General features: G+C 42.3%; 8 protein-coding genes, 1 long non-coding RNA gene and 10 other non-coding genes across 20 annotated transcripts; 14 read left to right on the top strand and 5 right to left on the bottom strand.

Moving 5' to 3' along the window:
- Window positions 1–24068: 24068 nt before the first annotated feature.
- Window positions 24069–35559, top strand: LOC141981527 (transmembrane 4 L6 family member 1-like). Its single transcript, XM_074943183.1, has 5 exons — window positions 24069–24239; window positions 28136–28201; window positions 33509–33654; window positions 34505–34691; window positions 35387–35559. The coding sequence occupies exons 1-5, from the start codon at window positions 24069–24071 to the stop codon at window positions 35405–35407; spliced, it is 591 nt and encodes a 196-aa protein (XP_074799284.1). The 3' UTR covers window positions 35408–35559.
- Window positions 35560–47979: 12420 nt separating this feature from the next.
- On the top strand, window positions 47980–62500 carry LOC141981516 (high-affinity choline transporter 1-like). Its single transcript, XM_074943176.1, has 8 exons — window positions 47980–48157; window positions 49450–49563; window positions 54476–54631; window positions 55121–55269; window positions 57246–57389; window positions 58785–58938; window positions 60038–60255; window positions 62024–62500. Exons 1-8 carry the CDS (start codon window positions 47980–47982, stop codon window positions 62498–62500), a joined length of 1590 nt encoding a protein of 529 aa, XP_074799277.1.
- Window positions 62501–76840: 14340 nt separating this feature from the next.
- LOC141989768 (high-affinity choline transporter 1-like) lies at window positions 76841–104961 on the top strand. Its single transcript, XM_074956690.1, has 8 exons — window positions 76841–77100; window positions 83532–83645; window positions 90221–90376; window positions 93117–93265; window positions 98133–98276; window positions 100410–100563; window positions 101534–101751; window positions 104349–104961. Exons 1-8 carry the CDS (start codon window positions 76923–76925, stop codon window positions 104880–104882), a joined length of 1647 nt encoding a protein of 548 aa, XP_074812791.1. The 5' UTR covers window positions 76841–76922; the 3' UTR covers window positions 104883–104961.
- On the bottom strand, window positions 98000–104053 carry LOC141989779 (uncharacterized). The gene is made up of 3 exons (XR_012640026.1): window positions 103857–104053; window positions 100399–100557; window positions 98000–98318 (listed from the first exon to the last, which is right to left on the bottom strand). It is a non-coding gene; the product is annotated as an uncharacterized LOC141989779 (long non-coding RNA).
- A 5379-nt stretch (window positions 104962–110340) lies between the features above and the next one.
- VSTM5 (V-set and transmembrane domain containing 5) lies at window positions 110341–129038 on the top strand. The gene is given in 4 exon segments (XM_074956684.1): window positions 110341–110665; window positions 126915–127244; window positions 127336–127473; window positions 128931–129038. Coding segments are annotated over 4 exon segments (837 nt in total). The 3' UTR covers window positions 128975–129038.
- An 8628-nt stretch (window positions 129039–137666) lies between these two features.
- MED17 (mediator complex subunit 17) lies at window positions 137667–154796 on the bottom strand. Its single transcript, XM_074956668.1, has 12 exons — window positions 154462–154796; window positions 153319–153485; window positions 152134–152353; window positions 150732–150868; window positions 150549–150633; window positions 147744–147896; window positions 146634–146764; window positions 143920–144104; window positions 143005–143142; window positions 140975–141092; window positions 139152–139311; window positions 137667–138186 (listed from the first exon to the last, which is right to left on the bottom strand). The coding sequence occupies exons 1-12, from the start codon at window positions 154703–154705 to the stop codon at window positions 137981–137983; spliced, it is 1944 nt and encodes a 647-aa protein (XP_074812769.1). The 5' UTR covers window positions 154706–154796; the 3' UTR covers window positions 137667–137980.
- A 5143-nt stretch (window positions 154797–159939) lies between these two features.
- C1H11orf54 (chromosome 1 C11orf54 homolog) lies at window positions 159940–173374 on the bottom strand. Its single transcript, XM_074956674.1, has 8 exons — window positions 173222–173374; window positions 170148–170246; window positions 168787–168860; window positions 167861–167962; window positions 166361–166537; window positions 165482–165631; window positions 162911–163027; window positions 159940–160635 (listed from the first exon to the last, which is right to left on the bottom strand). The coding sequence occupies exons 1-8, from the start codon at window positions 173277–173279 to the stop codon at window positions 160462–160464; spliced, it is 951 nt and encodes a 316-aa protein (XP_074812775.1). The 5' UTR covers window positions 173280–173374; the 3' UTR covers window positions 159940–160461.
- Window positions 173375–180676: 7302 nt separating this feature from the next.
- On the top strand, window positions 180677–208097 carry TAF1D (TATA-box binding protein associated factor, RNA polymerase I subunit D). Its single transcript, XM_074956657.1, has 16 exons — window positions 180677–180805; window positions 183150–183431; window positions 186938–187382; window positions 187766–187941; window positions 189827–189881; window positions 190259–190622; window positions 191749–191824; window positions 192069–192129; window positions 196974–197035; window positions 197454–197540; window positions 199780–199837; window positions 200670–200756; window positions 201936–202004; window positions 203508–203596; window positions 204720–204812; window positions 207113–208097. Exons 2-6 carry the CDS (start codon window positions 183169–183171, stop codon window positions 190421–190423), a joined length of 1104 nt encoding a protein of 367 aa, XP_074812758.1. The 5' UTR covers window positions 180677–180805; window positions 183150–183168; the 3' UTR covers window positions 190424–190622; window positions 191749–191824; window positions 192069–192129; window positions 196974–197035; window positions 197454–197540; window positions 199780–199837; window positions 200670–200756; window positions 201936–202004; window positions 203508–203596; window positions 204720–204812; window positions 207113–208097.
- Window positions 191880–191952, top strand: LOC141981107 (small nucleolar RNA SNORD5). The gene has a single exon (XR_012637662.1). It is a non-coding gene; the product is annotated as a small nucleolar RNA SNORD5 (small nucleolar RNA).
- Window positions 196231–196356, top strand: LOC141981097 (small nucleolar RNA SNORA40). Its single transcript, XR_012637654.1, has one exon. It is a non-coding gene; the product is annotated as a small nucleolar RNA SNORA40 (small nucleolar RNA).
- Window positions 197152–197294, top strand: LOC141981087 (small nucleolar RNA SNORA8). Its single transcript, XR_012637645.1, has one exon. It is a non-coding gene; the product is annotated as a small nucleolar RNA SNORA8 (small nucleolar RNA).
- LOC141981091 (small nucleolar RNA SNORA1) lies at window positions 198411–198546 on the top strand. The gene has a single exon (XR_012637648.1). It is a non-coding gene; the product is annotated as a small nucleolar RNA SNORA1 (small nucleolar RNA).
- Window positions 200242–200314, top strand: LOC141981085 (small nucleolar RNA Z40). The gene has a single exon (XR_012637643.1). It is a non-coding gene; the product is annotated as a small nucleolar RNA Z40 (small nucleolar RNA).
- LOC141981094 (small nucleolar RNA SNORA18) lies at window positions 201729–201859 on the top strand. The gene has a single exon (XR_012637651.1). It is a non-coding gene; the product is annotated as a small nucleolar RNA SNORA18 (small nucleolar RNA).
- On the top strand, window positions 203251–203391 carry LOC141981086 (small nucleolar RNA SNORA8). Its single transcript, XR_012637644.1, has one exon. It is a non-coding gene; the product is annotated as a small nucleolar RNA SNORA8 (small nucleolar RNA).
- On the top strand, window positions 204152–204272 carry LOC141981092 (small nucleolar RNA SNORA32). Its single transcript, XR_012637649.1, has one exon. It is a non-coding gene; the product is annotated as a small nucleolar RNA SNORA32 (small nucleolar RNA).
- On the top strand, window positions 204864–204996 carry LOC141981090 (small nucleolar RNA SNORA25). The gene has a single exon (XR_012637647.1). It is a non-coding gene; the product is annotated as a small nucleolar RNA SNORA25 (small nucleolar RNA).
- Window positions 208098–210437: 2340 nt separating the features above from the next.
- Window positions 210438–265997, bottom strand: CEP295 (centrosomal protein 295). Of its 2 annotated transcripts, none has more exons than XM_074956647.1 (29): window positions 265793–265997; window positions 263702–263835; window positions 262132–262332; window positions 260060–260184; window positions 259136–259229; window positions 255244–255357; window positions 254145–254285; window positions 245791–245974; window positions 245358–245531; window positions 244358–244582; window positions 242673–242779; window positions 238263–238472; window positions 237335–237432; window positions 236072–237206; window positions 234086–234266; window positions 233786–233938; window positions 228453–228671; window positions 226776–226885; window positions 225597–225741; window positions 222902–223144; window positions 221716–221870; window positions 221253–221418; window positions 218811–219481; window positions 218016–218189; window positions 216163–216280; window positions 215123–215326; window positions 214214–214313; window positions 211870–211969; window positions 210438–210836 (listed from the first exon to the last, which is right to left on the bottom strand). In XM_074956647.1, the coding sequence occupies exons 2-29, from the start codon at window positions 263819–263821 to the stop codon at window positions 210798–210800; spliced, it is 5706 nt and encodes a 1901-aa protein (XP_074812748.1). In that variant the 5' UTR covers window positions 263822–263835; window positions 265793–265997; the 3' UTR covers window positions 210438–210797. The 2 variants fall into 2 exon arrangements, with proteins under 2 accessions (XP_074812748.1, XP_074812741.1); XM_074956640.1 differs by lacking the exon at window positions 265793–265997 and adding an exon at window positions 265431–265576 and having other exon boundaries at window positions 218811–219484.
- On the bottom strand, window positions 225993–226075 carry LOC141981096 (small nucleolar RNA U2-19). Its single transcript, XR_012637653.1, has one exon. It is a non-coding gene; the product is annotated as a small nucleolar RNA U2-19 (small nucleolar RNA).
- Window positions 265998–288358: the final 22361 nt, after the last annotated feature.

Below are 288358 nucleotides of genomic sequence, written 5' to 3'. Positions count from 1 at the left end.
GGCCCCATCAGGCACTGAGAGCTCGGCCCAGAATTCCAATGGGCAGCGGGGACTGCGGGAACTGTGGGATAGCTACCCACAGTGCACCGCTCAGAATGCCTACGCTTGCCATGGTACTGTGGATGCACTCCGCTGAATTAATGTGCTTAGTGTGGACGCATGCACTCAACTTTATACACTCTGTTCCCAAAAATTGACTTCTGTAAAATCGGAGTACTTTCGTAGTGTAGACATGGCCTTAGGTCTTCTCTTCACTACAGTGAAGTCGAATTATACCTCAAGTGCTGTCCCTAACTCAAGTCCTGTGCACATACAAAACTCCTTAACTCGAGTATGATTATGCTTTTAACTGAAGTTGGCTGGCCCATCAAGGGGTATAGGTTAAACCCGGAGACAGCACAATGCACCAGCTGCTAACAGGACTACTCTGTGCAGCTCATGTTTTATTTTTCAATGTGATGACTCATGCCTGAGGTAAGCTAACTCAAGGGGAGTTAACTCAAGTGTAGATAACTTGAGTACGATTTAGTTTAGTTCATAACTCATTATACTTCATGGGCCAGATCCTCAGCTAAGGTAAATCGAAGTCAATAGAGTTATGTTGATTTATACCAGCTAGGGTGATCACCTGTCACTAATTGGGCAGGACAGTCCTGAAATGTACATTTCAAGTCCCAGTCCCAGGCTGAATGACAATTTGTCCCGAATTCCCGGCAGCACCATTCCGCGCCTGCCTGAGGCTCAGTGGTGGTGCCAGCCTCTTCCCAGTGGGGGGTGGGGCTGAGGAGGGCCTTAGCCCCTCCCATGCCATGAGGCCCCTCCCTCTGCTTCTCCTCTTTCCCTGAGGCCCCACCCCTAGCCAGGCCAGAAACTGTAGCCGGGCAGAAGTTAGAGCCACCCAGGGATCCTAGGCTGCGGTGGAAAGCCCCAGACCCTCCACCTGCCCTGGGTGGCAAACCCCAGGGGGCAGAGACACGGGCCAGGGGCTGCTCTTGGGCAGGTGGAGGGTCTGGGGCTCCCCACAGCAGCCCAGGCTCCATGGGTGGCTCTTACCACTGCCTGGCTTCAGCTTCTGGCCTGGCCAGGGGGCAGGGCCTCAGGGGGAAGAGGAGAAGCAAGGGGAAGGGCCATTGAGGGGGCGGGGCTCCTGCATGTGTCCCATTTTTGCATTTTGAAAAGGTGGTCAACCTAATATTACCAGTTGAGGTCTGTCTCTGTTATCTCTGTGGGTCTGGCCTCAGATATAAGTTCTGTTCATATTCTCCTGGACACCAAACAGACTATGGCCTACTTTTTTGAAAGTGGCCTCTGATTTTGGGAGATTCAATTCAATTTTCAGGACCCCAACCTAAGCCATTTTCCAAAATCAGCAGCCACTTTTGAAAATGTAGGGTTATCACTAAAAATTTAAACAACAAGGAGTCCTTGTGGCACCTTAGAGACTAACAAATTTATGTGGGCATAAGCTTTCATGGGCTAAAACCCACTTCATCAGATGCAGGGAGTGAGAAATACAGTAGGCAGGTATAAATATTACAGCACATGAAGAGATGGGAGTTGCCTTACCCAGTGGGGGGGGGGGTCAGTGCTAACAAGGCCAATTCAAACAGGGTGGATGTAGCCTATTATTTAATTTATTTTATGATTTATTTATTATTTTATTATATTTATTAAGTGTCCTCGTTAGCACTGCTCCCCCCCTTGGTAAGGTAACTCCCATCTTTTCATGTGCTGTAATATATATACCTGCCTATGATATTTTCCACTCCATGCATCTGATGAAGTGGGTTTTAGACTATGAAAGCTTATGCACAAATAAATTTGTTAGTCTCTAAGGTGCCATGAGGACGCCTCGTTGTTTTTGCTGATACAGACTAACATGGCTACCCCTCTGAAACCTGTCACTAAAAACTTAATGACTTAATGAAAAGACAGCATTGCCCAGTGAACTCCAGATCACCAACATCATTTATGATCACATCTTTATGGAACTTTAAACTGCTATATCATTTTAAAAATTATTAAAACTTTGCATGAACCTATAATTTAAAGATTGCAATGTACTTTACACATTAATTAAACCTTAGTCATAACACCCTTGAGAGGTAGGCAAGTGCTGTATTATTATCCCCATTTTACATGTTGGTAAAGATGTTATACCAATAAAATAAAAACCAGCAGGATCTTATTAAAGGGGAAAAGGCAAAATGCCACATTTATTGTGAATACAGAAAGAATCATAGTAAGCAGTTATAGCTATAACATTCCATTCAATTTCGTATTTATTCACACATTCATTCATACACACACACACACACACACACAGAGGTTCTGCAAGGTTGTTATCATAGTTACTAGCCTTAGAGTTGCTCATGCCAAGCCACTGGCCAGGTGGCCTGGACATGAGGAGGGAGCAGGGCCTTGTCAGATGATCATCTGATGCTCCTGGAAGTTGGTTTGCAGAATCAGACCCCAAAGTTCTCACTTTCTAGTGTCCATTTTTATAGGAATTTCTTCCTATGCCAGTCTCTGGGAATTGCTTCATCATGCTGTTGCTGAATCAATCAGAAGATGGCACATTCCTGACGGCTCCATGCTGCCAGATGTTATCTTGTTCTTTGGTTCTCCCATTCTTGAGGCTGTTGGGTGGATTCCAGTCTGCCCTCCGGGGCTCCTCTGGTTATTTCCATTGACGCCTTCTTCAGCCAATGGACACTGGATTCTTAGGCTGGCACCTCCCTGATCATTCAGTTATTATCCACACCAAGCATCCATCCACATACATCCTCTATCTCTATTTTAATCACAATTGTTAACAAAGCGAGATGAATACAACAAAAGGGCGGGGAGTCTCTGGGTGCTGTTTCTGTTGTTACAGCGTATTGCTTTGAGTCTCTCTCTATGTGAGTAGTTGTTACAAAGAATTGTTTTGAGAACAGACTCTGTTTTAGAATGTACTAACACAATTAGCAGCTTGCAAGTTTCACACATAGAGAGAGAGAAACAGTACCAAAAACCAAGAGACCTCTTAATTAGTAATATCCTGGAATTTAAACTCTGGGGAATCGAACTCATTTGTGATTTTAATACAGAACTTCTTTAATATGATCCAACAAAGAGAGGCAGAGGGGTTAGACACAAATTTTCAAATGCGGCCTCTAAATATGGGTGCCTCAATTTTCAGGTGCCCAGATTTAGACAATAAAAGTACAATATAATCCAATGTCTGGAAGTAGAAGCTAGACAAATTCAGACTGGAAATAAGGTATACATTAAAATTTTAACAGAGAATAATTAACCACTGGAATAATTTACTAAGGGTCATGGTGGATTCTCCATTACTGGCAACTTTAAAATCAAGACTGGATGTTTTTCTAAATGCTAAACTCTAGGAATTATTTTTGAGGCGTTCTGTGGCCTGTGTTATACAGGAGATCAAATTAGATGATCACAGTGGTCTCTTCTGGCCTTGGAATCTACGAATCTACCTTAAATGTCTAGATTTGGGAGCCTGAAAATTGAGTCACCTGAATTAAAAAGCCACTTTTGGAAATCTGGCCCTAGGTGCCTTGTCCAAGATAACCCATAGTATAGTCAGCATAGTAGCATAGTCAGAAATAGATCCCAGTTCCCCGCTTTATTCACTAGATGCCACTCCTCTGTGTTTTCCACTGAATGCATCCGATGAAGTGAGCTGTAGCTGTAGTTCATGAAAGCTTATGCTCAAATAAATTGGTTAGTCTCTAAGGTGCCGCAAGTACTCCTTTTCTTTTTGCGAATACAGACTAACACAGCTGCTACTCTGAGTCCTCTGTTGTTGCTGTTTTTTAAATTAAGTGTCTGATCCAATTTCTACTGAAGTGAATGGAAAGACTTCCAGAAGTCTTGGATCAAGTTCACAGAGCCAAATTCTGTCCTGTTTTACACACTGATTTCCATGGGATTATCTGGGGTGTTAGCCAAGACAGAATATGGACTATACGGTAGCCATTGAGTACAGTGGTTAGCTACGTACGCTCAAACTTGTAGGGATATCTAGGAGAGGTCATTATTGAAGGCTTCACGGGAGAAGTAGTGCATTATAAGGATGAATTTGAAGAAAGAGAGGGGATTTGGAACTCAGGAAGAGGAATGCATGTTTTCCCCCTGAAACCAGGCAAAACTGGGTATTTCTTCTGTGTATTGCTTTTAGTTCTTCAGTTCATCCTCAGTTCAGTGCACCCAAGTGAACCCCAAATTCAAAGTGAAACTCAGAGGGGTAAACACATATGAAACAAAGCCAGAAAAAAAGTGTTGCATTGAAATCCTGCAAATTGAAAGCTTAAAGCTTTGCATAACTCTAATTATTAGAGGAAACCACTTGTCAGACAATTTTGCATAAGCAAGGTGTACAAGCAACCCTTGGCCATAGGTCAGAGCTCACCAGATAGTACCATCTCCAAAATATTTTCAAGCTTGCACAATGTTGTCTCAGCAACACTTCTGTGTAATTAAGTAAAATGAATTTTGAGACAAAGCAAGTGGACACATAGATAACAGATCTTTGGATAAACATCTGGCTGTTTTGAGTCCAGATCATAGAAAGCCATCTCAACCCTTCCCCCACTCCCTCCCTTTTCCTCTAACTACTCACACTGGCTTTTGCAAACAACTCTTGGCTGTGCAAACAACTGAAGGTTTCAGTGAGATCACACAGCAGGCAACATACTGTCAATGGATAAATATGTGGCTTGTTTCCCAAGGTCTGTCTCCTCGTTGTATCATTGCTGATGTTGAGCCATTGCTGTAAGAGTAGATTGGGCTAGCTATTTCTCACCATAAACCAGGCTTTGTACATTGTCTGAGTGGAGAAGAGAATGGAGATAGGTGCATAAGGGTACAGGAAGGGATACAAAAAGAAAGAGTATGCGGAAGGGAGGGAAAAAAGGAGAGCAGATTGAAAGAATATAATGTAGACAGGTAAATTAAAGGAGAAAGAAGGACCAATTATTTCAAAAGTTATGACGTTGTTACAAGCACATGTACATTCAGAGAACTCTATATAAGTTTAACAATAACAATATTAATGAAAGCCAAGACATCTTTATAAGAAAGAGATTGTAGCACACACACTTATAAAGACGGTAGAGTGCATGTTTAAAACCTAGTCTGAAAGGATTCATGTTCATTCTTGATTTAAACAAAGTAGTTTGCTGTGTTCTATTGTTTTATTGCATTTTATTACCATTTCTGGTAGCACCTACACACTTTCCAAACAGAGAAGACATGATCCATTTTGTGAAGAACTCACAATCATTTCGCTATATGTTATAACATGAAGTGTGTTTGTCCCCCAGATCTGGGGGAAGGCAATGGCAGACCCTTCCCCAGGAAAAACAGCCCTTCACTTTCCCAGAGTTGAAGAAATACCTGAACAATAGAAGATCATCATAAGATTGGAAAAAACAAAATGTTCGTGATAATGCCAACACTAGAACAAAATCTCCTTTCAGTAATACTAGTGTCAACCTGGAGTAATGCTTCTGACTTCACTCCAGATTTATACCAGTATAAATGACAGCAGAATTTGGTTGTTTACATATAATGTAAACAACTAAGAGGACCTGTTGTAGTTAGTACACCATCTCTACATTAATAACAGAACAGAGCTATTAAAGGAGTAAGTGGGCAATCAAATATGCCCTGCAAGACAGAATGATGGCATAATTAGATTCCAAATCACACATTATACTATACAAGGTAATATTACAGCTGGTATTCTGATTATTAATATGGTGTAGATATATATATGTTTACATTTCCTTTCTCACAATCATAGAATATCAGGGTTAGAAGGAATCTCAGGAGGTCATCTAGTCCAACCCCCTGCTCAAAGCAGGACCAATCCCCAATTTTTGCCCCAGATCCCTAAATGGACCCCTCAAGGATTGAACTCACAATCCTGAGTTTAACAGGCCAATGCTCAAACCACTGAGCTATCCCCCAAGTTACTTGTGCCACTGAGCTTAACTGGAACATTAATAAAGAGTTTATGGCAAAAAAAAAAATACAGCACTGATGTACAGCTGATCAATATAAGCAGGGGACTTTGATCAGTGGAACAGAGCAATGCTTTCATTGCCTTAAAAATCAATACTGGAGGGTGACAGACACACACACATATATATATACGCAGCTTGGTTACCAGCCACTCCACAGACAAAGTTCACGGTTTTTCTAATAAAGCAAATTTTTGGTTTGTTTAGGGCAAATTAATCTCTCCTGAAAGTTTGAAGAAAGTCAGCCAAAGACTAACAGACAGACAGACTTTTGGTTTGGCGATTTGAAGCATAGACAGCCATCCCGCTGTCTTTGAACCATCCTATGCTACGTTTTTGTTTTGACCTGCACAGGAAGGTAAGTTGATCTATCTCAGTTTAATGGGGCAGATCCTCAGTTGATGTAATTAGAGTTCTGGAGCTAGTTTTCTAGGAGTTGTGACAATTTACACCAGTGGAGGATCTGCCCCCATGTATTTAACAGCCTTTTCCTTTGAGCACAAAGGGTATGGAAGAGGAACAACAATAAAACAGGGGTCCTGTATTCAAACTGAACCTTTTATTTGCTTTTAAGAAGCCTGAAAAGGAATACGTTGCTTATTGCCCTTCACTGGTAGCGAAGAAAAGAGGAAAATCAGTATTTATAGAACTGTTTGGGGTTTTTTTGGAACGTCGCCATTTTAATTCTGTATTATGTCCAAACTAATTGGCAAAGTAACCATTTCTTAAGGTAAATGTTAAAAAGGCAATTTCATGTGTCACAAGCTACCTTTGGCATTTTTACAATGCTGTTTTTCTTTGGTGTTTCTACTGAATACTCTACATATTATTAACTAACCTTCTGAAAAGATAAAGATCACTACTTTCAGACCCAAATGGTGAGCTGGATTCACTCACCCCTACTCATGCAGAGCAATGCTTTCTGTAGTACCATCAGTGGGATTACAGACCCAAAGAGATCCATTTTAGAAATGAGAAATGCACTCCTATTGGCTCCTCATTTGACATTACAATAAAACCTCACTAATTCTCAGTTCACTAATCCTCAGAACCTCATCGTCTTCACAAAAGAACTAGCCTTCTCTACTGTCTTCTCAGCAAAGATCAATAGTAGGTGCTATAATAGTCTCATATGCCTAAGATTTCATTACTTACACAATGCACTCCTACGTATTTCCTATTATAGTATGCTACTTATCAGACATAAATAAATCTAAAGAACAAAGACATTTTTGATGCCAGACTTTTATTTGGTTGCTTCTTGCTTTCACAATGGATCTCCCGGTTACTAGTGAAAATGAGTGAGATGCTATTGTTTACTTTATCACTGGAAAATGTGCATTGCATTGCATTAGCACACGTATGTTTGCCCTCTGATAAAGGGCACACTTGCAGGCTTTTTATGACATAAGTTCTTTCTTTCTTCCCTTTCTTTGATCTTTGAGCACTTCTGCTCCAGACATCCAAGGTGAAATTCTGGCCTTACTGACATCAATGAGAGTTTTACCATTGATTTAAGTGGGGTAATGATTTCACACACACCCCATTTTTGGAGCCAGTTTTGTCACTTGCAGACCACATGCAACAGCACATTATTTCTGTTATCTCAGGTAAAAAGTTTCTTGCACATTGAACACCAGATCCTCAGCTGGCTGTAAATTGGAATGGCTTCATTAAAATCAATGATAAGTACTGTAGATATAAGCAGCATTTTAGCAGTGTAGTGGGAAGGTAGGTACAGGCAGTCAGGATTGTAGGAGGCTAATCCTGTGCTGGACAGGAGGGCTGCTGATGGGTCTAGCTAACTCATGACATCACTACCCTATATTAGACCAGGGATAGCTAGAATTAAGAAACTGAGGTTACTGTGCAAGAGAGAGAAAGAAGAGACTTAAAGATAAAGAAAGGGTAGGGAATGGCAACTGATTGATATGCCTATCTAGAAAACAATCTGTACTGGTCTGAACACAAGATCCTCTTTAGGAAGCTTACACCTGGAGTGAGTTAGCCATGAACCTGGTTGCTGTTTCGACTCTTTATGCAACAAGCACAGGTGAGGTGGGCCATATAAATGCATGGATGGATGGATACCATAGAATTGTAGGACTGGAAGGGACCTCGAGAGGCATTTAGTCCAGTCCCCTGCACTCATAGCAGGACTAAGTATCATCTAGACCATTCCCAACAGGTGCTTGTTTAACCTGCTCTTTAAAATCTCCAGTGATGGAGTTTCCACAGCCTCCCTAGGCAATTTATTTCAGAGCTTAAGCACCCTGACAGGAAGTTTTTTCTAATGTCCAACCTAAACCACCCTTGCTGAAATTTAAGCCCATTGCTTCTTGGCCTAGCTTCAGAGGTTAAGGAGAATAATTTTTCTCCCTCCTTCTTGTAACAACCTTTTAGGTACTTGAAAATTGTTATCATGTCCCTTCTCAGTCTTCTCTTCTCCAGACTAAACAAATCCAATTTTTCAATCTTCCCTCGTAGGTCATGTTTTCTAGATGCTTAATCATTTTTGTTGCTCTTCTCTGGACTTTCTCCAATTTTTCCACATCTTTCCTGAAATGTGGCACCCAGAAGTGAACACAATACTCCAGTTGAGGCCTAATCAGTGAAAAGTAGAGTGGAAGAATTACTTCTTGTGTTTTGCTTACAACACTCCTGCTAATACGTCCCAAAATGATGTTTGCTTATTTTGCAACAGTGTCACATTGTTGACTCATATTTAGTTTGTGATCCACTAGGACCCCAGATCCCTTTCTGCAGTACTTCTTCCTAGGCAGTCATTTCCCATTTTGTATGTGTGCAGCTGATTGTTCCTTCCTAAGTGGAGTACTTTGAATTTGTTATTATTGAATTTGATCCTATTTACTTTAGGCCATTTCTCCAGTTTGTCCAGATCATTTTGAATTTTATCCTCCAAAGCACTTGCAACCCCTCCCAGCTTGGTATTGTCTGCAAACTTTATAAGTGTACTCTCAATACCATTGTCTAAATTATTGATGAAGATATTGAGCAGAACTGGACCCAGAATTGATCCCTGTGGGACCCCGCTTGATATGCCCTTCCAGCTTGACTGTGAACCACTGATAACTATTCTCTGGCAATGGTTTTCCACTTTATAGTTACTCCAGCTGGGTTGCATTTCCTTAGTTTGTTTATGAGAAGGTCATGCAACATGGTATCAAAATCCTTGCTAAAGTCAAGATATACCACATCTACCACTTTCCCCCTCTCCCTTGTTACCCTCTTTTCTGTGTTAAACACTTTTAACATGACATTGAAAAGGACACAACTGCCTTTTGTAAGGACAAATCCTGGCCCTGGGTGTGCTTCACTAAAGGAAGCAGTAGCTCCTGACCTTCCTGTCTTGGATGCACACTGACCTGACCGATCCTGAGTATGAGACCCAACACACCGTAGGGCACTCCCTCCAATACTGGTAAACTGTCACTGTTCAGAGGGGCCAGGAACCCCCCTAACAGTCCTTTGTGGATCCTGACCTGCTCTTCTACCCCATCCTCACTAAGACCACATAGGTTATTAAAGCTGTAGGATGCCGTCACCTTGTACAGCTCTTGCCTAACACTTACTGTGTTATGTGGGATTATGCGGGAAGGCTCAGTCCCACTCCTTTCATGGCTGGGTTTGGAGGAGTAGTTTTACCACAGTGGAGCCCATCCTCTCCCTGAGTGAGATCATTTTATGGGCCATGCAGTCTGTTCAGTTCTCCCTGGCTGTCAGCCATAGGGAAGACTGCCCTTCCCCTACCCCAAGTCATGGATATTGGGGAGCTCATATATGGCAGTTTAAGGCCAGAGTCACAGACTCTGCCTGTGTGGAGTGAGGGGGTTTTGCACTCAAGGGGGGCTCCTAAACCCTTAGGAGCCACAGATGTGACTGTGAAGCAGGCCTAGGCAGCTAGTGAAAATATTGCTTGATCGGGGGATGGGCTGCAGAACACTGAAAGCCACTGGAGCACAGACTGGAAAGGTTTCATATCGCTGGCATCTCCCATTACAATACTCCAGTTAAACATAACCTAGCTCTTGTATAGATCTCAAAGCACTTCACACAGGAGGCGAGTATCATTATCCCCATTTTACAGATGGGGAAACTCAGGCAAACGGAGGTAAAATGGCTTGCCCAAGACCACCCTGCTGTCCAGTGGCAGAGCTAAGAATAGAAGCCAGGTCTCTTGAGTCCTTGGTGGTGCGCTATATATTAGGCCACGGTGCCTCCCACTATGTATACCTATTTTATTATTTCAATTATTTGTGCTGCATGACAAATCACAAATCAAACACACTTGCTAATGCAAGTGTGTAGCAGGAGCAGCAGCAGCACCACTACCTCAACGTTGTCAGAGTGCTATCGCCCAGGCAGAAGGAAGCAGAAGATATAAGCTGGCCAGGCAAGTGGCACCTCTCAGCACTACAGTTGCTCGAGAGGCAGAGACTATCAGAGAGCAGGGAGCTCTCAGATATTTGGTGGTTGTTAATGGGCTGGGCTGGTTCACGTGCAGCCATAGCCTGTTACTTACAGTGCTTTATGTGTATATTTTACCAGTAATTTGCGATTACATTTTCTATCAAATCAAGTACCTGGCCATGCTCAGTATGTCTCTTCCCTCAGTCTAATTTGTCTGTGTTTAATATTTCTTTTAAAATTTCATGGTATTATTTTTCGCTGAGCCCATCTCTTGTGTTCCTTCAAGGCCTTTCTTTGCCCTCTGCGCCTCCACTTTCTCCTGCCCATCCCTGTGTATAATTTCCCTTCAATATTCTCACTCTCTCCTACTTGGCACTGTGCTCTTGCTTCCCTCCCGCGCCCGGCACACACACACACACTTAATCAGACCTCAACCTCTTTCATATCCCTCCACTCATCTTTCTTTCCCTGTCTTCGCTCACACTTTTCCCCTCTTCTCCTCCATGGCTCACCTTGTCCAGCCCCACAGAACTGCACACCTTCACCATGCACCTGCCTACAGCATGACAGCCCCACCCTGGCTTTCACCAGCTGTGGTTACTACCTGCAGGGTGACCCCAACACACACCCTGTCCTGAATTTTCCCCAAACCGTCTGCCCTGATGTGTCCAGCCCTCTCCTGGGCCATGCAGAGAATTAATACATCTTGTTTGCTCCTTTAAAGAGACAAAAGCATATCACTGTTTATTAACTTACCTGAGGTAAATCCACCCTTCCCTGCAAACACAGCACTGAGTTGGTTTATAGTAAAAATAAAACCATTTTATTAGCAATAGTACATAGGTTAAGTGATGCCAAGTAAAAGAAATAAAAGTAAAAATGAAACACACTTTCTAGTGACTAAAACTGAACCTAGCAAGGTACAGGCTTTGTTGAAGATGTTTTTTCTCACCAATCTTCCTTTGTCCCAGTCATGGCTGAATTTCTCACAGTCAGGACCTTCCACAGAAGTACAAGGTGCTGGCTTCCCATGGCTTCCTAAGTAAAAGATCTTTGCTTAAGCAGGTTTCTCATCTATATTCAGTTCCCAGAGACTTCACCCCTCCTTGGTTGAAGGACCCATCTTTCTCAGCTTCCAAGAGCACTGTTCCCTTGTGTCTGTCTTGTGATAGATGCCAAAGATAGCTTCTGTCCTTGCTTATATCTTCCAAAGTTCAATTATCTTGCTTCAGGAGGGAGGATGACCTCATGCTGTTCTTCCCTTCCTGTGGACTTTCCATCCCCCTGCTGATTTCTATATAAATGGGGCTTCTGTTGGTTTTGGTCACACCTTGCTTAATTTCACTGGAGACAGGTAGATAGCTGCCTTCCCTCCTCTCTGGGTAAAACCTGTTTCTCCCTTTGTTTGGTCACAGACTCTAAAGCATAATATCAATGAGTATCCACAATTCCTTAGGTAGTGTTAATACATACAATTCACAATTATATTAATCACCTGTGAGTCATAGGCTTTCATAAAACACCTCACTAGTTATACTTTTCTAATACAGTAATATTTACACAAGCCGTTGATTCAGTTGCTTACCACTTGAGGTTCAGACCCCCTGTCTTTATAGACCAGATAAAGTTTCTCTTCCTCCCCCGCTTGTTAGGATTGTTTACCTAGTATATAAATGGACCTTCATTGACTCTGTTGAATCATATTAAAGAAGTTCTGTATTAAAAATCACAAATGAGTTTGATTCCCCAGAGTTTAAATTCCAGGGTATTACTAATTAAGAGGTCTCTTGGTTTTTGGTACTGTTTCTCTCCCTCTATGTGTGAAACTTGCAAGCTGCTAATTGTGTTAGTACATTCTAAGACAGAGTCTGTTCTCAAAGCAATTCTTTGTAACAACAACTACTCACACACAGAGAGACTCAAAGCAATACTCTGTAACAACAGAAACAGCACCCAGAGACTCCCCACCCTTTTGTTGTATTCATCTCGCTTTGTTAACAATTGTGATTAAAATAGAGATAGAGGATGTATGTGGATGGATGCTTGGTGTGGATAATAACTGAACGATCAGGGAGATACCAGCCTAAGAATCCAATGTCCATTGGTTGAAGAAGGCGTCAAGTGGAAATAACCAGAGGACCCCCGGAGGGCAGACTGGAATCCACCCAACAGCCTCAAGAATGGGAGAACCAAAGAACAAGATAACATCTGGCAGCATGGAGCCGTCAGGAATGTGCCATCTGCTGATTGATTCAGCAACAGCATGATGAAGCAATTCCCAGAGACTGGCACAGGAAGAAATTCCTATAAAAATGGACACTAGAAAGTGAGAACGTTGGGGTCTGATTCTGCAAACCAACTTCCAGGAGCATCAGACAAGGCCCTGCTCCCTCCTCATGTCCAGGCCACCTGGCCAGTGGCTTGGCATGAGCAACTCTAAGGCTGGTAACTATGATAACAACCTTGCAGAACCTGTGTGTGTGTGTATGAATGAATGTGTGAATAAATATGAAATTGAATGGAATGTTATAGCTATAACTAACTGCTTACTATGATTCTTTCTGTATTCACAATAAATGTGGCATTTTGCCTTTTCCCCTTTAATAAGATCCTGCTGGGTTTTATTTTATTGGTATAACATTTTGGTGGAGAATTGCAAAGGGGGAATACTGGTAAAAAACCTCAGTTATTGTAAATATTGGTGTGCACACCACCAGCTCTATTGAGCTAGGCATTTCTATTAGGTTAACCAGACCTGCTGGCCTCCGGGAAGGTAGCAGGGGGAAAGTGTATAGATTAAGCTACGATTACTAAACCTAAGTCCTATTGTTCACTGAGGTATCAGGGGCAGCAAGAAGGCCTAAGGGCCAGGCTAAGCTACTCGCTGGAATAAGGAGTAGCAAGTTCAGAGAATCTAGGCTGTGTCACTCACTGACCTGTGCCAGGTGTGACGAGGAAATTTGATAAGCTATGATTTCAGAATCTAGGCTGTTTCACTTGCTAAGCTATACCAGGAGTGACAAAGAGATTGAAATATCCATGTTAAGATGTTTAAAAGAAAACAGGGTAAGCCAGTACCAGAGGGAGGAATGGAGTCAGAAGGAACTCCAACCTCACCTTTTGTTAAAAAAAAATTACACCTTTTAAACAAATCCTTCAAAAATTTGGGCACAGTCCTTGGACAAAACAAGCCCTAGCTGATGTCTGCACTATTTCGGACCTAGAGGATAGACTGGCTCAGTATATCCTCATATACAAAACTTCTAGTGCTGCCAAAAGAGATGCAGCAGCAATTTGGTTGTTGTGGGAGGCATGTAAGGATTCTTCCCTCTGCTTGTCTTCATGTAAAGAGGAAAAGGCACAAACGGAAAAGGGAGCAGACAATTGGAAGGTGCTGGCTACAAATAACCAAATTCAGCTGAAAACAGTGAAAGAGGCACTCCAGGAATGCAAAAAGAGAGAAAGATTCCTGCCAGACCAAGCTAAAGCCTCTGAGAAAATTGAAAGAGAGAATCATGTGCTCCAAGGTATGGTAAAGAAATTAACCTTGAAGCAGGGCAGAGCACCTGCAAATCATAGTCATTGTGAATCACTAATTAAGAGTCTGAGACAAAAATTTGCCTCTAAACAGGTAGCAGCCATTACAGCAGGTGAAGGGGGAGAAGGTCCTATGTATGGCACCCCCAAGCATAATTACAAAAAGAAAAGAGAGTGAAAAAGTTAACTCTGCAGAGGCTGGAGGAAATTAAGCAGCTAAACTTTGTGAAAATGTTAAAAAGGAAAAGTGTTAGAGAAAGAGCATTCTTGGTTTCTTTGCAGCCATTCTGAAGGGAAAATGGGCCCCTTTCCAAAGGAATGTCTGTAAATTAGCCAGGCAAAAATAAACTATCTGATTAAAATCATTTGGCTGAACAATTTAGTCAAATTTGCTAAAAGAACAGAAGGGGGTTCTATTGGACCTTAACTGCCTCAAATGTATAAAGGGAACGTAAGATGTAAAAAACAGAGCAGTGTGGAAGGGATGTTAAGGAAAAGAAAATGTGTATGTATCTATCTGTGTGTGTGTAAATATGTAAAGTTCTAAGGACCAATTGGTTTTGTTTTTGTTTTAAATAATGCCACTAGAAATCCATTTGACTCTTTAATTCAAAGTTGCAAAACTGACAGACCTTTTTGCTAGACCAGGTAATTAGTGTTGTTTGGCTTTGGGATTTGGCATTTAACCCTTAAAAGGTAACTCAATTCTTTACAGAATTTAAAATGTTTTTAAGTTGTGGCTGCAGCAGGGCAGTCAAAATCAGGAGAATAGGAAAAAAAAAATTCTGGATTCTTTTTGTTTGTTTTTGTAACAAAATAGCAGATGAGAGCTGTAGTAAATAAATAAAAAGAAATTTAAAAAGACAGTGCCCCTCTGAAGCAACAGCAGGGGTGAGGTGCACAAAACAAAAAGAAGCAATGTTAGAAACACTGAGTCTTAAAATGGCTCTGAGTAATCAGACTGTCACTTTGATAAAGGTACATGAAAACTCTGTAAGCAAAAAAAGAAATAGTTACACCTTATGTAAAAATGGATCTGGATAATGTTATAGAAGTAGAACTATGGAAGGAATGTGCATTTGCCCCAGAACATGTGCAGGGTATATTGCAGAAGGGGCAAAAGAAATGCAAACATACCATGCTACTTAATTAAAATGCTATTCGGGCTCCAAAGGGAGCCACAATAGGTTGGGTTTTCTTTTTCAGATTGTTGTGTGTTTTGGAAGCAGAAGTTAAAACAGTGATCAAAACTCTGGTGAAAGTTGATTGTGTCCCTTTTAAGATAGAGTCTCTGAGCTGCTGATGGCTTTAAATCCAAAAGCAGGAACCATCTCTGAAAATGCAAATTACCTAAATGATAAAGGAAGGAAAGAACTAGCAGCACAAAGGAGCTGCAGATAAAGGACACACCTGGTCAGCAAACAAATTGGCTAAATAAAAGGCATGGGATAACAAGATAATTTTAATAAATTTAGTGATAATAAGTATCCCTGTAACAACGTATAGTGTGTATGATTTTTGGAAAAATCCTTTAAGGTCATATGGTAATGATGCTTCTCAGCTATTACCTGTAAATAAACTTAAAGCTTAACACAGCAGGAAAAACATTATAAATTTGGTCTGCTGTATAAGAAGGAAAACTAAGGTACCCCACCTCAGGGATTTAATGATATTGTAAGGAGAGTGATCACTTTAGATAAGCTATTACCAGCAGGAGAGTGGGGTGGGGGGAGAGAAAACCTTTTGAAGTGATAAACACCCATTTTTTCATGATCTGTGTGTATAAAAACATCCTCACTGCATTTACCACTTTTATGCATCCGATGAAGTGAGCTGTAGCTCACGAAAGCTTATGCTCAAATAAATTGGTTAGTCTCTAAGGTGCCACAAGTACTCCTTTTCTTTTTGTGAATACAGACTAACACGGCTGCTACTCTGAAACCTGAAAAATGACTAAATAGTGGGATAATTTCCCCATAACCCTTAAAAGATAAAAACCATTGAAACCTGGCCTGCCTATAGAACAAAAAGAGGAAAATATGGGGGTAATTCCTCTGTTTTGCCTGCAATCAGCAAGGGTATTTGTAAAAGAAATATTTTAAGCAATAATCTGCCACCACAAAAAGGGGTAGAAACATGTTCTTTTGTCTTTCAGAAAATCAGGAAAAGCTGATGCCAGCTGAAGAGCAACCCAATACCATGAATCTACTGTCACAATAGAAATTGTGTTTTGTGTTCTATGTTTTGTCTTGTCTTGTTGCTAACACTGTTGTGTGTTTAAAAAAAAAAATACTGCAGACCTGCAGGTACTTAAAAATAAATTAAGCTCTCTGTCCCAGCTACAGGACAGCCTGATACAAAAACAAGTACATGCCAATGTAGACTTGGTCCAAATTGGTCTGGGTAACCTAAAAGCCCGATGGAATCTTTGGCAATGGCTTAATACTACCACATGGCTTATGCATAAGAAAAAAATTAGAAATAGGAAACTACACAGCCATAGCTATGGGATGCACTGAAATGCAGATACTTGCCCTAGCTACTTTGGAACACGAAATGTTCTGGGTCATATTGGGAAATATTAAGGGTTTGATGCATTTGTTAAAACAAAGAAAGAGATCATTGTTTGACACTTATCAATATGAATGGATGCAATACGTTTCCAGTATTGTAAAACCAGACTTGTTAATGGGAGAAATTGTTGTCAAAATTGCACACCAACAGTCCCTGGAGGCAAAGGTATTGAAGGTTAGCCCACTCCCCATATTACACATGGGATCTTTCTGGCTACTCTGGACCTCGAGCCAGTGGGCTGGGGAGGGAGGGAAGCTATTGGACACTAGAGGTTGTACCGAATGGACTTCTCAAAAGTGGGTGTGCCTCACCTTGCCTGTTGCCCCAGAACCTTGTAGTAAAGATACATCACTAGGATCATGTATGTGGGATGAATTGGAATCACAAACTCAAATTGCCTCACAGTACCTTCTCTTGAATAGGCTACATAGAAAGTGACACTGACGATTATAAATCTTAGTGTCAAAAGGGGGATTATATTGGATCATATTAAAGAAGTTCTGTATTAAAATCACAAATGAGTTTGATTCCCCAGAGTTTAAATTCCCGGGTATTACTAATTAAGAGGTCCCTTGGTTTTTGGTACTGTTTCTCTCCCTCTATGTGTGAAACTTGCAAGCTGCTAATTGTGTTAGTACATTCTAAGACAGAGTCTGTTCTCAAAGCAATTCTTTGTAACAACAACTACTCACACACAGAGAGACTCAAAGCAATACGCTGTAACAACAGAAACAGCACCCAGAGACTCCCCGCCCTTTTGTTGTATTCATCTCGCTTTGTTAACAATTGTGATTAAAATAGAGATAGAGGATGTATGTGGACGGATGCTTGGTGTGGATAATAACTGAATGATCAGGGAGGTGCCAGCCTAAGAATCTAGTGTCCATCGGCTGAAGAAGGCGTCAAGTAGAAATAACCAGAGGAGCCCCGGAGGGCAGACTGGAATCCACCCAACAGCCTCAAGAATGGGAGAACCAAAGAACAAGATAACATCTGGCAGCATGGAGCCGTGAGGAATGTGCCATCTGCTGATTGATTCAGCAACAGCATGATGAAGCAATTCCCAGAGACTGGCACAGGAAGAAATTCCTATAAAAATGGACTCTAGAAAGTGAGAACGTTGGGGTCTGATTCTGCAAACCAACTTCCAGGAGCATCAGATGAGCATCTGACAAGGCCCTGCTCCCTCCTCATGTCCAGGCCACCTGGCCAGTGGCTTGGCATGAGCAACTCTAAGGCTGGTAACTATGATAACAACCTTGCAGAACCTGTGTGTGTGTGTATGAATGAATGTGTGAATAAATATGAAATTGAATGTTATAGCTATAACTAACTGCTTACTATGATTCTTTCTGTATTCACAATAAATGTGGCATTTTGCCTTTTCCCCTTTAATAAGATCCTGCTGGTTTTTATTTTATTGGTATAACAACTCTGCCTAATGACTGGGCTGGTCAAAGGAGCACACACATTCCTTTGTCTAGGGCAAACTATTTACAAACTCCCCCTCTCATGCCAGATTTAAGCACACATTAGTGATGATCCCAGCATATATCCGTAACTCTTAATACCCACCAACTACATACAACATGCAAGAATATTAATGATCTATTAGTTTTCCAATGACACATTACATGATACCTTTCAGATACAGATTGTAATCATAGTGAGTTGGGGTACACTGAATTGGTCAGGCCATCTGAAACTCATTACCTGATAGCAGCGAGCCCCTGGCTCTCTGGCCCTGGGATGCTCTTAGGGTCATACCCTCCCATCACACACATGAACCACCCCATGCTCATCTTATACACTGCCACCATATGCACGCAACCCAACTATCAACCCTCTGCAGTGCCTGCCTGCTTTCCCCAAGCCGCAGTTCCCCACCTCTGCCATCCTACAAACTCTTATTCTCTCACCTGGCCCAGTACTCCAACCCCCTCACCCACGTCTGAGGTCCTATCTGCTGTGTCTCCTCCTTCTCTTCCCCCCTTGTTGGCTGGTCTTTGACCAATTGGAAGAGTCACAGTTCTGGGGACAGGCTGGGAGCCAATGGTACTCCTGACTACTTTACAGCGAGAAGCAGAATTCCTTCCAGTCCCTGCTCAGCAATGGGCCTTGCAGAAGAAGTGGAGGAAGAAGCTGCTGCCTCTTGTGTTTTGCTTCCTAATGGCTATAGAAAGTGTTGCAGGGAGCAATAGCAGTTTATTGGACCCAGAGGTGATCAAACCTCTTGAGGCCTAAGCCAAACCCCATGTATCAGCTGACTATGGAACCAGCTCTACACTATGGGCAAAGACTGGGCCAGACTTCGACGTATAGCAAAACTGCTCTGTGAAAAACAAAAAGACTTTTCTTTAAGAGCGTCCCACTGTATTTCGCCATCATCTTGTACATTCTCTTGGCTTACTACATTCATATTTATTTTTTGCATTACATTTGTTTCTTTTCTTGGCCTTCCTAATTTGTGACATCGTGCACAACTTAGGTTGTGGCAGGAAAAAGGACTGCACCGACCTACAGCAAATCAATGTGACCTGGGGGGGGGCATTGACCAGTGGAACAGTGCCTTAAAAAAATCAATACTGCAGGGTGACATGCAGCCTGTGCGCTGGCCAACCAGGGATAGTTTTGGATATTTCCTCATTCTTTGGGGAGAAACTCCTGTTTGTTTAATGGAATCTATCACTCAAGAACATTTCTGTACCTCTCTGAGGCTGGTACAGGGAGAGGGGAAATATAAAACTTGAAGCCAGTTGAAAAATCACTTTGCTGTTTAGCGAGCTGAAGCATTGGTAGCTATTTTAATCCTGTATAGCCAGGTAAGCAGAGATATTTTCTTACTTTCTTCAGCAATACATAGGTTAATGTATTGAGAGCTCTAATTAAAAAGCAGAAGGCTACTGCAGACACAGTCTTGTTCACTGAAGTTGAAGGGAGTGGGTTTGGTTCTTCTCTGTAAGATTGGCAAGATGTTCAAGTCTCTCTGGTATGTCTTCTCTTCTGTAACTTGATCAGATTCAGCTCTGATGTGGGCAGGTGCAAGCTGCAATGACTTCAGTGGGAGAAGCCCTCGCTGAACTTGGCTGTCGAGGACAGTGGGGTGGGAGGAAGTTTTGTTTCATGGTCTCTGTGTGTATATAATGTCTTCTGCAGTTTCCACAATATGCTATGCATCCGATGAAGTGAGCTGTAGCTCACGAAAGCTCATGCTCAAATAAACTGGTTAGTCTCTAAGGTGCCACAAGTACTCCTTTTCTTTTTTCTTTTTACGAATACAGACTAACACGGCTGTTACTCTGAAACCTGATGCTTAGGTTGATTCTCCTTGCAGTCTGAAGCGATAGTCAGACATTTCAAAGATAGTGTACCAGATCCTCATCTGGTGTAAGTCATTTTAGCTCTGCTGAAGTTGTTTGAGCTATGTTGATTTACATCAGCCAATGATCTGGCCCTATGGGTATATCCGAAAGCTGCACAAGGGGAATATGAAACTTCCCTACATGATTTGACTTTTACAGAAATGTGGTTAAGCTGTATGTGCTTATTTTGAGAAAATGGTAGTGCAAACAGACAAGGGTTGGCATGCACAGGAAGAGAGCAAGGGTTAAAATGCAAAGTTAAGTGTAGATGGGCAAAAGTAAATTTTTTTAAGAAAAGGCAAATACACAAGGCTGACAAAGAAAAAATGACAAAGGAAAAATACCTGCATCCATTTCCCCTCCCTCTTTGTCCTTCCTTTGTAAGTTGCCTATCTATTCAGATTTTTTTTCTCTCTTTGAGCCAGGAGCTGTCTTCGTAAATGATTGTAAAATGTTCTGCCCAATTTTGGGCACTGTCTGAATAGTAAGTAATGATAGCAAGAGGCAAGAATTACCTTTCTTAAACATATCACTCTAAAATAATTTAATTACAGGTAACTTGTTTAAAAGATGAATTACTGTATGTAATGCTTGTAAAATGCTCAGAAGGCGTGGTATGTAAATGCTAAGTTTTGTTGTTAAATTTGTAGCAGTGGAGAACAATGCAAATTACACTCTTTAGAAATGCAGACTGACAAAAAGATTGGCAATCTCTACTATGTGACAGTAATATCCTGCATTTCTTGGAATCCCTTCACTGTAGCCCTCAGTTCCACTGTACCAAGTTCAAACTTCATGTCATACACAACTCACTGGTCCTTTCTTCTCTCTTAACTCATTGCCGTGACGTCCCTTCTCTGCCAGTAATGCCAGCTTCAACCATCAGCTCGTCTGCTTTTCCCTCAAATATTTTTCTGCTTTCTTCCACACTGCCCCTTATGCATGGGACACCCTCCATGAACTGCTCTCTAAAGCTACTACCCATTCCTCCTTCACATCCCTTCTCAAGACCCACTTCTGCCACAATACCAATGAAAAATCAGCCAATGTAAAATGGCTAAACTGAGGAGCATTCCAGGCACTGGAAGTCTGATATTGACTTTTTTGTTATTCCAAAAATATTTGCACAGTATATATAAAAATGTATGTCTGTGTATAAAAATTGAATATAGTTTGATCATTTTCTCCTTCCCCTACGCTTTATAAATCGCTCCTCTTTTTAGATGATAAACTTCTTGAAGGCAGAGATCTATCTGCCTGTATCTACCTCTATTTTATACAGTGTTTAGCACAATGGGTCCTTGATCCTTTTAGTCACGATGCCAATATGAATATTTATTAATAATAGCAGTTGTAATAATAATTGTGGGTTTCTACTAGATGTTAATAGCACAGCGCAAAAAATAATAATAAAAAAAACCCAATCCCAGTAATCTCAAACTTCAAAGCTCTCATGGAGAACTATTTGTGGATCAGGTTCCAATATCAATCAGACCTCCCTCCTTTGGGGGTTGGTGATATCTGTGAGTTTAGTATTAAACCTCTAATCTGTTTCTGTTCTTTATGTAATATTTTAGCAGTAGCCTCTGAAAACTGTGGATTGTGTATATAGTGCACTAACCCTGATAGGGACATGTTATCTAAAGATTTCATTCTGATTGAACCAGCTGATGAAGAAGCACACTACACTGAAATGCAATCAATCTATCGTCTGTACAGTACTAAAGTGGGTCATATAGAAGCCCTCTCACATCAGAGGGGATAGTATAAAGAAATTTCTTTGGTGGGAACATCATGGAGTTTCCCTTTCCCTTTGTCCCTTTCCATGGGTTTCAACTTGAGAGGATGCTGTCCGGCCTGGGATATGGAGCCTTTCTTTTCTAGATCAATGGTGTGAATCCAACCCAAATCCACAGTGACTGAAAGTTACCTTTCAGTATCCTATGTGAGAAGGACTGGAAATATGAGTTCACTTCTTAGTGGATAGATTTCCATGCCGTAAACCACTCAATCACCATTGGTATTATCTTGTAGTGTTGTTATAGCTGTGTTGTTCCCAGGATATTAGAGAGACAAGTCAGGTTAATATTTAAAAATAAAAAAAAATCAAATGAAGATTTGTTGTATTACTAAGACAAGGTGAGTGAGGTAATATCACTCCACACCACACCATTGATCTAACTTCTGATGGAGAAAGAGACATGCTTTTGAGTTTACTCAGAGCTCTTCTTCAGGTATGGGAAAGGTACTCAGGTAAATACAAGCTGGAACAGATTGTTTGGCAAAAGTAGTTAACACATATTCTAAGAGACCATTCAAGGTGAAGTGGCTTGTTAACACCTGACCATGTCTCATCTTTTGAAGGTGTTGTGCGGGATTCCTTTAGAGGCCTGAGAGGTCAGATATGGAGTGATCATTTTGTGAAACGTGTTCACCCATGGGTGATATGGGCTTTTTGTCTTTTATCATTGTTCGTTTGAGAGCATAGTGATCTGGTTTCATCCATATAGTTGTTATTGGGGCATTTAGTGCATTGGATAAGGTATGCCACATGTTGTGATAGGCATGCATAGGACCCATGGATCTTGAAAGGTGTGTTGTGGGGGATGTTGATCACCATAGCAGTAGAAATGTGTCTGCAGGTTTTGCATCTGGCAAGATCTGGTGCTGCTTTGAATTGGTGGGTTTGATCTGTGGGGAGCTTGCTTCTGATGATCAGCTCGGCAAGGTTGCAGGATGGTGACCTGAAGACGAGTTCCATGTAAGCTCAAAAGCTCATCTCTTGGACCAACAGAAGTTGGTCCAGAAAAAGTTATTACCTCACCCATCTTGTCTCTGTCTTTTTTTCTTTTTTCTTTTTTGTAGACTGAGTAGAGAAGCAAAGAAATGAATGGGCATGAAGTCTAAATCATGCTCTCCCTCTGAGGTCTTGTCTTCCTCGGAAATTTTCCCCAATTCCAGTAGTTAATAGCCATCTGCCAAGGTAGCTGCATTGGTGCAATGCTCAAAGGTAGACAAGGAAAACAGTGATTTGCACGGTGGACTTACCCAAGTTTCAAGCAAGTATAAGTGGTGCTGGTGCAAACTGAGGGTTTCTTTGTCTGTACTTTGGGATTAGACCACTGCAATTACATCAGTGGCTGTCCCTTGTTTGCTGGCATTTGGGGAAATTCTCAATGTAAACAAGGCCTTAGAAGGAATCCTTCCAGGATTAGCAGTGTGGGGAAGCTTTACTGTTGTTGATGATGCCAAATATGTGCTGTGGAAAAATAGTGGCCCCCAATAGCTTAATTATGGAGTAAAGATTCACTGTTGGGTATGAGACACCAGGCATGTTTTTAGTATAGAACGGGACATATTAGCAGAAAAACCTGAAAGCTAGAAAATATAGGGCCGCTGCTTTTCACAATACAACTGTCTTCGCATTTTTCTGAAAATGAGATGACCTGGCACTATTAGCTAATGAGTGTCTCAGGCAAATATCTGCTTTCCACAAATACCCACAGAACTAAATGTACCTCTGCACTGGTTTTCTTTTAAATAAGTTTAGCGCTCATATAGGGACCAATAGACAGTCCTGAAACTGAAGCCCTCTGCTCGAACAAGCACACCACACAGGTAACTGCAATGTAACCTGCTCCAAACCATGCTATCTATGCACCTCATGCTGAGCCTGAAGATCTAACCAATTGAAAGAGGATGCCTCAGTCTCCATGCCTATTCAGTCCTTGACCCCACTCCTTACGCTGTTAGGAAGGGCACTAGTTAGTGCCAGCCACAGTGGTGATCTTAATGATGTGAACAGCTGTTCTGTAGAAACTAGAATGAAACCATCAATTCATTTCACATAGGACACAGCCATTTCACACAGGACACTGAGCAACCAATATTTGTTTACTACTAACCAGGGCCAGTTTTGAACTGGAGGCGAACAACTCTATATAGTAGAGCCTTTCTTAAATAAATGGTTAATTGAAAATATCTTGCTTCATAACAAGTGTCACATACTTTACAGTTCTCTCCAACAAAGAAAGAAAACGATTGCCTTGTCAAGTCTCACTGTTTTTTAAACTGTGCCACGACCCATACTTTCCTCTCTCATTTCTTTCCACAGGGGTGAGCTACAATGTGCACTGGAAAGTGTTCAAAGTGCATTGGGGTCGTGTTATTCCCATTAGCTGTATGTGCCATAATCTCCAATCTTCTCCTGTACTTCCCCAATGGAAATGTTATAGAGCCTGACAAGATAACTGATTTGGTCTGGTTTTTCCATGGCATTCTTGGAGCTGGGATACTGGTAAGAGAGAAGTTTTGTCGTTGTTGTTGTTTTAATTATTTCTACTTTTTAAAGCTTATCAATGCTTCTGTCAATTCCAAATAACAATCCATGGGGGCTGCCTTTACATTTGTAGATGACACAACTTATCTGTGGGAAAAAGTTTAAAACTATCTGGGGTCTAAAACTGAGAAGGCATCTTTCCAGAGGGCTAAGGGGAAATCACCTATATAAAGAAATATAACTTCTTTATGAAAATCCTGGTGTCCAAAGAAATTCCAAATTACAAATATTAGAGGAAACAAAAATGTTGGCTTTTCATTATTTATGTAGTAAACACACACACAAGTTTCTTTCAGGCTCAATGTGTAAATTCAGCTTTAGGTTGTAAGTTCTCACATTTATTGAGTTGTGTTGCCTTGTTGCTTCTTTCATTGATTTTATTCTCACCTTTCATGAGGCACTGAAGCTTGTTTGGGCTTGCCCTTATTGGAGCTGTTGTCAAAATCAAGTAGTGCTGAACTGCTCCTCTATTTTGTGAGCACTGTTTGAATTCCAAATAGCTGTTATGAAAATGGTTGAAATTTTTTTACTTTTGGTCATTTTTCTGTGAACATGTGTGTGACCAGCTATTTGTCCACATGCATGTTTGGGGAATGCCTGTTCTTTGTGTGAATTCCCACAGTTGTATATGCATTGTGTTTGAATAGATTGTATGAAGTGCTTGTCCTTGTCTATACATATTCAGTCATGCAATCAAGGAGCAGGAAAAAAAGCCATGCAACTCAGGTGACGAATCATATACCACAAATAATGAACAGTAAAGAGTCTAAGTGAATAGACCATACACACTAAATAGGCTGTCATCTCCTCACATAAAGGAGGAGATGAAATGTACTCCTCACTGAATATTTATGAACAACAAATCTATAAAAATCAAAGTTTGTTCTCGGTAAGGCCCTGATCCAAAACCCACTGAACTTAATGGAAAAACTCCTATTAAGTATAATAGGCTTGGATCAGGCCCATATCTCACAAACAGAAAAATGAGTAAATTGTCTGCTATGAATAGCTTGCCTGGCTCTTCTTGTGTACCGTCCACCTACTCCATAGGCCTATCCCTCATGCTGAGTTCTGGATGTATGAACAGGGAGTCTGAACAAAGATTAAAACTGTACCACAGGTACTTGTGAAAAATTCATACCATTCCAAGCCCAGGGGCCACTGGCTTTCAATGAAAGGAAAGACTAATGTTCAGCATGAGAGCCCTGTGTCACATTCAGAACATGACTTCTCTTGAGGGCTCTAATAAGGCTAGGCTGTGGCCAGGATGGCGCGCATCAAAAGTGGACACAGAGAGGGGAAGAGGCGTTTGCATTGATCTCCAAAACGCTGACAACCGCACTACGAGTAGTTACTGATCAGCAAAACAGTGCTGTTAAGTGTATATGTTTTCCATGAAACTATGTGATAGACTGAGAAAGAGGTGTGAATAGACAAAGTGTGGGAGAAGGGGAGTATTATCCCCAGGTGACAGCAAGGGAACTGAAACATGAAGAAATTAAACAACTTGTTCAAGGTCGCGTGGAAAGTCAGTCTCACACTGGGACCTGAAGCCAGGCTCCTGCGTACCACGCCAGTGCCGGAACTACAAGGACACCCTTCCATTTAGTGGCCAGCTTTGGCTCATTTCAGCCTTGCTCTCTCCTTGTCTTCCACGGCTGCTTTTTAAAAGACATGCCCTTATAAAAACAGAACACAGACCTTTATTTTGCTTAAAACCCCTCAATTTCCTTATTTTGCAAATTCAGACATTTAAGGAAAGGAAGAATGACTCGTTTGTTACGAGTACTCGATGCTGCAAACGTAGAATGGCACCACTGGGAAGTGACTGAGACCCCGCAAGACATAGACCCCCACCTCACTGATGCCAGCGTACTGGCAAATTTTCATTCTAACCTCAAAAGGCAGGAAGATACAGATGCTGAGAAAAGCGAGACGCAACAAACAAGCCCTGCACTCCAAACAAATGAACTTGCTCCAAGCCGAGACAAAATAGCCCACTCACAGACTGGGCAGGAGGCCTTCAAGGAAAAGGAGGGTAGTGAGGGAAGCAGGGCTGCTGATTCAGTAGATGGCACTCTTGCCTCTCAGTCAATACTCTAAAATGCCTGAGGAGGGTACTAGAGGACACTGTGTTGCTGGGGTTGCACTGTTGACTACCTCATTGCACTTCTCGCAACAGGAGGATTTTTTAAATCCCAATGTCCTAGCCAAATTCCAACAGAAGTATTTTCATTCTGCTCACATAAATTCCCCACTGAGGTTCAGTTACAACGGACGTTATATTCTTCGCTTTCTGCCCATAGCACTTGTGGAAGTGTTGTGATGAGCTGTTAAAGGGATACTGTCAGGTTGAAATCTAGTCAGTTTAAAAAAAAAGAGAGTTAATAGTAGTTTCAAGTACTCCACCTGCCCCCGAGTCCATCCTGCCTTCCATTCCCTTGCTAGACAGCCACAGTGAAATGCTTTTCTCTCCCATGTTGCTGCATGAAAGAGCTACACAAACGACAGTGGACTCAGCTATTTTATGAACATAAAGGGGGATTCTTTATTCTGGTTACTGGACACAGACAGACCATGTAGTTCTCCAACCAGTGTTGTCTAGGGCAGCGTTTCTCAAACTGGGGGTCCACGAGGGTACTCCAGGGGGTCTATGGGCCCCGCTGATCAACTCCTCCCTCAACTCTTCCCCCTCCCTCCCAGCACCTCCTGCACACCGGGGAACAGCTGTTCCCCCCCGGCGTGCAGGAGGCGCTAGGAGGGAGGGGAAGGAGGGGGAAGGGGAGCGCTTGGGGGAGGGGATGGAAAGAGGCAGGAAAGAGGAGGGGCATGGGTGGAGCAGGGGCAGGAAGAGGTGGGGAGGGGGAGGGCCTTGGGGGAAGCTGTGGACTGGGGGCAGTGCTTGGGGCTGAGCGGGGGACTTGGGGGTCCCCAGCAAAATTTTAAATCAAAATGAGGATCCTCGGATTACTAAAGTTTGAGAACCGCTGGTCTAGGGAGACCCTATGTGGCGTGATAGGACATCCTGCCATGGCACAGTCATGGACGGGACTGCTGGCTACACCTTATCAACTTGACTCCAGCTAATAATTACCATGGATCAAACTGAGCTGAGCTCAGAGACTGTTGACTGAATTGTGTTGTTTGCACCTTCCTGTGGTCTAACACAAAAGGTCAAATTCAGGGATGATGAGTAAAATGGTGCAATTTAAATCCCCGCTCTCTATTTTAGGACCAGATTCTCAACTGGTGTAAACTGGTGTAGCTCCACTGAAGTCAATGGAGCTACATTGGATTACACTAGCTGCAAATCTGCCCTTCAGTCCCCTTAATATTGCATTGAACTTCCTTAGGCCTGGTCTACACTGGGGGCGGGGGATCGATGTAAGTTACGCAACTTCAGCTACGTGAATAACGTAACTGAAGTCAACATACTTAGATCTACTCACCGCAGTGTCTTCACTGCGGTGAGTCAACTGCTGATGCTCCCCCGTCGACTCCACCTGCGCCTCTCGCTCCAGTGGAGTACCAGAGTCGACAGGAGAGCGCTTGGTGGTCGATTTACTGCTTCTAGACTAGACGCGATAAATCGACCCCCGCTGGATCGATCGCTGCCCACCGATCCAGCGGGTAGTGTAGACAAGCCCTTAGAGTCAGTTGGAATACCATAGAGCTACCTAAACTCACTCTGCCAATGCGCAAGAGAGTCCCCATTGGTGTACCACACAGTGAAGAGCCAGAAGAAGCTAAAGTAGCTTCATCCTATGACCCCACTTAATTCACACATTGTTGTCCAACTAATGCTGAGTGTATGGAGACCTCGCGCATTAATTCAATATGTGCTTAACTTACAGGTTATTTTGCCAGCATTTATGATGCTGGGTGCAGGTGGAGCTGGATGTTGTGCTAACAGATGTGGGGTAAGCAACAATTTACGTGCTGAAAAGGGCAATCACTATGATCCGTGAATAACAGCCCTTAAGTGGAAGCTGAGCAGATGGAAAGGCACAAAGCACACAACCACTGACAGTCCAATCCTCCCAATACAGAAATAGGGCTTGACCTGCAGAATCCCTGTGCTTAGCGTATGATTGATTGACCCCATCACAGGAGCAGCCTCATCTAGCAAGAATGTTAATATATTGGAGTGTTTATATAAACTAGTATCTATCCCAAGGCCAGATTTGGAACATTTAGCCACAATAATAAGTATAGAGTGGAGTGGGACAAAGTAGCACTAGCCCACTCCAGCTAGAGCAAATCACTGCTCCAGTTTCCTGGTGCACAGGGGGAGTTGGCAAACTATACCATCCTCTAGGGTGGCACAGCCTAGCCCCTTTCCTGTGGCTGTTCATGGGAGGACAGTGCCAGGATCCTGCCTCTCCTTCCTCCCTCTGGTGATGGGCTTTTCCATGGGTGCCTTCCATGGGTCCCTTCCATGGGAGGGAGAAATCTCTGTGCTCCCCTAAATGCAGGGACTGGGGCTGTCCCTGACCCTTGTACAGAGCTGATGTGACAGCTGCCATCTTGTCCAACATACCAGGGAGTGAACAGGATACCTACATCTAGAAGTGAAACCTGTTACAGGTTGAGCTAAAGCCAAGTCTCTCTAGCTGGGGCTGTAACAGACTCACATCTTCTGCAGGGCATCACTGAGGGGGACCTATAACCCACATCCTCTAGTGGGTTACACACCAGAGATGGAAAGGCTCTCTGTGCTCTTTCCACCCACCCACAGGCCAGGGAGAATTTGTCCCTCAAAAATTACAAACATGACAGAGCAAACAAACTGTGAGGGTATCTCAGTTAATCTCCATGCCTTGTACATTAATTGTTATTTCTGATGTACTGCGGTTTTCGTTAGCCAGGATAAACTGATTTAGAAATGTTTTTCTAGTCCAGTTCCTTGCTAGCAGTAGCCTGTAACTAGAACTGAGCAATAAAGTATTTTCATCAATACCTTTCAGTTTACATTTAGTAAGACTCATAATGAGATCATTCTACATTGTTAAGGTGCTTTACTAAATTTAAGGAATTTAATCTGATTTTAAGTAATTGCCTTTGATCTGACAAAGCATTGGATGGACATGGCAACAAGTCACAACCCGAGACATGGCCAGGTGTTCAGTTGCTCTGCAGTACGTGCTAAATCACAACAGGTGAAATAAACTAAATGGGGCTCAGGTCCACCAGAATTACTGGTGCACCCCAGACACAGCTGTTCCTCCAGTCTAGTCCCCCCCCAGCCCCCCGGTAGAATTTCAGACTGTTCCTCCCAGCACAACACTCAGCCTAGACAGACACTCCCTTCTAGCCCCATAGGATGTATTCTGGCTTTGTTCTCACTCCTGAGTCCTTGATCCCTCGGCCAGCTACGACAATAAGAGGCATCTGATTGGCACCACTCAGCTCCACTATCCTTCCACTTGCTACTCTGCCGCTGACTCACTACTGCATCCCTGACTGTGAGCTGAGATCCCAAGAGTCTGGCCTTAGCCTTCCCTGCTCTGACAGCTGGTGCATACACACTTCAGCTTTACTGTTGTTATTATTTGTATTGCAGTAGTGCCCAAAGGCCCCAATGTGGAATCAGACTCCATTGTGCTAAGCACTGTAAATGTATCTAGAATGAAAAGACAGTCCCTATCTCAAAGCGCTTACAAGCTAAATATAAGACAAGAGCCACCGATGACTATAACAAACAGTGGAAAAGGTGACAATCAGACTCTACAAGTAACTACATGGAGAACAGATGGCTGATAGCAAACAGTTCTTTAATCTAGCAGGAAAAGGCATAACAAGAACCAGCGGCTGGATGCTGAAGCTACACAAATTCAGACTAGAAATAAGGTACAAATTTATGAGGAAGGGTAACTAACACTTGGAACAGCTCACCTCGCCACGTGGTAGATTCTCCATCACTCGCAGTCTGAGTCAAGACTGGATATATTTTTACAAGCTATTTTACAGCTTAAGCAGAAGTTATGGCTTGATGCAGAAATTAGATGGGGAGAAGCCCATGGTAACAGAGGGATGCTCTGACTAGTGTAATAAGCAACAGTCTCAGTACACCAACAGCTCAGCCACTGTTGAGTGATTTATAAGCACCGCAGCAGAGATGAGTTTTAAGGAGAGATTTGAAGGATGATATAAGGAAATGGCTCTGCAGATTTTTTACAGGGAGCTGGAATATTCAAAATTGGTTTGCCAGTGATTCCCAAACAACGACAAGGGGCTTCAGCAATGAGGGGGAAAGGGTTAATGTGTTTGTACAGTGGTTCGCATAATGGGGCCCTGATCCTCACTGGGGCCTTTGGGTGCTCCTGCAATACAAACGGTAAATAAGTATAAATCTATCTATCTATCTATCATCCTTTTATTTGTCTTATTAAGTTCTCCATTTCAATCTGCAGTGATTTCTGCAGACTAATTATATGTTATGGAATGGATATTTCTGTTAATACATTTTAAATGATTGCCTTTTAACTTCATTAAATGCCCTTTTGTTCTTTCATTATGGGAATGGGTATAATAATTTTTGGAAAGTAACAACCTAGGTGAGCTTCTGTGTCCTGCAGGAGGGGGTGTACTCCTCCAAAAACATCCTCACCACTATGGTATAATGAGAGGAAATCCCTCAAATATTTCCTGTAACAACAGGAGCATCATTATCTAGTAGTCCCTTAACCTGAGCCATTTATAAGAGGTATCAGTGCAGGGCTAGCCTGTACCCACTTCTCGCAGGGAAAGGGAGGGCTTAAGGGATCAGGCAAAAATCACAGTCTTTTGGCTTTTAGTGTGTAAGAACCAGGGGAGTCGGGTGTGAGCTGCAGCACTAGATCCTTCAACAAATCCCCCTACTGCTCACTAGCAAAGGTGGGTGGGTATAATGGGGAACTCAGCTTGGGGCCTGTAAAAGGGAATAGCAGACATACTCAGGCCTGAGCTGCCCAACCATTCCTGGAGACACTGTGCCTAAAACAGGAGCACAATCACCCCAGGAGCAGCCTCCAATGTCCTGCCCTTCCACTCCGCCCAATTAAGGGCAACAGCTTAAAGCCCACAATCTTGTCCATAATTTGGGTCTGCTGCCTCATGATGCAGGAGTAACATACCATAAAACGTCTCTGCTATATATCATAATGCACAAGGGGGCCTAATTAAGATTTGCAACCTCAATTCTGGCTTTTCCTAATTTCTGAAAAAAGAAAGGGAGTACTTGTGGCACCTTAGAGACTAACCAATTTATTTGAGCATAAGCTTTTGTGAGCTACAGCTCACTTCATCGGATGCATACAGTGTAACTAAGTTTTAGAGCAGAGGTGGGGAACCTTTTTTCTATCAGGGGCCTTTGACCCACAGAAAAAGTCAGTTACAGTCCTGCGGGGGGGTGCAGAGGCTCGGGGCTTCCCCTAGGCTCTGGGGTGGGACCAGAAATGAGGGGTTCAGGGTGGAGGAGGGGGCTCTGGGCTGGGGTGGGGGGTTGGGGTGAGGGCTCTGGCTGGGGGTGCGGGCTCTGGGGTGGGGCTGGGGATGAGGGGTATGGGGTGCAGGAGGGGGCTCTGGGCTGGGTCCAAGGGGTTTGGAGTGCAAGAGCGGGCTCAGGGCTGGGGCAGGGAGTTGGGGTGCAGGAGGAAGTTCGGGGTGCAGGCTCCAGGAGGGAGTTTGGATGGGGGGTTCCAACCTGGGACAGGGGGGTTGGGGTGCAGGTGGGAATGGGGGGTCTGGGAGGGAGTTTGGGTGCAGGAGGGGGAGACTTGCAGCAGGCCAGATGAAATGAAGCAGTAGGCCAGATCCAGCCCGCATGTCATAGGTTCCCTCTCCCTGCTTTAGAGGTCCCAGGTTGATCCCACCTGCCAATGACCAGGGTCTATCAGGGGTACATTGACACAAGAACAAATGGATATAAACTGGCCATCAACAAGTTTAGGCTTGAAATTAGACGAAGATTTCTAACTATCAGAGGAGTGAAGTTTGCCAGCAGCTGGGAATGGGTGATAGGAGATGGATCACTTGATGATTACCTGTTCTGTTCATTCCCTCTGGAGCACCTGGCATTGGCCACTGTCGAAAGACAGGGTACTGGGCTAGATGGACCTTTGGTCTGACCCACTGTGGCCGTTCTTAGGTTCTTATGTTCTGAAATAGCCTTCCAACGGGAGCAGTGGGGGGCAAAAAAACTAACTGGCTTCAAAACTGAGCTTCATACATTTATGGAGGGGATGGTATGATTGCCTGCAATGGCATGTAGCCAATCTGCAACTGCTAGCAGCAAATATCTCCAATGGCCGATGATGGGACACTCGATGGGGAGTCTCTGAGTTACTACAGAGAATTATTTCCCAGGTGTCTGGCGGAGGGAGGAGGGAGGGTCTTGCCGACATGCTCAGGATCTAACTGATCACTGTATCTGGGGTGAGGATGGACTTTTCCCTCAGGTCAGATTAGGAGAGACCCGAGGGAGGTTTCGCCTTCCTCTGCAGCCAGGGGGATGGGTCACTTGATGGTTTAAACTTGTGTAAATGGGGGGTTCTCTGTAACTTGAAGTCTTTAAATCATGATTCGAGGACTTCAGTAACTCAGCCAGAGGTTCTGGGTCTATTACAGGAGGGGCTGGGTGAGGCTCTGTGGCCTGTGATGTGCAGGAGGTCAGCCTAGATGATCACGATGGACTCTTCTCGCTTTACAGTCAGGGGAGCGAGCCTCCCAGTCCAGGTAGACAGACGTGCACTAGCTCTGCTCGAGCTAGTATGCTGGAAATAGTAGCACGGGTGGCAGCTCAGGCCAGGCACCCGAGTCCAAGCCCGCCTGGCCCCTTGATCTGGGCGTTGGTGCTAGCCTGAGCCATTGCCCATGCCGCAACAGCCACACTGCTATTCGAGCTCGTGCAAGTCTATCTACTTGGGCTGGAAGCACACTCCCAGCTGCAGTGTAGACATACCCATCCAGTCCTATGTTCCTAAAGGTCTGGGCTTCACCCACCTCTGCAGGCAGGTGGGATGCAATTTGCACCTTTCTTCAGCCCAGGGGGTAGCTGCACCAGAGTTGGAAAGATTCAACAACTTCAAATTCCTGCAGCAGTGAAGCAGGCCCCAAATTACGGTTGTTATTATTTATTGCCCAAAGTGAAAAACAGCTAAAGAGGGATTCCCTTTCCATTCACAGTCTGAGGTGTCCATAATACTCTGTGTCCATACAGACGATGTTCAGGACCTTCTCCCTTTCAGATGCTGCTCTCTGTGCTGCTGGCTGTGCTGGGAGCTGCAGGAGGGGTATACTGTATGGTCATCTCATCCTTGGGACTGATTAGTGGGCCTCTTTGTGACACCGGTGATGGAGAATATATCTACCCTTTCCGGAATGACACACTGACGTAAGTATGACATACTGACTCTTCCAAACTGCAAGGGCCAATTTTTGCACCCTTTGAACAGCAGATCTAGGTTTTTCTGAACTGAATTGATGTTCTGCGCTATCAGATCCTGAATCTGTATTATTTTGAGTGAGCAGTCCCCAGCCATCCTTCACTTGGTCCAACTTCTCTGGCCCATTCTCTGGAAAGCTGCCTGCTTTTGTTTTGGAGGACACAGGTACTTTGTTTCCATTGAGCTATTGACCAGACTTGTGTGATGGCTGTGCGATACTTTCATGGGACTGTATGAGATTTGAGCCTTGACTCCTATTAAAGTCAAAGGGAGTCACATGGCTAAAACATCACACAGTTGGATGGAAATCTACCAAATTGAGCCCTCTCCCACATCCCTCTGAAAAGCAAAGCAAAAATCTCTTCATTGGCTTTTTGCAAGTGAACCCTGACAACATCTTGCAAAGTGGACTGGAGAATGCTGATCAGATATTGCAACTGGGTCAGATATTGCAACAGATTATGGGCACATTTTTGATATTCTGTGGACTTTTGTATTTTGCCATTAAAATTGTCCTGAAACAAAACACAGGATCTTATGCAGGCAGCCATGTAATGCAAGCCTAATTCTCCATGGCCCTGCACCTTATGTTGTCATTTACACTTTTGCGAAGTGGGTATAAAATGCTACCAGACCACTGTGTTAGAGTTTTACATTCACTTTACGCTTTGCAAATGACTTCTAAAGATAGCAAGAAGGAGAGAATCAGGCCCAATCTTTGAGGTACAACTCTTAACAGATGAAGTCTTTTTGAATCACTCTTCATAATAAGTTGTCAATTATTTTTTCTACTTACAGAGACAATTATTTGTTTAATCAGACAACATGGAGCATTTGCAAAGAACCTGAAAACATTATTATGTGGAATATTGTCTTGTTTTCTCTTCTCTTGGGGATTGGTACAATTGAAGCTGTTCTTTGCTTTATTCAAGTCATCAATGGACTTATTGGATTCATATGTGGCACATGTATGAGGAAAAGAAAGGTGAGTATCTGATGTAAGATATCACAAAGTAAATATTATTTTTACTAGTTTTTATCAGACTTTATGATAATTTTAGCCCCACTTTTGGCAGAACCACAGTAAATTGTCCTGATAGTGTATAATATCAGATATGTAAACAAACGATGCAAATCTCAAGGACTTTTTAAATAGTTGGACAAATAATAAAAAGTAACGCCCCATTTAAAAAACATAACACTAGTTATTCCCACATGGAGAGGGGACAAAGGGTCTGATGCTGTGGTTATTTAGGACTACCTTTTCAAAAGCAACTAGTGATTTGGGGAATCTCAATTTGCAGGTACTGAATTTGAGCTACATAAAAAGATCTGATTTTTAGACAATACTTAGCACCCACCCTCTGAAAAGCAAGTGTCTCGGGCTGGGCACTCAATAACTGAGGCACGCAAAGCCACTAGTCACTTTTCAAAATGCAGGGATTGAAGCCCATCTATGGACATACAGGTTTCAGGATTATGTTATCTGTGGGTTGTAATGAGGCAGAAATCTTTTCTTGGCTTGCAAGTCTCTTCTTTTGCAAGAAAAACACCTTTACATTTTATTTCTCTCCACAAGGAGGTTGCCATTTATTTTAACTTAATAAGATTCCTGTAGCAAGCCTGATATCCATCTGGAACTTTAATTAACTTGACATTCTTTCCTTCCTTGTCTTTCAGACACATATTGCTGGAATGTAAATCACCTACAAAGAATGCTAGTGACAAGCATAGACCTGCGGGGATTCATGTATAATCATAATGTGTTGTGCTGTATTTGTGGGGACAGAGGGACCCCAAGATGTTCAGGAGTTTCAGAACAACTCCAGAACATTTTATAAAGATATCTGGATGGGAGTGGGTGGATTATCTAGAACTTTTGACGTCACAGATTCTTTTTTGTCTCCTCTAAGAACCCAGGCTAAGTCTCTGGTACTGGCAACATGATGCTGTCTTTTCAAGAGTGCCTGGCATATATAAACATTCAATCACAAACATTCTCCAATTAAAATTAACTGCTTACCCCACAAGTGCTGCCCTGTGTAGCAAGCATGTCACTTTGAAGTGCTGATTGTTGTGTATGGAAACCTGGTCTGAATGTAATCATTGCTAATATAAAGATTTATCAGCTTTACTGAACTCATCCATGCTGGTTGGATGTCTAAAGATGCTCATTAATGCTCCCCAAACCCTGTCCTGGCCCTGTGTAAAACTGGGATGGATTCTCTGGCAGTGCTCTATCTATGTTTGCAGTGTTGTTGTAATCGTGTTGGTCCCAGTATATTAGAGAGACAAGGTGGGTGAGGTAATATCTTTTATTGGACCAACTTCAGTTGGTGAGGGACACAAGCTTTCGAGCTTACACAGAGCTCATCTTCAGGTCATGCTCTGTCTATTTCTATCCCTTTGGTACGTAAGCACTGGTCTTCAGTCGATACCGGGCTCAGAAAGGGTATTTTCAGGACCTAGCAGTAGCGATGTTGCTTAAATAGGGCCAATATTTGTAGCACTGTGGAGGCCCTGTGTAGTAGGCAGCTGGCCAGTTTCTAACCTGCTTTACCCTCTGTGGAGCCAGCCTCCACTCACACTTCTGTGAGTGCTGTAGGAGGCTGTGGTGGTCAGTAAAGTGCCAATGCTGCACTGAAAATCAGCACTTCAAAGGTAATAATGTTGCACATTGGTAACCCTGGAGATGCATTTGCCCCAACATGCAAGGCATGTTATGTAGCAACCAACTAGCCAATAACTAGCCTTATTGAACTATAAGGAGGAAAAAAAATTCAGACTCATTTCCAGGGGAGTCTGATATGCACATCCTAGTGTAGAACATATTCATTTTCAGTATTTAATTTTTTTAAATTGCACTTCTGATCATTCTTGTGCACGCTTTTCTGAGAAACTGAAGCTAGCCCTAAGAGGCACCAAATGGCATCATTCTCAGTGCTACAGCAAGCAATGATCCCACAAAGTGCTGAGTGTGAGATCAAGCCCTAAATGCTAAATCCATGTGATTGGTAAATTCCAGAAAGTCTGTGCATTCTTTGTCATTTTATTGGCCACTTCAAAGGCTAATTCCTACAATTGTCACTGATTCTTCTGCTTAAGACAAAAAGTAGTAAGATATTTTACATATATATCAGAAGCTCTTCAAAACTGCCTAACTGTAAAGTTAGGTTACTTTGGATCTGTTTTGCAAAAGGAGAAACCTTTGTTTCCTCTTTCAAAAATGTTTTTTGACTACTGCATTTGATCACACAAATGGACATTTTTCCCTGTCCCCTTGGGAATTTTCACACAGAAGTATCCGGTCACTCATGCTGTCACCTGATATATGCATGCAGATCCCTCATTCGAACAAATAAATGCCAGTTATGTTCAGGCAACAGGTGTATTTTAGGGGGTGCAGCTTAAGCACCAATATTTAAATTTTTGCCCATCATGTTTTAAAGCATATTCTCTTTAATAAAAGCAAGAGAGAAATACACAGGTTGGCCAAGGTTTTCAAATACTAATAAAGGATGTGGATGCATCCAAATCCCGTAAGTGGCTCCAAAAGTTCCAGCTGTTCTATACAGTGAAGTATGCAAGGGGCTATGATCAGAGGAGGTTCACAGTACTACTGTCCCTTTTACTGCAGCAATCTTTTTATTTTAAAACTGATGAAAAATGAAATAAAATGCGGCGTTGTCTTTGGCTAAATTGTGTAAATTTTGTCCTTTCACTGCATGAAAACGCACTGCAGATTATCCCACGTTTAACAATTTAAATGGGTTGCTTATTGTCATGTCCTGAGAAACGTGCAGCTGCTGTAGAGTGACCTGTATGAACGTGCTTCTAGTGTATTAAACCCTTAGAGCCTGATTCTCAGTTACACTAAGGGGCCATAATGTCCCTGAGAATTCAGGCCTTTGTTCCTAGCAGTGCTTCACAGACAGTATGTGATCAAACGGTTCACAGCCACTGTGCTGCAGCCATTAGTTTACACAGACAGAACCTGCTAGCAACCAGCTCCTTTCACCCACCTCTCCTCTTCATGCAGGTCCATGTGTCTGCCCCACCCTACACAAGCTGTCATGAAGGTCTTCTCCTCGGCCAGCTGGCCTGACTCCCTTGCACCACTCAACTCTCCAGACGCGCCCTTAGTGCTGCTTGCTTCACTACTGCCTGCCTACTTCTCTGGCTCCTGCAGTAGCAGCATCTACTGTCTGCCACTACCTCTCTGCTCTGGCTTCTGTCTGCTCCTGCTCCTGCTCCTAGACTCACCCTCCTCCATCACGCCAGCTCTGACACAGCCAATCATTACCCACCTGACCACCCCGCACCCACTCTACCCCAACTAGCCTCCCACCTACTGCTGTTTCCTCCCCACCTCCCAAGGAAACCAGAAGTTAACTGGCTGGAACAGGTTACTCTCTATTATGAAGAGCTGCCTCGTTAGATGTTCGCAAAAAGAAAAGGAGGACTTGTGGCTACAGCTCACTTCATCGGATGCTCATGCTCAAATAAATTGGTTCGTCTCTAAGGTGCCACAAGTCCTCCTTTTCTTTTTGCGAATACAGACTAACACGGCTGTTACTCTGAAACCTGTCGTTAGATGTTGTTTCTTCAAATGGGTTTCTGCAGTGGAAGCAAAGTAAGTGGACAGGCGGCTTGCTGCTGAGCGTTCGGTTGCAAAGAGGGGAGATGTTAGGGGAAAGCCTGTCTTGAATATGGGTCAGGCAGGAGCTTTGGCACAGAGGAACTGCTTTGTATGTGTAGCTCTGACAGTGAAACTTGGGAGAACTTACTGGAGCAGCGTTTTCAAGGAAAAGCTGCTTTGAAACTCATGTAAAGAAACAATAACTAATTAGACAACTCTTTATAAAACCCTATAATCTCTTACACTGCATCACAGCAAGCAGGAAGGAATAAAACAATCACTAACAAACTCTACTGAGCCTGTAGGAAAAACGTTAACTCTGTTAACAAGAGAACCCAGACTCTTGTCAGCTAGAACTGGGCAAATTGTTCATTGTGAATACAATTTCTTTGCAAATTTATCATTTTCTTCAGTTTGCAAATTATTCCTGTGCTGACCCTGATTTCTATCGCTTTATTCATTATTCATATGTATTTCTCAAGTAGTTTAGGCAAACCAATTTCAGCCTATCACATATTCATGAGCAGTCTGCTAGGACTGGTCACTTAAGTCACATGGTATCATTTCTGCTCCCTGATTGGATGACTGAAACTTTTTAAACAGGAGAATCGATGATGAAAAAACACGCTTCTAATGTTCTGATAAATATACAGACACTGTGGTCACTAGTTGGGAGTAGGGTTGCCAACCATCCCAGTCTCGCCGTGAATCTCCCAGAATCAGGCTCTATCTCCTGGAAGCTACTGAAGCCAAACCAGCAGATTTTAGGTGCTAAATGTCCGGCGGCACAGCGGGGCTAGGGCCGGCTCCCTGCCTCCCTTGACCCTGCACCGCTCCTGGAAGCGGCCGGCACGTTCCTGCAGGCCCCGGTGGGGGGCGGGGGGGTCTCGGGATGCTGCCCCCACCCCGAGCGCCTACTTTGCAGTTCCCATTGGCCAGGAACTGCAGCCAATGGGAGCTGCGGGGCCGGCGCCTGCGGGTGGGGCAGTGTATGGAGCCTCCCTGACCCCCACCCCTGCCTAGAAGCTGCTGCCAGAGGGATTTGCTGGTCACTTTTAGGAGCTGCCCGAGGTAAGTTCTGCCTAGCCGGAGCCCACACCCCTCACCTCCTCCCACACCCCAACCCTCTGCCCCAGCCCAGAGCCTGCACCCTGCACCCAAACTCCCTCCCACACCTCCTCCACATGCCAACCCTCTGCCCCAGCCTGGTGAAAGTGAGTGAGGGTGGGGGAGAGTGAGCAACAGAGGGAGGGGGGATGGAGGAAGTGGGGGCGGGGCCTCAGGGAAGGGGCGGGACAGGGGGCAGGGCAAGGGTGTTTGGGTTTGTGCAATTAGACAGTTGGCAACCCTAGTGGGGATGAAACTTAGGTCTTTTAGCACTAAACCCACAGGCTCTACCATTTTACCTGAAGGAGTAACTCCTTTAGCTGTGAGTATGCAGCAGGCTGTTATAATTGCTGGGGCCAGCTATTAGACACACACACACACCACAGCCAGTGCATTACACTCATATTTCTTAAACCTCCAGCAATCATGAATTTTAAATGAATTCCCAGTAGCCACTCAAATACGTGAGAATGATTAATATTAGGGCCCTGTACATGACAGTGAACCAAACCCAACACTTTTATTCACAAATATATATGCCAAGTACTTTGTGGCTTATTTGACCAGCTCTTCTCCCAGCCCAGGAATAGTCTGTTAGAGCCAGACAACCAGATATCAAAAGGAAGATGGCAGCCCTTTGGTTCAGATAGTCAGAATCCACATGGCTGTTGAAGACAGTTTCTATGCCTCGGACAACTCCGAGTGCGATGTCATTATTAAGAACTGGTGTAGCCAGGAGATCAACCAAAACCCAAGCAATTCCCTCAGGTAGAGGGGTTAGGGAGGCAGATAAGTGATTACACAAGCATATATTTTGAGTGTGTGAGAGAGAGAATCCAGCAGACGTGCCAGCTCCAGGGGTCCTGCTAACCTTAACAAGCCTAAAACATCCATCCTGATCAGCTCACATAAACAGTCACTGAAGGTTTTGCTGCCTGGTGACCATCTCTATACTCAGGTCAGCCCAGCTTGTGCCAGCTCTCAGGGAAAGAAACTGACATGTCTGGTCTCTAGAATAAGTAAGAAAAGCTAAGTGTATTTCTGTAATCTCTTTGTTACAAGTTCTCCTGCATTAGAGGTGTTTAATGTAACCTGTATGTTCTCATGTAGATCACTATTTGTTTGTCTTATCCACCATGGGATCATCTGTTTTACGAATATCTGTAAATATTAAATATTATTCTAAAGGTGTTTTCTAGTTTGATTTGTGCTAGGGTGACCAGATGTCCTGATTTTAAAGGGACAGTCACAATATTCAGGGCTTTTTCTTATGTAGGCATCTATTCTCCTCCATCACACTTACTATCTGGTCGCCCTAGATATTGATGGGAAACTTGGCTGTGATCATCTCCAAAGGGAGCTAGGGGACTGAGTAAGAACACAGTCCCCTGGGGTTTGCGTGTATCTAGAGCTCAAGCCTGTAACTGAGGCCTGGTCTACACTGGGTGGGGGCAGGGGGAATTGATCTAAGTTACGCAACTTCAGCTACGTAACTAACGTAGCTGAAGTTGACGTACTTAGAGCTACTTACCGCAGTGTCTTCACTGCAGTAGGTCAACTGCTGATGCTCCCCCATTGACTCCGCCTACGCTTCTCGCTCCGGTGGAGTACCAGGGTCGACGGGAGAGCGCTCAGCGGTCGATTTATCACGTCTTCACTAGACGCGATAAATCATCCCCTGCTGGATCAGTCGTACCATCCCCTCCATAAACTTATCAAGCTCAGTGTTGAAGCCAGTTAGGTTTTTTTCCCCCACTGATCCCCTTGGAAGGCTGTTCCAGAACTTCACTCCTCTGATGGTTAGAAACCTTCACCTAATATCAAGCCTAAACTTGTTGATGTCCGGTTTATATCCATTTGTTCTTGTGTCCACATTGGCACTTAACTTAAATAACCCCTCTCCCTCCCTGGTATTTATCCTTCTGGTGTATATATCCAGTACTATGTTTTGTTAATAAACTATGTTGATGGAGTAGAGGTCATGCTTGCATGGAATTACTGGGGACCCAAGAGGGAAACTGAGGCAATGAGCCACCTACTGGCCTGCCCCAGGCCACACATGTACAATACAGACCAAAGTGGGGGCGTGTAATCTAGAATTTATGGGGCAAGTGCTCAAGAAGATAACCAGATGCTTTGCATTGAGCATATCTTCACATTAGAATGGAGGATAGGTGCCTCAGGTCAAATGGTAAGGATATATCTGTCTACATTAGGCATTTATTATTCACTTCTCAGTGTCGTATCTCAGCACTATATATAAAAGACTGAATAAAAGCATGTTCCATTCTGAATGGACTATACTTTTCTTGCTAGGCTGAAGCTCACCCACAGCTACATTCAGACTCGGAAATGCACTTGGAGAAAATAAAAGTTCCTAGAAGTGATTTGAGTCTTATTATTATTTATTAGTGATTTGGGCCTTATTCAATTCTATGGTCTGCACTGTACAGGAGATCAAACTAGATGATCACAATGATCCCTTGTGGCCTTAGACTCTATGATGTCCTTCTATTAACGGAACGTCAACCAGGAAGACTAATGCAGTCTCTATGCCATACTCAAGCCTCAAACTATACTGAAAGGGGCCAAGAACACCAGATATTACCCAAGCTGCAAGTTTCAGCGCTGTAACGTGCCAGTATAGACAGTGCACCAGCGCTGGGAGCTACACCCCTCCTGGAGGTGGGTTTTTTAGAGTGCGTTTTAACGTTGCCAGTGAAGACGTGCCCTTAGTCAAGAATTCTTGATTTAAGACCCAAATGCTTTCTTCTTTTCTGTTTAACTCTGAATATAGGCGACTCCTCTGTAGAAAGACTAAACCTCCTCTGTCCTTCAGAAGAACAGTGTGTATCTCTTCTTGAGTCTTTAATTTCTCCAATTTAGAAAACTTACTGTTTTATCATTTCTGTCCCTAGAACTTTCTTCTTCTCTCTCTTTGTGTCTTTGAGTGATATAAAGTTCCAAAATGTGTAGCCAATTCTGGTTAATCATCGTGCTTTACATATTTCTACAAAAAAAATGTGTTCTTATCATAGTCAGTCACTGCTGTCTTGGAGGCAAAATCTGCATCTTCCTCCTCTGTTTTTAGAGGGGCCCTTCCTTGTCTACTTTCTGTTTGGACCTCAGATACATACCAACATGGTTTTCAAAGGACTAGACAGTTGCATGATGGTGTGTACAGCATCTGTAGCTATATAAGCCAGGCTACAGTTACAACAGCAATCATTCCTAATGTTTCAAGGCATAAACTGATCACTTACTTCCATTTAGGATCTCAAAGAACTTTATGAACATCAATGAATTAAGCCTCATGTGAAGAGGGGAATAAACTTAATTCTCAATTTTATAGCTGGGAAAACTTGAGGCACACAGAACTGAAGTCACTTATCAAAGGGCACACAGGAAATCAGTGGCAAAGCAGGGAACAGAAAGACTATCTTTTTCCTTTCAAATAGCGATGTAATATTACACAATTAAGTACATTATGGGAAGGTTATGTCTTCCTCTGAAGCAATTAATCTTGGTCACTGTTGGAAGCAGGATGTTGCTGGAATACATGAACATTGGTCTGTTCCAGTATTGCAAATCCTATGTTCCTACAATGTTTATTACTGACAATAAAACGTGTGGGGGTGCAAAGCCATCACTTGTGTGACAGCAATGAGGATGTTGTTACTGACTTTTAAACAAGTAAGGTTTGTGTGGTGAGAAGCTCAACATATATCTCTGCTCCTCTGTGAGAAAAACATGACTCTGAAGCACTGACTTGTAGTTTATAATACAGTTGAACTTAAACAAGGTTTGGAGGCCAAATGTGGGTGGCCCAGACTGGTAATGGATATGGAAATGTCACCTGTAGGTCGCTGTGTCAAATTCAGTCTAGCTCAGAGCTGACAGAATGTTCCTGCCATCCAATAGTTGCCTTGTGAAATGAATGTGAGGTCTCAGTCCGGGGGTTCTTAGTAGTGGATAGGTGTCCAGATCTTAAAAATCATTATGACAATTAATGCTAATTGCCTAAGGTAACGACTTTACTTAGGGCTAAATTATGCCCTCCAAGGCACACACGCACAACTGCCATTGACTTCAAAAGATTAAAATCTGGCCTTTAATTTGACAAATTAGTTCACATTTCTATTGCTCTTTGAAAATGTAAATTGCTGTACAAATGCTAAGTATTCTTATGCAATAGAACCCTCAGCAAGCAAATCACCTGTGACTTACTTTTTCTCCTTGAGAGGCAATTTCATCCCAGCACAATGTGTTTCTCAGTTACATTTTTTTTTTAAACCTCACCTCCAATAACTACATTTTTTTCAGTTGTGTGTATGTACCAAACCCCACTGTGTGGCCAGATCCTTTAAATAAAATCTGCCTAGAGACAGTAAAAGTAGTAACCTTAGGTCCTTAGCCCTCTCACTAAAAGTAGATCTTTGAGAGTTGTGTGAGTATATATGACATGTGAACCAAATCTAAACAGTTACCATGCATGAGCACAGTAGTCACTTTTCCCACAAAGAAGTACTCATGTGCCTTTTTTTAACAAGGGTTAAAAGGTCACCTCTGATTAAATAGAAAGGGAGGACGATACAGTACTTTAAATATTTTTTATTTGTTTTAAACATTAGCCACATTATTTATAGTCAGAAACCGCTCAGTTTAAGTTGTTTGAGGGCATGGAAAGGAAAGAAAGTGTTTGGAGACCCCTCGGTTTTAATCTGTCCAGATGTGATAAAAACAGTCACTCTTGTTTGGAAAGCTGGTACAGCTCCAAGATAGAATGAATATTTACAGCTGTTTTATTAACCCCTAAGGCTCCATATCCTGCAATTGCCTCTGCTCACGGTCAGAGGCAGGGCCATCCCTAGCCATTTTGGTGCCCCAGGCCTCTGCAGGGGGGACGGGGACGGATTGGCCCCAGGCCTCTGCGGGGGGTGGGGGCGGGCGAGCTGGCCCCAGGCCTCTGCGGGGGTGGGCAGGAGCAGGCTTGGGGACAGGGGGGAAACCGCCCCCAGCCTGAGCTGGCGGAGCGGGCTGGAGCCAGGTCTCTCCTCTTCCCGAAGCCCGTTGAGAGCAGGGTACGCCCAACCCCGCACTCACGGGGTGGCGGGAAGTGGAGTGACCCGGCCCTAGCCTGCTCCGCTCTGCTCCCCTGGCTCCCAGGCTTGGGCAGAGCAGCGGTGGGAAGACGTGGGGCTGGGGCAGAGCAGGGGCAGGGGCCATGAGGAAGAGGCAGAGCAGGGCCTGGAGCAGTATGCAGCTGCCTAGGGCACCAGGAAATTTGGTGCCCCACACTTCCTGGTGCCCTACACAGCTGCGTACTTTGCATATGGGTACGGACAGCCCTGGTCAGAGGAGTCAAAGGCAACTGAGAGATCTAAGAGAATCAGCCTGAACATTTGATCGTCCACCATGACCAGGAGGACATCATTACCCAGCATCACCCAGCTTATGCAGGGGCAGCTGGCCCACTGCCCTTGTGAAGCAAATCACTGAAAATTAGAGTTGGCAAAAAAATTTCCATCAAAACTGTTTTTCAACAGAAAAATGGGGGTTTGATAAAAATTTTCTACTAAAAGTGGCTGCTTTCTGTCGAAAATTTAGATTTTTTTGTTGAAAAACTGAGCACCTAAAAACCAAAAAATTTCATCCAAACACAGAAATATTTTGATTTGCAAATGCTGCCGTGTAGTTCAATTGCCTCATATTCCAATTCTCTTCTAGGGGCTGGGCTCCCTGTCCAGACTACATCTCCCATGATGCACCATGGTCAGTACTCCAATGATGCACTGCCTCCACTCTCCAAAAAGGGGATCATGATGAACAGCTCATAGAGAACAGGAGCTTGAGGCGCACAGACTACAGCTCCCACAAAGTCTGTGACAGCATTTCTAAATTAAAATATTTCAGTTTTGGCCAAAGTTTTCAAGTATTAAAATTGGCACCAAAACTAATTTCCATGGAAAATTTAGACTTTTTTTTTCATTTTCATTTTTCAATGTTTTCCAGGGTTGAGGAGACATTTTTAAATCAGCTCCAACAAAAATCTTCTCCAGCAGCAAGTCTAGTGTTTTCTTGTTGGCTTTTATCATATAGGAAGGATATGAATTCAGCTCCCAGCTTATTTTATCTCTGTATTTGGCAATAGTGCAATTGCTACGACAAATTGGAAAGGGTTCAGAGAAGAGCCAGGATAATGAACAAAGAATTAGAAAACACACTTTATAGTGATAGACTAAAGGAACTCAATCTATTTAGCTTAACAAAGAGAAGATTAAGGGGTCACTTGATTACAGTCTATAACTAACTCCCTGGGGAACAAATATTTAATAATGGGCTCTTCAATCTAATAGAAAAAGGTATCACATCATCCAATGGCTAGAAGTTGAAGCTAGACAAATTTGGACTGGAAATAAGGTATACATTTTAAAAAGTGAGAGTAATTAACCATTGGAACAACTTACCAACGGTCCTGGTGGATTCTCCATCACCGACAATTTTTAAATCATGATTGGATGTTTTTCTAAAAGATATGCTCTAGGTCAGGAATTATTTTGGGGAAGTTCTATGGCCTGTATTATGCAGCAGGTCAGACTAGATGATCACAATGGTCCCTTCTGGCCTTGGAATCTATGAATCTAGAAGTTATGTTTAAATACAGCAAATACAACTTCTTGACACAGAATTTAGATTTAATGCCCACACAGGCTGGATCTTGGTGACTTATCCAAAAAGTAACATGAAAATTCTTCACAGCAAGAAAAACTCGACTTAGTAAACAAGAGAAGACAGCCCACATTCACCAGGCTATTCATGACCTGGAACAGTTTCACTTTCTAGGACTTTGCAGATGCTATGGTGAATGTGAAAGTTAGTGCCTCTTAGTAACATACAACACTGAAAATGTATATTTAAAATGTACAGTATTTCTCACCTAGCTTTTTATATCTATACATTTAGGGCCAAATTCTGATACTCTTATTCAGGCTGAATAGTACCTGATTTTAATAAGATCACTAAAAGACTACAGTACTATTCGGTATCAGAATTTGGCCTTTAAGCTTTTTCTTTTTTAAATGAAAACAACCACACTATTTCTATTTGTACAAATCCCCCTGTCAGATTGAAGCAAAGTTTACACAAATCTTGCTTCCTCTGCTATTTCTAATGAATTTTTCATATTACAGTTTGATGTCAGATTCATCTGTTTTGTCAAAAATTTAGTTAAAAACCTCTCATATAATTGCACTTTGAACGCGTCTCTCGCTCAAACAAAATGTTTGCTGTTAGATTAGAATTTTTGGGCCACAAACCCAGCAGCATGAAGGACCTTGAACTGGCCTTCATTCTGCAATCAGGACAGCTTCATACTGCTTCCAGAATGTTTTGAGAACACTGTACACAGAGGGATTGCTGATGGACTGTTTACAGAATGCTATAATAAAAAATAAAAAAAAAAAACCAAGGTTCTCCTCAGGTCTTTCTCTTCAAGACTCTCCACAGCCGCAATCAATGTACGTTAGTTCTTAGTGTGTATTGTTAAACTAAAGGTCATCTTTGAGCTGTGCCATGTGAGTTTCACAAAATTGCTGCCCCTTGATCTCTGCATGAGGTGATGTGTTTGGAAGAAACTGTTAAGATGTTTTGGACTTATAAATTCCAGCTAAGAATGCAAATGAAGGACTGTTCAAGAAACAATCTTTGATATGATCCTGGCATCAAGGATCATATCTTAGTGGACAGAAGGAGAAAGACTGAAAGTCTACTGCCCAGAGCAGGATTTCAGCCACAGATCAACCAAAACGCTGACATCTAAACTATATAAATTACTCACATCCTACTGTGTAAGGGGTTCCTATTGGAGGTTCATTATCTGTTTGAAGGACAGTTTCTTAAATTTATCAAAGAAAGATTTCTCTTTCTAATTACCTGAGAAACATTCTAATAGGAGTTAGTTAAATACAGCCTCCAGAGAAACAGCTGTGTTACCTGTTATTTTATGGTACGGTGCAACACTGTCTGCACCCCTGCCTGCCTTTATCAATGGAACTGATGTGAGCTTGATTTGAATAAGGCATTGCTACTCATTCAGTTGATCATTGATTTTTTTCTTTCCTGAATTTCTTTTTATTATAATGATTTTTTTTAATTTCAGTCAACTTTGTTCAGACAAGATTCTCATCCACATATGTTCTGACCTCATAACGAGAACCAAGCAAAATGGATACTGATTATTCACATGCCAATGCATATCATACAAAATATTACATTTCCCCTCATTGATATCAGACTGACATTATACAACACATAAATGCTTATTTGCCTTAGTCCCAGTCCCTTATCTACCCCACCCTACTTCCACCCAGAAGGCAGGATTGGATATTTCCTCAAGAAGGGTGGAGACTGAAAGACGGAGACATAGCATCCAGTACCTTGACCAAAATTTTGGCTCATAATTCTTTGGTACTGTGTGAGCACTACTGAATCCATATTCATCTCTGTGGTCCAGAATAAACTGCAGAAAATGGCTCTGAATATACCTGGCTTGGTAGCGTTAATTGTGTTTTATGCAATAACTTTAGCCATTGGAATTTGGGCTTCTTGGAAAAGCAAAAAGGACCAGAAGAAAGGGAAACCAATTGAGATGATCATAGTGGGGAGCAGGAACATGAATTTTTTCATTGGATTATTCACTGCAACTGGTAAGTGTTCTGAAAGGAAATCTGTTTATCTTATTAAAACATTCAGGTTGAGCTTTTCTCATTCACAACATAAATTTGCTCTTCTAAGTCTGGGATATGGAAGTTTTATTAGCATTGTGGGCCAGATTGTGCCAGCCCTACTCACACTGAGCAGTCCCTAATGTCTGGAGTAGTCCCACTTAAATTAGTGGGACTCCCTAAGGAATATGATACTACTCAAGAGGATAGAATGTGGTGCTAATTTAGGGCAAGATTCTGCTACCTTCACTCGTGTTGAATACCTTACTTGTTATGTGGGATATGGTGCTGCTCGTCATGAGTAAGGCTATCAGAATCTGCCTATAAAGAAGGATGTATATATAGTTCTTTAAAGCATTTACACACTATGCTTCTGACACCTCTTCTATTTCTTCTGTGTTTTCCCATCATCAGAGATTTTTCCCTCTTACCTGTCAATAGGGGAATGCTGTCCCAAGTGACATTTGTCTGGCCAGCAGATTTGCTTGGTTTTAGTCTAAGCTGAAGACTCACTTTTTTGAATGCAGTATGTGCTTGACTGTTGTTTTAAGGGATTTATTTTCTTAAGCACACATTTGCTATTGTAAAGGACCATGATACATGGGAATTATGTTCTATAAATTATTAAGGAACAATAAATGTAACGCTATTTGCTCTTGCTATCTGCTCCAGCCAGTGTTTACCATTAACAAAAATAGAAATAAAAATAAACCTATTCTGAACATTAATGAGTTTTCCATGCAAATGTAGCTATTCACTTTGAGTATCACCTCTCCAGAATTTTACCCAGGCCAGGTCTACACTGCAATGTTTTGTCAGCATAGCTATGTCGGACAGGGGTGTGAAAAAGCCTCATCCCCCAGCCAACACAGCTATGCTGGCAAAACCCCCGGAATAGATTCAGCTATGCTGACACAAGAGTGCTTCTGTTGCCATAGCTAATGTCATCCAGGAAGGTGATGTTGCTATCCTGGCAGAAAAACTCCTGTCAGTCTACGCTGCACCCCCTGTAGGGGCTTTTGCCAGTATAACTGTATCCACAGAACCTGTGTAGTGTAAACTAGCCTTTAGGGTCAGATTCTGATAAATGTGATAGTAAATGTGATAAATGTGAAGTAAAAAAAATCTGGAGTAAATGTGAGTGTGAGTAAACACTCACCAGTGTGAATAGAGGTTCACAGTCTGGCTCTGTACTTTTCAATATGTTTTATGAGAGTAGTAAGGCAATATATGTCTCATCACTATTTCTCCTGCCCCCCCCCTTTTTTTTTCAGCAACCTGGGTCGGAGGAGCATATATCAATGGTACAGCTGAAACTGTCTATCTTCCCACAAGAGGACTAGTGTGGGTCCAGGCGCCAATAGGATTTGCTTTGTCCCTTGTTATTGGTAAAAAAAAAAACAAAAAAACCCCCAAAACATGTTATAAATCTTTTTTTTTTAATCCAATGTTATGGATCTAAAAAATGCAGCCTCTCCCAGTGTTGACCGGGTCTTTTCCCTGCTACCCAGAACACACAGGTTCACAGACAGACTCTTGAGCTGAAGAAGTATGTCTTTTATTTGCTGATTCAATGAGAGATCAGTCCACTGAAACATGCCACAGCATAGGGTTAAATGCTAGCGCATACCCACATTCAGGTGCTCACCTTAAATATATTGTTACAAAATTAGTCATTATAGATATAAACACTTTTCTGCCTAACACTAAGATTAGTTTGCTAACTCAGTTGTTTACCTGATCAGGTTGTTGACCAAGCTGTTCCCCTGATTGAACCGCTGACCAGTTGTTCATCCGATTGAAGTGCTGGCTCAGCTTTTCACTTGGCTGTTCTCCCTCCCTGCCAGACAAGCAGGCATCTTTTCATATGTCCCAACATCTACAATATGCATTCTACATATTATGTATTCTACACTCAGATAACTGTCAAATACTCAGGCTGTTTAAATGATTCTGAATGAAGTGTCAGATAGTGGACATCCCAAAAGTGATATAATTGGCCTTTATCGGACTATGTTCTGCATACATACAATAGATTCAGGATGAGAATTCAAGGGATTAATAATTGGAGGATTAGGGCCTAAAATGCAGAACTCAATGGGGCTCTGTGCAGGTGCAGAGATTCACCTGCATGAGACAATCTACAGCAAGAGAATCTTATTTGTGTGTTTTGCTTGCATGTGATATTCTGTGAATTCTGTTTTTCTCCAATATCCTTTTGGCAGTAGGAACATCATGCCCTCAACAAAATGTAATTCTTTCTTTGAAATGTTTGTGGAGCTAAAAAGTATCACCATGATTTCCCCACCAAAATACATTCTCCTAACACCCTAAATCTCAATGCATGTTTGCTACAGAAGACCTAGCCAAGTCCCTTAGTGGACAGTCACCAGTCAGCTGTAATTGTACCAGCTTTGGAGCCCATGTGCTTCCAAGCCAGCTGGATCTGGTCAGCATCCAGTCATTGCTTCTAATTCTGGGCCTCTCAGAGTATGTCTACACAGCAATGTAAGCCTAAGATTAGTGGGACTCAAGTTGACCTGACTCAACCTTGGGCTTGAGCATTTACATTGCATTTTAACTCGAGGTTAAGGATTTTCTGACCCCTGGTGCGCTCACTTGTAACACTGATAGACCCCGGTCATCGGGATTGAACCTGGGATCTTTGAGCTAAATACATGAGCCTCTACTGCATGAGTTAAATGCCATATGGCCCTTAACTAAGGCTGTAGAGCAGACTCATTAATCTCTCTCTAAGTGGTCTCGGTCCCAATACATACGGGGTTCTCAAACTTTTGTACTGGTGATCCTTTTTATATAGCAAGCCTCTGAGTGCGACCCCCTCCCTTATAAATTAAAAACACTTTTTAATATATGTAACACCATTATAAATGCTGGAGGCAAAGCGGGGTTTGGGGTGGAGGCTGACAGCTCGCGACCCCCCATGTAATAACCTCGTGACCCCCTGAGGGGTCCCAACCCCCAGTTTGAGAACCCCTGCCCTAGATGGGACAGAACATCACACCCAGGAGGTGTGTGAGTTACACACACGCGCGCGCACGCACACACCTGCTGTTGACTAATGCTGGCTATTGGTGGGACTCAGGTTCCCATAAGGATCACATGAGTACATAAGCTGCATAATTAGCTTATTTGGTGGCTGTCTCAGTAGAATGACTGGGGTTTGAGAAGGCTTTGTACTGAACTACCATCTAACCAGACAACTAGGCTCTTCACCAGTTTAGGCTGAGTCAGGAAAAGGCCCATGTGCAGCTGTTCTGAGGAGAATTCGCACATCAGGCTCCCGGGCTGTCAGACTATGAAAGTGAAACTTCGCAATTCTTAATTTCTGAAATGGGATGTTCAGTGAAGGTGTTTTTGTTTGGCTGGTTTTTTATTTACTTTTGTCTGTTTCGAAGTTTGGCATAAAAGGCAGGTTTCAGAGGAAAAACACTCCAGCCCGGCTGGCAGCAGAGCAGTGAAGTGCATCCCCGTGTGCTCCAGCACCTTCCAGGATCCCTTATCCCTGCCCCAACGCGCCCTGGGAGGCAGGGATAAGAGATCTCTGGGAGGCTGTGGGGAAGTTTGGGGGCTGGCTCCCACTCTCTGCCCTGACAGCACACACTGCCTGGGCACTCTGGACATGCAGCCCCCGGGGGGGCCGGAGAGCAGAGTGGAGACCAAGCAGCAGCCCTGCAGGGAGGGGGAGCGGTCAGGGTGTTGAGGGTCATCCTTCCCCGGCCATGCTGAGCTGCGAGTTGTGCTCTCCCCCCTCTCTGCAGGGCAGTCGCTTGATCCCGGCTCTTCTCTCTAGGGCCCCACCTTCCCTAGGGTTGCATGTCCAGTAAACAAGGGGTTAACCTGCTGATTCGACCTGCTGCCATTTGCGAAGGGAGGTGCAGCTTCCATTTGCAATAGAGTGCAACAGATGGCATCACAGATCGTCAGCATAGAGAAGACTAAGGAAGTTGCCCGAAGGAACTCTGGGATACATTCGGAGACTGCCGGGACCCGAGTCAAGCTGGGACCCCGTGCACAAAGAAAAGCAATAGGGCTCGAACGCCAGGTCCCAGTGCCAGCTTAATGTTTGCCTGGACCCTCCAGCCCTGCAGGGTCCTGGGAACCTAGGTCCGAGCCCTTGGTTAGCACAATTGGTATGTGGATGCAAGGGAGTTAGATTTGAGCCCAGGCTTAAGCCTAAGCTTACACTGCTGGGTAGACATACCCTAAGGCCCACTACTGGGTACAGACCTCTTGTCTGGCCCCCTCTGTGGGTGCTCTGGATTGTAATTTAACTCTTTAGGGACACATGGCAAGTAAAGTAAGGAACACAGGCTTTGCTCTGGAGTTTTTAAAATCACAGTAAGCTTTGCTGTCAAAGCATACAAGAGTTACAGATCTCTAGGAAAACAACAGGAGCCTGAATGCTCTTTTCCCTGTGTCTATGCTCATCCCTTCTTGTGAGTCCTTAGGCCTAGTCCATGTGTCAAGCAGGTAGGCCCCGTGGGCCCTTTACCTTCTGCAGTCTCTGTTTTTCAGCAAGAGAGTGAGAACCAAGAGCAGATCTTGCATTTAAATAAGGTTTCAGTCCCCTTTGTCACGTTATCTACTGACCAGCTTCATGATCTCAGTCAGGTGGTTGAAGTCCTACTCCCCTGGGAGACAAACTGGGAGAACCAGTTTCCTTTAACCTGGCCACTGGTTTCAGCAAATCCAGTGTTCTGACAAGCACCACTGATGACTCTTGTGTTAGTTGCTTCAGGGAGGCGCCCTGCATTACAATAAGCTGCCTTGGTCTGTCCTTGGCATCTCTAGGCAGGCACAACTACACACTCCAAATGCAAGTCACATTCTTCAAAAGGCAGTTACAATGTCAAGGGCAGGTCACAATTAGACACAGCCATACACCAGCCCATCACATAAAGCTGGAGTACTGGGTGTGCAACAGTGCCATTTGCGGGCAGCTTCCCCCGGAAGCGTGTAGTAGCAATTTAGCAGAATCCTACAAGTAGAGACAAGGAAGAGCTGCTCTTACACTGGGAAATATCTGCCCTGTGAAGAGCACTATGACTTTGATCCAAAGCCCACTGAAATCAATGGAAAGATGCCTATTGACTTCCATTTCAATCAGGCCTTAAAGTAGTAGCCTATGGGCACGGCAACCCTTTCTCACATGAGTAATCCTTACCAACACAAGAACCCCCATTCAGAGACTGCAGGTCCAGTCCCCAGCACCCATTCCTCATGTCAGTAATCCCCAGACAAGCAGTCCTGTAGGCATCAGGATTTGGCACTACATACATTCATCAATTTTAATGGAACTACTTGTTTGAGTGAGGATTGCTGATATGAGGAAGGAGTGTAGGACTGGGCTCAGTTCATGAGGTGCTGACATTAAAAACAAGATAATTTAATTTTGGAGGAGGCATAGGGGAGCTGCAGGTTTCATTGTATGTAACTGAGGGCAGCATTTATCTCAGTATGTTGAATGGCATCTAGCATTCACAAAATCAAGGACAAACCTATTGCCTTATATTGACCAAAGCACATGGGCGGTGGGTAGCATAGGCAGGGGAAGGCTGTGCCTCCCCAAAGAGCCTGGTGTGGCCTCACCCACACTCTGCCCAGAAAGCCCCCTCTTGCTTGCTCTTGTCCTTCTCCCTTGGCGCCAGCCCAGCTGGTCACTTGTCTTCAGGGAAGCAGGCTGGGGCTGGGGCTGGGGCTGGAGCTAGGGTTAGGGTGGCCGTGGCCTGCCTGCGGCCGGGACTTGGGGTGGCTGGGGCTGCCCAGCACTGAGGGGCCCTCGGGCACTGGGGCCGCACTGCCCAGTGCTGAGGGGGGAGGATGCCAGAGCTGGGACTGTCCACCCTGTGCTTGGGGGCGCTCGGGGGTTAGGGCTGGCAGACATGTGGAGGGTGGGGCTCTGGGATCCAGCGGGGCCTCAGGCAGGCACTAGCCTCCCTGAGCCAGCGGGTCACCCACTGCCCATGCCAAAGTGCACTTTTTTCAGATGATGTAAGACCCTTTACAGTGAAAACTCCGTAGGGCCTTGCATTGCCTGAATAAGATGGTTACTGATGAGAAGTGCACTTTAAAAAGCTTGGTAAATGTGGATATTTAATGAGGTGATCAGCTGATGGACATTTTAACGGGGAACATTAGCAAATTATTGCAGTGTGACCAGTGAACATTGACTAATGCTGGCTTTAATACAGATATCATTTAGAACAAGAGGACAGTTCTGACAATTTCTTAGGAGATGTGTATAAAATTCAATGACAATATTATCATTTCTGATAGGTGGCCTCTTCTTTGTAAATCCAATGAGATCCAAAAATTATGTGACAATGATGGATCCTCTCCAAGAAACATACGGGAACATGATTGGAAGCCTTCTCTTTATTCCACCTTTAATAGGAGATATATTCTGGTTTGCAGCTATTCTTGCTTCATTAGGTAAATATATTTGCTGAGCAGTTGTATTTGATAGAAAGATGATGTAGCAAAACACAGAGGACAAGGGAAAGACAGCCATGGATAGCTCTGCTTTACACCACCTTTTGCGGATTATGTGTTCATCGCTAATTCATGAAAATATATTATTTATTCCCTTTCCTAATGTTTCTTGTGCATGTTTAAAGTAAAACTGATAGAAATATAAAATTCACATTTCCATAGTACTAGGTAATGATGTGTATTTATTTACTGTCATCCTGATATTATAAATGAGGAAACTGAAGTGCAGAGAGCTGAAGTGACTTGGCCAAGGTCACAAAGTAAGTTGGTGACAGCACAAGAAATAAAACTGCGGAATCCTTGGCTTCTAGACAGGTGCACTAACCTAGACTGCATTGCCATTGGTATCATTTAACAACTTATTTGTATAATAAGAAACTTGCATATATAAGACCTGTTATGATTGTTCAAAACTGTCTTTGTCTGCAGGGGCAACAATGAGAGTCATTTTGGATATTGGAGGCTATTTGGCCATAATCATATCGGCATGCACTGTTATACTCTACACTTTACTGGGAGGGCTGTACTCAGTTGCATACACAGATGTGATACAGCTGATTTTTATTGTGCTCAGCCTGGTAAGTTCAATGCATTTCTGTGTTATCTGTTTTCTCAATATTTCATAATCAAAGATGAGAGACAAAATTCCTCTCGCATTTTCACCAGTCTCAGTCCAAAGTAGGTCCATTGACATTGGTCTCAGACCCCAAAGCTCTACTTTAGGTGTAAAAACAAAAAGGACCCAGGACTACATAAAGCCAGTTTTTCAACTCTTACTTGGGTTGAGTAGCACTTACTCATGGGTGTAGTCTACTGTCTATTCACATGAGTAAAGATAGCAGAATCTAGCCCATAATTTTCTTGGCTGGAAATAAACAAAACCCAAAAAGACGGTTATCCAAAAACACCAATTAATTTCAATAAAGCAACCATGCTCTTAACTACACAATGCAAGACACAAGGCATAATTCTTCCAGTCTACTCTGCACTGATTAGGCCTCACTGGAGTATTGGGTCCAGTTCTTGGAGCCACATTTCAGGACAGCTGTGGACAAATTGGAGAAAATCCAGAAAAGAACAACAAAAATGATTAAAGGTTCTGAAAACATGACCTATAGGGGAAGATTGAAAAAGTTGGGTTTGTTTAGTCTGGAGACGAGAAGACTAAGATGGGACATGGTAACAGGTTTTCAAGTACATAAAAGGTTGTTACAAGGAAGAGGAAGAAATGTATTCTTGTTAATTTCTGAGGATAGGACTAGAAGCAATGGGCTTAGATTGCATCAAGAGAGGTTTAAGGTTGGACATTAGGAAAAGCTTCCTAACTGTCAGGGTAATTAAGCACTGGAATAAATTGCCCAGGGAGGTTGTGGAATCTCCGTCATTGGAAGTTTTAAAGAGTAGGTTGGACAAACACCTGTCAGGGGTGGTCTAGATCAGTGGTTCCCAAACTTGTTCTGCCGCTTGTGCAGGGAAAGCCCCTGGAGAGCCGGGCTGGTTTGTTTACCTGCCGCGTCCGCAGGTTCGGCCGATCGCGGCTCCCAGTGGCCGCAGTTCGCTGCTCCAGGCCAATGGGAGCTGCTGGAAGCAGCGGCCAGTACGTCCCTCAGCCCACGCTGCTTCCAGCAGCTCCCATTGGCCTGGAGCAGCGAACCACAGCCACTGGGAGCTGTGATCAGCCGAACCTGCAGACGCGGCAGGTAAATAAACCGGCCCGGCCTGCCGGGGGCTTTCCCCGCACAAGTGGCGGAACAAGTTTGGGACCCACTGCTCTAGATAATACTTACTCCTGCCTTGAGTGCAGGGGACTGGACTGGAAGACTCTTGAGGTCCCTTCCAGTCCTATATTTCTATGATGACCATGCAGATGCAGGACAGGGCCCAAGAATGGGGGAAAACAAATTACTCTTTGCACCTCCTTTGTGCCTGGTGCACAGCTGAGAACGTGCTCAATCTTTCTGTGTCTGAGTTTATCCAACATTACAACGGTGACAATAATTCATATATGGTGGCCCTTTCTGATGGACTCTCCTTTTCCTGTTGATAACAGAACATTGACATACCAAATTCTTGGCATAGAGGATATGATACATGGAGTGAAGATTTTAACCTTAATGCATTAGTGAATTACAGTGGGCTGGCACTAGGATGACCAGATATCAAGTGTGAAAATCAGGACAGATGGTGGGGGATCATAGGCACTTATATAAGACAAAGCCCCAAATATTGGGACTGTCCCTATAAAATAGACATCAGTCTAGCTGGCACTGAAAGGCCTTGTAGAACAAGAAGGAATTTGAATGAGCTTGAGGGAAATGCTTAGGGAAAAGGAGGGGGAATGAGATACAGGAACAGGAATAAAGGGTGGAATGAAATGAAGATGAGCAGGAGGAGGAGACAAAAGGGACAATTAAGCAGAAGGCTTGGGATGGCTGTAGGATGCAGGAGTGGGAGAGGAGGAAATTAGAGCAAAGGCAAGGCCAAGGAGCTTGAATAGGCTATAGAAGTGAGAGGAAGCTAGTGAAGAGATTCAGTGTTTCCATTTTAATCCCAGTGGATCTGTGTCCCATTTGCCCTGCTCAACTCTGCAACAGAAAATATTTATTACACTGCTGCTCAGGAATCCTACCAAGCCCCTTGGATTGGGCAAGTACAAACAGAATATCTTGGAAGGTGGCTGGATGACTTCTTATATCTGGTAAGAAATCTTTCTTGGATTGGCTGGTGGGGTGGGAGATTGGACTGGTTGAATGGTTTCATCATCCATTCCAAAGCCAGTCCACAGAGTTGGCAAAAGACTCATCCCTGAAACAAAGGCCACCGCCCACCAAACTTCAACTCTCTGCTCCCAAGCATCCAGGCGCTAAGAAAGAATCACAAAAAAGGCATTTTTCAGAGGCCACATTCTCAGGAAACAGCTGCACCATTCTGGCTGAACTTTTAAAACAGTTAAAGTTTGTTAAATGTATAAGCAACTGAAACTAAGCTCTTATAATGGTAAGTGTCAGGTAACCTTGATAACAGAATTCAGAGTAACAGCCGTGTTAGTCTGTATTCGCAAAAAGAAAAGGAGTACTTGTGGCACCTTAGAGACTAACCAATTTATTTGAGCATAAGCTTTTGTGAGCTACAGCTCGCTTCATCGGATGCATATTGTCAAGGGACACCATCACAGGGCCTAATAACATCAGCCACACTATCAAAGGCTCGTTCACCTGCACATCCACCAATGTGATTTATGCCATCATGTGCCAGCAATGCCCCTCTGCCATGTACATTGGGCAAACTGGACAGTCTCTATGTAAAAGAATAAATGGACACAAATCAGATGTCAAGAATTATAACATTCAAAAACCAGTCGGAGAACACTTCAATCTCTCTGGTCACTCGATTTCTGATCTCAAAGTGACTATCCTTCAACAAAAAAACTTCGAAAACAGACTCCAACGAGAGACTGCTGAATTGGAATTAATTTGCAAATTGGATACAATTAACTTAGGCTTGAATAGAGACTGGGAATGGTTGAGTCATTATAAAAAGTAACCTATTTCCCCTTGTTTATTCCTTTGCCCACCCTCACTGTTCCTCAGACGTTCTTGTTAAACCCTGGATTTGTGCTGGAAATGGCTCACCTTGATTATCATACACATTGTAAGGAGAGTGATCACTTTAGAAGCTATTACCAACAGGAGAGTGGGTTTATTGTGGGGGGTGGGGAGAAAACCTGGATTTGTGCTGGAAATGGCCCACCTTGATTATCATACACATTGTAAGGAGAGTGATCACTTTAGATAAGCTATTACCAGCAGGAGAGTAGGGTGGGGGGAGAGAAAACCTTTTGTAGTGATAAACACCCATTTTTTCATGGTTTGTGTATATAAAAACATCTTCTGTATTTTCCACGGTATGCATCCGATGAAGTGAGCTGTAGCTCACGAAAGCTTATGCTCAAATAAATTGGTTAGTCTCTAAGGTGCCACAAGTCCTCCTTTTCTTTTTGATAACAGAAGGTGCTACTAGCCCTACCAATAAATAAAATAATACTACCAAGCATGGAATGTTGTCTCACTGCATTAACATTTGAACGTTTCAGGTTCTTGGAAGTATCCCATGGCAAACTTATTTCCAACGAGTTCTCTCAGCCTCCTCACCAAGACAAGCAAGGCTCATTTCCTATCTCTCTGGATTGGGGAGCTTTTTAATGGCCATCCCCTCTGTGCTCATAGGGGCCATAGCAGCATCCACAGGTAAAACTAAATCATGTGGCTTTAAGAAATGTACTTTTTTGCTCAAGGTTTAAAATCAGTGGCCAAGATTATTAAAATGGGGCCTAAAGATAGGACTACGTTGTCCTGATTTAGGCACCTAAGAAAGCAGCTGGTTTCAGTGCTGAGCATCGAGTAGCTTTTACTGACATCAGTGGGAGTTGCTGGACGTTTAGCATTTTTGATACTCAGACCACTTATTTAGGGGCCGGAATCAGAATGCTGGAGCCTTCCAGCTTCTGATTCAGGTATTCAAATACCTAATATATATTTTAAATGTTTTATGTTGGGTAAAGAAAGGGGCTGCCACAGTTCTATTCTGTGCACAGTACAATACATACTCTTGAGTGCAAAAAGGGGAAAAAAAGACCAATAAAACTTATTTTCCCTCACTGCTTTATACTCACGATCTTTACTGCGTTGTGTCGGTATCATTGATCATGTTCAGGGGAGAAAACGCTCAAAGGAATTTAAAGATTCACTGGTAAAACAAAAACAAACTCCTCCCTCCTCCTTCCCCTCCAAAAAAAATCTCAACCCTAGTTGGAGCAGGATCAAGCTCTTGTGGAAGTAAATAGCTTAAGAGTCAGAAAAGAATTTGATACTTATGGGCTAAAGCTGTCAGAGAAATCAGTGCAAAGACCCCATCTCTGAGCAATCAATGTCTGGAGGGCGGACAGACCTCTCAGTGCCCTGTTCCCAGAAGCAGCAGAGGGGACACTCTTGCAGGCACGTTGTGCCCTGGACCAACCATCCCTCCAAGTGGTTGACTCAGTTCACTGCCAGTTTACCCAGCAGTATTGGACCATTGTGCCCCTTACTTGATGCACAAACCAGTGTTAGGATTTGGCATTAACAACATATACATGCTTTCTAGCTAGGTTTGCAAGGACTTTCAGTTCTCATGCTTCAGGACATACACTGATCACCAACTGGAGTCAGGAAACAACGTAATCTAAGTTCTAGAACACAGTTTTTAACTGCGGAAAGATGGCTCTTTGTAGAAATACAGCTCTGAAGGCAACAAAAGCATGAATTAAATATTTAATTCTTCGCCTCCTTTTTTTGTTCTGTGTTCAAGACTGGAACCAGACGAGCTATGGTCTCCCAACACCAGTGGAGAGAGGAGAGTCAGCCATGATACTGCCATTGGTGCTGCATTATCTCTGCCCGACCTACATTTCCATTGGCGGCTTGGGAGCGATCGCTGCTGCCGTCATGTCTTCTGCAGATTCAGCCCTTCTCTCTGCCAGCTCTATGTTTGCACACAACATCTACAGAAAAATTCTTAGGAAACAGGTGACAGATTCACCACTAGTATTTACAGCGGGGAGAAACTACTAAAAATCTGTGCAAAATTTTTGCCACCATTTCAGGTGTCTGATTTCAGATTCCCAAAATTTCAACTGTTTGTCAAATTTAGGGAAACTTGAATTTTCACATGACATTTGATCTCCCCAGTACAGCACTGCTGTCTGCTGGAAGCCCGGAGATCCCAGACTTGAACACTTGTCTGTCATGACTGGGATATGTGACCTTGTCCAAGTCATTTAGGCCCAGATTCTTAAAGGTATTTAGTAAATTGCTGTACTCAGCATTGCAAGGCCCAACTGATTTAGGAGCCTAATCTACTTTTCAAAAGCGATTTAGGCCCTTAAGAGTCTAAATCCCATCGGCTGTCAATGGTATTTTGGCTCCTAATTGCTGAAATCCTTTTGGAAAATGAGATTTGGTTAGGTGCTGCAACACTGAGCACAGCAATGCCCAGTGCTTAATTTGTAAAGAAAGAGGTGCTCGGCTTCAAGCAATTAGGTGACGTGTCTCAAGCAATTATTTTACATTCTTAATTGATGCAGCAAGCCCAGAGGTGCTGGGGCTATGAACGGCCAAGCCTAGAGATGTCAGGGCTCAGCCCTGGCACAAATTAAGTACTGGCAATGCCTAAAAACCATTACAAATCTGTGCCTTGCCCTCTGGGAGCCTTGTTCTCCCATCTTTTAAAATGAGGGTAAGAACATTTAAGTAGAAGTGTTGTGAAACATAAATGTAACTGTGGTTAAAGGTCACAAATTGTGTTTTAACAAAGGTGAAATTCATAGATCACACCTCCATATCTCACAACAACAGGGACTGATTCATGCTTTAGCAGACTGTATGTTATTGATACAACACAGAGAGACTGATCCCGCTCCCATTGCGGCAAATGGGAGTTTTACAATAGACTTCAATGGGGATAGCTTCAAGTCCGTAAAGGTATACAAGTCAGAAGTGGTAACAGAATGCAAGAGCTACTGATTCCCATTCCTCTGGTCAACAGGCTAGCCCATGCTGCCAAAGTCAAATTGGGTTTTGCAAAAACACCAGAAGCTTGCAGAAGTTCTCTAAACTCAAAATGGCAAAATAAATTATTATGGGTATGGCAACTTTGGCTTGCAGGGCACGGGCTGCTGGGCTGTTTATTGCTGTGTAGACTTTCAGGTTCAGGTTGCAGCATGGGTTCTAGGACCCTGCGGGGTAGGAGGATCCTAGACCTCAGGCCCCAGCCCGAGCCTGGAAGTCTACACATCAATGAAACAACCCCACAGCCTGAGCTCCACGAGCTTGAGTCAGTGGGCATGGGCCAGCCACAGGGTTTTCTTTGCTGTGTAGACATACTCTATGTTGCTCAGCTCCCGTATTTGATAGTAAGTTCTTACTATATATTTTATTATGTACTTTTTTATTATTATTAGCTTCTCTAATTCCAAAGATGTCTTTCAAAATGAACATGGCCCAGAGATTTGAATGTAGAGTTTTTCTAAGTCAAGACTAATTCAAATCCAGCCCAGGTTGGTAATGCTTACAGATAGCTTCTGATGGGCCAAACCAAAATTCTAGATCCAAATACCTCTGAATGTAGGTGTATTCAAAATCTGGATCCAGAACTAAATTCTTCAGCTGAAATCTATTTGTAAAATTTGCATCTGGATATTATTTATCTGATCATTGTAAACTTGAGATTGGATTCAGGATCAGATTAAAAATGAGCCAGTGATGATTTCTACAACAATACTCTCTTATTTTACAGGCTACGGAGAAAGAAGTTGTCTCTATAATGAGGGTCTCCATGGTGGTTTTTGGGGCAGCAGCTGCAGGCCTGGCTTTTTACTTCCATTCTATTTATGATCTGTGGTTCCTGAGTGGTGAGCTGGTGTACGCCCTTCTCTTTCCCCAGCTCTGCTGCGTCCTCTTCATTCCCAACACCAACACATATGGCTCAGCTGCTGGATTCTTCTTCGGGTTCCTGTTAAGGCTGCTGGCAGGGGAGCCTTCCCTGAAAATCCCCCCTATAATCCACTACCCAGGCTGCTCCCTTGTGGACGGCATCTACGTTCAGCTGTTTCCTTTTAAAACCTTCACCATGCTTCTCACTTTGGGGACTATTGTCGCTGTTTCATACCTGGTGGCGTTTTTGTTTAAGAGAAACATCCTCCCTCGCAGGTGGGACGTTTGCAGTGTAATAAAAGAAAATGGTGCATTCACCCACCCGCCCTGCGCCAGATAGAAGAACAGGTGAATTTACAAGCACCTATGCTACTAGAGAATCATGATTAAATGCAGGGCATCACTGAGCATTCTGCAGTTAAGTTAGCAGGTTAATGACATTTCTTTTCCAGTCTTCTCTTGCCAGTCATGAATTATTTGGTAGATTCACAAAGAAAACAATAATTCCATTTGCACTATAAAAAGGAATGAAGTCAGAATATGCAACAATTTAAGGGCATCTGGTGAAGGAACTTGATCTTGCAGTGGTTAGAATTGTTAATATAATGAAATAATGCAATGCTTCTGCGTGTTCTTGGTACTAGGAGCTTGAAAAATGCAGTAGGGATGAGAGGTTACAAAGTGAGTTGCCACAGATGTGAACTTCGTACGTGACACCTCCACATCACACAACAAAGGGGACTGATTGATCCTTTAACAAATTGTATTTTATTCATAAGACACACACAGGCTGATCCTGCTCCCATTGCAGCAAATGGGAATTTTACTACAGACTTCAATGGGGATAGCATCAGGTCTATGAAAGAATATAGACAAGTATGCTACCTTTTGAATTTGATATAGTCCCCAGTGAAATGGCAAAGCCATCTGTTGGGGGAGAGATCAGATGCAGAAAAAAATAAGTCACCCACTACTTTTACAATGCATAAATTATATATTGGACCAACCAGGCTGTTGAAATCAATACTTTACATTAGCTAGACTGAATTTTACAGAGGTATGGTCTAATCACAGTTTAAACAGAAGTCTGGAAGCCGGAAATTCCTGAGTTCTATATAAGCCTTTGCCAATGACTCCCTCTTGTGGTCTTGGTGAAGTCATTTAAACTATGGTCCCCAGTTTTATTATCTGCAAAATGGGGATAATGGCCCCAATTCAGAATCTCACTTAATCACATGCTTACCTGTAAGCAACTGAGCAATCTTATCTCTGTTTAACAAAGGACTTCAGCACATGCTTAACTTTAAGCAGGTGAGCAGTCCCTTTGACTTCATGCTGAAGTGCTTTGCTGAACCAGGAATGACAATACTTATCTACATCACATGAGGCGATGATGATTAATTAGCTAAGGTTTGTAAAGAGGTTTGAAGATGAAAAGTTTTAAATAAGGATCCACCCGCTCCAGCTTTCACTGAAGTCATTCAAAACTGCCAGTGATTTGAGTGGGAGCAAGATCGTGTTTGTACACTGATTTGAACATAGAAGGCACTATACGTGGATACTTACCATTAAATCTCGGTTACCATATAAAGATACAAACATATTACCCAAAAAGAAGGTAATGTAATTGACACAAACAATCTCAATCCTTAGCCTTACCACTGAGCCTGCTAACCATCCTGGTGGCTAACATGGACAGTTGACGCATGTCAACTAGGATCTTTATTTAGACCAACTCTTTGTGTATAGGTTCTCTGAACATCAGTCACATAAGGATTCTTCATCATTACTAGGGCCCTACCAAACTCACGGTCCATTTTGGTCAATTTCACAGTCATAGGATTTTTAAAATTGTAAATTTCATTATTTTGGCTATTTAACTCTGAGATGTCATGGTGTTGAAATTGTAGGGGTCCTGATCTAAAAAGGCATTGTTATTGTAGGGGGGGTTGTGGTACTGTTACTTCTTACTTCTTCTTACTCCTTACTTCTGCACTGCTGCTGCTGGTGGCGGCTGCCTTCCGTGCTGGGCAGCTGGAGAGCGGCGGCTGCTGGCTGGGAGCCCAGATCTGAAGGCAAAGCCACGGCCAGCAGCAGCGCAGAAGTAAGGGTGGCATGGTATGGTATTGCCAACCTTACTTCTGCAATGCTGCTGGTGGGATGCTGCCTTCAGAGCTGGGCATCTGGCCAACAGCCACTGCTCTCTGGACACCCAGCTCTGAAGGCAGCATAGAAGTAAGGGTGGTAATACTGCAACCCGCCCTAAAATAACCTTGTGACCCCCCTGCAACTCCCTTTTGGGTCAAGACCACCAATTTGAGAAACGCTGGTCTCCCTTGTGAAATCTGTAAAAGGGTAAAAATACACAAAAGGCCATATTTCATGGGGGGGAGACCAGATTTCATGGTCCGTGGTGCGTTTTTCACGGCTATGAATTTGGTAGGGCCCTACTCATTCCTGATCTGACTGGATTGGAAAGACAGCCGTAGAGGTAAAAATCTATTACCAACTTGCTGCACCATCTACTTCCCACTTCTGTGATCCCAGCCATGATAAAGTTATGCTACACAGAGGAAAAGTTTCTTGGGAACAGACCTCTTCCTTAGTTGTTATTAATATACAGTCTTAAAATGCAAATAACATTTATGTGACTGAGTGCTATTGATTATCATCTTAGTTTACTCAGACAAAGTCTGCAATGTCATGGCTTAATCTGCATAAACAATTGGACCTCTCTGAACCTAACTCAAACCTTCACAGACCTGGCCTCCAACCTGATCATGTCTTTCCATATTCTCTTTCTAATTTGCTGTTGATAAAGAAACAAGGCTTGTGGCCTAGAAACTTTACAACTTTCTCTTCTAGTAGGGAACTTGAAAAAGCTAGCCAGGTAATATTACTATTTACAGGGTAGCTCCTTAGAACCCTCATTGTGCTAGGGACTGTAAAGACATAACTAAGAGGTGGCTCCTGCCCTCAAGAGCTTACAGTGTAAGCAAGGTGTCTTACTGCAAATGAAGACTTAAGCAAATATTCCTGGTGCTTTTGTGAACTAAGGGACTTTACATCCACTTATAGCCTGCAATTGCTATTGAAGAATGTCAATCAGTGGACACAAAGAGCTAATTAGACTTGCCAGTCTTGTCACAATCTGCCTAGATGGATGAGCAAGAGGCGGAGAAGCAGGACAGAAGGGGAAGTAGACTGAAAGACTACCAGATGAACCTTATCTGATGGGAGTTTTTTATGCTCTCTCTTGGCTTGTCTGTTTTTCTTCAACCCAAAATGAATCATCCTAACTGTGGAAAATGCTTTGAATGCAGGAGGTTTGCTCTAATTAAGATAACAAACTGCATGGATGTTTGTAGTTTCCTTTAGAAAGCAAAAGAATCCAGGCTTTAAGATCCACATAAGTTGAGGTTAGCATCAATATAAAGCTACACTGGGAGCCAGTTAGGCTGCGTGTTAACTAAAAACCAATATTCATGCGAGAACCCGTCATTCTGATTGCAAGATGAACTCTCTCACCCAATTCTAATGATCAGGTTTGCAGTATTGCCAACCCCAAATCATGACTGGCTTAAAAATCATCAGAGTTAAAACAAAAGCTTTTCACTGCAACCACGAAGACTAGAAATTTACTTTTTAAACAAAATTCAAGTTGGGGGTGTCTCGTAGTCACATGACTCCAGTAGCTGGGGTTTTAGGAAAAAACACCAAATATTGTGAGACTTGCAATAAAATGGTGCATCTTGGTAACACCACACTTGGGGAGAGATCCTGGCATGTTATGTCCTTTCTAGACTCCATGGTTGCCTGTCCCTCGTATGGAAGTTGGATCAGGTCCCTATATGGAGGATAGTTCCCACTAGCAACATTTGCTGCTTCTGCAATCACATGGAACTACCAGCAGAAGGGCATCTGCTTCGAGCACCAATCCTTTCTGCTCTTTTCCTATTGCACAAGACTTACCACCAGCATCCTGGCCTTCTCCATCCTCCCACAATAAGGGGAGAGTACCTTTCGGCCCTAGTAGCCCACAAACTAAAGAAAAAAATGTAAACACTTAAAAACTTTTCCCACACCAGGTATCAAAGCTGACCAGCTAAAACCACATCTAATGCCCTTCTGCCCAGCCCCCAGCTCTGCCTTGCTTTGCCCTATGGGGTACCCCTCCCCACAAACACTAATATGTTTAATGCTTTTATCCCAGTACCACATCAGGGTATGTTGTTGTGCACAGGCCTGTACTCTAAGTTGTCCAAGGTAACAAAAGTCCAACTCAGCCTCTTACATACAATTGTTTATAAAAGTCAGCCACAGTTAAAGACAGCCAGCCTGAATTAGCCCAAACAGAAAGGTCTGCAGATACCACCCAAGGACTGTGATGAGATTATCTGTGGCAAACAAAAGGAGGGTGGAATTGGAAATGGGCCAAAATTGGTGTGTTGGAAATGAGGCCTAACGGTGGATGAAATAATGAGGGGATACGCCATTCTACCCACCACCCCCTTTTAAGGGCTTTACAAAAAAGAGACTTTGGAGAGAATTGTGATGCCAGGAGCAGGATGGTTGGACTGGAAGGAATGAGTTTTACCACCATGGCAGTCACCATCTCCTGGGACCCTGGGCAGAGGTGTCATTTCAGATAAATCTGGGGGTTGGGGCGAAGCTGCATCAGCATAAAACATTTTATGTGAATAAATTGTATCCTGCAGAGTCTCCTCCACCCACCCACCCCAACCTCCCCCACAAAAGTGGAAGATATAATGGAGCACACAGACTTATGAACAGTCTGGGAGGAGACAACTGCCCCCCCTTGCTTCATAGCAAATGACGCCCCAACCCCAGAATCCGTTGTAACACCATTGGGCCTTTATCGTCCTGATCTGAAAAGGCGTTCTGGTTACACTGGGCCAGAGAGTGAGACCCAGATGACACAGTCACCTCCACCAGTTTTGGCTAAGTCCTGAACAACACCTGGAATGTGAGACTTGGGTTCCTGCCAGCCCCCCTCCCTCATGTGTCCTTTTCCTTCCCCACCTTATTCCTTCTATCATAGAATCATAGAATATCAGGGTTGGAAGGGACCTCAGAGGGTCATCTAGTCCAACCCCCTGCTCAAAGCAGGACACTGTTTATGAGGAGTCTGGCTTAGCCAGCCAAGAAAACTGCATCTTTTGCAACACTCCTGTGAGCCCATGACCAGAGAGGCAGCTAAAAGCACCACATTTGACAGCCTGATGCAAGTTTGCCAGATCTTGGGGTGTCTGAAAAGACCATACGCTGTACCCAGGCTTCTCCACCCTGAGGTTACAATTTAGAACTACAAGTCAGCTCCAAAGGTGGAAGCTGCATTTTCTATCTTTAGTGTTCTTTTCTCTCCCCTGCACAGGCGCTGGCTTCCTCCTTTCCCCGGGGGTGCTGAACCCCCGCTCAGCCCCAGGCCCCACCCCCACTCCACCCCTTCCCCCAAGTTCAAGCTCCCACCCTGCCTCTTCCCACCCCCGCTCCGCCCCCACCCCTTCCCACTCAGTTCTGTCCCCTCCACCAAGCGTGCCCCGTCCTGGCTCCTCCCTCTCCCCCCAGGGCCTCCTGCACGCTGCTGAACAGCTGATCGCGGAGGGCAGAAGGCCCTGGGAGGGAGCAGGAGGAGTTGATTGGTGGGGCCGCCAACAGGCGGGAGGCCCTTGGGGGAGGGGGAGGAGGAGGGGGAGGAGCTGGCTGCCGGTGAGTGCTGAGCACCCACGGAGTTGGCGTCTATACTCCCCGGCCTTTTGTGTGCGTTTGTCTTCAAGGAAGCAGGATCAGACTTAACAACAGCTCCAGCCTATCGCAATTAATTTTTTCTCTTTTCCTTCTAGAAAGGATCATTATTACCATCTTTAGCACCCTTGAACATACTGTCAAATGGCGGTTTCCTTATATACAGTGGCTACAACTACAGGGAAAGCCAATAAAGGATGCTGTTAAAATGAAAGCCTGACTTAATATTTTACATTTAAAATGCTTTTGCTGTTTTTCCCTCTTATTCTGTATATGTAATGAGGTAATAAAGATTTTAATGAAGTATTCACCATGGAACTAACAGGCCAAGATTGCTGTACTCAAAACCCCGAACCTTGTTTAACTGTTTAGTGCTGTACAGTGACAGGGTCATGTTAACACCTTTGACTCTCTGAGCCCATTTGCTTCACCAAAATTAACTCAACAGTGGCAACTGAGCTTTGTCTCTGTATGTGTTGCTAACAATAACCCCAGTGCCCCTATGAAATTGGGATATCCGCTCCTTTACCCTGGCCCAGGCTAGGCTCCATCACAAATTCTTCCATCAACTCTTGTCTTAACTTCCTCGGCAAACGTACACACCACTTCTGGAGACATTGACTATTCCCCCAATCAGTATAAAAGGTGTTGGGGCAAGTTGTGAGGAATAAGACTCTACACCAACTCTTGGGCTGTGCATCCAGCAGTGGGCTACAAAGGGCTACATTTGCTTGGAATAAGCACTCATCTCTTTGGGGAAGGGGCTAGGTAGAAAGAACCATTAGCATGCTAGCACTGTGGTTTGGAGGTAAAACAGGGGCTGGCCTTGTAGTAGAAATCTGCTTGTTCTCACTGCAGTTCCATAATAGTTGCAGGGAGAACTGCAAACATGGAATTACCATGTCAGATTACAGCTATATTCAGAACACACACAGAACTTCAAATTCATTAATTTTACAATGTTGGGTAAAAGCATCGTTACCCCTGTTTTACAGATAGGGAACCCAGGGCAAAGTGAGATTAAGTGGCGTGGTGGTCACAGAACTAAGTGATGACACAAGCAGGACTAGAATTCAGCTCCCCGGCCAGTATCCATTTCACTGGACCACTCTGTGGCACATTTAGCTGGAAGGCAAGAAGAATGGCAGCCGGTATCAAGTGGAGTGCCCCAAGCGTCGGTCCTCAGGCCGGTTTTGTTCAATATCTTCATTAATGATCTGGAGGATGGTGTGGATTGCACCCTCAGCAAGTTTGCAGATGACACTTGTTAGGGGACCCAGAAGGATGGGGGGTGGCTGAGGAGCCCACCCTCCTTGGTATATGGGTAGTGGAAGAAGGTCCCTGCCCATGGGGACTGAATGCCTTCCAGGGAAAGGAGGCACTTCAGTCCGCTTGTGAGAGGTTTGAAGTAAGGGCAGCATTATGGGAAGCTGCCAGGAATCTTTCAAGTTTGGTGCTGCTTCAGCAAGGGCTGCTGAAGGGTTGTAAATTAGTTAGGGGTAGTGAAAGATGATTTGGCACAAAAGGGTTTATAGTCAAAAGCAGAGTTAACAGACCACCTTTAGAGACTGGATCTGGGACTTGGTCCTGGGGGAGTGGGAAAAAAAAAAAGTTTCAAAGTGCAACCTGCCTTTCCACACTCTTTTGTTTTTCTGAAGTTTTAATGGAGGGTACTTTGGATACTTATGTGAGATGTCAAGAAGGAAGTTTTTGTTTAATGATAAAACCCAGTTCTATAAATGTAACTGTATGTGCAACTCTGTGCAGTCACATTGGATGGAAGCTTGGTAATTTAAATTATCCAAGGGGGTCAGGTCAAGTGGCTACTCCCACCACTGTGCTTCTGGCCCCAGAAGCCTTTACAGCTATTCTGAGGGAAAATGGGCCCTTTTCCCACAGAAATGGTCTATAGGGGACTGCTGCAGGCAGCAGGTGGAGAGAGAATCTGATTCAAATGATTTGACTTTGGGGTAATGTAATCAAAATCACTAAAGGATGGAAGGGGTTTCTATTGGAACTTAACTTGGCTGCCCCTGGTTGTGTCTAGTTGTACAAGATGGAAATGTAATCAGGGTACAGTTGTGTAAAAGAGTAATCACAGTGCAAAGGATGTTAGGCAAAAGAGAATTTTGTGTGTGTGCATGGGAAAAAGAAAAGGAAAAGGGGAGGGATGATGGGAACACTGAGCCTTGGGGTGTCTCTGGGGGATCAGATTGTTGCTTTGGTGGGGGTGCATGAAAACTCTATGGGCATAGGGGAGGCAGTTACACCTTGTGTAAAATTAATTTGGCTAATATGATGTTATGGAGGTTAAACTATATGGAAGGAATGTGCATATTCCCAGGACGTGTGCAGTGTATAATGGAGAAGGGGTAAAAGAAATGCAAATAAAACATGGTACTTAATTAAAATCCTATTAGGGCTCCAAAAGGGGCCACAATAGGTTGTGCTTTCTTTTTCAGATCTGTGTGTGTTTTGGAGCAGGAGATGAAAGTGGAAAGTAATCAGAACTCTGGTGGAAGTAAAATGTTTCCCTTTTAAGACAGTGTCTGAGCTGCTAACAGCTTTGGATCCAGAAGCAAGCTAGTAAGCCTCTGTGTAAATGCAAATTACCTAGCTGATGGGCACAAAGGAGCTGCAAATAATCAATACATCTGATCAGCAAACAGGCTACTAGAAGACTTAGATTATGGCCCTCCAAAGAAAGGGAGGTGAAAAAACAAGTCAAGCCTGAAAATAAGGGGGACAGGTTAACCTTAAGGGGTGTGTGTGTGTGTGTGTACAGTGCTAAAATCTGAAGCTGTGTCTCAGCTATTACCTGAGAATAAACTTAAAGCTTGGTACAGCAGAGAAACTATTGCAAACTTGGTCTGTTGTACAAGAGAGGAAACTGAGGTACACCATCTCATGAATTTCATAAATGACCAGTGAGTGAGGTAATTCACTAGCCTAACTATAGAACAAAATAAGGACAGCCTGGAGGTAATTCTTCTGTTTATCCTGCAATTAGCAAGGAAATTTGTAAAAGAAAGTGGTATTATTATTAAGCAATAGTCTGTCCCCACCATGGGGACAGAAATTGTTTCTTTTGTTTTTCAGACACTCTACAAGCAAGCTGGCGCCAGCGGGGAAAAATAACCCAGAATACCATGGATCTGTGTTTTGTGTTTGTCTGTGGTGTTTGTCTTGTTGCTAGCATTGCTGTGTTTGAATGAACAGAAAATCTCATGACATGGGTGGGGGATGGCTTCAAAAGGCTGACCCTGGTGGGAAGATGTGTATGGGAATGCAAAATGCTCAACTAGGAGGCCAGCATCTGTGTAAGAGCTACCATGGTACCTGGAAATGGAATGGCAACTAAGGTGGCCCCCACAAGCCATATGGAACTAATGAGAAGGGGAGGAGCTCACTGGGAATCAATGGAGGGGTGTGTAAAATAGTGTAAATCAACAGAAGATGTTTGGATGTGCCCCTCTCCTGTGACTATAGAGGAGCCTATGCAAGGGGTGGACAATTGGGTGTACTGTGTATAAGGTGTTTTGCTGAGAATGTACATATTACTGGGGGCACAATTACACCAGCCCATAACCAAACTACACACATCTACATGCTGCTATATGGACTTTGGTGCACAAATGGATCTGTGAATCTTATTGCTGTGAATAAGCCAGGGCTTACTGCCTGATTCCACACCAAGTGGTCAAGCTGGTTTGGACAATATCCCATTTCTCTGTGAACATTCAATGGACTTATGATATGGACAAAAGCAAGCAAAACCTCCAGGGGCAGCTTGTTGCAACTGCCAGCAACTGGACACATCAGATCGTGACCCTGTCGAAGGGGAAGAGGCAGTGTTTTGGGGGTGTCTCGAATGTTGGACCATACTGCAGTGGTCAGGACTCAGTGCTGCTGTGGATTTTGTATTGTTAACTGTACTTGTGTTACGTTGCATAGGGAGATAACCTATAAGGAATGTAATAAGCCCTCCAAACCCTACAGTGTACTAGACAACCTGGACTCAGCCTTCTCGGGCCCACTATAATGGGAAGTCTGGAACACTAATTGGAATAGGTGTGGTATGCCCGTACGAGAGAAGGTGCAGGGCACTATACTACACAAGGGGCAGTGGGACAAATGGAATATCGACACCTTCCACCTTGATGCCTGGGCCCTATCAGGAAATGTGTCGCCATATGTCCTATGCTTTTCCAGGGATACCTGGGCAGGAGGATCCCAAAAGAAAAAGAAGAAAAAAAAAAAAAGGGGGGGGGGTGGAGTGTTAGGATATAGATATTCAGGCCTGTCTGTAAAGGCCTATACTCTAAGAATTTAGGTGTATTCTTATCACTTGGCTAGTTATAGAGGTACAAAAGAGAATCAAAATCACTGTCTGCCGGTGTAAGGGCCTTTTCTTACTGTGACAGTCTGAGGCCCTGTGCTTAGGCTAAGGCCTTTGGCTAAGCAGCAGAGGCAGCCATAAGCTAGGAAGCGACAGGTCACATCCTCACATTCCAAACTAGTCACATTGAAAGAAGGTGCTATTGGGCTGTTAGGAATACAATCCTGTCCTGATAATGCCTATCACCTCCAGAGAAAGGGAAGTGCCTAGAAAATGTAAAAGGAAACAGCATCCTTTCTGGCACGAACTCACTTATCAATACTGGGATGTGAAATCCTCACTTCTGTATTGTTTTGTCATTATAGTTCCCACTTTGTTATTGTTTGTCTGTATAATCTCTGTCTGGTTCTGTGATTGTTCCTGTCTGCTGTATAATTAATTTTGCTGGGTGTAAACTAATTAAGGTGGTGGGATATAATTGGTTACATAATCATGTTACAATATGTTAGGATTGGTTAGTTAAATTTCAGGAAAATGATTGGTTAAGGTATAGCTAAGCCGAACTCAAGTTTTACTATATAATCTGTAGTCAATGACGAAGTGAGTGGGTGTGTGTGGGAGAGATGGGAACAGGGAATGGGGGTGGAGAAATTGGAATCATGTTTTGCTAAAGACGGGAGATGGGAACAGGGAATAGGGGTAAGGAAATTGCAATCACGTTTTGCTAAGGGCAGGAATGGGAACAGGGACACAGGTATAAGGCTCTGTGGTGTCAGAGCTGGGAAGGAGGACACTAAGGAAGGAAACTGGAATCATGCTTGCTGGAAGTTCACCCCAATAAACATCGAATTGTTTGCACCTTTGGACTTCGGGTATTGTTGCTCTCTGTTCATGCGAGAAGGACCAGGGAAGTAAGTGGGTGAAGGAATAAGCCCCCTAACAACACTAAACTTGGAGGAGAGGTAGATATGCTGGAGGGTAGGGATAGGATACAGAGGGACCAAGACAAATTAGAATATTGGGCCAAAAGAAATCTGATGAGGTTCAACAAGGACAAGTGCAGAGTCCTGCACTTAGGACAGAAGAATCCCATGCACTGCTACAGACGAGGGACCGAATGGCTAGACAGCAGTTCTGCAGAAAAGGACCTAGGGGTTACAGTGGACGAGAAGCTGGATATGAGTCAACAGTGTGCCCTTGTTGCCAAGAAGGCCAATGGCATTTTGGGATGTATAAGTAGGGGCATTGCCAGCAGATCGAGGGACGTGATCATTCCCCTCTATTTGACATTGGTGAGGCCTCATCTGGAGTACTGTGTCCAGTTTTGGGCCCCACACTACAAGAAGGATGTGGAAAAATTGGAAACAGCGGAGGGCAACAAAAATCATTAGGGGACTGGAACACATGAGTTATGAGGAGAGGCTGACGGAACTGGGATTGCTTAGTCTGCAGAAGAGAAGAATGAGGGGGGATTTGATAGCTGCTATCAACTACCTGAAAGGGGGTTCCAAAGAGGATGGATCCAAAGAGGATGTTCTCAGTGGTAGCAGATGACAGAACGAGCAGCAATGGTCTCAAGTTGCAGTGGAGGAGGTTTAGGTTGGATATTAGGAAAAACTTTTTCACTAGGAGGGTGGTGAAACACTGGAATGCGTTACCTAGGGAGGTGGTGGAATCTCCTTCCTTATAAGTTTTTAAGGTCAGGCTTGACAAAGCCCTGGCTTGGATGATTCAGTTGGGGATTGGTCCTGCTTTGAGCAGGGAGTTGGACTAGATGAGCTCCTGAGGTCCCTTCCAACCCTGATATTCTATGATTCTATGAATGCCTTTTAATAAAATATGATTATGTCTATTGCTGGCTACCAAGTTGTTCTCCTTTTGCTGTTGTTCCACTTCCATATCCTATTTGAAAGAAGAAAAAAAAAGGACATCCAGGACTTTAAACATTTAACCTACTGATGACATCATACTGGGATAGTCATAACTTCCCAAGGACAGAATTGAAATTTCAGCTCAGCATACTTTTACACAGAACACTACTGAAGGTTTTCGGGAGCCACAATCTCCACTAAGTTAACACAACCTTAAAACCTAAACCTCTTAAGCAATGTAAAGATCTGAATTCACTTGACACACCTGGCATATTTCAGGCCTACAAACTTGCTATACATTTTATGCTGCTGGTATAAGCAGAGGGAAGTGGGGGTTTTCCACTTATGAAGACCCAACTGTAAATTGGGTCTGTAAATTACAAAGATACAATCACTTGCAACACTCTTTAATGCTTATATCACACTTCCCATTTTCAAAGCATTGTACAGATATTAATCAGTCCCCAGAACACCCCCTGAGGAAGGTGGTGAGTGTTGTTATTCCCATTTACAGATGGGGAAACTGAGGTGCAGAATGATTTAGGGACTCACTCTGGACTTCATATTAAGCCAGAAAAAGTGAACTCTTAAGGTGCTCAGGTACCATGCTGATGCACCTGGTCTAAAAATTTAGAGATGAAAGATACTCGCTGGAATCACAGGTTCAAATCACACTATGATCAATTTGGTCTCTCACTTTTCTGCGGTATCATGGGTATAGGTCCAATCTTAAAAGCCTTTATTGTTTAGCCCAGACTTGAAGAAGAGCTCTGTGGAACTTGAAAGCTTGTCTCTTTCACCAATAGAAGTTGGTCCAATAAAAGTTATTTACCTGACTCACCTTGTCTCCCCCATTTATTCAGGTGAGCAGTCCCTTTGAAATCAATTGGAGTAGTCACATGGGTGAGAGTATGCCGGATCAGGCCCAAACAGAGAACCTGGCAGCTTTACTGGGTGTGATGTTTTCTTGGGAAACTTTGAAAACTGAGAACCTATCAGCTTTGCACAAACAGTAAAGATCTTGTATCTCACCTTCCAAGAATGGGTGGGGTGGGATCTACTGCCCTTAGCCAAATTCAATCTCTCTCCCTCTACAAGCCAGTTGCTTTATTGCATTTCAATGGTGATTGATTATAGAGATTAGATAAATAGTAAAGCTCTTGGGGATAAATGGTGCTCTATAAATGTAAAACATAATTAAGAAAGTAAGGCCATTGTTTTCTGATTTGAATTTTAAAACACACTAATTTATTTATAGCTGGTTTTAATTAAAGTGAATTTAAATCTTCATATCTTCAGCTGTTAATTAAAACCCTGACTCAGAGATTTTGGAGGAGGCAGGGATTTCGCAGATTATGGTTTGAACAGTATAAAATACCAAGACTCCTAGCTCTCTTTTGTAATATCTATTTTTCCATTGCTATGACAGCACAGTTCTTGAAATACTATTTAATATTTTGGGATATCAAGGTTTTTAACTATTGTAGAGCAGAGACATGGTGATCATTAAATTGAAATTGAATATTCAGGCTGATCTGAAAGTAAACATCAGTTCAACTGCAATTAGGAGCCTAAGTGACCTAGGAGCACAAGTCCTATTGAAAGTCAGTAGGACTTATACATCTAAGTGATTTAGGTGCTTTTGAAAAATCTCACCCCATACTGACTAGGACACTCACTTGTGCCAGCCAAGTCTTCTGTTCTATACCTCAGGACACAAGCTTATCTTTAGCTTTAAACCATCTATCATCTATTATTTTATATTACATGCACTAGCCCTTGAAAGCAATATGATGTTTAATTACATGTGGGGAAAACTGGCTCACAAACTTGAACTAGTTTTCTGAATGCAGTATTACTTTAAGCTTTTTTTTTTTTTTTTTTCAGATTATTCACAAATAGAGATGGAAATAGGGTGGGGAAATTGTCAGAGAATATTCGTTCAGGTTTCAAAGTGAATTTAAACTGACTTTTTCCCTTCCACAAACATTTCATCCCGTGACAATTAAAAAGACAGACGTTGGAAGGACAGTCTGATCCCTTCTGCTCAGGACAAGCACATTAGCAGTGCAGGCTGGGGAAACCTTGTCTTGCTATATCTCTTCTGGGGACAGAGGACTGGAGTCTCTGAAGACTTGATGCAAAGCCCATTGAGATCATTGCAAAGACTCCCATTGATGTCTATGTGCCTTGGATCAGGCCCTCAGTCTGGTACTTTATTCAAGTACCACATTCAAGATAATCATTTGTAAATTCTTTGATGTCTTATTTTGAATTCATTTTGTGCATATTTCATAGTCTGTGTCATTTCCCAGCTGATGGGGGGCTGGATTCTGCTGTCATTTAAGTCATTAGCAAAGCTCCCACTGACTTTAATAACAGCAGGATTTAGGCCTTAGCCAAGAAATGTCTCTTCTCCTTGTCCTATCTACTGATGCAGGACTGGCTATTTTTTCACTGAGGGCGGAGTCTGAAAAGAGGGTGAGAGTTTGAAGGGAAAGAGCATATTTCTCTTGGTGCCAGTCTGGGGCATGCTGAGTGCACGTCAGCTTTTGGATCATGTAATCATTCCTATCACTTTGGGAGACCACTGTTATTTCTTCCTTTGGGTTCTTACAACTCAGCAGGAATTCAAAGTGAGCTAATTCACCACAATAGGGCATTTGTATATAAAAAACAAAACAAAACCCCTGAATGCTTTTCCAATCATAAGACTTTTAATCTTCTATGAGGTGCTTTGCGTTAGTCCTGGTGATCAGAATTATTTTATAATACAGCTGCAGAAAATGGCTCTAAACATCCCCGGTCTGGTAGCCACAATTGTGTTCTATGTGATAATGTTGGCAACTGGGATTTGGGCTGCTTGGAAAACCAAAAAGGAGGAGAAGAATGCAAACCGAAGTGAGGTTGCCATGGTGGGAGGCAGAAATATGAACATTTTTGTAGGATTATTCACCACAACTGGTGAGTTTGTTTCTTAATATTAATTTCTGTTCTAGGTTTTAATCTATATTTTAGACCAGTAAGAGTTTCTTAAATTCTGTTGTGTATTCTCCTTATATAATTAACCTAAGGAGCGGTCCTCTACATGTATTTGGTTTCAGTTTTTTGGCTACAGGAATTGTTCTTCTATGCACCTACTTTAATTTTATTGGCGCTCTTGGTTTGCTCTTTCTTCCAGTAGCACAGGATACTGTGTCAGAAATCCTCCCCCTTCTCTCTCTTATACCCTGGAGGCATTGTCGTCTAGGGGCTAGGGTCACGAGACTAAGTATCATGGTTTCTGTTCTCGACTCCATAACAGACAGTATTTTAGCTACCTCTGTGAAGTGTTTTGAGATCTTCAGAAGAAAGCTGCTGTGTAAATGAGGAGCATTATTATACAAAATACAAGTGTCTGTCTGCCACTGAAACACATACAGGCTTCACCATCCCAACCTGTTGAAAATTCTACTCAGTTCTTACACATATGTGTAATAAAATAAGTTGGGCCCTCTATTCACTAGGAGAAATGACAAATAAGATTGAATATCAGGCAGAATGTCTTCCCACTGAGACTGTGGAACAGCCTCCCAAGTAGAGTGGACCGGATCCCATTGGCGAATACAGATGTTCAAAACTGGACAAAGCCTTAGAAAATAAACTGAAGGGAATATTGCATAGCAGGAACATTGACTATGGCCTGATTCTGCAAGACACTGAGGGGGAGATTTCCAAAGGCACAAAGGGGAGTTAGGCGCCTAACAGTGAACGCCTTGGAAATCTCCCCCAAGCACCTCCTGCAAAGTGTCAAGCATCCTCAGTGCCCATTGCAGTTAATGAAAGGCATCAGTCATTCATACATTTGAGCCTTAAATGACTTAACAGGGTCTTTTCCACCTCTCTGATTGGTTAATAGAACTTCAACAAATTGATCCAACCCTACCTGGAGCAAGTAAACAGAAGGTTCAATAGAACCACCCAGAGGCAGATTTAAAAAAGAGTTACCTGAACTAGGGATAGGAAGGAACCAATTAAAATTTTACTCCCTTGTTTGCCTACCAAGTAGGATGAAAGGAAATGGGAATCCGTCTTGCGGGTAGCATTTAAACCTGATTCAAAGTACTGCTTCACTGGATAGCACTTCTATAGGCCATTGAAATATTTTGAAGAACTGAAACTGGAAGTTCAGAAATTCAGTGGTCAGGATGTTCTATTCCATTATTTTCACATTTCTTTACCCTGTCTATTACTACTACCAGACTACCTCATCCCTGTTCAGATATAGGGTTTCCTAAAATGAGATTTGGCCTCATAACCACGTCAGAGACATGAGTGTATAAATGTGTGTATGGTAGCTGTGAGGTTTGTGCCAGTGAGTAGGTACTGTTAGGGTACTTAAATTTTCATATCCTTGCTTCTGTGGGTTGTGAGAGTTATGTTGCTGTGTAGAAACCTTACCTGTTTCATCACAAAGTTTTTTGTGTATAATGTTTAAGCATCTGATGTTGTGCCTACATTCAGATTATTTGGTGTCTCCTCCTGGGAGAATGTGGGGAGGTGGAGCTGCGTCTGTAGCTGCCAAGACAGGTAAGGCAAGGATCTGTGCCGGGGGACTGGGATCCCTCACAGCTGTGTGAGTGGTCTGACAGCAGAATTTAGACAACCTTCTATGATGGCCATTGCTGATGATTTCAGATATTTAATAAATGATCGGCACTCTCATAGCTGCTTTGTTTCTCAACAAAAGCCTTTATTTTTCAGTCATTTTTTTGCTCTTATTCATTAAAGAAATGGTTGGACAATATGCCAAAGTTCTGAGACATGGGTTCCTCAAGGCAGGCACTTAAATTCATATTTAGATACCTAAATAGAAGTGGCCTGATTTTCAGAGGTGCTGAGTGTCATGGTTACTGAACTAAGTGCATGTGATACACCTTCTGGTCTCTCCAAGCACACCTTCTAGGTCTGAGAAAGAAGTAATGGCCGTAGTGTGGAAACATGGGTTTCTCCCACTCTCAGACCAGGTGCTGGGCTGCAGTTCCTGGTGTGTCAGCCACAATCACCATAGCAGGTCTGACGGCTCAGACTCTGCAGTTCTATTCCTTCTGGGACGAATTAAGGTTGCCAACATTGTATTTCAAAAATAAGGGACTGTTTTCTTAGCACCCATGCCCCACCCTCCTCCCGTTATTATCATCATTATTATCTTCATGGTTATTAATAATAATGTTAATAATAAGCAGTACTCACCTACATTCACCAGGGGTATTTTTTGCTGCTCTTTGTAGCACTGAGCAGCTCCCGATCTTGTTGTGCAGAGATGAAGAAATAAGAGACGTCCCTTCTAATAAGGGACTGTTGGCAACCCTATGAGGCAATGACAGTGGTAATGAGAGACCAAGCAGCTTCCTCAAAGCAAAGTATTATTTAATTAGAACAGTGGTTCTCAGTCAGGGGTATGTGTACCCCTGGGGTATGCAGAGGTCTTCCAGGGGTACATCAACTCATCTAGAGAAATGTTTCTCAACCTGGGAGTTGCAAACCCTAGGGGGGCGGGTGTCACAGGATAGCTTTAAGGGGGTTGCAAGTGCAGGGCTGACATTAGGGGGGCAAGCAGGGCAATTGCCTGGGGCCCCAAGCCACAGGGGGCCCGGCGAAGCTAAGTTACATGCTTCAGCCCCGGCTGGCGGGGCTCGGGCTTCAGACTCCTGAAAGGGGTACACTAATCTGGAAAGACTGAGAAGCACTGATTTAGAACAAAAGTCCTTCAGAGAAAACATCTCTTAAAATACAACAGAGCGTACTGCAAGTTCTAGTTCTTCCCTAAGGCTGACGATTCCCTGGAGATGTGAGGCCCAATTCCTTCAGTCTCCTCCAAAGGGCCTGTCTGGCCTGTCTGCCTACATGGCTGCTGACAAGTGAACCCTCTGCCCATCGCCAGCGCTTTTGATCGCTAGTTCCCAGCCTGGCAAAACAAGGTTTACAGTGGTTTGGGATCACAACAGTGGTGAATTTTCAGCAAGTGCGAACAGCAGGGTTTAGAAGAGCGAACTCACCACTAGAGTGCCCCCTCGTGGCTGGACGTAGCAGCTCTCTTCTTATCTAATGCTCCCCACCAACACTCGCTCTGGTCCTACAGCGGTCTGCCTCTTCTCACAACTCAGCCCTTATGCCAGTCCCACCCCTTCCAGAGTAATAAAGTCCAATAAACAATTGTCCAATGTCCTTACAAAAGGTCTTCAGCCCTGACTCTGGACCCCATGGCCCACACACCCTTCTCTCAGAGCTCTTAGTCATCCGTATCCCTTTCTCAGGGGCTTCACACCACCTTATCAGGGGCTGATAGGGGAACCCAGGCCCACCCTCTACACTGGTCTCCAGTCCAGGGACCCTAGGACAGGCAGTCAAGGTTCATTCTGCCAGACTTCTTGCTGCTGCTGACTCTTTGGACTTCAAGAAGGCTTGCCTGTCAGCAGGCCTCTCCCACAGCCTCTCTAAGTTCACCCTTCTCTCAGGCCTCCCCTTGGAATCCCACAACAAAATCCATAACTAAATGTAAATCCACTTCTGCCCTCCGCAGGCTTCATGTTTATCATGTCCTCTTTGCTCATCAGATGAACATGTCTCAGGGCTCTCTCCCTGGAAGTCCAGATCCTGCCCTATTATCAGGGCTCCTCACCAGAACTTGCTTCACCCCAGTAGCTGCTCTGTGTCTATCCTAGCCTCCCACAAGACTTCTCAGGAGATGATCTCAGGACCCAGCTTTCCCCCTGGGCTTTCTCATCACAACCTCTCTAGTCCCAGAGAGTGACTACAAAGTTCTCCCTGCATCTAGGGTTGCTAACAGTCCCTCATTTCTTCATCTCTCTGCAACAAGATCAGGAACTGATGAGTGCTGCAAAAAAGCAGCAAGAAATAACCCCTGACAAATGTAGGTGAGTACTGCTTATTGTCAATAATAATATCAGGAGGAGAGGGTAGGGCAGGGGTACTAAGAAAACAGTCCCTTATTTTTGAAACACAATGTTGACAACCAGACCTGCAGCCCCCTCCACTCGGTAGTTCCGTTTTTTATAGCCACTGCTCAGCTCCTTCCCCAGCTGGGCTTCATCATTAATTAAACCTGGCCCACCCTTCAGGTGCAGCCCGCGAGCATAATTGGCCTCTTAGGCGCACATTAACCCTTTCATTGCCAGTGTGGGGTACATAATCACATCACACAGGAAAAGCAAGTATTGTAGTAGAAAAAAAGCCAACAGAAAAAAATATCTTGTCGTCTTTTCAGGAAAGAATAGGAAAAAACAGGGAAGATTGAGTTCTGAGCAGCTCAGGAAAAGTCAGCTGGTGCAGTAATGCAGGGAGCAGCAGATAATCTCTCAAGAGCAGACAAAGACCAGCTGGTTCGCCTACTGTACTCCGAGGACCAGAGAAAGACTGATATCCCACGACTGGGAGGGGACTCAAGAGGTGCACCCAGATTGCTGGAGGCTGAGGGAGAAGGAGACCAGAACAGCCCCACAGGACTGGAAGATCTTGGAAACAACCTCCTAGAGGATGGGCAGAAGCAGCAAGTTAGCACCATCTAGGCCAAGCTCTCCTCTTCGTCAGCAGCTGGCATTGAAAAGGCTGCAGGTTGAGGAGTTAAAGCTGCAGCTTCAAAGAGACAAGTTGCACTTTGAGGCCAAGCAACTTGCAAACTGGGAGCAGCAATGGCAACATGAACAAGAAGAGAAAGTACAGACTGAAAAGGAGCATCAGCATGAACTTGAAATGGAGAAAATGCTCCAGTTGCACTCGGATACTGGAGGTGGGGGCAGACCTCAGATACCAGGGTTCTCAGACTGCATCCTTTCTAAACTGCTGCCTAGCCTCACGATAGGAGGGGGCTGACATGGATGTGTTATTAAATGCTTTTGAGATGAATTGTGAGTTACAACAGATAGCCACCTCACCAGCACAAACTTTCCAAAGTGCCGGGGGGTGCTTGACCCCCCTGCTCTGCCCTTTCCCCCAAGGCCCCACCTCCACCCCGCCTCTTCTTGCACCCACCCCACCTCTTCCCAACCAGTTCCACCCCCTCCCCCGAGCACGCTGCGTCCTCGCTCCTCCCCCATCCTCCCCAGAGCCTCCTGAACACTGTAAAACAGCTGATCACGGTGGGCGGGAGGTGCAGGAAGGGAGGGGGAGGCACTGATCTGCCGGGCCTGCTGGTGGGCAGGAGGCACTGGAGGGTGGAGTGGAGCTGATGGGGGGCTACCGGTGGGTGCTCACCACCCACCATTTTTCCCCATGGGTGCTCCAGTCCCGGAACACCCACGGAGTCAGTGCCTATGGTCACCCATACTTATGGGGAAAGCCCTGTAACCTCTTCTGCAAAAGTTAAACTAACACCCAAATCACTGTAAAAGCTTGAGAAGGTTCAGGGAACCTGACAGTGGTTATACTGCAGGATATGCCTTTTGATCTATTGCTGGGAAATGATGTAACTGGTTTGAACCCAGAAGGCTCAGATGCAAACCCCAATACTGGTAGGGATACTGAGGCATGGCTGAAAGGTGCTGTGAAGACAAACTCAGGTGAGAGAAGGGAAACCAAGGCAGCTAAGGATCATTATCAAAGCTATGGCACCCATCAGAAAGAGGGAAAAGCAGAAAGATAAGTGTAAAATCATTGCTTGGGAGAATGCAGAGGCTGCAACAGCTAAGAAATAGCCTGATTTTCAGAGGCACTGAGCTCCCACAGTTCCTACTGAAGCCAACCAGGCACCAGAAAAGCCATTTGCCTGCACCACCAGAGTTGGACGGGATGGAAAAATACTGCTTACTGTCATTTACATGCTGAAAGCACCTCAATCCTTTCCTCCTCGCTAATCCTCCTAATGGTCCCATACAGGTTAAATAAGAGCAGCAACTGCAGAACCATGCATCACATCAGTGGCCAGCATGAATTACTTATCAAAGAACGGTTTCAGAGTAGCAGCCGTTTTAGTCTGTATCCGCAAAAAGAACAGGAGTACTTGTGGCACCTTAGAGACTAACAAATTTATTTGAGCATAAGCTTTCGTGAGCTACAGCTCACTTCATCGGATGCATTCAGTGTAACCTTTCTAGTAGCTAAGTAGTTCCTAAGTGTCTTGCTGAACAGGGATAGACTTAAGTACTTGTGTTTAAGTGCTGAACTGAGTGATAGGCACTCAGCATCTCTGAAAACCAACCAACTTATTTAGGTACCTAGCTTTAGTGGCCCACACTTTGAAAATTCACTCTGTAACATTATATTCTTGAAGTTCTATCTTTGCTTCTGCTTCATATGTCTTATCTTCTAGCACACAATATGATGGTGGCTCTGAAGTAAAGGAAAACCAGATGATTTCTTCTTTTTCTCAATTTTCTCCTGCTTTTCTTTTTTTCCAGCAACTTGGGTTGGAGGTGGCTACATCAATGGGATGTCTGAGATCGTGTACCTCCCTACACGAGGGCTGGCCTGGGTCCTGGCTCCAGTAGGATATGTTCTAGCTTTTATCATTGGTAAAAACAACAATTCGATTCTTAGATGTTTTCATTGCAAAGCAGTTTTAGCAACATGAAAATTTAGCCTTCTTGTTGTTCAGATGCCTGTATTCTGAGTTGTCCAACTCAACTGGGTTGCATAAAAGTGGTTATGAAAGTCAGCAAATGTTGGAGACAGACAGGCACAAACTGGATTGTTCACATTAAAATAACTCTGTTTAGGGGTCTTCAAGGATCCTGTTAAACTCCTGGTTTGGCTTAACAACAAACTGAAAGATTCTAGAAATGGGAGAAAATTATTATCATTTAAATCACCAAAATGCATTTTGATTGGTTAATTTTAATGCAATGAGGTTGCTCCCCCTTCTTGGACACTGCTTATTTTGGGGATTGGTAGGGGTGAACTGTACCATCGTGGCTGCCTCTCCCATCGTTTCCTGGGGTTACTCGCACACTGTAGGAACACCCACCTTTACCCTGTTCCTAGGGCTCAAGGTGTAACCCCACAATCTAGGGCACCCACCCTTACCCTTCCGTGAGCTCAAGGTGTAAACCTTACACTGCGTGGGTTTTCAGGGTGTTTTACCAGTGAAAGAGCCTCAGACAGTAATATCCTTAACCTCTATTTATTAACAATCATCAAAACAAAATGCACATGCCAAGCATACAACACTCACCACTCCCAATAATGCAGATGAGCTTTTTCTGCTGGCCAGTCAAGATCAGGTCATCCGGGGACTCCAGGTTCTGCACGATATGGTTGCCAGATGAGGTCTGGCAGCTCTGATCTTGGGCTGTGTCCTGGAGTTGGTTCCCAAGAGTTTCCTTTTGGACCCCAGTTTATATAGTGAATGAAACTTGAGTTCTGCTTAGCTATACCTTAACCAATCATTTTACTGAAGTATTACAAAATAATTCTTTGACCAATCCTAATACATTGTGAAACAATTCTTCACCCAGTCATGCCCCACCACTTTAGTTGATTTACACCTTGCAAAATTAGTTACGTAACAGACAGAAACAATCAAAGAACCAGACAGAGACCATGCAGATAAACAACAGAGAAGTAGGGACTATCAAGGCAAAACAATAAAGTAGAGATTTCACAACCACAACTGTTGACACAGGATTCCTTGCCAGACAGAATGCTATTAAACAAAGTTTTCTTTAAACATCTTAAGATCTGTTTTTTTATCTGGTGATGGTGGCTACTATTAGGACAGGATATCATCCGTAACAGCCCAATATTATATTATTTTAATGTAATTTAGACAGAATGTGAGGATGTGACGTTCTGCTTCTTGGCTCATGGCTGCTGCTCTCCTATTGTGGCTGCAGAAAAAGGCCTCAGACCTTTCACCGGGGCCTCAGGATCTACCTTGATACTATTGGGCTGTCATCATCCTGATCCTGAAAGGCTACGAGAGCAGACTTGGCCACAGAGAGAACCAGATGAAATTACCACCTCCACCAGTTTAGTCTAAATCCTGACCACCACCTGGGTTTTGAGATTTGGGTTCCTGCCATCATCCACCTCCCTCATATGTTATTTTCCCTCTCTATCTTGTTTCTTCTCTGGACTATCTTTCTCATTCTACCTTCTGTCTAATAAGAGTCTGGCATAGCCAGCCAAAACAACTCTACCTTTTGAAACTGCTGTGAGCCTGTGACCAGAGGCAGCTAAACGCAACGGTTTTAGACAGCCTGACAGAGGCACAAGTTTGCCAGGTCTGAGTGACTGATAAGACCATGTGCTGGACCTGTGTTAGTCTACAAGGGAAGCTACATGTGAAAGTCAGCATCAGAGACAGAAGCTGCATTTTTTCTCTTTGCTATTCTTGTCTCTCCCCTTTTGTGTGTTTGTCTTGTACTTGGTTTCAGTGTTGTAACTGCTTTTCCTTCTTTTTCTATGTTTTTAATAAAAGATTTAAAAATGGTTAATGGTGCTTGTTATAGTGGAAACAAGCCAGCTAAACCTGAATATCTGAACTGCACATAACTATTTAATGTTGTAACACTGAACAAAGGTTTTATTAATATTTTATCCCTTATTGGGCCCCGACACTATCCTATCAACACACCAGATACCAGAGTCCAAATCAGAATGTGAAGGTTCTACTCATTTGTGCCTGATCCCATTGAAGCCAATGGAAAGACTCTCATTGACTTCAATGAGTGTTGGATTAGACCCCAGCAACCTATTACTTATGAAGCCCTAGCCTTGTTCCCCTCAACTCAGTGACAAAACTCCCATTGACTTCCAAGATGCAAGACCATCATCTTAAATGATTATTATTGTTATTATTGGGCCAAAACTTGAGGTCTTTGCTCAGTATGTACTCAGACACAGTCCTATTGAAGTCAATGGAAGCTTTCTGCAGGAAGGAATTCAAGACTTTGTCCATTATCTGTTAGCATTTATATAGCACCAACAGCATGCTTGGCACTTCAGACAGAAGATAGGCCCCTTGCTCTGGGGAGCTTACACTGTAAATAGACGGCCATAATAGATGAAGGAAATGACAAAAGAGGGTGGAACAGCAAAGAGGATAGGCATTCATCTTTGTGATTCCAAGATTGTCTTTGTTGTCCTCTAATAAGAGAAAGATTAGGGCCTGGTCCACACTACACAGTTAGGTCGATATAGCTATGGAAGTATCTTCACTTAAATTTGACTCAGAGGGAAGAGTGCCACCTACTGCATTTGGTATGAACAGTTTCTTCTACTATATTGCACTCTTCTGATGCAAAATTAACTCGGCCAGACAAAGATGGGTTTATACATGCTTGAGGGAGCTGAGCTAAGAAATGTGCCTCCCTGTGGTAGGTGGGAGACTCTTGAGACTATGGTTTGGGTTGCTTGCGTTTCTGGAACTGACAGATTCCTTCCGCTGCTTGGGGTATACAAGATTTTGTCCAAAAAAAGAGTTCCTTTCCCCCTCTCTGAGGGCAGGGAGGAACAAAGTAAAGACAGGAAAAAGAAAAAATAGATGCTCAGTCTCTTGGGCAGTCTCTCTGCCACCCCTCTGGGTCCCAGGTTGTCTATAGGCTTTTAATCATCCTGATCAGAGTTAGAATCCTTCCTTAGATGCTCCGCCCCCTTTTGGTGACACCTGATCTGTACCTAGTCCAGGCAGTCTCAGGGCTGTCTGAGTCAGTGACTGTCTCCCTCTTCGCGGATCTATCACTGCAGCTTCCCCAGTTAACTGCCTCTTCCTGTGGCAGGCTTCCCCTTTCCCTCCCCCACCCTGCACAGGAAGCCTTGGAGGTGTATCTAGATAGTGCTGGCCAGGCCCAGTGGAGCTTGTTAGCTTCCTCCTTGATAGGGAAAGGGTGTGCCCCTTCACATAGCCCACCACTCAAGTTGGGAGGGTGGTCTTGGGGAGGGCTGCCTCCATCTCCGACTTCCCGTGGGAAAAAAAAACAGCGTTAGCATGGGCCTTTCCCACCTGGTGTTGCTCCCTGAAGCTATAGTGCTGTAGGACGAGGTACCATCACATCATACGCCGTTCAAGTCTTTCATGCTATGGAACCAGCATAGAGGAGCGTGATTCATGATCAAGGAGAAGGGGCTATCCAGCTGGTAATACCTCAGAGAATCCATGGCCTGCTTAATTGGTAGCACCTCTTTTTCAATAATCGAGTAGCCTTTTCTCTATGGAATAGCTTCAGTGCATCAGCTGGGAGATGTAGTTAGTCCCTTGAGCTGAGCTGATTTCCCTAGGGAAATCCCATGCATCAGTAGAGGTTCAGGAGCTCTAGGTCTATCACTGTAGCTTTCACCGAGTGAAGGGGAACAGCCTCTGGGGAGCTGGTCACATAGTCGACAATTACTAATATGTACTGGTGCCCCGGTGTGGTCCTTTCCGGGGCCCAACTATGTCCATTCCAATTCTTTCAAAGAGTGTCTCAATCAAGGGCAAAGGGACCACAGGGAGTCCCCTTGCTGCTGGACAGCTGGCATTCAGGGCAGGAGGAACAGTATTCTCTCACCTCCTGACGCACGCCCAACCAGTAGAATCGAGCTAGTACTCATGATAGTGTTTTCTGTCTTCCCAGGTGTCCAGCACATGGGAGGTTGTGCTCAGATCCATTTGTGGATCTCTTTCAACTCAGTAGAGGTGCTCTTTCTCATGGATACTGCTTGACCCTCTGATGCGCCATTACTTCCCCATTTATAAATGCCAATTGGTCATAAACCCGGACAATTGGCTATGTGTGTACGATTGTTTTTTTGTTTCTGAACAAAATTCCTGCCTTGTAGGAGCACTTCCTTTTCCAGGCTGATAACCTCTTCCTTCTCTGCAGAGATTGACAAGCATGTTGCTTGTGATGTTCCTTCTTCGGGGGTCTTCCAATTCCCCAAGGTTTACCAGCCTTGAGAGTCACTCTGCAACAACTGAGCAGGAACCCCATTCACTGGGCAGACCCGTACAGTAACAACTTGCCAAAAAATGGCCACTCCTGGCCTTTGATTACAAAGTAGGCCAATTTCTGGGCCAGGACTACACTTATCACCTTAGAATATGTCCACAGGGTCAGCTGTAAATGTTGGCTGGGGTATGTTTTCACATTGCCATGTATACACTGTGAGTGAATTGACTTTCTGGGGGATGTCGTCGCCTACAGCGAGTCTTGGAACTCTTTTCCCTTGGATCATCACCAGCACTGTCAACTTGAGGGGTACCATTTTCTGTGCACTGGTTTCTGCAGTCCAGAACCCTGGTCATACTCACATTCATTAAGAGAGAATCCTTTCTTTATGTGTCCTGTCTGTCCAGAAGAGTAGCAAGTTACTCAGGGGCACTGACAGTATCTGTTCTAGCTGGAGGAGAACTTGGCCATGGAGTAGTGGCCAGCCTCTGTTCTGCAGGTCCTGCTTCAGCTGCTTGAGATGACTGATGGTGCCACTGGCAGTGTCATGTCCGAGCTAGACTCCCTTGTTCCTCATGGTCTTCCCATGGTCTAATGGCTGGTCTGATCATCCTGGAGGACATCCCCAAAGGTGGACCCCCCTCAGAGTGGGTGTTACCACTTTGAGGTTGCCTTCACAGGTTTCTCTCAAACCTATCCTGTGTGGCATCAAGGTCTTGATGAATTCTGTCTCTAACAGCCCTTTTGGCCTCTAGAAAACTCTCCATTAACCATACCATATCTAACAAAGTCCCAGGTCATGGTATAGTACCCACTCTCTGCCTTTTGCTGCAATAGCCTTACAAATTATTTGATCACAATTCACTTAGCAACCTGAGCCCCAGACCTTTCTTCTGGGTGGAGCCGCTTCCAACAGTATTCCTTCAAACACTGAGCTACTACCCAGGGTCTAGCCCCCTTGGGAGGGGTTTCAGACCTAAAAGATAAACAGTGAGTTTCCCTGGAAATGTCCAAAAGGCCAGATTTTACCTGTTTATAGTCCTAGTCTGCTCCAAGTCCAAGTTATGGTAGGCTGCCTGTGCTGGACTTGTCAAGTATAGAGCCAAAAATCAAAGGCCACTGCTCAGGGGGCCACCAGGAAGCTGTGCTACTTTCTCAAAGTTAATTTAAAAGGCCCCAGCGTCATTGTCTGGCCCCATCTTGTTTAGCTTCATGGTTATTGGTGAGGGTACCCACTATGGCAGCACTGTGCCCTGCAGGGACTCCTGAGGAGTGCAGTGTTGGCACAATACATTGTGTCATCTTCTTGTGGAACTCCTGCTGCTGGGTCATCAACTCCCTCAGCAGCAGTTGCCGTTGTGTTGTGTGAATTTGCTCATGGGTGGTCCGTTGCTGCTGAGTTGCTTGCTGCTGCTGCATCTCCGCTAGCCACTTACACCACTGTTCAGGTTCCATCTTGTTCAGAGCTACTGAGCTCTGTCTCCCTCCTTGGGCTTTTTCTCCCCTTGTATCAGGCATAAGCTGCCCGCATTCTCCACCACTTGTGGTGGGTGGAGGCACCTTGAGTCCCCATGGTTGGGGTTGCTTCCATGTCTAACACTCACATATGCCCTCTCAGTACCATTATGGAAAATCTGAAAAAATTCTGGCTTGGACCCAACTTTAACCTCTTGCCATGTTTGGTTTCTACACACACACAAAACAATGGTTTTCTGTGCTTCTGAACTGGTCTTTCATCTCTTTTCTGAAATAAAGTCAATGTAATGATGGGCTTAATGTAAAAAAAACAACAACTTGGTAATAGTGACCCATGAATGTTTTGGGGAGGAGAGAGGAAACCATCCAATTTCTATTAGGAAGATATTAGTGAAAGGATATGATATAATGTATATCTCTAAGTTTTAATGCTGACGTCCTCTAGAAAGACAAGATACTTCTGATCAGGAGATATTCTATGCATAATTAAATGCATAATTTAAATGTATTAAAAATCATAGAACTAACATGAAGTTTGCAGTCACCATATTGTTCACTCTGCCTGTTATATCTCTTTTCCTACCCTGTGTCTGTCTTGTCTATTTAGATTATAAGCTCTTTGGGGCTGAGACTGTCTATTACTCTGTGTCTGTACAGCTCCTAGCACAATGGGGCCCCATTCTTGTTTGGTTAGTAGGCAATAATTAAAATAATAATTTACCTTGTCATTTGATTTTTGCTAGGGGGCCTCTTCTTTGTAAAGCCAATGCGATCCAAAAGCTATGTGACAATGATGGATCCCCTCCAAGAAACCTATGGGAACACTATGGGAACCCTTCTCTTTCTTCCAACATTGATAGGAGATGTATTTTGGTTTGCAGCTATTCTTTCTGCTTTAGGTAAGTATATATCCTATACATATATTCATTCAGAATAGATTTCTTTTTCCCCCTGCATCATGTAGCTTTTTTTAAAGAGTCAGTAGTTTCTGGATCCTTTTAGTATTTGTACAGATACACAGAAATTTGAACAGAACGCAACTGTTAAACCATAATAGGGAAATAAGCAATAAAAATCTGCACAAAAGACCCATAGAAGTATTATTATGCAACTGTAAGCTGTAGTATCTGAACTACTGCTGTAGAGTGTTTGGACTATTACTGTAGAGAGAACACTGTAGTGTTTTATTTTATATAAGGGTGGCGTTAGTTTTGTTTTAGTACTGGGCAGCGGTTCCCCGAGGGCAAGGGTGACAAACACCTAGATTTGTAGCCCTCATGTTTGCAAAGGAAACTTCCACCGTGACCTAGGAAAGGGCAAATTTTTCCCATCAGAACAGTTTTTTGTCCAATGGAAAATTCGGTCTTCGACTAAAGAAAAATGATCATGTAGAGTGAGAGGAAGAGAGGCGGGGGAAAGGAGGACTGAGAAGGAAGAGTGACAAAGGGTAGAAATAGCAGCGATGTTAAAGGTAGAATATTCTCCCCCTCGGTGATGCTGAACGTGACGAAAAGGTACTGAACAAATTATGATAAAAACTAAACATTTAGCTACTACATACTTCCACCCTGTGCAAATCTGCCATTGACATCAGTGGGAAATCCATTTGTGCTAAATTTATACCCCCGCCACAGAGCATGATAATAAAGGGAAACTTGCTTTCTCCTCAAAGGGATAGCTAGCACACAACAGGAAGTCTATTACATGCAGCTGAACTCTTGACTGGTACAGCATGGGTGTGGCCTAAATGGCCTAAATCTGTCCATAGATCCACTGGTGAAGAAGCCCCCTGAGGAAGAGAGAAGCAGAGACAAAATGACACAGAGAAGCAGAGAGGGAAAAGCAGAGAAACAGCCTTGCTCTTAACACACTGGCCATTGGGAAAGAAAGGGGAAGCTGTGGCAGCAGTCTTAATAAGGAAGAGCAAATGAGGTAGGACAAAAGAGGGAAGAGAAGGATTGAAGGTGTGTGAAGGGAATAGAAAAGGAGAGTGACTGAGAGGGATATAAAGTGAAGAGCTAAAGAAATGAGCAGGGGATCTTGAGGAGGAAATAGGAGAGACAGAGAAAGAGTGAAAGAGGTGGGCACAGGTACAGAAAGATGGGGAAGAGGAGAGACAGAAGATGAGAGAGACGGGGGAAGTGTCATAGAAGGAAATAGAAAAATTGAGATGTAGAAAAGAATGAAATTGGGAGATAGAAAAATGGGAATGGTTTGTTGGGGTGTTTTTTCTGAGAAGACTTTTAAAGAGAGTTTTCAGAGACAGGCAATGAGAATGATTAAAGGCCAGGCAAAACTTCCATGTGAAGAGAGAATGAAAAAATTGTTTACTCTAAATTGGAAGGGAATAAAATGGGACATGATAAAAGCAAACAAAATAATGAGTGGCCCAAAGAAGGTAGTTTAACAACTTCTATTTACTCTCTCCATAATACAAGAGGAATGGGACGTTCAATGAAATTGCAAGACAGCAAATGTAATACTGATAATAGGACATACTTTTACACATGCACATTTAAGCTGTGGTACTCATTGTCATAAGGTATCACTGAGGCCCAGAGTTTATCAGGATTCAGAAAACGATTAGATATTTATATGGATAACAAATATATCCAGAGTTATGCTAGTAAAGAGGTTTTTTTTCAAAAAGAACAAAAGTTTGAATAGGATAAGCCTTCATACTGCAAAACATAAGCCAACCTCTAACTGGCAGTGTTAAGGAGCTTTCTGTATGAATAAGATATTCCACAATTTCAAGTTTTCTTCCTCCTTCCTCTGAAGCATCTGGTACTAGCCACTGTCAGAGGCAGAATACTGGGTAGGATGGAGCACTGTTCTGACGTAGTTCGGCAATTCTTATGTTCCTAGGAAACACAGACAGAATGACCAGATTTAGAGTCTGGAGATTTAGATGGGGGAGGAGAAAGTATGTGGATGTTGTATGGTTGGGAAGTGTGGAATACTGAGGATATATTTTACCAAAGATTTTTTTTCTGGGTTAAAGCCACTTTACACATCACCTCTGACTGTTACACATTGGTAAGTGGGAGTAAGTGAGTTTGAAGGAGCCTAGAGAAGTTTAAGCTGGTGTAATTTACACACTGACAGAGCTGGAAGATAGGACTGTAGCAAGAAAACCAACTCACAGGAGGATGTAACTTAAGTATGCCTCTTCTTACTTTAACTCACACTTTTCCAGCCTCTGGGTGAATAAATGACACCAATTTAGACCTCCTTAAACTCCTTTACACCATCTCAAGTATCATTTCTGAAACTAGTCCTTGGTGTTTCCACTCACAGAGGAATCGAAAGGGAAACTGAACATTGAGACTGGGGAAGATTAGTTGCGCTGCTTGAGGCTAGCCAAACTTTAGTACTGACTGAACTGTAAAAGTGGAATGTTCACAAAAACCATTTAAAATAAAGGCATTTAAAATAAATTTTTTAAAATTGTATAATAATTTCTGCCGATTAGACGCATGAAGACTCCTTGCATCAAGTTTTGGTTTATAACAGGAATATTGATTGCAGTTCTGTGACCGGTATGGTGCCAACAGTGTAATTATAGTGTGTGTATGTATGTATATATGTTTGTGTGTGTGTGTGAGTAGATATATATAAAGCTGTTTTTCTTTACAGGGGCTACAATGAGTGTGATCTTGGATATCAGAGGATATTTAGCTATCATCATTTCAGCATGTACTGTTACACTCTACACTTTACTGGGAGGACTATACTCAGTTGCGTACACTGATGTGATACAGCTGGTTTTTATGATGGTCAGCCTGGTAAGGCCTATACACTTCTGTGATTTTAGATTGAAGTGTAGAAGAGGTAAAGCACAAGAAACCTGTTTAAGTAGAGAAGGGGCTTCTTTATTATTTCCTGATCTCATTATTGCATGGTTAATAACAATCTAAGGAAAACCATTAAAAAGCAACCTTTGCTCTAAAGGCAATTATATACAGGATATGAAACAGGGCAGTTCTGTAGTCATAAAACCAATGTCATTTTACTGACCATTTAAATGCAGCCACTTCTGGGGTGGATGGTAGTAACTGTTTAACAGCACATACGCACACTACACAACAGTTTAGGAGAAGAAGAGAAAATACCAGGTATAACTGAAACTACAGAGCATTTAGTTTGATTGTACTAATTGCCCCACTTGGAATCGACCCAGTCACTGGAGCTAACACTGCTACTATTGTGAAATTGCCATAAAATCCTTAATGACCATGGAGTATGGTGACAACCTTAGTTTTATATCTCATCTGAAAAATGACGCCCTGCAGCAGCACAGAAACCTTGGAAGGCCATACTGCAGCTATCAATTGACGGGGGGGTGGGGGGGGTCGGAGAGCCACCTATTGAATTCCCAGAAACAGCTGGAGATTGAATCCAAACAGAGGGAAATAGTTCAAGCAAGTTCATGCTCCTTTGGGAAAAAACAGCTGACTCACGTACAGTCCATGAAAGATTCTCTGATTTACACAGTATAAATCTGGAGTAATCCCACTGAAAATACTCTGGATTTACACCTACAAAATCCAGAGCAGAATTTGGCCTCATAGATTTATGAGTGTAACTAAGATCAGAATCTAACCCACAGTCTCAGCCCCAAGGATCTTTCAGTATGTCTAATTAAGACAAACACTTCATTGGCTTACAAGAGGAATTACAAAGCAGCATAAATGATATGTAAAACCCTTCATGAGTCTTGGAGCAAGCACAGGGTGAACAATAATTCTTTTATGAGGCTGTAGTGTTGTAGTTTCTAGGTCAATTCATCAAAAGACCAAATTTCCCAAGTCCTTCCAAGTGCCTTCCCCAGTAGCTTATTTTAAATCCAGAATGTGCAAGAGTGCCAGAAACCACCTCAAAGTCAGAACTTATTAGAAAACAATTCTTTCCGCAAAGCTGGAACATGCCATTTTCTCAATGTCTGCGTTAAAACAGCAACAGGTTTCTCAAGCAATACACTATTCAGACTCACAAAAACCTCAATTCCACCTTCTCTCCAAATCACTGTTAAACTGAGGTACAGTTTTAAAAATATAAATATATTTAATAACTTAAGGGGGAAATATCTTCAGAGAATATTTTAGGTATTTTTTTTAAAGATTCAAAGTTCAGATTAAGGTTACACTTGTGGGAAGAACCATGCACGTGTTGGAAAATTTGGAAATGCTCATTTCAGGTACCAAAAGTTAGGTGAAAGTTTAAAGAAAACAGTCCTTGCCCAATAGTGCTTAAAAACAACTCAATTCCATGAGCACATGTCTAATTTTACTCGCGTGAGTGACACCATTAATTTCAATTAGAGTTATGCACATGCTTAAGTGTTTGTAGGACCGGTACCTAACTTCCCAGTCCTACACTGAGTTCTATGTGGGAGGATCCCTCCATCCACATAGAGCTCCAGTGAAATCCATGGATCTGTAGGAAGGCACGGGGGTCTGCGTAGGATGTGGGTTTCAGAGCACAGTCCTACAAACACTTATATGAAGTACTCAGGCAAGCAATCCAATGGGGCTAATTCACACACATAAGTATTTGTAGGATGGAGCCTTCAGTGGACATCCAAAACAATCCCAACAGAATGAGCAGTGGGAGATGACTGTCAGAGTGTTGCACTTTAATTTGCAATAAACGGGTCTATAACAGCACTTCTAAATTAGATGGGCTGAAATTAAAACTATTTAAATCAAAAACAGTGTTTAGTCTTAGCATATTAGAAAAAGATCATGATGATTATGACTGTGTATCCACTCTGGATCCAACACCACCGATCACTGGAACTCTGTCTTTGAAGGGTCAGATTACTGCACAAATTTCTTAAAACAGTTCCCCCCTCCCCCCATATTCTAGAGAGACAGGGAGTGTCTACACAAGCTCTTCTTATGCCAGGATTATTATGAGTATTCTGAGTGGAAGAGAATGCATTCCATAAGTAGTAAATAAGACACTAAAACTCACACAACCTACAGTTCCCAACCCCAAATCCCTTCCACAGAATGCTCCTCCAAGGCTCAACCTGGGAGCGACTCACCAAGCTCTAGAGAATATTAACTCCTGCAGCCTGAGTCTCCTCTCTCTGACACCAGCTGTATGCCAATGTAACTCCATGGAGCTCATCCTGATTTACAGGGATGTGAGATGAGCGTCAGTTTGCATGGGTTTTGGAGGAGCTAGGTTTAGGACACAGCAGCTGCATCCCTTCTCCTGGCTGTAGTTTTTCAGGTGCAGAGATAGCATAAGCCAGGGTCTGGCATCTGTGTTTTTGTTCAGACTGTTTTATTCTAATATCACAAACAAAATAGTCACTAGGGAATTCAGGCAGGGAGATCCGCACAGGCCAAAGTGGGGAAACTTTAGTCTTCAGTTTGTCTTTCCTTAAATGTTGCAATCCTGATATGACCCAAGGGAGGGACTTTATTTGAACTCCACAAGGCTTCATTACTGCAGTTCTCCAACTGCTTTTATGGAACAGCATGGGCCCCCTCTGGTGGCTAGGTTAACACTAGTCACTTAACCGGCAGCTGAGTCTAATGTCATCCAGAACATGGCTATAAACAAAACAGCTGTCTTCAAAATAGGGTGACCAGATGTCCCGATTTTATAGGGACAGTCCTGATATTCGGGGCTTTTTCTTATATAGGTGCCTATTAACCCCCATCCCAATTTTTCACACTTGCTATCTGGTCACCCTACTTCAAAAGGTGTTAGCCATTTAGGCATGATTGATTTTTTCATCCAGAATGGGTGCTCAAGGTGGGGTGAGAAAAGCAGGAGGCACTAGGAACCATTGGGTGCCAGAAGCACACTCACACATGGCTAGAAATAACTGCTGCACTTGTGTCCAGAGAGCTCAAGGAGAGTGCAGGCTACCACCCACATCAGCACCAGCCTCTCCCAAAGGGGCAGGACAGACAATGTCCTCACCCTATCTATGCCAGCCAGCAGAGACGCTCCCCACCGTGGGGAGTGTGGTATTCTTCTTGAGGCCCAGAGAGCTTTATATTTAACATGACATTATTACTTAAACACTTAAAACACAGCAACAAGATCCTGCTATAAGTGACAGCCAGCCACAGCTTGCTCTGGCCCAGCAGTCTGGAATCCTGCTTTCCAAAATGGAGGATGACCTTTGGTCTCTGCTGCCACACCCCACATCCTTACAGCACAATCACAGCTGTTTCCCCACTGGGAGGACACTATGTACCAGGGGTGTAGCCACAAGTGGGCCTGGGTGGGCCACGGCCATCCAGGCCCACCCCCTCCAGCCTGGCTCTGCTCCAGCCCCAGCGCTTGCCCCATTCCCCCCACCCGCTGGCACTCCAGCTGGGGGGTGGGGTCCGGGTGCAGGGGCTTGTCCCGCTCTGCCTTTCCAGCGCTCCAGCCGGGGAATGAGGTTGGGGGCTTGCCCTGCTCCACCCTACTGCCTGGCACTCCAGTCGGGGAATGGGGTCAGGCACTTGCCCCTCTCTGCCGGCCTGGTGCTCCAGCCGGAGAGCGGGGTTGAGGTGCAAGGGGCTTGCCCATCCACCCAAAGTCGGGGCCCACCCAAGAGTCCCTTCCTGGCTACGCCTCTGCTATATACAGTAGTACAACATAAAGGGGAGTGTACCAGTGACACTGCTCTTAGTCTTTTATTCCACAGGGTTTGTGTCTTCACATCGCCACTCCATGGGCCTTATAGCCAAAGCTGAGCTCTTAAAGATTTAGGGCAGAAGTAAACCTTCAGTTTTTAGGTATGTTCAGGACAGCAGCCTCATGTGCAAATCTGTGAAGAGGATCAGGGCACTGCTCTCTAATTGAATGAGTCACATCCAGGATTCTCAGGGGGGAAAGTGCTTGCTGTACCTTTAGAAGGCTCTCTGAGTTATAACAGTGTCGAGTTACCAGTATCTATTTCAGTGGGGAAAACAGGCAATTGCATCATCACTGCTTAATCACCATCATTATTCAAGAGGCTGCATGATTAATATTTCAGCCGCTGTTTTGTTAGAGCCAAATGGGATTGATTCCATTTGATTTGCCACTGGCTGTTCCCAGCCCCATAGCAGTGTATTCCATCAAGAAGCTGAGATAAACTGCACTGGATATGACTGCATGGGGTCAGGACTAGGCGAGGCTATGCCTTAGAACACAGCACGACACTCACAGGACCTGTGCAGCAGCCTTTCTGCAGATCTATAGAAAAGCTCAGGTACAGGGAAGAGTCCTCTGACATGCTTCCCCACTTCAACCAGCTTTAGGGCTGGTTTGTAGCACCACAGCAATGCAAAGCAACTTCTCTATACAAAACCAGCCACTTTATAAAATGACAAGGACAGAGTACCCATGTGAGCTATATAAAAAAGCTATCGAAAACAAGACAGAAATTTAAATGGAAAGGTTAAACAGGACTAGTTTATTTTCCCCTTCTCAGCCTCAGTCTACTCACAACCATCACCCTTAACATTAGAAAAATCCCATATGAGAGCTTAAAGGTGGGAGGCAATTTCAGATTTCTGTGGAATGCCAAGATTTGGTGGTGGTATGATCTGGGGAGGGGGAATTTCAGGTTTATAGGGAAAACAGAGGAGTTACAAATGTTGTCTGGTGTACATTATCCTTTTGTACTGATAATTGTTTTCATGCTAAACACAGTGGACTTGTCTGCCATTTGCACTGCTGAACTCTGCAACTGAAAGCATTTTTTACACTGCTGTTAATGAATTCTATCAAGTACCATGGATTGGCAAACTAGAAACAGAGTATCTTGGAAGATGGCTAGATGAACTTCTGTATGTGGTAAGAGCTTCTTTTTTCCATCCTTTCCTTCTAATAGTTCACCTGGAGTGACAGTAAAAGCAAAGCACCATTTTATAAACCCACTAGTACAGACTGAGTTTCACACGATAGAATAGAGGGAGAAAGACACTTCAGAATTTCAGATATTTTTATGAATGCATCTTTATTATGGTTAAGGCTAAGATTTTGTCCCGGATATTTTCAGTAAAAGTTACGGACAGGTCATGGGCAAAAAAGAAAAATTCACAGAAGATGTGACCTGTTGCCGTGACCTATTCGTGACTTTTACTAAAAATATCCAGGACAAAATGGGGACCTGCAGGTCCCCACACCGCCTGAAGCGGGGCAGCTGCTTGGGGCTAGGAGCTACCTGCAGCAGCTGGGGGCTGCGGGGTACCCCTGCCACGTGCAGCTCCAGGGGTCCCGCACTGCCTGTGGCAGCTGGGAGATGCCCAGGCCTCCATGCATGGTTTAAAAATCTGAAATGCCATAGGCACTGACTTACCCTCTGCCCCGTGGGTGCTCGACCCCCCGCACCACCTCCCTGGTCCTGCCCCTGCTTGCCCCTGCACCACCCTCACCCCACCCCAATTCCACCCCCTTCCCCCAAGTCCCCGCCCCTGCCCCGCCTCTTTACCATCTCTTCCCCCAAGCGCACCATGTCCCCACTCCTCCCCCTCCCTCCTGGAAAGTCCTAAGTGCCACCAAACAGCTGTTAGGTGGCGGGCAGGAAGCGCTGGGAGAGGGAGGAGTGGGACGCGGCACTCGGGGGGGTGGGAAATGAGGAGCGGGGGCAGGGGAAGCTTAGCTGCTGATGGGTGCGGAGCACCTGCTAATTCTTCCCCATGGGTGCTCCAGCCCCGCAGCACCCACAGAGTTGGTGCCTATGTGAAATGTCATCAAAAATTGTGGTTTTGTTTTTGAATACAGGTTTTTTTGTACACAATTCTACATTTGTACGTTCAATTTTCATGATAAAGATATTGCACTACAGTACTTGTATTAGGTGAACTGAAAAATACTATTTCTTTTGTTTTTTTACAGTGCAAATATTTGTAATAAAAAATAAACATAAAGTGAGCACTGTACACTTTGTATTCTGTGTTGTAATTGAAATCAATATTTTTGAAAATGTAGAAAACATCCAAAAATATTTCACTAAATGGTCATTCTATTATTGTTTAACAGTGTGATTAATTGTGCGTTTAGTCACGATTAATTTTTTTAATCACACGATTAATCGTGATTCATTTTTTTAAATTGCTTGACAGACCTAATAATAAACATTAATAATGCTGTCTGAGGAACAGGGTGCTCTTATTGCTGTGACTCGTGTCCTGCCTCAGCCCATCCCTCTCCAGGAAGTTTGTTACTCTTGGCTTGTGTTTAAATCTAGAGTGTAAGGTCTTAGGGTTGGGCCAGTCTTATTAGTTGTCCTGTGTACTGGGTGCTGTAAAAATAATAAATGAAAACAAAGGAGTTCCTATGCCAAAGGCACCCTGAGTACCTGACAGGGAAACTCCTGCTGCTTTTCCCACAAAAACAGTGGAACAAGGGCAGCTCTGCTACAGAATGAAGGAAGCCTAATGAATGAAGGAGCATACACCCCTGTGGGCTATGAAGCCTGGTTCTGCACGGGATCTTTCCTGGCTGCAGTGGAAAGGGATGGGGTTAGGAGAGAGACAAGCCCAGGGAGGAGTGGGGGCCAAGATAATGGATCTGTGATGCCACAGATCTACCAATCACCCTCCCCTGCAAAAGGACAGAGTGACAGCCAGAAGGAATATTACCAACCCACCGGTTTCAGTAGCAGCAGTAACCCCAGAATGACTACTGTCTGGAGGGAGGAACTGCCTTCATGAGGATAGGTTTGCCCCGAATCAGAGGTGTCATTTCAGAAAAATTCAGGGGAGAGGGGGCGAAGTTGCATCAGCATGTAGAACATTATATGTGATTATATTATATCCTGCAAAGTTGGGAGGGAGGGAGACAAAGAGCGGAAGACATAATGGAGTATACAGACCTATGAAAATTCTGGTGGGGGAGGGAGCAAAATGAAGGACTATAGCAAATGTCACTCCAGCCTCTAATAATGATGCATGAGTTATTTTTAATGGTTTACCTTCTTTTCAGGCTCTTGGAAGTATTCCATGGCAGATCTATTTCCAAAGAGTCCTCGCAGCCTCCTCATCCAGACAAGCAAGGCTCACTTCTTATTTTGCAGGATTTGGGTGTGTTTTCATGGTCATTCCATCTGTTCTTATTGGCGCAGTCGCTGCTTCTACAGGTAACACAAAAGCTAACCATCAGAGGAGTGAAGTTTTGGAATAGCCTTCCAAAGGAAGCAGTGGGGGCAAAAGACCTATCTGACTTGATAAGTTTATGGAGGAGATGGTATGATGGGATAACATGATTTTGGCAATTAATTGATCTTTAACTATTCGTGGTAAATAGGCCCAATGGCCTGTGATGGGATGCTAGATGGGGTGGGATCTGAGTTACTACAGAGAATTCTTTCGTGGGTATCTGGCTGGTGAATCTTGCCCACATGCTCAGGGTTTAGCTGATCGCCATATTTGGGGTTGGGAAGGAATTTTCCTCCAGGGCAGATTGGAAGAGGCCCTGGAGGTTTTTCGCCTTCCTCTGTAGCATGGGGCACAGGTCACTTGCTGGAGAATTCTCTGCTCCTTGAAGTCTTTAAACCACGATTTGAGGACTTCAATAGCTCAGACATAGGTGAGAGGTTTTTCGCAGGAGTGGGTGGGTGAGATTCTGTGGCCTGCCTTGTGCAGGAGGTCAGACTAGATGATCATAATGTTCCCTTCTGACCTTAATATCTATGAATCTATGAATCTTCCTTCTATGCTGTGCTTTGAATTATTTTCCTTCAGATGAACGTTCTGGTGTTTTTCAAGGTTGAATTTCATTTAATTTTTTCTTCCATTTTCATAACCCCCAAACCACAGACCTCAAAGCATGATGAAGCTTAGAAAGTTTTGGTGGATTTCTGACCATTTAGAGATCTTACAGAGCCCAGGAATGCTGACAGTGTTCCTAATGATCTTTCCCTTCAGAGTTATTGATTGTTTCAGGGGAAATAAGTATGTCTTACTGCACCTTGCAGGGAAAAAAAAAAAGGTCAAGATCAATGCGGAATTCACTGTTAGTTACTTCAACACAGAAGAGAGTAAAGGAATGAAAAATTAACACAGCAAATCCAAAACTCCCTGTTAATTAATGTTCTTTTCTTTTTTAAGACTGGAATCAGACAAGCTATGGTCTGCCAACCCCTAATGAAAGAGGGGAGTCCAGCATGATATTACCCATAGTTCTGCAGTATCTTTGCCCAACGTATGTTTCCATTGCTGGCTTAGGAGCCATTGCTGCTGCCGTCATGTCTTCTGCAGATTCAGCCCTTCTATCAGCCAGCTCCATGCTAGCTCACAACATCTACCGGAAAATTCTTAGGAAAAAGGTGAGGAGTCTTTGTGAGCCGCTGACACCATGAATCACATGGGGAAAGTTATAGAAGGTTTTTAAACTACTCCTCTGTATGTCCCCAGGAGATTTGTCAAGGTGAATGTTGCTGTAAAATGCTGTCATTGGGCTCTAGACATGGGATGGAATCACTACAGAGGGTAGACTTTGAACTAGTCATTTAGCAAATGAAAAAGCTGTGCATCTATTTCTTAGTCTCAAATGAAGTCAAAGAGAACAGCAAAAAGCTCTTGGGCAAAGCACTTCAAAGCACTCATGCAGCATATTAGAGAGCAGAAGGTGCTTTTTGGCTCCTCTCTGACTATTGTTCCATTTGTTAAAGTGGTTTTGTTTCATTATTAATGACTCCAGAAAGAGAAACCTGGCCTTCCCAACAAACTTAAGATGCTCTCATGTGACACAGAGGAGGCAAGAAAACTTTAAAAATTGGAACTAAAAAAAGTGACAGAGAAGTTTTCTAGCCGGGGACAGGATGATTTAGTTGGGGATTGGTCCTGCTTTGAGCAGGGGGTTGGACTAGATGACCTCCTGAGGTCCTTTCCAACCCTGATATTCTATGATAGCACTTCAGTGGTGGTGAAATGATTTATCTATAAAGCTTGTAAATCACACTGATATCCTGTAGTTTAAAGGTACATAGTAAAGATAAGACAGGAAATTGAATTTCTTGGGGTCTGTACTTTGTTACTTGGTGGCCTGAGCTTTTTATTTAAACTCTGGCAAATATATTGTGTTATGACAAAGGAAAAACTAGGAGGCCAAGATTAATGCACAAGGTGACTGTATCCTAGAAATGGGTATTATTAGTCTAATTTGTATAAGATGTGTAGCTAGGTTTTCAATATCAAGCTGCTTTAAAAAAATATATCACTAATTTGACTGGGCAAGTAATCCTCCAGAATTAACAGGCTGGTCTGATTTTCCTGAAAGGTTGTTCTCACTTCATTACTAAATCAAAATGGCTGCTAAAACAATGGGGCCTAGATTGTGCACCTTTTACTCATGCTAGTGAGCACTTGCTCACACATGTAGTCACACTGAAGTCAATATCAATATCTTGAACTGCTGAAATCAAGAGACTGCATGGGAATCTCAGCTTTCTTTTAAACAAAAGTTTCTATGGATGGAGAAAAGCTTGAAAAGGTGGAGTACATATTGAAGGTTTAGACATGAGAATGTAAATAAAAACAACCCAAAATTTATTTATATTTTTAGATCTCGTGATGGTGGGGGAGGGGGCTGACTCATGATTCTTCAGGGCTTGGGGTTGGTAATTGTGTCTGCAAGGCAAGCACAACCACATTCAGGGCCTGTAATGCTCCACTGAAGTCAGTGGCAAAACTCACCAGGCTATTTTAAATAGATTTGGCCCAAATCATCATCTTCATGGGGGATGGGGATGGAAACCGTACACGTTCCTCACTTGGGGGAGTTCTGTTTCAAACAGCAGTACCGCAAAGCACACCACAGAACAGCGAAGAGAGTCCCGTGGCCTGCCTATGCTACAGAGCGTTTGCAGGCATAGATATGCTGACAAAGCCCCCTAGTGGAGACACAGCATATGCCAGCAAAAGGAGTTCTGTCAGCATAGCTACCCCCCACCTCCCTGAACAATATCAGCTCTGCCAAAAAAAAGCACTCTTGTCAGCACAGTTGTGTCCACATAGGAGGCTTTGCTGGCATAACTATGTCAGCTGGAGTGTGTGATTTTTTTCATACTCCTACCTGACATAGCTGTGCTGGCAACACTTTGTAGTATTGGCCAAGTTAGCGTAATTTACACACTGAGAATTCCAGAAGGTGAAAATTATAGTTGCTTACACTCTCTTACATATGTTCATTTAGACTTGCCTTTGATTTCATCCCACATAATCTATCCCAGCATGAGGCCCACCAGCGGGACTTAAAAGCAACTCAGAAAAGCTCTTTAGTGCAAGAGTTAAAATCTACCCTCACTTCTGTAAACATTTCTTAAATTTACCCATTTTTAATATGGAAAATTCCTTACCACAGACAAATAATACAAATGTAAAATCTGTAAGGATCAATATTATTAGTTTGGTGAAACATATGAATTCTGACCTGGTTTGATATTACAGTTAATGTCCTGGCCTCTCCACTTGCATGCCTCAGTTTTGGGGAGCTCAGTTTTGCGGACATATTGTGTGCTGTAATGTTGCAAGGAGCTGAACACCTGCAGCTCCCATTGGTTTCGAATGCAGCTGTAGATGGTCCATACCTCTGAAAATCAGGCTCTGGTGTCTAAAGTTGGGCACCCAAAATTCAAGGCCACTCTAACTAATGTGCTGGCCTCAGTCATTAATCAACAGTACAACTAATAAAGTTCCTCCTTTATTTTAAGTGGCAGAGGTGCGGGCTTTGGTGCTGAAAGGCCTGAGTTCAAACACTACTGGCAAGGCAGGGGCTGTTACACAAGCACTAGAGTGCACTGTTATAACAGTGCCAGCATCTATTAATAAACTCCTCTGACTTTTGTAACCTTGAGATCTAATTCAGGGTGAGATTAAAATGAGCCAATAATGATTTCTACAACGATACTCTCTTATTTTACAGGCTACGGAGAAAGAAGTCATCTGTATAATGAGGGTCTCCATGGTGGTTTCTGGGGCAGCAGCTGCAGGCCTGGCTTTCCTTTCTAACTCTGTTTATGATCTGTGGTTCCTGAGTGGTGAGCTGGTGTACGCCCTTCTCTTTCCCCAGCTCTGCTGCGTGCTTTTCATTCCCAACACCAACACATATGGCTCAGCTGCTGGATTCCTCTTCGGGTTCCTGTTAAGGCTGCTGGCAGGGGAGCCTTCCCTGAAAATCTCCCCTATTATTCACTACCCAGGTTGCTCTCTTGTGGATGGGGTCTACATTCAGCTGTTCCCCTTTAAAACCTTCACCATGCTTCTCACTTTGGGGATTATCATTGCTGTTTCATACCTGGTGGCGTTTTTGTTTAAGAGAAATATCCTCCCTCACAGATGGGATGTTTGCAGCGTAATAAAAGAAAGGGAGGCTTCTGTTCCACTCCCTGAGATAGACGAACAAGCGGGCTTACAAATAAATATAGTTTATATTAATCCTATTGAAATACATACTTAATATTGTGTACTTCATAATATGGGCCAAGGTATTTTTCATTACATGCTGAGTTATTTTTATTCATGATTATTTATAATATCCCCCTAGAAAGCTGGAAGCTGAAATCTCTTTTCTGATTAACATTGTTTCTTTCATTATACAGACATATATTGGTTTGTTATTATAAGATTGAACGTTTGCGATGAAACTGAACCTAAACCCCAAAGCCAAACAAATCCACATTTGGGGAGAGTTTGAGATGTGGATCTGAACTTTGGGACTGGTCTCTGTCTTTATAATAGATTAAACCAAATCAACTGAGCCGACATTTAAAACTAATAAAGGATTTATTTTTTTCACAACCACAGAATTAACATGTGGAATCGCTGCCGCAAGCTATCACTGAGGCCACAAGCTAAAAAAAGATTCAGAGAAGGATTAGAAGTTTATAAAGCTAAAGAAAGAAATCCACAGTTCTATTAGACAGGGTTTTCTTTAAAGAAGGACATAAATCAACCACTAACTGATAGGAGTTGGGAATAAACTGCCCTATGGGCATGTTATTTCATAACTGTCTATTATGGGGGTTTTTTGCATTTTCCTCTGACAAATCTGGTGCTGGTCTCTGTTAGAGACAGGAGGACTCCGGACTATATGGACCTTAGCTGTGAGCCCATACTGCAATCCTATGTTATTATGTAAAAGGTGTGTCAAAAACAGCCACATGAAGAATATTTTGAAAGGCAGGGATTGTGCCCTTTCAGTAAAAAAGAGTAGAAGTCATTCATTTTGGCTGCATAATAATGAAAATGAAGAATTTGAACTCAGTTCATTTTTCCCTCTAGTATCCAACTTTGAAAAATGTACAAACAATTACAAGCTTTAAGAGATGCATATATGTTTTACTTAAACATATTGAGGCCTGTTTCTGATGTAACTGTATAGACTTCAGCTGAGTAGCAAGAGGAATGAATGGGTGTCACGAACCAGGATGTGAGTGGTCAGGCCTAGTGGTTGGAGCAGGAGTCAGGAGCCAGAGTCGGCATCAGAGCTGAGTCCGGAAGCCAGTACCCAGAGCCAGGGGTCAGAGTCGAGTCAGGAAACAGAGCTGGAGCGGACTGGACTGGAGCTAGGCAGGAACAAGGCTTTCACAGGAGCAATTGCAGGTGTGGACATGTACATTGACAGCCAGAGATCAGTCGTTGCTGTTGGGCTAAAGCACAGGCTTGCTGACTTCCTTGGCCAATCAGTGGGAGCGGTCAATCAGGCGGCCCTGCGGGGATCAGCTGTGCTCATAGGCTGCCCAGAGACTGAGCGGGGAGCTGCATGTCCTCATTCCTGACAATGGGGCCCAAATGTCTCAATTCATTGGCCTCCTAAATGGCAGGTGTAATGTTTCAGAAGCAGGCAAAATAGTCGAGGCACGTATGAGAAACGGAAATGTAATTCGCACACTGCAGTGCAACTGTGATCCGAATCCCCTTAGTTGAGTTATCTTTACTGGGCCAGGGGAGGAGACATATTCATTGTTTCAGACAGCTGTGTTTGTGCAGCTTTTAGGCAGATAAATGGCATCATCTCCTTGAAAGAGCCCAATTTCCAGTTCAGACCCTTACAGACCACAGACACCTGGAGAACCTTGGCATGGCCTGAAACCTAAACCAGCGCCAGATCCGCTGGTCCCTTTTCTTCACCTGATTCAATTTCATTGTGACATCCTGCCAGGTGCAGGAAATAAGAAGGCAGATGCCCTGTCCTGAAAGGATGAACTTGCTGAGTCATGCACAACAGCTTGTACAACTATCCTTAAGCCATACACACCTCCTCAGGAAAAAGAGGGAAAACATAACAGGAGTTGAGATTATTTCTCAGATGGAACAGAGGATGATGAAGTAAACAGCAGCAGCCAATTACAAAATAGCCACTGTAGAGCTGCAGTTGCTTTTCCCTGCCAAATATAAAGGGTCAACCTGAGAAAGGGATGCTGAGGAAAAAAGTCCTTATAAAAGGGCAACCCTGCAGTTGGGAGAGGGGGAATTGGCAGGGATTAGGAAATTCCATTACCAAGTGTCAAGGTTCCTTCCCCACTCTGAACTCCAGGGTACAGATGTGGGGACCTGCATGAAAGACCCCTAAACTTATTCTTACCAGCTTAGATTAAAAACTTCCCCAAGGTACAAACTTTGCCTTGTCCTTGAACCGTATGCTGCCACCACCAAGCGTTTTAAACAAAGAACAGGGAAAGAGACCACTTGGAGACATCTTCCCGCAAAATATCCCCCCAAACCCTACACCCCCTTTCATGGGGAATGTTTGATAAGAATCCTCACCAATTTGTACAGGTGAACACAGACCCAAACCCTTGGATCTTAAGAACAATGAACAATCAATCAGGTTCTTAAAAGAAGAATTTTAATTAAAGAAAAGGTAAAAGAATCACCTCTGTAAAATCAGGATGGTAAATACCTTACAGGGTAATCAGATTCAAAACATAGAGGATCCCTCTAGGCAAAAACCTTAAGTTACAAAAAGACACAAAAACAGGAACATACATTCCATCCAGAACAGCTTATTTTACCAGCCATTAAACAAAAGGAAATCTAACGCATTTCTAGCTAGATTACTTTCTAACTTAACAGGAGTTGTAAGGCTGCATTCCTGATCTGTTCCCGGCAAAAGCATCACACAGACAGAAAAACCCTTTGTTTCCCCCCCCCCACTCCAGATTTGAAAGTATCTTGTCCCCTCATTGGTCATTTTGGGTCAGGTGCCAGCGAGGTTATCTTAGCTTCTTAACCCTTTACAGGTGAAAGGATTTTGCCTCTGGCCAGGAGGGATTTTATAGCACTGTATACAGAAAGGTGGTTACCCTTCCCTTTATATTTATGACACCAAGAAAATGGCTCTTGGAGAAAAGGCTGCTATGTTATACACCTCTCCAATCCCTTGACTATAGGAAATGTGTGACTACTAAAGATAGCTACTTTGGTGTAAAGAAAAAATTCTTAAAATGACCTGGCAACATATCCTTACTGGAGCTGGAGCTGTGACTCTAGTGGGGTGCTAGTTGTCCATAGTGACAATCAGTAGCACAGTCACGTATCCTTAGTTTTATAAATTCCATTTTTATCCCCATTATTGGCCCACTGATTGACATTTACACATCTATGCAAAAAACAGCCTCCGGCCTCCAATGAAGAGTGTCTTTGGGTGTGATTGTGCTGTGTGGGCATACCAAGCAAAGCAGTCAATTCTCACCTGCAGATGCACCATTACCACTCCTCGCTTATTTTCACACCAACCGCCACTCACACTCCTTGGCATTGAAGAAGGTATCTGTGCCCATCTGGGTATTGTGGCTGCATAATTTTATATTCGCCTCAATTTTATTAACAATTCTCTCAAAAAAAGTTTAGGTTGTACAGTTAAATTCTTATCAGGAAATGGCAAAACTAAGGATGTATATGTAACATTAACGCTGCCCCCTTTTGCACATACGTTACCCTACCATCTTTAATAACAAGATCACACACCATTTCTCAAATAACACAAGATAATTTTTCTACACCTTATATATACATATGTAGCATGCTATAGTACTGTATGCTGCTCTGTGGAGGCCAGACATACAGAATCCATGAAAGTCACTTATATCCAGGAAATCTGACCAACCCAAGAGGTCAAAAATCATGAATTAAGCCCCCAAATAATATATTTTGGATTCTTTTAATTTACCTTCTTATTTTTAACCTTGAAGGGGGTCATGTTTTCAAGCTTTTCTTAATGGCAACACTACTTCACTGAGTAAGGAAACAGCTTCAGACTTCAGTGAAGTTGTACCCACTTAACACACTGCTATACTTCATCCTAGGAATCTGTCATTTGGGTTGAGCAAATTAGGAACTATAGAATTGTTGCTTTTTGCCTGTTTAGAGCTGTCTCTCTTCCAAGGAGGCATGATGGTTGCTGTTTTTGAGACTAACTTATACCTGTGGCCATTACCAGCTAGTATGTGACTTCACAGGACTTCAGTCCAGTATCCCTAGCAGGGGTGCTGGTACAATTTTTATAGTGGGGGTGCTGAGAGCCATTGAACCAAACTCTAAACCCTGTATATGATGGAAACCTCTTCAAGACAGATGGTGTAGCAGCACCCCTAGTTCCAGCACCTACGATCCCTAGGTACACAGATAATTAACTTTCTTCTCATTCCTGAAGGTGCTTCCTCCAGTTAGGGCTAAGGTCTGCTGCTGTGTGTGTAGGGAAACTTGCACTGCTGTTGTCTACGCTGCATGAGTTCTGTGATCAGATGACTTCAATCTCTAGGGTTGGCAAAGCAAATCTGGTGCCTTCTGTGAGTTTTAAATGCCACAAGGAAAAGAAAATATAAGCAAGAGAACAAAAGAATCCTACTTTTGGCCCAGTTCTACAAACCCTTCCCTCATGTGGGTCATCCCATTGGAGTCAACGGCATGACTTGTGAGAGAAAGGATGGATTATTCTGCCACCCACTGAGGAGTCCCTTACCCCTCAAATAGCCAAAGTGAATAAGGGTGGGAGACTGAGGCCTTAAGTGATTGAGAGTTTTCAGGATCAGGCCCCAAATGTGTATCAAGCTTAATTTCAGTGTGGAAAAACTCATTCTGATCATTGTTACTGTTTGTATTACCATAGCACGTAGGAGGCCTAGTCATAGACCAGAATCCCATTGTGCTAGGTGTTGTATACAGGACAAAAGACAGCCCTCGCCCCAAGGAGCTTACAATCTAAGTAACTCATGAAGCGCTTTCTTATTAACTTCTGGAGAGAGGGAAAACGACGACCCGTGAGTGGTGGAGTGAAAAGCAGTCACTCATTTCTGTGGGGGAAGGTGCACTGGAGGTTGGGTGGTTCTGCTGCACTCTTTGATCATGCATGTCTGGAGGAAACCAGAGATGCTGATGTACAGGCTTGCTCATGTTATTTACATCACCCGTGAGTTCCTGGATATTACAGTAAAACAATCCAGTGTGCCTAGAAATAAAAGGGACAGCAGCCTCACTTGGGATTTGTCTTCTGAGGTTCTCTAAGGGGAGTCTCACCAAAGGGGGTCTGAACCCTGGGCCTAGATGGGGTGGAGGGCAGAGTTAGAGGACATTACACCCCATATAGTCTGTTTCCCTGCCACTGTGATGTATTTCCTCCCAGACAAAGGAACTGGCACAAACTTTTCCCTGATCTAACTCCACTGAAGTCAGCAGAGTTCCACCAGGGATGAATGTGGCCCAGTTCTAAAGTGGTGACGGTGGAATAGTGCATAGTAACGGAGCAGCATTGCTGGCTCCTCTGCAGAACTGCCAATTAGATGCTCATTTCCTGGCTGTATTACAGCATAACTCTGTATAGTAGTTCCTCTTCTCATTGCCGCCCTCAGCCAATTGCATCTTAAATCAATACCAGAGGATCACAGGTTGTGAGCAATGGGAGAAGCCTACTGCTTATGTGTGTGCTTTGTGCGTGGCTGGCAGAACAATCTCAAGCTCCGGCAGAGATAAAGAGTGTGAGAACTGGTTTAGTCAGAGCCTGCAACCAGCTGAACTGGGTCTGCCCTAGGATCAGTGGCAGCAACTCAGGAGAAGGAGAGAGGCCTGATAGCTCTTAGCCAGGCAGCCCTCGGAGCCGGTCATGCTGGCCCAGATACCCTGTTAAATGCAACCCCCGGGGTTTGCTCTTCTCTCTAATGAGACCTCTACAGGGCTGCAGAAGACAAGGCATCATACTGGGGATTGTGACCCTCTGCCTGGCTGCTGGGTGGGCTCTACAGAGTAAGTGTCCTGGATGATTTTAATCTGTTTGCTTTGTGCTCTCCCCAGCTTTCTCTCTCTCTTCCTCACCCTACCTTCTTTTCTCCACCCCCTTTTACTTTTCCCTTTCTCTCCTTCTTTTCCCCTTTCCTTCTCCCCATCTCCTTTTTTCCCATCTCTCTTCCAATCTTTGTTTCTGCTCTCTCTCTCTCTCAGCCCTTTGAGCTGTGTATGAACAATGTAGTTCCTAAGTCTTTGAGAGCAGGGGAATGTTTACATTGTGGTCTTGTGGCATATGCACTTCCAGCCCCTGATGCCAAACTGAACTCAGTGGGTATGTCTACACTGCAGTTAAACACCACAGCTGGCCCATGTGAGCTGACTTGGGCTTGCGGCGCTCAGGCTAAGGGGCTGTTTAATTGCGGTGTAGACATTCGAGCTCAGGCTGGAGGCTGGGCTCTGGGACCCCACAATATGGGAGGGACAGCATGGGGTGTAAGTCTACACAGTGCTTGGCCTTGGAAAAGTAGCTAAGACTGTTCTGGCAGTACTTTTCATTCATGCTACTGGAGTTTGTGTGTTGTGGGGAATCTACTTTGCTGCTCTTTGCCCTGACAATGTTAATAGTTGGAGACATATAGCCCCAGTTTCTGTTCCCTACTCCTTCCGCGGAAGTAAGAAAGCAGATGAGCATTCAGCATTGGGTGAGCTTCAACTCCCAGGCAGGATGAGAGCACATGGATTTAGTAGTGACCCAGCAAAGCTGGAAACCAGGTGTAATTCCCACCCCTGGCTGAGAAAGAGGAGGCTTCTACTAATCATATTTTTCTCCTTTATTTTTAAACACAAGAGGAAACAAGAACATTTAGTGCAAACAAACTGTACTTAGGACAAAGGGCCAGAGCAAAATTGAGAAATATGGCAGTGCAGTCAGCAAAAAGCTAAAGTAAGACTTAACTCAAAAACACAAAACACCCCGAGTATATTAAAGATGGTGAGCCAAGCTCATCCCTGGTGTTGTACAGTCAGTGGAATTAAACTAGGTATGTATTTGACCTGGTGTTTCCTGTGTTACTTCCAAGGAGAGGGTTAATAGAAGCAGCCACGACAAGCAGAGAGGGTATTCATATTGGAGTCAGGAGTGCCTGCCTCTGATAATGACTTGTTGTGCAACTCTGTGCAAGTCACTTCACTTAACAGTCCTTCTGTTTACATCTTTATAAAGATTAAATTCCATACCTTCAGCTACAGTAGGATACAGAAGGGGAGTGATGTAGCCATTAGCCCTTTGGTAATTTTACTAACAGTCAATAACATTTTATTTCAAAGCTTTCTCCTCTTCATGAATAACTTCATAGCTGCCAGCTTTTCTCCAAACACATACGCGATCAGAATGCTGTAAACTCAGTTTATGTAGCCATGTTAAGGTCCAGTATATGGTGCATTAGTTTCAATTTTGAACCTCTGCAGGTTGAATAACTTGTAGTCCAGGATTTATAGTCTGCAGGAGATGGAGATCCCATTGTACGAGCAATGGTGTCTTCCTGTCAGTTCAGTCTATTCATATTTCTGCGTTAAAGGGATTTTTAGTTATTCCTTGCAGCTCAGCACATGTACACACAGAGTCATCTTGCAGTCATTCACAAGAAAATGGATTACGGTTTGATATTTGCTTTCAAGGCTGGCTGTTTGGATTGGGCAGGTTCAAGAGATCCAAACTGATTGCATGCTAAAATATATCTATATGTTTACTTTTCAGATTGCCAGACTTTATGTATGTTAGACAAAGATTTTAAAATGTTTGCAGTTTATTTTCTGGCAGAAAATTCTGCCGGAAAATGCATTCTGTGAAAGGAATACAATTACCATGTTCAGAACAATACCATGCATTTATCAAAGCAAGTCACTTTAAAGAGCAAGGTAAAAGGAATACACTTGCCATGCACACACCAACACATAGACCAAAGAACAGCAAAGCCCCTTTAAATAAACACCTGATATGGGGAATTAATCTTTTTAAACAATTTTGAATTGTCGCCAGAACAATTAATTTAACCTAATTTTCACAGCTCCTATTTAATTTTTCACAAGTGAAAAGTGAAATTGACCAATGTGCAAAAGACCTACGAGGAGGGCCTATGCGAGGAGAACCCTGTGCAGCCACAGCAAATATGGCTTTACCCTGAAAAATTACATTGTAACACTGGCATTGAGGGATTCCATGTTTATCATTTCTTGATGATTCCAGATCAAATGTGTTCAGTAAACAAATACAAAGATGGGGTTTTATCCCTAGTGCCGATCTTACAAACCTGTGATGTGAGAATTAAACTGTTTTTTCCATCTTGCAACTCCACCAGTAATAACAATTCTGCAGGTTAGATGCTGTGCTGCTGTAGTGAAGGCTGATAGACCTCACAGCTGTAACTGAGAGTGGAGGGTGCTGGCAATTTATCCCATTTATTTTCTTAGGTTGGGAGGGGAAATTGAATTTTGAAAGTACAATTTTTCCATTGAGAATTTTATTCTTTTTGTGTTTGCCTTTGCTGAAATCAAATTTGTGAACTCTCCACAAAACTCCAAACACAGTCCTAAATGATCTTTTCTGTGGAGGTCATTTACACTCACTGGAAGGTACCTTTATGCTGCCATAGTGGCATAAAGTGGCCCTAGTGTACCTGAGAGTCAGGCTTTCTGTGTTTTCAAGGGTGCAAATATTTGCAAATTTATATTTTTTTCAATTGAGCACAGCAAGAAGGGCCATGAAAAGAATTTAAAGGAGAGGTGCTCGCCAACAGCTCCCCCAAACAAGAAGATGTTCTAGTAACAACACAAAACAACCCTTCAGTAGTGAAACTTACCCTTCACTCTTCCAGGTGTTTTGGGTCAATAACTGAGGATTTCAGTCTTCAAGCATCCTTCACCAGCACAATTTTTGTTAATTATTTGCCTACTGAAAGTTCATATTTCAGCTTTTTCATCCAAATCTGCTTGCAAAAAAAGTGCATGCACAATTGTTGTGCTTACCCATGCAAGTTACAGAGTAACAGCCGTGTTAGTCTGTATTCGCAAAAAGAAAAGGAGTACTTGTGGCACCTTAGAGACTAACCAATTTATTTGAGCATAAGCTTTCGTGAGCTACAGCTCACTTCATCGGATGCATACATTCAACAGGCCTATTACACGCATAACTGGACAAGGTGTGTGTGTACAGCTCCCTGATTTGATCACGCAATCCTGGTAACTGTGTGTGCAAGTTAGGTGTGCTTTTGGATTCACCATTGTCCTTGAAAATCAGGGAGAATTTATTACATGTGAATTACAACTCTGACAAATAACTGGACTGCCTTTATGTAGTTTATACATTGCTGTTGTCTCAAATGATTGACTACACTTTATAACAGTGGTTTATAACCAATCTGATAGCAGTGCTTCTGTAGTCCTGAAAACATTGCGGGTCAATTGCTAAGTGACTGTGCACTTAAACCCATGACAGTACATGCTTTTTTGGCCCAGGCAATTAACTTACACAGCAGGTTACCCCAGCAGTGGTAGATAATTTTTCTATTAAATGCAAGATTTTAGAGTAAAGTCCTTCCTGACAAACATGGAAAATATATATTTATTTGTATTGTTGTTTGTTCCATGGCATGAAGTAAATGGTTCAGTTTTTATAAAATTATATTTATATTCACAGTGTATCTGACCATTCCAGTTATACCAGTTGGTAGAATTGGCGTGTCTGAAGGACACACAAAAATAGGATTCTGATATTTGTAACTGGGACAGGGCTTTGGAAATTTCAAGTGTGTCCTCCAGATTTTTAGTCTCAAGAGTCCAGCAAGTATGTTGTAACATGTCACAATGTAAGGTACTGACTTTGGGTAGGATGGGGAAGGGCTAATGTTGCCCGCAGAGAGTGTAGTGTATAGGAATTGGGTTAGTATCCCTTTACATATTTTGTGAGCACTCTAGTGGCCCTCATTGTATTCTGTGTCTCAGAAACCACCACAACCCTGCCAGAACAGCAGTGCGTATATGTAGCTAGGCCTTGCATGTTTGATATATTTAGAGAACACAGTTCCTTGGATCCCCCTGTGCCCAGGGGGTTCCTTCATGTTATGTTTATTGATAAAGAGCAAGAGACATAACAGAGAGGATAAGGGACTTGCCACTATGATAAATGGGTGACTGCTGTTAAGCTCAGTTGGTGGAGCTGTGTGTTTTGGGAACCGAAGAAACAGAGTTGTAGTTCGGGGTGAGTGGGTAATCGTGTCTGTTTAAAAAGCTTGTTCTTGGAATCTCCTGTGGTTAGTTACTCTTGTGCACATCTCTCTGTATCTAAGGACAGGTGCTTTATAAATGCAGATAGGTGATAGACACTGTTTGGAGTTTCAGCCAAAGAAAATGTTATTCTTTATATACTTTATTCAGACTTTAGTAATAAAAAGATGTCCATCCAATGCTCCGGACAGATATGCAATGCTTAAAAATTACACAATAACAAACAGGATCAATGAAGAGAAAAATAAGTCTCAGGCAAAGGAGGGACTTGAATGTGGTCTTCTACATCGCAAGTGAGTGCCACAAGCCTACGCTATTTGGGAGGGGTGGAGGTGCAATTGCTGTCACTCTCTCCCCAATGCAGAATAGGATTTTTTAATTTTTTTTTAAATCTCATAGGATGGGAAAACTGTTTCCCTCTCAGCTTTAGTCACAGTATCTCTTTGTAAGTTATCATAGTCTGACTGTACTAACGGAGTCAGAACTGCATTCTGACAGCATCCTGTTGAATTGCCATTGCACTGAGAACACTGACGCCGATGTTATAATGAAACTATTTTTAATGTGCAGTAATTTCCCCATGTTATTGTTTACAAGGAACAACTTCAGGACAGTACTTTTCAGTGGTCTGTAGAATGCTGTTCGGAGAGCCGCAAAGCTGTTCGGCACAAGAGTAAAGCATCTATCAGTCTTTGGTAGGGACATCTGCTGCTCGCTGTAACCCAGTCCAAGTCTATTTTAGGATTTCCATAAGATTTTTTTTAATCTCACCCATCATGTTAAAGTGAGCTGATTTTCAGCTTGTTTCCTCATATTACTTTTCATATAAACAAGTTACACAGAGTCTAGCTATGAGAGAGGAAGGATGGCCCAGTGGTTATGGCACCAGCCTGAGACATGGCAGACCCCGATACAACTCCCTGCTCTATCACTGGCTTCCTATCTGTCTCATTTAGTTTCTCAGTTCCCCATCTGTACAATGGGGATATTAGCACTGCCCCCCCTCACAGAGGTGGTGTGAGCATAAGCGCATTAAGGATCATGAAGGGCTCAGAGTCCTCAGTAGGGTGACCAGATGTCCCAATTTTATAGGGACAGTCCCATTTTTGGGTCTTTTTCTTATATAAGCCTCTATTACCCTCCACCCCCGTCCTGATTTTTCACACTTGCTGTCTGGTCACCCTATTCCTCAGTGATGGGGCCCATGTAAGTACCACAGATAGCTGCCTCGAGGGCTGTGAAGGGTGGCATCCACAAGAGGGGCTCTAGCTTAGGAAGCATTCCGCTGTGTGAAAAAGTTTCAGAGCCCTGGCTCTGCAGGATATATTTTCTGTATGACAACACTACACATATTAAACAGCTGAAGACACTACACACAGACGTCTGGATCAAAGCTCACCATTGCTAGGAAATATATAACAGCCCCCTCTATCTTACTCCTTGATCTGTATTCCTCTGTTGACACATTCAGTTTTATTACAGCTTGAGGCAAGAGACAAATTTGCAATACTGCCGAGCAAGTGCTATATATTGGCATGATATTCCTGTGGAAATAGGTTTTGCTTCTGCAACAATTCCAAACAAATCCAACATTAAATAGAGTTAATATCATTCATCATGTTGCATTCTTTCACTTTGCTTGTGAAAGTAAAACATATTGCCGTAGAACTGTAATTGCAAACATTTCTTCTTTCTTATAAGTATTACTGGCAGGTCCAGATTAAAGAATTTGGGGACCCTATGCACTATGGAAATTGCCTTCCTCTTCCTTAAACTAGACGGACCATGTGATATACAAGACAATTGCCTCTCTAGGCACAACTTCTGTGTGCTGCCCGCCTGCCCCCTTCAGCTCCCTAGAACAGAGGTTCTCAGCTGGGGGGGTGCTCCCCCTTAGGGGCAGCATCTGACTTTCTGGTGGGGCATGGCAAGCCTTCTGATAGTTTAGTGGTTATGGCAGAAGGGAACGGGTCCAGCCCCGGTCACAATGTCACTCATTCAGGTTTGGCCCAGCCACCTCTCCATCATGAGAGGCAGCAGGGCCAAATCTGAGTGAGTGATGTTGCAGCCTGGCACGTTTCAGTGGGATCGCAGCACCACACAGGTTTGGGGGGTGGGGTTTTTCTGTGGTCAATGGCCCCCGTGATGAGGGACCTGTGCAAGGGCACCGAATGCATGTTGGTTAATCCGGGCCTGATTATTGACATGTTTTTAAAATGTAGGCCAATATTTTGAAAAGTGACTAGTAATTTGGGGTGCCTGATTTGAGATAATTAATTAGCTGTAAGGAAGGTAAGTGCATAAGTGCCCTAGATAGCTTTTAAAATCTCAGTCTCTATCTGTTTAGCCATTTGGGCTCTGCAGTGTCAGCCACAGATTGTTTACTTCTAACAGAATTGACAAAGCTTGGCCCCACTGAAAGTAATGAGAGCTACGGTTACCATATTTCAGGTTCCCAAAACGAGGACAGTGGGAGGGGGGAATGGCGGGGTACAGTTGGCAGTGCAGGAGGGGGTACCTGTGGTGGGGGTACTCACTGGAGGTGGGGGTACTCACCGGAGTGGGGGGCAGTGTTGCTCCCTGTCGGTGGCAGGGCAGCTGGCACAAGGCCAGGATGCAGCGACAGCCAATGGTCAGAGCCTCCCTGCGGGACCCCCTTCCCAGCACTGCGAGGGGGGGGCAGGATCTGGACCCTTTGGCTTGCAGGGGAATGGCCCAATCAGCTGCGGATGCAGGGGAGGCACCAGTTGAGAAGTGGAACAATCAGGGCTCTTTCTGATCTGCAAACACTCCAGCTATTGTTTATTTGAAAACCCCTCTCAGACAGAGAAAGCAAGCTCAAAAAAGAGGTTCTGTCCTGAAACCCGACGTAAATAAGAGCATCACACACACGCTGCCCTGGTAGAGTTCCCTCTCTGGCTGGGCACTCCCCAGGCTGCTGTGTTTGAGGCCTACTTCCCTGGGCCCCCTGTGCTTTGCAAGTCTCATGTGTCTGAACAGAGTACAGGCACTGCTCCTTGCTGGGGTCTTTAGATACACTCTCTGGGTGCAGATCCCCTGTCTCACACCCACTACTGAGAGCTGAGACCACCCAGTTTAACTGCCTAGCCCTCAGGACTGATGCTGACCCCTCAAAGTCCCCTGTAATTTAAGCACACCTGTTACCAGAGTTCTACCTTATGGGTACTCAGGTTTATAGTTTAATTGTTCAGGACATGTGACAGTGAAAGCCAACAGACAGACTTTGCATCAGATTCCAGACACAATTACTCTTTACTTAAATAGCACAAGAAATATACAAATCTAGACAAAATAATAAAGACCTGTATATGTAACCCACACACCTCCTGAATGTGATGGGCTGTCCCATATAGTGGCACCGAGACCACTTAGAGAGAGAAAAATGAGTCTGCTCTACAGCCTTAGCTAACAGCCAGTTGGCTTTTAGCTCATGCTGTAGAGGCTCATGCACTAAACTCCAGAGCTCCCTGGTTCGATCCTGCCCACTGATGACCGGGGTCTGTAGGCGTTACATATGCATTTACCTGTCTCAATTTCCTCACCACTCTGGAGAGTTTACTGGGCTTAAGACAGAGTCCTCTGAGGAATTGAGGTTCCCTGTCTTAGAATCATAGAATCATAGAATATCAGGGTTGGAAGGGACCCCAGAAGGTCATCTAGTCCAACCCCCTGCTCGAAGCAGGACCAATTCCCAGTTAAATCATCCCAGCCAGGGCTTTGTCAAGCCTGACCTTAAAAACCTCTAAGGAAGGAGATTCTACCACCTCCCTAGGTAACGCATTCCAGTGTTTCACCACCCTCTTAGTGAAAAAGTTTTTCCTAATATCCAATCTAAACCTCCCCCATTGCAACTTGAGACCATTACTCCTCGTTCTGTCATCTGCTACCATTGAGAACAGTCTAGAGCCATCCTCTTTGGAACCCCCTTTCAGGTAGTTGAAAGCAGCTATCAAATCCCCCCTCATTCTTCTCTTCTGCAGACTAAACAATCCCAGCTCCCTCAGCCTCTCCTCATAAGTCATGTGCTCTAGACCCCTAATCATTTTTGTTGCCCTTCGCTGGACTCTCTCCAATTTATCCACATCCTTCTTGTAGTGTGGGGCCCAAAACTGGACACAGTACTCCAGATGAGGCCTCACCAGTGTCGAATAGAGGGGAACGATCACGTCCCTCGATCTGCTTGCTATGCCCCTACTTATACATCCCAAAATGCCATTGGCCTTCTTGGCAACAAGGGCACACTGTTGACTCATATCCAGCTTCTCGTCCACTGTCACCCCTAGGTCCTTTTCTGCAGAACTGCTGCCTAGCCATTCGGTCCCTAGTCTGTAGCGGTGCATTGGATTCTTCCATCCTAAGTGCAGGACCCTGCACTTATCCTTATTGAACCTCATCAGATTTCTTTTGGCCCAATCCTCCAATTTGTCTAGGTCCTTCTGTATCCTATCCCTCCCCTCCAGCGTATCTACCACTCCTCCCAGTTTAGTATCATCCGCAAATTTGCTGAGAGTGCAATCCACACCATCCTCCAGATAATTTATGAAGATATTGAACAAAACCGGCCCCAGGACCGACCCCTGGGGCACTCCACTTGACACCGGCTGCCAACTAGACATGGAGCCATTGATCACTACCCGTTGAGCCCGACAATCTAGCCAGCTTTCTACCCACCTTATAGTGCATTCATCCAGCCCATACTTCCTTAACTTGCTGACAAGAATACTGTGGGAGACCGTGTCAAAAGCTTTGCTAAAGTCAAGAAACAATACATCCACTGCTTTCCCTTCATCTACAGAAGCCTTGCACATGTCTTGCACATGGCTTCTCTGGAGAACTGTGAGTTCCTTACCCACTCTGCTCCAAGCAGCTTGTTTCCTTTCACCTTGGCTGTCCACAGTTAAACAGAATCCGCTTCCCACAAAAACATCCCCAACTCCTCCCCTCCCCTGCCCAAAGCTTCCCTTTCCCCAAGAGGTTATGAGACACATTTTCTCAGTGCCCTTTTTCCTTCTACAATACTTGCTTTCACTGCTGTTGGAACTTGTTGGAAATTCACCACGCTCATAAATCCCACACATGCTGCCATCAAATATGTCACAGTTCCCAAGGTAATTGCACCTCTGACCCCTCTGTGGCCTCCTTAAGGACATCCCACTTAGATCTTGGGCCTCCAGCCCTTTCTCAGAGCGGGATCCTGCAGTCTGCTTCCTCCAGACTGGGACTTAGGCTGCAGAATCTTTTAATTTACTATGATTATCTCAGCAGGTCTGACTTTAGTTCAGCACCTGCAGTCCTGTTCTCTCAGAGGCAATAACAGGGTTAACCAGTGACCAGCCAGCTTTCCTAAAGCAAAGTATCAGTTATTCAGAACAAAAGCATTACAGAGAAAACATATCTTTAAAAACAACAAAGACTATAGACTATAACAGGGTTCAAAAAAGAACTAGATACATTCATGGAGGACAAGTCCATCAATGGCTACTATCCAGGATGGGCAGAGATGGTGTCCCTAGCCTCCGTTTGCTAGAAGCTGGGAATGGGCAATGGATGGGGATGGATCACTTGATAATTACTTATTCTGTTCATTCCCTCTGAAGCATCTGGCATTGGCCACTGCCAGAAGACAGGATACTGGGCTAGTTGGACCTTTGGTCTGACCCAGTATGGCCACTCTTATGTTCTTAACAAATTGAATATTTGCAGACTTACCAGGCAGACATCCATCATCCATATAGGGACTCTGGTAGGATTAAGTACTTCAGGGTCTGCCTTCCTTGGTCACAGTCTCAGGTCCATTCTTGGATTGAGGGTGAGCAGTATCGCCGAACCCAAAGGTTCAAAAGTCATGACTCAGACTCCCTCAGAATCATAAGATAGGTCCAAAAATCATTAGATAGATAGATAGATAGATAGATAGTGGTGGGTTTTTTGGTGTTTTGATTTTTAAACTCCCCCTGCCCATCCCCAGTGTGTGTCACCAAATCTCCCAAAGTAACACGTGTGATGATTTTAGCCTCTGTTGCAGAGCTCTCAGCCCCCACATCAGCCCATCCCCTTCCCAGCAATGAATTCTTCCCCCAGTCTCCAAACCAGTCCTGCCCCCCACCCTACCCGCATTACAGCCCCACCTCTGCTCCTCCTGGGGTTCTTCACCCACCTCTCCCAGACCCGGGGGATGCTGCAGCAGGGTCCCTCTCCCCCTTCCAAGTGGTGGGGCAGCTCCAGGGGGGGCTCATCACCCCCCTTTGTCCCTTTCTGGGCTGGATGCTGCAGGGAGGCAGAGGCAGGGAGCAGTGGCGCTGTCCTGCCCCTGTTGCTCACAGGACGGGAGGAGGGAGCCAGCTGAGCTGTTGGGCTCTTTCTGTTCCCTCCTCCCCTCCCTTTCTGTGAGAATGACTTCAGGTTACTATGGAGAGAGAGAGAGAAAGAGCTCTTCCTATGGCAGCTCTGGTTGGTCACTCAACCCCAGGAGGTGGGAAAGCAAGGCAGACAGCCAATCAGAGGGGATTTCCCCTCAGGCAGGGCTCAAACAAATAAATTCACTGTAGGTCTGGAGATTCTGGCCTCATGGCCAGAGCAGTGTCAGCCCCAGCCAAAATCCCATCATTCATGAAAAAATGTTGAGAGTTAGCAACACTGGGCGAGCGACCCCCTGCCCCACATCAAGGAGGTCTTGTGTGGCAGACCTCTCTACAGTATCTAGACCAGTCTATACTATCGCCCCCAGGGTGACACGTCCTCAGACTTGTTACCTGCGTTAGGAATTTGATTAATTACTCCCCCAATGACTTTAATTCCTTCAGGAAACCCGATAACTCCTCCACTGAGCCAGGGATATAGTCACTAGCTTGCCCATAATAATACATATAACAGTTATCAAGTTGATACACTAGTTTTTAAATATGCCATGTGTCCATAGCATCAGTCAGAGAGAGTTTTGCGATTGACTTGGATGGGACCTTGTGTGGCTCATAAGGATTCTAATCTCAGCCACTGTGCTAGTCTATGATCTGTTCTCTAAAGAAATAGCTAGTAAACTGTTTCAGAATGAGACAACCAAGAGGCACATGGTAGATAAAATGTGTAAGCAGAAACCCACATATGTGTAAGGTATGAGCTAAACACTGAAGGTGTTTGCCAGGAGAGTGTATGTGAAAACCCCACCCACTGGCAGATATTCACCCATGCCTACCAAAACAAACAGCCTTTTACATTATAGCGTTAGTTACAAAGGTTTATAGCCACACCTAGTTTTTCCAGTTATAAGTGAGAACTGTTAAAGATGTCAAGGAGCCAACACAGTAGATAATCAAGTTGACTCCGCACCTCTGATCCAGAAAATTCAGGAGATTGTCATTCAGGCCTGGTCTACACTACAAAGTTAGGTCAATATAAGCTGCCTTGCATTGACCTAGTTGTTCATGTATCTACACTTAATTTGTCTCCTACCAGTCAGTGTAAGTACCCCATTACAGCGATGCAGTAACACAACCTCCCTGAGTGGTGTTGAGCCATGAGTGATGTACTGAGGTTGATGCAGTGAGAATGTAGACACTGCATTACTTATGTTGACCCTAACAGTCCTCTAGCAGCTATCCCACAATGCCTGACACTGACCACTCCGGTCACAATTGTGAACTCCATTGCCCAGGGGTCATGGAGACTGGAAACCCCCTCGTCCCCCGCTTTAAATCCCCACAAGTTTTTGCAATGCCTTTTCCTGATTGTCCAGCTTGGCGAGCACATCTAGCAGATCTCCTTTGTTGTGTGCAACTGCCCAACTGACCATGCCGGCTACACTCTCCAGATGTGCTCTAGCTTGGAGTAGATAGGAGATATTGGATCTCCTGCGCCTGTGGGGAGAAGAGGCTCCGCAAGCACAGATATGGACAGGCTGTAGAAACATGGACATCTATGAGCAGATTGCATGGGGGATGCAGGAGAAGGGGTACAACAGGGACCAGCACTCGTGCTGCATGAAAGCAAAGGAACTGCATCAGGCGTATCAGAAGGCCAGGGAGGCCAACAGTCAATCTGGTACCAAGCCACAAACCTGCTGCTTTTACAGAGAGCTGCATGCCATACATGGGAGAGACCCCACTACCACCCCACAGACCACCACAGATACCTCCAAGGAGGCTGAGCCACAGGCCACTGGGGTGAACAGCAAGGATGAGGAGGAAGTGGAGGAGGCCTGGCTGATTGCATTGCTCCCAAGGGGTTGGAGTGATTCCCGGGATCTGTGTGTGTTGGGGCACTAGGGAGTGGGTGGTTCTGTGTGGGGTGTTGGGCAGTTGTGGTGGGGCTATGGGGGGTGTTGGGCAGCGGTGTTGGTGTGCAAGGCACTGTGCCTTTATGGTGGGGGAATTTGTGTGTGGGGGGTGCTGGGCATAACGGGTACGGGGGGCACTGGGCATAGGGATGTTGGTGAAGTTTCCTTGGTGATCCACCAGTTCTTGCAAAGCCACAGAAAAGTAGCTCTTTCTGTTGTACTCTGTGACAAGGTGGTCTGGTACTAAAATAGGGACATATGTGGCATCTATTGCTCCCATGCAGTTCAGGAACCCCATTGCCGCAAATCCATCCACTCTGTCCTGCACAATGCCGAGAGTCACAGTCCTGCATTGCAGCGGATGATTAATGGGTCCTGCACACTTGCATGACAACAGCAGCCACAGTGGATTTTTCAAAATGATTTTGCATTGACCAGTAGCAATCTGGCATTGCCAATTTCCACAGCATGATCGCCACTCACTTCTCCACTGTCTGTGCAGCTCTCATTTTGGTGTCCTTGTGCTGGACGGTTGGAATGAACCCAGCACCCAGATCCAGGAATGTAGCCTTGCACATCTGTAAGTTCTGCAGCCACTGTTCGTCATCCCACCCCTGCGTTATGATGTGATCCCACAAGTCAGTCCTCATTTCTTGGGCCCAGAAGTGGCACTCCACTGTCTGCAGCTGCTATGTGAACACTACCAACAACCTTGAATTGGTTCTTGCTCTGTCTTACAGCAATCCGTCCTCCAAGAAATCGTCATGTTCCACACTGATTCCGGTCTTCTTATGGCTCTGCAAATACTGGTGGATTGTGCATCCTGTGCTTTCAATGCTTATGACAATAGTACAGAGCTGCACAGGCTCCATGCTTCAGTCAGAGATGGCAGACACAAAGAGGGCTCTGCAGGTTCCTGAGATATTTTAAAAAGCACAAAAATTACAGATATAGATGACACTATGGGATGGAGACAGTTGCACATTGAGAAGTTGGCCCTTTGCGCCCAGTCACCCTTGAGCTACTCTTTCTGCTCCACCAAGCATTGCCAAATTTCCCAAAAGACAGTGAGCTGGATGGTTGCAGGTTGCACACTAGGATACCTAACCATGGTCCTCTGACACAAGCACTCCTGGGGACTACACACAGCGCCACCACAAGTACGCATGCACAAAAGCAATATACGACCTGCGGCGGCTTTATGCTGATATAAGTTGCATCGACCAAAGTTCGCAGTGTAGACGTGGCCTCAGTCCTTTTCAAACAAATGGGAATCGAGACTGAAGTGCTGGAAAATGCAGCCTAAGACTACCAAGCAGATCATAATTACAGAGCTGATCCCCAAAGATGAGAATATTCTCATGAGTAAGTGATACTCACTGGCAAGTAAGGGCTGCACAACCAGACTCTTAGCGGGCTCCAGACAATATATACGTTTTAAACACCAGAGAGAAACTCTTATTGTCTGAGGCCTTTGGGTGGAAAGTTTTAAAAGTGCTGGTTACAGCAATCGAAGGTCATTGTTACTGGATGTAGAAAATAGAGAGGGAACCAAACTATTACAGTAGGTGACCTAGACCCATCCTTGGCCAGTGCAGGATTGTTCCCTAGAGTAGTACAATTACTTGTGCACTGTCCCATCTTGGTTTAAATGCCCTCCTGCCCTCTGACCATTTTTGTTGCTTTTCTCTGAATTCTCTCCAGTTAGTCAATAATAAGGCGCCCGCTACCCTCTCTGTAATATGATACCTTTGTCTCTGCTGCCCAAAATTGCATTGGCCTTTTGTTGCTTGCTATATCACATTACAATCACACAGTATCAGCCCAAAGTCATTGTTAGGCAGTGCTGTCTTCAGGTTTCTCCATTCAATTGAATGTCTGCTTTTTGGATTATTTCTCTCCTCCCCTACCCCGATCTCTCAGCTTCCTTCCTCCCCTCCCCCCCAAAATCCACAGTATCCAGATCCCATAGCCAAAGCCACAACACCCATATTCATGTGATAAGTGGACAATGACCTGAAATGGGATTCAGTGTTGTGTGGTGCAATCTGTAAACAGTAGGAAAATCCACAGGTGGTTTTCTTTGATAGAAGAATTTTCCCTAACTATTGCTGAGGATGGATTTTAACTGCAGTTCCATTGGCAGGTAGCCGTTGCTTTTTCTATAATCAAATTGGTCTGCTAAATCTCTTCTAAATCGTTTTAAAATTGTAGCAGTATAGCACATAAGCATATATATCTCTTTGCCAAACTCCAGAAGAAGGAAATTCGAGCTGGAAAGGGAAGGAGACAACGTGTTTGCTGATTGTTTTTCTCTGGCAATTGGGAGAGAGAAGAGGAGAAATTGAAATTCACCTGAAATGGCTGCTTTTAAACTTAATCAGTTGCGTGAGCATCTGATTTTTAAGAGGAAGCTGCATCTCTGCTGTATCAACCAGGCAAGGTACTAACAAGCTTCAACAGGACTTTATTTTCAAAGTGGAAACCTCTTTACCAAGCTGCTGCTGCACCCTCTGTTCTCTCTCCCAGCCCCTCAGCTCCTCCCCCTCCTTCCTGTTTCCTGTCCTTTCAGACTCCCAGCAGCCAGTGCTCCCAATTCTAATAATTACAAGTAACTTCTAAACACCACAATCTCCCCACAACAGCACCCATCCCTAAACCAAGGGAAAATTGAAGCTTTTTGTTTGCGTAATTGTTTTCTCTTAGTCCTCAGGAGAAGCAGAGCCATCTAGCTATTGCACATTGAAAAGTCTATAGATTCATAGTTCCCAAACTGTGGTCAGCAAAGAACTTACTGACGTTGCAAAAAAGAGCTGGCTGGTCATCTGGTGATGCCTCATCTTCCTCATTTCCAGCTGCTAAACTGTATGAAAAGAAGTTTAAAATACATGAACCTAAGATTACTTTTGCATGTCTGCATTTTCTCTAGTTGCCACTGGGATGTGATTGTCATCACGGATGTAATGAGAGGTCATACATGAAACAATCTGTGTATTAAGGTGTGGTGCAAACTCTGAAAAGCCTGAAAACTCCTGATTCTGTGTTTATGGAGAGGAAGGGTGGTTCAGGGTTAGAGTGCTAGACTTGGGACAATCAAGTTCAGTTTTTTTCTTTACCACAGACTTCCTTTGTGACCTTGGGTTAGTCACTTAGTCTTTCAGTTCCCTCTCTGTAAAGTGGAATTATTACACTTACGTACCTCAAAGGGATGTTGTGAGGATAAATACATGAAAAAATTGTGAGACAGTCTGATACTACCGTGATGGGACCACATAAGTTCCTAAGACAGATAAACTGAAAACAAACCAGGAAGCAAAAATAACAGTTTCTTAAAGTAAATAGTGATTTTGGCTTCCCAACCTGAGACACCTTAAAGGGGCCCAGTTTTCAGAGAATGCTGAGCATCCACCCTTAGACACCACCAAGGTGTCTCCAGTTGGGCACCCAAAGACTGAAGCACATAAAATCACTAGTCACTTAGGAAAATCTGTACCTCTCTTCCCTCTACCTTAAAGGAGGAATGCTACAGTATTGTTTTAAGCCTGGCATTAGCCTGAAATCTGATCTGTTCCTGACCATTAGCCACTGTCATGCTGATCACTCTAATATAATGTATGAACTGCCCTCACTATAAGTCATGCTTGCTGTAGTACTGCATCAGCACTCACTGCCCAACCCTCCCTTGTTTTTCAGCCCAAGGAGGAGTATCTTTACTAGTCCCGCAACCCAACATAAACGCCACCGTGGCACAAAATATTCTCCTCTCTGTTGAATATTCTTGCAAAGGCATAGTCTCCATTGAGTGGAAGCATGTGTCGAGTTGGGGCACCAACAAAATTGTGGAGTGGAAACTGGGGAGTTATACTAACATATCCAAAAGTTACAAGGACCGAGTGAATACTTATGAAAATGGCTCTATACAGCTTCTGAATGTAGGCGTGAGAGATGCTGGCTATTATGTTGTCACCATAACAGAAGAGTTGGGAACCAACATCTACGGCACCATCGTATTAACTGTCTATGGTATGAACTAATCAGTAGTTCTTTTATTCTACCATTTAAATGTATATGTGCTCATGACCAACTTCATAATGTTATGTTTTTCCCCCCTTAGAGATTATCTATGAAGATTTACATTTTGTAGCTGTCTTCTTTGCATTTCTCACTGCTGTGTCTGCAGTTTTAGTCTGCTGCATGTGGTTCTGTAATAAATCTGTGCATCTATTCCAGAATAAGAGAGACAAGCTTAAAGGTAATTTTCTGAGGGTGGACATCATCATGTAATGAGATTTCCATGCCTAAATTATGAACATTTGTTCACTTGTGATTTGGTCCTGGGAGGTGCTGAGCATCGATACCTCCCACTGACTTCAATGAGAGTTACTGATCCTCAAGATCAAGCCTCTAATGTAGGCCAGTGAAGACTGCTCGCTATTGTTAAAGGTCCTACTTATAATTAGACTTTTTTTAAAAAAAACACTAGGAAATGTACTGTCAGGAACAACTCTGAATTGCAACGTTTCAGGCAACTTTTGTACTGGCTGAGTAACAAGCCAAGATGATACCAGATTATGCTACAGAGAATATGCTTCCTTCTGTACCTAGGTCCTACCCAACCCTTCACTAGTTTGAGGCCCTCAACCATCTTCCTTCTCAGGGCAGACCTTCCAGTGGCTTTTTCCTGTTGGTAAAAAGTTGGTATTTTTGCCTATCTGGGTACAATTTAAATTTTTTAATTGTGACCAAGCAGGAAAAATAGACCTTTTACCACACAAATAAAGAAAGTTTAAGTTCTGAGGCAGTGTGGTCCAAATCATCTTTTTTTTTAACTCTGCTGAAGTCAATGAGTTATAGAAGGGATAAATTTGGTCCAGTAGGTCTCTTTCATCTCTTACTTCTATGCTTGTAAGACCCCAAAAGGTTTTCATACATACACAACGTATTTCTGTAACTGCTGTTGCAGCTGAAAACTCTTTCATTATGTGCACTAAATATACATTGCCATGGTTTACCTAAGATGAACATTTACTCAGCCTCTTAGGGGACTGCCATTTTGTACAACATACTCCCCTGTGGGCACAGATGCAGAAAATAGGATATTTGACTCAACAGCAAACAAAATTTGTTGTATCAGACCCACCCAATGATCCATCAGCTTCAGGACCTCACCCAGGGGAATGGTCTAAATAGAGCTCAGTTCTGAGATTCCATCCCTTCCCCCATCTTCCATCAAGGCATTTGCAACCTAATGCTATTTTTGCTGTGAGTCCTGATTTAAGGAGTTTGTTCAGAGAAGGTCCACCCGCTCTGAAACCAGCCAGTGCAGGCGTTCTGCCAGAGCCAGAGCTTTGTAAACGTCAGAGTAAAGTGCAACCCTTATCTGGCTGGCCAAATTTGGAGATGACAGTGTATAGTCAGCCAGAGCAGGTTATGGTATCTTAGTGGTCTTCTCTTTGAAGAAACCAGTATTGTTTATGTTTTTAAACATGGTGAGGGGCAGTGTATGTGGTTAACTGAAATATTTTTAAATGCCTTTTACTAAATTTAAAAAATAATATACAATCCCAGAGTAATCATATCTGAGCAAGTTTGTACTAATGACAAAAGGTTCAGAGCAGCTCTGATATTAATATTAGGTGGATTGTTAATTTTGGAATGTTGGTCTTCTAATTGATTTTCAGACCAATACATTTCTTTTTTTATTTGCAGAAAGAACAGCTGAAGAGATTGAACTGCAAACCATTGAGTGTTAGCCAAGAACATTTCATAACAAATAACATTTCTACCTCAAGCAAAAATAATGATAAAGGAAAGGGGGGGAACCCACAAAAGGTAAAGTTTTTATACAATCTTTTTTTAACATGACTGATATAGAAACTTCCTGACTTGCAAATAAGACGAACGTCAATTGGAGATGGAATCAGAGCTGTATGTATGGAGCCTCTTGCAACTGTGAAGATTTCAGTTTTACCATTTACACTGGACAAGGTCAAAGTGAACAGACTGCTTTCTTTGTTGAGCATGGGGACTATTTATGGTCTATATAATAAGATCTATAGCCTGTATCTCTCTCAAAAAAACAAACCGATCATACTACTTTGGCTACGTAATACTGGGAAATATAAAGAGGACTTGGTTAGGGTCTTAACAGACATTTGTTGTGCTAATAAGTATCCCAGCTAGTGCAAGTTTCCCATCACAAATAGGCAGCAGACTAGACCTCAGCATTCTTTCACATGTCGTAATTATGCATTAATGTATTAAATTATTAATTTTAAAAAATTAAGGACAGTATACTGTATACTACATATTATGCTGCTATCTTCAGGCAAAAAGAATTCGCTGAAGCCTCTGAAGACTATTATAATTCATCATGAGACAAAAGTGAATTTGAGCCAATGACCCCATGGTTGAAGTTCCATCACTCAGTCTCTTTATGATTGTTTACACTGCAAACACCTAGAAGATAATAAGTTGATAAATAACAGTCAGCATGGATTTGTCAAGAACAAATTGTGTCAAACCAACCTGATAGCTTTCTTTGCCAGGGTAACAAGCCTTATAGATAGGGAGGAAGTGGTAGATGTGGTATATCTTGACTTTAGTAAGACTTTTGATACTGTCTTGCATGACCTTCTCATAAACAAACTAGGGAAATACAACCTAGATGGAGCTACTAGAAGATGGGTGCATAACTTGTTGGAAAATCGTTCCCAGAGAATAGTTATCAGTGGTTCACAGTCATGCTGGAAGGGCATAATGAGTGGGGTCCCGCAGGGGTCGGTTCTGGGTCCGGTTCCGTTCAATGTCTTTATCAGTGATTTAGACAATGGCATAGAGAGTTTGCGGATGATACCAAGCTGGGAGGGGTTGCAGGTGCTTTGGAGGTTAAGATTAAAATTCAAAATGAACTGGAGAAATGGTCTGAAGCAAATAGGATGAAATTCAATAAGGACAAACACTAAGTACACCAATTAGGAAGGAACAATCAGTTGCATACATACAAAATGGGAAATGACTGCCTAGAAAGGAGTTCTGCAGAAAGGGATCTGGGGTCATGGTGGATCACAAGCTAAATATGAGTCAACAGTGTAACACTGCTGCAAGAAAGCAAACATCATTCTGGGATGTATTAGCAGGAGTATTGTAAGAAAGACACGAGAAGTAATTGTTTTGCTGTACTCCGCGCTGATTAGGCCTCAACTGGAGTATTGTGTCCAGTTCTGGGTGCCACATTTCAGGAAAGATGTGGACAAATTGGAGAACATCCAGAGAAGAGCAACAAAAATTATTAAAGGTTTAGAAAACATGATCTATGAGGGAAGATTGAAAAAATTGGGTTTGTTTAGTCTGGAGAAGAGAAGACTGAGGGGGGACATGATAACAGTTTTCAAGCACATAAAAGGTTGTTACAAGGAGGAGGGAGAAAAATTGTTCTTAACCTCTGAGAATCGGACAAGAAGCAATGGGCTTAAATTGCATCAAGGGCAGTTTAGGTTGGACATTAGGAAAAACTTCCTAATTGTCAGAGTGGTTAAGCACTGGAATAAATTGCCTAGGGAGGTTGTGGAATCTCCATTACTGGGGATTTTTAAGAGCAGATTGGACAAACACCTGTCAGGGATGGTCTAGATAATACTTTGTCCTGCCTTCAGTGCAGGGGACTGGACTAGATGACCTCTCGAGGTCCCTTCCAGTTCTATGATTCTATGATTGTTCCATGATATCAATGCACACTTAACAATCTTATGGAAAGTTCTTAAACAATGAACAATGCAAATGTACAGAAGGTGACACCGTCAATAGACTATGATTAGAACAGTCAGAAAATTTCTGGTGGGGTCAAAAAGTGACATGGAGCTTAATCCAGAGTGGTACAGAGTGCCATGGATTCCACAAACTCAGGCCAGGGAACGATTGAGTCTATCTTGTATGGGAGAGATGCTTAACAAGGTGGTGGTGTTTTTTCAGAATTTACGTTTTAAATTACAGCAAAGCGTCCTTTGCTTTTATTTTTTGTAAGCAAATATTAAATGAACTAACAAATACTGGACTGTATTTGTGTGCTGCACTTAAGGTTATTATATAGGTCTTCTGGGTGGAATAATACTGGCTTTTGAAACAGAAAGCACTAAAAGTTTGTTTACTTAAGTAAGTTTAAAAGCATTAAACTCTAAATTACAGTACTGTATCTTGTTTTTGTAAGAAGAGAGGAATACTATATTATGAAATAAACCTTGAAAATGATGAGACACACTAGATCAGTCTGTATCTGAACTGATATCTATAATCTTAAATACTTATATGGTCCTTATTATCATAGTATCTAAGTTCCTCATGCTCTTTAATGTATTTATCCACACAACACTTCTGGGAGGTTGGGAAGTGCAATTATTGGCATTTTACAAATTGAAATCAATGGAAGTGAGGCACTTTTGAAAATCCCAGTAGGCACCTATCTGCTTCTTAAAGCATCTAAATACCTTTACAAAGCTGGCCTTAAGTAACTTGCCCAAGGTCACATAGGAGGGTTGTGATAGAATAGGGACTTGAACCCAGGTCTTTCACATGCTGGACTAGTGTCCTAACCACTAGAAAAAACTTCCTTTCATGTTAGATTTTATCATCGTAATAAAACATCACAAAAAGAATGTCATAAGTTTCAGGGGAGTTGCTGTGGTCTGCAGAGATGGTACCTGAAACACATGAAAGAATGCATTCAAAACTGTAACCTGCTAAGCAACTTGGAAAGAAAAACAAACCTGTAACATCATGCAGTCCTGCCACCATACAGCGTAAGAACAGATCTGGAATTAGGCAGACCTACAAGCAATGCCCAAGTGCTACAGGAAGTATTGTTAAGGATTCAGGAAGTGAGATTTTTCCCCATTAGTTTTGAATCAACATGCCAGCATGGAGCAGGGAGGAGGATTATGCTACTTGAGTTGCCAACTTCCAGATGAAGCATAAACTTTAAGTTTACCCAAGTGCAGTCATGAAAAATCCCATGGCGTTTTCTGTAAAGCAGAGGGGTGGACACAGACACAGGAGGAAGCCTTACTGTTCTAGCCAGACTCTAATTCAGGTTATTACATTTTGCCTGCTCCCTGAAGTTTCGGCTGAACTCTTAGTATCCATCACTTGCTATTGTGCTGCACTGTGTTTCACTAATGGATAATATGATTCCAAATCTTCCTGACAGCAGCAATGACACACCTTAATATCGGTAAAGCAAGACTCTCACTACTGAAGCCTTCAGTATTTGTTACGTTTAAAATCCATTTCACAAATATATTTGCCTAATTTATAGGTGAAAATCACAGAAGCAATAAAATACAAAATTTACTTGAATGATAAAATTGCGCTACATTTTTATGTTGTGGACATTCCTACTGCCCCTTCTCTTAAAGCTAAGTAGAGCAGACCAAACCAGGAATAACTAGAAAATAGACTACAAATTTTGGCCTACAAGAAAGTATCTGAGCCATAAAAGAAAAACACACAAATAAGCTTTATAAAAAATTTAATTACCAGTGTCTTTCAGGCTATATTGTATTAATTTCCTCACTGGCACCCACTGAGTACATATATTCAGGGGGCATCATAGGGATTCCTTTTTTCCCTCATATCTGCTACAATAGACTGCAAGGATGTGGACAAGTCTTTATTACTTCAGAGATGTAGTGCCTAGAGCTTCATCCCCTGAAAAAAGAGAAGTGTATCTGAAATTTATTCTTGCAGAAAGTACACCATACACTGGGAAAATCTTTGACTATGAGAAAAAACAACATATGGCACAAAAAGGACGTGAGTTTTGGTCTGTTTGTATAGCATCCTTCCTCACAAAGTGCTTTACAGTGACCATGTATACATACAGCATAATATTGATAACGTTACAGAACAGTCTGCAGTTTTTGTTGTGTGAACATTTTGGTTGCTTTATCCTTAAAGATTTAAGCCTTAAATGTGAAGTTGATCACTAAGACAATCCAAGTGCATATAGTACTGATGTTGGACATCAGCGAACAAAACAGAATAAGAGAAATAGGAAATACCAAAATGTCATCTCATTGACTGATATTTGCCCCCTTAACAATTACAGAGAATATTCAGCAAATGCATATATGTACAGTAATGCACTAAGAAAGGCTATTTGCAGCTATACCTTTGAGTTACAATACTAAAAACGCTATGATGAAGTATTAAAAAGGGACAATCTGAAGATTTAAAATGCATTATAACAGCATGAAAACTTTTCACAATTTTGCATTTCTTTCATTTTGGTTAATGAAATATTGATTTAGTGTCTCTCCCCTTGACTTTTCAATTTTGCTTATAGGTGCTGTCACCTACTTCCAAATTCTAATGCACTAGCTGAATACTGTAATGGGTGGGTTCTAAACAGCCCAGGAATATTTAAAGCAGGGGTTCTCAAACGGGGGGGGGAGTGTCACGAACTGTCAGCCTCCACCCCAAGCCCCGCTTTGCTTCCAGCATTTATAATGGTGTTAAATATATAAACAAGTGTTTTTAATTTATAAGGGGGGGGTCGCACACAGAAACTTGCTATGTGGAAGGGGTCACCAGTACAAAAGTTTGAGAGCCACTGATTTAAAGAGTAGCTGCAATAGTTTATAAAAATAGTAGCATTTTTACCGTATATCTTACAAGAATCCTACATTTTAATCCAAATTTAACCATCGGTCTCCCTTTATGGAGAGACCCATTTATGAAATAAAAGAGTTTTTCTGTATGTACCATCATTGCCAGTAAGGTTGGGCAAAGCTAAACAACACCGGAATTATGTCTCACGTGCTAATGGTGGGATAATTAAGATGTTTATAGTTTTATGGTTAAATAGTTGGGGGGTTCAGTAGTTGAAAGGTGTGATATATATGAATGTAGCTACCACAGCACACTAATTGCAAGATTTCTGCTTGGAACATTTCAACCTATCTGGGGGATTAAGAAACCTTCCATTAAAACATCCACTTCTATTAGATGGCTTTGAAAAGCTTAACTTTAGAAATGAAGGAGACACTACCAAAATTTTCAGATTTAGGTGTCTGAAATTAGGTACTTAGCACTTGTGAAAATAAGGCTCCTTGGAACTCCCATTGACAGCTGTAGAAACTCAGCACTTTTGAGACAGGCTCTTATTAAGGTGTCTAACTAAAGGTTTAGGAACCTAACTTTTGACACCCTGTCATGGGGCTCACTCAATCCTAGGGTGCCGCCTCCTGGCTGCTCTAGAGATTAGCTCCTTCGCCGGGCGCTGTGCACTCTTCTGCTGGTCTCTCCACCCATAGTCCTCTCTCACGCTGCAGCCTTTATCGCTCCAGGAGCTGCAGCTTCCTCTTGTTGACTTGGACCTCCAGCCAGGTCTCTGTGGTCCTCCCCTTCTGTGGTATCAGTGTCTCTTGGGGCAAACTATCCCAGGCTTTCTGCTCTCCACTGCTGGTCTGTGACACTTCCCAAGTAGCTGGTAGAGTAACCTGGGCTTGCCCTCTACTCCAGGTTCCAATGCAGGGACCCTCTGATCAGCAGCCAAGGTCTGCACTATCCTAAACCTTGCTGCTTTTCCCCTGAGCCTTTCTGACCACCCTGCACCGCTCTGCATAAACTGCAAGCATAAACTCCCTCCTCCAAGGGAATAATTGTCGACTACATACCATAGTCCTAAACCCACCTCCCTTCACCCAGAGGCCTGCAGGGAAGTAGTCTGCAGTCAGTTCCTTTCTGCTCTCAGCTCCTGTTCCCATCCGAGCCTCATAGAATATCAGGAATATCAGGGTTGGAAGGGACCTCAGGAGGCCATCTAGTCCAACCCCCTGCTCAAAGCAGGACCGATCCCCAATTAAATCATCCCAGCCAGGGCTTTGTCAAGCCTGACCTTAAAAACTTCTAAGGAAGGAGATTCCACCACCTCCCTAGGTAACGCATTCCAGTGTTTCACCACCCTCATAGTGGAAAAGTTTTTCCTAATATCCAACCTAAATCTCCCCCACTGCAACTTGAGACCATTACTCCTTGTTCTGTCATCTGCTACCACTGAGAACAGTCTAGAGCCATCCTCTTTGGAACCCCCTTTCAGGTAGTTGAAAGCAACTATCAAATCCCCCCTCATTCTTCTCTTCCGTAGACTAAACATCCCCAGTTCCCTCAGCCTCTCCTCATAAGCCATGTGTTCCAGTCCCCTAATCATTTTTGTTGATCCTCCTTTGCTGTTCCAGAAACACTGCAGTGACTGACTATAGGTTTTACTGTTTAAAGTTACTGCACACTGGCTCCTCCTCCAGGTGCAGCATGGCAGTTAATTGGCCCACCTAGCCACCTTAACCCTTTCAGGCCTCAGATGGGGTGGACACCTCATTACAAATGCAAATCTCAACATCTTGGCCAATTTCTTAAGTACAAGTCCTTTGTGCAGTGCCTACAAAAACATGTTTCCCTTGCATTTACTTTCCTTTTCAAAGTGACAAAAGTAGCAACCAGAAAAAATTAGTTAAAAAAAAAAAAAGTAGCCTCTGTGACCTCAATCAGGGAATGCTTGTTCATTATTTCTGGGTGCAGTGGTATCCCTAATGTGAACTTACATTCCAAAGGAAGTCCTGTGATTTTCAGCCTAGCTCACAATCTCACATTCTGGGAGCTGGGAACAACCTCATTCTAAATCATGTCTCTGAGGCAAAGGTCTCAGAAGTTTGTTCAGCAGACACAATATCTCCTTCTCTACCTGGAATCTGACTATGACCAGTGTTTGTAAAGCCTTTGTAAGGGGGGGGGGGGGGAAGTACCTTTAGTGTTATGTTATGGAGAAGTCATATGTATCCTCCAGTAAGGTTTCTATCACCTGTAAACTGTTTTCAATTGATATTTTTTCATTTCCTCCCTTGAAATGTCCCTTCAATAAGAAGCTAAAAGGAAAAGTTTTCATTTTCATAAATCAGTTATGATACAAACTAGTGCTTCAATGTGTTGAAAAAAAGCCATGTTCCATATTTGTGACTAATATTGTAATTAAAATAACTGGCTGGGAAACACACACACACACACACACACACACACAGAAAAACCAATTTGCAGAATGTATTGTCTAATATATAGTTGCTATAGCTAGTCTCTATCACTAGGGGAAATAGTCACTGAAATAGTCACTATTACCACAGAAGTAACATGGTTCAATCAATCCACACATTTTATCTGTGATTTATAAGATGTACTAACTGACCTCAGTGTACAGTATGCACGTAATTCTAGAACAACTTATAGATGCCAAAACAAACCACTAGCAATTCAACTTCAGGCAAGAGAGAGACGCTTTGCACAATAACCTAAAGATAAACTAATGAGAGGTGTCAATCTCAACCAGAAATGGTCCCCCATCTTTCCTGTTTTGGGTACCACTAAAACCAATCACCCAAAAAAGTTATTGTGTGAGTGAACATTGAGGTCACCCAAAGTAGACAAGAACAGTGTTAGCTTGCAAGCACAATTACTACAAGAGGTGTTCATCACAACAGTTCCCGTCTTCAACCTAGTCTGGGATTTGCAAACACGGGGTCCATACAAAACAAATTCAGTTTAGGAGAGGAGACTTCTTGCATCTTCCTTCAGATGCAAACACAGAAAGACCCTCCCTTTTGCCCTCTTTTGGGTGCTACACAAAAACACTTCTGGAGAAAGCCAAAATCTGAATCACACCCAGGTAGGTCCATTCCAGGTCAGTGACCTCCATCCATGATTACTGGCGATAGAAAATTTGTCAACAAACAGGCATTGAAGAGCATTCCCACAGATACAGTCCCACATATACTTGCCCATACCTTCAGGGTGAACAAACTTCTTTTCCCTTAAAAGAATAGGGGAAAGAATGTCCAGAGGCCACACCAAAGTAGGGTCCCACGGAGACACTCCAATTTAAGGGCTCATGTCAGAGGCTCACTCCAAAAGGATGACATGAATTATGAATCTTATGAGGCTTTAATAATTCATTATGGGCTCTGCTGTCCCCTTCATTGTCTATTTCCATCCAAATAATCCACTAGCAGTTAAAAGAGCAAGCCACTGAACACGCTATGATTATTAGGACTGCTCCCACAAATGCTCAGTGGTAGCATAGCATATATTCTCTAAAGGCCAAAAATCATCACCTCTCAGAAGAGCTTATAGGTGGTACTTTGAGGAAAATAGCAAAGTCACACATGAACAGAGCTTTTTCCATACAGGAATGAACAGGCTGTTGAGCTTCACTATAAAGGAAGAATGGGATAGCCAATTGGATCTGAACTACTATAAAATATTACCAGAAAGCTATATTATGTTTGTAATTTATTAGCTCAAGTATCTTTATAAATTTGATCACACGAATTAGTCAGGTGTTCTCTCAGTAACTTTCAGTACTCAAATGCAAAGGCAATTTTACGCATCTGCAATAAACAGCAACCTTCAGAACTCCACCCCTGGTATCATATGAACACTACAAGCTAGAAAAATAAGGTCATATTTTAATGGTATTTTTAAACTTTAATTGTAAGGAACATTTTAAAAAAATCATATTTATTTCACATAGCAAGTAACATAGTTCTGACATAATCACAATGGATACATATCTATAGAGAACTGCAAAACTGAACACTTTTGCACTGTTTTCTATTTTCATGTATTGTCTCCCAGGGTAGGTTTCCCTTTATTGTGATCATTGATACCACTACAAATGAGTGGCAATCCAGTGTCCTCCTTAGTAAGATGTCAGGCAATTAGCATGGAGTTAGGGCAGCCATGAGGAGCTCCAATTTATATACAAAGTTACGTCCTTCCATTTTATTCCACTGAACTTCCTTGAATGGCCCACGAAGATGGTTCCATTTACTGTCTTGTAGCACATCACTTTTGGGGAGGTCTTTGCACTGACATCGTGGAAACTGAACCATAACTTTGCTGCCACTTTCAGGACCATTACGTACTGCAATGAACAGAAAATACGTAAGTATAATGCCTTTACAGCTTTTTTAATTCATCATATTAAATATCCCTATACAAAGTACACTAACCAGACACTTTTCCTTTAAGTACATTTCCATATTGTAACTAAAAAAAATAATTAAAACACTGTTACTTCTAATAAAATCTTCTTCTGACTTGCTCTCAAGTTTTCCTATTTTCCCTGCATGTTTTCATTGCTCTTTTGCACTACATTTTCCTGGTCAGAGCAAATCAGCAGTCAACAACTGTATTCAGGAAAGTTAAATGAGCACAGGAATCCTAAAATGTCTCCAACAATTCCCACTGAGCTTTATCCCAAGTCTGAATCTTATTTGTGGGCCTTCTCAAGAAGATTTTATAGAGGAATTCTTTTCCAGTGTAATCTTTCAAAGAGACAATTATGAAGTCTCCCAACATTTTTGTTACAGCTACTATCGGAGAGATCTTTGCCATTCTTTTTTAAAGTACTGTGGGAATCTAGCTCTCTCTCTAAGATAGCACAGTCAAACTGATTTAGTGAGGGGACAAAGCTTTTCAGTGCAACATTATCAGTGCATATGGAAGCATAAGGGCTGGTGAGCAGAGTACAAGACCAGGAATGATTAGTTCTAGTGGCCTTATACTATGCGTAACGCAAAGTTACTTTATCTTAAATATGCAACAATTTATTTCTCCTGCATTTATTACAGAAAAAAATTGGAAAACAATATTTTAAAAAATGCTTTAAGCTGATTACCCCATGTACTAAACAGCAATGAGTAGCCGATTTGATTGAATCACTACTTTGCATAGATGTCAATTCTACCCATAAAATAAAAAGCTTCTTTATAAAAAGTACTCTGTTACATAATGATGCCATAAACTCTCAGGATTGATTCTATAATCAAACTGCTAGAAAGTCTATAGTTCTCATACATTTCTATTATAAATCATACAAAATTCTACCTGAAATAGCATAGTCTCCACTTGGCGATGCCACAGTTATTGCTGATGCATTGCCGATACTCTCTACTGGTCCCAGACCCACATGATTACTGAAACTTAACACGTGCCATCCCATAACTTTAGCCAGCTGCTGAACTGCATGTACTTGATGTTGGGACATCTGAAAGAAGACAGAGGATTAGGTTATTTTTATCTTTGTCTCTTACTGTTTTTGTTGTCCCTGGTTCCTGTTTTGTTTCCTGTCCTGCTGGTAATAGCTCATCTTAAGTGATCACTCTCCTTACAATGTGTATTTTTTCATGGTCTGTGTGTATATAAATCTCCTCACTGTATTTTCCACTTTATGCATCCGATGAAGTGAGCTGTAGCTCACGAAAGCTTATGCTCAAATAAATTGGTTAATCTCTAAGGTGCCACAAGTACTCCTTTTCTTTTTGTCCTGTATTACTCATTTAAGAAAAAAAATACGTGATTGCCACCTGAAATGCACCACCCTGTTTCAGAAGAATTGGTCATTTTATAGAAATACCTCAATACATATAACAGCAAGTAGAAATTTTACTTCATACATGCCTGTTACTAGCTCATTTGGCGGTGGAGAAGATAGAGTTATTCAGTATACACAAGCTACACAGTTCAATACATCTATAACTCTTTCAACGTACAGTTTTTGTGAGGTTCTCTTACAAGTTCTGGATTTTAAACTAACACAAAAGTCTCTAAAGCTACTCAAAAATCTTGTATATGGTTAAGGTTTCAGAAGTGTCCTTCCTTTAGTCCCACATCCAATTAAGAGAGACACCTAACCCTTTTTGTGAAGCATTTACAGGATATTATGCAGAAAAGTGGTAATTAATCATTCCAACATGGCAAATTTGGGAAGATTAGAGTTGGGGTTACCAAACACACTTTACACCCGTGTAACATTCTAGTAGAAACTACAGCAATTGTTTATAAGAAAAAGCATTTTAGTTTGCTTTTAACATGATTTATTTGTTGGAAACAGGGAGGAGCCAATGCCATGTAACCAGCCAGGTCTCTGTGAACCAGTTTGAAAACTACTTTATTAGAGGAAAATAATACCTCCCTCAACAGAATCTGTTCCAACTTGTTTTGTCTGAGCATTCCACATTATAAACTGTAAAAAGGCAATGCCTACATCTTTACTACATAATGTGTATTGAAAAGACTGTCACATATGAACAAAAACAACAAGACTCATTGTAAACAGTTAAGAAATCACAGTTCATTCAAACATTAGTGATTTAGTAGTGTCACATGCAAACTTGGAAACCCTGACACAATGTTGAAAGTGATGTTAATTAAGGGCATGTTAACTATTAAGAATTCCGCTCCTGATGGGGTTTGGCTAGAACAAGTTTGTTTTACATAAAAAAATACCTTAGTGTCCGACATGGCTCCCACCAAGTAGAATCTTATGATTAAGAAAAGCAGCATGCTTGTTAGATTGGCACTGTGTTCTGAAGGCTCACATGGTGAACAGCACAAACAATGCATTTAAATGTATTTCAAATGAACTTCTTTGTTAGTATTTCTGAACTCACAGCCACCTGGCTAAAACGTGATACAGTTCCCACAGTCGATACACAAACATTTCTTTATGGAGAATGTGGTCAATCATCACTAAACCTGCAAGATTACTGACATTCTTGTATGCACATGTGGAATTTCTACCTAGTTTCTGACAACAAACAATACTTTTGTTTCAAATATACTCATGCTACTTATTACTGTTCATCCCAAACACAGACACAAGACAAACACATGCAAGAAAAAGTCCCAGGAATTGAACGTGAGTTTACCTGAGACAGAAGGAAATCCTGTAATTCTTGCTTTTGATGGGACAACGTAATAACTCTTCCATCTCTGTGCACTACCCTGATCTGTTCAACTCCAATGTTCAGCTGTAGCTGAATGGACCTTTTAAACAAAAAGATACAATCAGTATATTTATTGAAAAGTCATCTAGAAGTTGGTAGTTTACAACTACATTAATGAAAGTTCCTAATTTAAAAAGTCACTTTTAAAAGGCATCTTACAAACGCTAAAGGACAATCCAAGAGCAAGCTACCATCTTGACACCCTCATGTTCTTGATTAGGACAGACATGGGAAATGGCTTCTATCTGAATGAATAACAAAGCATGAACCTTGTTAGATATGGTAATATAGTATTGAGGCCTGAGATAGAATTTTCAGTTTTGTTTGCCTGTTTGACTTTTGATATTCTTATATCCTTACTAACATATGTGAATAAGAAACAAAGACACTGTGTGCTGCTTCTGCCTACAGATGGGTTTTTTTGTATAATAAGAAGAGATAAGAAACAGAGCTTAAGTGTTGTATGGTGGGAGTTTAATATACAACTGCCTCGACTCGCAGCCAGGAGGGGCAGTATAAGAAACACTAAAAACCAAAGAAAAGGTAGCCTTGGCCAGTACACAACCTCACTCCCTACCCCTCCCATGGGGTACAAAAGAAGTGGTACTGAAACCCAGAGACTCAAGACTCTCCAAAATGGAACATGACCATAAATTGTAATGGGTGGTACCAGGGGCGAGCACTACAGGTATAATTAAGCCTGTTAAGAAGGAGATGGTGGGGAAAAAAGAAAAGCTCTACTGGTGTAAAGATCTGGGGTTATGCTTGCTTGGTAACCCCAATAAACATTGCATTGCCTGCACTTTGGACTCTGGCCTTCTGCTTTTTGTCTGTGAGACAAGAACCTAGGAAGGGCAGGGGAGCCCTAACAAACCTTTCAAGGTTGCTTGGTAAATTCTGTTTTTAAAATATTTTGGTTAACTTAGAACAGTGGATGTTGGTTTATCATCAGAGATGCAGGTGACATAACATACATCCTCTCTCTACCAGCCAGCTCTATTCTTGTCAATATCAATCCCACTTAGCTGGTAAGATTCCTGTTCACTGAAGTGCTCCAAGAGCACAGAATCTCATTAACTGCAATTCCCTGTCAACTTAAAAGAACAGAGCCAGCAGAGGGTGAAGACCCAGTACACCCCACATAGGACTCATCTCTGCTCTCAATAAATTCAGGGTCACCCAATGCAGCACAGAACTGAGGACTTACCAGCATGGCAACTGGAACCAAAGTAACTAAATGAGTAGTAATTCATGCCTTTAATTATTTAAGTGCAAGTCTGTGTGTAGACATTCAATTCTGCATTATGAATGTCTATTTTGGTGCAAGTCTGTGTACAGACACCTGTATTACAGAACGTCCACACACAGAATTGCACTGAAATAACTAAAGGCATGAATTTCAAGTGATTATGTTAGTTCCAGTTTCCGTACAGACAAGCCAACAGATATTAACAAGGTTGCAACTCTTGGTTCAGAAATCTAGCAGTCTCTCCAGCCCACTAATGTGGAAGTAGAGGAAAGTGTTTTAAAGACACTTTTAGTAACCAGGCCCAACATTTGACTCTTCCCCTAAAGGAACACTGTCATAGTCATCTGAAGAAAAAGATAATATGTATGTACTAAATTCCTATATGAATGTAACATTTTTGCTACAGAAGGCAGATAGCCTTTTAACTTTAGGGTTTCTCTTCTGAAAGCTGTTTTAGCAGAGTGTTACTTTTAAGTCAAGCTTATCTTAATCTATGGAAAGTTAATTTTTCTCTCATTCTCTGCAACCACATTAATATTCCATACCTGAACATATAAAGCAAATACACAAATACTGAGCTCACGTTGGTCTGCCTGAAGTTGGATTGGATCTCATAGGAGCAACACAATGTTATATGCACTCAATCACCTTAGCTAAAAGAGATAACTATCTAAGTAGAGAATATTTCAGTTTTCATACTTACTTGCATATTTGCTCATATCCTTGGGAAGTTATTAGAACTTTGACACTGGATTCATAAACATCATTTATGTTTGACCAATGGGCCTGAATCTGTGGATCCTCAATACGACTAGCTAGGCTGTCAATGGTTCGAGCAGTTCTAAAAAAAACAAAAGCAGAAAAACCACACCCCAGTAATTTAATTTTTTTAAATCGCTTGACAGCCCTAGTTCTATTATGACTTCCATGACTAAAGTGGATAGGGATAATAAAATCATGGTCTAGATATCTAGATAGCGTATGCCACCATCTTTTCTCCAAATAAAGTCAGGGTAGTGAGTAGACATCAGTTTGATCTAGCCGGTACTGTAAAGTACACTGTAAAATAAACTTATTTCACAAAACTAAGTTTTATGACTCCTAAAGCTACATTTATTTGCATTATAAGGTGAGCAGTTTGGGCACACACAAGGAGACCAAAACAGTTTTGGTGCCTGAATTGCAAAAGAAGCGTATCTGCTTACACTTTAAGACGATCTTTGGGGGAGCATGTAAAATATAAACATATGTTATTCAGCACAGAGATCAGCTATGTGTTTTTACACAGTGTACAGAGGAAAGTACTGAAAAGGACTGAGGTAGTGCTTTTGTTAAAGCAGAGACAACTATCATGATACAAGTATCCTGTAGACGGGTATCTTACAAGTAGTATTGAACTTTCTGTGTTTGCATTCCATGGGAGTCACTACACTCACATACCTGGAGATAGGATTTTTAATCTTTAATATTAGGCACCAACAACACTCTTAGAACAGCATTCTGGAATAACAACAGTAATAAGTTTTGGGAACATTTTCAAAAATTAATTCACAGCCTGTGTGGAACACAGAAGGATTAGTTTTACTATGACTTTACCAAGAATAGCTTGTGCGCATACCTGTGCCTCAGAAAGATGTGTTTTGCCTGTTTAATGATCTTTTCCAGAAGCCCTTCATTTGGTTGTAAGGAACTGATGTCATTTTTATCAAAAGCCTGAGGTCCTGCCATTCTCATTCTCTTATGGCCAAATGGTGCACTAGCTGGATGTGGCATCATTGTAGAGCTCAAAGTTTGCTTGTGGAACTGCAACAAACAAAAGCAGTTAGGAGGGATGACAGAAGGAGAAGATAACAAATCTCAAGTATGTGCTCTTCTAATACATACCGCTAACCAATTATAATATCCTTATAAAACATGAGGCAGTGTAACTTTAAAAAGTCACACTTCTTGGAAAAAAAAACACAAAAAACTGCATGTTATTTTAATACCTATAATCACAGTAATAAAAACTAAGAAAAGTATTCATTTTTCTAGTTTTACTTTGTGCATTTGACTGCACTTTATGAACAGTCCATTTCATATTTCCCTGTATAGTCTGCTTCCCTGTTTATTTGGATCTTTTGCACACTGGGAAGGGAAAACTAAAAGAGAGAAGAATATATACACTAGTTCTGAGGTCCGGAAGGAAATGAGTGGCAGACCAGTTGAAAGTCTCTGGGTAAAGATAAAAGGGGAGAAAAATAGAAGTGACATCCTGATTCAGGCTGCGTGTCTGTCACGGAAGTCACAGACTCTGACATTCCATGACCTCTGACTTCTGCAGCGGCTGTGGCCAGCCACACCAGCCGCTGCTTGAGCAGTCTCGTGCCACCATGCCCCGTGTGCCACCCCGCCAGCAGCAGTAGTTTTGGTGGGGACCCAGCGCTGGGGTGCAGGACAGCACTTACCTTGGGGGGTTCCCTGGAAGTGGCTTGCATGTCCCTGCAGCTCCTAGGTAGAAGGACCAGGGGGCTCTGTGCGCCACCCCCACCCACGGGCACCGCCCCCACAGCTCCCATTAGCTGCGGTTCCCAGTGAATGGGAGCTGCAGAGCTGGTGCTAGTGGCGGGGGCAGTGCGTGGAGCCCCCTGGCCTTCCCTCCCCCTAGGAGCTGCAAGGACATGCCGGTCGCTTCTGGGGAGCTGTGCGGAGCCAGGTAGGGAGCCTGCTAGCCATGCCAACTCTCCCTCCCCCCAGCACCTGCGGGGGTCCCAGGCCAACCTCCCCCACCAGCACCCGCAGCCCAAGTTTTAGTTAGGGGTATATAGTACAAGTCATGGACAGGTCATGGCTGTGAATTTTTGTTTACTGCCAGTGACCTGTCCATGACTTTTACTAAAAATACCCATGATTAAAACATAGCCTTAATCGTGATAGAAGTCTGCTAGACTAACAAAATCAGGAAGAGGAGGTCGATGACGCATTTCTAGAACAAAACAGAAATATCTAAAATACAAGACCTGGTAGTAATGGGGGCGGGGGGGAGAGGGAATTAACTGCCCAAATGTCTGTTGCAATAGTATGACAACACAAAATTTCCCATAAGTTCTTGGAATGTACTGGGGACAACTTTTTGTTTCAGAAAGTTAGGAAACTAACTGGAGGACAGCCATGTTAGATTTGATTCTGACCAACACGGAGGAGTTGGTTGCAAATCTGAAGGCGGAAGTCATTTTGGGTAAAAGTGATGATGAGAGGATAGATTTCATGAATCTAAGGAAGGCAAAGAGTAAGAGCAGCAGAATAATGAAAATGGACTCTGAGAAAAAACAGACTTGAACAAACTCAGAAAGCTGGTAGGAATGAAAATGGGAAGAAAATCTAAGGGATAAAAGGAGTTCAGAAGAGCTGGCAGTTTCTCAAAGAGACAACATTAAAGGCACAACTGAAAACTATTCCGATGTTAAGGAAAGATACCAAAAATAGTAAGAGGCCAATAGGGCTCCATCAAGAGCTTTAATGACAAGAAAATCAAAAAGGAATCCTACAACAAAGAGAAAACATGGACAAATTGCTAAGGAGGAATACAGAAGAATAGCACAAACACGTAGGGACAAAATCAGGCTAAGATACAAAATGAGTTACACCTAACAAGGGACATAAAAGGCAAAAGAGGTTCTTTAAATACAGTAGGAGCAAGAGAAAGACAAAGGAAAGTGTAGGCCTTCTACTCAGAGGGGAAAAGAGCAAATAACTGAGGACATCAAGAAGGCTGAGGTGTGTAATGCCTATTTTGCTTCAGTATTCACTGGAACCATGCTGAAGAAGATGCACATATCCTGGTCATATGATCTTAGAACTTTCTAGAGTAGAACTTTCTACTGTTTTTTAAGGCTATGCATGTCCTTGTGCTTTCCTTGCTCCCAAAAAGATATATTAGGGGGCAAAGCCTCAAGCACAATGCAGCTCCTTCTAATGAATCAAGAATTTATAGTTAGAGTTCAGAATAGTGAAAAAGAGGAGTGGGGAGAATGATCTCAAAAGAACCATAATTATGGTAAGTAACTGTTCTTTCTACTTTAAGCATTGCCTGTATGGACCTTCTCCTGAAATGAGCATCCAACTTAGAGGCTACATCCAGGAAACAATATCCCATGAAGGTCCAAGTGGAACTCCTGGTATTAGCTTTGCATATCTACACAATGGTGGCATTTCTCAGATATGCAACAGAGGCTGCCTTATACAGCTGGATAGAAAATGACTGGCCTCTGGCATTATTATAGTTATATGATGTGCTCAGAGGCTCTGAATGGGAAATAAGAGAACTTCAGTGTTCAACTAAAAATGCATTACCTCTCTGATCAGCTGATGCAAGTTGTGTTCCAGAACATAGAGGTGATCCTCTGGACTTTGTTTTTCAGAAGCAGCTTTTTGGGATTTCTTATCATTAGAAGAGTGACACAAAGAAATAGACAATTGCAAACCTGTATAAAGAAAATGAAAAGCAAAAACACTGTCAACTTTTTCATGCTGATAAGTAGAAACAAGACAGGATAATTTATTCTTCTCTTCCCCTTATCCCCTTTCAGAATCATTAGCTTTGCAATCAATGTTGTTTCAGAGAAATTCAAACAAACTATCATGTCACACTGTGCAAACGAGAAAAGAAAACATGATCATTTTGCCAATTTGTAATTCAAGATATAATTAATAAAGTGCCCAGGGATCAACTTGTGACTTAAGAGGTGTTTTTCATTTATAATTCCTTATCAAGTGAAGAAAAGGAAAGTCTCCTAAGGTTGAGACCCTGCAGCTTACTGGGGAAGAAATAATTCTCATATCACCCAGTTTACCAACCATTATATTTTTTGAAGCAATCCAAAAAAATCTTCAAAAGATGGAGTCAGGATCACTCTCAGCAGGGGGGGGAGGGCGGTGCAGGGAGAACATGGTGTAGATTCTCAAGGCAACTCTGAGCACAGAGGATGCTTTCAGAGTCCCCATATTCTTGGGCCAGCCTGACTGAAGGGTATTAGACTTCTCTCTATTCAGGTACCATTAACACAAAAGTCAATTAGAAGTTTTGTAGTCTCCCATAAACCTACCTCTGGAGAGAAGGACTGATAAAAAGCCTCAAATTCCAGTCCCCACAAGGTGGTGTACTGGACTACCACAACTTTTGTTGTTGGTACCATTATTACTGAAATAATACAAGTGCACAATGAGAGTCATTTAAAAAAAACAAAACAAAAAACACATTTTAGTCAGAAAAGATCAGATGCATAATGTGGTTTCCAGGGAAGTCTTACTTTTAATCCAATTCTTCATTTGGTATAATGAGAGAAGCAAGGAGGTCAACTGACCTTGCTTAAATGTCATACAAATCAAAGTTTAAGTCTGGATTAAAATAGACAATTCTGGGGATTCCATGTTCCACGACAAGAGTCTCGCAAGGCTTCTTACCTGGAAAAGGCTGGGAGATGATCTGGTTCTTCACAACAATGTGAGGAATTTGTGATTTAATTTGAACAGCTTCTCGAGACAACTGAGCAAATATTTCTTTACATAAGAGAACATTTTGTGCAGCCTCCAGTTTTGTCTGCCAATGTGGAGCACCTGAAATACACAAGCCATCCAAGTTTTCAAAGAAACAACAAAAAGCAACCCATTTTACTAATTCACATCTCAGCTGTTAGAGAATGACTAATGCACCAGGTGATCAGTGTGACTGGAAAATCTACCCTACTGTTCCCACCTGAGCTGAACCTTGTTATAATACAACAAAATATTAGTGAACCTTGTTATAATACAAAACAAAACATTAGTAAATTTTAACCAAGCTTACATGTGCATTTTATTAACTATTTGTATTGCACTAGCACCTAGATAGCCCTGCTACACTGTGCTGGGCACTGTACAAACAGTTAAGACGACAGTCTGCTTACTTGGTTTGCAATCTCTTTGAGGCACACTTTCAAAACAGTATATTTAGACTTGCAAAGTTAACCCATGCACATAAACACACAACATTTTTTAAAATCAGGGAGGTGCTTCAGTATGGATTTAGAAGCCAAAATTTAGGCTCCCATTTTTTAAAATATTGGCCTGAATAAACAGATGGGCCTCATGCCCTGAACATAAAGATTACCATATGAGATCAGACCAGTGGTCTATCTAGTACAGCGTTCTGTCTATGAGCAGCCAGCACCAAGTTTCTTTCTAAGCCCAAAACTTAGTGACTCGCTTCTGAAGCATGAAATCTCATGTCTTAGTTTGAAATTGTAGAGGTCATTATTCATAAGAACATCTAGTTTTTTAAAAATTCTGCTAAGCTTTTAGATTCACTGATATCTTATGGAAAAGAAATTCCACAGATTCCGTAAGTGTTATGAAAAAACATCTCCTCTTATGAGTTTTTAAAGTATCACCTTTCATTCAGACTGGATGTTCTCCTGGGCTTGTATTATGAGAAAAGGTAAACAGGAGCATCCAATTCACCTGCTCTATACTGCTATCATTTCCCCTTATAATTGTCTCCTCGCTAGACTTATCTCCCAATGTTTTCACGCTCTTCCTGCATCTAGTACTTTTTATTGCTCACCTTTAAATCTTTTCCAATCATATTAAATCTTTTTTGAGATGGAGTGGCCAGAACTGACTATGGTATTCCAAATGAGAGCATACCATCAATTCACATAAAACCACTGGTCTGCCAGGCAAATGGGAAAGTTATTTTCAGCACTGAGCACTCCCCACTTAAAATGCCCTGCCCTGAAACATTTAAATCTCAGAAATATGCAAGAGTATCCAAGCTGACCACAGCTGTCAAGAGACTGCCTCTCTCCATGCACTAGCATAAGTAGCCAGGTCCCAGACCATTCAGGACTTAATATTACTCTATAAACACCTTTAATTGCACAGGCAACTAATGCAGACCTTAAAGAACTGGCGTAATATGCTCCTTTCATCCAACACCACTAAATAAGTGGGCGGCTACTGCTGAACATTGTACCAGTCGTATCTAATATAAATTTCCATTTAGCAAAGAATTTAATAACTTGCAATATAATACTTATTACATAAGCTAGTAACTCCAACTTAACTCTATGAAGACTATTTTATGTAGTTTTCTTTAATTGTACTGTGTTTTTTCCTACGTTTACTTAATAGCAATACAAGAGATTGACGGGATCGACTTTGTGTTCACAATTTACAGATATCTTCTAAACACTAAATTTACAGTAGAACCTCAATTTTATGAACACCGATCTTACGAATGAACAATTATAAAGATCATTCTTTGCAACCAGGGGGGGTGGGGGGATGGTGAGCGTGAGTGCATGTGAAATCACGTAACAAAAGTGATGTCGATGAAGAACAAGTCAATATGCCTTCACATTCCAAGCCTTTAGAGGGCACTGGAAATTGCTTTGCAATGGGTTAAAGGACAAGAAGAAAGCAGTGCACCGCACCTACTGTAATTCTGAGATCAATTTTATGAGCTCCTTAATCCCCAATTAATTTGTAAAATACGGGCTGTCCTGTTCATATAAGTAAATCTCACAAACTTGCTCTTAATTTCTTAAACAATTCTGTAAATGGTCTGAGCTGAAATCAAATGTCTCAATCTAAATTTTGGCTTGAAACAGAATATTAAATAAACTGAGTTACCATTAATAACCTTTTCAGGCAAAATTTAGCTACTCAGCTCCATGAACTACAGAAGGCACGTGATGTGCTTCTTTCTCCCTGTTGCTCCTCCCCATTAAAACCACGAATATTATACCTTAGTTCATCCTGTTGTATACTTGGAATGCTTAAAATATATATATATATATATATATATATATATATATATATATATATAAAAAAATAAAAGTAAAATAATTTGAGAAAAAGGTTTAAACGGAACCCATATTATGTAAGTGATTTTCAATTAATCTCAAGTTAGATGGTTGACTCTCCTTCTAAACAAATATGGTTTTAACATCTTCATTTCAGAAGCCAAGCATGTGCATTAGAGTCATTGAAGGAATTTTAACACCTTCAATAGCATCATATCCATATGTACATTTTGAAAGGGTCACATTTGCCAAGTCTCATTTTGCATTTAGGTGAAGAATTTCAGCTAAACCAAGAATGAGAAAATTATTTCCCCTTTTGTTCTTATTTTCAGGTACTACTCGAGTATTTCTCCATAATATGAGATTCACCAATTTAGTGTCAAATGCAAACTCAATCCCTAAGACCGGATCTTAAAGAATGTACCTGGTTTTGATTTTGGCAGAGGTCTTTTAAACAGGTTAACTGTGCCAAGGTCACCTATGTCTGGAGCTTGCTTTTGAATAGAAACCTATACAAGAAAATGAAGAAGAATGTTACTTGTCTTGTGTTCTGTATTACAACTACATGAATAGTACAGAAGCTATCCAACAAATGTTTCAGGCAAACCTTTATATAGGCTGATCCCTCTAAATCACTTGGAATCTGAACATCCAAAGGACAGTAATCCTCTGGTATCTTCTTATCCAGATCAATATCTGTGTTCTTTATCACTTCAAATGTCCCATGATGAGGGAAGAGGGATCCTAAAAAGGGAAACAGAAAATATCATGAAAACATCTAAAAGCTTTCACAAGACAATGTTTTTATGGATTAGAAGTCTTCTCATCTTTGCATCATATGAGAGATATTGCTTACATTTGACTAACATTGTTTCGGGGGGAGGGGGTTTCAATTCAGTAAAATGTCTTATCTCCACCCCATAATTGTCAATTGAAGAGGCTCTACGCGTTATCACGGAGAAATACAGTGGAACAATATGATCTGGGCTATATGGTTTCCTTTCCTTTTTTCTGGGCATTGGGACTGGGGGAGGTAAGAGAGAATGAGAGGAGAGTTGTTGGCTTAAATGTCATAGTACCTGTGATTTTACCAGTAACGGACACTGCACCTGAATATTTTACTCCCAGCTCAAAATGATCATATTATGTTTCCATATAATGCTTAAAACTCTTTGGATTTATTTTTTTTAACACAGATTAATATACAGATTTTTAGATGGTACAATAAAGTGGTTCTTTCATTTTGTCATGGCAATGCCACATTCTCCTTTAGGCCGCGAACACTTACACAAGGGCTTACCTCTAAGCACTTACACAAGGGCTTACCTCTAAGCACATGTATACTTACTGATTTCAAAAGAGACTACGTGTGTGTGTGTAGTTCATTACTTGCTTAATTACTTGCTGAATCAAGACATTAGGACATTATTAACCTTGTATGAACAACAACACAACTAACCACCTTTTGTGTATCGTACTAGAACTCTTTCCCAGGTTATAGTACCTACTATGTTCTATTCAATAACATTTATCATCTCTCATTTAATACTTCATAAACTACATTTTAGTATTGTAAAGTCTGTACTTTGGAATATGGGGGTTGTATGTCAATTCAGAAAAGAATAAAAGTGACCAGATATCTTTTGAACAATTTTTACAGAACAAATCTAGATAACAGAAATCAGAGATGAAGAAAAATTACTATTCATCTAACCCACCCCAATGCAGGATTGATCCTTAAAAGTACCTTTTCAGTTCTCCAAACAGTCTACTTTTAATGTACCAGAAGTGATGCAGCTTTATCACTGTCTTTGAGATCTCAATATCAGGATGTTTCTCCTGGTATTAAATGTAAGTTCTCCTTTTTCTTAGTTCCTTCACAGTACTTATAGTATTTTACCACTTCAATCATTCCTTTCCAACTTTGGTGTTTAAAATTAATCATCAAAAATGGTTTAGTGAAATAAAAGATTTAAGATTCAATCTTGATAACTGGTGACCTGCCATACCTGCACTTCTGTAGCTCAGGTCCCCGAGGATTTTGTCTCCAACTTTCCTCAGCTTCCAGTGCTGCCTCAATCTCAACAGCTCGGAGTTGAAATCTCGTTGTCTCTTATTTTCCTGGTTTTCTGCAACTGATTTGGATAACCTTTCTGCTCCTTTCAATAGGATTTGGGCTGCTCCAGCTAGTGACTTCTTCTTTGAAATTAACTGTAAAGTCTGAGGATTCTGGAAATATGAAAATAAATTCCAATTTTGAGCTGTTGTAAATATTTTTAATTTGTAAACAAATCTTCATAGTCCTAATGACTGGAAACTAGTAGTGACTAAAAATTATCTGCTGTGCTATTTAGTAACTTATTTTGAAATTAGGCTACGTCTACACTAGGAACTTCAGAGCGCTGCCACAGGAGCACTTTGAAGTGTGAGTGTGGTCACACGCGAGCGCTGGGAGAGAATATGCTTTAAAGCATCAGTGTGGACAGGCTCCCAGCGCTCGGAGCTGGGCTCCCAGCGCTCGGAGCTGGGCTCCCAGCGCTCGGAGCTGGGCTCCCAGCGCTCGGAGCTGGGCTCCCAGCGCTCGGAGCTGGGCTCCCAGCGCTCGGAGCTGGGCTCCCAGCGCTCGGAGCTGGGCTCCCAGCGCTCGGAGCTGGGCTCCCAGCGCTCGGAGCTGGGCTCCCAGCGCTCGGAGCTGGGCTCCCAGCGCTCGGAGCTGGGCTCCCAGCGCTCGGAGCTGGGCTCCCAGCGCTCGGAGCTGGGCTCCCAGCGCTCGGAGCTATTCCCTTCATGGAGGCGGATTACCAGGAGTGCTGGGAGAGAGCCTGTCCACACTGACGCTTTAAAGCATACTAACTTGCTGCGCTCAGGAGGGTGATTTTTCACCCCCTGTGAGCCAGCAAGTTAGAATGCTATAAAATGTAAGTGTAGACAAACCCTTAGTTTCATATGCAGGTATCACACTACTATAACTGGCACATTTGTTGGCAGTCTCAGCAGATACATCACTGAGACTGAGCTACCCTCTCTCCCCTAGAAGTGGTCCCTCCAGTTGAAAGATGAGGCACTGTGGTAGGACAGCATGGGGAGGCTTGCCCTAGGCTATACCTGTTTTGTGGTTATATAAGAAGTCCCAGTTGTATGGAATCTTCAGTATTAAGTTATCAGGATGTATTAAACAATAAGATCGTTTGTACCTGCTTTGGGGGAAGCGGATCCTGCACAACTGGATCCAGAGTCATGAATTTTTTATCTTTGACAATGCTGAGAACATCATAGAGGACACACATCTCAGTCAAGGCACCTCTTAAATTGTTTCTCACTGAATCCCAAGGCCAAAGAGATGGTTGAAACTTTACCAACCCTAAAGCACAAAAACAAAACAAAGGTTTATATTCCAAGAGCAAATACAGTGTCTATACCAGACTAGACCTTAAACTGAAAACAGGGCATAAACAGTCTGCAACTAATCTGAAAATTCTGCATTTTAAAATATACCTTTTATTTATGTAGGTGTATGTTAAATGTCCTCCTCTGCGCCTAATCCAGAGAGAATAAGAGTCTTATGCCCCAGCTAAAGAGCCATAGCTCTTCAGCTCAAAATGAAGCAGCACATGCTTTTTACTTTGGAGTCTCTGGTGCACTGGTCAAGTCATGTAAGTGGGAGCTTGTTCAGGATCTGAACTGCTTCAGGCCTCAAATGCACAGACCAGGTTACATTAGCAATGGGCTAATATAGGCGACTGCAATGACAGGACACCGGAACTCACGTTTTGACCAGTATGTCTCTCCCAGGAAAGAGTGACCACCATAGTTGGCTCAGCTATTGAGGGAGGAAGGTATCTCATACGACATTCAATGTAGAACCCACCACCCTAGTACTGCTTGGCTGCAAACACTAGTGGTCAGCACACACAGGCTCAGGCACGGCATAGACCATGACAGCTCCGGACTCTGCCGAAGGCGAGTTTAGTCCTGGAGTCGCCTTTTCATGGCAGCTGAACCCCTTCGTGGCATGGATCCTACCCGCCCTGCCGCACAGGTGGGCCTGCAAGGATCCCAGCGACTTCAGCGGGGCCACCCGCGCTGCGCAGCTCTCGGGTCAGGGCCAACACGGCAGGCCCATTAGGGGCTGGCCGGCCCCGAGTCACAGAACGCAGCCGGGCGGGTGGGCGCGGCTAGGGCGTCGCCCAGGGCGGAGGGCTGCCCCTGGGGATCCAGGAGGGGCCCTGGCGCTGCCTCCCGGAGGCTGGGTCCCAGCGCGGGGCAGCGGGTGGGGAGCCCTGCGGCGGGGCGGGGGCGGGTCTCCCTGCTGCCCCCCGCCCCGTTCTCTCTCTCACCCTCCTCGTCCTCGGCGTCCCCGGGCGCGGCCCAGTCGCGGGCCTGCGCGCCAGGCGGCGGCGGCGGCTCGTCCTCCTCGGAGCCGGAGCCCTGGCTGAAGTCGATGCGCTGCGCCAGGCGCGCCAGGTTCTGGGACATGGAGAGCGGCTGCAGGTAGGTCTCGCTGCCGTCCAGCCCCACCTCCTGCACCTGCTTCTCGCTCGCCGACTCGATGCTGATCCGCACCGCCGGCGCCCCCGACATCTTCCCGGCGGCTGGGGCGCCGCTGGCCACGGGAGAGCGGAGCGCGCAGCCCCCCGAGCCCCGGCGGACAGGCCCCGCCGAGCATGCGCACCACCGCTACGGGAAGCGGCCGCGGCCATACCGCATAGGGGCGCGGCCGCCACCCAGCGGCCGCCGCGGACTTCGGCTCTTTCCGGAGGGGCCTCGGGAGAGTTCGGACTGGCGGGTCCGGGCGGGGAAGTGGAGACCAGAGGGAGGCGCTGCCTGGGTCCGGGCGTGGGGCGGGGCCAGATCCGGCGGCCTGGGCGGCGCTCCGCAGCCAGGTTGTCAGGCGCGGCGTGGGGCGGACGGTGCGGTGTCTCAGGACGATGCAGCGCCCCTGGGCAGCACCACCCTGCAGCTCCTTCCACCGAGCACAGCTAGCTGCGGGGAGGGGGGCTGCTGGCCAAGGTGGGTGCCTCAGCCCACCCCTCCCCCCCCACACCCTTTTTTGTGGTATGAAAGGGAGAGATCTAAGTTTCAGCACACTGAGGGAGGGCACGGCTACACTTGCAGATGTAGGGCGCTGTGGGTTAAACCCGCCTTCGGCGAGCACAGCGGGGAAAGCCCTGCAGCCTGTCCACACTGACAGCTGCCAGCGCACGGGCGTGGCCACGTTTGCGGCCCTGGGAGCGGTGCATTGTGGGTCGCTGTCCCCCAGAGCGCCTCGTCCCATTCTGGCGCTGTGGCATGTGGGAAGGGGGGGGTGCGGGGCATTCTGGGTACTGTCCCAACGCCCCGTCATGCATTGGTTCGCATCCCAGCAATCTCTGTGCTTCCGCCCACATTTAGCACCATCTTTCAGTGTCTTTTGTACTGCGTGCTCTGTCTTCCCTTTCGGTCTGCGGGAATGGTGCCCGAACTGCTGAGGAGTATGCTGACGAGTCTCGCCAGCACGTCACGTTTGGTAGTCGAGTTATTCGTTATGATCCAAAGTGACAATGAGGGCTCCGACAATCATATGGACTCGAATAACACAGATGACACAAGTTTGCTTGTGGCATTCATCGACATGCTCACCACTGTGGAACGCTGCTTTTGGGCTCAGGAAACAAGCACTATGTGGTGGGATCACATCGTCATGCAAGTCTGGGCTGACGAGTAGTGATGGCAGAACTTTCAGATGAGAAAAGCCATTTTCATGGGACTGTGTGAGGAGCTCGCCCCAACCCTGTGGCGCAAGGACACGAGATTGAGAGCTGCCCTGACGGTGAAGAAGCGGGTAGCCGTTGCAATCTGGCAACTCCAGACAGCTACCGATTGGTCGCTAACCAGTTTGGAGTGGGAAAGTCGACCGTTGGAATAGTGTTGATGCAAGGTTGCAGGGCCATTATCGCATCCTGCTCAGAAGAGCCGTGACTCTGGGTAACGAGCATGACATTGTGGATGGTTTTGCACAAATGGATTTCCCTAACTGCAGAGGGGTGATAGATGGCACACATATTCCAATTCTGGCACCAGTCCACCTAGCCTCCGAGTACATTAATCGGAAGGGGTATTTCTCTATGGTTCTCCAGGCGCTTGTGGATCACCGTGGGCGTTTCATTGACATTAGCACAGGCTGGCCGGGAAAGGTGCATGATGCACGCATCTTTCAGAATACTGGCCTGTTCAGGAAGCTGCAAGCTGGGACTTTTTTCCCAGATCAGAAGATCACCATAGGGGAAGTCAAAATGCCCATTGTGATCCTTGGAGACCCCACTTACCCTTTAATGCAGTGGCTCACGAAACCCTGTACAGGGAGCCTTGACAGCAGCAAGGAGCAGTTCAACAACAGGCTGAGCCAGTGCAGAATGACTGTGGAGTGTACTTTTGGCCATTTAAAGGGCCGCTGGCGCTCTCTATGTGGGAAGCTGGACCTGGCCAATGACAGCATCCTCACGGTTATATCTGCGTGCTGTACCCTCCGTAACATTTGTGAAGGGAAGGGTGAACGATTCACTCAGGCATGAAACTCGGAGGTTCAACACCTGGAGGCTGAATTTGAACAGCCAGAGAGCAGGCTGAATTTGAACAGCCCCTCTAATAACCCTGCGCGGGGCTGTAAGGATTAGGGATGCCTTGAGGGAGCAATTTGAGGCAGAAAGCCACCAGTAATGTCTGGTGCCCTGCACAGGAGTGAAGTGCAATGGTTCCAATGATAGTAGGAATCTGTGTTTGCTACACTGACTTGAAGTGCCTGTTTCGTTCCTGGGCTAAGGTATCTTTTACTTTATGCAATAATAAAGAATGTTTTCAAAACCAAAAAATCCATTTATTGAAAAGAAACATAAGTGCTTGGGAAACAGAAAGGGCAAGGGGGTGGGGTGGGGAATGGTACAATCACAGATTTACGTATGTCCTGTTATACTCAGCCTTCCTGTCTGGAGTGCTGTGCAATGAGTGCTGCACTTCAGGATGGCTATACTGCATGGTAATGGGGGTTGAGTGCAGTGGGTAAGGGTCATAGTTTTCAGGGCTGGGTGGTGAAGCTACAGGTGGTGGAGGCAGCTGGTAGCAGTAAGAACCCGGATGTTGGGGAAAGTGGGTTAGAGGTTACATGGGGGCACAAGGGAAAGTTTTGGGACAAGGGCTGCGGGGGGGACGGGTGAGAGAGTGCTCTGCCTGCATGGCTACGAGCGCCAGGATAAATACCTCTTTAAAGGTGCTCCATTATGCTTATCAGCCGATCCGTGCTTTGCTGCCGGAGCACCGCACTTTTGTGTCGGCGCTCCTCATTCTGCTGGCGGAATCTCCTTTCAATGTCCCTGAAACTGCACTTTTTGGTTTTCATTACTTGAATGCTTCATGCAACGTCTTCCTTGCTTCTACGTGGCCTCGTTCTGATTCTTTGGAGTCTTTTGGCTGGTGATAAAAGGGACAGATGAGATCTCAAGGTTGTAACTGTAAAGGCAAAATGCAACACTTAACAGAGGCAGCATTGTTCACGCCAGACAGAGCAATGATTCCCCTGTACTTAAGGGCAAGCACAGTCTACATAATAGCAAAATTTGCCAGTCCCAAAGCGAGCGCACATAACCCACAGGAGCCCCAAAATGGTGAGTAAGCATAGGGTCAAGCGTGACTGATTGTTTCACGGCTGTACTGTCCTCTGGGTTTCTGTGTCTTGGGGAGAGCCAGCAGCAGCAGGGGGCCCCTATTCTGAACACTGTCCCCACATTTTCCACAGGAGTTCATCCTGGAAGATATCTCACTGCTGAGGGTGACCTGGGAAGCAAGGGAGGGTCTTCTACTGCAATGCAGATTCTGCCCTGGCCCATATGCAGCAACGGTGCCCCCTGCCCCTCATGGCACAGTGGCGCAGACAAGTTAGCCTTACTGGGACAAGGACCACAGCGGCTCTCCTGAGAAACCTGCGCAAGTGCATTGCCCAAGTTCTGGATGCGACCTTTGAAGAGATCATTGAAGCCGATTACTGCGATGTGAGAGCACATCAACGCCCTATTTTGCATCTAGGCATGCATGCAGCCCTAACCCTCCTCACTCCAAGAGCCTGCACTGAATAACTTCCTTCCCAAAATAAAAGCTGCTTACCGGGAACCTCCTCTGGTGTTTGTCCTTCCCCAAGCACCGTCCGCCATGACTGGCTACCTTCCTCCTGGCTTGAGAACAGCTCCTGGCTGCATGCATCTAGGGATTCTGTGTGTGTGTGGGGGGGAGGGGTCTTCCTCCACCTCAGCACAGGAAACAGTTTGGAGTGAGCAAACAGGAAGGGGATTTTCAAAATTCCCAGAGAATTTAAAGGGCGGGTCTGATGACCAGAGTGGCTAGAACAGGCATTGTGGGACACTTCTGGAGGCCAATCAGAGTGTACTAACAGACCAGGGTGTCCACACTGCTGCTGCGGTGCTCCAGTGGGGGTGCACAAAACTTTATTCCACTCACCGAGGTGGAGTACCAGGAGCGCTCTAGCCGCGGAATCAGAGCGCTCTACGTGCCTTGCCAGTGTGGACAGGTAGTGAGCTAGTGTGCCTAGGGCTCCTTTAATATGCTGTATCTTGCAAGTGTAGCCAAGCTCTGAGTTGCTGCCACCTGCACTGCTGGGATAGGGGAAGCCAGCAGGAGTCGGGCTGAGAGTGGTGGTGTGGCTTGGCGTTTTCAGATCAGCACGGATCTGTAGGCTGCTCTTGCCACGGGCAGAGATAGCCCAGAACACTTTTGAGTAAAAGCCCTGAGACTTTATAAACACTCATGCTGGCAGCAGCATAGCCAAGTCAGTGGGCATACTTAGTTATCACTCCTTCCGAGGAGTACGGAGGTTACAAGATACAGAGGAGTTAATGCTACACAAAGCAGTTTGCACCAGACATTACTGCAGGTTTGCTAGAAAATTGTCCACAACTGGTGCTTGACAGCTTTCTTTTCAAGTACCTGTGCTATCCTAAGGCCCAGAACACATGTTCTGTATTTTCTTTATTTCAATTAACACACCATGGGTGTGTTGTACTATGTATATCCATTGCTGTTCATATATGTGGCAGGCTGGTGACTGTGTGGCTTTAAGTTATATGTATGTTAGTGATTTATACATGTGTCTTACTTTCAGTGCATAGCAGGTAGAATATTAAAAAAATATTAAATACACTTCACATCTACATTTTAAGTGTGTTTTTGCTACAAAACACAAAGAGAAATATAACAAGGCTCAGACTTAAAATGTTAACTCCTAATCAGGGTTTATTCACAGCCTAGAAATATCCCACTTGACAGCAAGTAAGACAGCTTAAATTCAGTTCAGTAAAACTTTATTGGCAGGACAAATGACAAAAATATCAGAGTGTAAAAGGAAAAAAAAAAAAAAGAATGCTGACAAAGTGCTCCAGTATTTCAGCCTTATTCAAAACTAGAAACAAATAGGGCCTGATCCTCCAGTCAGCCCACTGTAACTCCACTCACGTCAATAAAGTTATTCCTCATTTAAACTGGTATGAGAAAATAATCAAGCACACATGGCATGATAGTAACAGGACCATTTCTAGGATTTTAAATGTTCATATGCTTGTTAAGTAGTTAGCTAGCTTGTAAGCACCAGTAAAAACGAGAAAAGTCCCTCTTTGACAAGTTTGCATTTCCATACCTGTAGGTCCTCTACACTCTCAGTGAAATCAATGGGGGTATTGCCACTGACTCCTGTAGTTGTAGGATTGCACCACCCTGTAGTTCTGCTGAGCTAGAAGTTACATGAGTGGAACTACAAGTGCCTTCCTCTTATTTCAAACAAGTTTCTTGTAATTACTGATTAAAATAAATGGCCAATCCCATTACCCACATATAACCCACTAGGCCACATATAGCTAGAAGGGAACACAGCCAGGTCAATATCAGATTCTGAATTGTAGCGTAGTTACATGGTTCTTGATTGGCATCTCTTTTCCTCTTCCATTTAGAATGTGTAGCGCTCATTAATTCAATGGTGGCTCTCTATAGCCAGAGAAAATCACCTAGTAATGCCTGCCTAAAGTAATCAATATGGAACAAAATAAATCATTAATACAAACTATTTGGCTTTGATGTTTGTATAAAAATTAATTTGAATTCAAATAACTATTTCAATCACAAACAAACAATCTAAACTCTGAACGTGTCCCATTCTTTAAAAAGGCTAAGACTGCAATAAAATGCCAACTTTTCATGTGTGTGGCTTGATGTCAATTAAAGAAGACTGATCAAATCCAATATTTCATTTTTAAAAATTAATTGCTATCCTTACACTCCAAACTAAGTGTGCATCCATGGATTTAATCTCTCCCAACCATATGAGACTCCTTGGGTCTATCAATACGAAAGAGAAGTTCTGCAGGCAAAAAATATCCCAGATACTGCACACTATCTGGTGTAGTGTCATTATGGTAGTGTCCTCCTTCGCCATGGTGACTGAAACAATGGGTGTGCTCCACTCGCAGATCAAACCCCTAGAAAAGAGACAAGTTTATGTTACGGGAGCACATTTTCTTTTAAAGAAAGTATTTCAGTAATGCTACAGTATTTTGCAGTTCATATTGTATATTTTTTCTTCCGTGGATCTCAAAAAGTGTTTTACAAACATTTAATTATTTAAAGACTTGCAACGTGAAGTAACCTAGTACTCTCGCTATTTTATAGACTGGTAAACTGAGGCAAAGAGTCACTTCCTGAGGTCACACTGAGACTGATAGAACTAGGAGTAGAATCTAGAAGTCCTGACTCCCAGTCCTCTACCCAGCAGTTCTCAACCAGGGGTCTGGGGCTCCCTGGGGGCTGCAAGCAGGTTTCAGGAGGTCCGCCAAAATAAACCAGAGAGCAGGGCCAGCATTAGATTCCCTGGGGCTCAGGGTAGAAAGCTGAAGTCCGAGCCACGTGGGGCTGAAGCCAAAGCAACTCAGCTTTGCAGGACCCCCTGTGGTGTGGGGTGGCCACAGACAATTGCTCTTCTTGCTACCCCTTAACGCTAGCCCTGGCTTTTAATCTACTCGACACGCAGAAAAACAGTTGTTGTGGCACAGGTGGGCCATGGAGGTTTTCATAGCATGTTGGGGGGGTCCTCAAAGAAAAAGGTTGAGAGCCCCTGCTCTGCACTACAACACACAACCGTTCTTCCATGCAATCCAGTTGGTCTAAGCCAGGCTCTAGTATGTGTGTTGAGATAGGGTCTATGGGCCCACAATCAGAGATTAGGGCCCCATTGTGCCACACACTGTACAAACACAACAACAACAACAAGATAGTGGCTGGCCCAATTTTGAGAGATAACAGGTAGGTACTGACAGGAGGAAGCACAGGTAACAATAAGATGATAATGAACGATATGATAAGTGTTGGATTCTGCACACCAGCTGCCTAAATGAAGAAGTTCCCATTGGCACAATGCTATTTGCCTTCTAGAGATATAAGGCATTATTATATTGCAAAAATATTAGTGCGATTAGGCCTAACAGCTAAGTTGGTGGCACGTTGAGACTACTAGCTATTAGGCAAAATGTAACCATTTGATTATTATTTGTATTACCATAGTACCCAGGAGCCCTCATCACCAGGACCCCACTTTGCTAGGCATTGTGCAATACACATTCCATCCTTTTGTCTGTTTTTCCTTTCTTTTGCATCTTGTCACGCTCAAATTGTGAGCTTTCCGGGACAGAGACAGTCTCTGTACAAACAAATAGTGCTTAGCACAATGGGCCCTGGTTCTTAATTTCTCTGGGTACTAACTTAATACAAATAAGAAGTAGCAATCATTATATAAAAACAGCACCTACATGTCAGATGCTTTCATTCAGAAGAATATTCCATTAACAGCTGTCGATATATGTCCATTCCTATAGTACTCATCACTAGCTTTTGGGAAACTATATGCCATTGAGCATTGGGCCCAAAGACTGCCAAATAGAGACCCAATGGAGTAAGGCACTTGAGTATGTGCAAACCAACACCATGTCCCACTAACGTACCCACCACCTGGCAGAAGTGTTTTTTAAATTGTTATAAATTTGTTTAAAAGATATACAAAATATGGATGGTAATTAGTTTTTCTCCCAAGACTCTTGGTTAACGTATATACTTTAATGTAAATGTAACAATATTCCTAATGATAGGGACACTAGTCTTATTTATAAGATAGATTTTCTCATACTTTTAATATTTTTTACTATTGAATTTAGTGCTTGTGAAATATGCTCAGTCTATACTTTGATATCCAAGGCTGTAAGGCTCTGATTTGCTCACACTATACAGTGCAGTGCGAATAGCAACTTCCCCACATAGCACTGCCAAAGTGTCCCAACCCATTTCTGAATGGGCCACATGAAGGTAAGGATAATTCAGTCTCCATCCCCTTTCATTCCTTGGTCTCTCTTCTGAGTGCCAAATAGATGTCCAAATTAATGCAAGTTGTGCTGGTTGTTTTGGGATGCAGACACCTACACACTAGGAACTGGACTGGGAACAAACATTTCACTCTTGTTACTGAACATGCATCAACATTCAGTCACTATTGACCTGGGTTTAATTCAAAACCAGTGAAAAGTGAAAGGCTTAGTTATATTCTATTACCAATCCCCTGAGCCACCCATTCCAACACCGCAAAGACTTTAATGTAATCCATAAATAATTCCCATTCTTGAACAGAAAAAAAATAAAAATAAACAAATCCAAGACAGAATCATTACACATCAAGTTAGTAACTCAGACAAACACAAAATAGTGACTTACTGGATCTCTGGAAATTAGTACTGGCTGACAAATCAACGGAGCCTTCATTTCAAAAAAATTGAGCCAATTATTCACTTCCTCGTCAGTGTTTAAAGGACAGGCAGAAAATTCTGGGGGCTATAAAAAAGCATCATCAATTGAATGAAGATACTAGGACCAAAACTTTCCTCTAAGCTACTTTTCTTCACTAGCTCTAAATTATTTTCTGCTCCCTATTTCTTCTTAACTAGCAAAAGCAGTATCCACAATTGTTTCTCTATTCAGAATGATAAGCTTTTACCCAATGGCTGCCTCCACTGCCATTCCTCGGGTACCAAATGGGGAATTCTTAGAATCAGGTAACCTGTATCCACATGTTACATTTGTCCTATCATGTTGGGATCAGAACTATGTCAGTTTCAGCTGTGTTTGAACACAGCTGAAACCTCACAGGATTCTGGCATGTTTTCTTCAACTGATGCTGACAGATTTTTTTCCGAGAACAACATTAGCCAAACTGTGATTACAATTGTACCAGGAATAGCAATCTAGACCATAATTTTATTATCCCTATCCACTTTAGTCATGGAAATTATAATAGAATTAGGGCTGTCAAGCGATTAAAAAACTGAATCATGATTAATCGCGCTGTTACACAATAATAGAATACCATTTAAATATTTTTGGATGTTTTCTACATTTTCAAATATATTGATTTCAATTACAACACAGAATACAAAGTGTACAGTGCTCACTTTAAATTTTTATTACAAATATTTGCACTGTAAAAAATAGTATTTTTCAATTCACCTCATACAAGTACTGTAGTGCAATCTCTTTATCATGAAAGTGTAACTTACAAATGTAGAATTTTTTTTGTTTATATAACTGCATTCAAAAACAAAACAAAGTCCACTCAGTTCTACTTCTTGTTCAGCCAACATCTCAGACAAACAAGTTTAGTTACAATTTGCAGGAGATACTGCTGCCTGCTTGTTATTTACAATGTCACCTGAAAGTGAGAACAGGTGTTCGCCTGTAGCCGGCATTGCAAGGTATTTACATGCCAGATATGCTAAACATTCGTATGCCCCTTCATGCTTCGGCCACCATTCCAGAGGACATGCTTCCATGCTGATGTTGTTCATTAAAAAAAAAAAAATAGTGCATTAATTAAATTTGTGACTGAACTCCTTGGGGGAGAACTGTATAGCAAGGACTCATGGAATGGTGGTTGAAGCATGAAGGGACATATGACTCTTTAGTGCATCTGGCACGTAAATATCTTGCGGCACTGGCTACAACAGTGCCATGCAAACGCGTGTTCTCACTTTCAGGTGACATTGTAAATAAGAAGCAGGCAGCAGTATCTCCTGCAAATTGTAACCAAACTTGTTTGAGATATTGGCTGAACAAGAAGTAGAACTGAGTGGACTTGTAGGCTCTGAAGTTTTACATTGTTTTGTTTTTGAATGCAGTTATATAAACAAAACAAAAAAAATCTACATTTGTAAGTTACACTTTCATGATAAAGAGATTGCACTACAGTACTTGTATGAGGTGAATTGAAAAATACTATTTTTTACAGTGCAAATATTTGTAATAAAAATTTAAAGTGAGCACTGTACACTTTGTATTCTGTGTTGTAATTGAAATCAATATATTTGAAAATGCAGAAAACATCCAAAAATATTTAATACATTTCAATTGGTATTCTATTGTTTAACAGTGAGATTAATCGTGATTAATTTTGCGATTAATTTTTTTTGAGTTAATCGCGTGAGTTAACTGCAATTAATCAACAGCCTTGATAATAGAACCTTGATAATAAGTGTTGTGAATACCGTTCCCAATGTGAATACAGCCTGAGGCACACAAAATTCAAGACATCTGTTTCAGGAGCGTTCTAGACACGGAGGACTCAGGAATGGTGCTTTTCTCCAAAGGGGAGCACCATTGGTATCATGTTTAGACCCACTTCTTGAAGAGAAAAAAAAAATTCTTCAGAGTAATAGATTTTTTTAAAATTACCCTTTGCATTTTAGGTAGATGAAAGCAGCACTACAAGACGACAGGAATTTCATCTTTGACATTTGATAGGTTTGACAGAGACAAGAATCAGTGGAAACTTGTAAAAATTTAACATTTCAGAAAGTTCTGCTTGTAAAATGGAAAGCGAATTCTGGTAACCATGCAAGCAAATACAATCAGTAAGAACTGTATAGCTATTGCATAAATATATTTAATACTTGTAATAGTTTATAAAAAAATTATAAATCTCTAAGTTAAACCATATCTCTGATCATTGTTTAATTGATTTAATTATTTTTCACACTATTCTACTGTTTGTGTGTTTCACCAAGTCCTTATACATCTCCATTTGTTTCTACAGCTTCTTTGTCCCAACAAAAGATGGGAGTATTAGGGTCATGGGATATATAATTTTGGTGTTTTTGTACTTTCCGTTTATCACTTTTCAGAAAGTGCACATTATTGCAAAAAAAAATTAAGTGCGCTAAGTCTTTATATCCTGAACTGTCCTGCATCTTTATCTTTTAGAAAGATAAAGAGCCTGAATCAAGAGCAACTTACCATGATATGAATCTTCGCTTTCCCCTTTTGAATGACAAATGTACCGCCTATCCCGACTGGTTTATCTCCATAGCATTTTTCTATAATTTGTCTCATACAGGTCACAAAGTTATGCTGTCCAGTTCTTCCATTGGCTCTCACTTCAATAACCTGGAGAGTAGACATACATTTATCATGCTTATCACATGCTGTAATGTTTTGTGAATGTTTGCTATGTACATCATGTATTTCAACGCTGCTGTGAAACACTCAACCTTGTATCCTATAATCTTTGTTAAAGTAAGTTCTCTCACAGGTGCTGCTTCCTTTGTATCCTTAAAATATTCAACAGGTTTGGTTTTGTGCATGTAAGAATTTGCTTTTCTGAAGTTCTTTAGTCAGTTACACAACAGGCACAGCACATGAAACAGAGGCATAAGCTTCCCTCTCCCACCCAACAGGCCTCAAACCCGTCATGAAAGAAGAGACTCTCTAGGGATAAAAAGGTTTGTTCAATTTTCATGCACCATTCGGTCGTTGCTTTTCTGTTGAGACCACCTAGTGCCAGTTGTGTTGAGGGAGACACTTGTCCACCAAGAACTGAACTGAGACCACAAACTTCAGTTTACACAGGCCAATCAAGTTTTAGTCATTATCAACCTGGGCTGGATTACAGTGGGTGATTTAAGGGTGAAAAATTCCATATCCCAGTACCAATACCCTGGGGAATCCACTCCCTCACATCAACTTCATTTTCTTGTGAAGGATAATTTCTCTTATGTGATTTTTGGCATTAATATTAACATCAGTATTCCCTGAAAGAAAAGGCAGGCCTCAAACAAAGAAGTTTAACTTCAGCTATCACCTACTGAAGAAGTGACATTTTATCCAAATATGCACCTTGCCAGGTTGGCCCTGACTGGCATACAGGTTGGCCAGTAGTCCAAATTCACAGTCACTATATTTCTTGCTGTACTTCTCCAGGAGGCACCCTCCATCTGCAGGATTAATCTGAGCGGTGTAACTTGCATTTACAGCAGGCTTTTGTTCACTCTCAGCTTGAACAACTGGGATAAACTGAAAAGAAGAGAATGTAAAATTGCTTAGTTCTAGTCAGTTGATTTTATTACTAGGTAGATAGCATCCCAAGTTAGGGCCCAATCCTGAGAACAACAACAGAAGTTTCATCTCGCAGGATTAGGTCCATATAGATTAGCAAAACACACAACTATTTTAAAGAAAACTCTCAATTTAAAATTAAGTGTGAAACACATGTATTAAGGAATTCTCTCTTATCTAGGGATTTGGATTCAAATTCTTGTATAAATAACAGAACACTAAATGGGAAAGTTTCTCAATGAGGCAACCAACTTAATATATCACTGCAAGAGGCCCAGCTTAGTGATGATGACCAGGACTGAGCATTCAGCTTCTGTTAGAAAGCATTGAAATGAAAGAGTTTTCAGGTGGCATTTTCAAAAGTGTTCATACTATTAGGTTCCATAGACTTCAATAGAAGCAAAACTAGACCAACTTTGAGTGCTCCTGAAAATATCACCCTTAATGTTGTTGTAAGGCAAGGCCTATAATAATTTAAATGGTTCATTTGACTACTTACTTTTAAAATAAAAATATTTTCCTATTTTATTTAAATAAGAAAAACATGTAGCGACTTTGAAAGTCTGAGTTACCATATTTACTACCAAGAGCTAAATTCTCTCACTCCCACTGTGCATCAGGCTGTTAAGATACCAGCTTTCAATTGATTTAGTTTTTTTCTTTGATTGTATTTCACTCACCTAGGAATATGTTTAGTCATGTACTCTTCTTTTAATTAGATGTAGCATTTAGAACATTTTTCACATTACACTGGAGTTTTCCATTCACCTCAAATCAAAACTGCTTTCTTTATCTATTTCACCATGTAGGACAGATCAACTAAATCATGTTTTAACTGCTGATCCTTACCTGACCTTACAGCGTAAGTCTTAAAGCAAAAGCATCTTGAGTAACACAATTTTTTCTCTTGTGCTATTTAAAATGAAGACCAGCATTGGGTATTTAAAGCAATTTACCACTCAGCTCCTTGGCATCCATTTTTTGCATATTTTTCCTCTTCTCTGGAATTAAAAATGTGATCAGCTAATTACAAATTTCAGTATAGCAACAACTAGAGGCGGTTTCCTCTTAACTCCATAGTAACCATATGCTTCCCTGTAGAATTTATAAACACAAAAATGTGGTTTATTATCTAAGTAATAAGTAACCTTGTCTTTATTATCTTTGTGAAGTGCCATACAAACTTGTGGTGCTACATATACATTATCAGTGTAGAAATGTTTGCTATGTCAATGAAATAATTTTTTGAGAACTTCTGCATGTTTATACATATTTACTGACCTCAGCATTTACTCCAAGAATCCTAGAGGACCCAGCTCCAGCACCAAGAATGAACGCTCCAGGCAATTCTATTTGCTTTGCAACAGTGTTCAGGTCATAAACCTGTACAAGAGACATACATTTATGTACCTTTGACTTTCCTGCCTTGTAATTCTCATCTCAGCTACATTCCACTGCAATTTCTTGATGATTTTATCCAAATGCCATTATTATTTATTTGTACAGATTGGTTTGAACACAGTCCCCAAATCCGAACAGCATTGGCATCTGGTCAAGTTCAAACTTAATGACTTGGGCACATATCCACTTATTTGCTGGACTGCAGTGCACAAGCTTGGCCCATCCTGTCTAAGGGCCAAATTACTCTCTCTGTGCAAGTGACATTGTTTAAAGGAAAAAAATGAAAATATCCTTAAGTGATGTCACATAGAATCAGATTCTGGCAGGCCCCATGCTCTACCAAAAGAGAATGCATTAGCAAGTATTAATGTGAACTCTGGCCTATACCAACCCCATACACAGTCTGTTTTTACAAACAATAGTAATAATCAGCATGGAGGGCCATGGCTAGATAGCATATAATACGTAAACATACAGATCATGCCATGGACTCGAAGTAATTCCCTCCAACATCCTCTGTGGCTTCTGTCAGACAGCTTTTGAAGAAACAGCCACACACTATTTAGTAGGTACCAGAAGAGGGACAACTTTTGCATGCAGTTTCTGCTGTGGGATTTCTGACATGTTCTTATGCTCAGCACAGGCCAGGATTCTTGGCCCATAATGCTTTCGCAATGTAAGCCTATTTTTACAAATGGAATCCTTTCATTCGTCAGTGTTCGCCAGGATAGTATTTTAAAATAGGACTACATATGCTTCTTTCTTTGGCAAATGCACTAAAAAGCCAGGACTGTAAATTAACTCACTTTATCTTTTTGTACAAGAGGCACAAGGTAAGGAACACCTCCCACATCTGCTATTCTAGGCTTCCCACAGATTCCTGGAACAAGAATAAGGCAAGTTAGCTTGTCAAGAGAATCTGTCTAAAATTCTCTCTGGGTACTGGAAGCATAAGAAGACGAAGAATTTGTTCCTCAAAAGCTTCCTTTAAGTGTTCAGAAAGTCTTTTAAATCAGGGGTTCTTAACCTTTTTCTTTCTGAGCCCCTTCTCCCCCTCCTCCCCCCGCACCCATGCTTTAAAAACTCCATAGCCCACCTGTGCCACAGCAACTGTTTTTCTGCAAATCCTGTGGATTAAAAGCCAGGGCTGGTGTTAGGGGTAGCAAGCAGGGCAACTACTTGGGGCCCCAAGCCACAGGGGCCCCTGTGAAGCAAAGTTGCTTGGGCTTCTGTTTTCTGCCTGGGCCCCTGCGAGTCTAATGTTGGCCTTGCTCTTTGGTTTATTTTGGAGGACCCCCTGAAACCTGCTCGCAGACCCCCAGGGGGCCCCGGACCACTGGTTAAGAACCTCTGTTTTAAATCACCATTTTTTCTTCTGAGTACTAAGATAAATTGGGGTTCTACAAATCCATGTAAAGTAGGCCTGAATTGGAAGAAAAACATACATAAGGTAGGTTTCAGAGTAGCAGCCGTGTTAGTCTGTATCCGTAAAAAGAAAAGGAGGACTTGTGGCACCTTAGAGACTAACAAATTTATTAGAGCATAAGCTTTTGTGAGCTACAGCTCACTTCATCGGATGCATTCAGTGGAAAACAAGGTATGGGCTCACTTCTAAAAGCTAGCTAGCCAGCCTGTTTCAAAAGTAGTACTTTCTACAAGCACACACAAAATCTGCTAGGCAACAGTTGAGGAACACTGGTTCTCCAATGAGGCATAGTTCATAGTGTCATCATGCAAAGACAGCAGAAGGTACAGATATAAAAATGCTTTCACCTATCTTGTGTAGGGACAATGGTGGGAGTTTAAATAAACAGAGACTGAGCTCATTATTAGAAAGAAGTTGAATAGCAAGACAGTACTTGGTATCTACACAGCCCCTTCAATCTGAGGATGTCAAAACCCTTACCATACAATAGAGAATTAAACCTGTTAAACTCATTTTACAGATGAGGAACAATGATGCAGAGCACTTGAGTGATTTGTTCTAGTCAGGTCACATCAAGCCAGTGGCAGAGCCAAGACTAAGACACGGCTCTCCTACCTCCCAGCCTCGTAGCTTATCCACAAGACCATTCTTCCTCTGCCATCATCTTCAAGAGTTTCTAATTATGAAGAATCAGCTATGAAATACTGGCAGTCATAGCTTATAGTTAGAACAGTATGTTACCTTTAACAGGGAAATTGAAGGGATCATGAGTCAGATCAGGGCATTCTACTACAGAGACCTGGACATCAGCAAAGTTCTCTGTAAGCCCATTCTGCAGGACTAGAATAGAGTTAAAAAAAAAAATTATTAGTGAGACATTAGCTAGAGTTTGGCAAGTAATACACCACATAAAACACATATTTTAAGGTGCCAATTCAGCAAGATACATAAGCACACGTGTCACTTTAAGCACATGAGCAATTCCATTAACTTAAGTAAGGCTAGTCACAAGCTCAAAGTTACGCATATGTTAATTACCTCACTGAATCAGGGCCTCAGAGAGGAATAAATCCTTTTCTGCTAACCTGTCATATTGCTGAAGGACAGAAGGTTCTATTTTTTCTTTTTTTACACGATGAGGACTGGGGGGGGGGGAAGGGGGGGATTGGATAGGTGTGGGAGTCCCGGGGGGCCTGTCAGGGGGCAGGGGTGTGGACTGGGGTCGACACAGTCAGGGAGCAGGGGGAGTTGGATAGGGAGTGGGGTCCTGGGGGGCAGTTAGGGGTGGGGGGATCTCAGGAGGGGGTGGTCAGGGGACAAGAAGCAGGGGGGGGGGGAGGGGGTTGGATGGGTCAGAAATTCAGAGGGTGACAGACAGGGGGCAGGGGCCAGGCACAGCCTTCCCTACCAGGGAAGAAAGTTCTTCCATCAGCATAATAAAAAACACCTCTGCAAGTAGCACAAGCTATGTTGGCAGGAAAAGCTCTCCCGCTGTGAGCAGTGCTATGTCGTTGTAACTTATGTCACTCAGAGGGGGTTTATTCAAGTTCAAACTTAACCCATTCCTGGATTTGGCTTTATTGATAGACCCAACAACAGAAGATAAAATTCAGCCTATGCTTTCTCCTTAGGCCAGGCTGTTCTAGGGCTTCCTGAAGGATTTCCCTGTCTCCGCCCCTCGTCCCCCTGTTCAGAGATTCATACTGTGATGGGTTCGGTCACAGAGACCCCCCTTGGGACTGCCACCTGATGTGCCGAGACTACCTCTGAGCCCGTTTTCTCTGCCAGTTTGGGCCTCCAGAACCCTGTCTTGTTGAGCCAGACACGCCAGTCTGCTCCAACACAGACCCAGGGTCTGAACCACACGCCCCAAACCTGCAGACTTAACTGAAAACAGCTTAAGTGCTCCTGTCTTCAGCACCCAGACACCCAGCTCCCAATGGGATCCAAACCCCAAAGGAATCCATTTTACTCTGTATAAAGCTTATACAGGATAAACTCATAAATTGTCCGCCCTCTGTAACACTGATAGAGAGATATGCACAGCTGTTTGCTCCCCCAGGTATTAATTATTTACTCTGGGTTAATTAATAAGCAAAAAGTAATTTTATTACATATAAAAAGTAGGATTTAAGTGGTTCCAAGTAATAACAGACAGAACAAAGTAAGTTACAAAGCAAAATAAAACAAAACACGCAAGCCTAAGCCTACTACATTTAAGAAACTGAATACACGTAAATCTCACTCTCAGAGATGTTCCAATAAGCTTCTTTCACAGACTAGACTCCTTTCTAGTCTGGGCCTAATCCTTTCCCCGGTACAGTCCTTGTTCCAGCTCAGGTGGTAGCTAGGGGATTTTTCATGACTGCAGCCTCCTTTGTTCTGTTCCACCCCCTTATATAGCTTTGACACAAGACCGGAATCTTTTGTCTCTCTGGGTCCCCACCCTTCCTTCTAAATGGAAAAGCACCAGGTTTAAGATGGATTCCAGTACCAGGTGACATGATCACATGTCCTGTGAGACCCCAAGCCTTCATTCTTCCTGGCCTGACTCACAGGAAGGCTTGCAAGTAAACAGAGCCATTTACAACCAATTATCCTAGTTGATGGGAGCCATCAAGATTCCAAACCACCATTAATAGCCCACACTTTGCATAGTTAAAATAGAGTTCAGAGTAACACTTCATATTTCTAGCTTCAGACACAAGAATGATACATTCATACAAATAGGATGAACACACTCAGTAGATTATAAGCTTTGTAAGGATACCTTACAAGAGACCTTTGGGTATGATGGCCCAGCCAGGAAGGGGAAACTGATTTCCACTCTACTTCTCCTGCTGCTGATGAAGGGACAAATTCAGCCTCCTGATCCTATCATGGTTGCTCTCCAAGTGCTCCACCCCATCTCACCCCCAATCCTATTGCAACTCCTCACCCCTCCTTGCCAAGCATTCAGCTCTGTGGGCAGCACTGGTTCAAGAGGCTGTGATCCTGGCACTGCTCCAATCAGAACACGTAGTGGGTAAAAGTAGCACTCCCATGCAACCAGGGGGTTCTTGCCAAGATCTCAATCTTGCAATTTTTTGAAGCTGCAAAGTAATGTGGGATGCAAGTGGGACTAGCAAGAAACTACAGGTAGATTTTGGGTCTCAGTTGGAAGAAAAGCAACTGAGAACCATTGGGTACATGTCCAAAAGTGTTCACTGTGGTGGCTATCCATTAATCTTATAACCTTTAGCCCAGTGGTTATGGCACTTGCCTCTCATGTAGAACATCAAGGTTTGAATCCCTACTCTGGAACCTAGACTTGAATTCAGGTTTTCCCTCCTCCAAGTCCTACATTCATCTCCTACCTCCCAAGTGAGTGCCTTAATCAAGAGGTTAAAGAATTGTTTTGGGCTCTCTTTGGCCCAATAAATATTAAATTTATGTTTATAAAGTGGAACAGCTTCAACAGGAGAGATTATGAGCAACCCCTTCCAAAAAACAGTCTGTAGCCTAGTGGCCAGGATACTTCCCCAGACAGATGGATCCGAGTTCAAGTCCCTACTCCAGAGTAGGGATTCAATTATGGGGTCTCCCATTTCCCAAGCAAGTGTCCAATCATTGGGCTGAAGGTTATAAATGGGATAGATGCACAGACACAGTTTGCGGTCTTAGAATAATTCAGATGGGAAAAACTGTATCAGGTCAAAGCCAGCCTCTACCCAGCTCTATTTAGGACACAAGAGCAAACACCACAATGCAAAATTTAGTTATTTGTCATTTCTTATTGCAACAACTTCCGTAACACTATAAATTGCATTACTTACCCGCAGAAAGTTCCTCTAGACTTGGGACATGAAGAGCAAACTTTTCAACTTTGGTCATTTTCTATTTCTTTCCGCAAACTGGACAACTGATTTATAGATTCTCTGCTGAAGAGATCAGAGTACACTAGGCACTGAGACTTACTGATCTGTGAACAAACATAATGGTTTACTGATTAAAAAGGGCTTGCACAGCTGCATCCTACTTTTTGATATGTAGGGTTTTTCCCCCCAGTTTCAGTTAAGTGTTACCTCTGTTCCCCTAAAAAACCAACCCAGGGTCACACTTGTATTAGTTTTATTACAATGCAGCTGTTAGGTCAGACAGAAAAGGGAAGGAACTTATTTATACACCGCATTTATACCCCCATGTACCCACACGCTTACACAGGTGGAGAGTTACCGGAGACAGCATGGGAAGCCAAGAAGCCAAAGCATGGTAGATCTGGTGTGTCTGCCTGTGGTCACGGATCTGAGCTGGTGAGCAGGTCAAGGAGCAGCAGCTTGTGTGCGCGGCTGGTTCATTTTATTTTGGAACTGGGTGCTCCTGTCACGTACACTGAGTTTTTCTTCTGTGTCCGTCACTGAGAAGCATTCCCAGTCCCTGTTCCTGTTCCTTTCATGCATCTTTTCTTTACAGCACTCCGTGATTGCCTTCTCAGGGCAGATTATATCAGACACACCTGGCTCCTTTCTCCTTGCAGTTCCTCTCTGCCCAGTCCCCCCATACACTTCCTTGTTCACACCCCCTTATCTTCCACACACACACTCCCTTGTTCACACTCTCTCTGATTGCGTGATGGGATATTACAAAGCTTGGCCGTTCATACAAGTGGTAACTTGAAAAGGTTACAGAGCTTGTGAAGGTTACAAAACATAAAAGGCTATGGTAACAATAACTGAAGTTACAATAAGGTTGCAGACCTTAATGATACAAGTTACAGATCTTACAATCGCATTTGAGCGGCGGCTTTACATAACATTAAGAATACATAAACTACAGTAGACTAGACTTTTTGCTTCAAGTGAGATTGTGATGTATGTGCTTATAATGCTAATTTCCTCATATGTTTTGGAATGACAACATGCATAGCATGCAGTTCTAGAGAGAATTCAGAGCACTGTATCCATAAAGACTTAGACCCAGGCCTGTAACTGGGTCTGTGTAATCAGGCCCCTGACTTCAAAGGGCTCTGCATACATGCAGCTGTTTGCCCAGGTGGAGCCAGTTATAAGATTGGGGCTTTAATTTGTTTTTCTGTGAAAACTTCTTAAGGGGCATAACCTGTCACACATTAACCATCCACTTCTGCACGATGCAAGTTTTAATTAAAAAAACATGTTTCCAGTCTTTATGGTCACCAATATTACTTTTCAAAAGTGAGCCCATAGTCTTCCTGAGTCCGCAGACACACAGGGGCACAGCAAAGATCAAAGAGTGGGGAGAGGGAGGTGAGCATACTTTATAGCAACAATTTCCCAAGTGAAAGGAGAAAGCTGCTCACTAAGGGCTGATCCAAAGCTCAGTGAAGTCAATAAAATACTCTGATTTTCACATGACTTTTCATCACAGAACAAGGAAATCAGAAGGGAGCAGAACAGTGATTCCCCACCACCCCTATGAAAAACCTGTATTCTTCACCCCAATAAAAGTAGCAAAAATTAAGTTACTCACTTTTTTCAGCTTTCTCTTCCTGACCAATGCCTTCAGTAGCCAAGCTGTTTGGGGGATTGTTAGCTGAGGGGGCACAACCCTTGGGAAGCTGGATGTGTCTGATTGACTGGGCTTCTGCTGAAAAGTCAGCTGAAATGTTTTTCTCTCCTACGCTGCAGAAAGCAACTCAGGAGCTGTATCTCCTTCAGCAGGTGGAGGATTCCCTTACCTTCTCAGGTCAGGAGTTCACAGCTCAATAATTATTAGAGTTGATAGGTAGTGTAATACAAAGCCAGGAAAGCACTCAAAGGGTAAAAAAAATATGTAGCTTGTGTTTGAGGTGGTGGGGGGGAAAAATCCAGTGTGGAATGAAAAAGTGTGAGGGGGTATTTAGCCAGAGCAATTAACCAACTAGATGATTTTAGAAGCAACTTTTTGAATGGACTTGAAAGGGGGCCAGATTGTATTTATCAAGAACAGAAAGGAGGACGTGGCAATAGTCAAGACACAACGTGACAGGGCGTGAACAAGAGCTTTAGCATTGTGGAGTGAGAGACTAGGTCAGATCTCAGAAACGTAGGATGCAGTGAGTGGGCAGAAGTACTACTGGGTGGCTAGGAAGATGGCAGAGCTATAGAAGGATACAGTCCATTTTGTAGTGGAGGAAGTCTGCATGGTCACAACAGGACTTCTGTGAAGATGATCAAGTGGTGGAGAGCAGGAAAAGAAGGAACAGATGCTGGGGGGTCAGTCAGGGTTTGAGGTTGCTTGAATGGATGAACTTTGCAAAGGAGGAGATGGTCGAACAAGTCAAGGATGGTGGAAAGTGTGGGGTGGTGAGAGTTAATGGTTGGCACAGTGAAGAAGTGTGAGAGGGAGAAGAGGACTTGGAGAAGAGAACAGGTTGATGGACTGGGAGGCGAGGAAGTAGGGAAAGGAAGAGGGGCCAGGTGAGTAGTACTGAAGGAGACCGGGTAGTGACTAGACAAGGAATTTTGTGATGTAGAATGAGCTGATCTGGAGCTGCTGGTCAAAGGACGATGTGAGGATAAGGAGACAGGAAGTTAAAGGGTCAGGCAGGAAATTTCTCTGTACAAATGTTCTTAGTTATGCAGTTTCCATCCTGCTTTCATAAGATCCCTGACTGAACAGAAACTTTGTTTTTGTTCCCTGGAGTGATAAGTTTATGTATATTAGAGACAGTCTGTGTGTCAACGCAGATCTGCTCTGCGGAGAGACAGGGACAGAAAAAAGATCCCCTTCAGGGCAGTAATTCCAAAGCAAAATACAAAACTCTGAAATGTACAGTCCTGCTTAATTTATCCACCTGCCTGATTGCAGGGTTTCTCCATATCTCAGCACAGTCATTGATGTGCTGCCAAATCTACAGCTGAAGGTGTGTGATGCGTCCCATCCCATCACAGCTATGCCCGCGGATAGACAACTTTGCCAAGCAGTAACAGAATGCACCTAATTATGCACTAGGCGGCACCAATACTGCCATTCAGAACTGGAAGGCTAGCAGAGAAAGGATTGAGAATCATGTCAATTTTATGCTATTGCTGCTTTTCCAAACGTATGAGCACCCACGGAGTTCCAGGGGTGGCCGGGCACAAGCCTGCCCACATCTGAAGGCCCCGCCCCACCCTATGAGGATGAGCTACTGAACCCAGGGCTCAAGCAAGTTCAGGGGACAACCAATGAAAAACAGGGACAGGAGTGAGGTCTTAGGGCCAAAATCAGGGATCCAGAAGGGGGACACTGAGCAGCGAACCCTGGACAGCACCCACTGCTCCTCGAAGGTGTCTAGGGAGCCAGCAGACGCAGCCCAGAGAAACTCTGTCCGAATGCGTGATCGAAGGGAGGAGCAGAAATAGTGGCCAGTGCCAGAAGGAGGTTGATGAGGGGGTCTCCTGACTTCATGGGACCACCGATGAGAGGTGCATAAATTAGGAGGTGGGGGGAAAAGTGCAGGCAGAATCTAAGGAGAAGGCTCTGGAGGAGTCAGAAAAGGGGCTGCAACCTGGCGTACTTGCGGTAGATGTGCAGTGTGGTCTCTCACGCCTCAGAAGGGGCAGATGGCAGAGAGAGGGGTAAACCATGCCAGGTACATGATCCAAATGTATGAGCAGCAGCAAAGGCAGGCTCTGTTGTTATGAAATAGTGAAGAGGATAAAACAGAGGCTGGGGATGGGGAGAGTAGTGGAGAATAACCCCTGTGGGAAGAGAAGCCTTGGGAAGAGATGAAGTAGGAGCTTCAAATTTATCTGAACAAGTCACAGGTTGCTCTAAATGGTACAAGGTGCAGGGGCAACTACCTAGGGCTTGTCTACTTAGTTTTTGTTCCTATTAACTATATCACTTTATAAACCAATATAATTAAATTGGTGTAAAGCCCTAGTTTGGATGCCTTTCCACCAATGAACACCTTCATGTTGGTATAGCTTATATCAGTAGTTAAATGGGTATCTATAAACAGGGTGAGGGTGTGTGTGCACAAGCCACTAGTAGAAACCCCAGCAATGCAGGGTTACAAAGAAGCAGGGCTTCTCCTGAGGGAAAACCACCACAACTTGCCTTTCACAACTATGCCTGACTAGCAGATTTAGTCCTCTGGCTAGTAAATGTAATTTTTTCCACACCTTGTTAGTACAGGATTAACAATAAACCACAAATAATAAAGAATGAATTTTTCCATAAAATATACATATACTTAACATTTCAGTCAATTTTTAGTACAAATAAAATGCAGTACCACATTCCAATTCAAAGTACAAGTCAGTGTATTTGATGGGCTCTTCCCTTCTTTCCTTCCTCATTGGAATGTTTTGGTGTACAAATGAGACATGCCCTACGCAGTAACTTCCACCCTGGAGCAGCAGTAGAATTGGAATGGTCTTGGCTAGACTTTTTGGGGAATTGTTATGGGCTGGTGATTTTACTTAATTGACTCCAATAGGGCTCAGTGTAAGGAAGTTAGGGTCTACCCATGTGGATTCATTTGCAGACCCGCGCCTAAAAGACAGATCCAGAGTAGTTATGGTGCACTGGAAAAAATTAAAATGAAGCAGTAACTTAAAGGGCATTTTAAAAAGTAACTAATAAACTCATCAGAGCCAGGAAAGCAACAGTCCCTTCTCTACACAACATCAGAACGGCCATCCTGGGTCAGACCAATGGTCCATTTAGCCCAGTATTCTGTCTTCTGACAGTGCTTCAAAAGGTGCTTCAATGCCAGGTGCTTCAAAAGGAATGAACAGAACAGGTAATCATCAAGTGATCCATCCCCTGTTGCCCATTCCTAGCTTCTGGCAAACAGAGGTTAGGGACACTTCAGAGCATGGTTTTCCATCCCTTCCCATCCTGGCTAATAGCCATTGATAGACCTATCCTCCATGAACTTAACTAGTTCTTTTTTGAACCCTGTTATAGTTTTAGCCTTCACAACATCCTCTGGCAAAGAGTTCCATAGGTTGACTCTGCGCTGTGTGAAAAAATACTTCCTTTAGTTTGTTTTAAACCTGCTGCCTATTAATTTCATTTGGTGACCGCTAATTCTTGTGTTATAAGGAGTAAACAACACTTCCTTATTTACTTGCTCCACACCAATTGTGATTTTCATATCCCCCTGGGTCATCTCTTTTCCAAGCTGAAAAGTCCTAGTCTTATTAACCTCTTCTCATATGGAAGCTGTTCCATACCCAAATCATATTAGTTGCCCTTTTCTGTACCATTTCCAATTCTTTTTTTGAGATGAAGAAACCAGATCTGCACGCAGTATACAAGATGTGGGTGTACCATGTTTTACAGAGGCAATATGATTTTTTTAACCAAATTATTTATCCCTTTCCTCATGATTTCACAACATTCTGTTTGCTTTTTTGACTGCCATTGCACATTGAGCAGATGTTTTCAGAGAACTATCTACAATGACTCCAAGATCTCTTTCTTGAGTGGTAACAGCTAATTTAGACTCCATCATTTTATATGTATAGTTGGGATTATGTTTTCCAATGTGCATTACTTTGCATTTATCAACATTGAATTTCATCTGCCATTTTATTGCCCAGTCACCCAGTTTTGTGAGGTCCCTTACAAAACATAAAAGCAAAGTTTCAAATGAGAATTACTCAGTTCTGAAAGTGAATGGATAGGTGAATAAACATGCCGAGACAGTAGGTTAATGCCTCATATAAAGAAAAGGAGTACTTGTGGCACCTTAGAGACTAACCAATTTATTTGAGCATAAGCTACAGCTCACTTCATCGGATGCATTCAGTGGAAAATACAGTGGGGAGAATTATATACACAGAGAACATATTTCACATATACAGTGAACAAAGTACATTATATTAACATCTGCAGTCCCCTGGTTCCATTTAAGCCTACTTCTGAGAAATAACAAACCCTTAATAGCAATCACAGCCTCACACACGCTCTTTTAAACCTTTGCCAAAAGGGGAGCTCCCGTTACAGGGACACGGTTGTGAAGCAGGCAACCAACGGGCTGTAGGAAGGGTAGCGGCGCTTTAGCAAGGCTTTTCCCGTACAGCACAACCTTCCGGAGGTCACTTCCCGATTAGCCTTGCCCTCTCCCCCAAAGCCACCGCTTTCGGGCACAAACAGCGCCCTTGGCCCGGCGGGGGTAAGGAACCGCCCAGCACGGGGTAACTGTGCCACCCTCCCTACCAGCGCGATGGCGATCAGCGGGGCTCAGCGGCCAGCCGCGGCGCCACTTACCAGAGCGCGGGCGAGCGGGGGAGGGGCTTCGCGGCGCTCCTGCCCTGCGGCTGGGCTCTGTCTGCGCGCGCGCACCAGGCTCCCGTGCCTCTGCTCCCACCACCCGTACAACGCTGAGGAGAGAGAGAGAGAGGCAGCAACCCTCAGTGCCTCTCCTAAGATGGCGCTCGCGGACAGCCCCCTCTGCTCCCTTCTTCCCATCAGGCCAGCCAGCTCTCGCGAGATCAGGTGCGCTATTTAAGAAGCCAAAAAGCCGTTGAGCGGCCTTTGCCTTGGCCTCCCAGAGAGCGTGTGGAGGGTGAGTCTTGTGTGGGGGGTCGCTTCCTCTATCCGGAGCCATCCGCGGCGCTGGGCCGGGCGGGGACCCGCACGGGGAGGGTCCAGGGTTTTGTTGGTGGGAGGTCGTCGATTAGCTGCGGCAAGTTCTTGGGGTCTAAATGCAGCCCCGCGCCCCTCTAAGGGCTTGGGGGGCTGGGCGGTGTCTCCGTCCTTGGTCCCTCCCTGCCCCAGGGCCGGTGGGGGGCGGGCGCCCCCCCCCATTGGCTCGGCAGCAGCATGGGATAAGGCGCGCGCTCGCCGAGGCGCCTACTAATGGTCTGGCCCGCTCCCCTGCTAATGGTACGGCTCGCCCCACGAGAGAGGCTTCCCCTCCCCCGGCCAGGTGCCTTGGAGCCTGGGCGCTGGCCTGGCTGGGGGCTCCCTCAACGCGGAGGCACCGGACCGAGTGACCAGAGCACGGGGCCGGGGCGGGTGTCGGGTTCCTCCGTTCCCTGCGCTGCCGTGGGCTCACTGGGGCGCGGGGCAAGTCCTTCACATGGCTGTGCCTGCTTGACTGAGTCACGTCTAAAATGCTCCTGACAACATGTGGGTGTAATTAGTACCGTGTGTGGAGTGCGAGGCTGGCTGACTGCACGGTGCTGTAGAAGTGGAAAGACAGCAGCAGTTTTCAGAAGGCGTTGTGTTTTTAATCAATTTGTGGGAGGAAACACAAACCCCCTGTTACAGCAACACAAGGATTTTGGGGAAAACTCCCAAATGTTCACTTTTTAACCCTATTATTTCTATGGCAGGAGAGGTGGTGCCGCTAGTTGTCTGCAGCAGGGATCAGCCCTTGCCATGTTAGGGCAGGGAGAAAACTGGTGTTGTGGAACTGTATGAAAAAGTCTGACGTTTCTGCATGTTTGTGTACACATGTAAGTTTGAAAGCACCATAGTTAAGCCAGTGGTGTGCTGTCACTATCCGTTATTTTTCTGTTACCTTGTGACCCCTCTCTGCTGTTGTGTTTTCACTTGATGTACCTCATCTTCTACTTGGATTGTAAACTACACTGTGTCTTTATTAGGAGTATAATGCCTAGCACATTGGGGTCCTGGTTTCTAGTAGAGGCCTCTAGGTACAATAATAATGTTTACGACTCTGGAAACATTTTTCACCAGTTATGAATTCCATGCTTAACAATTATCAAAGGGGTAGCCACTTTAGTCTGTAGCCACAAAAACAACGAGTCCGGTGGCATCTTAACAGATTTATTTGGGCATAAGCTTTTGTGGGTAAAAAGCCCACTTCTTCAGATGCATGATGCTACTAAAATTAACAGTGCAGTTGTACCCAGTTGCCCTAACTGCGTAGGGCCCAAATATTGTGTTAGATGCAATAAGAGATGAGCTCTTCTCAAATGCTTAAAATTTTATTAGCTGAGATACACAAATAAGATATCAAACCTAGTCACATTTTTAAACTAAACTGCACCATCTCACTTCCCAGCTTTATTCAGGAGCTCTATCTGCCTACTACACCATCATTCCAGTATGCCCTTCTTTCGTCTTGCTTACCCTGCGGGGTTAAAAAAGAAAAAAGCTTGTAACACCATTGAGGAAGTTTTTTTCCTTCTTACAGTTTGGAAGTTGTTTTTCTGTGGAAAAACGACAGTTATATACTGATGAGATCATTACAATGATCTTATCTCTGTGGGTCTTGAGTATTATAGGTAGTTAAATTAATGTATAGTTTATTCAACTTTCTATAGATAACTTTACACTTTTTTAAAAGCTTCATGTAGTAGCAAACACTGCCAGTATTAATCTTTAGTGTTGTTGCAAATTATTTGAGCTATCACAAGAGAAAGTAAAAAGTACCTGCACAGAAGAAAAAGCGCCTTTTGACCTTAACTGATTTAATGTTTACTTTTCTTGTACAGATCACTTTTCTACTATTGTCCCTTGTCAGGGAAAATTCCTAATAATACCATTCCCTAAATGTTTTAAACTAGGCAAAGCAGATCCTACTCCCTACATCACCTTTCCCCTTTATCTGCAGGGATTGCAAACATGTGTGGCTCCCCCTTTGGCATCACAACCCTGCACTCCTAACATTCTTTATTTCAGTAGTTAGCAGTTAACATCAGATGCCAAAGGCTGGCACACTTTTTGCCAATGTCAACTGCTGATATTCGCCTGAGATCTGTACATGTAACAATGTTCAGACTACTTATCCAGCTTATTGGGTTAAACTTCAGGAGTTTGATCTAGTAGGGATGAGATTTTCCAGTATGCCTGGTGGAGGGAAGGAGTGAACAAATCAATAGGACTTGTCTACCCTTTACTCCAGCAGGTGCTCCGGAAAACCTCACTCTTGAATATTAATCCCTGCTTGCAACATGCATTGTCCATTGTTTTGGGTATGTCTCACCTCTCTGCCTCAGTTTTTTCATTTGTAAGATGAGAATACTTTCCTATATCAGTGCTGTTATGAGACTAATTGGATGTTTGCAAAGCACTCTTTGGGACACAACTAAATATTGTTAAAAGTACACACTTTTTTAAACATTACAACTTTTTTGAAATATCGCTGGGAAATATAATAGGTGATTATCTGCAAAGACTTTTATTTACTGCTCCAAAAAACCTGAATGCTCAATATTGGGGCAGTGCAGGAAGGATATTTTATACTACACCCTGAAGATTTTTAATAAAATATTTTTTTTGGACAAAAAGTCTTAGAACTGAGTTATTTGTAATAATTTTGCAGAATCCTAAAGGATGGGTTATGTCCACCTTCTTATCTTAATACTAATGTTTTTCAGACTAGTCACTGCATACACTATGCATGTTGCAGTTATTTGGTTGCAGGTGAAGAAAATGAGTGTTATACCCTACATAGCTGAAAGCTGATGGTTATTCTGAACTTTAATACAAAGTAGCTTGATGTTCACCTGAATCAGTCTCTCGGATGTGCAAATAGTTAAGGCAGTGGTTCTCAACTGTTCTACACATTGTGGGCTGCATATGTGGCCTGCAGTGTGTTACCTGGGTTGCAGGGACTGGGCAGGGCAGCCTGGACCCCTGCAGTGCTGGGTCGGCTGGCTGCCCACTCTGCCCCATCTGCATGAGGCCAGCTGGGAACCTGACAGACCCTGCACATGGGCTGGCCTTGTGCTAATTGGGCCACGGGTTGAGAACTGCTGACTTAAGATAACCTAAGTGTAACCAAAAAACCCCCTGCTGATTGATCTTTTATTGAATATTTTTTTATTTTAGAACAAATTGAAAGCTCAGAATGACTGATACTGATGAAGCCAAGACTTCAGCTTTTGACAACTTTGAAGATTCCCAAGATCTAATATGTATGTCTCAAGAACAACAGTCTAATGTGCATAAACATGTAACTGCAAGGAATTCATGTTTAGGCTCTGCACAGAAAGATTCTATATGTGAAAATTCTTCACAGGAATCGTACACCAGTGGTAGATCTTCCAAATGTTTCACCCACTTGACCACTGTCCCAACCAATGCCTTGCTGGATGACAGCGATTCAGAGACGTGAGTTTTTTTCCCCCTCCTAAGCTACATGTCTGGTAAAACAGACTGAATGTACTAAATCTCTTAAAATCCCAAAGTCAGGTGCATGAGATCTTGATTGAAAACAATTCATGCTGTTGACTTCTGTTTAGGATGATGTACTTGGGTTGGTGCATATGCAGTACAGTTAAACCTCAGTTACAATCTGACCATTCAACCACAGACCTCATTTGGAACCAGAATTACACAATCAGGCAGCAGCAGATACAAAAAACAAATACAGTAAAGTACTGTGTTAAATATAAACTACTAAAAAAAGGAAAGCAGCATTTTTCTTCTGCATAGTAAACTTTCAAAGTCGCATTAATTCAATGTTAAATTGTAAACTTTTGAAGGAACAACTTCAGAACAACTTTTGTTCAGTTATAAATATTTCAGAGATACGAACAACCTTTATTCCTGAGGTGTTCATAACTGAGATTCTACTGTTCATTTGAGTGATTTTTGGGGGGAGGGCTGTTTCTTTGTTAGTTCCCCACATGTGTTAGGCAAGTATTTTCCAAACACAGGAAGACAGACTTTGTCCCAAAGAGTGAACAGTCTAAATATCCTATGTAAATAGTTATCTAGGATACCCTAGAACTCCTAACCCATGTCATATCTACTTTGGCTTGAAAGACTTCATAGATCTATCTGCCACAATTCCTCCATGGAAGTAATAAAAAATAAAGTCAATATATTGACTTTCTGTTGGAATTTTTTCTTAACTCCCTTCCAGTTTTGCTCTTTTGGGGCCATTTTTTATTTAAACAAACCATATGGTGATGGGGTACCAGGAATTCAGTCTTTATTCGCCTACATTTTAAGCTGGTTTTAATGATTTATTAAACAATATCATTACCCTTTGAATTACCTCTTTTGGTTAGGCAACATTATTAAGGCTCTAGGACTAAAATTCCATCTGGCTTTTTTCAGTTGGATATAAATTTTTTTTAAAGGCTTGCAAATACCCCATAAACTTGCTTTTAAAAAAGTCAGCAACTTTCCAGTAACAATCTAGTGCTTGTACTTGAGTAGTAAGGAAGTGACTTTCAGTTCCAGTATTCTGTTCCTCTGTAGTTCCTTGCATCCAAAGTCTTCCATAAATAGTGCATCTGATTCTGTCACCCTGTATCTTGTGTAGGCAATCCTAGTGCAAAAGTAGGAGCAAAATTTTGGATTTGGTAGCACTTGTCATTGTGCAGATTGACTACACAAGGTTTTGTAAGAGAATTCAGCAAAGAAATCTGATAGGTCTGTGAGATAGAGAAGTGTGGCTGTTCTCTAGCTGGGTTATGTGAAGAACGGGATGGCTTACCCAAGGTCAGTCAGTCACTGGCAAAGCTGCAAGTATGGAGTATAATCCAGGAGCCGGGGCTACCAGCCTCTTCATCCAAACCATTATTCAGAGATTATTTCAAAGTAGCTTTACAGTGGGCATTTACTACTGAACTAAATTTTTTTTGTGTAAGCAGGTTAAACCAATTTTAACAGTTACAGAAATGAAGTTGCCCTAGTATCGTAGCCTTTCTCTGCAGGGTGGTAGCAACCAACAAAACGCTAAGGAGAGCCATTATATAGAATTTTTAAGGTACAGGCAGAAGTTGGTTGTGGCAAGAAGTGTTTTACCTCTTAAACTTTAAGAATATGGTGGAGAAGAGGATCTCAAACAAAATTGTACCTTGGGGGAGGTAAGTGTGCACCTGGGGAGGTGCTAGTTCTCAAACTGCATCTCCTCCTTTTGCACACTCTAACATTTGCTAGTGGCTTGCTGCAGCAGTGCTGAACCCTTCTTACTGGGGAAAGGGTTGTGCACTTGCTGATGGAGCTGGCAGGGGCTGCCTCCCCACTGTGCTTCCATAGTACATGCCCCCCTCCTCCCAGCAGCATCTTGCCTCCTTCATTCCTGCACAGCTCCCTTTAGGTTGGACCAAAGCTCATACTCCACTTGTGGCACAGAGGCTCCTGGCAGCTGTAATGCCCCTCTCCCACAGAGGAGCTGGAGAAACTGGTGTGGAGCCATCTTCCTGCTCAGCCATGCACACTGCGTCCCTTGCTATGGGGCAGAATTACACCAGCCCCACTCTAGTTGCGTGGCCATTGCCTGAGCATGCATTTGGTGGGGAGGGAGCCCTATGTGCTCTGTGGGAGGGTGCCTGTCCACTGGCAGGGAAAGGGGCATACACCACCTCCAGCTTGGCATTCAGCTGCACTGCTGCCCCTCACCCCAACAGTGCCCCTATGCACATGCATAAAGTGACCTTCCCCCACACACACATACTTTCTTTGCTTGTGTAAAACACCTGTCAGCCCCTCACATCTCCATCCATTGTGGTATCTAGGTCTCATATACAAAAAGAATAAGAGAACACAATTTTCTCCATGGGACATACTCTTTGCTCCCACCTCTCCTGGGCCTTGGAACTAGATTGGGACCAACTCATTTCACACAGGTCACAAGTGGGCTCTGAGCTCTGTAGGAGCTCTTGATGCCTACTGGGAATAGCATGTTTGCCCATGCTAGGGAGGAAGTGATGTGGGATCCCTGATGCTGGTCATGGGGTGGGGACCTGCTCCCCCTTCACCCCCTTAGACTCACTATGACAACATTTGAGAACCTCTGCTAGAGTGACCAAACAGATTGGCTTTCATTTCAAGCAGACATGTTACAGCAAGTTGCCATGTGATTTCCAATCAATATGAAGTCAAACTGGTACTAAACAGATTTTCCAAGGAAGGGATAGCAGTCTTGCGGTTAAAGCATGGGTATGGGAATTAAGTTTTTTGGGTCTCTGTCAGATTTCCTATGTGACCATAGCCAAGTTGTGAACCCACTCTGTGCCTTAATACTTAGGTTTTTCCATCTGTAATACAGTTCCCTGCTTCGCAGTGGCATGGAGGCTTAATTCACACCTATAAAGCTGTATGAATAAAGCTTTGACATCTCTGAAAGGCTCTGTATTCATACAAAGACTATGAACATAAGAGTGACCATAATGGGTCAGAACAATGGTCCATCTAGCCCAGTGGCCAGTGCCAGATGCTTCAGAGGGATTGAACAGAACAGGGCAACTATTGAATGAACTATCCCGTTGTCCAGTCCCACCTTCTAAATATTTGAAGTTTTACCTACTACCCTTTTGAGAATAGAACTCAGGTAATTTTTTTTCCATAAAGAATCTTACGTAGCTTGTAGTCAGTTTTCTACTTAACTCCCTTGTGGTGTCACCTGAAATTAAGATGCATGTTTACTGATCTAGTGCATTAGGTGTTTCTAATGCATCCATTACTGTGGTATCTAAGAGCCATACTTAGTCAAATTTTTTAATACTAATCACCAATAATACCTAATCACTCCAAAGCTACTAGGGTAGAGAAGATAATTTTGTTTGATAATGGGAGAATTCTTTGTAATCAGAGTGTAATTTATCAGAAACATCAACTGTGCCTTCAAAAAAAGTTAACAATTTACTCTTGTTTTATCATAGTGACCTTTCTGATTCGACTGGCAGCTTTTTCCAACCTGAGTGTAACATTACACCCTCAGCTCGAAGTTCAGCAAGACACTTGGCAAAGTCTCCAGCAAATACATTGGACAGAGACACTTCAACTGACTCTTCTCCGGACCCTGGATCACCATTTAAGTTGGCTAAATCCCCAGGGCTGTCTAGATCTGCACCCAATTTGAAAGCCAGTTTTGACTATCACTTGAGGAGGAAGTATAGGAGACGAGCACATCAAAGATGTAAGGAGAAACCAAAAGAGAAAGAGAAGAGGTATAAGAGCACAGGAAAGCCTAGAGGGAGACCACGGCTAACTGCTTCACAAGAAGAGCAGAAAAAAAGACTTCTAGACAGAGGCTTTCAGTTTCCTTTTGTGGAAAAAGAATATGGAAGGAAACATCTCCCCATGAAAATGATTGTTGAATATGAGGTGAGATTTTTTTGTCTATGGGTTTTTTAAATTGGAGTGGTTTCTACAGGCAGAACAAACTTCAGTCTTTGCAAACAAAAACTGAAATGGCAGTTGTCACAAGGTAACTATTGTGCTTTTGCACTTAAGAACCATTGACTAATTTGGGCACAGAGTACAGTGAATTAAATTCACACTTTCAGTACAACATTATAGATGAGATTGTTGTCAAGTAATCTGCATACATAATTTATCAGTTAGTACTAAATGCTTGAAACTGATTTGCTGTATAGCATATTTTAAATGTAAGCTGAAGGGTCTATGTTTGGTATTAGAAGTCAGTCTGTCTTAATGACATTGATTTTCAAGGTCTTGCATAATGTAACAAGAAATCTTTTTCTTAGCAAGCAGCTTTAAAGGGATATTTCCAATACATTAAGATGCTCAAGTATGAAGAACATCTCAAAAAGGCTTTAAAAAACCTGAATGCTAGTGAGGATTTAGAAAATGAATGTATGGCGATGCGGAAACACAAATACTTAGATGATGAAGGACCCATTTCTCCTATTCAGGAGACAAAGTAAGTTCACACTTAAATACTTTGTTATAATTTCCAAAAAACCCCCCCCCAAAAAACTTTTCATCTATTTCCTTAACTGGCTTCTATCTATTTCCTGTCTCTTTGAGGCAGGGAAGTATATCCCCATACAGATCAGGAATTGAGGAATCAGAGCAAACATGTTTCTCAAGGTCTCACAGAAAGCTTGTGGCAGACCTGGGCATTCAACTCAGGTTTTCTAAGTCTCACTGTAGTGTGAGACCATCATCCACTGTGTGCATGTTTCTATCAGACTTGATCTATGAACTTTAAACTTTGGTAATTTTAGATTTAATAGAGTTTAAATCTGGATTGGGAATTACTAAAAGTACTTGTTTTGAGAAACTGTTCACACCTTTCATGTAGTATCACTTTGTGAGGGAAGCCATAAGATCCAGCCCCAGTTCAAAAAAAACAAACAAAAAAAGCCTTGGCATCTTGTGGCATAGGGATTGGCTTGGGATTTCATGGAGTGTAACCTGTCAAGTCTGAGGACTGTTTTGTCCTTTTTATTTTTTTGGTCTTTTTTTCCCCTTGCATTTTTTTTGATTCAGTAACCTGAGTGGAATGGGAAATAGTCAACTTAAAATCATGCTTGTCTGAAACTTGTCTACACTTATTACAAATAATAGCTGAGCTTTCTATAGCTGAAAGATCAGAGACTTAATGTAACTGACTAGGTATTAGAAAGTGTATTCTGTAAAGTTTTGTTGTTCTCTCCTATGTGGTCTGTCATTTCCCCCCATTTACATGGGTGTTTCACACAGCCATGAGGGGAAGATGTAAAATCATAACAATTAGCAAGGATGCTTGGGGATCAATAATAAAATCTCTTAACTCACTTCTCAAATGGAGTATGTTTCAAGTTGGCATGTTCCTTTAAGTGACAAGGTAATTTACAGTGGCTGAAGATTGGAAAAACTTCTTAAGAATAAGAACCCAATCCTTCTGCCCTTGGTGATGGTGGCAGTGTAGTTGACTGGAGGGAGGCCTAGTTCTGCGAATAAAGGCTGCAGGATGATTTGCCTTGGTCTCTAATGTGTAGAAGTATACCATGTGTAATGGTTGTGCCTCTGACTACATTTTCAGAGAAAATTCCATTAAGAGAAGTAAAGGAGTACTTGTGGCACCTTAGAGACTAACAAATTTATTTGAGCAGAAGCTGTAGCTCATGAAATTGGTTAGTCTCTAAGGTGCCACAAGTACTCCTTTTCTTTTTGCAAATACAGACTAACACAGCTGCTACTCTGAAACCTGTCATTTAGAGAAGTGGAAAGCTGAAGAGTAGAAAATTTTTTGCAGACAGATTACCCTGCTCAAAATAAGAACCAGGGAGCAGTCAGACTATGCATGTTAAAGATTCTTGGGTAAAGGTTACAACTATTCCTTGCACACGTTGCTCAGCAGTGGTTCACCCACAGATGTAATATCAGGCGAACCTTATCCCCTCACCTCTTTTGGCCCACGTTTGGCTGTAAAAGAAGTGTTATTTGGCTTTCTCTTCTTTTTCCTAATACAGACCTGTCCTCTTTATCTCTTCAGTGTACCAGTTGGCTTTTCTTCATGGCTGCCCTGTCCACTTTCTCATATCTACTCTGAAGGCCTTCTCTCTACCTCTTCCTTCCCAATTATCCTCTTCTTTGTAATATCATTGAAAGCTTGTCCTACCTAGTTTCTAATTGTTTTGGGAGGTGTTACTTGAGATCAGACTTCTGCAGGAGTGGCATCCTCATGTAGGTACAAGTAGTAGCATTGAGACCAAGAGAAACTCAAGATTTGGTGGAGGTAAAAATCAAAGACTACTTGTAGTCTTAGTATTTTGTGCTATTACATAAACCTAACCAAACTCTGGACCATTTTATTTCAGTGAAGATGACCACAGCTTGGATCCTGATCAAGAAGAATTTGGTGCCACAATAGTTGTGAGTAAACCTTTGTTAACTTCACTACCCTGTGTAGCATTTTAAAGCAAATGAAACAAAAGAACAATCAAGCAAAATTAAAGTATTTTTGGATTAAATATTTGTTCCTAGAATTAGACTATATGAACTATTATATATGCCATCTCTGACCCTGCTTCTCGATTTAAAAAAATTTTTATTTGAAAATTCATGGTTTTGTCTTGTTTGGGGTGGCAAACAATCCTAAATTGAGGAATACAGTTATGAGAATTACTCATGGGTAGTTCTTGGGAAATACTGTTCTGTATCTCCAAAAATTACTGGCAAAATCCCACTTCAAACCTTGTCTTTATAATTGGCTTTTATTCTGATCAGTTTTATATCTTCCATTGACTTAGGAGAACAGCTGTTTCATATTAAGCAGCAAACTTCCAAGCAAGAAAAAATCAAAGACAAAAGCAAAACATGCAAATCTGATCAGAGAAGATGAAGATGAAGAGGAAGAATATGCTGCTGATGGGCCTGGGCCTGTACATGAGATGCTACATGGATCAGAAAACTAGTACATCATGGAACCGCATAAATGCTGGTTGCTGTAACCTTGACTCTGAGCATGCATGTCTGCATATGCTGCTCTGCCTAGCAAAAAAAATTCACTTCAGACAAAAACTATGTTCAACATTCCAACTAAGGAAACTGTTATTGCAATTGATTGGTCTAGCATCATCTAGGTTGTAAATATATAATTTCAGTCTCCTTTGGGTGAGTATATGATTTGTTTAGCAGTGTCTAGAGATAAAATTGTAAATGTTGCAAGAAAAATATAGTAATAAAGAAGCTGCTCTTATGAAGCTTTGAGGTTTTAATTTGCTCAGTGCTATCTGTAGAAAAGGAAGGTAAAATATCAAATTAACTTGGTTCAGAGGTTAACCTTGCCTCCTTTCACCCTAACCTTAGTTTAAAGAAATCATGTCTGAACAGCCTTCTGCCTCTGTAGAAAATAGTGATATAAATTGAAAAGTGTGATTGAAACTTAATGCATATATTCCATACAGCATATCACTTTCAGAAGCACTTCATTCTTTTGTTTTTGTCTAACATGGACAGAAGCTTCGAATTCTGTGCTAATAATAAAATGACTCTTTTGCAACCCACAACTGATGATGATATGAGTTGTGCTACTTGTAAGTGTGGACAGTAATTTGAACACATATATATTAGAAATGCTGAGTAGATAATACGATACCTTTTCTTTCTCTTCTTTAAGAAGTCTCAATCTTTCATCCCTCAATCTGTTCAAATTCTAGAGCTAAATGACCCCAAACTTCTTGTCTTAAAAAAATTAATACGTAAGACTTCCTCAGTGCTGGTGGATCTAACAAAAATGTTTAAGGTGTGAAAATGTCGTCTCTTAAATTGTGCGAATAAGGCTAAAGCACATATAGGACATAGTTATTAAATTGTTATAGTGGTGTTCAGAGGCCCCAGTCTGGAGTGATATTGTACAAACAAGTTCCTGTCACACAGCAAACATAATCCAAAATTGGGGACAGGGTGGGATATTGACAGTAATAGAACACAAGCTTGTATATTTTAGCTGTGTACAGTTTGCAGGCTTCATATATGGGCTTCTTAAATAATTATCTCATTTTGAGATCTTAGTTGAATCTCATTAGTAAGACATGAGGAACAAGTCAGGTGAATCATTTCAATCCTGGTAGAAACTTTTCTGCTGGTTTGTGGTGTTCAACATAAAACTTGTGGCTTTACTTTTATCTACTGAATTATGTTAGCTATGTAGAGTAAAATTGCAAGATCAGTTTTTAGGCTGTAGTATCAAACTATCTCTAACACTGGTCTGAGAACTGCTTAACTTCTTTCTTTGTAGGCTTGAACATGGGAAACATCCTCTCAGCATGATTTGAAAAACTTCATGCTGGATCTGGGACTGGAGTTTTTGCTGGGTAAGGTATTGCAGGTGCTATATATAGTACTTGATCTACCTGACTTCACATTGCAGTTCACATGATGAATTTCTCTGTTCAACTGCTGGGTGATTCACAAATGAACTAAATTCTAATTCTGAACAGAACTGATTAAATATCCCATGAAAGGTAGCTTATTACAAATGTAATGGTTAGAAATATTAATCTTTGATGCTGAAAACCTGAGACTTCATCTGGCTCTTTTCCATTTCTGCATTTTTAGTTCAATTGGCCTTTTTTTGGAGGGAGAGAGAGGAACCATTTTAGTTTTTCTGCTGCAAGAGGTAAGTTGCCGCTTTCGTTGTATTTCTTTTCATGATAGTTTTTCAATTTATTGAAAGAAAATCATCTGACTGGCTCTTTGAAAAGATACAAATCACATGTATTCTAATCTTGCTCGCTTGATACTTGATTTGGTAGAAGGTTGAGTAATGGAAACAGATTAAATGACTTGGCCAAAATTAGAGAGTCTGTTTGAGATGGGACTAGAACTTGGAACTCTTGATTACAGTAGTGGTCAGACAGTTATATGCAGTTATCCTTATGCTCAAAGAAATACTACAAATAACTTGGCATCTGGAGTTCTCAGGCTGCTGTGCTTGTTCAACGTGATATCTTGCTTTCTCAATTTAAGATTTCTGGTAAACTATCTTCTAAAATCTTTCTTGTCCTCCTGTTCTGCTCCCTCAGACTAATACTATCTTATGCCCTACATCTATAGTGTTGTGACTTCCAATTTCATATTGGATATAATTCTGCCCTGTGCAGGTGTTTTGCTCACTCTATAATATCAGTATTCAAGTGCTTGTGAAGGCTTACTTGGTCCATATAATATTCCTGGGAGAATTCTGCCCCCCAAAATTAAATATTCTGTGCACAATATTGTAAAATTTTGAAAAATTCTGTATTTTGTTTGTCAAAATAACACTATATAATCATGTTAGTTTCAAGTATTTTGGTAATTTATTTCAAAATATCTATCAGCAGCTATGTCTGTAACAGTACAGACACACATTCCTCCAGGAGTAGTGTGTTAAGGAAACCCCTATGACAACCCTGTTCCTGTTTCTCTGCCCCTTCCCCCCAGAGCCCAGTAGTGAGGCCAGACACCCACACCCTATCCCCTCACAGCCCACCTGTGGGGCATCCCAGAGCAAGAAACAGGCTGATGCTGGGACCCAGACATTTGTGGAGATTTCCTGTATGTTGCCTCCTTCTTTCAGGGCATGTTAAGAACTGCAGTTGCCAGGAACTCTCCAGCTCCCACTTCTCCCTCCAGCAAGCAGTGTCATAAGAACATAAAAATGGCCATACTGGGTCAGACCAAAGGTCTGTCCAGCCCAGTATCTTGTCTACAGACAGTGGCCAATGCCAGGTGCCCCAGAGGGAGTGAACCTAACAGGTAATGATCTAGTGATCGATCTCTCCTGCCATCCATCTCCACCCTCTGACAAACAGGCTAGGGACACCCATCCTGGCTAATAACCATTAATGGACTTAACCTCCATGAATTTATCCAGTTCTCTTTTAAACCCCATTATAGTCCTAACCTTCACAACTTCCTCAGGCAAGGAGTTCCACAGGTTGACTGTGCGCTGAGTGAACTTCCTTTTATTTGTTTTAAACCATTAATTTCGTTGTTTGGCCCCTAGTTCTTATATTATGGGAAAAAGTAAATAATTTTTCCGTATTCACTTTCTCCACACCACTCATGATTTTATATACCTCTATCATATCCCCCCTTAGTCTCTTCTTTTCCAAGCTGAAAAGTCCTAGTCTTTAATCTCTCCTCATATGAGACTTGTTCCAAACCCCCAATGATTTTAGTTGCCCTTTTCTGAACATTTTCTAATGCAAGTACATCTTTTTTGAGATGAGGGGACCACATTTGTATGCAGTATTCAAGATGCGGGCGTACCATGGATTTATATAAGGGCAATAAGATATTCTACGTCTTATTCTCAATCCCTTTTTTCATGATTCCTAACATCCCTTTTGCTTTTTTGACTGCCGCTGCACACTGCGTGGACATCTTCAGATAACTATCCACGATGACTCCAAGATCTTTCTCCTGATTAGTTGTAGCTAAATTAGCCCCCATCATATTGTATGTATAGTTGGGGTTATTTTCCAGTGTGCATTACTTTACATTTATCCACATTAAATTTCATTTGCCATTTTGTTGCCCAATCACTTAGTTTTGTGAGATCTTTTTGAAGTTCTTCAGTCTGCTTTGGTCTTAACTATCTTGAGCAGTTTAGTAGTTGCAAACTTTGCCACCTCACTGTTTACCCCTTTCTCCAGATCATTTATGAATAAGTTGAGTAGGATTGGTCTTAGGACTGACCCTTGTGGAACACCACTAGTTACCCCTCTCCATTCTGAAAATTTACCATTTATTCCTACCCTTTCTTCCCTGTCTCTTAACCAGTTCTCAATCCATGAAAGGATCTTCCCTCTTATCCCATGACAATTTAATTTACGTAAGAGCCTTTGGTGAGGGACCTTGTCAAAGGTTTTCTGGAAATCTAAGTACCCTATGTCCACTGGATCCCCCTTGTCCACATGTTTGTTGACCCCCTCAAAGAACTCTAATAGATTAGTAAGACATGATCTCACTTTACAGAAACCATGTTGACTTTTGCGCAACAATTTGTTCTTCCATGTGTTTGACAATTTTATTCTTTACTATTCTTTCAACTAATTTGCCCGGTACTGATGTTAGACTTACTGGTCTGTAATTGCCAGGATCACCTCTAGAGCCCTTCTTAAATATTAGCATTACATTAGCTATCTTCCAGTCATTGGGTACAGTAGCTGATTTAAAGGACAGCTTACAAACCATAGTTAATAGTTCCGCAATTTCACATTTGAGTTCTTTCAGAACTCTTGGGTGAATGCCATCTGGTCCCGGTGACTTGTTACTGTTAAAATTTCTCAATTAATTCCCATGCCTCCTCTAGTGACACTTCAATCTGTGACAATTCCTCAGATTTGTCACCTACAAAAGGTGGCTCAGGTTTGGGAATCTCCCTAACCTCCTCAGCTGTGAAGACTGAAGCAAAGAATTCATTTAGGAATCCACAAACCTTTTGATTGCTGTGAGCGTACCTTCAGTTAATAAGGATACGTTCATCACAAGTCCCCACTTCAGCCACTCACTTCAAAACTCCTTTTGTCTTAAGTTTGCCACAATTTGTAAGTCATAGGTGACAATTTTGTTTTTATAATCAAAATATTTGGGAGTGAAGGGGGCTAGAAAAGTGAATGCTTCCTGGGAGGGTTATAAGAGCAGCAGGAGGAAGAAGGATTTGGGGCTCCAGTGAGGTGAGAGGGATAAATGGGGACGGTAACAGGGCAGGGGAAGAAGTTGGGTGCTCAGGTAGGGGAGGCATGGCACCCCAAACCTCTGCATCCCCTAATGGTGCATGTCCTGTTCCACAACTACCTAAATGATTACTAACTCCTACCAAACATCTTTTCCCGTCTTAAAAAAAATTCTAAAATTCAGTACAAAATTTTTAATGCAAAGTGATTGTATGTTGTCCCCTGCAGAATGTTGAGTTGACTAAAACTCAAACTTCTGAAAACCAGGAAATGCATAGTTAGTGTTTTCGTGCATCCTTAACTCTGCCCTTTTTCAGCAATGCCCCAACATAGAATATATCCGGGTTGGAAGGGACCTCAGGAGGTCATCTAGTCCAGCCCCCTGCTCAAAGCAGGACCAATCCTCAACTAAATCATCCCAGTCAGGGCTTTGTCAGGCCTGACCTTAAAAACCTCAAAGGAAGGAGATTCCACCACCTCCCTAGGTAACGCATTCCAGTGCTTCACCACCCTCCTCATGAAAAAGTTTTTCCTAATATCCAACCTAAATCTCCCCCACTGCAACTTGAGACCATTACTCCTTGTTCTGTCATCTGCTACCACTGAGAACAGTCTCGATCCATCCTCTTTGGAACCCCCTTTCAGGTAGTTGAAAGCAGCTATCAAATCCCCCCTCATTCTTCTCTTCTGCAGATTAAATAATCCCAGTTCCTCATTAAATGCCTCATTAAAACACATACTACTTCTCTGTCAACCCCACAGTTGTTGAATTATTGCATGGGCAACCATAGCTGCATTTCTTGATTTTCAGAAGTTTTGAGTTTTGCTCAATCTTTGTTGTGCATGGGGATGACATACCGCCAAGCAACCCTAACTTTGTGCTAATGTAGTCTCTTGCTATTAAATTGGAAATGCAGGTTTGTAGCTGAAGTAAATACTGCCAGATATATAACCAACTGCTTATTAGAACCACCTGCATTTGAACAGTGCATAAATATTCTACTTTCAACTAAAGTGAGAAGTCCCATGGAGGACTGTTTAAAAAGTTTGTTTTTCCCAGCACATCTCCAGTTTTTGTTTTTTGCTGTGGACAAAATCTTGGAGTAAGTGCTAAGAGTAAACCCTTCTCTTGCAACCCACAACTCATCAATATATGAGCTGTGCTACTTTTCAGAAGGGACAGTCTTTGAATGTGCTTCCATTAGAACAGAATTTCTGTGAACACTGGAGAACTCCAGTCTCTGCTTGCATAAAGTTCAGACTCTAAAATGGATAATATAAATATTCAGTGTTTACTCTTAATCCCAGTTACATTGACTTTGTTTTAGACCCTCCTAATGTAAATTCTGAGAAGACATGCAGCTGCTCAAATACCATAAATGTCTACAGTCAGCCAACTTCTTGGATTGATAATTCCACAGTCTTGCCTGTTGGTCTTTCTCTTATGTCAGTCTGTTTCCTTTAGCAGCTGGATAGTGGAAACTTTTTTTTCGGCATAGTATCCCCTACCATTTCCAGGGGAATTGAATAAAGCATCAGTTCTGAGTAGGCAGATTGGCCAGCCAATCTGTCTATTTCTAGTTGATAATTGGTCCTCAAATGCAGTTTTAAACAAGTGACTGGCATTTATTAACCTACCAGTATGAGAGAAATAATTGCTAAATATATAAACTCTTACATTAGGTGAGCCAATATTGAACATTTATTGTGTTGATTTCAAAAATAAACAAATTTTTGCTTGACTAATGTAAACTGCTGAACAGAACATAAAACTCTAGAAAAGTTTGTTTTTTCATTCTAGTTTCTGGAATTTCCAAAATACATTGATGAAATCAAAATGGAAATATGTAGCTGGTGAAAAGGGTAAGCTATGATGCATTCCTGTTAAATTACCACATTCTAGTACACTAATTTTCTTTAGGGAAATTAAAATTTTAAATGCATGGCTTTTCGGAGAAAGTGGTTATCAAGTGAATTGTTGCACTGTTTTGGTATCTGCATCCAGCAGTATTCTCCTGATGGGGTGTTCAAAAAAAAACAGTGCCACAGTAATTCAGCATCTGGCATCGTTGGTTTTCATGCTGTTATGCATGTTAAACCTGGTATATCTGTTGAAACATGTAGATTTAATTAAATTGTAAGTGGTTTTATTCAGAAGCTGGTGAAATAATGTTGCCATTGAAATATTGTGGAAGTGCCAATACAGAATTTTATAAATCACAGTAGTAGAAAAATGAAGTGAACTTTGCATCAGAATATCTTTGTTTTTGTTTTTTTAAAGGGGGAGAATTTCCTATGGCATTCTGACTGTAGAGAAACACAAGCTGACTGCGGTCACGGTCAGGAAGATCATCTTCATACTGAGAGGGTATGTACAGAGGAAATGTACATATTTGTAATCAGGAAGGAAACTAAGGAAAATAGCTAGTGTCAAGATAGGGATAGGTCAGTTGATGATCATGCTCAAGTCTTAAACTGGACTTGAAGGTGCATTTTTGTTTAAAGCAGAAATAAACCTTTATTTTGAAAAGGGACACCATATCTTTTTTTACTCTAAAGCCACTATGAGAAGAGCTGGGAGCCCTCCCACAAGTTTCACTTAAATAGGTGTTGTCTAATGACCTTTTCCTTCATCTTTCCATATGCTGTGCATTTCTGCAAACTTGGGTGCTGGTTCCACTGAAGCTCCTGATATCCAGTGCCCTAGAATGACTTCTTGCAGACCAAAGTCAATTTGAGCAAGCTTTAGGATCTGAGGTAGACAACTAATTTTGAAGCTTTTAAAATGTCCCTTTTCCTCTATAGGGATCATTCAACACATTACGTTACTTCCATTTTTGTCAAGCTACTTGCAGTTCATTTTAATCTTTTACTTCTGGTCTGCAGTAATTTGGCCCTGTCTACTTGGGTAAAAATGTGTGGTTTTTTAAAGCTTGGTTTTTTATTGAAAACCTCTAACATCTGTGTAGACCCATTTGAACTATTTCCCTCCTAGTGTACAGTATGACCAGCTCAAACAAATTCAAAGGTGGCAAACTTTTTTTTCTGCAGGGGTGCCAAGGTTACACAAATCTTTCTTGGGCAAACAGAGCCTTTTAAAGCTAAATCTAATAGGGGAAGAAAGCCAGCAGTATATGGACTACTAATTTAGGTGAATAGTTTGATTTTTTTGTAATATAGTTGACTATCTTGTTTTTGTAATATAGTTGACTATGAATTTTTGATAGCTGGGTGAAACTGCCTCGTTACACACTAAGAATAGGCACAATTAATGGTGTGTGTCTGAATTGAGCAACGTGGCTACAGAAGTAACAGGTTATGCTTCCATCACTGTAAAATGAATTACAGTGATGACAATGAGACCTGTAACAAACTTGTCTTAAAATGAATTTGAACTTTTTATCCAGAAAGAAGGGTAAATTCAAACATAGGTTCTGAAAAATGGTCCACTGTATTGAGATTATCATAAAATACTCATCTGCTTCAATTTATTCTGACATGTGGGTTTTTGTCTGCTAGGCCAGTGGTTCTCAACCAGGGGGCCATGACCTGCAGGTGAAGCACAAGCCCTTGTACCCCCATTTGGTTGAAACTGGGAGTGGAGTCCTGGTGTGTCCTGGAGGTTTTATAGCATGTTGAGGGGGGCCTCAGAAAGAAAAAGGTTGAGAACCCCTGCCCTGGGCAGCAAAACAAGATCTGTGGTTTAGATTGAGTTTAGCCATAGACTTTCTATAAGAAATCCAGGTAGGTGCAGGTTAGGGATGTAAAAGTCTAACCCAATTAACTGATAAGCGTGATGCTTACCAGTTAACCAATAACTGTTAAACTCCGCCCAGGGTCCTGGCTGCTGCCCCCACACCCTTAGTTCCCTGATTAAACATTTAACTGTGTAACTGATAGAATTTTAATTGGTTACACAGTTATGTTTTTAAATGTTGTTTACATCCCTAGTGCAGGTTAATATCTAAATACATATGGTGCAGCAAGCATTTTGTCAAAGAAATTGAAGATGCAGATTACAAGACCACTTGACTCTTCATATCACTTTCTTGGAAATTGGGCTTTTCATATTTAGGCATTTATCTGTGTCTGGAGTCTGGTTGGAGGATTTAGAGGTTTATGTTAGCAAGGTTTGGTTCTGTAGTGAACAGGGAGGTCCCATACCTTCAAAAGACTTGAAAACTATGTATTTTGCAGTATTACTGTAGCTGTTTTTGTTCCAGGGTACTAGTGGGACAGGGTGGGTAAGGCAATATCTTCTTATGGGACCAACTTGGCTGTTGGTAAAAGAGACAAGCTTTTGAGTTTACACAGGACCTGAACAAGAAAGCTCTTGTGTAAGCTGAAAAGGTTGTCTTTGGCCAACAGAAGTTGGTCCAATAAAAGATTACCTCACCCACGTTCTCTTTCATTACTTAATGTCAGCATTTGAACTGCAGTTTGAAAGTCATGTAAATGGATGATTGTGAACCACATCCTGCCTAATGCAAATTGAGTAATAAAACTACTTCTATAACAATTCCAGGGGAAAGGTAAATTTTAAATTGTAGAGGCCACTTAACTGGCATTTGAGTATAACAAACTGAATTCTCTCCCTTTGTTTTCAGGGAGTCCAAATAACTCTGGAACACACAGTCACAAATCACATTTTCTTCTGGTGTCTTGGTAAGAAATTCTGGTGTGACTCCTTGAATGAATTTTGTGGTAAACTACCTGGTTAAAGGGTGTTGCATGCCTCATTAACTCAAAATTGATTTGCATGCTATAGGATTGGATTATGCCAGGGTGTGTAGCATCAGGATAGAATGTGCACTCCTTGTTGGAAAGCAAAAGGCTTCATAATGAGGATTATGCACAGACCTGTATTCCTCTAGTTGGCTCTTTTGAAGAGCCATATAAAACTCATTGTTAATTAGCCCTATTAAACTTGCCATCAGATTCTTTTGGTATAGGAAGAATTAGAGCTTTGTTTTCATTTAACTGGCATTTCTTTCTATATTGGAAGAAATAGGTGATGTTTCATAAAGTAAAAGTGTATTCTGCTCCGGAATATAGAGGATATTGTGAGGAAATGTTATGATGATTGGCAAAATGTTCAACTGCTCTGAAAAGAGTGAATGATGACAGCCTTTCTGAACACTTGGGTTATGTGGCTCTTGTCTGCCTTGCTCTAGTTCAGGTACACACTTGCTGTTTTATGGTTTAAGCTTACCTGAGTATCAGACTAAAGGAAAAATGCATTACAATCGGGACGATCGTGTTTGTTTGCCACTGCTCTGTGTGTGTGGCAAGTGTGTTTTTTTGTTTTTTTAAACTTTATCCCTTGGGTTCTAGTTTTTAGCTCTCCAAAAGTAGGGTTCTGGCCAGTAGTTGCATGGGTGATTTTTCAAGGAGAACACAGGTGCTTCAGGAAATGTATGGTGGTACAACCCCATTGTTAAAAATTGCTGCTGCTTATGTGTGTTTGTGTGGCTGTAAACTGACCTCGATCTTTCAGGTGGAGCACATGTTTAGGAAGCAAGGCAAGTGAAGTGATTACAAAGCCGTCTGGTCAATCAGAAATGAGGAGATGCCTGTTCACGAGGTAGGAAATTCTACCCTTCGCCCTTTTATTAAAAATTCAGTGAGTGGTGGCTTTTGGTTTTAAGTAAACTTATCTTCTATCAGATTTATTTGATTTGAGAAGCATTCCTTACTAAATAATTTAATTGTAAATATCATAGAATGAACACTTAGTTTTATCAGTGCTATCTCTGCACATAAGTGAAGGATTTTTTAACTTCACTGGCATCTCCAAAGGACATCTATACAAAAATAGCCAGCTAAATATTAACATATAGAACTACACTTCCCCCTGAAAACTTAATTCCTATTGTTATAAAACATGAGATGGCTAACTGAAGAAATAGCAGGGAGTTTTTTGCCTTTTTTCAGTCACTTTGTGCAATTGATAGCAGTTTGTGTATAGTCAGTTTTCCTGTCCAGATTAATAATCTGGATAAAACTAAATTGCTGGCCATTATCAAGCAGTCTCCAGTTCCAGATTATAACCAGTTCAGTATAAACCTGTCTGGATGGGACATAGAGCAGATGGCAGCTGTTAAAATATTTGGGCAGCATTGTAGACTGTACTGAAGGATCCTCAAAAGACGTGGACATGTGTACAGCAGCAGCTGGTGCTGCTGCAGAGTTTTTGGGCCTGTCAGCAGTCTGTGGGGAAGCTGTGATATCAGGTTTTCTACAAAGCTTCTGATGTATAGAGCCACAGTTGTATCAACTCTGGCAGTGAAATGGATTGTGAGGAAAGATCAAGAACGCCAGATTGATGCTGTTGATTCTCATAGTCTTTGTTCGATGAAGACTTCATATCAAATGGCAGGACAAGATCAGAAATCATTATAAATGATGGAAAAAGCAGGCTTTTACCTCTTCAGTAGGTGTTCCTGTTGAAGTTAATCTTTAGGCTGGTTGATACTGGCAAAGCTTGTCCTATATTGGAAATTACAGAAGCTGTAGGATCTCAGCCCTGTATTTCTTACTACAGTACCACATAACTGTTGAGGTCTATCCCGATGGAGCCTCTCCTGTAGGTTCATGTCGTTGGAAATACCTCATAGAGCAAACTTGTGGTTTCGCTTTACCCATTGAACTATTTGTTAGCTCGTGGGATAAAACTGCAAGACAGATTTTAATTGCGGGGGGTGTGTGTAACTATTTAACTCTCTATGCATGGACACTGAGCAATATATTTTCTGTCCTGTAGGCACTAGCTTAGTTAACACTCAACATGGATTGAAAATCTTGTCACAAAAGGAAATGAGCAAATTGCTGGGTAAGATTTAGTGAGTGACTTGTCCTGTGCTTTGAATTCTCATTGTAATTAACTTGTTGAATCACGTTGTCACCCTGCAGTTTAAACTAAAACTAGGATCTCGTGTGTTCTGTTTCTGCAGCTTCAGAAATTGTGAAATCAATCCTTCACCCAGCCTTTGCTGGAAAAACTAAGTTTTCTTTTTAACAGATTTTCTAACCTTCATGGTTTGTCAAGACCAGAGAGTGTACAAACAGACATATTAAGTTAGTAGACAATTTGAAAGAATAGCTTTGAGGTGTGAATCTCTCTCATTTTGCTGGGCTGCTAATGCTAAAATCCAAATGAAAGTAAAGCAGCATTAATGGATTTACTAAACTTTAGCAGAATTTATGTATCCCAAACTGAACTTTCCATGGCCATGTGCCAAAAGTCAACTGTCCCTTCTCCAGCTGCCAAACTCCCATCTTCTGAAGTGCTGTAAGCACTCAGAATAAAAACGTACAACACATTGAAAAGGTAGAGGCAGCGTAAAATCAGTGTCAAGTAACAGATGTAAAAAGAAAAGGAGTACTTGTGGCACCTTAGAGACTAACCAATTTATTTGAGCATAAGCTTTCATGAGTTACAGCTCACTTCATTGGATGCATACTGTGGAAACTGCAGAAGACATTATATACACAGAGACCATAAAACAATACCTCCTCCCACCCCACTCTCCTGCTGGTAATAGCCCATCCAAAGTACCACTCTCTTTACAAATGTGTATGATAATCAAGTTGGGCCATTTCCAGCACAAATCCAGGTTTTCTCACCCCCTCCACCCCCTTTTTTCAAAAAACCACACATACAAACTCACTCTCCTGCTGGTAATAGTTTATCAAAGTAACCGATGTATTTTCATTCAATGAAATTGCTGCAGAAATTCCAATTCACTGTGCTGGAGTGTTGCAGAATCCAGGGATCTTGCCACAGAATAACTGCAGACAGCAGTGTCTTGACTAAAACTAGCTAAATGTTCTGATTTAAAAAATCCATCAGTTGGGGTACAAATACCTCTTATAATCCTGGAAACCGAGTTTTACTAGCTTCATTTAATAAGGACTCCTCTTATGCTTCTGGTTACTTCACAGCTTGCAAAATGGAATTTTGCTCGGAGTTTACTACTGTTAGATCATTAACTTCTAATTCAATGCTTACAGAAATGTAATTTTAAAATGGGCTGATACTTTGGGATGGTGGAAGCTGTTACAAACTGTTTTAACTGTGCACTGCAAGGTATCTGCATCCAACAGCATTCTTCTGATGGGATGCTCAAAAGCCAGTGCTACAGTGATTCAGCATTTGGCATCGTTGGTTTTCATGCTGCTGTGTGCTTGTTAAACCTGGTATTTCTGTTGACACAAACTGGAGTCATGTGTATGGATTGAATATATCTGATTTTAACTTATCCGTATAGTAAGCCATTGACCAGCTGTAGAAGACTGACAATCAGTGGTGCACTCACTACTTTATTCTTTTTAGAGGGACTTCACTACACTAGACAGACCAGATTTCATTATGATGAAAGAATTGTTTGAAACACAGTATCCTGACACCAACTTGTTTGACAGGTAATATACTTACAACAGCTGAAACATTTATTCATTCAATTTGGAAGGTATATAATTGCAAATAACTCAAAATACAATTAAGATTTTGAGAACATCTAATATGCTGAAACTGCAGCAGTCAATGTTGGAATAAAGTAGAAACACTGCTGAAGTGTAGTCTAAACCTCAAAGACTAAGGCAGTCCTCATCTCTAATTGTGATAACATTTTTGACTTGGGCAAAATCAATTTTGAATTGTTACCCATATCTGAAATGAGGATAATTCTTACATACGTACCTGGCATTGCATATGTACCTTGTATGGGTATTGTGATTTAGTGCCTCAAACAATTTTGAAGATAAAAAGTAACCTGAAGTTCCAGGCTGTGTGAAGGAAGAACTGATGTCTACTGTGAGGTGTAAGCACTTGTAATGCTTCGATCTGTCAAGGACGACTGTTCCAATACTCAGCTTAATTTTTAGAGCTTTAAGTTGCCTTCTGCATCATCATATAACAACTCTGGCCTTTTCCATTAAAGGTTTTAATGCTCAAGTATTACTCAAAACTCCAATCAGTGGTCATTACCAAGGATACTAGGAAATACCATTTCTGGTGTGCTGTGGACATGACCATAAAGTAACTCCATCAGATTTTGGCATTGCTACTTTAGTAGCACTAAATCTGTTGGAAACAAGTAATGTAAGGGATCAAAGAGCACTCTTCCATGTCAGTCTGTTTTTGCATAAATCCTCACTGAGAACCTTTTTACATAGGTTTGTTCTGTTAAGAATAGCCAGATTTCAGCTAAAGCTGTCTAAAAAATATTTTTAAAATATTAACTATGGAAGAACTATCACTTTAACAGTACATTCTTTATAAGGATTACAGGCAAAAATCCCTGACTTTATTGAATATTTCTAATAAAGATCTGTTTTGATTTCATTTGAAGCTCCTCAATGGTTCACTGAAGAGCAGTTTATCACAGGACTCCTACATTTAAATGTAACTAATGAAAACTGACAACATTAGCTAAACTGCCTCTGAATAGAGTGCTTTTCCTGGCTTATCTTCAGGCAACTCTCACCTTGCTGTAATTTATGGCTTGATACTAACTAAATCTGGTGACTCACTTGAACCCTTTAGTGTCTATTGCTGACAAATCATTGACCGCAAATTCCAAATGAAGACCAGGCGCTGACATGGGTATGGAGAAGACTTTCTAGCTGTATTGCAAAGGTAAGGATGCATGCAAGCAATTCTGATAAGCAACAGCAGCCACTATACTTAAGGTCATTTCAAAGAGGGTTTGCATGGCTCTGAAACCAGCAGCTCTTAACGCGATGACCTAATATTGAAATCCTCTGTGGGATGCCATGAGCACTTAGTGTGCTACGTGGCCTATTTCTGAGGAGATAGATGTAGTGCAGCTAGGGTGTTGATCAGGTGTAAGAGGTGTGCCACTAAACATTCCAAATTACAGATCCAATGCAACTGTGCCAATTAATGGGAAAATTTATGGTGGCTTCAGAATTTAGGTTATATTTTAAGTTCTTCAGGCTTCTGACCTCAGAACTGGAAGAAATGGTTTAAATTAATATTTAAAGTATGATGGAAAGCAGCTTGATGCTGAGTCCCATACTTTAGTGTACGTGTCACTTCAGTCAGTTGGTGGTCTGGCCCTAAGTATTCACATTTAAAACAGAAATAACAATTGTAAATGTTTTTTATTCTAAGCCCTTTTGTCTATGGTGGGAGATTTCCTCTTGCTAGTTGAGGACCAACTCTGGACCCAAAAAACCTTGGAAGTTTTACTTGTATTACCTTATCTTCACATACTTCACTTCCAACAGCAATCCGTTCATAAATGACAATCTAGCAACCAAAAGCCAGCTCTAGGTAACAACCCTTGAAGCAAAAGCAGACTTGCAGATGAGGGTGAAGGTTGAACCAAACCAGGGGATGTTCATTTTTAATCCACTAATCACTGATTGTGGGAACCTCAAATGTGTAGCACTATAGAGGTAGCATCCATAGGCTTGGGGAATGGATAGAGTAACTCCATACCATCTTGTAACTTGACTAACCCTACCTCCAACATAGGAGCTGTAGTGACTTTTTCTTTTTGTTGAGGGAGCTGTATCCAGAATGCAGACTGAGCCATCCTTTTTGTCAAGAAGGGAGAAAAGGGGGTGAGGTTTTGGAAGGCCAGCTATGTAAAGCTGAGATATCAGAATTATCCTTGTTAAATAGCAGTCACTCAAGCTCATAATATTCCTTATTCACTCTTCATACAGGTCATTCAGAAGTTGACCTGCGAGTTGGTCAACTTCTAAATGAGGGCTAGTCAATAAGCAGACCACATACCAAATCCAGACTGCCAGGTGCTTTTGAACGGACCCCAACATCTTTTTATTTACTTATTAGGGCTGTTGATTGATCGCAGTTAACTCACATGATTAACTCAAAAATTAATTGTGGTCAATCGCAGTTTTAATCCCACTATTAAACAATAGAATACTAATTGAAATTTATTAAATTTTGGATGTTTTTCTACATTTTCAAATATTGTAGTCTGTAATTGAAATCAAAGTGTCACCAGAAAGTAACAGGCATTTGCATGGCACTTTGATTTCAGTCTTGATCATTTTTAGGTATCAGTGGGGAGACAGTACCAACCAGTAGCTGAAGTTTTGAAGAATACCACTAGGGAGGACCTTGTTATGTACACTGTATAAGTTACAATTCCAAAGTAATTGTTACAAAGTCCTTGTGTTTAACAGTGTATGTTATGTGCTTACCATTTACTGATGCATTCCAGTAATTTCTGGCTGAAAGCTTGTCTTAACCAGTGCCTCATTACAACACTGTTTGCATAAACAAAGCTGGTACTCAGTACCATTGGACTGTTTCTTTGCCAGTGCAATACTGTAACATTTAAAAAAAAAAAAAAAAACACTGATCAGGATTCTGATCTGAGCATTAACGGATAAGGCAATACGGTCAGTCAGGGGCCACGATTTAACTGTGTAAGGGCTGCATGTTTCAACATGCCTTTGATAAAGTGTAATTTTAAAAAATTGGATTTTATGTGTTAAGAAAATGTTCCTCTTTGTTTTTCATGTTTGACACCATTGTTAGTGGGGGGAAAAAGGGCTTTCGAATGATACCCAACTTGACCCATTTCTGATGTAGGAATATTTCCACCAACCAGTGGAGCTAGCTGGAAGGGCAGTGAGGCTCCACTACAACACTGCAGAGGGTGACAGCATTTAAATTATAATTCTGTAGAGTTAGGAATCAAAGGATACCTCCCTTACCTCTTTATCATTAACTAGCCCATGGAATTATGCATGCTCCCAGACTAATAGACAGTGTAATGCTTTATTTTAGGAAGTGGTATGGCCCTGTTACCAGAATATTGATCATTTCCTTACATGGTTAAATATCTATTAATAGGGGACTTGACTAATTGTATGCACTGACTTAATCACCAGAAGCTCAGCAGTGTTACCTGAATCTATGCTTTTTTTTTTTAGGTCAGTGAGATCCCTCCCTAAGCTGTGGACAACCTTAAAATGTCTTGAGTTTGCACTGCTCCACTGGATGCTGCTGTAGTAAACTTGATTACTGAATCCTTTAACCTAAACTTGATAACTGTCACATGTATTTTTAAAAACATGTTTTGGAGGATTTAATGGAATGAGTCAACTTCTAATCGACAGGAAACTTCAGGGTGAACTGCTACATTGGCTTCATGATTGAGTCAGTTGTATATTGTGAGCCCTGGAAAATGACACATTCTAAAGTTATTTGAGAACTTACTTGCAAATAAGTGGCAGTCATTCAATAAATATCATACTATGTAGAAAGTCTAGTTTTTCCTCATACTATTCAGTTACCTATAACTTAGCTGAACACACCTGTGCTTAATTTTCAGCAATGCAGCTGCTGCTGACACTTGGTTACCTACAGGTCAAGTTTACTGAAGGCTTAAGGCAGGGGTTCTCAAACTGGGGATTGGGCCCTTCAGGTTATTAGGGGGGTGGTCCATGAGCTGTCAGCCTCCACCCCAAACCCTGCTTTGCCTCCAGCATTTATAATCTGTACATTAAAAACATTCTTTATATAAGGGGGGTTGCACTCAGAGGCTTTCTGTGGAAGGGGTCACCAGTGCAGAAGTCTGAACCCCTGGCTGAAGGGATAGTAGTAGCACCCCAATTCTGCACATAGCTAGTCTTTCATTATCATTTAAACTGGGTCCTGGGTGGCATCTTTGAGTTGAGAGCCTAGGTAACTTGATCACATCAGGAGCTGAACCCAACACAACTGCATTGTAAGGAATTCAGTGGCTAGAACACAGGCTGTCTTTTAAAAGGTCACTGAATTGGTGACTTCCCAGGACCTCCATGACTGCAGCAGCAAACCCAAGTACTTATGTTTTAGTCAAGGGTATTTGTATAGTAGAGACATGGTCAGCATTGCCTCTAATTTTTCCCAACATGTGGAATGACTTTTATGTGCACCAGTATGGAGGTGATGTGATGTGACATCACCTCCAGAGTGGCACATAAAATTCATGTTGCAGGGGTGGGGCTGAGGAGTTGAGTGTGGGAGGGGGCTCAGGGCAGAGGGTTGGGAAGAAGACCTGTGTGTCCCCTGCTGTAGCAGCTGAGGTTGGGGCCATAGGACAGCTGCCTCCCCTACTCACAGCAGGTCTGGGGGCAATGTATCTCTTCTCTCCCCTCCCCTCCCCTCCCCCCCAAAACAACAAACAGCCCTGAGCAGCTGCAGTGCTTAAGAGGCTGGTACACAGAGGGAACTTAGGCCTGAGCCTGGGTATTTTTACTCAAAGTCATGCCCTGTCACCTAACTCTCCCTCTTCCCTTCCCCCCCACTGCCATCTACACCAACCCAGGGCTCAGTCCCAAAACCCTACATCAACCCTGGACCTAAAGTTCAAGCCCTATTTCTTTGCAGTGAAGATGCAGCCTCATTGGTTCATGCTGGGGGAGTCCACCAAAGGAATCCCACACATTGACTTTTATTTGCCCAGTGAACAGTTTCCCATACTGCAGCATGAAGGGCTAGGGCAGCCAACTTTTGGAAGGGTGCTAGGGATGGCTGGTTAGATTTACACCCACCTAAGCAGTATAGACACTAGAGCCCCAGATGGGGATTTAAGGTTCAACCATTCTTAACCTGAGCATCTACATATTTGTAACCCTAGGTCAGGGGTGGGCCAACTACAGCTGAGGGGTCCTGCTGAGAAGCAGCCTCCAGGGCTTGCCTAGCTCTGGCACTCCAGCCAGGGAGTTGGGTCAGGGTCTTGCCCCACTGCAGCTCCTACACACAGAGGCAGCCACAGGACTCAGCACACTGCCCCCACAGCTCCCATTGGCTGGGAACCACTGTCAATGGACAGTGCAGTGTGCAGAGCTGCCTGGCTGCACCTCCCCATAGGAGCTGGAGGGGGGACATGCTGCTGTTTCTTGGAGCTGCTTGAGGTAAGTGCCACCTGGAGCACCCTCCAATTTTGTAAGCAGTCATGGCCCACCATACAATTTCCATACCCAGATGTGGCCCAAGGGCCACAAAGTTTGCCCACCCCTGCCCTAGGTTAACAAACCCAGCAGCTGCTACTTCAAGTTCTAATGCAGGACTTAGTGTAGACACAGCCTGAGGCATGTTCTTCAGCTTCTCTATTTTTAACATTTGTAAATGTTGACACTAGAACTAGATACAGTATACAGAGGTAAAGTGACCTCATGTTAAGTATAAGACTCTACAGCCTTTCCAGGATAGTTTATCATTATGTGTTAGACTCCTTAGAGGGACTGCAGAGTTTCAGTAAAATGCATTGGGTAAAATTTTCAAAGGTAAAAATGGCAGGGGTTTAATTTCAATGGGAATTAATAGTAACAGGCCTAACCACTTGCCATAAATATAAAAGGAAGGGTAAACACCTTTAAAATCCCTCCTTGCCAGAGGAAAAGTCATTTCACCTGCAAAGGGTTAAGAAGCTAGGATAACCTCACTGGCACTTGACCAAAATGACCAATGAGATGACAAGTTACTTTCAAAGCTGGAGGGGGGGAGAGAAACAAAGGGTCTGTGTGATGCTTTGGCCAGGGACAGAACAGGAATGGAGTCTTAGAACTTAGTAAGTAATCAGCTAGATATGCATTAGATTTTCTTTAAATGGTTGGAAACTAAGCTGTGCTGAATGGAATGGATAGTCCTGTCTTTTTGTAACTTAAGGTTTTGCCTAGAGGGATTCTCTGTTTTGAATTTAATTACCCTGTAAGGTATTTACCATCCTGATTTTACAGAGGTGATTTTTACTTCTATTAAAATTCTTCTTGTAAGAAACTGAATGCTTTTTTCATTGTTCTTAAGATCCAAGGGTTTGGGTCTGTGTTCACCTATGCAAATTGGTGAGGATTTTTATCAAACTTCCCCAGAAAGGGGGGTGCAAAGTTTTGGTGAGGATTTTGGGGGGAAAAACATTTCTAAACTACTCTTTCCCAATAATAAACCCAGTTAGACATTTGGTGGTGGCAGCAAAAGTCCAGGGGCAAAAGGTAAAATAGTTTGTACCCTGGGGAAGTTTTAACCTAAGCTGGTAAAAGTATGTTTAGGAGGTTTTTCATGCAGGTCCCCACATCTGTACCCTGGAGTTCAGAGTGGGGAAGGAACCTTGACACCACTATTTTCACCTTTGAAGTAAATCTCCCTTCAAGTGTCACTGAAAGGGTGCATCATTTTAAATTAATAGGAATTAGGCAAATTTGACAGTTACCTCTGTATCCTATGATTTTCCAATAAATTGACACATGCACAGGTTTCATTACAAAACTTTATTAAAAAGATTCAGCTGACTTCACTTTTAAATGCAGACCATCCTCAATTAAAAAGCCTTTGTACAATCTAGATCTGGTTAATCTGAGTCATAATACAAGCAGAAATGGAGTATAAATTGGAAGATGAAATCTGTAATTAGGCAAGCTTTGGTAGTGGTTATCACTCAAATCTTGGGAACAAACTACTGACATTGCTACATTATTTAAATTATGAATTTGACCTATATCAAAGCTCAGTACTTCAGCCACATAATGATATTGCTTAATGTGACTTTGGCCTTATCATACATTCCTTGGATTGAACTGAGAAAGGAGTCAAGCACTTCTTTTATTCCCAGAAGTCTCCTAAAGGATCTAGTGTTCAATGTGTCTTTTTGGCTCGTAGTTTTTCCAATGTTTTCTGTAAGTAAAAACAGATGTTTGAATATCTCGCAGATTGATTTAGATTTGAAGTTCCTAAATAACAGGCTGGTAGTGTTATGAATAGCTAAATGCTCAATAGGAAGGGCATCAGCTAAGCATCAATGTACTATTGAATACTTGCCACAACAGCAGATTGGATTATTCAGACAATGAGGTATTCAGTGTTTAAATACATCAGTGTATATTTGGTACCAGGCAACCTTATGTAAATAACAGAACAAGCACAGTAATAATTATATTTCTTAAAGTCATGCAGTGGATATTCTAACTGCATCCCTCTGGAGGGAGTTTCTCAGGCTAACCCTAAATTTGTTGCAATGAATGGAATAGTGTGCCAACAGTAGCCAGAAGTTTAAATCCTGATACTATGGTTTGGTTTAAATCAAGAGAGCAGTTTCATTTCAAAAACATAACTAGTATAACCTCTTAATAGCTAGAAGTGGAACACTTGGACTGTAGAGGCACCAAGCTTTCAAACACTGACTCCTCATTTGGGAGGTTTTCACCGATGCACTCTTTCCAGCAAAGTTACAGGAGGGGAAAAATCAGGATCGGATGATGCTAAGTCAGATTTAATTTGTAGGGAAGAGTTTAGATAGTTTTGTTTCTTTCCCACCGTTGTTTTGGCCAGCGTTCATAATTTAACTATACACCTTAAAGACCATAGCTCTCTATTGTTATTTTTCAACCTAGTCTTCATTGAAAAATGCAAAATTTTAGTATGTCAGTCAATTTAAAAATTAGTAGGTGAAAGCCTATAAACACATGTCACATGGCTGTAATTCATCACCATGAGATAGGGTGGTAGAATTTCATCATTACTGCAAGAATGGCTCATCCCATTTGCTTTGGATGAACTCCAGTTTTTAACAATACGACGTAGGTAGCAGTCTCATTAAAAAGGGACTGCACCGACAGCTCAGTGGAATTAGAACTGCTCAGAACAACAGGCATTAAAATAGAGAAATGCTAGACCAAGGGATTTAAGATACTGTACCAGATGCAATTACCTTTTGAAACTCTCTAGCCTTTTCCCTGTTTTTAGCGTAGGTTTGTCGTCTTGATTTCTCTTCCTTTCTGATTTTCACTTCAGCTAGTTGATTATAAAGTCTGCCAAACAGTAAAAATGTGTATACTTCTTATTAATGGGGGCTCAACTTAAAGTGTTTGTATTACATATACAGGGTTCAACTGGAAACGATTAAAAATGCAACTTTGGTTTACTTCTCTAGTATGCCAAAAATCCTTATTAGTATTTATATCCCATAAGTTTAATTACCCAGAGTTTTGAGGTTATATTTGTAATTGTTTTACTATATATTATCATCTTGACATTTGACAGAATGTGACTGGCAATTTTCCCAATGTTTTTTTACTGATCTAAAATCCTGAAGTTAGATTTAAATTGTAAACACATTGGCGTGAATAATTATTTTAGCTATAACAACTCAAGGTCACAGAACGGGAGAAAACTGTTTGCTTGGAACTCTGTAGGTCAAAAGTCTTTTCACTAAAGAGTGAAAACACTATTTATACAGCATAATTTATAATTACGGATAGCGAATGAGTTTAGATGCAGCAACACTTAGGCCAAGGTCTCAGCCTAACTTTGCCTGGCATGAGTGTTGTTTTGCCAATTTTTTCCCCTCTTACGTAAATCTGCTTAAATAATGCTACAGCTGGCTGGGAAAAAGTGATGTTTTGTTCATGGAATGTGTTGCATTAGATTTTTGGTAAAAGGAAAAGTTAGTTTAATAAATATACAATCCTGTAATCCTAAAAGTGCCTTTTAGTGGGGAAAAATAAGGACAAGGTGATGACATGAAAACTGTATAAGCAGCAAAGGTTGTGTACATTGAAGCTTGCACATGTGTACTATATGGGTTACATTAATGCTGAATGGAGAAAATTTAATTAATGGATTCTTATACTTGTCCACATTACATATGCAAGTGAAATTTAGTAGAACCAAACTGGAGAAATACTGGAGCAGAAACTGGAGGAATAAGTCTGACTGACCAGACCAGGGATCAGAGGTGGCAATGATCATCAGAAAATACAGGAGAATTTCCTGGTAGCCCAGAATTTGGTAACTTGGGCCTCTATCTATTTCATCTTATTTATCATGTATGTCTGAAGTTTTATAAATAAAAGGTGAAAATGATTAAGCCTGAACTGAGTGGACTCAGACTCCTAGATTTTAAGGCCTGAAGAGACCAGCACGATCTAGTCAGACCTACTGCACCATTGCAGGACACAGAACCTCACCCACCCACTCCTGTAATAGGCCCATATCCCCTGGCTGAGTTACTGAAGTCCTCAAATCTTGATGTAAAAACTTCAAGTTACAGAGAAGCCACCATTTACTCTAGTTCAGGGGTGGGCAAACTTTTTGGCCTGAGGGCCACATCTGAGTGGGGAAATTGCATCCAGGGCCATGAATGTAGGGCTGGGGCAGAGGGTTGGTGTGCAGGAGAGAGAGTGAGGTGTGCAGGAAGGGCTCAGGGCTCAGGGCAAGGCATTGGGGTGGAGGAGGAGGTGTGGAGTGTCTGAGGGGGCTCAGGGCAGGGGGCTCAGGCCAGGGAGTTGGGGTGCAGGAGAGGTTTGCAGTGCAGGCTCTAGCCTGGCACCACTTACCTGAAGTGGCAGCAGTGTGCACTGGGGCCAGGGCAGGCTCGCTGCTCCCGGAAGTGGCCAGCACCACATCCTGGGGGCGGGGACGGACACACATGACCACGACCAAGGGCTGTGCATGCCGCCCTCACCTATGGGTACCTCCCCTGAAGCTCCCCTGGGCTACAGTTCACGTTCCTGGCTAATGGGAGCTGTGGGCATGTCTGCGTGTGCATGCCGGTGCCTGCAAGAGAGGGCAGCACGCGGAGCCCTTTGCCCTCCCACAGCAGGGGCTGCAGGGACGTGGTGCCGTCCACTTCCAGCAGCAGTGTGGGGCCTGCAGCATCATGGAGGTGGCAATTCCACAGGCCGGATCCGGCCTGCGGCTGTAGTTTGCCACCCCTGCTCTAGTTCAAACCAGCAGGTGACCCGTGCCCCACACTGCAGAGTAAGGCAAAAAAACCCAAACAAACAAAACAAAAAAACCCAAAACCAGGGTCTCTGCCAATCTGACCTGGAGAAAAATTCCTTCCCTACCCCAGTTTCCTGCCTTGCACTCCCAACAAAAAGCACAAAATAGTAGTCTCCACAAGCACTCATCTAATTTAAGTCTAAAGGGCTGAAATAAATGGGAGATCAGAAACCATTGCTAAAATTAAGGTTCTATATTAGTGCAACAGGTATTATTTCAGAAACAAAAGTAGTTTAGTCTAATTTCTACCAACTATATTCACACAATACCTTAAAGTGCGCTGCTGCATTTGAACATCTGCAGACCTTTTGTCCTCTGGAGAGCACACTTTCACTTCCCCCACTTTCTTCAACTGACTGATAACTGCACCTTTGTTTTAAACAAAATATATATTTTTTAAATTTAAAAATGCAACTATGAGGCCAACCCAAAAGTGGGCTCATACAGATCAGTGACAACAAAGTGAACTGGAGAAGTAACCACTATATAATCTTTACCAGGACAAGTTCACACTCAATTTTGTAAAAGGTGTACAGTGATTGACAGACAGCAGGTGAACCCTGAATTCAAAAGGCAGTAAGGTCTGAAACAAAAACAAGAGAGACTAAATCATGTTTCCTATTTTGGAGAAAACACATTTGAAAAGAAACAGGCTGATAGAATAGACTCCATAAGGCAGAATTTTTCCTTTTCAGAGTAAGTCTCCAAATCTCAGCCAGGGACAATAGTAACGATCTTATCTCCTACAGGGAACCACCACCAAGTTGTGAGGCTCTCTCAGTTTTTAGACTATTGTCTATAGCAGGCCACAGAGTTAGCCTGTCATAATGGTGCTAGCGATGCTCCTTATTTCCAGCTTCTAATTCCCATTAAAAGAAGCTAAAAATGTGTTACATAAAAAAGCAGTATTGAGAGTGTAAGCAATCACTGTTTTTCCAGGGATTTTATATAACTAAGCTGGTGAAGAGGTGATCCTAGGATTATGAGAGGGTGAGGTATCTCTGAAACACTCTTACTTAAGATGTGATCCAGGCAGTGAAAAAGTTTGAGAACTCCTGTTACAGAATATTCTGATCTGCAAGAGCAAAGATCCAAAAATAGCAGACTCTATCCTGCTTTATGGAATAATTACTAGAAGAATCCTTAATGCTTTACCCTACTTCCAAATGAAAATTTACCAGAAGTAGGAGAATCCTCCTTTGGCATGTTAAATCTTTCAGTCTTGTCCCTTTGAAACAGCTTGGCCTGATGCTTTTCAGAATTTCTCTCTCTATTTTTTATTTCTTCCACTCTTTTAGATGACTTCTGGATGAAGTTTTTCTTTCTCCTTAAAAATGATTCTTGTAAACTACCTGATGTGGAAGTGAACTCTAACAACATGACTGTGAAGAAAGAAGGAAGGTCTCAGTACTTTTGATTTTATCACTGATAGGATAATCACCTGTAGTAACCTATGAATTTAGATAGCTGTCCTAAAACTGAGCTTTACTGTTTTCACGGATTGTATGAAGGTTTGATTTGAGGAGAATTAGGAAATTTACTAAACAAACAGCAATTCAGATTTATGGTTCCTACAGTTATTTTAAAGCTACAGTGCACATATTTAGCATTTTGGATTTGCTATACATGTTACTAAATCTTAATACCTTAAAACACACTGTAAACAACAGGGTCCAAATTACATACATTCTCAAAACACCGAGCAGATCTAGCTTGTCATTTTAAGAATGCCCCAAAGTGTATTAGGCATCCCTTGATGCAGATCCTCAGATCTTTGGTCTGAGAAGCTTACAAATTAATACTAAGGGGCAGGGGACCAACAAGAAATTAGGAAAGATGGAGAACATTACATATTATGCAATAGCTTAGCAAAGCTGGTGGTACACATTATGAAGGAGTGAAAGACTATTTTCTAATTAGTAAAAGGGATAGAATGTGAAACGAGAAGAGTTAATAAGCTTCTTGTTGAAGTAAGCCTTCAAGACAGGCAATGTTGAAACAGACTTTTCAATAGGAACAGGCAAATAAAGCTGTTTCCATGGTACGGTGGTATACATTGGACCTGGACCACATCTAGTATGATGCTGTAATGAATGGCGGCATATACTTATATAATTACAAGTCTCCCATAAGTGGAGCTGTATTTTACCAATGTTTTAATATTTCAGAGATTCTCTGATTCAGTTCTAATGAGTATACTGAAGTTACACATGAGTACCTGCAGATTGACATAATGGAGACTGATCCTCATTAGGACTCTGAGCTATTGCAGAGTAGTCAGGAAGCGTGAAAACAGAGTAATCTGCTTCTGGGTCTAAAGGTAAAAATTCTTTCCCCTATTGCAAAACAGAAGAATCTATTGGTATAATGTACTTAGAACAGGCTACACATTTTAGTGAAGTAATATTAATGCATCTCCATTGTTGTCAAGGAACAAACAATTAAGGAGCCAACAGAAAGATCTTTCATCATTAGCACAGATACAAGAAAAACGTAGTTAGCACACAGCAGCAGGGAATCCAGACTCCTGGCACTAAAAGCCATTTTATAAAAATTTCTCTTAAAACAAAAAAATCAGATCCTTACCCATAAAGCCGCTTTTCCCCATCAAGTTCAAACTTCTCATTTTTGCCTCAGGACCCAGTTTTGGCCCCACTTACATCTGTTTGCTTTTCTTCCTGTTCCATCTCTAGCTCCCACAGTTGTGTCTACTTCTCCTATTCTCAGATAAATGTTACTCCCCAATGCTGCCCCAATGTTTACAACAGCCTCCAACTGTCTATTCTCAATTTCCTCCAGGGTCTAATTGCTTCTTAAAAGCTACCTTCATGCACTTGGAGCTCTTCACTGTCACTATGCCCTCTTGCAATTTAATTATTATTCATTTGAATGTGTGTGGTCATCTTCCCAAGATAGCAGCTATGTAAGCATGCTCCTTCATAACACTGGCTGGCATCAACTATATTATAGTCATCCACATAGTCTTGAGAAAAGGTATCTTTGAATAAATCACCCTGTGATCATCCACTGTCAGAACGGTTTAATCCTAACTGGCATTATCTGTAGAGTTTGGAACTGGTCAGGGACAGTTTGTGGAGAACATATGAGCATCCGAATAGGGACAGAATGATCTAGGTCAAAGAGAACCAGCCAAGGAAATGCTTGGAAAATTGGCAGTCCTCAAATGAGGAAATAATCATTCACAACCTGATTTTAAAGTTTTATCATTAGCATCCTCATGGACCTTTCCAGAGCTATTAAAATATCCTGAGGATGGAACAGTTGATACACTAGCTTGAGTCATGCAACTCTGAGGAAAAGCTATAGTTTATCCACTGAGAAGGAAAAGGGAGTATTGGATAGAGAGGCCCCTAAACATTGTCTGAATTTCAGTTCCAGAAGTCTCATTAAAAGTCTACTACAAAATACCCCGGGGCAAGTTTCTTACATTAGAATAAGGAAGCATGCAGTCAGAACTTAAATAGCATACTCACACCCACTGACTTAGTCATTCAGTACCCTAGGGGCTTGGAGACATCATTCATTTAATTTGAGCAAAAAAGACAAAAGGATACTATAATAAAAAAAACTAGTGCAGTAATGCAATGAGCCCATCCTCTTCTGTCTATTCTGAGAACTGCAGATGGCTCTGAAGTGTGCCTCTATCCAATACCTGGATGCCCTTTCTCTAGTAAGGTAATAGGATTTTTGCCTTTCCCACTGAGTCTTCCAGGAATGGGTTATTGTTCTGCCTTAACAACGGGGGACATTTCTGTTCCTCTGACAGTGTGAACTTTGGACTACTCCATCTCAACTAAGCTGCTGGGGTAAGGCAAAGGACTAAGTGAAGGAAGCAGGATGGATTTCAGTTCTCTGCATCAGCCCAACCTACCAGACATGGCATCATCACCAAATGGCGCAAAAATCTGCAAATCTGGAGAACCCAAAACATGCTAATGATCTACAATATTGTATTACATGTTTTAAAATTATGAAGTTTCTTCTTCCTCTTACTAAAGCAAAAAATCTGCAGTACTAGGTTCAAAATGATGAGAGATAATCAAGATTTACCTCAGAACAACTTTTAAGTTCAGACTGACTAGCATATGCCAGGCTATCAAACTTATTTTTTCTTTTTTTCTCTTGGCTAATCTGTTCAGAGTCTGATTCTGCAACACTGATGTCATTTGAGCTTATCAGAGTCAGTTCAGGTTCTTCCATAATACCATGCCCTGACTCGGTCTCCTAGAAAATAGAGAAGACAACATCAAGGTAAAAATCAATATTTCTAGCAACAGCAACATTTGTTAGCCTGTTACAAAAGAAAGAATTATTCAACATACAGATAAAAAGAAAATGTGCCCCAGGCAGTGAAAGAAATACCTCAGGCAAAGTGCTCTTCCCACATTTATTGATGTACTCAGAACGCCTCCAAAGGAGCTCAGTCCAACCTAAATATTTTATTTGCCATTGTACAAAACCTCCTTTCCACCCCTCCTCTAAACCGGAATTCTAGTCACAGCCTGAAAGCTAATTCTTGGCAAACAAAAGTAGCTTTTGTTTGATCCTTAAGGGAACAGCATTTATAACAAAGCTTGTTTTTCTAAATTAACCATTTTAACCGTATCTTCCTTTACCATAATGGCTAGCCTTTTCTCAATTAAAATCTAGACCTAAAATGACCAGGATCAGTATAATTTCAGATTAAATTACACAAATTTTGAGAAGTCTCAAACTAAACTGTAAAGTGAACTTTGCTAAATTTTCCAATTACAAAAGGTCTAAAATAGCTTGGAGCAATTGGTTGAATTCTGAATGGCATTTAACTCACTAACAATTACCTTGTGAAACCTTTATTTCACTCACCCAGACTGGCACACGGCTTTGTAAGGAACGTGACCCTGAACATATTGTGAGCACTGAATTAGAATTTTGGTTTTGGGGTATTTCTGGGAAATCACCATTTTGTTGTACAGTTGCTTGCGAAGGGCTGACGGAGATTTCTGAGTCTATTGCTCTAGATGACATCTGTACTTCCAGAATGCTTTGTTCTTCCTCCAATATATTTGTACTGCACTGTAAATGGTCACCTTCCACAATCTTATTTGCTTCATTTCCAAGAACTGGAGTTTCAGTAAGCTCCTTGTGCTTATTCAATGTCACAACAGGTAATTCTTCAAAGCACAAGTTCTCTTTTCTCAGTTCCACAACGTCTTTTACTGAATGTTCAGTCAGGAGAGTCTCATTTTCTGTAATCTGTGTTGTAAGTAGCTGATAAAATGAACCCTGTTCTTCCAATGAACTCAGAGTTGGACTCCGCAGGTTTTCCACTGAAGACTGGAGATTAGTATTCTCTATATTTCTCGCCAGCCCCCCATATTGGTCTCCAACAGGTGAAAAGTAGTTCTCATTCTCTGATTTTTTAATTTTAGAATTTTGTTCAAATACAATGCGAAGACCTATTGGTGGTTCAGTTCTCTGTCTGTGCTCATTCAGGGTAGATTCCAACTGAAGAGGGTGAAAAGATTCTTCAGAACCTGCTTGAAAAGTCAGACTGTCAGAAAAGTCTAACTACATACAATAGAGTTTACAAAAAGAAGGAAGCCATGGTCTAGAAAGTAGCTATTTATGCGTTTAAGAAAAGCATAGTAAAATAGGCAACAATGTTTTAAATATAGTAATTTCATTCCAGTACATAATATTCACATTTATTAAGATATTACAGTGTTTTTTATGTCAATTTGGTGAATTAGAATGAAATTCTAGATAGCCAAATATCCAAATCATAAAAAAACTGAATATTAATCAGGAAAATATCTTCATTTAAGAATAAAGTTATTTTACATAAAATAATTTTGGTTTCTTTTAAACACGATCTCTAACAGATTTATATTTCTTGACAAAGTAACTTGTCTTTTTCTTTAATGTTTAGGGCCAGATTCTCTGCTGGTGTAAGCTGGCACAACTACACTGAAGTCAATAGTGCTGCACCAATTTATACCAAGCAGAGAATTTGGCCCTTGGAAGCCACTCTCAATTAGAAAGCCGTAGCATTTCAGGCCTCTCTGACAGTGTCTCTAAAGGAAGCAAAAGAAAAAAAATCATTACTAGTACTGTATACAGTAACAGTAGAAAAAAGCATCCAAATCAGAACACAGCCTGTTCTTTCTTATGAAGGCCAATTACAGCAGGTGGTTATTCTCACTTGGATTTCCCTTAAGATCTACACATACAAAACAAGTTATACTTAGGAGTCACTTAGATATTACAGCAATGGGATTATATCTATCTAATAAGAGGTTTTGATTCTATTTTTTTTTAACTAAGAATATTTCGAAGTTAGCAGGTAAGCATTCTTTCAAATATACATGTCTCTAAACATGGTGATAAGATACCATTGATAAGCAGGCTCATGTCACACACACACACAAATAGACTTTGTGATATGCAGACAACTTTCAAAATATTTCTGTATGGCCAAATCCTGCAAGCCTTAACACAAGCAAAACATCTGTAGTTTTACTTGAGTAAGGTGTCATCCCATGGTGAACAGCAGCAGCAAAAAAATTAAAGTCCACAGGAACAATTTATACTTTGAGATTAGTCATTGCTTTAAAAAGACTTCAGATGACAGACCTAAAATTTGATCTACCTTAAAAGTGCTCAAAGTAATGCATGTCACAATTTTATTTGTTGTATTTTCAGTACATGAAATAATTGGTTTTGGAGAGAGGGAATTTACAAGGATTCAGAAAATAATGATTTAAGCTAAAATTACAAATTTAAATTCTACCCTTAAGTACCTATTATGTCTAGATATTGAGCATCATGCATTCCGCATTTGGATCTCTTCAATACCCAGAGACAGCAAGGTGAGTTAGACAGAATGTGTGCCCACACCTTTAAAAAGTGAACAGTGTATTTTTTCCTTTTGTTTGAGAGCACTGTATCAGTAAATAAGCAGTATCTATACATTACAGAGTGGCCTGAATATAAAAATTACATATGCTCTCAAAGGAAACATGTACCAAAGTCCGTCAATTTTAATAATTGGGAAGGCAAACAACTGGATTGTGTAATTCCTGGGAATATCACCCAACAGCAGAAAAACTAAGGAACCAGGTCTGTGGACACAGTCTTGTTAAACAGCAATGGAGGCACAGAGTAAGAGCTAAGCTATGACATTGCAGAGAAGACAGTGTATATAACAAACCACTAGCAGTGTCACACTAACTTCAAGAGACCACAATTGCAGGGGACCAAACAACTATAAATGTCCACGTTTAGACATTAAAAACAGATCCATACCCAGAGTAACAGTTTCCTTAATTGACTCCTCTGCTTGTGATGTAGTATTGTTTAGCTTCTTTGTATTAAGAAAAGAATGAAGATTGTAACTTCTCGCTTTCAAGCTAGAGGTTGTGGCTTCAGGAAATACAGATGTGTCTTGACTTTGGATTGAGAAAGCTAAACTCTAGTGGCAGAAGAATCATGGCAAAGAATTTAGTTATTGATCATGGTTAAATATTCTCAGAAATATAATACAAGAGAAAAACTGCAACAGTAATTTTTAACTTTTCTTTCAGATCCATTTCTATCACAAACAGCAAATTATTGTGAAGTGAACTACATTGTCAGTTCTAGATAAAAACAAACTTGCCATTATATTTTCTGTAAATGTCAAAAGATTAAGTTTCTAATCACACAACACTGTAACCTTACATAAACTGCATGCCAAAGCATTCCCTTATTTCAAAACTGTGTGTAATACCTTGTTGAAATCCTTGCTGTCTTCAGAAATCCTATGTTGAGAAAGAGATGACGAGATATCAAAGTCAGGACTTGGTTCCAAAGGCTGAAAAGGCGGACGTTGAAAGTTAGGGAAATTTCTTTCTATATCAGAAAAATCGAGTCCAACTGCTGGAGCTTTAAAAAAAAAAGTGGAAAATTTATTTTAAAAAAGTGAAAACCTGGCACCTACACCTCAGGTGCTATAAATGTAATGCATAAGATTTAAAAAGTTTATGAATAGTTTTGCAAATATTTTGTGTTAAAACAGGCTATTTACATCACTGTCTCTCTGAAGTGATGCATGTGTATACACTACCAATACAGGTTGTGCTGAGTCAATTCAAAGTAAAAACTAAGATTGTTTTAAAGTATTCTGGGACAGTGACAAACTAAAATGCTGAAGCTAAACACTAAGTAAAAAGAAAAGGACTACTTGTGGCATCTAAGAGACTAACAAATTTATCTGAGCATAAGCTTTCGTGAGCTATAGCTCACTTCATCGGATGCATGTAGCGGAAAATACATGTAGCTCACGAAAGGTTATGCTCAAATAAATCTGTTAGTCTCCAAGGTGCCACAAGTACTCCTGTTCTTTTTGCGGATACAGACTAACACGGCTGTTACTCTGAAACATGTCAACAAACACTAAGTAGTAATTCATGACCATACTCTCATACTTTCATGCATAGTCTTCTAATTTGGAGGCATAGAGTATTAACAAAAACTTAAAGGATATATAAATAAATGCTATATAAATTGCATCTCATTTTCTTTAAAAGGTTTGGTTTAAAATACTAGTATTTACTATTTACCGTTAGCTGTACATGTGTGTGTTTTCCACTACAGACTGAGATAAATCCGTGGCAAAAAATATCTTGAAACCACCCAATTATCCTACCAGCTGCATATGTACAACTTCCTCTGAAGCCAGTGGAAATTGCACATATGCAACTGACTATATAATTGGGCCTCTGATCTTTTTGGCATTTGGCCACACGGTGCAGAATATCAGCAGAACAGGGAACATCAACATGTATATTATCCAGTGATTAACAAAATGTAATTAAAGTTTGAATACAGATTAAATGCATGTTCTTGTTAAACTCCTTTTCACAGTATACTTCTAGTTCTTGTATTCAGTCTCCATATTCTAAACAGGTTATTACCATGGAAAGATGTACTGTGTTCAGGTAACCAGTTCAAATCTTTCGTATATTTGTCTATGATCTGCTGAATTTGACTTCTATTAGAGATAAAATTCTCTTCTGCAGGCAGATGAAATTCAGAAACTTCAGAAGAATTCTCTTGCCTCTGCTGAGCAGTGGTAGGTGTTAGAGATGCTGAAGAGTCCCAAGGGCTGCTTGCTGTTTCTCTCAATATCCTGTCCTCTGCACTATTTGAAGATAACTCTGGAAGATAAACCATAAGTCCGACACCCAGTTTTTCAAATAAGCCCCTTAAGTGAACTTGTCCGAAAATAAACTTTTGACAGCATAAACCTTGAAACAGTGTAAACTGAAGATTTTTAAAAAATGATTGTCTTCTATCACGATTCTCTCCCATACAAAACTTAACAGCAATTTCTATAAATCTACATTGACAATACCTAATCACATAATGCTTGATGGAGCGTAGCAACTTCAAAGGATGAAGATCTTTACCCTCTCTCTCAGGTACATATGTGGCCCGCAATGCCACAGCATCTGAGTGCCCCACAGTGTTTTAGTGTATCCTTAAACACATATTATGTAGGGCAGTGTCAGTTTGCCATTTAAAAAATTTACATAACACGACCGGTAAAAGCGTTATTAAATATTTTCAGAAATCTTGAATCAGAAGACTATATTCAAAAAGAGTAAAGAAAAGTTAGGTCTCATAATGCTAACTCAGTCACACCCATGTGAATAAAGAAAAGGAGTACTTGTGGCACCTTAGAGACAAACAAATTTATTTGAGCACAAGCTTTCGTGAGCTACAGCTTACTTCATCGGATGCATTCAGTGAAAAAAACCCCATGTGAATGTTTCATGTTTACTAACCTGTCGTATCTAGAATATTGAGGAAAATATTTGACTTGTATTGTTCAAAGTAACTCAAGACCATGGAATTTCTTCCCAAAATGAGATTTTCCCAGAAAATTATGAACATATAAAAATGAGGAATTAAAATACTGTATCAGACCTGATAAAACCATACCTCTAAGGCTTGCTACGAAGTGTATGCTATGAAAAAACATCTGAAGTTTGTGATCACTGTTCAGACAAATTGTCAAGTAATACTGAAACTCATAGATCAGGGGTCGGCAACCTTTTAGAAATGGTGTGTACAGTCTTCATTTATTCACTTTAATTTAAGGTTTCGCATGCCAATAATACATTTTAACATTTTTAGACTCTATAGACTCATTTTTAGACTCTCTCTCTAAGTCTATATATTATATAACTAAACTATTGTCATATGTAAACAAGGTTTTCAAAATGTTTAAGAAGTTTCATTTAAAAATAAATTAAAATGATGATCTTACACTGCCGGCCCGCTCAGCCCGCTGCTGGCCTCAGGTTCCATTCATCTAGGCCGGCAGCGGGCTGAGCGGGGCCGGCGGCCAGGACCCCAGACCAGCAGTGGGCTGAGCAGCTCAGCCCACTGCCGCACAGCCCGCTGGCGGTGTGGGGTTCCGTCCGCCAGCTCCTGTCAGCCAAGGTCCCGGCTGCCAGCCCTGCTCAGCCTGCTGCTGGTCTCGGGTCCTGGCCCTGTCCACGTAAGAGTAGGTACCTACCTTCTCCCTGGTTCTAGCCATTCTCTTCCTCTCTCTCTGCACCGAGATGAGGGTGGGAGTGCGCTGAGCACAGGGTTGGGGTGCAGGGTCTGGCCAGCAGCTAGAATGAGGGAGGGGGCTCAGGGTTGGGGCAGGAGGTTTGGGTGTGGAGCGCTTACTAGGGCAGCTCCCATTTGGTGTGAGGGGTGTGTGTGCGCATGAGCTCCTGTTTGGTGCTCAGGGTGGGATGTGGGGGGTGCAAGAGTCAGGGCATGGGGTGTGGGGGTGTGTGAGGAGGGTGCCGGAGTCAGGGCAGGGGGCTGGGTATGTGTGGGGGGTGCCGGAGCCCTGAGCGGCTCACGGCAGGGGGCTGGAAGGGATACCCCGATTCCACCCCCTTCCCCAAGGTCGCCGGAGCAGAGAGCACACTGCAGCTCCACTTTTCCCTCTCCCCCTCCATAGCCGCAGGGAGGGAGAGGAGGAGGGGCAGGAACCCAGCACACTGGGGGAAGAAGCAGGGGGAGGGGGAAGCTTGTCTGCCCTGCAAGGAGAGATTCGGGGTGGGGGGGGGGGGGGAAGCGGGCCGGGCAGGATTTTTAATGACATGCTGCTGTAGACAGCAGCGTGCCATTAAAAATTGGCTCTCGTGCCCTCTTTGGCACGCGTACTACAGGTTGCCGACCCCTGTCATAGACAGAGCAAAGACTTACTGTAGAAGAGCGAAGACTTACTGTATGTGCATGTATGAAATGTTAAATTCCTTTTCTGAGCAAACAATTTTCCTTTTTTCAATTTTGCCAACCTGAAAACCTGAGGTACTTCAAACAGTACTTGTAACATCAGTTGCCGTTTGCCAGAACTACTGTAGTTGTAGTTAACTTGCTAATATGTTCAGCTTACTTGAAAGTCAAATAAAGCTACAACCATAGCACATGCATTCCATTTTATTTATGCTCTATTTCAGAGGGCAACATTAACAAGGCTTAAGTAAAGTTTCACATTAATCAATCTTCTTTCAGAAGAACTCACTAATGTCAAAGTAGAAGATTCATTTTCCTTTATAATGTTGTAAATAAAATCCAGTTTATAAGAAAAAAAACATTTACCAGTGTTAGCACGGCTTAGGTCCAACTTTTCACTGGTTAAAAAACTGCCAGTGGAAATGGTTGTTGAAGACAAATAATCACAGGCTGCCTCTCGTGCATAAGCCTGTGGAACAAAACTGCTTGTCCATCCTTTAGAAAGTTCTACCTAAGGTCAAGAAAATATAACTATAGCATTGTGTATGGACAAGACAAATTATTTAAAATACAAACACTTAATTTTGAGCTCAGTTCAAGTGTAGGAACCTTCATTATTTGAAGACTCAGGCAAAATAAAGGTTCATCATTGCTCAGTACAAAAATTTCTCACACATGCATGCGTGCGTACACCCCCCCACACACACACACACACCCTCACACACAGCACACAACCACATTCTCAGGAACCGTTATATTGCTTCCCAGAACTGTATATAGATCATACACCATGTAAACCAGGTGATCTACTGGTGCTCAGATTTGGCTATTTCTCATCATAGATCCACTTCAATAATAAAAAAGCAGATCTCAGAGGAACAGAAGTGTAGTATAGGAAAGCCTCCATGTTTATTTTATAGGTGACCTGCAAAGGAAGACTGCTGGGTTTGTGCCTTTTTTGTTTCTTTATGTCATATAAATGGGGCCTGGAAATGTTTATTTTATTTTTTAGAAATTTTGCTTTTTTTTAAAATTGTAAAAATATCAGGGATACAAAGTTCTCTCCCCTGTTTTTGCTGGACAAATCCTTAGGAGACCAGAAAAGCTGGAATAAGTGCTTTCTTAGTCCTGAACTGAAAGGGACAAGATATTTGAATATTTCAAAGATTTTGCTGCTGTCTTTTTTAAAGTGTTAACAAAACAGGTTTAAATTACTTAAAAACCCTTTCATCCATTAGCTGCTCAGAAACTTGTAATATTCACACCACTTCTCCAGTAGTCTATGAAAACTTGCAGGAAATAAAGGGTAAACAACACCTGAATTTCTACTGAAAAAAGAAGCAGAATTGCATGTGTGTTTTACACATCACAAAGCAACAAAATTATGGTATAAATAACTGCCCCCACAAAACACTTTGCAGGTCACCTTCAAATTCATATTTCAAATAAATAAAAAAGGTTTAGGATATACTAAGACAGTCAACTGAATTTAAGTAGTATAGTTATTTTGAAAGACATGCTATATTAATTTCCAGCATAACTAACCGTACTATCAGGTCTAAATGATGGCTGAGAATCTGTAATTACTCCCCTTCCAATGTCAGCAGCATAAATTGGTAAATCTTGACCCATGACAACAGAATCCTTGGGGTTGGCTGTAAATCAAGAACAGGAAACAGCTAAAAGTCCAACATTACCAAATTTTGAACACTAGATGGCAACCAGACTTAATCCTGCTGCCTCAGTTCCTATATAACTTGTTGACTTCTGTTCATGTTTACCTCTTCTTTATCGACTATAAAAAACTAACAGCAATTGCACTGGTAAATACAGAGTGCTTCTCCTTAGTTGGCTTTTCTACAATTTACAAATGCCAACGATACATTCTTTTTTGCAAAATATTATCTGAAGAACTTAATCAGTGGGGGAAGTATGCCATCAAAAGTTAGAGAAAGAAAACTGTTACCTAGAACAGTGGTTCTCAATCAGGGGTATGTGTACCCTTAGGGGTACGTAGAGGTCCATCAACTCATCTAGATATTTGTCTAGTTTCACAACAGGCTACATGAAAAGCATTAGCGAAGTCAGTATAAACTAACATTTCAATTTATTTTATACTTATATGGTAAAAATGAGAAAAGCAATTTTTCAGTAATAGTGTGCTGTGACACTTTTGTATTATGTCTGATTTTGTAAGCCAGCAGTTTTTAAGTGAGGTGAAACATGGGGGTATGCAAGCCAAATTAGCCTCCTGAAAGAGGTACAGTAGTCTGGAAAGATTGAGAACTACTGACCTAGAAGGCCAAGAGCTCCCCCTTTGAGGCAAACTAGAGAACGTACTCTCAGATCTCACCTCCCAATCTCTGAAGTAGAAACACAAAGACTGGTGCAGATAAAGATTGGTGGAGTGATAAATAATGAGGAAAGGGCAGTAATACAAAGTGATCTGGATCGCTTGGTAACGTAAGCCCATTTAAACAAAATGTGATTTAATACAATCAATAATGCCTTTATGGGCAGGTATTTTGGATTAAAGTGGATAGCTAGGTAAAATGAAAATGGATCAGAAAAGGAACAATGTTCAGTTAGCAGTTCTGACTGGGATAACAACGTGGAAGTAAAATCACATCTGGAATAATGCTAGCAGGGTTGTTTGGGATTGGGGGCTGAGCAGATGAACATGGATTAGTGCTTAAGGCTGGAAAATTTAAGGTGTTATATATAACGTCTAGTTACTATTTTAAACCAAAATACCAAAACCCACAACTATCTATAAATTGCCTACCCCTTAACACATTCAGATTTTTTTTTTTTTTTTAAAGTGTCTTTAGTCAGTATCTTGTTAAAACCAGAGTTATTCAAAGGAAAATATATGGTTGGCAGGAGCACCAAATTCAGTCCTGAAATCCAGGACCACAGGGATGAAAGCATCAAAGACCACAATTACCACCCATACGATAGGTGGTTTGGTTCCTTGAGGAAGTCACCATAATATGGAGGAATAAATATAAGGAAAACTCCCTAAAATACGATCTATAAAACTGAGTATTACATTTAAATGTATGTAGAGTCAAGCGTGCGTGCAAGCGAGAGACACACACGCACACTTCATACCCACTGTACATCCTCTAACAAATCAGGCCAGACATAGTTAAAGAGCTGTATATTTTACAATGATAAAATAACTACATATACCTTAAAAAAAAAGATGGATTCTCCCACCTGGCTCATGTGAACTACTAGCATCCACCACCAGTCTTTCATGCCAAGAACTGCTTAGTTGGTTAGTGTATCTTGGGTTCTCATTAGAATCTTGTACTTTGCAGTTTGCTATGGATAAGTCTCTTTCTTCATGAACAGATTCACTGTTGCACATGCCAGACATCAGGTCTTCCACAGATGAAATGAGAGAAGCTTCTCCACCAACGGAATCTGTCTTATCTGAATTTGAAAGAATTTTTACTTACTAGAGGTAAGAGGTAATGTTTCATAAAAAGATGTGCTGTGTTGAAACACACATTTTGTACTACAGAAATACAGTACTGAATTTGTAAAGTGTTCGATTTCAATTAAAATGTTTAGCACTTGCTAAAATGCATTTAATTTCTAGGTTTAATTTAAAGCGATACTGTGAACTTAAACTCTAGTCAATTAAAACTAATTTACTGAGTCCCTCTGCCCATTTGTGTAGTTTTAGAACCAGGTTTTCCTAGTTTTGAAAGACCTAAGCAATTAAGGAAGCTACCTGACTTTTCAGGGGAAACAGTGAAATGGACAGTCTACAAAGTATTGTCTAATGTTCAGAGTACATAAAGAGAAATATTGTTTCCGATCATAGAAATGTAGGACTGGAAGGGACCTTTAGAGGTCATCTAGTCCAGTTCCCTACACTGAGGAAGGACTAGGTATTGTTTAGATCATCCTTGAAAGGTGTTTGTCTAACCTGCTCTTAAAAAACTCCACTGATGGAGATTTAACAACCTTCCCTAGGTAATTTGTTCCAGTACTTAACTACCCTGACAGTTTTTCTTAATGTCTAACCCAGGGGCAGGCAACCTGCGGCACACGAGCTGATTCAGTGGCACTCATACTACCCGAGTCCTGGCCACCGGTCTGGGGGGCTCTGTATTTTAATTTAAAATTAAATGAAGATTCTTAAACATTTTAAAAACCTTATTTACTTTATATAACTAAACTATTGTTGTATGTATTAACGACTTCTAGAAAGAGACCTTCTAAAATCGTTAAAATGTATTACTGGCACGCAAAACCTTAAATTAAGAGTGAATAAATGAAGACTCGGCACACCACTTCTGAAAGGTTGCTGACCCCTGGTCTAACTTAACTGCCTTGCTGCAATTTAAGCCCATTACTTCTTATCCTGTCCTCAGTGGTTAAGGAGAACAATTTATCACCCTCCTCTTTATAACAACCTGTTATGTCCTTGAAGACTGTTATGTTCTCCCTCAGTCTTCTCTTCTCCAGACTAAACAAGCTCAATTTTTCGTTGCAGCTCATGTTTTCTAGATCTTTAATCATTTTTTTTGTTCTTCGCTGGACTTTCTCCAGTTTGTCCATATCTTTTCCCAAGTGTGGTGCCCAGAACTGGACACAATACTCCAGTTGAGGCCTTATTAGTGCTGAGTGGAGTGGAAGAATTATTGTGTGTGTCTAGCTTACAACATTCCTGCTAATACATCTCAAAATAATATTCACTTTTTTTGCAACAGTATTACATTGACAACTCATTTAGTTTGTGATCCACTATACCCCAGATCCTTTTCTGCAGTACTCCTTCCTAGACAGTCATTTTCTACTTTGTATTTGTGCAATTGATTATTCCTTCTTAAGTGTAGTATTTACCATTTGTCCTCCTTGAATTTCATCCTATTTATTTCAGGCCATTTCTCCAGTTTGTCAAAATCCTTTTGAATTCTCATCCTGTCCTCCAAAGCGCTTGCAACCCTTCCCGCTTGGTATTGTCTGTACTCTCTATGCTAGTATCCAAATCATTTTAATGAAGACACTGAATAGTGAAGCCATGACAGATCTCTGCTAGAACCCACTCAATATGCCTTTCCAGCTCAATTGTGAACCAGTGATAACTACTCTTGAGTACTCTTTTCCAACCAGTTGTGCACTCAATCTTACAGTAGATTTGTCTAAGCTATATTTCTCTAGCTTGTTTATGAGAAGTTCATGTGAGAGAGTTATCAAATGCTGTACTAAATTTGAGATGTTTCAGAGTAACAGCCGTGTTAGTCTGTATTCGCAAAAAGAAAAGGAGTACTTGTGGCACCTTAGAGACTAACCAATTTATTTGAGCATAAGCTTTCGTGAGCTACAGCTCACTTCATCGGATGCATACTGTGGAAAGTGTAGAAGATCTTTTTATATACACACAAAGCATGAAAAAATACCTCCTCCCACCCCACTCTCCTGCTGGTAATAGCTTATCTAAAGTGACCACTCTCCTTACAATGTGTATGATAATCAAGGTGGGCCATTTCCAGCACAAATCCAGGGTTTAACAAGAACGTCTTGGGGGGGGGGGGGGTAGGAAAAAACAAAGGGAAATAGGTTACCTTGCATAATGACTTAGCCACTCCCAGTCTCTATTCAAGCCTAAGTTAATTGTATCAAATTTGCAAATGAATTCCAATTCAACAGTCTCTCGCTGGAGTCTGGTTTTGAAGTTTTTTTGTTGTAATATCACAACTTTCATGTCTAATCGAGTGACCAGAGAGATTGAAGTGATTGAAGAGATATTACAACAAAAAAACTTCAAATCCAGACTCCAGCGAGAAACTGTTGAATTGGAATTCATTTGCAAATTTGATACAATTAACTTAGGCTTGAATAGAGACTGGGAGTGGCTAAGTCATTATGCAAGGTAACCTATTTCCCCTTGTTTTTTCCTACCCCCCCCCCCCCAAGACGTTCTTGTTAAACCCTGGATTTGTGCTGGAAATGGCCCACCTTGATTATCATACACATTGTAAGGAGAGTGGTCACTTTAGATAAGCTATTACCAGCAGGAGAGTGGGGTGGGAGGAGGTATTTTTTCATGCTGTGTGTGTATATAAAAAGATCTTCTACACTTTCCACAGTATGCATCCGATGAAGTGAGCTGTAGCTCACGAAAGCTTATGCTCAAATAAATTGGTTAGTCTCTAAGGTGCCACAAGTACTCCTTTAAATTTGAGATATATCACACCTACTGCTTCCCCTGATCCCCAAGGTGTTACCTTGCCAATAAGAATAATAGGTTGGTATGACATGATTTGTTCTTGACAAATCCATGTAGACCATTACTTATCACCTTATTTTCTTCTAGGTGCTTACAAATTGATTATTTGCGCCATTCTCTTTCTGGGTACCAAAGTTAAGTCGACTGGTCTATATTCCCCTTTTTATACAGAGGTACTATATTTGCCCTTTTTTAGTCCTTGGGATACCTCCCATCCTCCATGAGTTCTCAAAGATAATCACTAATGCTTCAGAGATCTCTTCAGCCAGCTCCTTAAGTATTCTAGGATGTATTTCATCAGGCACTACCAAGTTGAAGACATCCAACTTGTCTAAAGGCATGTCTACACCACAAAATTAATTCGACCTTACTTAAGTCATCATACAACTGCCACAGTAATTACATTGGTTGTGCATGTCTACGCTTTGCTCCTTGTGTCGGCGGTGTGTCTTCAGCAGGAGTACTTGCACCGACTGAACTGTCCATGTGTGGCTTTTTGGGAAGACTTCTGAAAGCTAGCAACAGTTGACTGATGTAAGCAATCCAGTGTCTACACTGACACTGTGTCAACCTAACTACATTGACATTGACTCAATAACTTCACCCCCATGAGTGGCATAAAGTCAGTGTAGCAGGTGAGTTACATCAGTGAGGGCGAAATTCTAGTGTTGACATATACAGAGTTAGGTCGACATTTGGTCGATGCAAGACAGCTCTCTCTGAAGTGTAGACTAGGGCTAAGTAATTCTTAACTTGTGCTTTTCCTATTTTAGCCTCAGATCTGACCCCATTTACACTGATGTTCACTATGTTAATCATCCAACACTGCTAACTTTCTTGGTGAAAACCAAAACGAAAAAGGTAATACATTGCTGCATTTCCAGGTGTTGTCTTTCCCTCCTCACTGAGTAATGGGCCTACCCTGTCCTTGGTGGTCTTCTTGCTTTTAATTTTGTTCCTACATATTTGCATTATTTTATATTCAGCCTCCGTAATTTAACCTAGTTTCCACCTTATGTATGACTTTTTTGCATTTGAAGTCATTGAAGATCTCCTGGTTAAATCACAGTGATTTCCCTAACTTTCCTATTCATTGGGTAATTTGCTTTTGTGCCTTTAATAACGTTTCTTTAAAAAACTGCCAACTTCCCTTAGACATGCTTCCCATGGGATCTTATCTACCAATTCTCTGAGTTTGCTGAAGTTTCCCTTAAAGTCCATTTTCTTTATTCTGACGTTTTCCCTCCTATTGTTCCTTGATCATGAAATGATGAGTTAATGATTCCATTTGCACCCAAGCGGCCTTTCACCTTCAAATTCTGAACTAGTTCCTCCCTGTTTGTCAGAATCAAATCAAGACTAGCCTCTTCCCTAGTTGCCTCCTTCACCTTCTGTAAAGTTGTCTCTAATGCATTCCAAGAATTTGTTGGATAATTTGTGCCCTGACTTATTATTTTCCCAACAGCTGTATGAGTAGTTGAAGTCCCCTGTCACTACCAAGTCCTGTGTTTTGGACAATTTTGTTAATTGTTTAAAAAAAAAGCCGCATCCACCTGTTCTTTCAGTATTAGTCCTCTTGGGTGTTACTTATAACCACAGAAGGTATTCACACTACAGTCTGAAAATGTAAGTTGCTATTTTCCCCTTAATTGTTTAGTATCTTACAGTATTTCTTAAATGAACCGTACAACAGACTTATTAAAAGTTCTGTAGCAATTTGACACCATCTCTTAATTTTGTTGTTGTTGCATATTCTATGTATGTTCTAAGAACCCACTGCTGCTGTACAGCACCTAACATCTGTAGAATTTCTATGCAGCAAAACTACCTCAAAGACAGTTCATGGGCAATTCATAAGGGAACACTTACACTGAAGCTGCATGTTTCAGATGAAATCTCAAAAAATGAACAATTTAAAAATAAAATATGGAATATCTAAAATCTTTTAAGTCACTAACCTTCACTCTGAAAGGAATCACTTAATATAAAAATATAGGGCCTGATCATCCAATCATACTGCACTGGGAGGGGCATGCAAATAACCAACAGGATAACCAAACTCTGAAATTAAATTCCATGCAATTTCCCTTTTAAGTCTGTATTGAGATTGTAAATAACAGTATGCTTTTTGTTGCTATATAAATACAAAATAAATACCTGAACCTCAATAAAGCTACAGCTGAGACCCCTGCTTCACCCTCAATCACCTCAAAGTCTTAAAAGAAAAATGCTCATTTCTTACTTCAGGAATTATATTTCAAGCACACCAGAACATCTAGTAAGTTTTGTTGCTTTTTCTTTTTACCTGTAAAAGAAACTTTGCCACTCCTTGGCGTGTCTAGCTCTGGTATTACACTTAGTTCATGTTGTTCCAAATCTAGCCCTAACTTGATTTTAGCCAAAGGCGGTTTTGAAGTTTGCCATCTCTGTTCTCTTCCCAGAATTCTTTGAGACTGCTCTGTAATATAAAAATAAATGTTCTGCAATTTACATTTTTGCAACATACTATAAGCAGTTGAAGATCCAATTTGAGGGGAGGGAAAAAAGAAAGCAGTTATAATTGAAAAAGTGAGCAGCAGCATTATAATATGATAAATGGCCTCACCGATTTGCTCAGCTTGACCGATGCTTTGTGAAAGCCATCTGTTTTCATCATATTTGTTCATATCACCACAATTAACTTCTTGAGATTTATTTTCTGCATCTTTGAAAAGGTAAGTCATCTGATTGAAGTGATCAGACTTCTGTGTTTCTGTCATCTCTCTGTACGTGACAGATTCTTCTGTCTTAAAAAAGGAAGTAACAGTGGCTAAGATAATTTTCACACCCATTTTACTAAACCTCTATTTTTTCCATGTGTACCAAATACACTATACCTCAGGACTTTCCAGAAGTTGGAAAGAGAAAGGTTCTAAGAGCTCAACCCAGAAAAACATCTAAGCATATGAATACTTGTTAAAAGTTAATTACTTGTGTGTTTAAGTGTTTTGCTGAATTGCACCAAAATAATTTGTTTCTTGCAGGATCCAGTCCTGAAATAATATTTCTATTTGCTTCTCAGTTACCAACGATAGGGATTTTAATTCTCTGAAGACTCCACAAATGAAAGGCAGAGAACCAAAGCAGCATGAAGTCATTCTTTATGATGCCTACTGTTCTAGACCGGTTTAAATAAAATAAGGCAAAAAAAGAGTTTCTGTATAGCCAGCTTCTATAAAGAGACTTGCTTAACTTGAAGATATTGTGGACTATATTGGATAGAGTTGAGCAAATAACGGAGTTTTTGGTTCAGTGGCTGAACCAAAATAAGTTCATTTTGAACCAAAGTTGAATTATTTTGGTTTCTTGCTTAAATAAAATGGGTTGTTTCAAAATAAAATGTCAAAACAGCTCATTACACACACACACAAAGTCAAAGTGTTTCAACTTGCAAAAAAAATGCACTCTTTTATTCCGATGAATTATTAGCTGAATTCAATTCTACCTTGAATAGTTTTAGTCACCCTGAACCAGTGGTTTTCAGCAAATTTACTATCTGCTGAAAAATTTTCATCCAATTCTAATTTTAGAATGGTAACTAAAGAAATCCCTTAGGTGACTTTATGCACAAGTTTTATACTGGAAAAAATTGGCAACCTGGGAATTTTTAGTAAATGAAATTGATTCTGTAAGTTCAAACAAATTTTAATCATCAACGGTAGCTTAGTTCATAGACAATTTGATCTCTTTGCTATCACCCTCCTCCCGCCCCAACCTCCCCAAAAAAGGAAAATTCAGCAAAGAAAAAGCTTTAGAAAAGGCCCCATAGTTAGAGGGTTGGGGAGAGAGTTTTTCTTAGATTACAAGGGACAATTATGAGTGCCCCAGCCTAAACCTTAATGGATATTTGTCCGTATCGCAAATATCACACTATAGCTTTTTGCCTGCTCGGGAGAAGCTGCAAATTTAAAACAAGTTAGAATTGAGATGCAGAACAGGAAAGTTGCCTTTTGAAACAGATCAGCCTTTACAAATGTGAATTTTTAAATTCCTTTGTGAAATGAACAGGGGTTATTTTATATCGCTAAGTGATTAAAAAACAATTCAAAGCCAGAGTGTTACTGCTATTCAGAAACAATTTAACAAAACAGAATGCAATATAAGCAATTTTAAAACCAATTTTCCTGTTTGCAGGTATAAAAAGTGTAGCTCAGTTTTTTAAAACTGTTTACCTGACAGAAGTGTTCATTATATCCTTAATGTTAGAGGGATCATTTAAAGGTTGTAAAGCTGAATAATGATGCCTGCAAATATTTCAAAAACTGTAACTACTTCAGTGAACACTACATTCAGAGTTCAAGCTAAGACAAACTTAGCACAGTTCCTGTATCCTTGGACAGATGAGCCACGAGAGCCTCTCTCTAACAGAACCACTGATTACAGATCACAAAGGTCACAGATTACTAGTTTGAGTCTTAGTTTCAATAAAGGAGAAACGCACATCCTCAAAGTCTGCACACTACATGGGGAACTCTGCTAATCGGCAAAGTCCACTCTGTAGCTTGGACACCTACTAGCAGACAACTCATTATACTACATTTACAAAACATACCTGTTTATTAAGAAAATCCTTCAGAGCCTCTTGTTGTCTCTGCATCTGTTCCTTCAATTTAGCCTGCTTATGTAAAAGCAATTCTTCCTGCATTCTCTGCCTAGAAAGAAGAGCTTCTCTTTGTACATCCAGTTGCTCTTGCAGTTCTTTCAAATGGTCTTGCTGAGCTTGGATGCTCTCTGAAGAAGCTAGCACTCTCTCTCTTAACTTTAGTATATTGGAATAATTTAACAAAGATGTACCTCCATTTTTGGATGTCAACGACTCCTGGATTATCCCAGTCTCAGATTCACCAGGAAATAATGAAGTAAGTCGTTGAAAAGGCTGGGGGATAGTTTGTTCAAAGGTTGTCTTTATGCTGCTCTCTGTAGGTACCTGCTGGTATTCTGAAGAAGCAAATGATGCAGTCTGAGCTATCAGAGACCCCTCTGCTGCTGGCATATCAAGAAACATAAGCGAAGGCTGTTTTTGTGCTTCTGTCTCTATTAGTAGGTTTGACATCTTCTGAGACGTTACTGACTTTTTATCAAGGTCTAGGGTTTTTGAAGGCTCAGATGACTCTTCTGTGGGCAAAGCTGAACTGTCCCGTTGTATCTGCGCTTCTGTTTGCATCATAACTGAAGCATCTTGTGAAGTCATCATGACTGACCCTCGCAGCTTCTGGGATTCTGACAACTCTCTGACCTGATGATCAGAAGGATCCAACATTTCCATCTGTTCTTGTGAAGGGTAATTCTGTTGTGGCAAATGAAACTGCCTTTGCTCCAACTGCAAGGCCTCTATAGATTGTATCTGTCTACTAGAGCCCATGTTATGCTTTTGCTCGTCATCTCTCTGTTCAAATGACTTTTCCAACACAAAAGGTGTTCTTGAATGTGTGGTTAATGGCGGAACATATTCTTGTACATGAACTTGCACAGATGACTGGTTAGCTGATGGATGATCTCTATGAAGCACTGCCGGACCACGCATTTGTAAAACTGATTCACAGGTAGTTGGTTTTAAGTTAATAAATCTTGACTGCAATGTAACCGCAGAGCCTAATGGCATAGAAATAGATGGATATCTTTGCTTCAGCTTATTCTGATATTCCTGCAACTGTTTTCTGGCTTCTTCAACTGACTGTTTGTGCAATCTAAACAGAACAAAAACATTTCTTTCCTGTGTAGCATGAAGACAGTTTTCATTATTGGAACAGATTTCAATTACAAAATAATTCTCAAACAATCCAACCAAGATATTAATTTTACCCAGGGAAAATACCTGTTTTGCAGTAGAAGACATTGCTGATAGTTACGAATCATCTGTATATGATTTTCTTCATTAGAACTGCTAGTTTCTGGCACTGCAGCAGTTTCAATCTAACAGGAAATGAATTGTTTAGGTGGGAAAATTCAAACAACACGTATAAAACCTATTAAATAAGATTAATGCTAGGCAGCATGTTCACTCTTACTCTAAAGCCAGCAGAAGCCACTCCGCATTAGTGCTTGTTTGAAGTCCATGAAATTTCAGCCTGAGGCAGTAGAGCTGGGGTGCAGTTCCTAGAGCAGCTGGTCTAAGGCTACATTCTCTCCTGCCAAAGTGGTATTATATACTAGCACATACTGTGGAAGTTAATGCTCTCAGTTGATCTGCCGCTTATTTCAGAGAGGTATAAGGGTCCAGCCACAGACTAGGGGACCAATGATCCAAGACGGCTGCATTTAAAGGAGGAATGGGGGTCTAGAAAGAAGATGCCTCAAGATCACTTAAGAGCAACCATTAGACCATACCCTTTCCATATCCTCATTCATCTCCCCCTCCTCCTAAGGTGATAATGTTTGGGGCTTCTATGTAGCCAAAAAGGCAGATTTTTTTTTTTTTAAAAAGTAGTTTCCCTTTTCCCATGCGTTTCTGTACAGAAGAGAATGATATGGCTCACTGCACAAGTCAGCCACATGACCTTGGTTTTTGTGCATAAAAATGTTCTAGCTTCTATGATAAATGTTCTATAATCCTGCAGAAATAAATCAATACCCAAAGTCTGTGGATGTCAAGCGAATCAGTGCTTACACATTAGCACAAATACATTTTGGAGCTAGGAAATCCTGCCTCATGGCAAACAAGATGAAAATAAAGTTTAAACAATTACTCCAATTTAGTAATGGGAATCAGCTCTCAATTTTGATACAAAGTATTCTTACTTTACCTTGTGTTCCACTTCCCTCTGTTGGTTCATAAGTGGATCAGGACTCCGCTGCGACTGTTGAGCTTTCTCCTCTTGCTCTTTTTTCTTTATTTCCTCCAGCTGAGCCTGCATTTGGACATTCAGGAACTCTGCCTCTAAGCATATTCTCTTTTCTTCAATTTGCTTAAGCAAAATTAGCTGCTGCTGTTTTTGTTGCTCTATTCGCTCTATCTATCACAGAGAAATACTACAGTGATTCTCCAGAATTAAATGACAGAAGCATAAAACATAGTTAATTCTTATGTCCCAAATCACTTGCAGCGAAACCTACAATAGGCAATCCCTATTGCAAGAGACCTCTAAAAGTAGCCCTAAAGTTTACAGTATAATTTTGCTTGATTTTGACTAGAACAGTTTCTTACTGTCTGTGTGGTGGTTGCTTTAAGTAAAATTTCACTGTACAGAGCTATATTACATATTGCTTCGAATAGCTGCTATTAAACTGATAAAATAAAAGTGATCTATTCATTTCAGTTCTATTGACAATTTTTGGGTGGGAGGGAGTGGGGGGACAAAGTCCCCATCTTGCAACTGAATTCAGAATAAGTGTACTTTGCAATTCTTTCGTACTTTTCAAAGATTCTCAACACATTTTGCTAACGTTGATGCAAGTCTTACAATACCTCTGAAGTAGCTAAAAGGTACACAGCATAAATTGCACTTCACAAAACTCTGAAGTGGCTTATTTTTTTTCGTCTACGAATTTGTTATGCACAAGTCACTGAAGTACCTGGGCACAACAGCAGCTCAAAACCCCTTGGGATAGGTAGTGAAGAATACAGAATCTATTTGAAATTGTTGCCAGGACACAGAGGTTAACACATACTCTTATACAACATGCCACAAGATCTTTAATGGTCACGGTCACATTCCGGGGTGCACTCCAGACCAGTGATGGGGTGTGTCACCACCTGCACTGCAACGTTGGGCACCGCACAATGCTTTGCTGTTGTAGCTCACAAACATGAAAATCACATCTTGAATATCTGTGTATAGCTACAGTCCCAGTACAGCAACTCTGACCCCAGCAGCCTGTCAGCAAAACACCTGCCATGCTCTGGGTTCCAGCAACCTTGGTTATTACTTGCAGGGTGGCCCCAGCAACTTCCAGTTCTAAATTTTCCCAAAAATTTGTGTTCTGTACTGTCCAGCCCTCTCCTGGGCAATTCAGATATTAAAGGTCTGTTTTCCCATCGGGGTCAATACGCAAGTTTGCCACCTTAACTCGAGTTACCCTAAGAGTTCAATTTAAACACAAACACTGGACTAATTTTGATTAAAAAATAAAACAAGTTTATACTTGTACTCACTTAAAATCTCTTTGTAGTTAAACAGGGTATTAAAGTCAGCAATTGTCACAAGCGAACTAAAGATAAAACTCTTTATAGCAGCTAAACCTTAAATTAGACTTGGTTCAAGGTAAAATCCTTACCACATGTTCCCATTGCTGACCAAATTCTTGGGTCAGAACTGCCCCCCTCCCCAAGGGCTGGTTCCTTTGTCATCGTAGGTTAAAGAGAGAAGTAGAGAGATAGGGAAAGAAAGAAAAATAACCTGGGGTGTTTTTGCCTCTCACCACTTTTATAGTCCAGTCTCCCTTTGAAATGCATTTTCCTGAGGAAAAAAGAAAAGGAGTACTTGTGGCACCTTAGAGACTAACCAGTTTATTTGAGCATGAGCTTTCGTGAGCTACAGCTCACTTCATCGGATGCATAGCATATCGTGGAAACTGCAGAAGACATTATATACACACAGAGACCATGAAACAAAACTTCCTCCCACCCCACTCTCCTGCTGGTAACAGCTTATCTAAAGTGATCTTCAAGTAGGGCCATTTCCAGCACAAATCCAGGACAAGTTTTTTCATGCAGTTGATAGATTTCCACTCCATGCGGCTAAATGCAGTGCCTTGCATAATGACAGGTTTGAAAAAACTTGTCCTGGATTTGTGCTGGAAATGGCCCTACTTGAAGATCACTTTAGATAAGCTGTTACCAGCAGGAGAGTGGGGTGGGAGGAAGTTTTGTTTCATGGTCTCTGTGTGTATATAATGTCTTCTGCAGTTTCCACGATATGCTATGCATCCGATGAAGTGAGCTGTAGCTCACGAAAGCTCATGCTCAAATAAACTGGTTAGTCTCTAAGGTGCCACAAGTACTCCTTTTCTTTTTTCTTTTTACGAATACAGACTAACACGGCTGTTACTCTGAAACCTGTCATTTTCCTGAGGGTTACCCCTAAATAAAGTTACTTCTGGCTGTGGAGTCTCTGAAAGAGGTTCCATGTTGTTGCTTACTAAAATGGAGATTAATATGTTCCTGCTCCCCTTCCTTGCCAAAGGATGGCCACTTGACCAATGATTGCCCATCGACTTTGATGACTCCTGGCTAGAGGAATCAGTTTTTCCTTTGTCTTTGAGAAACCAGTTTACCTCCTCCTGCTGTCTCATGGAGACTGTTTACTACTTATATGTAAACTGAGGTAAACACACATTCCTTTGTTTAGGACAGACCTGTTTAACAACTTTTGCTTAATCAGGGCTGTGTGCGTTTGAACATGTGCTACCATCACCATACATAACTTCACATATAATGTTGCTACCATGATACTATTGACCATCAACTTGTTAGTTTTCAAATGATACTTCACAAGGCATATTTTGTACAAAGACTATTACTAGAGTATATGCTGTGACCATGGGACACTTTGCAGAACAACTAAGTGTGGTATGTAACCTATCACTTTTATAAGCTTCTGTACCAGATGACTGGAAGATAGCCATGTGACACCAATTTTTTAAAAAAGCTCCAAAGGCAATCCTGGCAATTACAGGCAAACTGGTTTAAACTATAGTAAAGAATAAAATAATCAGACATATAGATGAACACAATTTGTTGGGGGGAAGAGTCAACAGTTTTTGTAAAGGGAAATCACACCTCACAAATCTCTTAGAATTCTTTGAGGGGGTCAATAAACATGTGGACAAGGATGATCCAATAGATATAGTGTACTTAGATTTTCAAAAGCCTTTGACAAGATCCCTCACTGAAGGCTCTTAAGCAAAGTAAGCAGCCACGGAATAAGAGGGAAGGTCTTCTCATAGATCAGTAACTGATTAAAAGACAAGAAAGAAAGGGTAGGAATAAATGGTCAGTTTTCTAGAATGGAGAGAGATAAATATTGGCCCCTCACAGGGATCTGTACCGGGACCGTGCTGTTCAACATCTTCATAAATGATCTGGAAAAGTGGTAAACAGTGAGGTGGCAAAGTTGGCAGATGATATAAAATTACTCAGGATAGTTAAGTCCAAAGCAGACTGCGAAGAGTTACAATGGGATCTCACAAAGCTGGGTTACTGGGCAACAAAATGGTAGATTATATTCAATGCTGGTAAAAGGCAAAGTAATGTACACTGGAAAAAATCCCAAGTATACATATAAAATGATAGGATTTAAATTAGCTATTGCCACTCAAGAAAGATCTTGGAGTCTTTGTGGATAGTCTGAACACATCAGCTCAATCTGCAGCAGCAGTCAAAAAAGCTGATAATGTTAGGAATCATTAGGAAAAGGATAGATAAAATGACAGATAAAATCATAATTCCACTATATAAATCCATGGTACATCCATACCTTGAATACTGCATGCAGTTCTGGTTGTCCCATCTCACAAAAGATATACTAGAAATGGAAAAAGGTACAAAGAACGGGTAATGAAAATGATTATGGGTTTGAACAGCTTCCACATGAGAAGAAAGACTGGGACTGTTCAGCTCAGAAAAGAGATGAGTAAGAGGGTGGAGGATATGACAGAGATCTGTAAAATCATGAATGGTGTGGAGAACGGAAATAAGTGTTATTTACCCCTTCACATACCACAAGAAGTAGGAGTCATCCAATGAAATAGGCATCAGGTTTAAAAACAAACCTAAGGAAGTACTTCACATAATGCACAGTCAGTCAATCTACAGAACTCGTTGCCAGGGGATGTTGTGAAATCCAAAAGCGTAACTGGGTTAAAAAGAATTAGGTAAATTCACGGAGGATAGGTCAATCAATGGTTGTCAGCCAAGATGGTCAAGGAAAACCCTATGCCCTGGGTGTCCCTAAACCTCTGATTGCAAAAGCTGGGACTGGATGACAGGGGGATTGATCACTTTATAAAATTGCTCTGTTCAGTTCGGTCCATTCCCTCTGAAGCATCTGGCACTGGCCACTGTTGGAAGACAAGATACTTGGCTAGATTGACCATTGATCTGACTCAATATGGCCATTCTTAGATTTGAAATATAGCAAATATAATGTAAAGCACATGTTAAAGGATCCTGAGAAGTTAAAAAAAAAAACAAAAAACAAAAAAAACCCACATACCTGTTTTTGTCTCTCTATTTCCATTCTAATTTTGGCTGCTTGTTCTTGAGGGTGGATTAGGACTGAATTTCCAGCTATTACAGTATGCTCCAATGTTTCTGGAGATTCTGAAACACATGTATATATTTAACAGATAGCACAGTCAGGAATATTACTCTTGTCGGGGCTTGGGAACTACTAGCCAGAACACTAAAAACGTAGGTATTACAGGTCAACCCAGTGTTTCATCTGGGGGTGGGTTTCCCTAATTGAGTCTAAGGAAAACACCCTAATGAGAAGTTCCTCCTCCAACATCCTCACTGGCTCCTGGGAAGGTGGAAATTGGCACTTCCCACCACCTAGAGTTCTGTCCCTGGATCTTGTAGAGGGGCCCATCTTTTTTATTGGTTGGGGTTTAATAGCAACTTCTAAGATGGAGAGCTTCATCTTTCTCCTTTTCACTGTTCTCCCAGATGCAGGGAGATGGGGAAGGGGCTTCTCTTCCTCCACACACCCTCCTGAAGCAGTATTTACACTTTCCAACCCACCATCTTCCTAGCTGCTAAAAAAGAACAGCAAGCTTCTCACATTTTTTTTCCTCCCCTAAATTCATTCATAGCTTTCTGGAACAGATCAATGAAATCGGATCATGATTTGGTTTCACTGGTTCTGCCAAAATTCTCTAAGTCTTCAATAAGCTACTGAAAAAGCAACAGCAGCAGCAGCAACTCAGGTCTCTGCTGCCAGAAGGAGAGGTGTATAGGCAGCACTGCCAGGTAAAGACAGAAGAGACTCTCCTCATGCACCCTCAAGCAGAAGAGTTTTGAGCCTCTGCTTCTGCCTTCTCAGCATCCCCATGAACACCAGTCAGCTTCAATGGAGCATTTAAATTGAGAATGGTCACTGTTATGACTAGCTCTCAATATTCATGAGAAAAGGTTTCCTGCTCCCCTCTAGCAAGTGTATTTCTCACACTTTATTGATGAAGTAATAAAATTACCACATCTACACACACGCCTTAATGGCAAAGCCATTCCAAAAATTTCAGGGAATGCCTGTTCAATTTAAACAATGAGATTACAGCAAATGCATTCACGAGTATAAGTAAAATTCTAATGTGTTAAAGGTACTTGATCATTTACTTATTAAATAACTACAGTACTTGTGACTGAACTGCCTAATAGTTAGACTCTAAAAAACCAATCACATGCACTAATCCAATGACATCCCAGAAGCAAATGGGCAATAAACAAATGGTTGCAAAGTAATTACAAATCAAGCAGTAAACCCAATCTATTTCATGCTAAAGATAATTCAAAAGAGCTACTGAATCCAGGAACAAATGTCCTTCCAATTTATTGCTACTTGATATCCAGTATGTCAAGAAATATGGGAGAAAGGGAGTTCAGCCTCCCTCCAAAGAACTTTCTTTTAAAAGAAGTCCCTTTAAAAAAATTCAGAAATGGACCAATGGTAAAATTTTCAAAAAAGTAAGTCTCACTGAAAATCAAATGGTCTTTCTTAAAGCCAAGTCACATAGCCAGTTTTTAACCCACATCTCCAAAATGAACAGAACAAAGCACCAACTTTAGGCTGTTCACTAACGAGTTCTTATGGGGAAAGCAGTATTCACAGCTCTGCCCAGCCAGGCCTTCTTTGCTCTCAAAGCACATTTAATTTTAGTTGGAGAGCTGCACAATACTTACCAATGGCTTCAGAGACTGAATCAGTATGTTGTTCATGACCAGGATCTGAATCACATAATCGTCTCTCTTCACTAGCAAGTGTTCCTGACTCAATTGTCTCAATTTCACTTTGAATCTCTGCATCACATTTTGAAGTCCACTGGTCTTTTTGGCTCCGGATCTTATTTAGCAATTTTTTTAAGACCAGTTTTGATTGTGGTTGGGGAGCCACTCTCACTTCATGATCTAGGAGGAACACAGACCTCAAACTCTTAAAAGGTATAAGAACAAGACAAAACAAGGTACACATTATGTAAGTCACTGATTGTAAACAAAATCATCCCAGTAAGATATTTACCGTGGCAAAATTTGTTTTCATTAGCTGCTTATACAAATGGATTAAGGAGACACAAAACCTTCTGATATGGAATAGAGAGAGGTTCTCAGCATAGATATCTTAAGGTACCTTTTCAAAATATTTATAATGTGCATGTATTACAGTCAACATGCAATTTCACTAGTTACATTTACAAATCCTGCAACTTCTTAGGATAGTCCTCAGTACTATTCAACACAATTCATAGGACTGAGACAAAAAGAACAAGAGTTCACTTTTTCATTTGAAGTTTGTATTTATTACACTCCAATTTCTGGAATGGAAAGTATCAAAAGCTGTTAAGGATGCACAGATTTCATATCTATAATTACAAAAATACTTTAATAACTAGTTAATCTACATTCAACTTAAACTACTCAAAGCCATGGTTCCAAAGAAACTGTAGCTTATCCCCCTTCTAAATTCAGTAGTTCTTATTCTTAGATGTTAAAATTAATTAAAGAGAGATGAAGATACCATGATCTCTGGTATTTAATATACTTTCTATTTTTATTTTATTTAATTCACTACTACATTTTCCAAAATTCCTGTACAAAAACAATACCTCTTTTTCCTCTGGTACATCCAAATGGCTTAAATAATGAAGTATAACCAATACAAGAGTTAAACTTGAAAGTTTCTTACTCTCTGGTTCACTGGGGTGCTGAGCTTCCTTTTCTGCCACCTCGTCCAAATTTGGTTGAGTCTCACATGCAAAATCTGGCTCCAGGGAGATGTCCAAGTCCTCATCTTGAGACCGATCAGAGGGAATTGGCAAAGGCTGTGGCTCTAGGTGCAAAATCATGTCTCCTTTCATTTCTAAAAAAGAAATTAAACCATGTGAAAGTGTCATATATTCTAATCTGTAATCGGAATACAACCACTTTAAATTGCAAGAGTAAGACCAGCACATAAGAAGCTCCTCAAGAGTTCCAAAATTAAAACTTCGTTTCAAAGAAACTAAGAAAGTTGTTTGAATCTTTCAACACATCTAATTTACATCTCCTACTACAAAGTTGTTTTTTTTTTTAATACTGTATCCTGACAGTGGCTCACTTAATCTTTCAAAATAGCTTACTCCTATCTCCACTGTACATATCTTCAAAGGCAAACTCCAGTTCCCTCTGCCAGTCTTCTTTAATTTCCAGGCGTCTGTATGCAGGTTCGAACAGCTGAGGTGGCATCTGTGCCACAATCTGTCTTCTGCGTGCCAGGTCCATATTCTGCATCTGTTCAAGTTCTTTCATTAGCCTTTCCCGGTCCTTCAAGTAGCAAAGTAATCAATTAACAATTTAGCATTCACATCCAGACAGTTTGACATGAAAAGTAATAAAACATTTTCATTTAGCTGCCACGAGATTTGTTTAATGCTTGCTTCATATTGGAATACAAAATTCCTGAGCTTAAATATATACACACAGAACACCTCTTAAAATATATTAATCAAGATATCCTACACTCATTTATTGGCATCAAGAGAGTCATTAATAGCACTGAAGGATCAGCTACAATGTTAAAGATCAGAAAATATACCTGTAGGCCAACCTTCCTAAATATAGGGTAACTCCAAGTTTTCTATTTTATAGAACAAAACATTGGGTGTTAAATTGCTGACCTGCAAAGGATTTTTTTTTTAAAGATCGGGCTAGTACTCTCTTTGCATTGTCATGATATATAAAAGAAGTCAAAGTCTGTTTTAAATGTTTCCTTCTATTTTATACCTTAGAAATATCAGCAGTCAATTTTGGTCTTCCCTAGTTTTGCTAGATGACTGGTTGGGGTCTTGGAGGAGATTATAGAGATATTAGCTCGCACACCTTGCCTGACAGATTGGGGATATTGAATATTTAAGGAAGACTTCTTTTCTCCAAAATGTTAGTCAAGTTAAACAAGTGTTAAAACAAAAACCGGGGAGTTACAACAGTGACTAAAATCCATTCCTTTCTTAAAAGCCCAACTTTTACCTCATCTCTTGTGATATAATTCTTCTAATTCTCTAGTCACCATCAAGACCTTTGTGCTAAACAGAAGCAGAATTGCTATGGCTCCAAAAATTAGTGGACAATTTTGCAAATGTTGGGCTTAATCTGTCTGTGCCTTCACTCATCATTTGGAAAATGAAGATATCTTCCCCCCCCCTTTAAGGGCTTGTTACGAAGATAACTTCTTTGATCTTTCTGAAGTACTCAGATACTTTGATAAGCACTACAGAACAGCCATAAGGCAATTAACAATTTTATATTCACTGCAAGGGGTAGATGGTGTACAATAAATAAGGCCTGGGTTCATTTACTGAAAAATTATAATAAACTATTGAACCCTTGTTCCTATATACGTAATGAGGCACAGATGTTCTGTGGAAAAAAAGTAGTAAGTGATCTAGGCACCCTAGATATAATTTAACTATATCACAAACAAAACCCACCACTAGTAAGGAAGTTAATTTAATAAATTAAATCCCTCTTCCCCATACAATAGTTTGTCATCTCTAAAATTCCCCCCATTTTCAAACATCTTGGGGAAAAAAAGATGAGCTCTGCAATGTACTCAAAAGATCAGGGTATTTTGTATCAAGGGAGATGTGAATTCCAAAGTGGTAGGATGATCACTGGAAACACTCAGCCAACAGCGCTTTTTCATTTGTATCAGACTCAAAAACAAACAGAGCCCTGGTCTACACTAGGAGTTGAGGTCGAATTTAACAGCGTTATATCAATTTAACCCTGCACCCATCCACACGACGAAGCCCTTTTTTCGACTTAAAGGACTCTTAAAATTGATTTCCTTACTCCATTCCTGACAACGGGATTAGTGCTGAAATCGGCCTTGCCGGGTCAAACTTGGGGTACTGTGAACGTAATTAGACGGTATTGGCCTTCGGGAGCTATTGCTCCTTGTGACCACTCTGGACAGCACTTGCAACTCAGATGCACTAACCAGGTAGACAGGAAAAGGTCCACGAACTTTAGAATTTCATTTCCTGTTTGTCCAGCGTGGCAAGCTGCAGGTGACCATTCAGAGCTCATCAGCAGAGGTGACCATGATGGAGTCCCAGAATCGCAAAAGAGCTCCAGCATGAACCGAATGGGAAGTACAGGATCTGATCGCTCTATGGGGAAGGGAATCCATGCTATCAGAACTCTGACCCGGTTTTTAAAATGCCAAAACACTTGTCAAAATCTCCCAGGACATGAAGGACATAACAGGGACCCGAAGCAGTGCCGCGTGAAACTTAAGGAGATGAGGCAAGCCTACCAGAAAACCAGAGAGGCAAACGGCCGCTCCGGGTCAGAGCCCCAAACATGCCGCTTCTATGATGAGTTGCATGCCATTTTAGGGGGTTCAGCCACCACTACCCCAACTGTGTTGTTTGACTCCTGCAATGGAGATGGAGGCAACATGGAAGCAGGTTTTGGGGACGAGGAAGATGATGATGATGATGAGGTTGTAGATAGCTCACAGCAAGCAAGCGGAGAAACCGGTTTTCCCAACAGCCAGGAACGGTTTCTCACCCTGGACCTGGAGCCAGTACCCCACGAACCCACCCAAGGCTGCCTCCCAGACCTGCCAGGTGGAGAAGGGACCTCTGGTGAGTGTACCTTTTTAAATAGTATACATGGTTTAAAAGCAAGCGTGTTTAATGATTAATTTGCCCTGGTATTCGCGGCCAATACAGCTACAGGAAAAGTCTGTTAACATGTCTGGGGATGGAGCGGAAATCCTCCAGGGACATCTCCATAAAGCTTTCCTGGATGTACTCCCAAAGCCTTTGCAAAAGGTTTCTGGGGAGGGCAGCCTTATTCCGTCCACCATGGTAGGACACTTTACCACGCCAAGCCAGTAGCACATAGTCGGGAATCACTGAAGAACAAAGCATTGCAGCGTATGTTTGCTGGCTTTCAAACATCTGTTCTTTATCTCTCTGTGTTATCCTCAGGAGAGTGATATCATTCATGGTCACCTGGTTGAAACAGGGTGCTTTTCTTAAGGGGACATTCAGAGGTGCCCGTTCCTGCTGGGCTGTTTGTCTGTGGCTGAACAGAAATGATCCCCGCTGTTAGCCACAGGGAGGGGTGAGCCATGCGGTGGGGGGAGGCAAAATGCAACCTTGTAACAAAAGCATGTGCTATGTATGTAATGTTAACAGCAAGGTTTACCGTGAAAGAGTGTACCCATTGTTCTATAAAATGTGTCTTTTTCTCTCTCCACCAGCTGCATGTGTTTCAAGGATCACAGGATCTACTCCTTCCCAGAGGCTAGCAAAGATTAGAAGGCGAAAAAAACGCACTCGCGATTAAATGTTCTCTGAGCTCATGCTGTCCTCCCACACTGAGAGCACAGACAAATGCGTGGAGGCAAATAATGTCAGAGTGCAAGAAAGTACAAAATGACCAGGAGGAGAGGTGGCGGGCTGAAGAGAATAAGTGGTGGGCTAAAGAGAGGGCTGAAGCTGAAAGGGGGGGGCAGCATGATGAGAGGAAGCAGGATTCAATGCTGAGGCTGCTGGAGGATCAAACGAATATGCTCCAGCGTATGGTTGAGCTGCAGGAAAGGCAGCAGGAGCACAGACCATTGCTACAGCCCCTGTGTAACCAACCGCCCTCCTCCCCAAGTTCCATAGCCTCCACACCCAGATGCCCAAGAACGGGGCGCGGGGGCCCCCAGCCACTCCACCCCAGAGGGTTGCCCAAGCAACAGAAGGCTGGCATTCAATAAGTTTTAAACTTTTGAAGTGCTGTGTGGCCTTGTCCTTCCCTCCTCCACCACCCCTCCTAGGCTACCTTGGCAGTTATCCCCATATTTGTGTGATGAATTAATAAAGAATGCATGAATGTGAAGCAACGACTTTACTGCCTCTGCAAGCAGTGATCGAAGTGGGGAGGGGAGGGTGGTTAGCTTACAGGGAAGTAGAGTGAACCAAGGGGGGTGGAGACATCAAGGAGAAACAAACAGAACTTTCACACCATAGCCTGGCCAGTCATGAAACTGGTTTTCAAAGTTCCTCTGATGCACACCGCCTTGCTCTTCTAACCGCCCTGGTGTCTGGCTGCACATAACCAGCAGCCAGGCGATTTGCCTCAACTTCCCAACCCCGCCATAAACGTCTCCCCCTTACTCTCACAGGTATTGTGGAGCACACAGCAAGCAGTAATAACATTGGAAATACTGGTTTCGCTGAGGTCTAACCGAGTCAGTAAACTGCGCCAGTGTGCTTTTAAACATCCAAATGCACATTCTACCACCATTCTGCACTTGCTCAGCCTGTAGTTGAACAGCTCCTGACTGCTGTCCAGGCTGCCTGTGTACGGCTTCATGAGCCATGGCATTAAGGGGTAGGCTGGGTCCCCAAGGATAACTATAGGCATTTCAACATCCCCAATGGTTATTTTCTGGTCTGGGAATAAAGTCCCTTCCTGCAGCTTTTGAAACAGACCAGAGTTCCTGAAATGCAAGCGTCATGTACCTTTCCTGGCCATCCCACGTTGATGTTGGTGAAACGTCGCTCGTGATCCACCAGTGCTTGCAGCACTATTGAAAAGTACCCCTTGCGGTTTATGTACTCGCTGGCTTGGTGCTCCGGTGCCAAGATAGGGATATGCGTTCCGTCTATAGTCCCACCACAGTTAGGGAATCCCATTGCAGCAAAGCCATCCATTATGACCTGCACATTTCCCAGGGTCACTACCCTTGATATCAGCAGATCTTTGATTGTGTTGGCTACTTGCATCACAGCAGCCCCCACAGTAGATTTGCCCACCCCAAATTGATTCCCGACTGACAGGTAGCTGTCTGGTGTTGCAAGCCTCCACAGGCTATTGCCACTCGCTTGTGAACTGTGAGGGCTGCTCTCATCTTGTTATTCTTGTGCCTCAGGGCAGGGGAAAGTAAGTCACAAACTTCCATGAAAGTGCCCTTACGCATGCAAAAGTTTCACAGCCACTGGGAATCATCCCAGACCTGCAACACTGTGCAGTTCCACCAGTCTGTGCTTGTTTCCCGGGCCCAGAATCGGCGTTCCACTGCATGAACCTGCCCCCTTAGCACCATGATGCCCACATTGCCAGGGCTCGTACCTTGAGAGAAGTCTGTGTCCATGTCCTCATCACTCTTGTCACCGTGCTGACATCGCCTACTAGTCCGGTTTCGCTTTGACATGTTCTGGTGCAGCATATATTGCTGGATAATGCACGTGGTGTTTAATGTGCTCCTAATTGCCAAAGTGATCTGAGCAGGCTCCATGCTTGCCATGGTATGGCGTCTGCACAGAAAAAAGGCGCGGAACAATTGTCTGCCATTGCTCCAACGGAGGGAGGGGCGACTGACAACATGGCTTACAGGGAATTAAAATCAATAAAGGGCGTAGCTTTACATCAAGGAGAAACAAAAACAACTGTCACATAGAATGGCCTCCTCAAGGATTGAACTCAAAACCCTGGGTTTAGCAGGCCAATGCTCAACCCACTGAGCTATCCCTCCCCCGGCAGGACTGAATCTCCATTAAACTTTTCAAGGTGCCCCAGACAGACCTCACCGAAACGACTGTAGGCCGTTGATTTCACGGAGGGAGGGAGGGGGGAGCAAATGAATACAAAACAAATCTGGTCTATTTCTTGTTTTGATCCACTCCATCTATCTTTTACATCTTTGGCTGGCAGCAGACGGTGCAGCAGGGACTGCTAGCTATCCTCATCTCCTGCCTGCTCAGCAGAAGACGGTACAATAGGACTGCCGGCAGGACTAAAGAGAATGACCTGGTCGACTCACTCCTATTTTAGTCCCTGCACCCATGTCTGCCCAAGCGCTCCTGACCGACCTTACCGAGGCGGCCTGGAGCACCTCAGACACGATGACGATGGTTATCAGGCCTATTGCACCGTCTGCTGCCACAAGGCAATGGGTTGCTGCTGTGTAGCAATGCAGTACCGTGTCTGTCAGCACCTAGGAGACGTACGGTGACAGTGAGCTGAGCGGGCTCCATGCTTGCCGTGGTATGGCGTCTGCACAGGTAACTCAGGAAAAAAGGTGCGAAACGACTGTCTGCTGCTGCTTTCACGGAGGGAGGGCCTGACGACATGTACCCAGAACCACCCGCGACAATGTTTTTGCCCCATTAGGCATTGGGATCTCAACCCAGAATTCCAATGGGCAGCGGAGACTGCGAGAACTGTGGGATAGCTACCCACAGTGCAATGCTCCGGAAGTCGACCCTAGCCTCGGTACTGTGGAAGCACTCCGCTGAGTTAATGCACTTAGAGCATTTTGTGTGGGGACACACAATTGACTATATAAAAACGATTTCTAAAAAAACAACTTCTATAAATTCAAACTAATTTCGTAGTGTAGACATACCCAGAGATGCTTGGGGCTGAACTATGGCAGTATGGAACACGGGCTGGATTGAAGACAAACTCATTTACCGTATATACTCATTCATTAGCCCGTTCATTTATAAGCTGACCCCACAAGATGGATAGGTAAGAAGAGTAAAAACTGTATGACCCTTTCATAAGCCGACTCTATATTTCAGGGGTTGGCAAACTCTGGCTTCTGGCCTGTCAGGGTAAACTGCTGGCGGGTCAGGACGTTTTGTTTACCTGGAGCGTTCACAGACACGGAGCTGCTCTGTTCCCAGTGGCTGCGGTTTGCCATTCCGCGGCCACTGGGAGCTGAGGAGCTCCATGCCTGTGAATGCTCCAGGTAAACAAAACGACAATGTATTAGATATTCAATTCAATGATTTCATAGCGTTTAAAATCATCAATTTTGGTGTAGACCTGTTTATAAGCCGACCCCCGCTCTTTGATGTGTCACTTTTTTACCAAAAATATTCAGTTTTTATGAACGAGTATATACGGTAATTTGTCACTAAAGTTAATTTAAACCCAGGCTTTTGGAGGTAAAGTTTATGCATTCCTACTAAAAGGTAGCTGCTGCTTCAGATTCCCCCACATGTAAAGTGAGAATAATTACTTTTCTCCCAGCTAATATTCTGTGGATTAAGTCTTATCAGTCATGCTGCCTCTAAAGAATGCTGGGTTAAAAAGTACATAGTTTGCAATCACCTTTACTATGCGCAATTAAAAATCATTCTGTCATCTCTTATAAAATTAGGAGAGGAAGGGAGCAGAGTAGCCTGTATTCAGAATATATGTTTTAACTTTAGAACAACCTAGTTATTCACACTCGCTACTGGGTGTTGCTGAGCACTGTCATCATTATGTAGTAACACAGTTAAATACCTAAATGGGGATGAGAAGGACTATCAGAATTAGATGTCAAATTCCAAAGTCAGGAATTTCACTATTACTTAATATAAAGCATAGGTCATTTTTAAATGTTTAAAAGAACTGTATTTTGCCTAAAATTAAATATTTCAATATTCAGTTTTTAATGTTCATTTAGCATTGAAGCGAGAATTAAAGTAGGAAGAAAGACCAATTACAGTGTCTTAAATAAAGCTTTTGTAGATGTCAAGTAAAAATGTGAAACATGCCCAAGTGATTATAAACCTTATGTCCTGCTGATTTTCACTCATGCGCTTTTGAAAACTTTACCCTTCATTAAAACTTAATCTAGAGTTGAAGAAAATCAATATAATAGTTTTATGAAAATTTTTAAAGGTCACTAAAGGAACCGCTACAGTTCTTAGAACACTGTGAGAGATGGGGATTCTGAAACACTTAAGCTTTGAATCTGCCTAAATTGTTCCTGCTGTTTGACCACCTTATTGATTTAGACCACTTTAAGCAGTTTATTCACATTGCAGTACTTCAGCTAAAAACCCTTTACATTAAAGGGGCAGCAGTGTTCAAGATCAAGCCAAACAATTCTGAAGCAAAGAACTTAGAAGCATACCAGCAGAGTTTGCAAGCTTTGCAAAATAAATAGCTCAAATTCACTCCACTTTTTTTTTAAAATCAATCTAAGGCATTATTTACTATGTATATGTTTGTGGGCAATTTTGGTAAAAAAATAAGTCAATTTAAAAACAGAACGTACATTCCCACTTCTTATACACTCATTTCAACATTCCTTTTCCAGTGTTTGCAACTCAAGACCTACACCTAACCAAAAACCTTTTTATTTATTGTTTTCATATATCAGGTTTTTGTAAAATTTGGGCATTATCCACAAAACCTGAACTATCTGCAGCATTCCTTTAATTTTCAAATCCCTGTCATTTTAATGACAGAGAGAATTGCTTCTTACCTTCTGAACATTCTGATTGCAGGGCTGAGCAAAATGAGAACAGTTTTCTTTTAAGGATATGCATTTTGAAAACATCCATTATTCCAAGGTCTTTCCTGAAGTCAGCATATTCTAGTTCAAATTAATTAATTTAGAATCCAGTTTACTACTGTTTGGTTTTTTAATTGCTGGTCATTTTGACATTTATGAAGAATTACAGTGTACTATTTCTACTTTGCTTACCTGTGCCAAATGGACTATCTTCAAGGCATGACTTCCTCTCAGATGTGCTTTTTCAAGCTGTTCTCTCCTCTCTCTCTCTCCCTCTTTTTGTAGTTCGTCCAACCGCTTTGCTTCCTCTTCAGCTACTAATCGAGCATCTGGCTGGTAGTCAATTAGTAACAGTTCAAATATCACAAAGAACTGTGCAGACTCAGAATATAGCAAACAGATGAGTAATTCTGTAGTCAATTATTCAGCCAAACGACTTTAAAAAGTAGTTATGAGTGGCTATACTCAACTTGTAATGTATACAACTGAAGCAGTACAAAATTGTTTTTATACTTTTGAAAAAGGCACATGTACGTAGTGACATCTATAATCCTCTCATTTTGAGATGTCAAGTTGTTCTAGTTTCAAGTGCTACTGTGGAAAATGCCTTATACAATATTTATAGTAGCTTGGCTACACCAAAAAACACCCAGGATTTTTCATTCAATACAAGGTATAATGCGGAATACAGACAGTGCTATACATCTGATTTCATACTAGGTTGATTTTTTTTTTTTTTTTTAACATAACAGAAAATACAGAAGTCTTCCCAGATTCATATGGAAAATGAACACATTCTGTGAGTTTTGCAAAGTAAGAGCCTTCTGAAATCTGGCCACCTAGTTGAAAAAAGTTAATGTGAAAACTCAAGGCCCATACACAAGGATGCACAGGCAACACCATAGGGAAAACATTTTCCAAGTTTCACATATGAAAAACTCTGAGGCATCTGCTCTTAGCCTTTAGGCCATGATCCTTCAAATATTTAACAATCCTGGGTAATTTTAGGCAAGCAAGCAGTCCCACTGAACATAATGTGACTACTCAAGTAAGTATTTGCAGGATTGGGGCCCAAATACATTCGCAAAATGTACGCTGTTACAAGTCTTCACCATTTGAAATCCAAATTAGCTGATGTTTTCATTATAATTATGTGATACCAGCTCCTAGATCATTTAAAACAAGTACTGCGAAACTAGTATCTGTTGCCACAGATTTAAAATCCATCGATGCAATACAACAGTACTGAAATAAGGGAGCATATGCCATAGACATATTTGACATCCATCACCTGCTCTGTGTCAATTTCTCTATCCACATAAGGTTCAGAAAGATGGTGATGAGTAACAGAAAACTTGTCAGCATTATAGACCTTCACCGTAGGCACTCTTTTCACTTCAAAGTTCTAAAAAGCAGAAAGTACAAATTATCAGTTACTTTACCAGCTGCACTGTTCCATTATGAGCTACATGGAACATAAATAAATGATTTGCATAGATTTTCAAACTACGTATATATTAACTAACAAACCACATTCAACATGAGGCACAGAAAGGGTTTAATGACTGACAGCGTCTAACAGCCCAAGACAAACTCCTCCCTGCCAACCGTCATTAATCTTAAGGATATGGTTCCAATTTTCAACAGTTATTACCTTAATTTAAAAGTGCTTTGTTTTTAATGTACTAATACAGATCCCAATTATAGCAGCTGTCACAATGTAGGACAACCAAAACTACACAATATACTTTCAAACAACAAAGCAAAAGTAAAATCTCTCAAATACACTCAACTGCAGACTACATTTACAAATGTCTAAATGTCTTATGATGGTGTCAGAATTACTAGTAGTTCTGTTCAAGAAAAGACATTCCTTATATTAGCAAATGTCTACGCTGTTCCTCCAAAATGTGTACAATTGAGGAGAGGAGAAAAACAGGCAACACCTAATTGAAAAATCTTCTGACTTCGTTTCTGAATTTCCCTGGGCTTTTTAAAATGAGTGCCAAAAGGTTTAAATTGGGTTGATATATAATGTGTGCAGGAGAGGGCCTCAACCCACCAAAGCAAGGTTTCTCTCTTGCAGATGTTAGTGGCCCACAGATGGTGTGAGAGAAGATAGGAATCGTACCCGAGTAGGATATGATGCAAACAAATGCAGCAGAGGCGGCGGTTGGCCTTTATCCCCTTTGAAAATGTCAACATATTCTCCCCATGTCTCATGCATATATACCCTGTACCTCTGCACCTGTGGTCCTCTGTACTCCCCACCCACACTCATATCCCACCAGTGTTCTGTCTCCTTCATGTGCATCTACCTCATGTCTCCTTCAGAGGCCCCCATTCCAAGACCAGGGAGCCATGCCACCCCTTCATATGCCTTCCCCAGTCCTCTACTCCCATCTCTATACCTTATTTTATTTATATATATCATATATTATATATATATATACACACACACACACACACACACAAAGAGAGCGCACGAGTTTCAACTTTCCCAATGGAGTGAGACTACCACCACTCTAAGTATTGAAAACACATGCTTTCTAGTCTAGAAATATTGGTGATGCATCAATAATATAGCCCCACTGACAATTTAACTACTTGAAATGTTAAACAATACAAAAATGTGTTACCGGAATTATCTGGGACAATAAATCAAAGTAATTATAACAGACCCACATAAACTAGAATATTTATAGATACTAACTATAGCTTTGAGAACAGACAATTCCCATAATTAAACTTAATTAGATTACCTATTGCTAGCCCTCTTCCCTACAACTTTAAGAATATAATTAGATATAGTTCTTTTGAAATATTTGAAAATTTAACATTAACCAGTCATTAACAGATTACGTTTTAATCAAATCTCCAGCATTTTATGTAAGAGTTGCAAATAATATTTGTTGCAAAGATGAGAAAGTTATGTCACAAGGCTGTAATTTTCCAATTAATGCAACAACAAAAAATCCCCTTAGGACGCAAAGACCCTTAGTGGCCTATTTCTCCATTTGTGATCAATGTTATTACTGCTCCTGTAGTTAAGGATCTGTCAGAGTTTCTATTAGGGGTTTCCAATCCAGCCTGAAAAAAATTCACTCCACTTCAGCACACTGATCTTAGCGGCAGCATTTTTTTCTGCAATTTAACAGAACAAAACACAATTTAAGCTATTTTTAAGAGTGCTGAAATCAAGAAGAGTTTATCAATTTAAAACAATTTGAGGTGCTTCTATAAGAAACAATTTTTCAAAGGAAAAAATGTTATGGGCCCCAGCAGTTTCCCCCCCCCGAGTTACTAAGATTTCAATCCAGCATAGCGCTTGCTCAATTTTAATTATGGAAGTATTCCCACTGAAGTCAATTGGACTGTGTGCTCAGAGTCAAGCATGTGCATAAGTGCTTTGTTGGATCAAGGCCCAAATTATTCACGTCTAAAAGCCACTGCCATGAGAGTACTTTATGATAATATATTGTGATCCTTCAATATTAGAAGTGGATATACTGTCAACAGGTATATTAAGTGAGCTAACAGCAGGCACAGTTTTGAAAGAAACTTCTTTCTCTAATATTAAAATGGTTTACAATAAATAGTATTGTCCAGTTCCAGATAAAATTAAGTAGAAATGTACTTAATATAAAATCACCACAAGATTAAAAATATGTTTAGTGTTATTTTTCAAACTTAGGCTCCAATTCTATGATAGACCTCTGTGGTGCACAAAAGCCCCACAGCAGACAATGAAACTCCAAGTGGGTGTACGTCTGTGCATGAAAAATTACTGCAGGATCAGTATCTTAGTTTCCATTTGCTTTTCTAAACCACTGGTTTTAACAAAAAAAATTTGTGACGTGTCATTACCTGTTCTTTATGAAAATATGCGTATGATATGAATATGACATAACTGAGATGTACTTTACACAAGATGGCTCATGGAGATATCATTGGAAAGGAAGGGGGTCAAGTTTGGGAAACAAAGGATTCCTGCCTATTTAAGGGTGGGAAGGAAGGCAAATGGGACTTCTCCTTTCCATGGCCTATCTGCCCAAGAAGAAAGATTGCTAAAGCCACCTGAAGGGAAGGCAAGGGGGGAGTACAGACTGAGACAGGGGTCCAGTCTGAAAAGAAATATAACAAACTCTGAACCACAGAAACTTTGCAACCTGCCTAAAACAACATTCAGAATAATAAATTACATTGTGTAACCTGTTTCTTAAGTATATTGAGCTTAGTTTGCGTACTTTGGTTTAAATGCTCAGTAATCTGCTTTGTTCTGCCTGTTATCTTTTATATTCACTTAAAATTCACCTTTTGTGGTTAATAAACTTATTACTTGTTTATAATATAACCCCTTTTATGTAATCTCTAATGGCGGGGGGAAGAAGTTGTGCATATCTCCCTCCACATTGAGGTAGGGGGCAAATTTCATAAAACCTTTGGGTTTGTACCCCTTAAAAGGAGTGGGCATCGGAGGGCTGGAGCAAGCCCCTAAGGCTGAATCCATCTCTCTGTGCAGCTGGGTGTGGCCCTGCCTCTGTGCTTGGCTGGAAGAGGCTTGTGAGCATAACCCAGCAAGGCCAGGTAAAGGGGACCCAGGCTGGCATAATAGACAGGCTCAGTGATGCCTCAGCACATCAGGTGACACCCCAAAGGGCCCAAACCCATCACAAAATTGTTCTAGCATATATTCTGTACTCCATATTCCACAAGTATAACAAAGAAAATGCGAAAACAGCTCAAGAAAAAAAGCTAACAGAATCTTAAAGCTCTCAGTTACACACGCAAACCAAAGTATCACATTATAAAATCATTAAAACGGGATTGGGGCTGTACATGTATTTTGGGGGAAAGAGCATTTAAACTTTCATGTAATTGCCTCAATGCTAATAAAGACTGAAAGAGCTCATTAATCAAGAAAAATCAGATCAGTCTCACAAAACAAAAACACACCACCACCACAAACCAAATTAAATATAAAAAAACCTAATGACAAGGAGTATGTTTGAGCATAAAAATTAATTCTTTAATTTGCCCTTGAAGTCTTTGGTGCACTATTGCAACTTACAACATGCAAACAGTGAATTCAGACATCATGCTTCCAGAAGACAGAATAAAGCCATAGTAATGCTTATATTTTACCCTGAAATTATCACCATCCCCACATATTGGATACTCACCTCAAAAGGATGGGGTGGAGGTGGTGGCAGGCTTGCAATTTTGGCAGCTCTCTCTTTTTCCACATACAATGCATGCTTACGTGCATTTGTTCGCCTTGGGCAAGAATGAAGAATGGTTGGAAAAGTGTGTTCAAACAGGAATATTAGCACTGTAAAAATCAAAGGTAAACCTAAAAACTTATTTTAATTAATCTTTGTATGTACCCTTATAACAACTCTCAAGGGGTGAGTGAACAGAAGTAATTTGATCAGTGAACAGGCAACTGAAAAAGAAAGGCAGCACAGAATAATCAGTATCTTGAAATAATGCAGATGTTCAAAAAGTGATTAGAATTGCAGAGAGCACAAGCTTCTGAACAAAATCAACCCCTCTTTTTAAATAAGCTTCCTGAATATTACTGGGTTGCATGTGTCACTTTGGTCAGCCCACTTTAATTTTTCACATGTACACAAACTTACCTATAGTGCCTCATCTCCTCTAGTAATACTATCTTCTAATGCATATCATTTATTTTTTCATGCCTGTTCAAATTTGAACTCATCTGCTGAGAACACTAAGAAGCATGACAGCCAGTGGATTGGTGGATTTTATGAAGTGGATATCTGTCCCTTAGGAACTGAACCGAGATCAATTCATTTCATATGTCACTGTCATATGTCAACCACACAAGGGGGCTGAAACCAGTGATGACGGTGAAAAGCCCTTCATCACACTGATAGCTCCCTGAGCCATCTAGTTCATTTGACCATTTTATCCCCTTGTTTTTCAAGCTAGAATTTTTACTAAACTCCATAACTTCATCAAGCACTATATGGAATTCCTAAACTACAAACGTACCAAACAAGAAGTCTCAAGGTTCCTGCATTTCACTCTTTATACACTATAATCTGCATTTTAAAGAAAAGTAAATTACCACTATATACCATGTTTGCTCTGTCCACAGTTTTTCTTTTTGCTTTTTCTGTTCTTTCAGGGCTTCTTTATGTCTCTTCTCTGCTCTTTGTTTCCTTTCCTCTGCTTCCTTTGCCAGAGCCACCAAATCAGGTTCCTTTACAATGAAATGTAATGAATGTTATAATAAACACTTCGCCCAGATTCTAATTACTTATAATACTATCAACATGACAATTCAAGTATTACTGCTGACAAACAGCAAGTCATATGATAGAAATGCATCGTGTTTAATCCTGTACTATAAGAATCAAAATATTCTGCAAAAAGAAAAAGGAGTACTCGTGGCACCTTAGAGACTAACAAATTTATCTGAGCATAAGCTTTCGTGAGCTACATGAAATCACTTTCCCTTACTCTATTGCTTTCCTTATTTGCTCTTTGTATCATTCTGTACCAATAGCAACAAATTTGCCATGCCCTTCCCCTCCCCCATCCTTCATTGAAACAGTTTGAAAAGCTTAGTTTTCCTCTGCATCTACTCACTGACTGCTAGCTGCATCTATTAGAAGCAAGAATTTTTCAAAATACCAATTTCATACCAAAGTGATGCTAGCATTTCAAAGAACCATTACCACAATTTATCAACAATGTAGTATTTTAGCAAAAACTCCTTACAATGCCACATCCTTTTTGTGCCTCCTTTTCCACTGTTGCCGATTCCTAGGATATATCAACAGTAACTCTATCCTTTGTAGTTAGTTGCCTCTTCTTACTATAGTACTAATATGCAATTCTACAGCACATTCCATCCTAGGATATTAAAGCACTTCAGTAATAATTAAGTCTCAACACCAGGTGAAGTAGCACAATCCCCTTCTTATAGATGGAGAAACTGAGGTAGGGGTTAAGTGACTTACCAAAGGTCATGCAGGAAATCTGTAGCAGAGCTAGGTCTCCTGGCTTCTAGTGTAGGTCTACACAGCAATAGACATTTGCAGCTGGCATGTGCCAGCTGACTTGTGCTCACAGGGCTCAGGCTGTTTGAGCCCACAAGTCTACATAGCAATTGAACAACCCAGCAGCCCAAGCCTCACAAGCCTCAGTTGGCTAGCACAGGCTAGCCACGAGTGTCTAGATGCTGTTTAGACATACAATTAACACATGGACCTAGGGGTATGACAATCCTTCCTCTCTACAAACCTGATCTAAAGTCCACAGAAGTCACTGGAGAGATTTTCCTTTATTTCAATGAGCTCTGAATCTGGTCCAGTGTAAGTTAAGAGGAAAAACAATCAAGTTTTTGTGCAGTTTACAACCACTGATGGGACTGTGACAAGACCCCAGCGCAGAAAGCTGAGATAAAGTCCTCTGCAGCCCATAACAGGAGCTACGTGATGGGCTCTGCATACGATTTTTGTAAAGATGTTCACGTACATTCACATGTATGTTTCAGAAAAGATGTGATAGTGTATTACTATATAACAGTTTTTTTCATATGTGTCTGGGATAACTGTTTACACAAGAAGCAAACAAGTCATCCCAAACACATACAAATAAAACCTTCATACTATCACACACCATCATGTATTTTGTTTATGCCACATTTTAAACATGTTTTTTCTGACGTTTGCCTAACAGATTACATTTCTGTATCAGACCAGCTGTCCATCCTGTCTGACCGAGACCTGTACCAGATTCTTTAGAGGAAGTCACAAAAACCCTGTAGGCCAATAATGGTATAACCTGCCTATAAGAGAAGTTGCTTCCTAAAACATATCAATTAGTGGCTGTTTTGCGCTGTGAGGCCTGAAGATTTTCATCCTTCATAAAGCAATGCAATTGTAAATAAATGCCAATAAAAAATGTTTATAGTACCACACACCATGCCTTATCTCATGCATACATGTTTATGTATAAAGGTGTATGTCAATATTTTTGCTTTTCAAGTGGCTTTTTTTAAAACATATCACTTCAGGCATTATAAATGCAAGGTCAGAAGTGTCACAGAAACTTGTAAGCTGTAGTCTTTATAATTTTAGTTAAGTAAATATTTTCTGAGAGCCTTGACTATGACACAATATCAAATGACTTGTTTACTTACATTTTCCTTTGCCTGTCTGTGTCCCTCTCCCACAGCTCTTAAACTTGACAGATAAAGTTTTTCCAAGGCTTTAATCTTCTGATTTTGTGCTTTCCACCACTCTGCTTTCAGTTCCTCTGCCAACTGATGTAGCTGTTCATCTTTCCTCTGCTTCACTTCTTGTCTTATCTGTTCAGCAATGTACCTCTCCTGCTCTCTAACCTGAGCAAGTAAATTATATTTTATCAGTGGACTTACCAGAGTTTATTTTTGTACCAGACCTTTAACCAACTTGCTAGTGACTCTTTCAGTCTCATCCACCTTAGTTACTACTCAGATCAACCTAATTGGGTTCTGAGCATATTTAAGTTGCCATTTTCTCCCTTTTCCAAACTAAAAAGCTTAAATAAATGTGCAAAACTATTCATAATGAGCTACAGTTGACCAACCATTAACAGCCATAATTCAATGATGCATTTAATATCCTTCTCTCCATATAAGATAAAAGCCACCTGTCAACAGAGAGAATTAAGAAGAGGCTAGCAAACAAATCTCACATGCTGTTACAACATACCCCTGCCAAATCAGTGAGTACTGCTGAATGAAAGATTTATTAATTGTAGAAAGTCTCTGCCCAAAAGACCACACAATCTAAACAGAGAATGTACAAGGAAGTAGGAAATGCATTTTTTTCAGAAAGTTAACGAGGGTGGAAAAGCAATTACAAGCCAGGTTGTGAAAAACTTTAAAGGCAAGGTGCTTATATTTCCTCTGTACCAGGAGGAGCCAATAATGGCATTAAAAGAGGGGACAGACACAGCAGTAGCTAAAGTAGACAATTTAATGGCAGCATTTTGGATAGACTGAAGGAAGACAAAATGAGAATCCAGAAAACCAACAAGAGGAAAGTTGCAGTAGATGAGGGATGAAATAAGAGTAAGAGAGCAGTAGATATGGAGAGAAAGAGGTAGATTTTAAATATGTTACCTAGGAAAAAGTTACAGGACTTAGCCACATGGACACAAAGAGAGGGGAGAAGAGTTCAATTTTATATTAAGGCACCAAGCTATGGTACATGGAGAATCACAGAATTTCCCCAAAGGTGACCAAGGAGAAAAGGGAAGTTTAAGTGGAAAAGTTCAGTTTTAATAATGTTTAGTTTGATTTGGCAGTGCATCATCTAGAAGGAATGTCTAAAAGGCAGTCAGGAATGTGAGTCTCTATGGAAGTGATACCTCAAGAGTAAAGAGACATATCCTAGTGGTCACTGTCAACATAGATTGGTGGTAGTTGAAGAGAGACATTCACATGTGATTGTTCAGGAGTAAGGTGTAGAGGAAGGAAAGGAGCAAGGACAGAGCCCCCTGGGGCCTAGGAAAAGAGCAGTGAAGAGAAAAGCCACCACAAAAGGTACAATGAATTGACAATGAAAGCGTTTCACAAACTTACTCTACAAAACACAACACAGTATGTTACCAAACTGCAAATTTTGCTGTGTGACAGTATTGTTTAAAGAAGCATATTCCTAAACTGTAGATGTTCTTTTCTTCAACCATCTAAATGAAAACTACTGCTGATAATGCAGACATACCTGCTGCAGCCTTAGTCTTCGTCGTCTTTCATATTCTTCTTTCAAAAGTAAAGCTTCTTCATTAGGACTAAGCCTCAGTCTCCCACCCTTTGCCACTTTTCTTTTCATCTTTGCATACATTGAATATTTGACTTCTGTATCAAAACATTAGAGAATAAAGTAAACATACTGTATTTAAAAATACTTATAGGAAATCAAAAATCTCGGCACAATCCTAAAAATCTATAAAGATATTCATGCTCATTGCACACTTTGCCAAAAAACTCAATGGCATTAAGCATAAGTCTTTGCTACAAGCTTACAATAAAACGCATTTATCACTTAAGCCACTAAACCTGCAATGAGCTCTGCATGGACAACTCCTACATTCATATGACAATCACTGAGCGATTGGGGCCTCTGAAAGCATGCATGCTACAACTCCATTCAATTTATGAAACGTATCAATAAAAGGTCATTGTACTGGGTTATTTGGACTGAAACAGTCTGAGACCTCCTGCTGTAGAAGGATATTTCAAAGGGTGGAAGGACTAACTCTTAACAGAGATCGCATCATTGCCCTTACCTCCTCCTCCTCATGCAGACCACCTTACCCACTCTTTCCCAATTACCTCAGATCCTTATACCAACTACAGCAATTACTTACAAGAAAAAGTAATATTATAAACAAAAGTATTTTAAAGTGTTTTTAATGTAATTCAGCAGCTGGAAACAAGGAGAGTGAGGATTACATGACCTGTAAATTCTCCACAGACCAGATGGGGAATCTCTACCATATGAACTTTTGAGCCAGATCAGCAATAGTCTGCTTGTAAAAATGACTAGAAAATAACCAGTTTCTCAGTGACCTTTTAACTACTATATACTTTTTTAAATGTGCTACTAGTATCTGTCCCTAACCTGTATCAATGCTAACAAATTATAAATCAAAAGTTTGACTTAGGCAGTAAGGGAGAAAAACACTGAAAAAAGAAAGCAACACATTCTATTTCCTACTGAAATAGAAAAGGATAATTTCAGTGCAAAAACTGAAGAACTGAAATTTCAGGAACAGAGAAGCAGCATCATAAACTAAATCGGTAAAGCAGAAGCCACTTCTAAATGTTTGATATTTCAGATTTTGGTACAATGTAGTGCAAGAAGAGAGTGTAAGAAAGTTGAAAATAAACTAAATTCATCTGTTCACTAGAACTCTGCATTGTAAAAGCACCTGTTGGCATCACTGGAGTAACCACTCCTTTTCTTTTTGTGGATACAGACGAACACAGCTGCTACTCTGAAACCTGTCACTATAATGAGGGGACATAACACAGATGCAAGCTGGCATGCACACCAAGCACTCTTATTTGGGAGGGGCCATTTCCATTGTTCTGTGTCTTACCATTTCCCCACACTTGCCCTCTAAAACCCGACTTCATTGTTTTTCTCCCAACAGCCCAGTTTACATCAGCCATGGGTATGCAGTCTACCCACGTGGTCTGTCTACACTGGCCTTTTTGACCTTGAGATCACTTGTTGACCTTCAGTGCAGGGTAGTTAGTGCACGTGGGAAGACACGGGAGGGGGCCACTCCCCAAATGTTTGTTCTAAGCCAGCAGCGTTTGTGCTTTACCCCATGGCTCAGCCTTCACCTGCATCTCCAGCTTCTCTCAGGAAGGGGCCCCAAAGCACGCGCAGGCGCTGGCAACGGAGCGGTGTGGCGGGATTAGCGTCTCCATATCTACCTTACCTCCCCTTACAGCGGTTCGCAGATAGGGCAGCCGTTCCGCCTCCCCCCCCAACGGGGTGCCCAGCCCAGCGGGGTCCTGGCCGCCACCTGAGGCCGGGGAACACACACACACAAAGCCTACAGCGAGGCGAGGCGGGCCGACCCGCCGGGCACCCCAGGGGCCTCCCGCTGCCAGCCCCCTCCGCTTCCCCAGCGCTGCAGCTCTGGCAGTTGCGGGGGACGGGACCGACCCAAGTCCAACACGACACCCCCCGCTGCCGCCGCAATCGCAGCACGGGAGCGGGGCGAGGCTGGGGAGCGGGGCGAAGCTCCCGGGAGCCGACACGCACCGCGCCGCTCCCCCAACCCTGCTGGTTACTGACCTGCCGCGCCCCGGCCTCCGTCGTTTCAAACGGCTCCTTCCGGTCACTGGGTAGGGGGCCCACGTCGTCACATCCGCTGCCGTTCGAACCGCCCGCCATTGGCTAAGGGAGCAGCGCGAAGCCGGCCCAGCGCATGAACCTACACTACGCAGGCGCGGGGGTAGCTCGGCCGTTCCTTCCGCTCACGGCTGCGATTGTGCACGTGCCAATCAGAGGATTTTTTTCCAGGCAGGAGACCAGGGGGAATAAGCCACGCCCCTGGGGCAGCATCATGGCGCCTGTTGGCCAATGGTAGCTAAGAAGGGCGGTGACTGACTGGTGCAGTCCAAGAAACGTCTCTAGCGGCGGGAAAAGAAGGCGTCGGCGCGAATGTAAAAGGACGCGGTGTGGGGGGTGTCGAGGCTGGTTGGGTTGTTACAGGGATGGGGCCCAGTGGGGCAAGGCTGGCCGAGCTTATCATAGAATATCAGGGTTGGAAGGGACCTCAGGAGGTCATCTAGTCCAACCCCCTGCTCAAAGCAGGACCAATCGTGGATTTTTGCCTCAGATCCCAAATGGCCCCCTCAAGATTGAACTCACAACCCTGGGTTTGGCAGGCCAGTGCTCAAACCACTGAGCTATCCCTCCCCGAAAGACATGTAAACTGCTCCTTGAATTGTGCAACCGAATGATACTAGCCAATATCTCTGGTCCCAGCTAGTAAACTGTGCTTTGTGGGGCAATGGACGCTATAAGGCAGAATACTGACTCCAGGCTTGAAAATGAAGGTGCTAGCAGAGGGGAAGGCCGGTCAGAGGTTAGGAAAAAGAAATGGGTGGCTGTGCCAGAGCTGGAAAAGAAACAACAGGCAGAAAGGCAGGGAAGAGTAATCTTGTTATAATGATGCAGTCGTTAGTCAAGGAGGGCTGTGAAGATAGAGGATAGAAAGAGGGTTGCCATGTGTATTAGTTTTCCAGAACATGGGGTTTTTTTCGCACCCCGGTCCTCATACATTTTTCAAATAATAGGAACAAGGCAGAGCCAGTGCTGTAGCTCAGAAAGAGCCCGGGTTGGTCGGCTTCCCGACTGGTCCCACCTCTGCATCTGCAGTGGATGGGTCCATTCCCCTGGAGATACAGCTGTGGGATCCTGCCCCATCAGGGCCCCAGGTCAATAGAGCCCTGCGCAGATACAAAATGTATATCTCTGGGTGTGGATATCTGTGGTTATAAATCAGTATCCAGGAATCACCATGGCAAAAGCAGCAGTCTGGGGGGAGGGAGCTGCTGCTCCCATGAGTTTACGCCAGCAGCTTCTGCAGGGTGGCTGAACCACTCCCAACTCTGCCCACTGGGGCAGGCACCAGGCTCACCGGCAGCTGTCCCTGGTTGCGCAGGTGCAGTGGGCAGGGCTGAGTGTAGAATAAGTAATACTATGGCCAAGAGATAAAACGCTCTAATGAAGAAAAATGGGAACCTTAGTAGAAATATGAGGCTATGAGTGTGACGTTTCCCTCTCGTGTTATCTGGACTGGTGATCTGCAAGGTCGCTCCAATCCTTGACTCTGGGAGCCAGACTTACCCTGCTCTGCTGTGAGAACCCCCACTCCTGGGCTGTTCCCGCATGGTCTCTGACATGTAAACTGCTCCTTGAATTGTGCAACCGAATGATACTAGCCAATACCTCTGGTCCCAGACACAACCCTAGGAACCTCTACCTTGCAGTGTCCAGTTATGCCTGGTAGACGCTGCAAGTTATATGAATTTGTCAATTTAATAAAGAAATTGATATGTACCAGGCTTGTTATCCCAAGGGGAGACTCTGACACACTTCAAACCAAACTCACTGCTTCGGGTAGAATAAACAAAGATTTATTAATTATAAATCAGAGCATAACAAATCAGATTTGGTCAAATGAAATAAAAGCAAACGCATTCTAAGCTGATCTTAACACTTTCAATATCCTGTGAAGCTAGGCTGGGTTTGTCCCATATCTGCCCTGATGAGGTGTGAACTGCCAATCTGTTCTTGGAGAGTTTTTGCCTGGGCTTATTTTAAGCCAGGAGGATACATTTTCAGCCTCATAATTACATACATGAAATTATAACCTAGAACATTACTATAACATTACTGTAACAATTACTATAAGATCACTTAACAACCACGCTCAGTGCATCATGAGCCTTCCGAAGACACCTGTCAAAGTCAGATTCAGGACTCACATAATTTGTCAGACCACTCTGTTTATTAACAAAGCGCCTTGCTAATGCACCCAGATGTGAGCCCCTCTCTGAGGCCCAAGATAACCTATTTATACAGCTAAGCCAAAGCCAATTTAACATAAGAGACAAAAGAAAGCAGAAACTGACAAATATACATACATATCTTATTTGCATACTAACTTTACCAACCTCCTAGCTCAGTAGGAGCTCTAAGTTAATTAGTTTGAGGACCCATTGTCTCACACTCCTTAATGTTTCTCTTCCTGACAACTATATTTCAACAAACCCTTCAAGTAGCATTTCTTTAATGAATTATAATTTCAATATAATTCATTCTGCTTTCACAGTCCCTCCTTTTGGTCAAGCTACGCAATGACCAACAATTACTGGGTTCCACAAATCAAGCGTTCTTTATCTCTTTGTTCATCAGTGATATTTAAAATCATCAAATTAGCACTCTGATTTGGGGCAGCTATCTGTGTAGCATGCCTGACACAATTTTGGATACAACAGGAAAGTAACTGAAAACATACAAAAATTATTAGGATTCCAAACAGGAGAGTTAGGGCTCCCTGAAACAACCAGTTTCCTATGCCAGAGAAATTGAAAAGGTTACTTAGCCACTTCCATAAAGAACTTGGCTCTTTGTGGGGAAGATATGCGACTTGTTGTAAGTGGCTAGCACGATCTATTACCTCATTGGTGTTGTCTGGTATATACACACAGCAGTCTTTTCCAATGAGAGCACAAGTCCCTCCTTTTGCCGCCAGCACTATGTCCAATGCCTGACGGTTTTGGAGGGTCATCTGTCGGATTGCCCCTGTTTCTTTGGACAGGGCTCTTAAACTTTCTCCGGTTTCATTTGCCATTATTTCAACTACTGCTTGTAACCTTAGGAGCCTTTTTGCATGGTGTATTACTCCCCCTAATGGTATTAAGGAACTGCCAATGGCCTCTTCCCAGGTTAAGGGGCTTATGTTATTTACGTGCCGTTGGACATCTGTTAAGTCCCTTCTTTTTCGCCTGAAATTGCAGAGGCGTTCTCGAGGGAAGGTTCCTAGCACTTGGCATTGTGGGAAGAGTCGGGCAGGATAACAGGTTCCTGACCAATTAGCTGTTAGTTCGGTATAAGCTCTGGTCCCACACACCCAGTGATGGCCTATAAAGGCCAGGAAGGGTCGGTTGCACCCATTTGTCATATAGGTGTTTGCAAAGGAGGAGTAGTATCCCCCAAAGGGTACAGGGTAATTCTCCTTACGAGGAGTGGTGTTATTTGCATGACATTGAAGGATTGTATTGTTTTCACTAAGGTTACTGTAGCGGGAACATGAGATTGATTTCTCTTTTTGATCCCAGGTTGAGAAAAAATTCATATCTCCATACCCAGCCCGCCACTTTTTAGTTTTGTTTGAATAATCCCATACACCATTGGCCACAATATGCTGAAGGCAACGGCTTTTCCCCAGATCCAGCCCTGTCCCATTACACACCCAACACCAATGACCTTTTCCCTCCACCACACTTATCCATTTAGTTGCATTTATTCCCACCGCTTCCCAAGTGTCATTGCTGTTCCATATTTTGTTAAACAGACGAGGCCCTCCAGTGAGGTCTGGGGACTTGAGTGGGATAGCCAGGACAGGAACACCAGTGTGAGAGTGGGCTGGGATGTGGCTGCAGACCCAGCAATTAGAAATATTAAGGGTCTGAGCTATCCACACCTGCTGCTGGATAAAAGAATTGTCATCATGGTCTCCCCAGACCGTAAGATACCAGCAGCCGAGAAACAGGCAGAGGTGCATGTTGGAGGCAAGGCTCTTCTGGTTCTGACAACCTCAACTGAGGGAACCGCAGTCACGGTTTTACATCCACCAGGCAGTAGGCGCTAGGCTCGCTACTGCTTTTTTTTTTTTTTCGTCGTCTGCTTCTGGCAACCCTTACGAGAACGTAGATTATAAGGTATTGCAGACTGTTCCTCTACATCTTCTTCTGGAGTCAAAATTGACTCTGCGTTGTCCTGAGGTGATGATTGGTTCTCTGGGGATGGTGCCTTCTTACACTGTGAAGCATGTATCCAAGCTGCGATGCCAGATAGTTTAACAGCTGTCTGTGTAGTAAGCAGTACCTGATGAGGACCCTTCCACCGGGGCTCCAAGGTGTGCTTTCAATGATGGCGCCGTACGTAGACCCAGTCACCTGGCTCGAGGTTGTGGCAAGCATCGGAGGTGGGTTCCGTGGGCCAGGCGACTCGAACCTGTGAATGGAAGTGACTTACAGCTTGCATTAGTCCCTTGCAATACTGAAGGAGCGCACTGTGAGTCAAGTTCAAATCTGGAACAGGAGTAATAGTAGTCATAGCTAACATAGGGCATCCCATAACAATTTCAAAGGGACTTAATTTATGCCTTTGGGATGGAGTGGATCTCATGTCCATAAGGGCTAATGGTAAGGCTACTGGCCAGCTTAATCCTGTAGAGTTACAAATTTTAGCAAGCTTATTCTTAAGTACACCATTTCGTCTTTCAACTGCACCTGTACTCTGTAGGTGGTAGGGACAGTGCAACAGGTGTTTGATATGCAATATACGGTCCAGGTGTTGAACAAGTTGTCCAGTAAAATGTGTACCCCGATCACTGGACAGAGTAGCAGGAATTCCCTTGGCAGGCATAATATGATTTAACAAACATTTGGCAACAGACAGTGAGTCAGCCTTGTGACAAGGAAAGGCTTCAATCCAACCAGAGAATAAACATACCATAACCAATATAAATTCATATTGTTGACACTTAGACATTTGTACAAAATCAAGTTGCCAATGCAAGAACAGTGCTTGAGGCAGGCCCCGGAACCCCTGGGCCACTTTTACAGGTTTACCAATATTATGGCTTTGGCAAATGGTACAGGCTGCACAGTGGCGGGCTGCAAAAGAGCTCAAATGGGGGGGCCCACCATCCTGTCTTAGTTACAGCAGAGACCATCCCTTCCTTTCCGACATGCGAAACACCATGTAGCAGGGCGGCCAGAGACGGGTAGAGTGAAAAGGGGGCTACAAAGGCGCCAGTAGGCGAGCGCCAAAGAGAATCGGGATGTAGAGAGCAACCTTGGGCAACCCAGGATTCTCTCTCGGTTTCTGGGGCAGAGTCTTGGAGCAGGGCGAGGTCAGTGAGGGACCAGGAGGGTAAGAGGAGAGCGTAGAACAAGGGAATCAGACATTTTGACTAGGCGTGCTGCAGCAGCCACAGCAGGCAGGCAGGGGGGTAAGCCTTGGGCAACAGGGTCTAAAGTGGCAGAGAAATAAGCCACTGGGCGGTTCTTTTCTCCATGCATCTGAGTGAGAACTCCAAGCGCACACCCAGATTGTTCGTGGCAGAAAAGGGTAAAAGGCTTAGAACAGTCAGGCAGCCCTAAGGCAGGGGCAGAAGCCAAACCCTATTTGAGGGAAACAAAGGCAGAATTGGCCTCAGGGGGCCACGGCATGGGGTCAGGCACAGAGAATCGAGTGAGTTCCTGGAGAGGTTTTGCAAGGGAGGCATATTGGGGAATCCATTGTCTGCAAAATCCAGCCATGCCTAAAAACTTCCAGACCTGGTGTGGGGAGCGGGGTCGGGGAAAGCTAAGGGTAGCTTGGACGCGGGTGAGAGAAAGTGCACGGGAACCCTGGGAGAGGAGAAAGCCGAGGTATGTGACAGAAACTTGACAGAGTTGTAGTTTAGAGCGAGAAGCTTTGTGACCCTTATTTGCTAGGGCAGTAAGGAGCACTAAAGAGTCAGTTTCAGAGGTAGACAATGAAGGGGAACAGAGGAGTAGATCATCTACATATTGGACTAGTGTGGACCTGGACAGGAAAACAAGGTCAGCAAGGTCTCAGGCTAATGCCTGGAAAAAATATGATGGGCTTTCAGTATACCCCTGGGGCAGTGTGGTCCATGTGTACTGTTGCCCCTTGTAAGAAAAGGCAAACAGGAACTGGGAGTCAGGGTGAACCAGGACAGAAAAGAAAGCAGAGCACAAATCAACAACAGTAAAATGAGTTGCATCTGGTGGGATAGAAGCCAGAATCTTTGAGAGAGGCAAGTTTTGATTCTGTCCACCTATAATTTGCCTCTTCCCACCACTGCATGAAACAATCAACCTCTCCTTTTGCCAATTTAGTTTTAGGTTGGCCGAGTTTGTCTTTTAGGACGTCTACTCAGTCTTTGTCCCAAGATCCTAACAGTGGCCACTGAATTTTGGGATTCTCCTGAGTTAGCCTTTTGCATTCCCATACACATCTTCCCCCCATCTCCCCAAGGTCAGCCTTTTGAAGCCATCCCCCACCCATGTCATGAGGTTTTCTGTTCATTAAAACACAACAAGACAAACACCACAGACAAACAACACAAAACATAGATCCATGGTATTCTGAGTTATTCTTCCACTGGCGCCAGCTTGCTTGTAGAGTCTAAAAACAAAAGAAACAATTTCCACCCCCCGGTGGGGACAGATTATTGCTTAATAATAATACCACTTTCTTTTACAAATTTCCTTGCTAATTGCAGGAAAAACAGAGGAATTGCCCCCACATTTTCCTGTTTTTGTTCTATAGGCACGCCAGGTTTCAATGGCTTTTATCTTTTAAGGGTTATGGGGAAATTATCCCACTGTTTAGTCTTTAAATCCCTGAGTTTTCCTTCTTATACAGCAGACCAAGTTTATAATGTTTTTCCTGCTGTGTTAAACTTTAAGTTTTATTTACAGGTAATAGCTGAGAAGCATCATTACCATATGACCTTAAAGGGTTTTTCCAAAAATCATACACACTATACGTTGTTACAGGGATACTTATTATCATTAAATTTATTAAAATTATCTTGTTATCCCATGCCTTTTATTTAGACAATTTGTTTGCTGACCAGGTGTGTCCTTTATCTGCAGCTCCTTTATGCTGCTAGTTCTTTCCTTCCTTTATCATTTAGGTAATTTGCATTTTCACAGACACTTCCTGCTTTTGGATTTAAAGCCATCAGCAGCTCAGAGACTCTATCTTAAAAGGGACACAATCAACTTTCACCAGAGTTTTGATTACTTTTAACTTCTGCTTCCAAAACACACAGCAATCTGAAAAAGAAAACCCAACCTATTGTGGCTCCCTTTGGAGCCCTAATAGCATTTTAATTAAGTAGCATGGTATGTTTGCATTTCTTTTGCCCCTTCTACAATATACCCTGCACATGATCTGGAGCAAATGCACATTCCTTCCATAAAAAGAAAAGGAGTACTTGTGGCACCTTAGAGACTAACCAATTTATCTGAGCATGAGCTTTCGTGAGCTACAGCTCACTTCATAGGATGCATACTGTGGAAACTGCAGAAGACATTATATACACAGAGACCATGAAAAAATACCTCCTCCCACCCCACTCTCCTGCTGGTAATAGCTTATCTAAAGTGATCATCAAGTTGGGCCATTTCCAGCACAAATCCAGGTTTTCTCACCCTCCGCCCCCCCACAGACAAACTCACTCTCTTGCTGGTAATAGCCCATCCAAAGTGACCACTGTCTTCACAATGTGTATGATAATCAAGGTGGGCCATTTCCTGCAGAAATCCAGGTTCTCTCACCCCCTCACCCCCCTCCAAAAACCACACACACAAAAAGAAAAAAGAAAAGGAGTACTTGTGGCACCTTAGAGACTAACCAGTTTATTTGAGCATGAGCTTTCGTGAGCTACAGCTCACTTCATCGGATGCATAGCATATCGTGGAAACTGCAGAAGACATTATATACACACAGAGACCATGAAACAAAACTTCCTCCCACCCCACTCTCCTGCTGGTAACAGCTTATCTAAAGTGATCATCAAGTAGGGCCATTTCCAGCACAAATCCAGGTTTTCTCACCCTTCCCCCCCCCCCACACATACAAACTCACTCTCCTGCTGGTAATAGCCCATCCCTCTTTGAAACCTCTCTTTATAATGCGCATGATAATCAAGGTGGGTCATTTCCAGCACTAATCCAGGTTTTCTCACCCCCCACCCCACTCCCCTCCAAAAACCACACACAGAAACTCACTCTCCTGCTGGCAATAGCTCATCTTACAATGTGCACAGCAATAATCCAAGTTTAACCAGAACGTCTTGGGGGGGGGTTGTAGGAAAAAAACAACCTTGATTATCATGCGCATTATAAAGAGAGGTTTCAAAGAGGGATGGGCTATTACCAGCAGGAGAGTGAGTTTGTATGTGTGTGTGGGGGGGGGGGGGAAGGGTGAGAAAACCTGGATTTGTGCTGGAAATGGCCCTACTTGATGATCACTTTAGATAAGCTGTTACCAGCAGGAGAGTGGGGTGGGAGGAAGTTTTGTTTCATGGTCTCTGTGTGTATATAATGTCTTCTGCAGTTTCCACGATATGCTATGCATCCGATGAAGTGAGCTGTAGCTCACGAAAGCTCATGCTCAAATAAACTGGTTAGTCTCTAAGGTGCCACAAGTACTCCTTTTCTTTTTTCTTTTTACGAATACAGACTAACACGGCTGTTACTCTGAAACCACACACACAAACTCACTCTCCTGCTGGTAATAGCCTATCCAAAGTGACCACTCTCCTTACAACCTGCATGAAAATCAAAGTGGGCCATTTCCAGCACAAATCCAGGTTCTCACCCCCCCCTTCCCAAAAAACACACACACACAAACTCACTCTCCTGCTGGTAATAGCTTATCCAAAGTGACCACTCTCCCTACAATGTGCATGATAATCAAGGTGGGCCATTTCCAGCACAAATCCAGGTTTTCTCACCCCTCCACCCCCATACACACACAAACTCACTCTCCTGCTGGTAATAGCCTATCCAAAGTGACCACTCTCCTTACAACGTGCATGAAAATCAAGGTGGGCCATTTCCAGCACAAATACAGGTTTTCTCACCCCCCCCCCCCTTTTCCCAAAAAAAACACACACACACAAACTCACTCTCCTGCTGGTAATAGCTTATGGTAATGGTAATTTTAAATTTTGTAAAGCATTGAGTTACCTTTTAAGGGTTAAATGCCAAATCCCAAAGCCAAACAACACTAATTACCTTTGTCTAGCAAAAAGGTCTGTCAGTTTTGCAACTTTGAATTAAAGAGTCAAATGGATTTTTAGTGGCATTATTTAAAACAAAAACAACCAACTGGTCCTTAGAACTTTACACATATTTACACACACACAGACAGATACATACACATTTTCTTTCCCTTAACATCCCTTCCACACTGCTCTGTTTTTTTTTTTACATCTTACATTCCCTTTATACATTTGAGGCAGTTAAGTTCCAATCGAACACCCTTATATCCTTTAGTGATTTTGATTACATTACCCAATAGTCAAACAATTTTGATTAGATTCTCTCTCTGCCTGCTGCCTGCAGCAGTCCCTTATAGATCATTTCTGTGGGAAAAGGGCCCATTTTCCCTCAGAATAGCTGTAAAGGCTTCTGGGGACACAAACGTAGTGCTGGTAGTAGTCACTCTACCTGACCCCCTTAGCCTAGACCATTTTTCCAGAAATTTACAGGAGTCCGGACTCTTCCTAAAATACATAAACTGAGCCAGCGTTCCTTTAGGGAACTGTCCCGACTTAGACGTCTGGTTACCCATACAGGAGGACTTTACACACCAATCACACAAGAAGGAAAGTCGGGTTCGTCAGAGTGATGCCCGGTGCAACACACAAAAGGAGCCCACAGGCTACTGCCTCAATCGCCCTTGCTTTCACACCAAGGGTTTTACCCAAGGCGCGGTGCGGCTGCGATTGTGCAGATTTCACTCACTCAGACCGTGGGGACAGGAACCCTTTGGTCAGCCGATCCCCAGACGGAGATGGCGCCCAGACTCAAACACACCACAGGGAGGACGGATAGACACAGAGACAAGACAATCCTCAGTCCGGACAAAACACAGAAATAATTACCTGACCAGATCCCTGATGTCAGATCCCGGGATCCCTACCAGAACAGAGCGGGAACCAACAGGTTCGATGGCGTAGACTTCACTGTGGTCATGCACCCTTCCGTTCTGGTGGAGGACCGCTCGGGCCAAATGCCCAGGTGCCGGCTTGCCACGGCCCTCCTAAGAACAGTCAGGAGTCACACGGCCCCAGTGAAGACGGTTGCCATCTCGGTGGAACCTCCAAATTGTCAAAGTCAGATTCAGGGCTCACATCTGGGTGCATTAGCAAGGCGCTTTGCTAATAAACAGAGTGGTCTGACAAATTATGTGAGTCCTGAATCTGACTTTGACACACCCAACATGGCAAACTTTTTATTGGCTAGCACGCAATCATTTTATAAAGATGGACATGGGGGTGTAGGGTGTTCCCCCGAGGTACAGAGTCTACAATGTTAGTAATGGTGAAAATCAGAATATAGAAATCTCTGGTGGACCGACGTGGGATCATTAAAGAGAATCAGGAGAACTAGAAGAGGTTGGAGGAAGATGAGGATATGATATTAACTGAAAACTTCTGAATGAGGGAACTTTGAAAAGTTATAGCTAAAAGCAAAAACTCTGCACCAGATGAGGATAGCATATGTAATGAAATGGTAAAACATCTGGATGGAGTCTAAAAATACTGCTAAAACCGTGCAACAGTATACGGGGGAAACGTGAGCTACCAATGGAGTGGAAACATGCATTTGTAGTCCCAGTGTGGAAACTCCGTAAGCTGCAAACAGGACTTGATGCTTACAGGCCACTTGCCCTTACATCATGTATGGGTAAAGCCATGGAAAGAATGAAAGATTAACAACATATATAAAGAGAAATGTACTTACAGAGAACATACAAAGTGGGTTCAGGAGAGGAAGGAGTACAGCTGATTATATAGTAGAGTACAGACAAACACAAAAAAGTATGAGAAATAAGTAGCTTTCCAAGATATTGAAAAATCATATGATGTATTCTGGAGAGAGGACTTATTGCATAAAATAACATCCATGGACATAAAAAGAAGAATATATAGGTAAATAAAAAGAAAAGGAGTACTTGTGGCACCTTAACCAAAACGAAAGCTTATGCTCAAATGAATTGGTTAGTCTCTAAGGTGCCACAAGTACTCCTTTTCTTTTTGCGAATACAGACTAGCACGGCTGTTACTCTGAAACTAGGTAAACAAAGGATTTCTTAAGTAAAAACTATGCAGGTTAAAGTAGGGAAAGCCTTTTCTAGCATATATAAAATCACAAACTATACTCCACAGGGGAGTGTAATCAACCCTACTTTATTCAACATGATAAACCACCCCCAAAAAAAGGATGAGTGCAGGAATAGGCATTTCCTTGTTTGCAGAGATAGCGCCATAAAAACAGGAACCAGAAAATAGCTGAGAAGAGAATAAATGAAGCTCTTAGGAAAAGTGGGGAATGGGGAAACACATGGAGCTTTAAATTTTGAGTTCACAAAATTAAAGGATTGATAGTCACTAAAAAAAAAATTATATGGACAGCAATTAGGTATAGGTAAAAGCTACACATTCCTGGCTGTGACATTTGATAGCAAACTAACATGGAAGGACCACATTGATTTTTACCTTTACATTTATCTACAATATTTTCAATCTATTTTAAAAGTATTTTTGGAACCACTGGCAGTGCAGATAAGAGAGCAATGCAGAGTAGAGAGCTAGTGATAGAATGTACACATAAGAAATGTTTCAGCTTGCTCCTTAACTGTAATTTTAGGAAAAATGAAAGTTACTTGTTAAGTGTCTAAATTCCCGACAGAAGCAAGAGATGTTATGTGTGGAGTGCAGCTAGGATTGTCTGAGGATAAGTAGCTATTTACCCAAATATTGTTAGTTAAACAGCTACTTAGTAGGAAAGAGGGAGAAAACCAGCCATTTATGACTATATGGACAACACTTAAAAGTGGGACACTTCCATATAGGATGCAAATGGGCTGTCAATCTTTGAGTTAAACCATATATTCCTCTCCCTGTGAGGTGTTATAATTGTCAAAGGTTTGGACATGAAGCAGCCATTTGTAAGGGAACAGTGAGGTGCAGTAAATGTAGAGGAAATCACTCATGAGAAATGTATGGAAGGAACAATCAAAATGCAGTAATTATGGGGAAAAGCACAGTTCAGCATAAAAAGGATGTACAGTAGCAGAATAAGCTAGAAAAATACCAAAAATTTAAATTATTCATAAAGTACATGTGGAGGCCACCAAAAGTATCCACTGCAGGAAACAGAAAAAGAAAAATATACAAGTGAGAGAAGATGTACAGGGGCAGCAGAACACATCTCTGATCAAAGAGGAGAATGAGAGGAATGGGAGACAATATTGCTTGTAGGGAAAGAAGTTTATAGTGTTCATTATAGAAGTAGTCAACTGCTTCTTGCAGATGGGATGAAAAAATGTAAAAGGAGTAAAATCATAGCAAAAGCAGCAGAAAAATATCTAAAGATCATGTAATCATAGGACTGGAAGGGACCTCAAGAGGTCTTCTAGTCCAGTCCCCTGCACTCAAGGTAGGATTAAGTATTATTTAGACCAGTGCTTCTCAAACTATCTGATGTGGCGGACCGGCAATTTTTTTCCAGTGTGCCAGGGACCGGTACCATATTTGTGCCATAGTATTATCGTATTCGCATAGGCGCGTAGCACATCAGATCAGAAAAACTAACATTCTTCACTGTATTAATTGGAATGGGAGTGTGCATGCCAAGTGTAGCGTACTCGCGGAGATATTCCCATTTAAATACATTGAAGACTGACTGAAAGGCTGTGCATCTGTGCGGTTAGTATAAAATGATTATTATTCGTTTACGATCCAAGAAAATATTATTTGAACATTCGTAGTAATATTAATTTATATCGGAAACAATATAATGAATATAATAAAAGTTGGCAGACATTTTTTATTTTTTATTTTTTGTAAACAAATACAATATTATAATACAAAAAATATTAAAAAATGAAACCAGCTAAGTCTCCTAACAAAGATATAAAATTTTTTTATATATGTAATAAAATCAAAAATTATAATGAATAAAGTAAAGGTTAAAAAAATAAGATTGAAAGGAATAGGTAATGTTAAATTGAAGACATAATTTTGAAAATATGTCGTAATACTTAAATATCAAATTGATAAGCTATTTTATTAACACAATAATAGGCATGTTAAAACCTTAACCTTTACTAATGTGAAAGGTGAGCCTGCTTTTTCTTTGTCAGCTTATCCAGTCATGGTTCAACTGAGGACAGTGCCAAGTGCAATGGAGAATGAATATCCATACTATTCCTGTACTCTTGACAGGACTTTTCCCCTCGATAACCAACGTACATGGCATGCAATAGGAACTGTTTATGATCAGCTCCCATATCATCACGTAATGCAGCAAATAGTCTCGAATTTAAAGCATTCGCCTTTACATGGTTCACAATTTTTACGACCTTACTGAGCACACTGTTTAGTTCTGTTGACTTTTTTTTTGTAGCAAAACTTTCTTGGTGAAGGAAGTGCATTGAGGGAGGAGGGATAGCTCAGTGGTTTGAGCATTGGCCTGCTAAACCCAAGGTTGTGAGTTCAAACCTTGAGGGGGGCCATTTAGGGATCTGGGGCAAAAATTGGGGATTGGTCCTGCTTTGATTTGAGCAGGGGGTTGGACAAGATGACCTCCTGAGGTCCCTTCCAACCCTGTGATTCTGTGACTTGCATTTGGGTGCAAGCGCCTTAATCTGGGAAACCACTCTAGAATGCCGTCCTGTCATTGCAGCAGCGCCATCAAAACATATGTCTATGCAAAACTTGAAATCCAACCCACATTTGTTAATGATGTAGTCACTCACAGTCTTGAACACTTCAGAACTAGCTGTTTTTGTTGGTAGTGAAGCAAAAAACAAAAACTCTTCCTTCAAATCACCCTCATGTTCAAAGCACACGTACACCATCAGAATTGCCATATTAGCAACGTCTGTACATTCATCAAGCTGCAAAGAAAAGCACTTTGCTAATTTAATCTGTCCTATAAGCTGATCTTCCATATCGTGAGCCAGATCGTGAATTCGTCGAGCTATAGTGTCATTTGAAAGTGGCACCTGAGCCACTTTCTTTGCCGCCGGCTCGCCCAGCATTTCCATGCAGATATCTTTAATACAGCCTATCACTAGTGTCTCACCGATTGCGTATGGCTTTTTAACCTTAGCAACGCGAAGCGCTACTTTATAAGAAGCTCGCAAAGCACAAGTATTTATGTGTGACACTTCAAAGATCTGTTTCTGATGGCCTTTTAAATCAACATGCTTTCTTTCAAAGAACTCTTTCGGCTTTGAACTAATTTCATTATGTTTTGTATTTAAATGCCTCTTGAGCTTTGACGGCTTCATTGCATCGTTATCCAACACATATCTGAAAGATATGGAGTAAGAAAGCGAGGAATTTCGAGAACTTCCTGGCAGAAACACGTAGGTTTGATTCCAGAAGAGGGGAAGGCTATAAGTAAGAACAATGAGAGCATGTATGAAATGATATATGGATATGGAGGAAGCAAGGACTGTCTATTTGGCTACAGGTGTGTGGTGCTCAATCGTCTCTATCTACCTTGTAAGGGATACGGCAGGATAGAATAGAAAATAATACTTAAAATTTATCATATTATTAGTACTTACATTCTCAGATCAGTGGGTTCGGACGGGGTCCCAAATGACAAACGCACAGAGATCCGTATGACGCTCTTTATTCAACTTCTCAATGGTAACTGCTGGTGGGGCCAGGTCTTTATATGTGAAGGAGTGGGGTAAGCGCGTGCTCGCACATCTCATGCAAAACATGCTGTAGCGCTATGGCATAATTATCAATATTATAATATGTGCTTCTGAAAACATAATATTATTTAATATTGTCAACTTTATTGACTGATAATTATTATTGGTGGAATTCTGGTGTGATTTTTAAATTATACTATTCTCTCTTTATTTCTTTCCTGGAAACTTGCCGTGGATCAGCAGCTGATGCCGGTCCGCAGACCACCACTTTGAGTAACTGATTTAGACCATCTCTGACAAGTGTTTGTCTAACCTGCTCTTTAAAATCTCCAGTGACAAAGATTCCACAGCCTCCCTAGGCAATTTATTCCTGTGCTTAATTACCCTGACAGGAAGTTTTTCCTAATGTCCGTCCCAAACTGCCTTTGCTGAAATGTAAGCCCATTGCTTTTTGGCCTATCCTGAGAGGTTAAGGAGAACAATTTCTCTTTCTCCTTCTTGTAACAACCTATTATGTACTTGAAAACTGTTATCAGGTCCCCTCTCAGTCTTTTCTTCTCCAAACTAAACAAACCCAATTCTTTAAATCTTCTCTCATAGGTCATGTTTTTTAGACCTTTAATAATTTTTGTTGCTCTTCTCTGGACTTTCTCCAATTTCTCCAGATCTTTCCTGAAATGAGGTTCCTAGAACTGGACACAATACTCCAGTTGAGGTCATATCAGTGCAGAGCAGAGTGGAAGAATTACTTCTCATGTCTTATATACAACACTCCTGCTAGTACATCCCAGAATGATGTTTGGGTTTTCTGCAATAGCGTTACACTATTGACTTATATTTAGCTTGTGATCCACTATGACCCCCGATCCCTTTCTGCAGTACTCCTTTCTAGACAGTCATTGCCCATTTTGTATGTGTGCAACTGATTGTTCCTTCCTAAGTGGAGTACTTTGCATTTGTCCTATTGAATTTCATCTTATTTACTTCAGACCGTTTCTCCAGTTTGTCCACATCATTTTGAATTTTAATCCTATCCTCCAAAGCACTTGCAACCCTTCCCAGCTTGGTATCATCCAAAAACTTCATAACTGTACTTTTTATGCCATTATCTAAATCACTGATGAAGATATTGAACAGAACCAGCCCCAGAACTGATCCCCGTGGGACCCCAGTTGATGTGCCCTTCTAACTTGACTGTGAACCACTGATAACTACTCTTCGGGAACGGTTTTCCAACCAGTTATGCACCCATCTTGTAGTGGCTCCATCTAGGTTGTATTTGCCTAGTTTGCTTATGAGGAGGTCATGTAAGACTATCAAAAGCCTTACTAAAGTCAAGATATATCACCTCTACTGCTTCCCCATGCTGACTGTTACTTACCACTGTTTTAACTTCTAGGTGTTTGCAAATTGATTGCGTGATTATTTGCTCCATTATCTTTCTGGATACTGAAGTTAAGTTGACTGGTCTATAATTTTCTGAGTTGTCCTTATTACCCTTTTTATAGATTGATACTATATTTGGCCTTTTCCAGTCCACTGGAATCTCTCCTGTCTTCTATGACTTTTTGAAGATAATCGTTAATGACTCAGATATCTCCTCAGTCAGCTCCTTGAATATTCTAGAATGTATTTCATCAGACCCTGGTGACTTGAAAACATCTAACTTGTCTAAAAGAAAAGGAGTACTTGTGGCACCTTAGAAACTAACCAATTTATTTGAGCATAAGCTTTCATGGGCTATAACCCACTTCATCAGATGCGTGGAGTGGAAAATACAGTAAGCAGGCATGAATAGTGGGTTATAGCCCACGAAAGCTTATGCTCAAATAAATTGGTTAGTCTCTAAGGTGCCACAAGTACTCCTTTTCTTTTTGCGAATACAGAGTAACACGACTGTTACTCTGTAACTTGTCTAAGTAATTTTTAACTGGTTCTTTCCCAGTTTTAACCTCTGATCCTACCTCATTTTCACTGGCATTCACTGTGTCGAATCACTACTAATCTTTTTTGTGAAAACTGAAACAGAAAAGTTATTTAGTACTTCTGTTATTGTTCCTTCCCCCCGCCCCCCTTGAGTAACGGGCCCACCCTGTCCTTGGTCTTCCTCTTGCATCCTATGTATTTGTAGAATGCTTTCTTGTTACCCTTTATGTCTCCAGGTAGTTTAATCTCATTTTGTGCCTTGGCCTTTCGAATTTTGTCCCTACATACTTATTTCTTTCTATTCATCTTTTGTAATTTGACCTAGTTTCCACTTTTTAGAGTTTCAGATCATTGAAGATCTCCTGGTTAAGCTAGACAACCCCTTGATAAATCATATTCACGCAATTTTAAATGAAAGCAATAATACATCTTAAATAACATGGTCTTAATGATCCTTAACTGGAATACACATAATAATGCATGGACAGGAATTTAAGAAAGCCATCTTTGAAATGGGGGGAAAGAGCCTGATAATAGTTGGCTAATAAATACACTTTTTGTTCAGTCTGCCAGGTTATGATATACTCCTGCGGGATTGAGGAACTACAGGGGTTGGGGGAGTCTGTATTTTTAGAAAAGAGGGACTTAGTTTCTGCACATCCATTTCAACAAAGCTAAGTTTTGAATATAACGCTATTGAGATTCCTATGCAGAACAACAACAAAAAAAGTTACCTTCTCGTAACTGTTGTTCTTCGAGATGTATTGTTCATGTACATTCCAACCAGATGCGCGCGCGCTGCGTGTACACTAGCCGGAAGATTTTCCCCTTAGCAGCATCGGTAAGATCATCCTGAGTGCTCCCTGGAGTCGCGCCTTCATTGTGCCCAATATAGCACCCTGCTGACCCCCCACCCCCTCAGTTCCTTCTTGCCGGCTATTCCAACAGAGGGTAGGAGGGTGGGTATTGGAATGGACATGAAAAACATCTAGAAAAACAACAGTTACGCGAAGGTGAGTAACGTTTTTTCTTCTTCGAGTGCTTGTTCCTGTCCATTCCAACCAGGTGACTCACAGGCCAAAGTTCAGGAGGTGCGGTCGGAATCATCTGCTGATTGGAGCACAGCTCGTCCAAATGCTGCATCATTTCTGGCCTGTTGTGTGATCTCATAATGTGTCGTACACGTGTGTATCAAGGACCATGTTGCTGCTCTGCAGATTTCCTGGGTGGGGACCTGCGCCAGGAATGCAGCTGAGGAGGCCTGAGCCCTGGTGGAGCGATCGGTGGAGCGGTCACCTTCGCCAGGTTGTAACATTCCCGAATGCATGATGTGATCCATGTCGAGGTGAGTTTGGATGAGACAGGGAGGCCCTTCATTCTGGCTGCCACTGCTACGAATAGCTGGATGGACTTTTGGAACAGCTTAATTCTTTCTATATAGAAAGCCAGCACTTTGCATACATCCAACGAGTGGAGCCTATGCTCCCTATCGCAGGAATGTGGCTGGGGGTAAAACACTAGGAGGAAGATGTCTTGCTTCATGTGGAACTGGCAGACAACTTTAGGGAGAAAAGCCGAATGAGGTGTGAGCTGGACCTTGTCCTTATGAAAAACCATGTGAGGGGCTCAGATGTAGGGGCCCTGAGCTCCGACACTCTCCTCGCTGAGGTTATCGCCACAAGGAACACCACCTTGTAAGAGAGATAGAACAGGGAGCACGTCGCCAGTGGCTCACATGGAGGGCCCGTAAGCCTGGCGAGGACCAGGTTAATGTCCCAAGCTGGGACAGGCTGACGCATTTGTGGGTAGAGTCTGTCAAGGCCTTTGAGAAAACGGCTAACCATAGGGTTCGGGAAGACTGAGAAGCCGTCTGCACTGTCTGGGTGGAAGGCAGAGATGGTGGCCAAGTGGACTCTTATTGATGACGAGGACGGGCCCTGTTGTTTAAGATGAAGGAGGTAGTCCAGTATGAATGGTATCGGGGCGAGCGTTGGTGACTGTGCTGTTCCGACCAGACAGAGAACCTCTTCGACTTTGGCAATGTTGGAGACCCCAGGGCATGGCCACTAGTTAAGTCGAGGGGATGGAAGGCCATAAGGGTCGAGGAAGTCTCCCTGCTGAAGGCCTAAGGCTTCTTCTCAACCCCCCTTAATAGAATTCAGGCCTGGCTGGTTTGAGTAAGCTCTTTTGCTCTTAAAACAACGTTGCAGTTGTAGATAATGCCTTATAGTGTAAGGTTTGCTGACACCAAGTTAAAGATAACAGGAGAGACAGCTACAAGGCCAGACAGAATGTGCTGGTTGTTTAAGTTGCTAGGAATGCTTGTTAGAGGTTGCAGGAAATAAACATTGTTGTAACCCATATAAGGAAGGCAGAGTATTTGTGCAAAGTTTTGATTGGCTAATGTGTAGTGCAGTAGCATTAAGGAATACAAAAGTGTATGTAATGACCTGCTCTGGTGTGCAGGCTTTGAGATTCTATTCTCCCTGTACCTTGTTTGCAGCTGCAAATAAACTTTTCTGCTTCTCCACCCCGTTGTGATTATTGAGTGACGCACACTGGGTAACGAACCCCCCCTGCTGTTGTTCGCCTCTGGCACTGGGTGCCGGCAATAGCAAGGTACGTTGCCCTTGTAGCGGGCTTCCTACTGCCAAGGAGAACTTGCCTGACTTGATACGAACAGGTCAGTTCCACAGTATTTAGCCATGGAGCATCCAGGCCATGAGGTGAAGCGACGCTAGGTTCGGGTGCCAGAAGCGGCCGTGGTCCTGTGTGATCAGGTCTGGGACCAGTGGTAAGGTGAGCGGGGTCGCCATGGACATTTTCAGGAGCGATGTAAACCAGTGCTGCCAGAGTTATCAATATGACCTGGTCCTGGTCCCTGTGGATCTTGAGGAGCATCTTGTGGACCAGCGGTATCGGTGGGAACGTGTAAAGTAGACAGTCCCCCCATGGGAGAAGGAAGGTGTCTGTGATGGACCTTGGGCTGTGATTCATGAAGGAGCAGAACAGTTGACACTTTCTGTTGCTGTGTGTGGCAAACAGGTCTACCTGGGGAGAGCCCTAGAGACGGAAAATTGAGCTCGCTATGTCCAGCCGGAGGGACCACTCGTGGCTGTGAAAAGATCAGCTGAGACTATCCACCAGCTCGTTCTGTACCCCATGGAGGTATGAAGCCTGCAGGTGTATTGAGTGCTCTACGCAGAAGTCCCACAGCATGAGGGCTTCCTGGCACAGGGGAGAGGAGCGTGCACCCCCGTTTGTAGATATAAAACATCACCGTGGTGTTGTCCGTGAGGACTGAAATGCACCTGCCAGCTATGTGGGTTCTGAAAACCATGCCAGACACACTGCTCTCAGCTCTCTGACACTGAAATGCTGAGCGAGGTCCGCCTGAGACCAGAGGTCCTTAGGTCTCCCAAATAAGCTCCCCAGCCCAGATCCAAGGCATCTGTCACAGAAGGATGCCTGAGGGCTGGTGAATGGCACTCCCGCGCAAACCACCTGTGGGTCGAGCCATCACAGGAGGGAGTCCAGTACAGGGCGGGGCAGGGTTATGATGCTGTCCAGAGTGTCCTGGGCTGGTCGATAAACTGATGCCAGCCATGACTGGAGTGAATCTGGCATGCTGCACTGCATAGGTACACGCAGCCATGTGCCCCAGCAGTTTCAGGCAGTTCCTTGCTGTGGTCATGGGGAACTGCCTGAGGCCCAGTATAATGTCCCCTAGCGACCTAAACCTGTTTTCCGGGAGGTACGCCCTGGCTTGAGTTGAGTCCAGGATTGCGCCTATAAACTCTATCTTCTGCACCGGGGACAGAGTGGATTTGGCCTTGTTGAGAAGGAGGCCTAGTTCGAGGAAGATCCTTTTTATGAAGACGACCTGATCTTTCACTTGGGATCTGGAGTGGCCTTTGATCAGCCAGTTGTCGAGGTAAGGGAAAACCTAAATCTGGTGCTTGCGCCTGAATGCCGCAACGACTGCCGTGCATTTGGTGAAAACTCGAGGTGCTGCTGACAGGTCAAAAGGGAGGATGGCAAATTGATAGTGGCTGTTGCTCACGACAAATCTGAGGTAACGTCTGTGATGTGGAAATATGCATCCTTCAAGTCGAGGGCGGAGTACCAGTCTCCTGGATCCAGTGAGGGGATAATGGAGGTCAGCGAAACCGTGCAGAACTTGAGCCTCTTTACAAACTTGTTGAGCTGCCACAGGTCCAGGATGGGTCAGAGACCCCCCTTGGTTTTCGGTATTAGGAAATACTGGGAGTAGAAGCCCTTGCCTCTTTGCTCCTGAGGAACCTCTTCCACTGCCCCCACCGAGAGGACGGAATGCACTTCCTGAATTAAAAGTTGCTCGTGAAAGGGGTTCCTGAAGAGGGATGGGGAAGGGCGGGAGAGCACAGAATTGGATGGAATATCCCCTTTCTACCGTGTGGAGCACCCAACAGTCCGAGGTAATATGGGACCAGGCACTGTAGACGTGACGAGAAGGTAAGAGGGGATGGATCCAGAGTCTGAAGTGGTAAGCCGTCCTCAACCGCACCTTCAAAAGGGGGGTCTGGAGCTGGGTGGAGGCTTGGGCTGACCAGAGCTCTGCCTCGAGGAGGGATGCTGCCTCCTCCTACCACTCCTATTCCACCTACAAGGTGTGTCCTGGCGGTTCTGCGTCTGGTAGACTCGCGGGACAGGTTGAGGTCTAAAATGCCTGTGCTAAGTAGCTGGCGTGTGAAGCCCTAGAGAGCGCAAGGTGGCCCTAGAGTCCTTCAGACTATGAAGTCTCTTGTCATTTTTTCGGAGAAGAGGGACAAGCCCTCGAAGGGAGGTCCTGGATAGTCTGTTGGACCTCATGTGGCAGTCCAGAGACCTGCAACCAAGAACCCCACTTCATCACCACTCCCGTGGCCAGTGTGCGTGAGGCTGTGTCTGCTGCATCCAAAGCTGCTTGTAGGGAGGCCTGGAAGACTAGCTTCCCTTCCGTCAACTAGTGCAGAGAACGCCGCACGACAGTCTTGTGGCAGGACCTCCGCAAACTTGGCCATCCATGCCTTCTTATTGTATCTTCAAATGACCGGAGGGTGTCCCTTTGAAAATCCCTTGAGAGCACGTGGTGTTTCAGATTGGTACACTCTCGGTGGTTTCATCTTCATGTCTCTGGCAGCATTACCACCTAGAAGCAAGGTTAGATGGTCTTTAGCTGCTTTAAATCCGGGCTCTGTCTTCTCCTCTCAGGAACTGTAAGTCCGCTCAGGCATCCTCTTCCAGTACAGGCCCGTTTCATCGACATTGAAGACTTGTTTAGGGGAATAGCCACCTTCCTCAATTATTTTCTTGAGATAGTCGGGGAATTTTTTAGCTGCTGCAATATCAGCACTAGCCGCCTCACCGGACGTCTTGATATTATGCAGGTGGAAGTGCCTCTTGAACTGATCAAACCATCCCCAACTTGCTGTGAAAGTTTCTGTCTGTGATCCTTCACCTTGGTCTCTCTTCAAATTGTCATACAAACTTTTTGCCTTAGCTTGTATCACTAGCAAACTTAGAGGTATGTTCCGCTGGTTTTGATCATCTATCCACAGTGAGAGAAGACCCTCCATGTTTTCCAGCAAACTACTTCTTGATCGACTTATTGTAGTAGTACTAAGCGGTGTTACACACCGAGCACTAGCCCTGATCTTGTCAGCATCATTCCAAATTGTTCTCACA

Source organism: Natator depressus, chromosome 1 (assembly GCF_965152275.1).
Source record: "Natator depressus isolate rNatDep1 chromosome 1, rNatDep2.hap1, whole genome shotgun sequence".
NCBI lineage: Eukaryota > Metazoa > Chordata > Testudines > Cheloniidae > Natator > Natator depressus.
The sequence above is the reverse complement of the archived record's forward strand: the minus strand, read 5'-3'. Positions and strand labels throughout refer to the sequence as shown.

Excerpts from the sequence above, each read along its gene's own strand:
- LOC141989768 (XM_074956690.1), top strand. The coding sequence starts at position 76,923 with ATGGCTCTAAACATCCCCGGTCTGGTAGCCACAATTGTGTTCTATGTG. Across the intron at positions 83,646-90,220 it reads TGTTCTAGCTTTTATCATTG|GGGGCCTCTTCTTTGTAAAG; the intron begins GTAAAAACAACA and ends GATTTTTGCTAG. Across the intron at positions 100,564-101,533 it reads CGCAGTCGCTGCTTCTACAG|ACTGGAATCAGACAAGCTAT; the intron begins GTAACACAAAAG and ends TTCTTTTTTAAG.
- LOC141981527 (XM_074943183.1), top strand. The coding sequence starts at position 24,069 with ATGTGCACTGGAAAGTGTTCAAAGTGCATTGGGGTCGTGTTATTCCCA. Across the intron at positions 28,202-33,508 it reads GTTGTGCTAACAGATGTGGG|ATGCTGCTCTCTGTGCTGCT; the intron begins GTAAGCAACAAT and ends TCTCCCTTTCAG. Across the intron at positions 34,692-35,386 it reads CATGTATGAGGAAAAGAAAG|ACACATATTGCTGGAATGTA; the intron begins GTGAGTATCTGA and ends CTTGTCTTTCAG.
- LOC141981516 (XM_074943176.1), top strand. The coding sequence starts at position 47,980 with ATGGCTCTGAATATACCTGGCTTGGTAGCGTTAATTGTGTTTTATGCA. Across the intron at positions 48,158-49,449 it reads TGGATTATTCACTGCAACTG|CAACCTGGGTCGGAGGAGCA; the intron begins GTAAGTGTTCTG and ends TTTTTTTTTCAG. Across the intron at positions 60,256-62,023 it reads GAAAAATTCTTAGGAAACAG|GCTACGGAGAAAGAAGTTGT; the intron begins GTGACAGATTCA and ends CTTATTTTACAG.
- CEP295 (XM_074956640.1), bottom strand. The coding sequence starts at position 263,821 with ATGTATGCAAAGATGAAAAGAAAAGTGGCAAAGGGTGGGAGACTGAGG. Across the intron at positions 255,358-259,135 it reads CTCCACCCCATCCTTTTGAG|AACTTTGAAGTGAAAAGAGT; the intron begins GTGAGTATCCAA and ends TCTGCTTTTTAG. Across the intron at positions 238,473-242,672 it reads AAATAGAGAGACAAAAACAG|ATAGAGCGAATAGAGCAACA; the intron begins GTATGTGGGTTT and ends TCTCTGTGATAG.
- TAF1D (XM_074956657.1), top strand. The coding sequence starts at position 183,169 with ATGACTGATACTGATGAAGCCAAGACTTCAGCTTTTGACAACTTTGAA. Across the intron at positions 187,383-187,765 it reads AAATGATTGTTGAATATGAG|CAAGCAGCTTTAAAGGGATA; the intron begins GTGAGATTTTTT and ends TCTTTTTCTTAG. Across the intron at positions 189,882-190,258 it reads AATTTGGTGCCACAATAGTT|GAGAACAGCTGTTTCATATT; the intron begins GTGAGTAAACCT and ends CCATTGACTTAG.
- C1H11orf54 (XM_074956674.1), bottom strand. The coding sequence starts at position 173,279 with ATGACCAAAGTTGAAAAGTTTGCTCTTCATGTCCCAAGTCTAGAGGAA. Across the intron at positions 168,861-170,147 it reads CTTCAATTTCCCTGTTAAAG|GAATCTGTGGGAAGCCTAGA; the intron begins GTAACATACTGT and ends TTCTTGTTCCAG. Across the intron at positions 165,632-166,360 it reads GTCAGGGCCAACCTGGCAAG|GTTATTGAAGTGAGAGCCAA; the intron begins GTGCATATTTGG and ends TCTACTCTCCAG.
- MED17 (XM_074956668.1), bottom strand. The coding sequence starts at position 154,705 with ATGTCGGGGGCGCCGGCGGTGCGGATCAGCATCGAGTCGGCGAGCGAG. Across the intron at positions 153,486-154,461 it reads GGACGCCGAGGACGAGGAGG|GGTTGGTAAAGTTTCAACCA; the intron begins GTGAGAGAGAGA and ends TTTGTGCTTTAG. Across the intron at positions 150,869-152,133 it reads CCTGAGCTACAGAAGTGCAG|GATCCCTCTTCCCTCATCAT; the intron begins GTATGGCAGGTC and ends TTCCCTTTTTAG.